Source organism: Anopheles gambiae, chromosome 3, assembly GCF_943734735.2.
Source record: "Anopheles gambiae chromosome 3, idAnoGambNW_F1_1, whole genome shotgun sequence".
Lineage (NCBI taxonomy): Eukaryota > Metazoa > Arthropoda > Insecta > Diptera > Culicidae > Anopheles > Anopheles gambiae.
In genome coordinates this window covers 25,726,767-26,013,319 of record NC_064602.1, presented here as the reverse complement: position 1 = coordinate 26,013,319, position 286,553 = coordinate 25,726,767, and the positions used below count along the sequence as shown (strand labels likewise).

The 286,553-nt window shown below is 44.4% G+C and overlaps 14 protein-coding genes and 1 non-coding gene across 43 annotated transcripts; 10 read left to right on the top strand and 5 right to left on the bottom strand.

The window, feature by feature from the left end:
* The first annotated feature begins 34,817 nt into the window (after positions 1–34,817).
* Positions 34,818–96,409, top strand: LOC4578143 (uncharacterized). Of its 7 annotated transcripts, none has more exons than XM_061662948.1 (13): positions 34,818–34,957; positions 36,322–36,562; positions 58,982–61,129; positions 65,280–65,413; positions 65,797–65,944; positions 82,027–82,200; positions 85,283–85,442; positions 86,993–87,134; positions 88,159–88,299; positions 90,263–90,430; positions 90,526–90,887; positions 91,412–91,975; positions 94,212–96,409. In XM_061662948.1, exons 3-13 carry the CDS (start codon positions 60,727–60,729, stop codon positions 94,669–94,671), a joined length of 2,856 nt encoding a protein of 951 aa, XP_061518932.1. In that variant the 5' UTR covers positions 34,818–34,957; positions 36,322–36,562; positions 58,982–60,726; the 3' UTR covers positions 94,672–96,409. The 7 variants fall into 7 exon arrangements, with proteins under 7 accessions (XP_061518932.1, XP_061518935.1, XP_061518936.1 ...); XM_061662951.1 differs by having other exon boundaries at positions 34,857–34,957; positions 36,326–36,562; XM_061662950.1 differs by having other exon boundaries at positions 34,876–34,967.
* A 14,810-nt stretch (positions 96,410–111,219) lies between these two features.
* On the top strand, positions 111,220–119,809 carry LOC133394099 (uncharacterized). 2 transcript variants are annotated; one of them, XM_061662943.1, is made up of 4 exons: positions 111,220–111,378; positions 111,461–111,641; positions 118,798–118,955; positions 119,365–119,809. In XM_061662943.1, exons 2-4 carry the CDS (start codon positions 111,584–111,586, stop codon positions 119,599–119,601), a joined length of 453 nt encoding a protein of 150 aa, XP_061518927.1. In that variant the 5' UTR covers positions 111,220–111,378; positions 111,461–111,583; the 3' UTR covers positions 119,602–119,809. The 2 variants fall into 2 exon arrangements, with proteins under 2 accessions (XP_061518927.1, XP_061518928.1); XM_061662944.1 differs by having other exon boundaries at positions 111,255–111,641.
* A 286-nt stretch (positions 119,810–120,095) lies between these two features.
* On the top strand, positions 120,096–121,036 carry LOC133394100 (uncharacterized). Its single transcript, XM_061662945.1, has 3 exons — positions 120,096–120,256; positions 120,334–120,410; positions 120,653–121,036. The coding sequence occupies exons 1-3, from the start codon at positions 120,187–120,189 to the stop codon at positions 120,734–120,736; spliced, it is 231 nt and encodes a 76-aa protein (XP_061518929.1). The 5' UTR covers positions 120,096–120,186; the 3' UTR covers positions 120,737–121,036.
* A 21-nt stretch (positions 121,037–121,057) lies between these two features.
* On the top strand, positions 121,058–122,290 carry LOC133392658 (trypsin-3-like). Its single transcript, XM_061652983.1, has 4 exons — positions 121,058–121,063; positions 121,158–121,451; positions 121,525–121,671; positions 121,931–122,290. The coding sequence occupies exons 1-4, from the start codon at positions 121,058–121,060 to the stop codon at positions 122,249–122,251; spliced, it is 768 nt and encodes a 255-aa protein (XP_061508967.1). The 3' UTR covers positions 122,252–122,290.
* An 89-nt stretch (positions 122,291–122,379) lies between these two features.
* On the top strand, positions 122,380–123,532 carry LOC133394098 (trypsin-1-like). Its single transcript, XM_061662942.1, has 3 exons — positions 122,380–122,491; positions 122,569–122,864; positions 122,939–123,532. Exons 1-3 carry the CDS (start codon positions 122,422–122,424, stop codon positions 123,380–123,382), a joined length of 810 nt encoding a protein of 269 aa, XP_061518926.1. The 5' UTR covers positions 122,380–122,421; the 3' UTR covers positions 123,383–123,532.
* Positions 123,533–123,765: 233 nt separating this feature from the next.
* On the top strand, positions 123,766–124,825 carry LOC1280074 (transmembrane protease serine 9). Its single transcript, XM_061662941.1, has 2 exons — positions 123,766–123,893; positions 123,963–124,825. Exons 1-2 carry the CDS (start codon positions 123,833–123,835, stop codon positions 124,727–124,729), a joined length of 828 nt encoding a protein of 275 aa, XP_061518925.1. The 5' UTR covers positions 123,766–123,832; the 3' UTR covers positions 124,730–124,825.
* Positions 124,826–125,416: 591 nt separating this feature from the next.
* On the bottom strand, positions 125,417–126,494 carry LOC1280073 (trypsin-1). Its single transcript, XM_319873.5, has 2 exons — positions 126,300–126,494; positions 125,417–126,225 (listed from the first exon to the last, which is right to left on the bottom strand). Exons 1-2 carry the CDS (start codon positions 126,352–126,354, stop codon positions 125,471–125,473), a joined length of 810 nt encoding a protein of 269 aa, XP_319873.5. The 5' UTR covers positions 126,355–126,494; the 3' UTR covers positions 125,417–125,470.
* Positions 126,495–128,294: 1,800 nt separating this feature from the next.
* On the top strand, positions 128,295–130,538 carry LOC1280072 (zinc finger protein 19). The gene is made up of 3 exons (XM_061662926.1): positions 128,295–128,712; positions 128,774–128,925; positions 128,991–130,538. The coding sequence occupies exons 1-3, from the start codon at positions 128,509–128,511 to the stop codon at positions 130,456–130,458; spliced, it is 1,824 nt and encodes a 607-aa protein (XP_061518910.1). The 5' UTR covers positions 128,295–128,508; the 3' UTR covers positions 130,459–130,538.
* Positions 130,539–130,593: 55 nt separating this feature from the next.
* Positions 130,594–132,612, bottom strand: LOC1280071 (hsc70-interacting protein 1). The gene is made up of 2 exons (XM_061662938.1): positions 132,436–132,612; positions 130,594–132,341 (listed from the first exon to the last, which is right to left on the bottom strand). Exon 2 carries the CDS (start codon positions 132,315–132,317, stop codon positions 131,067–131,069), a length of 1,251 nt encoding a protein of 416 aa, XP_061518922.1. The 5' UTR covers positions 132,318–132,341; positions 132,436–132,612; the 3' UTR covers positions 130,594–131,066.
* A 223-nt stretch (positions 132,613–132,835) lies between these two features.
* On the top strand, positions 132,836–155,326 carry LOC4578197 (calcium uptake protein 1 homolog, mitochondrial). 4 transcript variants are annotated; one of them, XM_061662930.1, is made up of 10 exons: positions 132,836–133,028; positions 133,108–133,497; positions 133,582–133,759; positions 135,326–135,473; positions 135,891–135,928; positions 139,415–139,529; positions 153,728–153,888; positions 154,029–154,270; positions 154,343–154,560; positions 154,633–155,326. In XM_061662930.1, exons 2-10 carry the CDS (start codon positions 133,151–133,153, stop codon positions 154,785–154,787), a joined length of 1,602 nt encoding a protein of 533 aa, XP_061518914.1. In that variant the 5' UTR covers positions 132,836–133,028; positions 133,108–133,150; the 3' UTR covers positions 154,788–155,326. The 4 variants fall into 4 exon arrangements, with proteins under 4 accessions (XP_061518914.1, XP_061518912.1, XP_319870.4 ...); XM_061662928.1 differs by having other exon boundaries at positions 153,728–153,897; XM_319870.5 differs by lacking the exon at positions 135,326–135,473 and adding an exon at positions 134,429–134,588.
* LOC1280070 (carbohydrate sulfotransferase 11) lies at positions 139,693–147,520 on the bottom strand. Of its 7 annotated transcripts, none has more exons than XM_061662936.1 (6): positions 147,372–147,520; positions 145,161–145,777; positions 143,766–144,162; positions 143,433–143,692; positions 143,072–143,355; positions 139,693–142,992 (listed from the first exon to the last, which is right to left on the bottom strand). In XM_061662936.1, the coding sequence occupies exons 2-6, from the start codon at positions 145,578–145,580 to the stop codon at positions 142,866–142,868; spliced, it is 1,488 nt and encodes a 495-aa protein (XP_061518920.1). In that variant the 5' UTR covers positions 145,581–145,777; positions 147,372–147,520; the 3' UTR covers positions 139,693–142,865. The 7 variants fall into 7 exon arrangements, with proteins under 7 accessions (XP_061518920.1, XP_061518915.1, XP_061518918.1 ...); XM_061662931.1 differs by having other exon boundaries at positions 147,148–147,515; XM_061662934.1 differs by having other exon boundaries at positions 147,210–147,515.
* Positions 155,327–156,463: 1,137 nt separating the features above from the next.
* Positions 156,464–157,627, top strand: LOC1280067 (protein cornichon homolog 4). The gene is made up of 3 exons (XM_319866.5): positions 156,464–156,773; positions 156,872–157,194; positions 157,273–157,627. The coding sequence occupies exons 1-3, from the start codon at positions 156,699–156,701 to the stop codon at positions 157,343–157,345; spliced, it is 471 nt and encodes a 156-aa protein (XP_319866.3). The 5' UTR covers positions 156,464–156,698; the 3' UTR covers positions 157,346–157,627.
* Positions 157,628–158,524: 897 nt separating this feature from the next.
* LOC1280066 (1-phosphatidylinositol 4,5-bisphosphate phosphodiesterase classes I and II) lies at positions 158,525–255,292 on the top strand. 12 transcript variants are annotated; one of them, XM_061662565.1, is made up of 19 exons: positions 158,525–159,023; positions 173,013–174,020; positions 206,334–206,480; positions 214,458–214,595; positions 230,415–230,548; positions 239,132–239,317; positions 240,200–240,397; positions 240,482–240,664; positions 240,727–240,907; positions 241,049–241,427; positions 244,772–244,905; positions 245,578–245,791; positions 246,149–246,306; positions 246,851–247,021; positions 247,108–247,624; positions 247,852–248,663; positions 248,742–248,851; positions 249,298–249,442; positions 249,520–255,292. In XM_061662565.1, the coding sequence occupies exons 2-19, from the start codon at positions 173,757–173,759 to the stop codon at positions 249,736–249,738; spliced, it is 4,290 nt and encodes a 1,429-aa protein (XP_061518549.1). In that variant the 5' UTR covers positions 158,525–159,023; positions 173,013–173,756; the 3' UTR covers positions 249,739–255,292. The 12 variants fall into 12 exon arrangements, with proteins under 12 accessions (XP_061518549.1, XP_061518551.1, XP_061518538.1 ...); XM_061662567.1 differs by having other exon boundaries at positions 244,769–244,905; positions 247,870–248,663; XM_061662554.1 differs by having other exon boundaries at positions 244,769–244,905.
* On the bottom strand, positions 183,182–183,384 carry LOC11175673 (small nucleolar RNA U3). Its single transcript, XR_003025311.2, has one exon. It is a non-coding gene; the product is annotated as a small nucleolar RNA U3 (small nucleolar RNA).
* A 310-nt stretch (positions 255,293–255,602) lies between the features above and the next one.
* LOC1280065 (equilibrative nucleoside transporter 1) lies at positions 255,603–258,689 on the bottom strand. 2 transcript variants are annotated; one of them, XR_009766589.1, is made up of 5 exons: positions 258,543–258,689; positions 257,311–258,457; positions 256,679–257,226; positions 256,065–256,608; positions 255,603–255,973 (listed from the first exon to the last, which is right to left on the bottom strand). XR_009766589.1 is itself a non-coding variant. In XM_061662568.1 (4 exons), exons 2-4 carry the CDS (start codon positions 257,876–257,878, stop codon positions 256,294–256,296), a joined length of 1,431 nt encoding a protein of 476 aa, XP_061518552.1. In that variant the 5' UTR covers positions 257,879–258,457; positions 258,543–258,689; the 3' UTR covers positions 255,603–256,293. The 2 variants fall into 2 exon arrangements, 1 of the variants encoding a protein (XP_061518552.1); XM_061662568.1 differs by having other exon boundaries at positions 255,603–256,608.
* Positions 258,690–286,553: the final 27,864 nt, after the last annotated feature.

Below are 286,553 nucleotides of genomic sequence, written 5' to 3'. Positions count from 1 at the left end.
TGTCGTTTAATAAGGAAATAAGGTTCATAGTAAATAAGGAACGTGGTTGGATTGGTTGAAAGAATCATTTTTGGTGTGAGATCATTAAATAATTCATACTAGTTAGGAGAATTCGTTTTCCCTTTAATTAGAGAAGTTCAATTCCTCTTCATTTAACTCACACAGGCGCTTGACATCGGAACACCTATAGAAGCGTTCAACTGTAACACGACATTGGAGTCTGTAAAAATTAAATGTTCGAAGAAGTTAATCGAGAGGAATTGTTTTGGAAAAAGTTGAGAGTTGATCAGGCAATGTACTGGAATAATCAGGCGGTGGTTTATGCAATGGTACACCCTAGAATATTAGTGTGAAGCAACATTATAAAACGATTTTAGTTTTTAAAGACCCTTTTAGCACTGCCTTTAACTAGCCAATTCAAACAGAAAATACGTCTCAACTTCCTTTTTTACCTAGTAAAACTAACACCCCCGAGGTTAATGGACAACAACTCTGAAGTAACTTAACAGAACCCATTGACATACCGCCCCGTACTTAAGGTTGACATCGTTAACCAGCTTCGGTCTACCTTTTCCGGGAGGGAAGCCCACCTTCGCTGTTGGGTTTTTGGCAACTCGTTAAACCACATTTTTACAACGTCTTCACCCGTTTATTGACGCGTAACACGCAGATTTAAAATACGTAGCTCAATAACCGTAGCAGTAGCCAACATCTGCCAGTCTGCCAAGCCCAGGGCAAACAGTACATTTGCCTTTGCCGAAATGGGAAGGAAATTGCGTGCATGTGTGCGTGTGCCATTACACACGATTTTAGTATGATGAGACCGTGGCGCGCACGGCGGTTCGATGTTTGCAGATCGTTTGGCCACGAGATGATGATAATCTTTCTAATTTATATTGCTAATTTTGAGCGTAAAATCTGCTCGTGAGTGGTCGTGCGTGATCGTGCACATATTGGGCGACGAGTGTTGTTTATGGCGCTGTCGAGCAGGATGTGTGTATCGGCGAATGTGTTTTGCGGTGCGTGTCGGTTGTTCTAAGACACCGGTGAAACTGTATGTATGCCGAACAAACGATCGTTAAAAAAGGCAAACAAATGTGCTTAAAGCTACACTCATACTCGTAAAGTACAGTAAGAAGGGTTCTTGCTGGCAAAAGGGCGTATGGCTAAGAAACGGTAACAGAAGTTTTCCTTCCAAATGGTCAAAATGCAGAGGTGTTCCTATGAAGATTATTACTGTTTTTTCATTCTCTTTTCTGAATCATTCCAAGCAGTGTCGAATCTGGACCAAAAATCTTACCTTACATTACATCTCTCATCCATTAGACGTGTTTCACTAACCGAAAAGGCTCAAATACGGTAGTGCAAGTTATACTAAATGCAAACAGTTGGAAGTGGTGTGAAGTCGCGCAAACTTTTCCAAGAGTTGACATTCGGTACACCGTAATCCACAATGCACTTAGTCCACTTAGTGCTCGTGAAGCCTTTTCGACGAAGCTTCCAACAGTTCCCTTTGCTTTCCATTTCACCAAGACTTCTTCCGTTTAATTCTTTGCCCAACTTTGTTCGGGGTAAAGAAAATAAATTACGAAACAAACTACTTTCCACCAGCAGTGCATCTCCGCTTTTCAGCATTCCGATGGACGGTAACAAGCGACAATGGCAGTGGAGCCCTATGATACGCCAACGGTAAATGAATATTCTGATTTTCCAGTCTTACTTTCACTGGGTTTGAACTTCTTTTACCTTTTGCACCAAAAGGGTATGCCACCTTGAGACGTGACCCGCTTTGTTCCAAGCTCCCCAGCTCACATTCAACCTCCTTGGTTTTTCCAAACTCATAAATGATCCAGAAACGGAACGCTGCACGCTTCGAAAAGGTTTCACTACGATCGTCCCTTAGCGTCAATCGAGAATATAGTGCCTTTTGTAGTTGATTTAGTCGCCGCTCGGGGCTTGTGTCCTCGAGCGTTCGGTGTTGGGTTGTGAAAACCGATCCTAGCATCCCTTCTCAATGTTTCGCCATACCCTGCCGTGGCAGTGTGCGCCCGAGACTCGACAGGAAATAAAATAAAATTTTTATTGGTCCTGCTTGGAGTGCAGGCCCTTTTTGGTCCCATAGTGGGGGAGTGAGCGGTTCGTATCGTTTGTTCAAATTTCATTGATATGCTATTTTTAACGTGAGGCGGAGCCATTTGACCGTCAGACTGCAGCAGCGATGGAAAGTTTCATTAAAGGCAGAAGGAAAATTAAAAAGAACGTTCGTTTCTCGGTAGCGAAAGGTCGTTTTAAAAAGCAATCTAAACGGTATACAACGTTTAGTGTATGCTGTACCTGTAAAGGTGTTAGAAAAAAGGGTTCTAGTGCTAACTGGACCTTGAAATAAAATCAATCAAAATAGAAGATTGGCCTTTGGTTGCTTTTTATCTCCAAGTAATGAAAGATTACTTTGAGATAACAAAAAAAGCCTAAAATACACTACGAACATTGATTGTAAGAACACATCTACGGATGTGTTTTGTATTCCCATTTTCAGCATATAGTTGTCGATTGTCCAAGATCGAGGTTGAATAATCATTAGTCAACGTATTTGAATGCAGGAAGTTGAAGCACCAAATCCCCTTTCCGTATAAATCGCATCTTATTTTACGACACAAAAACCTTCCCTTACAGAAACAAAACAAACGCCTGATCCGTAACCCTGGCCAACATAAATTTGCAATCGATTGTACCCCAAAACCCGTGCGCGGTTTTGCAATGTATAGCGGAGCCAAACCGAAAGGTTAGGAAATTGCATTGCAAATGTTTTTCTAGAGCAAACAGAATCATTCAATGCCGCATCATAGCAGCACTACCGCGTAGGTTTAGTTGACCACCATATTGCTTCCCCCCTGGCGGTGCGATTTATTTGTAAATCGTCCGTTTTTGTACGAGTGAGCTGAGGCCACCTAGGATTTGCGTTGATGCGTCGAACAAAGGCACAAAGTCAAGCGTTTGTATTGCGGGGATGGAGTTTTACGGTGAAATGTTGCGCGTAACGTGTCCCCGTGCTGTGAATATGCGATTTGTTCGGGTGTGTATGTGGAACGGATTGAGGATTAGTGCTTCCGGGGCGCTCTCGAGTGAAATGAATGTGTAAACGGACGCTAGCTCTGTGATGTTGATTTACCTTTCGGATTGATGGAAATGCAGAGGTAAAGCACCGGCAACGTAAATGTAAGCAGTATTGAGCAGATTCAGTTACAGTGCTCGAGTAGCGTCCCGGTGAGTGGCTGTTGCCTGCAAACGCTACGGCAACCCGCAAGTGCAAGTGCAGTACGGTCGGTAAGTGGGCTTAACAGGTTTCATTCATTAGCGGTGATGAAGCTGTGAGTGTTTGGCGCATGGTTTGGTTGTGCGTGTGTGTATGGAAGTGCCTCTATTTAAGAGCCTTTATTATATCAACAGCACCTATTGGTCGGTTAACGTGTGATGGCGGAAAAGCAACTCCAAAAACTACCACTTCGTGGAAATTTCAATCCTACAATTGAACGTTTGAAACTGTTTGATTGAGAGGATGAATTGAATCAACACTTGCAATTTCTGTGAATATAAAATGAGGTTGAAGGATTAAAAAATGCACTTGAATTCATACCCAATCGATATTATTTCTATTTAAAGATTCAAAGCATTTCTAATGCTTTTGAAAAACCAGCACAACAAAACGTATCATCCATCTGCTGCTTTCACCGTCTCATCTTTATCATTTTATTCGTTGCAGGTGGCGGGCAAAGATTTATTGAGTAGCATACTGCAAAACATTGTTAATGTTCTTCGCCTCATCATCAGCATCATCATCATCATCATCATCGTCCAGTTTGTCCACAGAAGTGCCGCGCACGAAAAACGAATAGATGAATGGCTTTTCAGCCGTCCCACAGCCATCCCAAAAGGCACACCCTAGGTGCCGGCTAGTTGATTTCAAAACGCCAAATATGTGGGAAAGGCAAATTTTTGCCACCACTACCATCCTGCTTCTTCCGCAGAAGCTTCGTCAAAAGCAGAAATTTTTAGCTCAAACCACCGGCCGGACAACTTCTGTGTGAGCGAACGGCAACGAAAGCATCGCCATGTGAACGGGCATGATTTACGGGCAAGTTTGTGATGTGTGTGGCTCCTGTGTGTGTTTTTTTTTTTCATAGGATTCTCTCGCCAACTTCCTGCCAGGGCTGCACTGCACGGGCTGACCGCTTCCGGGCGATGATTTCGTGTGGCGTATGGATTGAAAAATGGACACTGAAGCTATCAGGATTATCCGGTCAGTACTTTTGTGCTGGGGGGGAGAGGGGGCTTTCGCTGAAGTACATTTCCGGCCAGTATGCAGCATGGTTTGGTTTGTGTTTTTTTGTTTGTTTGCAGAAGGTGGACGCAGTCCTATGATGTTTGTGTGTGTGTATGTGTGTGCAGAAGCTTTCGTTTGAATTTCGTTTGTTTGTTGCCAAGGCACGGTACGCTGCCTGGTTTGCCCGGAAGCGGAAATAATAAGCATAAGTTGAAGGAATGTGCAGCGGAGAGAAAATAGTTTTAGAGTAATTTATGTTTTTGTATGACGGGAAATCTCACAAATCAAGCTATTATTTTCAATTAATCTTTAAAATGAATTTAAAGTGAAAAATACTTTAAATAAACTATGAAGCTAAGAATTTTATTTAAAGGATGCTTACGTACAAACAAAAAAACATCGTCATCCCTCAAGATGATTATTATGGCACAAACAACAATTATAACAGGAATAAAGATTTAAAAATAACAAACAGTAACATATGTACATAATTCTAAATTATTCTATTTGTACAATAAGTTCCCCTCTTATATTTCTTAATTATTAAAGTAGTTGAAATAGGTGCATCATAAAACTGATTTATTTATCATTACTCACTTTACTTACAAATTTTATTGTAAGCTAGTAAAAATTACTTTGATTTTACTTTACTTGTCTCTTTTTTAAAGGTGCTCCATTTATCTTCTTAGGCTTTCGCACATAAATAAAAGTGAAATGTAGCAGTAATTAAGGACACGAAATTCGTGCTTTTTGTGTGGGCGCCTTCCCGTTCACGATTGACGCATTTGCTGTTAATGATGATGAGCGTGGATGAACATAAAACCCTGCTCGGTTGCAATTTTTCGATGCCGCAGAGTGAATTTATTGCACCGACAAACAGAACGACGCACACGGCAAAAAAAAAACCTTGCCTTACAGGCCCGTTCAGTGTTTAATCCTCGCCACGGTGGCGTTGAAAAATTTGATTTAATCTTTCGCCCAGCCTGGGTTTTTTGTGAAAGTCCTTTCGCCGGCCGTTGCTCCAAAACACTTCGGTAAGCACTTTCTGGGCACAAGGGCACCGATCCTAGTAAGCCTGCTCATCACAATTTACTTTATGACTTATTTGACCCACCCATCCACCAACCCGCGCATCGCCTTCTGTGCAGGGCCGTCGCACAGGCGCAGGCTTCCAATTTTTGGAGGAGCTCGAGTCCCAGTTTCGGGTCCCACCCCCTGATTAACTGATAACGACCCCGCTGGGAAAATGAGGTTGATTTATAAAGGGGGAAACGATGTGCCAAAGAGGGAATGCTTGAGAAGAATGAGATTTTTGGTGTCATTCCATTCCACTACACTCAGGGGTACTTTGGGAGGGAAAGGAATCGAAATTGATGCTTCTAGTTTATTTTTTCCCCCGTTTTTTGCTCTCTATTTTTTTCTTTATGCGTTCTTTTCAAGTGATTTGAAGCTGAAATCACACCCGACAGCACACCCAATGACACACCGGAAAGAACCAATGGGAAAGCTTTCGTTCTGAGTGCGATGCTTTGCTGAAAAAAAAAACACTTTTTGCTTCTCGAATGCTTTGAATTGTGCAGCGGTCAGCAAGGTAAGGATGATACATTGCAGAAGCTAGCAACGGGGAACCCCTTTGTTCACTTTCTGCAGTAAGATTGCTGTAAGTACCGACCGCTCGATGTGACGATTTGGATCACTTTCCAGCATTTTGGAAGAGATTTGGTCCCGCTTTTGTGTGGTGTAAGACTTTCACACTAATGGAACTGTGTGATTGGGGACGTGCCACTCACCGTTGTTGCAATGCTTGACGATTTATTGGATCATTTTTCAGAGACAGGGCGCTGACCAGGAGACTGAGTAGTCAATGAAGAAGCATTGTGATTTTTTCGAGGTTCTGAACATTGCAAAAGAGCAACAAGAGCCTTTTTTAAGATAATCTTGTGCAAACATAGCGAAATTGAGCCTCTGCAATTATAGCTACAGTATTACTTATAACAAGTTTCTCCATTATTGTTATTAACTCTCAGCATCAAATTAACCATTGTTTTAACCAACCTGTAATTGTTTTCAATCCAATTGCACCATCAAGGGAACGCCATTAGCAAAATCATCCTCTACCAGCAGCAATTTAAACAATCAACTGCCACCCAAAAAAGGGAAACACTATTAACTTCGGGACGGCAACTGCAGCACAGTACAGGGTCAAATAAAGCACACGGGTGAAGCACTATAATCAACAGTTTGATAGCTTCCCTGTGAAACGGGAGCCACCTCTCGGTCGCCAGTAACCTGTGGACGGAAAATCATCAAATCTGAGCCCATGGATGCGTTGAAAAAAAAAGGACACAAGGATCAAAATCACGACCATGAAGGGGAAGTTGTAAAAGTGCACAAGTCCTCGTTTTATTTTATTTTTTTATTTTACCTAAGGACCGTTTCATCCCGTTGCGCACACACATACACCGGTTTGACCGGAATGATCAGTTTGATCGAAAAATTTATGAGCCACGCCGGTCAGCGATGGGGCCGGAACGCAAAGAGCGTCATTAAATCGAAATGCGTTACGGTGCTCATTAAATCATCCGGGATAATTATTGTTGAAAATAAAATTTTCAATTACTTTCTACATAAATATTTGATGTAGGGCAGAGGGGTACTACATCCCAGCCCTCAAGCGCACAGGCTGTTGCGCTACTAGGCGCAGTTAATAGGCATTATGCATTCGCCCCGAGGGTGCCCACTCGTAGGGCACGCTGCACAGTTTTCGTACATTATAGGACAGTTTTACAGCGTGTGCGGCTGCCACTGCCCGCGAGATTGATAAATGGACGACGGATCGATCGACGGTGGCAAGATGTGGATCAGGTTTCACAGGGTCTTGCGGACTGTAATAAAAAGAAAAAACACACACACACACACGGAGACCGTTAAGTGGCGTAGCGAGCGCTAGACAGCCTTTCCTCATCGATTTGTGCAACGTCCGGTCGGGTGCAGGAGATACCCCGGGGGGACGGTTTCATCCTTCGGGGCGTGGAAATGTGTGGTCGCTTAGGTTGAGCTTCCTGCACCTGACCCGGCGGCTGATTAAAGCTGATCTATTTTGATTAAATCTTAATTCAATCACTGCTGCAGCAACAGCAGCAATGGCCACGACGGCATCGAGACATTGTAGGGTAGTGTGGAAACTGTTTGCACCGTCAAAGGGTAGCTGGTCTCGAAATCAAACATCGAGACACCAGGACCTGCAATAGGTAATAAATTTGTCATCGTCTTATCTGATTAAGAAAAAATCAAGTCTAGGACGAATAAATTAAGCTTTATGTCCTGCAGGTAGGCGAGCGAAAGGTGAGATTTTATAGGAAAGCAATCAAATAGTTTCCCCGTTTGGCGCGGGTGCTGAGAGTGGCCGTTGGACGTTAAACTTTTCCAACGGAATAGCGATCATTTTACAGATAAAGGTAATATATGACAGTATTAAATTTTAAATTGACTTGAACGAGAGCTGTTGCGTCGGGTGATAGTTTTATATGCGGCAAAAAAGAGCGATGCCAAGCAAAAGGTCTGCCAGGAAAAGTCGGCGAGATGTGAGAAATTGACAGGAATGAGAAGGTTCGATGAGCTTTTCATTCGTACCGTTGGCTGGAAATTCAAACACCAAGGGTAGAGTCGGTAGTGCTAGGATGCTTCTTACAGAAAAAAATCAAAAAGATTGACAAATTGAACACAGCTTAATATTGAACGTTTCACAAATTGACTATTTGGATCAATTTAGTATAGCAAGCTCAGTTTTGAGAAACACGCCTTATTTTACAGTATATTAAGGCAGTTTAATAGGATATAAGTTAATCTCTTTGGTGATTGAACTTTTCCGATAGATCGTTTCCATGTCAGACCAATCCTTAGAAGATAAAATTCATTTAGTTTATTAACAAGATTATCATTGAAAACTATAGTTTTTGAAATGTTTCAACATGATGTAAAAAAACAAAAACATATAAATTTAAAAATATATGGAAGATATAGCCAGGTTCCAAACCAAGTTTCTCAAGATAAATTATTTAAATTTCCAACTCATTCATTATCCTTTTACTTAGTAAGAAATGCGTTGTCATCATATCACCTAAACAGCAGTTCTCTCTCCAATAGAAAATGTAGGTAAAATAATGAGAACGTGTGACATGGACTTTGGTAACTTTCGTTGTCTGTAAATATGTATGTTCCATTGTTTTACAACCAAACAAATTGCAATCGTGCGAGCATGACAAGCATTCCATCAATGTTATTGCTGTTTCTTTAATTTACAGAATAATTCATGATCTCGCCCACCTTTACACACGGACTCTCTAGTCTCTCCCTTTCTCTGTAGCAGTTAGTGATCATCACAATTAACAACACAACACCGTCCCCTAGACGCTCGCACTGCACCAAACCTTTAGCGATCGTCGCTTTTCTTTCATTTCCATCCCCGGCACCGGAACAGACACATGAGGTGGGAATTATTGGTCACGGCGCGGTGTACCATCCCGCCAAACCGGGCGAAGGCTTATTATTAGGAAATTAAATAATTGCACACTCATACCGGCGGGCACGCACACCTCGAGCCAATCTTATTGAAAGGTTCGCGCACCTCGCCCAGTTTGCCACGACGGTGATTATGCAGCAGAAACCACGCACGCCGCTTGCATAAAGCTGACGATGATGAACCGTTTCTGTGGCAGCGTCTGCTTGTGTGCTGACTTTGTTATCGCAAGTGCTGCTGGGAAGGGAGCAGACGAAAAAGGAAATTACAATATGCAAATTAGAGAAGGCGTTTCTGCGGCTCGTCTATCCCGCCTAGGCCTCGGCGTTTGGTGGAAACGAGTAGAGGAGCGTTTAGTTTTTCCCCACACTCCCCACACATCGCATCGAGCGCTCGGTTTTCAGAATCATAAATGAGAGCAAGAAAAGCAACCGCCCCATCGGTATGCTCCATGGCGTACCTGTCCTTTCTTCCTTCCGTTGCCTTCGTTGCATTGTTGCACGACCACGCTCGAACTGTCATGTTGCATTATTTAATAGAAAATTGCCGTATACACCCTTTATTAACGGGAGATTGATGCGCTTCGATAGACATCAATCAAGGGGCTGATCGATCCGATGGCAGCAGCTTGGTTACGGGAAGTAGGCTCCAGCCACACGCACCCAGACACACTGCGCCAGGGTTGACAGTTTGGTATGGGGCGCTTTTTTCCAGCTAGCAATAGAAAGTTGTCCCAAGCCCCTGCGGGCGCTAGCTGGGTGGGTTAGCAAAGCTTTTTTTGCTCCCCCGTTTTGCTGCACCATCGTAAAACGGTTGTCAATAGTGAGTGAAGTGCGTTGACAGTGCGCCAGTTTCTGTTTTTCTGTTTGCTTCTATCTAGCTTGCATGTTTTCTGCAACAAAAGTCAGAGAAATGCTGATAAACGGTTGTATTGGTAAGCAATTTTCTATACATGTAATCTTCCTGCTTCTTCGATTCTTTTCTCCAAGTCAGCAACGCAGACAGGCACATGCCGCACAGGGAAACACAATATTTTGCTCAATGACAGCTGCATTGACGACAAGCACAGTTGATCGTTACAAACAGCAACCGCATTTATGTTTTCACGTTTGCCTGAGCAAAGGCTAAAAGTATGTTGTTTGGTTAAAAGATTGCAAACCGGCGACATGGGACGATGCTGGTGCCGGGGTTGATTATGTTGTCTATTTTACGAATGAATTCATCGTGCAGTTATGTCAGCTAATCCATCCATTGACAGGCGTAATTGAGAGAGTGAATGAAATGAAGTCAGGAAAATCGTGACGAGATATTTGTACTTAACAGAATCGCTTCATATGTTGATTCAATTGTTGGATCTTGAAGAAGGTAACGTATTAGTATTTTTTTATTTTTTATGAAAATTTTTGCAGGTAGCTTTTAAAAAACAACAACTCGAAAATGATTTTCTCGTGATCTAACGATCGTGATTGCTATAAGCTAAATCTAAACCAATTAATTTTAAAACCATAGATTTTGAAAGTACGCCAAAACAGTAAAATCCAACAGTCACAAATGTTTGATGATCCAGCTAAAGTAGCACAAGTCTCTTCAAAAAGAGATCTTTTCCCTTTGAGAGTGTAAACAAGTGAAAAATGTGAGCAAATGCTATTTGATATTCCACATTGTAAAAACCCGCATTGCCTTCGCCTCCTTGAGCATGTTTTTGTTAAGTTAAGCTTTCTATAAACTCTTCCCCGAACAAACTGTTTCATCCCAGATTTCCACAACAAAACACATTGACAGTCAAAAGTCAACACACAGCCAAACCGGTTTGGAATCGTGTTTGTTTCAACACGGAGAAAAAGAAAAACGCTTGAAATGATGCGTTGGCTGACTCGTCAAGTCACGAGCAAGCTCTTCACCATCCTGCAATTGAAATGCTCCCCCGAAAAGTTGGACGGATGAGCTTGAAAACATTTGAGCGCAAACGTAAACAGTACAACAAAAAATGCCTGCAGCAAATGCCAAGTGCCGGAAGGAAGGTATGAAGTATGCGTAGAAAATATTCACCGATTGCCAGCACATAGGCGCTCCGACTCGGTTCCACTAACTGGGATTAAGAAGGAGTAAAAGCATCTTAAGTTTTAATGATTCGTATTTTCATCGTAGGGTGGACAGATTTCAGGCTCAACATTGGGTAAACTTTACCGAAGCGTAACGGTACAGGCTAGAAGCTCCCAACGGTTCGTTACCACCGTCTTGGGTGGGAAAAAGAACGAATCAAAAGAATTTGCGTCTTTTGGAAGTAGAATTTCGCAGGATTATTGTGCTCACATGATGGATGTGGTGATGTAGAAGTGGAAGCCGACGATCGGAGCAAAAACACGCAAGCCGGGAGAGCTTACAGTGCCGAAAAGAGGTGAAAGTGAAGGTGAGTTAAATAATTTAATTAGCTCTGACTTTTGTGTGTGTGTGTTTATGTCGCAGCCAACACATTTGCAAGATCAAGGCTCAAGTTCTTTCGTAAGTATATTCTCTTCTTCAACCAGCACCAAGACTGGCAAAAAGTTGAATGAATGACTTTTTCAAAGAGGATCTGTTTTTTGACATAAAAGACGCACTTTTAAAGGAAAAAGCTTCCACGAAAAAATATTTTTTTCCATCTCAGCTCCATCTTGATGCAAGGACCCACTACCAAGCATCGACAGCATAAATCAAATCTGTTCTTCGATTTGTTCCGTCAATATTCATACCCCTTACCAGCTTCATCTTCTCCTCCCATTTGTCAACCTCAAGGCGCCAATGTACAATGCGGGCTTTGGCATTCCATTCCACTGTCAGCTTCATCTCGTTCTTCGCGTGATCGTGTGCCAAAGTTCACGTGACAGTGAAGCGGCTCCCTCCAGAGCGCACTATTCTTCTCGTTTGCACAAGCATTATCAAATACTGTAGAAATTTACATTTCATATCAAAGGGAAGGAAGAAATGGAATTGTCGGCAATGCCGGGGAAAAAAATCCCCAACCCTACCGATTCAGTTTGGCAGCACGAAGCCCGTCTGCACGATGTTTGGCAGCGTCTCGATAAAATCCAATTTGCAGCCCGTTGCGAGTTTGTTGAGCTACGATTTGAATTGCATTTTGAAGGAATGCACCGATGCATCGTGCAAGCGAGAGGATGTTTTTCGGTTATCGCTTTTTGTGCTGCAACGGACGCTGGTGAATCGAAAGGCAGAGAGGAAAATGCACTTCAAGAGTAATCGGAGATTCATTGTTTGAGCAGGAAGTGAGCTTAAACGCTCTACGTGTCAGGAACAACGAACTGGGTTTATGCTTTGAAGACTATGTTGCACGAAGGGTTGTAAAGACGTGAGTTACATTTTCGTTTGAATTAAATGACAGAAAACAATAACTTATACGAATTGTGCTTCCTAAACAGAGATTTTTTGCTGAAAGCAGAATCTATTGATCAATATTTTGGACAAATAGACAGAAAATGTTTGTTCCAGCACGCTTCAAATGCTCCAAACTGACTGAACAAAGAAGTAACTACAATTAAAAATCATTAAAATACTACTTCCAATAGCCATATCAAACAAAAAGGTACTGCTTTAAGGACCTTGACCTTAAGTATCTTCAGGAAGCATTCTCTAATCAATCTCTTTCAAGCATCTTTCTAATTGATGAGAGAGCCAATTTGCTGAACAGTTGAACAGCATAGGGGGAACCATCAGGTCGTACAAAGTATTTAGCACAGGAAATGTAATTACCACCCAAATTGTACTCCACCATCTTCAGACCATTTAGCATTTAAGCCAATGTTCTGCTGGAATTGAACGACACTTTCAAACAACGACCAGTCTTTGAAATTTCACCCGCCCCTCGAATGCGAACGACGGAAAGAAGCTTCATTGAAAAGTGTCTCCAGTGCTGGGTGTTTTTTGGCAGCGACAGTTCATCGATGACGGTCCAGTGAATGAATTTCTACATGTTCTTTCGCACATCCCCCTAAAAGGGACCTCCCTCTGGTTTCAGTCTTTTGTTAGCTGCCTGTTCCTGGAAAATATCAAGAACCAAGTGTAATTACAAAGTTTAAAGAACACTGTTATCGCAAAACAACTTTGGCCCCATTTCGGAAGGACTCCTGGACTGGTTTGGTGCACACGGGCTGCCTCCTTCGAAGAGTCAGATTAGAAAGCATCGTTGTGGAAGCGTTTTGAAGGAGTCCAGCTTTACTTATATTCCCTTGCTACTTCATGTAAGTTAGCGGTTGAGTGGGGCAAAGTTGTCTGCGTGAACCTTGGAGACTCGAATCATCATCAATTGGAACGCAATCAGGGTGGAATATGTTTTTATCATCAAAATACCACAGGAAGTTTATTTACGCTAAGGAGATTAGGTACAAGATTGTTAAAGTTTTCAAGAAAACAGAAATGCTGTTTAACAGTCGCTAGATACTCGCAATGAAAAAACAAAAAAAAACTTCACACAAACAATCGACCGATCGTATCATCGTTTCATTGCCAATTTTGTGGAGAAACTTCAAAAGGTAAATTAAATTTGGAATGAGAAACACTTTTTTCCTTACCTACTTCTTGAAGATGTTTATCGTTTTGCTTGGGTTTGATGAAAAGAATTCCATCACAAGAATGGACGTAAAACAATTTTACGAAGTTATTTATTGCGAACTTTACCCATCCAAAGCCAATTGATTAATGCTTTCCCATGCGGCAGGAATTTCATACCCTTGAATTAGAAAATTGCCAATTCCAGTGGAAAATTTTATTATTTAGCACTAAAACGTACCTACCGGACCCATTTCCATCCCACCATTTAACTTGCCGGAAAATAATAAAAGGGATGGATGAGCCTTCAGTCTGCGCCGAAGAAAAGGGTTTCGGAAAATTGAATCAATTTGGATTTAAAATCAAAACACCCCGAAATGGGGGATCCAAACCACCGCAGCAGCGTAAAACAAAAAATCAGTAAACCCCACGAAAGGAGGATGCGAAGCACGAGCAGATGAAAGCGTTTGCGGTCAACGCAAAAACAATGCCTTCTTGAGCGGTTGCGATAAGACCGAACGAGTCAAGGGGACAAACGATCGAGGAACAAAAACAAAATTAAATAAACCACCCCGCACCAACAGGACAAACCTTCCACCGGGAGGGAAAATCATTACCCGCTATTGCGGTCATGTGCCGTCGATGAGCGATCTGTGCCCGATGGGTTTGTTATTTTATTTTACGACGTCCCGGATCCTCCAGTACAATGCGGTCCCTTACAAAAACCAAAAAGAGAACAAAAAAACCCACAACCAAATCTGGAGACATTGGACACATTTTACGGACGTTGTAAAGTTAATTGTTCAACGATTGTGCTAAAGTGGTGGAAAAAAGATGGTGGTAAAAGGAAAATCTGTTCCACGCTATCTAACCGACGGCATATGGATACCGATTCCGAACTCAATCTGTACAAAAACCTATGAGTGGATCATAATCGTCCGAGTTAAAGCTATTAAATTTTCGTTGCTCTTTGTCATTCTGCCATCAGTGATAATGCTCGTCAGTGCGAGAGGAGCGCGTGAAAAGACTATTTTCTGTGTATTCTGTAAGCTTAAATTGTGAAACATAACGGCAACTCGATTATAATCCTGTAAGCCGATTTATTGTCCATTTTACGATGGTGCCCGAATGGTAAAAAAGAGTGCAGGTTGAAACTGTTAACTGCAGACGTGTACATTGATGAATGGTGGAGAATGAGGGTTGAGACAAAAAGATGAAGAAAAAAAACACATTGCAAAACAATAGTCTACTAAAACATAATGTTTCATTTTGTGGTTCTTTTCTAATGTTTTTTTGTCCATTTTTACCCCCGTCAATTTCAACCTCCTAGTGAGCATCGATGTGGTCAAAAGCTATTATCGAGCTGCTCGCTACAATGCACACCCATTTTGATCATTCAACCATTAACCCATTTTGTGGGTTTTAAGGATAAATCCCAGCTCGCAGGATTTGTTGCCTTCCTTTTCCCTTTTTCCCAAAGACTTGAAACTCCCTTAGGATTGGAGCCCTTTGCATTATCATCGCTTCATCGGATCGGTACACGCAATTTTAGCACCTTTCTAGGTCTGTTGTCAGTATTGCATTCCAGCTCCTTTCGGATTGACCTTTTCTGCTGGCAGAAACGAAACAACAAGGATATAAACCACGATAGAACGGGAAAGAGGAAAAGGATTTCTCTTATGAAAACCCATCAGATCGATTATTGACCTCACTGTCCAGTTTTGTGAGCTGCTGCTCCTTTTACCGGGCATCTAGATTCCGGTACCGGTTCCGAGAAGGAGATGTTTCTCTATCTTATCCTTCGCTTAAAAGCCAAAATCACATCCTTCCGTTTCGACGTGTGGCATGTCTTTCAACCGTCCGGAATCCAACAAAAGCAATCCTGCAACAACAACAAAATACTGTCACGGGTGAGATATTGACATTGAAAAATCTTAAGCTGTACGCCACTTGACCATTCCACCCGAATGGAGAGAAGAAGAGAAAATAAGCAAAAATCCCATAAAATAACCAAAGGTGTAGCCGGGGACTGCTCTACCACTGACCGAGCGACAAGTGCGATTCAGTGTGGTGTGTAAGTGTGCACACATTATGTGCTTTAAATTTGTTCCCTCCGCCACCATCACACCACCAGCTCGGCCGGACGACCGGAAAACGTGACTCGACTGTTACAGTCTATTGAGCGACGGAAGGGCCACCATCGAAACTGAGTGCGCCGGGGAGCGGGCTGGTATCAATTGACTCCGAGTGGCTGCTCTTCTTTGCGCTTCCGGACAGTGAATCCGAGGTTGATTGCATCCCATTCCAGGGGATGATATTGAGGACACTGGCCCAACCACCAGCCTCTTCGAGTGTCTAATGCTTCCTTGGCTTCCGCTTCGGGCTCATTTTCCCAATGTGTCGTCGGTAGTGCTGGAAAGGACGATAGCACCATGGTTTGATGCTGCTGGTGGCACTCAAATTTTGCTGACCGAGAGAGGAAAGCGATCGATTATTTCATGTCGTATTTGCTTTCACCTACTGAAAGGCTACTCATAAAGCACGGACGTTGCCGGTGGACGTGTGGGGCGGTGCGGCGGCTTTTAAGCCGTGCCTGAAGTGCTTCTTGAGAATGTTAACACTTTTCGAGTGGAGATTTAGCAGAAATATGAATCGGCCTCGGCCCCGTTTCGAAAGCAGTTGGGAAGAATGGGTTTGCTAAAAGGGAACGATCTGAGAGTGTCTAATTTATATGCCGATCTGCTCCATCTGGAGGCATTTCTCCCGGGGGCCAACCAGTTCAAGATGCTCCAATAACCGATGCCATAATTGAATCGTCTGTGCTTTAATTGGCTCCATAAATTGGACACAAATGGGGCAACGGGCTTTAAAATTGTTTTCTCCATCATTCGACCAATGATGGACCGACCGTTCGCATTTAAGTGATTCGATAAGCATCAAAACGGTCGGCCTCCTCCTTCTTTCAGGCCTGTACTGCTCTTTTAACACTACAATCTTAGCTCATTGTTCAATTTCAACGCCTTAACCAACCAACAGAAGCCAACTTCATTTGGCAAGATAATCATGGTACCGGACAATGTAAAACTTCCCTTTTCTAGCCTGCTTTTCATCCTTCGCCAAAGCCACTGTTTGAAAAACAATGAACAGTAACAAAACAAGGGTGCCACAAAGCAAAAACCCCAACAGGCCTGCCAAAACCCTCCGGTCGGGTTAATCGATTTTCCACCCAACGGATTTGTGGCTCGCTTTTTTTGTGTGTAGGTTGGTTGTTGGGAAAGGTTACGGCAAAAAACGAGACGGGAGCCAGCAAGAACAAAGGCCCTAAAGCTTCCACCACTGATTTGATTAACATTTACTGTGAACGGTGTTATTTTATCCTGCTCCTCCTTCTTTTGCTCCCTAAACTCGGAGATCCCGGGCTTTAATTCTCTGCTTCTAACAAAATCTTTCGATGCTCGTTGATTGTTTGTTTGGGGTGAACGGTTTCCCTTTCTTCCCCGGGACACCGTCACTGTACCCTTTTTGGTCACGACTTTGACACCGGCTTACTGGGAGAGTCTTAGCACCCTTTTTTCTCTTGGTTGTCGATTTTCGCTTCTACTCGATGCAAACTAGGCCACCGGGAGCGATGGGAGACAATGAACTATGAGCTTGATTTATAGGAGCATTGAATTTAAATGTCACCTTCAATCGAGAACACCTCACAGCATCGATGTAGAGAGGAAAAGAATGCTGGCTCGGATTCGAATAACATTGCTCACTTTTGTTCGCCCGCAAATGAACCGGGTAATGATTGAAACGAAATCAAACACCGCATGGCTTTTGTTTTCCTGGCTGGGTGGCAAATTGGCATCGGAGCTCAGGGCAAACCGCCCACGCCCCCTCTCCACATACAAACACGGCACGTGGCTCCGGTTGATGGCCCTGCAGCTGCTGCAGCCATTTAAATGCGTTAAATTAATATTCCTCTCGGAAACGAGCGCCCACTTAATCAGCGTACCGTTTCCCCGTACAATGGAACTTTGCACGCATTAATCGCATCAAGTTAATCCCGGGCACGTACCGTGATGAGCTTTTTTAATGTTTGATGAGCGTCAAGTTACCTTGCACAGTTGCATTCGGTGCGCTTCACACAGACTGCGGAACCCCGTACGGGATCAAATGTTGAGCGAATCGTTTGTAGTTTGTGCTGCACGCAAAAGACTGGTTAAATTAATGAAAAGCATTACCACACGTGCATGTGTGGGAGGAAAGTACACTGGTTGGGGGTTTTACAATTCGTGTGGGATTCTGTATTGAATTTTTGTTTTCATTCTCTACTTGGCGTGGTGATTAAATGATTTCAAACAGATAAACAGTGTTGAAATTCAAACTGTAATGGTTAAATGCCCAATCATTGTGCATAATGCTGTAGATTTTAATAAGCGCATATATAAGCCGAAAACTTTGTCGTTGAGCAAAGATTTTTGAAATTTTCACTTCTAAAGACGAAATATTTACCATGAAAATCCAAGTCAATGAGGTTTACGCAAAAGTTTTCTAAGGATTAATTTACATAATATGATGATGATGACTCCCACTGCATATCACATAAATGATCAATAATTCCATATCAAATCATTTAATATATAAATGTTTTCTTGCAATTTAGTGCTAATTTATATTTTATTATATTATAAAAACGTCATTTGAATGTTGGGTAATTTGGGTTACAAATGCCTTTACATGCCATTAAAATGTAGCGCATGGCGTGCTTGATTTGAATCATTTCAAATTGACTTTACCCAATGTCAAACACGTGCGTAAGATTTCAGTTTGATATTACCAGCATTCCCAGAAGAGTATGTTATTTCAAAAACTTCATTTGAAAAACGTAAAAGTCACCCAAACGATTTCGTGAAATTCTAATAAAAGCGACAACTTTTTCTCCTAAACCAAGCAAATCAAAACTTTCACATGAACCCAACAGTTAATTTGCCCTCGGGCCCAAATAGTTCCAACTGTTCCTTCCGGAAGCACATGCGCGTCGGTTGACAGCTATTGTTAGCAAACAACTTTTCACTTGAAGTAGAATAATTACCTTGGATCGCATACACCACCTCGGTCCTGCCTCCAACATGTGAGACATGAAAATGCTCCTTCACCGTACAGTTGAATGGTTGATGATGTGCAGCATAAATTATATCACAAACTTACGCCAAACCAAGTTAATTATCGCCCGGATGAAATTCTTCTAGCTCAGTGAGCGTAACTTTACTGCGAAATTACACAACGTCGAATCAAATCACCTTTCACCAGGGGGTGTGATTCCTGGCGGAGATTTAAGAAATAAATTCCTCCGTCGCTTGGTATCAGATGCGGAGATGCATTTGAATATTGAACGCAACCATCACAGCATGATTTGGGCAGCCAACCGCACCCGGAAGGAAATGTAATTTGTTTGTTTTTCTCTCCCCTATCGTCTCACTTGGCCCCAAATGCCCTTCCACCCATTGATCGCTTTGGCACTGTAGCGTCCTCACAGTTCATCGGGTTTTCGGGTACGGGCAATGCCGCTAGCTGTGCGAATATGCTAATTGAAATGCAAATGACGACCTCTCACTCAAACTATCCACCCACCCGTGCCGGAAATCGGAAACCGCGTGGAGGTGTGCTGCGGTTGAACTCCCCAACCCATCCGGCCTAATGTCTTCTCCCTTTACTGCCCATACCCGGTAGCTCTTCTCCATTGTGCAAGGCGTTAAAGATGTGATCGGAAAATGAGGTCAAGTCCGGGTTGGTTTTCCACTTCAATGTCTGCATGAATCTTTCGCCGGTTTTTCATGGTGCTGGTGCATCATTGGGCACACTCTTGTAAAACTCTTGAAATGACACGATACCAATGAACCTCTGCTGGTTGCACAGCATGTTTCCTGCAATGTTTCACCCCTCAGGGAGTACCAAACCACCAGTTTGATGAGAAACATAATTTATGATGGCTCCCGGAACTAGCCTGGCACAAGAGAACTCGGCGGTATAATTTTACGCCACCACAGAAATGTTGGTTTTCGTTCGTTCTTCCCGTTAGAGCGAGCTCGGTAGAATGATGGATCGAGTGCGTTTAACGCAGCAATGGGAAGGAATAATATTTGCACACTGTGTCAACAATGATTCATTCATGCAGCAAGACTTGCCTGATTGACTTCGCCCGGTTTTTTGGTTCGCGTAATAGTTGACTCAGTCCATGTTCATGTTCCATGAATTGTTAATCCCGCAGTACACACGATGTGCAGTCGTTTTCAGCATCATTAAAATCAATTATCAATCAGCCATTCCCGTTGATTCGGCTGATTATCCTTTAAAGGCAACAGAGCCGCGGCCGGTAGCGCACCCCAGTCGACATCCTAGGGATCTACTAGCACCCCACTTTCTCCCGTGCCAGCACGAGGGAAGGTGTTAGAATGCGATCGTGAGGCAAACGGTACACCCGGTACATGCTCCCCGATGGTTGCATTTTTGCATATCTGATCTGCAATCTACGACGATCCGTGCGCTGTGCCTCATTGCGTATGCATTCTCATTCCGGGGGTTTCGTCCGTGGGTGAGCTGTTCGGGGGATTGTTCTTTTTCACCGAAGTTTATCCGTCGTCGACTTTCACTGCGAGTCTGGCGCGGGATAGCTGGAGATCGGAAATCGTCTGCCCCGGTGACATCTGCATAATGTTATCGTTTTCAAAAGCCTTCCCAGTACCATACTCTCCCAGTGGATGCATTGTTCAGCCAATCCGGCGAAGTCTCGTATTTTCGTAGCGAATCGTTCAATGTAGTGTACATCGACATTGGAAAAGGCAAACGCGTCTGTAGACGCAAATGTGCATCGTAATTGCTATAATTATCACATAAAGCTATTTGTTCCAATTTTTGCCAGCATTTGACTATAACAACCGTTTTTAATAAAAATTAAATATAAGTACTAGCTTTAAATCTGCTTAACAAAACCAGAGATTTTGAAGTAACTCTATTTTAAACCAGCTTCAAACATTTGTTTATTATTTTTTCACAAGACTAGAGCTTGGTGTGATTAAATATATTCAGTTACGCGTGTTGTTGGGTAACAGATTTCTTCAATTGGATCTTGGATCAGTTTTAAACAGTTTGACATCTTCGAGCTGAATGTGACCATTCGTGACTCATTCATGAAGCAACAACAGTGAGCATGAAGTCTTTTCACCGTCCAATTGACGAAGAAGCTGACAAAGCTGGATGGATAAAACAAGTCATCAGTTTGAGATAACTGTACATGCATCGAAACATATTGAGAAGAAGTATTTTAAAGCCATTGCAGTTAACAATGAGCTGCAATCATGAAATTTAAAGTTCGTTCCTCTAATTTCTATTATCTCTGTTAGCTGTTTGTCATTTTCTACATTTATTCTTTAAAGTCACTCTTCATTGTCTCTTATCAGTCCATAGTCTGGAAACAAGAACCAGTCCACTCTACCTACACACTAATTAAAAAACAGTCCCACGCAAAGCGAATGAACTGGATCTTTTGCTGCCATTTCAATGCTTCACTTCATCACTCACTCGTCAAACAATAATAATAACGCCCGATCAATGCAAAACACCGGTATCATATTACCACTCCAGCTGTCCATGTCAGCACATTGCAAGAAGAAAGAAAGAACACAAAAAACGCCCCATCGTCTATCGAATCTTCCCGACATCCGCAACACACTAAAAAACCATAACAACCAAACCGCACCAAAAAGATTTGTTTTCTAGCGACAGTTGCTACATTTCACCTTTCGCCCTAGTTATGCTGCGCCCACCAATGGCAGCAACACAATGGCAGAGCGGCTGCGTTCCGGGGACAAGGTGCACACTCTGGACAAGGTCGACCGGTGGACCCGGGGCCGTTTGTAGCGAGTAGTAGCATCATCATCTTACATCCACGCCGATTCTCTCTCTCTCCCTGCACCACATAATGGACCACCGTCCACCGTTGGTAGACACAAAAGAAACATGGACATGGACTCATTTAAAACATTCTACCTTGGCCGACAGAGCGCCAAATAACCTTTATACAAAAAAAAAACAGCACAAGACGGTTTTCGCTACCACGGTCCAACACCATCCCGCCGCGCGCCTTTTTGATCGTACACACCTGTTAGCGTGACATTCGCGGCGCTAAGAAAAACGGCGAACAACGGAACAGCGAGCTGGCGCACGGTGGTTGGTTTTTTTTTTTCACTTCTTTTACGATGCCACAGCAAGACGGGTGGTGGAATGGCGAGTTCAATGTGCCCATTCAACTGGCAACGTGCCTTGTCGTGCAGTGGGAAGGAAGAGGCAAAACGAGATAAAAGAGTGCAAAACGCAGCAGAATGAAATGCATCGGTACGGTGGGTGCAGTTTGGTGAATGGAACGTGCTCTGTGTGCAGCGTGCAGCGCCATGGAAAAGGTTTCCATCTCGGCTTTGGGGTAGAGATGAAACACGGTCAACATTAAAGACGAGCTACGGTTCATTTGGCGTCGAAATTGAGCATACAAAATTAATGCTTCAAAGTGGCAGCAAAATGATCCAATCATTAGATGCAAAAGTTAAATTAAACTCCTATAGTTAGACATAGCTTATCAAAACTAAATGCTGTTGAAGTGCAAGAGAGCAGAACAGTTTAATGGCATGCTGTAAACACGAAACCGAAGTCTCTGATACCGACACCGAAACATTGCTGCCAATGCTGCCATCCTAATTAGCCGAATGGAGGCTTACAACGATAATTTCGATGATGATCCCTTTGGGATCGGTTCCACCTCCTTCTCCGTCCCGAAGAGTACGCAGCACTCGATCGTGCTCGCCGTGCCACGTTTTTACTTGCGCGCGGACCGGCTGTGCCTGACGACAAGCTATAAATAAGTTCTATGTAAACACTCGTGACATAAAACACGCTCATAAACTTATGAACCAGTTACGCGCGCTCGCACACCCCCCTTCACCCCTATGCCGATCTGCCCGCCGCTGCCCTTTTGCGTTCCGCTCATTAGCTGTTGGGATTTTTGCCATACCCGGCCCATTATACGCGACGGACCGCTTCGATTCCGCCACAGCATCCGGTGGTCGTTTTTCATCACCATCGCGGTGGCAAACAAGTGCACACGCAGAGAGAGAGAGACAGACGCACACAATTTTCGCCAACAATTTACATTAATTTTCCTTGTAAACGGCTGTCCCCCGTGTCAACCTCTGGTCCGTCCGGATATCATTCGGAGCACACACACACACACACCGGTTGAGCGCCATCGAGCTGTCATGTCGATGATTATTGGGCTAATTGTGATCCGAATGTCGTGATAAGCACGTCATTTCTTTCACAATCCGGTGCGCGAGGGTGAAAATGTAAAGCGATACGCCACGCGGGGAGGAATGCCGGGAAAGCCATTTGGGCAAAAATAATATGGCCCAGTAAAAAGATTGACAGAGGGTGTTTTTTTCCTTTGTGTCTTCTGGGGAGCTTGTTTTTGGCGCTCCCGGTGATTGCTGTTAATCTTATTAGCAGAGGGGTTGGTGTTTTTTTGCGGGAGCAGACATATTTTTGGACCTTCCTTTTTCCCAAGAGAGGACACTGTTTACCTTGCTGTAAGTTGTTGGTTTTGCTGAATGAAAGGACAGCGGTGGGAGAAAACAGGAGTAAGAAACTGTCCACAATCGTCTTCCACTTGCCTTTTTTCTGCACACACTCTCTCTCTCTGTAATTAGCTTTTTTATTATTCTGCAGCTTCGCTACACGGACTGCAAAGAATTCCTTTGGTTCAGTGTCAAGTGGTTTAAAGGAAGCAGCTCTAACCGTGCTAAACCGGCCAATTTGTAATCTTGTTGTGGGTTTTGGCTAGATAAGAAAATTGGTCACCTTTTTTTATTCGTTGTCCTTTTCCAGTTTGTTATTCCCGTGGAGCAGGTGAGATGCTTTTTGATGCATTTTTTAGGATCACTTTTGGTTGGTGTAGAAGCGTCTGGACGTTCTTTTACACATCTGTAGCTTGGGAATAAATACGAAAAAAAAATAAACACCACATTTTAATGAGAAGAGGTCAAAACAGAGACATAAAGAATAAAGTTAACATTGTTTATTTGTCGCACTGTCTTGTAGGACTCTTCGATTGCTGCTCAAGCTTAAGCATTGAGTAAATAAATAGAGTAGGTTAGTTACGCTTTAGGTTTGATAACATTTTTTATGTTTTGATATAAAATAAAGCTTTTTATTGAAGAGCAGTGGCAGTGCAATTGGCTGAAGCACTGTGGTCTTAAAATTTAATTAAGTTTAAAGATAAGGACCCTTAGTTTAAAGATAAAGATTTTATCCGATTATGTAATTTTAGATTTTGTACTTTGAAACTGAATAAAACAGGATAAAGCATTTGGAACTATTCAAACTTGTCTGAACATTTTAAAATGCTTCTTATTGTTGTGTAAACATAAAATAACATAAAAAAAATCAGTTAAGCTCAATTTCAACACGAAACTCCTATGCCTGAAACAAAAGAATTTATCGCAAACATTTAATCTCTCCGACTATTTATAAACCTCCGGGGGCACCGTAAATACACGACACGCTACGAATGAACATATCACCTTAAACAAGTCGCACCCATCGTTGCTGCCGTTATGCACAGTTTAAGCTATCTCGCAAACTCTCACGCCAAGATCACGATGCAAATCATCTTTTTTCCCTCCCTCACGGCGAACGCAAAATACTTCGCACGTAACTTTGTACCACGGTGCGGTGTAACTCCAGTCCGCTAAAAAAAAGCAGCCCGTTCTTCACATATGCTTACCGGCGGGCTCGCTAACGAGTTCCGTTAGTCGTTTCCCAACGGGCGAAAGTATTCTCCAAACATTCCCCGGTGCGAATACTTGCACTGTACCGGTAAAGGTGGGCGCGAGCCGAAACATTCTTCATTCTTTCTTCGGCGAGCGGGTTAGCTACCTACTACGGTAGCAACCGGGCTTCGCCTGCGACTACGTCCGCATAGGAGAAACGGCAAACTCGTCGCCGACCGCCGTAGTCAAGGCAAAGGCAACGCCACGAGCGCCACATGTGTGTCGCGTGTTTGACTAGAAATGCGCGGCCAATTATCTGATAATCGGTATCGGGTCGGTTGCAGCGTGTAACACCAGTTGCAGTGTGACGGCACGAGATTGGCGGTCCGGTCGCCGTCGCCGACTATCAACACGCGTACACGCTGGCAAAACCAAATGGGTGAAAGTAACGAAGACATGTGAGCGTGGTGGACACTCTAGTGTGGGGTTGGGGACTTTACCATACCACCGCAAGGGATAGCGTGCATCTAACTATTTTTAAAAGAGTGCTAAAATTTGTCAATATTACTGCATGCACTAAGATGGGACATAATAGGGAAAGATATTACTAAAACATTTGTTCCAAATTTTAAAACAAATTCAATAATATCCATTTCCTGTGTGACGTCTTTTGATACGTTTAACAATTAGTAACAATTTTCCAACCATTGAAACGTTATTAAATCTGACTCGATTCATCAGCAGCCTGCTCCCGTTAGACGGTGAACGCTCTTAAGCTCACCATTTATCCCCTGGTGTCGTGTTTGTTATCGCGAAATGTCGTACGTGAACTCGTTTGATAGCCTACAAATCTTGTGCCGCGGACTCTCGAGGCACCCTTGCAGTCTTGTGGCTGAGAAACGTTACAACCCCCACAGGGGGTTAGAGGCACGTGCGTGCGGGTACGTACGTACGTAGTAGTAATTGGTCACTATTTGCCACGTCCAGCAAAGTGGCCACGACATGCCATGACAGCCGCACCCGGAGGCCAATTTCAGGCTTCCTTTCCAGAAGTGATTCGCAGACATGGTACACTTTTTTGCTTCTTTTCTTCGTTCGTTCCCTCCCCTCCTTCCGACAGTTATGTCGCGATCGATCGCGATTGACCGAACGAACCGAACCGAACCGAACGAACGGTACGATCGATGGCTGCATGTTCAGCCGCTGCTGCAGCTACCGTCCCATCGTTAGCGTGTTATTTGTGAGCACGTAAAGTTTTTAAGCAGGGATTTATGAAGTTATTACGCTTATCGTACACAGCGGAACTGAACTGCACACACGGTGGGGAACAAAACGGCACGCCAATGCGAAAAACTCATACACGCGAACTGCACCTGCCGGTTTCGTGCGGCTGCTTCCACTTCAGGTGTTCCAGTTGGGGGATATGGTAAACAAACAAAAAGTGCACCATTTTGGTGGCATGGGAAGAACAGCACGCTGAAATCCTTTGTGTTGGGGCCATGCCCGTGGGGAGTGAGTTGCTTTGGCTGGTCTGTGTGTGTGTGTGCGCCGTAATGTGTGTGCTGATGTGTTGGGAATGGGTTTCAATTTTAAATCACGATAACAGTCAATTAGGCGGTGAATGTAGCAAACGGAAGGGATAATTGTATGATTTGTGTGCTGCTAAGGACAATAAAAATGGAAGGCATGATTCGTGGAAAGTGTAAGTAATAAGATTCAGCAGAAAGAGAAGCTGTTAGGACATGCGATTCAATAATTGCAGTATTTTTATTTTGTTTTTTTTTTTGAATGTCAATAAAGAATTAAAATATTAACAAGAACCTCATGTTTCTTGTTTCAGTTGTTTAAATTCATGCTTTATAAGTCTTTAAACTATTCATTTAAGTAATTCATAAAAATGGGTGAACACTTTTTGTAGGCAGTTGTATAAAACTCAAAATTTCTTATTTGAAATTCTTATCAAGTACATCTTTCATCAAAATTTCCAAGCTATGACAGTTCAATCCAAATATATTTCCTCTGATATTTTATATGTCCAAATGCACTGTTTATATAAATTAACCGATGAATCAATTTTGCATATGCATCATTGCAAGATTTCAAAACGATCTGTTTCATGGATACAAAAATAAAAAAAAAACTCAGAAAAAGAAATTTAAACTGGATATGATGATGAATTATAGAGCATCCGTTATTTCATACCCAATCCCACTGCTTCTCGTAACAGAGAAGGATATTGAAACAGTACATTTGGACACACCTCGCTACACTTTTACCACACCTTTCATACCTTTTTGATAGAATTGAGCCACAAACTAATACACTCTATTTTTATGCACATCGTTCACTTGAACATTTTTGCAAACACACCTTTAAAACTATGAAAAGAACCATTAGCAAATCATCATTCACAGGGCCGCGGTGCGATTTGTGCAAAGAAACAAAGCACAAACAGGCCAGAGTTTCATCATATTTTGCACTCTTTCGGGGGTTCTTTCGGTTCGCGTTTGCATTTGCGGCGTGGAAACCCATCTTGCCATCAGTGCCGCAGCAGCAGTGAGCAAATGTTTGAACTCGTTCCAACTTCCGACGCCGCTTCATTTTGATGAATCCGTGAAATTCATCCCTTTACGGTGGCGCATGATGAATGAGGGAGGAGGAGGCATCGTCGGCGGTACGAGTTTGTTGTGCTGTGTGTAAAGTTTTTTGTTTTCTTCTTTTCTTCATAAATTATCTCTCCTCTCCTTGGATGGTAACGGGCCACCAACTTTCGGTCGTTCTTTTGTTGGCCATCGGTGTGCTTGGGTGTATCCTTCCATGGGTTTCGGGTTCAACCTCACGCGACCTAACCGGAGTTGGGGATGTATGATCCTGCTTTCCAAAGTTCCTCCCGAGCTCTCGAGGAAGATGCTTTAAAATGCCCTCCAGAGATATTACACACCGCATTACAACGGACAGCTTTTCAGCAACAGCCCGCGCAGAAGCGTCATCATAATCTTGATGATGAGCTGACTCGAGCTGACGAGTGGCAGTGGCGATGATGTATGCGAACGGGGGTTAACCGACCCCGTATGCTGTGTATATGTGTGTGATTAGTAAATCTTTCGGGGTGAGCCTTTCTTTCGTCGGAACCTTTTTCTCCTCCAAAGGTGTGCGGGCAGGTTGGGCAAAGTTTCATGTTACCAATTCTCATTATTATCACGGTAATCGAATCAACTGTTGGTGTGCGTTGTTTTGTTGTCCCGATACAAGCATGAACGCCGAAATGAACGGCGTTCGCCTCTCTCTCTCTCACACATACACACTCCTGTGGCGGTGTAGTAGAGGCGGCAAAGTTTCAGCACTTGGGAAATGAGACTTCCGGATGTTTGCTGACTTTTTGGCCATACTAACTCATGTACGTGTGTGTATGTGTGCGTGTTTGTATTTGTATGTGTGAGCCAGTATCAAACTGGTTTGTGCAGGGAAGTGGGAAAAATCGAGGAAAACTCCCGATGGAAAGTAAACAGTAAGTAGGGAGTAATTAATACGTTAGACAACGGGCGTCGTGATTTTGGGCTACTGTTTATTTATCTTTCAGATGCTCGGAGAAGCGAATTGCCCTCATTAAATTGTGCTCGATCGAACAAGTATCGACGATGGGTTGTAAGCATTGGCGCTTGAAGGATATTATTAATTTGTTTTTATTTGTATATGGTTTTTAATACTTGGTATCTACATGTGATATTGCACAAACAAACAAGGTTATCTTGGTGATCTTATTAAGCAAACAACTTCGAAGAATCTAGTTTCTAGAATGATGCTACCATAGTGAGCCTTATTTGAATAGAAAGGATTAGTATCATTGCATTAAATCAACATTTCAGTATTCATATTAATATACAATTTATTACATTATCTTACATCATCTACTGTTTAAAAAACAATGGAGGATCATCGATCACTGGAAGATTGATAGCAGGCGTTGAGTTAATTATCAAATAAGGATTCATCCCTTAACATACTTTCATGAGCTGAGTTTAAATATTTTCCTTCTTTATGTTAACATACAACGACATATCACGCAACTGTCAGGAAGCATCTTCACATTACCGCACAGTGGCACAATACAAGCAGCAGCAGCAGCAGCCCTGCTAAACGAAACCATCGCTCATCGAACACCAAAAGTGGCCTTGTGGCATTGATTAAATTTTAATTGAATTATTTAACTCAAAGACACGGGCACGCTTCGGTATTGCTTTGGAAACATTTACCTTTAGCACCGTCTTCACCCACCCAACGTCTGGGCGAACGCTGCGGGAGGAGAAACACGATGTTGCGATAATTTTCAACACCTTCCGTTCGTTCGTCCGCTCAGCATCAGCATGTTGAAAGTCCTGCCTGGCTGCTGCTGCTGCTGCTGCTTGGCGTAATTGGGGGAGAAAATGAGACAAGCTAACTAACGGAGCAGACGGGAGCTCTGCCTACCCTAGCGCCGATGTTTATGTTGACTATGCAAAAACATAATTGTCAGCGCCTTGTATGCGTGTGTGTGTGTTCGCCGTTTGGCGTGGAGGTAAAGCACGATCCGAACCAATTTGAATAATCCAATCAAGTGACAGGATTTATATTACAACCGATACCAATCCCCGTGGGCGAAAAGGGGAGACGAATTGGTCTGTGCGGGTGTGCGTCACGCTGGCATGTTTGGCTCCCCTGGGGTGATTACTTTGAAGGTGGAGCGAGCGACCGTCTTACAATGCTTCTAATTCTGCGCGGATGCGAGCGGTAAGGAAGCGTTTAGAAGGGAGGTTCCCCATTCGCCCACTGCTCACTGGAAATGGGGCAGAAAATTGAATTCCCTCTTCAGCTTGGCGGTCAGTTATGGTCGTACGGTTTTTACCCGTGGGATGATAGTGAATGCGAGGGAAAAGGTGTGATGCCAACGGATCAACCACCTGTAATCAAAAGTCATTCAACGAGATAGTTAATGCAGTTTGGGTGGCAGTGCTGCGATGTAGCAGCGACTCACGGGAATTTTGTGGACGGAATTTGGCAAGTGCCAGCGTGTTAAGGGTGTTTGACATTTGACCTGATTTGAGGGGAGAATACGAGACTACGAGCGACTAGGTAAAGGCAAGGAAAGAGGGCTTGCTGTAAATAATAATCTCACAGGAGTTTATGATTATCAGGTTCATATCACGGTCCAGCTAATCGCGATTGAGTTAGATTAAAATATATTGGAAAATATAACTATATTGTTTTGCATCGTGGTCAGAAGTATGCAAAACTGTACAGTAATCAAGATATTTGCCATTTTTGTTATCTGTTGATGAAAAATAAACCGCCTGTATTTTTTGAGTTATCCTCCAAAAGATTTTTTTTGACTGTATATATAATTCCAAGGTGTTTGGACTGCTTCAATTTCTAGTGCAGGACAATCAATAATATAAAAAAGTGTAAACCGGAGCGAAGTGTATACACCCAGTGAAACGTATAAATTGTCGTGAAAATCACACGTCCCAATCTTTCACCGACTCAATTAATTAAATTACACCCAACTCGTCCAATCCGCAGCCTGGAGCTCTTAATCAACTGCCACCCTATTTCCTGGACACCTTTCGCTCCTGGATCTCTCTCCCGTTTTCCGCCAGGATGAAAAAGGAACGAAGCGTATAATTTAGCCCATCGGTTAATGTATACGATTTGCATGTTTGTACGCTTTTCTCGTGCCTCCTCTCCCCCTTACCCCCAACGCTGTCAACACGTCGCACCGAAAGTGCAAAACTCACCAGCAACATGTCTTAATACCACCCCGAGTCCTGTCGCCCCATTTATTGCACCGCCATCACTCGCCAACCAGTACGTTTCGGTCCAAACAAGGAAAACAAGATACTATCGGAGTTTGCAGATCTTCTGCAAAGAGCTGCAACCACACATGGTGGACGCGAGGTGAGTGTAAGAGGCAATAAAGCAAATCAACATACCGGCCAACCAGACCGACCAGAGGCTGGAGTAGTTAAAACAGGAGCAAAGCAACAACGAAAAAACAGAGGCTGCTACGCTATTTCTCGTATTCGCCTCGTACGCTCCACGGGAGCCGTTCGGACGTCGCGCAAAAGATTAAGTACACAATCTTTAAATCAATTTCCATTTAATGAACTAGTTCAATTAAACTCAATCAATCGGCATCCCAATGGGAGTGCATTACAAAAAAAAAGAAGCAAGCACCGACCGTCTCGCCTCGATGTAATTGCACTGATTTGCGATGCAGTTCGGGCTCTGTTTTCGTTTGTTCTACCGTGTTTTTGTACCCGCTCTCCCGTGGTACATTGCCAAGCCGCCCAGTCAATGAGAATTCAATCAACATAATCACAAACTCTAACTCACACAAAGCCAAACCCGAGACACCGGATATTGGGCCAGCTTTTCGACCCAGGATGCAAATGAATCCATCCGTCCAGGCGACAGATTACGTCGCGGCGAACGTAAATGAGCCCTCCGGGGTCTGCTCATCATTATGCTCGGGGCCCGTTGCATGCACCCGTCCGTACACCGCGGTGTCTGCGTATGTGCACCCTGCTGCAGCGCTCCAGCATGATATACTGCGCTTTGCCGCCTTGCTTTACTTATTTTCGGCCATTAATCAATCGCTGAGATCGCGTCGGTTTAATTGCAGCGACGGGGCGCTACCGTGTTGGAGCATGCGAAATAAATTTTATCCTTCCTCTGCATCTAGATGTGATGTGGTTCGTTAGCTAAAACAGCACCGAGCGTACACTCGACATGATTTGAGTGTTCTGATGGGTGTTAGTTGGCACAAGCGGGCAATAGGAACTACACTAATGTGGAACGTTATTTTTTCTTCCTTCAGATGAATTACACCCAGCACATATACGTGTAGAATATTTAACATTTTTCGTTATCCTCTAGCTTAATCGTGTATTTCACTTCTCGAACGAGACGAAACAGCTACCGGAAGGATTTGCAGCAGAGGAGGGAAAAATTGTCCCATCTTTTTTGAACCATGTGTGACACATCCATTCAAAACCGTGAACGTGACACCGCGACAACGCGAATGTGTAAACAAATTAGCGCGAATGTGTTCATTTTTTCCGCCACGTCCACAGCAGCATGTAAGACGAAGGAGAACGCGAGAGAGATTACACGGGACAGGAGATTAGCACGATTAGCACGGCCCGGGGGACGCGATGGATGCGGGATGGATTAGGTGGCAGATTCAAATTAGCGCTCCTACCGGTCGTAGCCATTTTTTCCCCTCCGCGCATTTTGCAGAGGCCATGACCGTGGCAGATGAAATCATAATAATATGTTTCTGACATGTTTTAGGTGTTTGTTTTTTTGTGTGCGTTGGTGCAAATGGTTTCGATGTTTTTTTTCTCTTTTTTCGTATTTTCCATTTCCTTAATCGTTTAGAGCGGTCACGGGCTGGATGACGTAGGAAAATTATATTTAAACGGCAGAAAAATACAATATCCGTATCAGAGCTGGCCCTGGGCTGGACGGACTGTAAGATGGGTGAGAGGGGGTCCCTGGTAGGACATTACGCCTCGCTTATGTATCTCTAATGCTAAAACAATGGCAGTCCTTGCCCAAAAGTGATACATCATCGTTTGGAAAAAAAAGTCTATGGAGTATGGATGCTGTTACGACGGGATCGGAACGATGATGAATGAAGCACGCGGCTCTGATCTGAAGCGTTTGTGATAAAATGTGTGTCTGTGGTACTTTGAGACATCTTTGCATAATTCATTCCGGTGTATTAGTGTCAGAATAAGCAATCTTTGATTAATTGTATTGTAATGAGGTTTTCTTTATTTTGCACTTGCAATGGTTGTGGCCTCTTTAAAAATACTCTTTAGCTTCAATTGTTTTGTAAACTCGAGTTGTTGTGGTTGTTCATTAATCAATTACTTTATGATATGTTTAAGAAGATATTTTTATAATGCTTGGAAGGAATAAAGCTTACCCTACGACAGCAAACTAGGACATGAAAGTAAAGCGTTATACTATCGACATTTATCTTCTTCTAACTAGTTTAGCTGCAAAGCTCTCGATAGGTCTGCAGAAAAATTTTAATAGCAAATTGCCTTGGCACATGGGCTAGGGCCGTAAAAACACCATAAAAAAATATACTGTTAAAATGTACTCGTTGAGAGTATATTTGCACTTAAAACAACTAGATCACATAAATAACAAGCAAAGCAGGTGAATGATACCTGAGCCGTGAATGTCCGATTTTTATTACAAATATTTATTGCGCATATTCGTCTCATATGCTCTCATATGCTCTCATATGCTCTTATTTGTTTTCTTGCAATTCAATCAATTTTTACTGACTTGTTTCATCAGCGCTGGATATTATTATACAAACAAGAACGTAATTTGTATCAAATGTTATTCTTAACACCATGTTGTGCCGATTTTATTGGACAAACAACTATTTCGTGTAAATGATTTATAAATAAGCTCATTACAAATATTGTCAGCAGAACAATTGTAAACATATGACCAATTTATTTAAATTTGACAGAAAAATCAATCATTATGCCTTGAATGAAACAAAAGATTGAAAAAGCTATAAAATAACTACATTTTTGCAGCTTTATTCGTCATTTCAAGCACTGCATAACTCGGTAAACTATGTCATAAAATAAATAACTCGTTTAAAACGGATAATGTCCGATAAATTACTTCTGCCCGCTTTCCCATACGCAAACACCTACCTACAAGCAGCAACAGCAACAACAAAACCTCCAAAATCAAATATTCAAATCCACATTGTGAACCAGCGAATAAAAGCGATAAAAAACTCCATCGAATTCGGAAATCGGAATGACCAACGAACCGAAAAAAGCAAATGTATAGCGAAAGAATAGCACACAGACGAAATAAAACTTAAAAAAAAACCGAGCAGGCGTCTACCAAATAAACACATTCCCTCACGTAACGCGTCCGATGACTTCACCCGGGCTCGCAGCAGTGGGCACAAGCATAAGAGCACACCGTCCCAAACCGACCCAGCCACTGTCCCGACCAAGTCGGGTTCCAGAGTCCTGGAACAATGTACGTAAAAATTAACGAACCGGTCGGTCAGAATTTAACTACACGTGCGAGCCCAATCTGGATGGATTTGAGTCAGCAGATCCCCCCGAGAGGGAAGCACAATGGGGATTGGGGCAGCTTTAGGGAGGGCGGGCGCATGTGTCACAATATACCGCTTGTCAGATGGATTTGTGCTGAAGTGGCATCAAACGTTGTGGCGTGTTAATTGAAGTATCCTCCGCACGAGCAGAAGGGCCTCGGCGCGATGCGCTCCTTCTTGCGTGATGTGATTCTGTTTTGCTCGTGTGACCACCGTCGCTTCCCGTAGTGACAGGTGAACGTGGGAAAATTGAAAGCAAAAGGCGCAGCAGCAGCAACAAAAAATGCTCCCCCAGACTGTACCCGTGGGCCGGAACAAGTGCGCCATGTCAAGGTGTATCGGTGAACAAATTGGTACTGCAAGTTTGATACTGTTCCGGGGTGTGCGTGTTTTTGTGTGTGTGTAATGTTGTCGCTGTTTTCGTTTTCTTCTCTGCCGGTGTCGAATGCCAATATCGAAGCATGGACAGGAGAGAAAATAAATAATGAACGTCCGCTGGCGGGCGGAGAAATGGTAAAATTTAACACACAAAACTTCAACACGATTTTGCTTTTAAGGACGTCGCTGGCTGGCGTTCGCAAAGAACAGGCAAGGGGTGTGGGCCGAGCGACATTCACACACTTATCGCATTCAGCGAAATTTCGAAGATCAATTTTTACTGCGACACTTATTAATCATCAAACAGATAAGCCCGGGCGTAAGCACGGTAGATGAGGCAGTCCAAATATTGATTTGAACGATGATCGGAAAGGTCATTTCAATATTCATGTAGATAGCTTTAATATTTGCTAGTTGCTTTCAGTTTTTGATGGTTGCTTCGTCCATGTCTCGCAATTATCTGCGTGTGCGAACACCCCGTGAACCGTTTATCGAATCGCCCGCCCCAATCCAGCAAGCCTATTGCATTACAGCCACTGGACACCCGAACAACCTTAACGATAGCATGCTGTTAGCATTATTGCTACCTCCATTTACACGGAAAAAAGGCCTCCCCTATCGGCAATCGATACACTTACTGCCTAACAATACCCACCGGAAGCGCACGAGCGCCACGCTGCCAAACGCAAAGATCTCATCAATTTTCATCATTTCCCACGGCATCCGCGTGAGGTAGGTGAGCAGCGAAATACTACGAAGCAACCGGGAAGTAGATACAATGGATAGCAAACACATAGACACACACAGAAAAAAAACCAACACTCCACACAATTATGGCTCTGCGGCGGAATTGTTGGCCCTTCGAGCCGGATCGGATGTTCGTGGAATGGATACCGCTCGCGATACATTTGTTGCGTGGAAAATGGTCGAGGAAAAAGCGCCACAATCTCACAGCTGTGAGCACCACTGGCACTCGGATGAACGCAGCAAACATCACTCACGCTCACCAGAGAGTGAGTGCTGTTGGGGCAAAACCATCCGCGTGAGTTCTGGCTCATCTTCTCTGGAGCTGGTTGGGTACCTTTTATTTTGCGCGCGCCTGGCTGCATCGTCGTTGTCCTGGTTCTCGTCTCCGGCGGAGCATCGCATCTTGGTTCATCTCGCGAGCAGCTGTGCGCTGTGCAAAGGTTTCGTGGCGCGACCAGCAACGCCGGCCAGTCCTATCGGAACCGTCGAGCGAGCCTGGCACGGTAAGCAAGCGTACGTGTGCAAGCCGCCGCAGCACCATCAGCTGGAGCAGATTGCCGTACTACCGTTCGTGTGCGTGGTTGGATGGGGCCCTGCGTGTATGTGTGTCTGTTGAAGTATCTAGTGGACCTGCGACATTGCTTCCTTGATTGGAGTGGTCAGGATCGGGTGCAGTTTGAGCAAGGGTTACATTTTAAACCATTTCTGTGAAGCCGAATTCCAATAAATTTTCCACAGGACTATAAGGTGACTATGTCCATAACTCACCGTAAAAGTGTATCGTTGTGCAAAGAGCGTTGTGCTTCTGGTGGTGTGAATTTTTAAATTTCTACTACTGCGACCACTGCTACGATCGATTGCAACGATAATTCCCTTTATGGGATGAAATGTGATTGTTTGTCGTGTGTGCATATGGTAGCTAAGCCACATTCTTTGTGTCTGGTTTTGTAGAGCGAAAGAGAGTACGCTGTTAGGTTACCATTTTCCATCCGTGTCGTGCGATGAAGCTGTGTTGAAATATGTGCTCCCAACGATTTCTGTCACAGCGTTACAATGGAATGGAAACGATTGAATGTGTAAATTTCCAAGTGCATTTATCTTCCCGCGACCAGCTTGTGTTAACACTGCAGTAAAGTGCATCTTCGGAGGTATATGTGCGTGTATTTGAGTTTGTTTCTGACCTACCAGTGTACCAGCCCACCCACCGAGAAAGTGTTGGGCATCGTAAAATCAGTCGTGTGTTCGTAATAAATCACCAGCGTTTGGAGCGAACAAAAAAAAAACGCATGAAGTAAACACCCGCGCTCACCTCCTATTTCCTTAGGTGGAAAGTGTTTAAAAATTGTATCGCCTTCGGTTGGGGGATCTGTTTTTTTTTACGGCGGCAGTAAATTAAAGTGCGTTTTGTCCCGTGCTTATTCCAGTTCCCATAGCATGAAATCAATGAAATCGAAACAGCGCATTGAAAACAGGCCTGCCCTGCTGACTCCTCATGTAAAATCGATCAAAAGGGCAAGGGGAGGTTTGCTTTTGTTTTAATGTGCTATCCGGTCGTCTGAAGTGGTCGTAAAATATTCTGTCCAGTAAATATTTACCACCCTCCTCCCCCCTAGCGGAAGGCGGGTTAGATGCGTGTGGGTGAGAAAGCATTCGAATGAGGCAAATGGTTAAAAAACAACGATACAAAAAAAATGAAAGAGTAAATGTAGAAAATTGTTAGTGTCATTTTCAGACTGTTATTATTGCTATGAAGTCATCCTGTAAGTGAGGAAGTTGAAGAGTGAGTGTGTGTGTTTCTTTTTTTTCTTGTGCTATAAAAATAATGTGTCAAGGCATCTCAAATAAAAATCCATTTCTACTCCTAAAGAAAGCAGGTACACAGCAGTGCTAGTGTTGTGTTGAAAGTGGATCAAATATTTTACAGAAACGGTTTGACGGGTTCAATATCCGGGTGAAAATAGTCAAATCCCGAACGTGCGTCGTCTTCGCAGTGAACTCACGTAAGAAAGTTGCCAAATAAAAATAGAGAAAAAAACGAGCCGACGAAAGTCTATTGCCTGCAAGAAGCAGCAGCAGCAGCAGCACGACATTTCGGAACGCTCAAAAAGGTAAATTATCTATTGTAAGGTGGTGGTAGCGAAAGTGAGGACTTGTGGGCGGTGGCGAAGAGCAAGTAAAGGCTGTGAGCAGAATTTTAATGTCCGGTGCACGGCTGATGAGCTGATTCTACCCGCCCATCCATCTTAGTCTCATTTCAACCTATCGACGGCCGGCAAACGTGACTGACTGGGAAGAGGGTTTTTACTTTTCATTGGGTAGTAAATGTACTGCTCCACAGCACGGTTATTGATCGGAGTTGCGGTGCTGTTGGAAGAACGGCCAGAAGTTTTGTACCGTTTTGTGATCATTTAATTACTTTCGCTTTCAGTTTTGAGAGCAAGGCCAAGTCACTGGCTCAACAAACCCATAAAATGCAAGCCTGTCAAAAGATCAAACTGTGGCGGGAGTTAATACAAACCACTGGATACTGTAGGAGTAGAAATTTCATTGGGAGGTGCAATGCTATTGGTTTTGTTCATTTGTTTTTGTTTAATTAGTGTGTAGAGGAGCATAAAATTAATTGTAATTAAGCACCGCGGGCGGGTTATTGAGTGTGTTAGTGGAACGTGCTTTGAAAGCCAGAATACTAAATTGGCTCATGTTGGCTCATGTTCAATACACCACTGTTATTTTAACAAAATGGTGATGTTGTTCATGCAATTTCAATGAAAACGGTTTACAGCATGATTCATTTGAATTTGAAAGCCTTATGGATTTATGGATTTATAAAAGAAATTATTAATTAAGCTTATTGAATGTAATTATTTGTGCTGGTCCAAACTTCTAATGCTGTATTTTCTATGTATACCCACCGCCTTTTGTTCACCAGTAGTATACATTTTCTATCGATTGCTCGAAATTGAGAGATAGACAATGAGAGAATCCTGTGAACTACACCGTCGAATCCGACCTAAAAGTTATTCAAATATTGAACACGTTCACATGACACACATGGCGTTGAACAGACACTCTGTCCTAACAAAAAACATTAAACCAACATTGTTGCTGTTCACCCAAAGTTCAGAAATGCTACACATTCGTCTAAAAATTGAAGCCCTTTTCTCGGCAATTGTTTTTAAATTCAATAGCTTCATGCTTGGATGGATAATGTTTTCAGCGGAAGCCCATCGTTGCAATTAAAAATGTAAATCAACTGGGATTGCCATCCTGGTGAATTTGTTTAATTTTCGGAAATAACAAGAAGCGTTTGGTAAACAATGAACCCTTATAATTGAGTTAACTCCAATTTCTCCTAATGAATTCTATAAACCATTTTTTTTCATAGAAAAATGGAGATATTTTTTAGAATCTAATCGAAAATTTCAAAATCTTACAATTATGGCATAAAACCGTGTAGGCTGTTTACCATCATGTGTCGTTTTTTATTTAAAAAAACGAACCTTCAAACTAAACACAACTCCACAGTCGAAACATAATGATTGCAAATGTAAATAACCTATCCACCCGATTTGATCCCTTCACTATGGACGCCATCAAAGAATGGTTATCAAAAGGCAACCAACCAAACGATTTCCCTGCAGTGCACTCCGCGTGTATGGGACGGTTCTTCGAAAGGACACCGTCACCTCCACACATTTGTCGAGCAGCTTCTAATTCAACTCAAACAACACCTCCCAACCAACGCTGGAACATTCGCTCTCGCCCGGTTCCATCGAAAGGGAAAGTAAGTTTGTCCTTTCCGTCGTTCGCCTGGTAGCGCCCGTGAATGAGTTGATGAAAGCCGTTTGAAGCGAAGAACGGAAAATGGGAAGGTCCTATGTCAACACGTTTACTGCCGGAGTCAACTGTGTGAGGGGTATGATGCGAAAGCTTGCTTTTCGTTTCCATTCCTTCACATCCCACACTCATTCCCTACTTGGAAGAGCCACAGAACGCAAGCGTGTGTGTGTGTGTGTGTGCGAGTGTGTGAGTACTGCGGTTAGAACATACTTCATCAATATTTAAATGTTGTACTCAACATTCTGTGCTTTTGCATACGTTCGCCGCACCGGTGTGTACACAGCCGACATAGTGCGCCGGTGATAAGCAATACTGTGTCAATGCTGCAATAACAAGCTTAGGTAAAGAGGTAGGGGTATTTTTCGCACCAGCCCTACACCATGGCAAACAGACAGTGGGCAAAAAGTACTTCCCACTCGCCGTACCTATGCAAACTTCCGAGCCTCGGAGGGGTTTTTGTGTGCGGTACCGTACACCCTTTTCGTACAAACATATCATCTTATCATTGGCAAGTGTACGCTCCTTTTTGTACATCACCCCTAACGAGCGCTCCGTCGAAGCAAGGATTCTATGGGGAGCAAAATGGTTCGTTTCATCTTTCTAACATGTCGATATGCATCACAGGATTAGTCATAATAACAACAAAAAAATGTATCAAAGAAAGAGCTTTTGTTGGCAATAATTTAAAGCTTCACCCGGCGCTTTTAGCGCGTGTATCCTTTCCAACGGACAAAAGCCAGAGACGGGTACTGGGCCAATATTGCTGTCCTCTCGTGACTCATCCCGATATTTATATCACCGTGGGTCTTCTTCGCCCGAAAGGTAAACACATAAAGCAGCTTATGCTACCATTTGCCTTAGCTGTATGGGTTTTGAAACGGGAAAAAAGTGGCCAAATAAAGTGTGTGGCCCATGTTTGATTAATGAATTTGCCTGAGAGAAGCAATGGAAAGCCGCACGGTTCGCCTTAAAATGTCCTTGGTGGAGCGGCTTTTTTAACGGAATATCCGGGAAATAAAGCGAAAGCGGAACCTGCTAGATACGCAAACGCAAAAGAAGCGATAAAAGCAACGTTCCTTTTTGTCTCGGGTGGTTCATCGCGATTATTCTCGCATCTACTGCGCCTAGCAAAAGGATCTTGCGAGAAGCTTACAATTCCTTCCTGCTGCCTTTCGTTTAGCATGGTGAATGATGGTAATGGAAATCAAAAAAATAATCTTCCCTTCCATTCCCTTCCTTTCGTTGCACCAGGCCGATTGGATGGGGGGATGGGGTAGACCGACAAGTTGTTCGAAAATTTGTTTACGACACGATGGGTTTCTGATTTGTTGACTTTTCTACGGTTTCTACCGGGAAGATTGGAGCGCAAATCTAGCGCTTCGGTAGCGGGTAGAGTTCGAGTAGACAGAATTCAAGAGGAGGCTTGAGTTTTATGAGTTTTTGCGTTGGTGGTAGTACAATGCGTGGTTAAAGGTTTTTCCAAGGGATATTACAGCAACAGATAAGGACGAAATTCAATCAATACTGTAGAGAAACGGCTTTAGACCCTAAAATAGAATGTTTCGGTTTTAAGCAAGATCTTTTAATCAATAACAAAAATTGGTAAAATTCGTTGAACTTCGGATTCTTCCTAATTAAAAAATAAAAAAGCTCTTCTAGTTTTGCTTAGCTTGATGTTGAAATAACGTATATTTGCTAATAAAACTGTTACAACTTAAACTATTAAATACATCTATTAAAGATCTATATTCAACATTGTACTGCTAAAATGTTATAGAAATATAAAATTTATTGGTTATCATCAATTCGACCCTCTTATACCGAATTTTAAAGTTTAACAATTCCAAACAAAAAACGTTTGAAAAGCTCGTTCACTTTTAAACTAATTTAAATACCTATTATCACAACATCACTTTATACTTTTTCACTAATTAATGCCAGCCATATTTTCAGTAATCCCCTACTACATCCAAACGCACTAAAAATCCCTATAATCTTCCATTTCTCTCTGGTTTAGCTCTGCCACTGCCCACCCCTATTTAAGCACACTAATCAAAGCACATTTCATAGTCGCTAAAACTTTCATCCCAAAGTGTCACTGCATTCATCAATCATGGAGACGAACCGATGATGACGGTACTCGTTGCGACAACGGTACCGCGGTGAGCTACCGGTGCCATCTGCGTGGAGCGTCGAGAAAACAGTCGAATCAATTCTGCCGCTGGTGCAAAGCGCGGTAGGTTCGCGCGGCCACGAACAGCTCCCGAGCCATTTACAAATAATTAATTTTCATCGCACCGCATTACGCGCACGCCGTTGAGCGTACTTACGCTTGTTGGCGGGTTTTTCGATGCTGCTTGCTGCTGGGAGCACCGCGGACGAGGTGAGAAAATCAGTATTGGAAGGAAAAAGGGAAAAGGAATTAGGGCGAAACGGACGAGAATGTTAGCAGGGAAGGTTTTAATTGTGGCGATACAGGCACGAAAGAAAAAAAAACAACACAAGCTCAAGAAACGAAAGAAGGTAGCTCACTGCTAACAGATTCATTACCGTTTAGTAGAGCGAGAGGCTAATGCGAATCGTTCTCCCGCGGTCGTATTTTCCTCTGAGAAAACTCGAGAAAAAATGCAAGCGAAGAAAACTCTACAGTAGTAGCAAACCGTACTACGGCAGGTTAAATCGGAATTGCAATCATTGAGGTGGTAATGCGAGGCAAGAATTTATGAAACGAGGCATCGGGTCGGGTTAGCCGTAAGTAATGGTGCAGGGCATAGGGAAAGCGCAATAGCAAAAAACGGGAACTCCCTCGCAACATTTTTGTACGTTTTCCCCGGCTTCGAACCCCTTTTCTCTAATGAAAACGCTGTTCGGCGAATTTATTCCACTCGATTAACGTGGAGAATTTCAATTTCGTTTCGGTTCGGTAGAAAAACACACCTGCCCCTAGCAAATGTGTATGTGTGTGTGTGTGCGGGTTCGTGTTTGTATAACTGTACGCGTAAAGAGCATAAATTGAAGTGCCATTCTTGATTGGATACAGGATTTACAGAGCGCAATAAAAAAAACTGGAACACAATGGTTTGCTTTTCCATCAAAAGGCTCGATTAGAATCAGGACGGGAAATTGAAAAACTTTTGGCAGCTGTAATTAATAATAAATTTGTGTGTGGGCAAACTCACATGCTCAAAAGCTTCTTGTTGTTTACAAACAAAAACTAAATGATTTTAAACTTTTGTAAGCATAAAAAATCGATCTCACTGCAGCATTTTCCTTCCAAGAGCGAACACTTTACACACAAAAAATATGCAACGTTTTGGTTTTGCAAGTGACAGCTTTTATTAGCACCAAAGGTTCAACTTTACACTTTAAAATGCTTTCGTGTGTGCGTTTAATTGTTGTGCACTAGTGTCTCTACGCTCTGCAGCGCCCTGGGACCGATGCTTTTACTTTAACGTAGTCCTTGATCCTTTTTTCGGGCTGTGTTCTCCTTCTCTTTCCACGCCGAGTTCAAACGCCACCGGTTCATTACAATTCCCCAAACTGCTGCTCGTTCTACTCGCACGGAATGTGTCCCTTCGAGTCCCGTGCCTTGCAATTAGGGCACTGAGGGCGTGATTTTATGCACCAAACCATTCCATGCCTTAGCATGTACTACGGCAGCCAGGGGTTGGATGGAATGTTTTTGTGGAAAGTGTCCAAAATGTTTACCAAACGGTTATCACCGCACCACTTGTCTGGGTAGGGAAAGTTTGTCAAGCTCAACTTTTGCGAACCCGTTCCAGCATCAAACGAATCGAGTTTTGGAAGGTGTGCATGGTGTCCGATGAGTTTGAGGGAATACTTGGTGAGAAGTTTGTTTTATTGACTGCTTGCTTGGCAATGGTTGTTGGAGCTGTTGGAGGAGAGGATTGACCAAATGTTTACAGTGGATTAACGTTTTCAACGAGACCTTTTTAATATAAATGGTAAAATATTATCATTATATCCGCCAATTTGAATATCAAATTTAGTCCTTCCGATCCATTTTTTAATGGCAGAGTTTTAATGGAGCAATTTGACCAACGTAAAATTATTGTCTTGTTAAACTTGATGCATTTGCATTTTGCAGGAACCTTTAACAACTCAAAACTTTCAGCCGAGCATATGGTCAATAATAAATGAAACTTTTAAAATTTACTTTCTGTTCTCAAGTTAATATTTATTAAAATCGAAATCAATCTAAAGATGTAATTCTATCAATTAATATGCATAAAATATACTCAAGAATACACACTCAAAACATTCAATGCTGAACGTTTTCTCGAATGCCATTCCGCTGTTATGCATATCGTTCCCACCGGTGTACAGAAACAATTCAAACCGCCCCTTAGGGCACGTCCAAATATGCAGTTTACGATGTGCCGCTTATGCTTATGATCATGACAATAATGGTGATGATGATGATGATGATGATGATGATGATGCAGACGACGAGGAAGCAGTGTGAGCCTTCATATTACACAGACACAAACACACACAAAAACTCATAATTCTACGTTCGCATCCCACTCGATTGCCATAAGCGCGCACAGGAGGCGTTGCTCGATCGTGCCAAACACCGATCGATGACCGATCACGACGATAACCGTAAGGGTGTCGCGCAAATTTAATAAACCGTTAAATGCAACCTCCCCAACGTCCCGACGCGCCACCCCAAGGTGTAAGGTTAAAGGCGAAAGGTGCATCGCTGCGTTGGCATACCCAAGAGTAGGCCGTTGTATTCCGTGATCGAGAGTGATTTCAAACAACGGATCACGAACGGGTTATTCGCCAGCTGCATCATGGGTGCATCATGGCAAGCAAACCAATTTCGCCGCTTGCCAAATAATTTGATCAAGATTCACCGCTATTGGCTGGGACGGACGAGGAAGGTAATAAAATAAAGCAAGACTCACCTGCAATGCAGCATGGCGCAGAGCAGAACAGGTGACCAAAAAAAATCGAATTGGGAAAGGATTTCAATCGCAACAAATACGCCAACGCTTGTGAAAAAGTTTTTTTAGCTGTCTTCCGGAAGCACACACAAACTTAAACCTCAAGCTGCCAGGTTGTCCACAGAATACGATAAGTCAGTCATTATGGCTACAACAGATCGTATCGAGGCTCCAGCAGCCCGAGCCGAGCAATAAAATTTATATTGGAAACGTGTTTACCAGGGCGCGGACTCAATCGTGCACGGCGTGGTTTAAAAGGTTTTTCATTAAATTTTTCGGTCCATCCGCGGGAAGACGGTTTTTATATGCGGGCACATATTTTTATGAGCTTCTGAAACGAACCATCGGAGGCATCGGATTTATCCCCGCCGTTCAAACGCGCGTGTTTATTATTGCACCTTGGTAACTGGTTGGCCGGCCCGGTTTGTCTGGATTGCTGGAGCTGTAAACCGAATACCCGTCCCAAAACCGAACTCAAATCTCGTCACTTACCCATCAGCGTGTCGGGGGGTCAGGATTCGGTGGTGGATTGTACCGTTTTTTGATCTCTCAGTTGCGCTTTTTTTTTGCTGTTGCTTCGAGTGGCACAACCGTCCGCTTGTTAAGAAGCAATTTAGAAAAGACGCAAAACGGTAGATTGCTTTTCATTATAAATCCAAGCTCATAAGCCCTATATGAGTGTTCAGTTGTTTAAAAACAGTCGCTTCCACCATCCAACCCAATTGCTCCCCCTTATCTCGTCTCGCTTGTTCAGCTGTGCGGGAATTTCGAACCATTCGCCCCTCTTCAGATGACGAGGACGATGATGATGATGGTTTTCATTCGCCGAAATTTTGATTGCCCATCGCTTCACAATATAAAGTTTAACTTGTTTCCGTGGAGAGTGGAGCGGCCCCGAGCGAACGGGCTTGCAAATGGGCGAGTGGCAACGTCAACAAACTTTATAATAATGTTGGGCATTTACAGAACGGAACGGTCGAATGATATTTACCACCGAATATATCTGTGCCTGCTTTCGGGATGCCGAAATGTTCACCGCGTACTGTTGGGCCATAGCACGGGAACACATTTCATTTCGAGCGATCGAACCACATAAACTGGTTGTTTTATTGTTCCATATCGTTAAATGTAGCTCAAGTTCAGCGATCCTGTGTTCAATAAAAATACTCCACTCAAGCTTTAATGCCGCTGCGAGACTGGCTTTCGGTGGTCAAGCTGGTAGGATGGATAAATAATATTATTTATTTTGATACTGTAGATGGGACATTATCCCAGAGATGCGAAGAAAGAATCCCAGTGATGCAGAGAAAGAATTACTCTCCAAAGAGAGAAACTGAGAAGATATCGTTGATTGGCAAACAAAATAATTCAGAAAATTTGAACAATTTTTGCTAAGGTTCTGACCAACAAATGTACAAGAATGCAACTTTTACAGTAGTCAATTCCATGTGTTACATGTTTCTTCTTCCTGATGGCAAAATATCTTAATACTTCCAGTGAAATGTTTGAGTTACTTAACCACATGCTGGAGAACATCCGCAGTGCAGCACATTCGGGCAGGAAGCTTAATTTGACACAGTGTTTGCGTAAATTTTGCGCAAACACGGCGAGAGGGGAAATTAATTTCCACCAGCAGTGATGAGCCGTGGGTTCATAGAAAGGACTAACTCAAATTTAATTATGACTAACGTTCAACGAGTAACTTATCGGTACTGCGATGTGCCTTTCGACGAGGAAGAGACACATAGAAGGCTTTTGTAATTAGAGTAGATGGTGGTGGTAGCTACTATATGACAAAGTTCCGACAGTGATTTTATGAAGATGAGTTTCAGCGCTGAGTCACCGATGACAATGATGGGCGCTCATGTTGTATGGGAAAAATCAATATAATTAAAGTGTACTGCATCGAATGAAACATATGACGTTAAAGCACAGTTAATCGAAAAATTATTATTACAAAAAACGGTGGAAATAACATTGATAGCTTGCCTCCTCTTCATTTGCTGCTTATCCCTTTTGTCTGTACATCTTGCAATTGTAACTCTGAATTCGGGTAACATAAGAGAATTAAAAAAAAAGGTCCACAGGTGTATTCTGGACGCCCATCCGGAACTCGAATGGAAATTGAAAAATATTGTTTTCACTCCGGCTGCAAGAACCCCCACCGGGCAGGATGAAAGCCGCCCAGTTCGTATGCAAACGACCAGAGGAGCCGCAACACCGAACGCGATGCCCACAGGACGACCGCAGTAGGCCCGATACCCATCACAGGATTGTTTGCCCTTTTGCTGCCACCATATTCTGCCCATCACCCAATGGGATTGAAGTTCAAAGCTCAATCGAATCTCGTACATACGTGTGAGTGTGTGTCTGTGTGTGAACTATGAACAGCAGCAAAGCTCCGACAGTGAAGAGGGACGACAACTTCCTGGTTGATTTTATGTAACGGTTGCGCTGGGGTTTTTTGCCAGTTATTCCCATACGTTTGTGTGTGGCCGTGAACCATCCCTTTTTATGTTTAACCCTTTCGATGCGCCTGAATGGAGGCTAACAAAAAGGGCAACGGCGTTCCACGATTGAGCGTACCACCGTATCAGGCCGTGGATAACGGTGAGCAATAGATCTAGCACTTCCCGCCACTGACGGATGTGTAGCAGCATGTTGCGTTTGTAACGCAGTAAAGCTTCTCACACTCGCAAGGGTTGCTCTTTTTTTCGTGCTCGTGAGTGGGTAGCTTTTTTGTGCGTCTATAATGCATCAGTATGGTAGGACACGTTCCGCGTCATCGAGCACGCTCCATTAGAAAGCTGGCACGGCGCAAGGATGTACGCGCGAAAGATGAACCGCTTTTGCGCGTAGGCGCTACAATTTGGGCTTTGGGGGTGGAAATAAAAAGTCTCGGTAAGCTTCATCACGGTGCTTGTTTGCCTCTTGAATGGTAGCTGTAGGCTGCTGGTTGTTTTAACAGTGATGAAATTTGCAACTAGAAACATTACAACACTGCACGTTTGAGCAATATGGTGATGGTATGGCTAGTGGCATCAGCAGATTACTAAGATCTTAGACCTAGGTGAGTGGGAAATCGTTCTGAAGTAAATTTAATACTAATTTAAAAGCCTAGTTTTAAATTATGCTGTTAAATTGACTTCACAGTTATCATGTATTTTATTATATGATTATCATTCATGTTCATTAGCAGCTTTATAACCAGAGAACGAGAATGAAAAGAAGAGAAAAAACTAAAATTAAACCGACCCGAAAAAACAGCTTCCGCTTGAAGCTTTGAAACGAATAAAAACCCGTTCGGAGAGAGAGGATAAAAATAGGACTTCTGAAGAGGAAGATTAATAAAGGAGTTAGGATGTAAGGCTCAGAGTAAAGGACTTTTACTTAAATTTTGATAAAAAGGGCTTTTGTGTGTTTAATTTTTCCAAGATAATGCCGTCTAAGAGCTATTTTGAGCATAATAAAAACAAACCACTAGATACAATAGAACCATGGTATTCGTTTTTAAGACCATGTTAATTCAACCAGTACACATTTTAGTACACTTGAAGATGTGTTTAATATGTGTCGTTTTTTACGAGACTAAGAACACTCCTTTAAACACCCCAGCGCCGGAAACACTACACTGCAAAAACATCACCTTCTCGCATGAGGCGCGCTCGCACCGAAGAAAACATATTGATTATGTCCGTTTTTTATACGCTCCTTGTGAAGCAATCCAAGGTAATCGACATGCTCCACATCGAATGAAACAATGTTATCTTCAACCGTAAATCCTTTCGATGTGTACCTCCTCCATCCCCTACAGAACAGCATAGAGCTGTTATCAGATCGATAAAGCGGGCTAGGTTGCCGCTGGATGGATAAAACCTAGACGAAGCGTTGAACCGTGCGGCTGCCAGCATTGCAGTTTGAAATGGATCATTAAACGGATAATTTCCTCAATAGTTGTTGAAGCGTGTAATTTCCGTTTTTTTACGATTGTATTTAGACTGGTAGGGGTGTATGAGTGTGAGTGTTTTAGCTTTGGCTGCTGTTTTCTTCCTTTTTCGTTTCCCTATGTGCGGGTGCTTAATCCCCTGCATCCGAAGCACCAGCAGAGTAAACCTAGGTGGCTAGGATTTCATCAGCACACTGCAGGGTAGACCTGTTGGAACAGAGCTTTTTGTTCCGTTCGGTCCATTCTCTCGATAAGTGGCATCATAAAAAGTGAAATCAGGTTGTGCTGCTCTGCTTTCGGTGCTGCACGATCCCTGAGTGCCAGTCCGTGCTGACTGACATAATTGCTGCTTCGATTAAGTTGAATAGCATGTGAATGGGTTGCCATTTATCTTTTACTGGTAGAGAGTAGGTGTAGAATATTGAAGCAGTATTTAATACAGGACAAGAACCGGACAAGCAGAGCTTCTAACAGGGATGCTTTAGAAGCGAATGAGCACCTTGTTATGAATTTCATTCCTGTCACAAATATATTTTAATCGGAAGAAAATATGTTCAGCCCGTTAGCATGATTGACATTCTAAAAATCTCGAGACACTTCCGTCCTTCTTGCTTTCTCCTTCTCTCTCTCTCTCTCTCTCTCTTTCTCTTCACCAAACACGAGTGCAACCATGGAACAAAGTGCAACCTCGCCTCCGGTTCGGTTCGTGCATTCACTGGCGTCAGCATCGCGGAAAAGCGCAATAACGATAAACCCCCGTGCATGCTCGTTCACACATCCTCCCGGGAAGTGAAGGCATGCCTTCCTGCCAGCTAACTGCAACTGCAGCCAGCACTTTTTGCACACGATCTTGGTGACATTCACTCGGTTTGCTGCTTTCTCACCTGGGGTACGATTTGCGAAACGCAGTGAAAGATATTTCCGGCTAACAATTTTCACCTGTGCATTGTGCCCGGATCTCTCGCAATCGTTGCATTCCACGGTGGGTCTTGTGCTTTCGCAGTGCTTCCTTTCCTTTGTGCTGCATTTCTGTTTACCGATGCTATTCGTTTGTCGTTCTATAATTCAAAAGCATCGCTGCTGTATTGTGTTTCCCTTCTTTACAAAAAGGAAGAAGTTATTTATTGAGAGTAAATAAAATAGCAATCTAGTTGTGTTTAACACACAATGGAATAATAATACGATTTTATGGAATATTATTGAGAGTTTTTTTTATAATTTATTTGCTATCGAGTTAGCCAATTGTACCATAACTCTTTCAACTGTGTGTCCGACAAGACATTACTAAGAGTACGAACATCAGCACTACAGCAGCATTCCTTTTTTGCGGAGCAATTTTTCCCGCTGATAAAGCAATACCAATTTCATTCAATGCATTCCCAACCAGCTTCAGGAGAATGCAAAAAAAACAACTCAAGTGCAAATCATCGTCCTACTGGTACATTGCTTCGAATGCAAATGGTTTGTTCGAATCCGCTAGCCCGACTCGTGTGCCGTTCGATTGGCAGTTTGGCCCGAAATGACACCCGCACGGGAAGCCAGCTTTTAATGAAATTACACGGAATAGGTTTCATTAAACGCTTGTTAAGTGTTGCCCGTGCTCGGTTTTTACGACCATGTTGCCGGACGTATTGCGCCTGCATGCAGCCTGCGTACGAAATGGCATGGTCCAGTTTAAGAACCTTTTCACAAATTAACAAGTTACACCTCCTGGTTTGGTTAATGTGCAGGCTGGCGGTGGTTAAAGTTCTCTTCTTCTCTACTCACTTATCTTGTGACCGTTCCGAAACATACATTGTTCGCTTTTTTATGCGCTTTTCTCTCTTGGTACCATGGCCGAAAGAAGAGCCATTAAGCCAAATGGGAGTGGTATAGAAGGGTAGGTGCTTAATTTGGCGAGGTCACTTCATTTCGGCGGGCAGTATATCATCAATCGACGCCACTTGAGCGAATTAAAATGGATCATATATGTGCTTTTGGGCAACGCATGCATTTTCTCCGCATCCCCTTTGGTGCGCGATGCTTTAATGATCCTTAGTACGAGGGCTGATTGAGTCGGTGATAAATTGTGCGATTAATTGCACACCTGGGGCGGGGATGGTTCGCTTTAGTCGTTGCCAAAAGCGGGCGATACAATCAGACATGCAATAAAGTGAAATAAAAGGCTTCAGGGCTATCAAAATGTCACAAAAATATCGTACGCAGATTGGGCAATCTTATTATCTTATTGGTAGCACTTGATTGCAACGTAGGGTAAACTTAAAGTGTACAACTTAAAAATAAATAATACATAAATTATTGCCATATAATTTTATGAATGAATATGTTCATTTTATTAGAAAAATTTTACATGAATTTCATAAATTTAAGGAAAATATGTTTTACCAATCCCTTCCATCGAAAGGTCGCTTTCCGATGGTCAAGTAAATAATTAAAATTCACCAAAGCATCCACCATTCCATGCGCTCAATCCAACGAAATCAATTACATCCATCACAGCGTTAATCGCATTTAACCTTCAGCCCCATGCCTTATCTCCGCCTGCTGCCCAATCTTTTCGACCGTTGCCGGACGGCCAATACCTATTTCAATACCCTGACCACGTGCACGTGTGCTTCAATACCCACCCACATAACATCGGCATCAAGATCAACGAATCTTATCGGTCGTCCGGATGATTGGAATCCAAAATCCGATCACGAATACCAATATTTATTTGTTTTTCCCGCACATTTGCCTGTGCCACAGTTCCCGTCCCCCCAATCCTGGAGCTCAATCCTCGTAACGTCTCATTAAGCTCCGATGCGGCTTTTCTTTTATCTTCGTTAAGGTTTTTATTGTTAAGCTTCGTGACCAGTGGTCGGGCAGTAAACGCGGCCGTACGCGGAAGCCTCCGATCAGTAATAACTTCATTAGCGCAAATATTGTTTTTTTTTTTCGTAAACTTCTGCCCACGGCCCACAGCAGGATATGAAAACAAAACCTCATGAACTAATTAAAACTGCCCAACAGAATTGCCCTCATGGTTTGCCTGATTGCCAGTAGGTGGTCGGAGTTTTGGTTTTATCGAGGCGAATTTTATTCACACTTTATTGCTTTGGTCAGTCCATTTATGGAGATGGGGAAGTTTGGCCAGAAAAGAGAAGATACAATCAGTAAGCGAACATGTGGTTATTTATGGGATGTTGTATAACATCGACAAAGTATCAGTCATCGTCCTTGATGCAAAACTTTTTTTTAATAATTCGTATTAAAATGAAATTTTTATTCTCGACAAAAAAGTTTTAACACCAGGAGAAGAAGAGAATATGAAATGTTGAAGCAATTGTTAATAATTTGTTGCATTTTCTCTTGAGCTTTCCTTTTCCAAGCGAAACCACGGCTACCTTTTATTATTACAGAACGCGTTCGCTCTTGACGCTTGGTCAGCAACACTTGTACACTCCTTACTTTGCGGAAAGTTTTTTCCTGTTTCCGGTTCGCGCCACAAATTGAGACCGGATTGGTTTTTTTTTTTTGCTTTTCATTCAAACCATTCATAAACCTCGCCATTGCCGGGGCAGGTCCGAGGTAGTGAAGGTGATTGAATAAATGTTTGAAACATTCATGCCAAAGTTTCCACATTGCATGAAAGCAGATGCTCGTGTCGCGGTTCGCAGCAGTTCCGCGCTGCCGGAGCAGTTTGATGCGGCTGAAGCTCAAGTTGGTATCGTCGTTGTAACAACTTCTTTCTTGTACCGTCGACCTCATTTTGGTTGAGTACCGGCGACGGCGCTTTACGTAAGCCTCAAAAGTGTCGATTTTGGCGCATCAGTCCCGGAAGTAATAAGAATGGAGATTAGTGCGAAAAATTCAATTTACCCACGGTTGGGCTGAGGGCGTGATGAGAGTTCGCTTTAAGGCGAGGGTCGCTTTTGGGGGTTTCCTTTTCATAATCGGAAAAATGTAGTACGCAAACAAAAAACAACCCAGAAAAAAAATGAACAAAAACAACAATGTCGACAGCAGAGTTCAGCTTTCGCAGGAAACCGCAAACCAGCTAGCTTTAAGGAGGATCGAATGGACTCAGCCGAGGGGAAGTGAAGTTGTTAAAGTTTTAATGGTACATGAAAAAGTTTTCGCCAAAGATTGAGATTAAGATAGCAAAGCGGAAGCCCGCAAATTAATGTCAAGATGAGTGGCCCGTTTCATACCGGGTTAGGTTCCTGTTTGGGGCGGGATAGAATGTTTTGGGCGCACTTGTTGTGTGTGCACACTCCTTTCCACTAGCCAGCCTGCAGGAAGTTCCTGAGAAGTATTCAGTTTTGTAATTTGAGAGAACCAGATTGAGAGTAATTCAAATTTAATTTAATTCAAAGGGGAGTTATTTACATTTAAAAAAAGGATATTGTAAGAATGTTATTCAAAATGACCGTTGAACTTTGTTAATCTAATGCAAAAGGGCTACAATTTACGATATTATGACACTTGCAGAAGGTACAATTTATTTCTATTAGTAAATCCATTCCAAGCACTAATTAAATTCGAAGATATACAAATAAAACCAACAAACAATCAGTATAGTAATCCAATTTCCGTCACGTTTTGCTAACTTTGTATAGATTATCCCAGTAATCCTCGCTATCTTTTGCTCTGGATGCACTGTCCCCGCAAAGCTTCGTGTCCCGTTTCCTCCAAAACTAATTACAAACTATTCAATCACCGATACAAAACTGTAATTGATCGTTTATAAAACTGTAATTAAACTTTAGCTCCCATTTCCGACCCGCTCTGGGTCGGCCCGGAAGCGCAATCGATTCCGATAAAGATTATAATTTTGCCGAGCGAGCCATCAGACCGGTCAGATCCATCGTTTGTCCTTCGGTCGCATCGGGTTAGCGATTATCTCCGGCCCAGGCCTGATGGGAGAACGATATGCGCAAGAACCGATTAGTGGTAATTAGTTTTTGAGAAACTAGTTGACAAACTATAAAAGCTGAAGATGGCCGTTTTGGTAGGATAGAAACTCCAAAGAACTAAATGGCTGCGTTGAGTTGGCTGTCATCGGGACAGAGTGTGAGTCATTTTTCATCCTTCTATAGATAGGTGGCAGTGAAAACTTTGTCCTATCCCTTGACGCAAGTAATTATCGCATCAAATTAGCGTAAAGAATGATATCAATATGGTGAAAATTGACTTACGGGGAAAAGTTTTACGGCGTGTTGATTGGATTAGTCAGCTTAGAAGTAAAACTGTACTGCTCTATAACAACACCGCTATAAACAAAAATGATAAAGCCTTACAAATCGTTGAATGATGAAAAGGTCCTGTTTTTTCAATCGTGTAACTCTTTAACAATTCATAGGATATGATAAATAAATCTAATCAAATGCAGAACCGAAACCCTTCTCCATGCGGATGCCCTGCTACGCGAAACAAAAGACATTATGCTGCGTTTCCCTTTTTTTATTTAACTCATACCCAATCCAACCCAATCTGCGGGATAATTTCACATGAATCCTTGCGAAGCGAAACAGAAAACCGTTCGTGGCCACCATTAACCTCCCACATCGATTCCGCACGCTCTGCAGGAAGCGTATGATATGAGTCGTGCTCAGCCATCCTTTGAATTTTTGCATTTTTATACCCCCGTAAGTGCACACATTTTGTGGAGGAGTTTCTGCAGGAGCTAGCGAGCTCCCGAGTGCTGATTCTCGGAAGGGTGAATCATTTTTATGACCCTCTTCCCAGCCTCTTTAGTTGCGAAATTATGGTGAGCGTTTTCGGTCGCGTTTTCCCTTTCACGGCACTGACTTAATGTGAAAGCAGGCATTGTGTCAACGGGCTGAGCGGGCTCTGCTCATGGCAATGTTGACCTTCCTTCTTCTGTGGCAGGACGGAAAGAAAACAAAACGGTTACACCACACGCCACACCACAAAGGCACTGGGTGAAAGATGCCCACCCAGTGAGACGGCAGACGCTTTTGTCATTTTTCCCCCGCGGCTGCCTCATGTTCGGGCATCGTTAGACGGGGTTTGCTGTCGTAGGATTATACGACGACAACTGTGATTTAATGTGGTGAAAAATTATAATACATGAGAACTGTCGAATGTGTCGTGTGTTGGCAGCTTTTACGACATGCTGCCATTGCTCTCTCAAGAGCATTTAGAAGCAGCCCAAAAGGGTGGAGGAAAGGCTCTCCTGTTGCTCCGGATGGCATCACTAATCTGGCCGCGCAAGCAAACCCCCGAAAGTGCCCTTTTTACGACCCCCAACCGTACGGATCATTTTCTGCCAAGCTCAGCGAAAATGTGTCTGTGTCGCTGCACTCTGCGAATCATGAAATGATTTTTCATATTTTCCCTTCAGGAATTGCATTTTCCCATTACACGGAGTGAGCTTACGCTGCGGGGGGGGGAAAGATTATAACAAAGAAAGGACAAAAAAACGCACCGTTCATGAGAGAAAAGTCTGCCACGTCGTTCCAAAAAAGTGATTTGCTACGGGAACCACCATAATGCTTTCATTATTGCGCTGGGAATGTTTTTTTTCCTTTTCCCGACCTTCTTAAGAGCAATCTCACACTCGATAGAAGAAAACAGCAGGAGCACACATTCGTGCTGCGCACCGGAGCGGCTGGAAGCGGAGGCTCAATACCGCAGAAAGTTATGTCATTAATAAATCAAACCCGGAGACATTCTTCCACCTGGGGGACGTGCCACGCTAAAGAATTAAGCCGTGCCCTCTTGTGCCTTCTAGTGCTATTCTTACCAACTGAGCCAGCCCTGACGGCGTGTGTAAAGTGATTTCGTTTCACCTGCTCGCGTACAACTAGCACCTTACCACGGCGCGGTGTGCGATGTGTGGAACGATATAAGACTATTCAATTAAGCTCTCGACGCTGGGAATCCTACTGAACGACCCTAGACGACGCGAGGACGCGATTCGTACACGGTACTGTAGGCAGCCGCAAACAAATTGAGGTGGAAAGTGTGCGAGACGGCACGGTAAGTGGTAGATGAATTGAAGTGAAACGTAAAGCTCGGTGCTTGAACTATCTTAATTTATTTCACCTTATTTTTTTGTTTCGCATGAACCATGCGATGCTGTTGAGATGCCTGGTTCGTGAGCTTAATTTGGGTGAGGTGTGCTAGTGGTAGTTGGAAACAACGAACTTCTTGCTCGGTGATGAAATCCTTTTTCGCGCAATGGTTGCAGCGTTCGCTTGACACAAGTGATTCCCTTGTACGAACGGATATTTAAGACAGCAGCTTTGCATGTTAAATAACACCTGAGCTTAGGGATGATGTTGTCGGAGGAAAGATAGTTTTCCGTGCATCGGATGTTGTATCTTGTAGGAGATGCTTTTAACACTCTATCTCGAACAAATTGATTACAATTTGGGAAGGGAAAGTTTTAGATCCAGTGCGGAAAATGATTGAAAAAGTATATTAAATGATATTTACCAAAAGAAGACTTCTTTTATTCTGATTATATCTTGAAAATGTTGGAATATAAGTATATTTTCCTTGGGTAAACTAGATATGTTGTAGATACATTTGAACGAAAAATTGAGATCGAAAGTAATACCTGTATGATAAGATGAAGCAAACCCCAAAAAGTTGCTGGTAAATATCACATATCTGACACAAAGAGTTGCCAATAGGAGTATTCCTTTAACACTTTTCAACACTTCAATTATTTCAAAATGAAAATCAACGTATCTGGTCTCTGTTCAGTAATATCTCATATAACAACACTTCTTCAGTTGGAACTTTCAAGTTATTAGTTGTTACAAATTATTTATTCCTTATTATGACATCTTTTTTGAAGACGCAAATTATAAGTTTGATGAAACTGAAAAATAAAGTATGGTTAACTTGGTGGGTTCACAGATAAATTGGACATGGTTGTTGATGGGAAATAATATAAAAATGAGACCTCCGTTGACTGACACATCGATAACTGCGGACTACCCCATGGTAATAAGTGATGGAAACGGTTAAATGGTAGTACACAACTAGGTACGAAAAACTGTAATTTCTTATTACTTTCTTCTGGAAAATCAAGAAACGGCACTTGAAGACACCAAGTTAATTGTTTAATTTTTCCTTAAAATGGATGAATTTCACTCCTTTTGAAGTATTTGTATCATTCAAACATAATAAGCTCATTACATTAATCAACCATTTATCACCGTTCCTTCACTGTGTCTGTCAACACTGTGGCCTACTTCTACGGAACTTAATTAATCCTTTTCCTTGCAATCGCTGTTTGTAATCCGCACACTCAACGTCAGCTTATGTCTACTACATTTTTTAAAACGGCCACATTCAAGAATAAATTTACACTACCGATCCTGAAACTGGTTGACAGTAGACAGACAGAAAAAGAGCGAACTAAAACTTCTACATGCATTAACGGCTGAATTACTGGTCCTGCTTGCCCTACTCGCAGCGGTGAGCGACATAATGCAAAAATTTCAACAGCTCCACACTTAACTATGTTTTAAACTGACGGTGGAAGAGATGAGGATGCAAGTAAAGAAAGAAAAAATAGCTAGTAACAAGCCGGTGTGAAAAGGAGGAAACAAAATTACTAAACAGCATACAGTAGCCCTCTAGGAAGCCGTGACAGTTGGTTACAAAATTAGTCGAAGCGTTCCTTGCGAAAGTTTCCAGGGTTTTTTTGCTTCTTCGCTTCCCAAGGATCGTGTCACCGTTGCATACTGCTATGTAGTCTTGAAGCAAACTACACAACCAAACAAAAAATAGCTGCACCACAGGCGTACAGCAACGCGTAACTCTTTTTAGCGCAGCTCGTTAGTACGCGATGGTATGGCTTGACTGTGCACAAAAAGACACTGCCGCGAGGAAGGTTGCAATGAGCGGGAAAGGAAAACTGGAAATTGTGTGCTATTCGCGCTGCTTTCTCTTGAGATTTCCCCCTCAGTTGGTGGTAACAATGTTTCGCTACAACGATCCTTAACCACCCACCATTACCGCCATGGTACATGGAAAACCCCTACCGCCTCGGTACCGTGCCGCGTGACAATGACGATTATTCAAACATCCTTTCCTGCGCAAGTACCGCACACTCTTGTCATGCGGCTTTTGTTTCGCTTCCCACACAAACATGCACAAAGACACACACACACATCCTAAACATAATTACGGCGGAAACACATCGCACCGATAAATCATAAAGATAATTGGACCATTAAAGGCGTATTAAATTTCTACCACGAGACCGTCGTTTTCCGTGTGGCGTGTCTCAGGACCAGAAGGAGGAGGCTCAACTACCCCTTTTTGTCTATTATAAGCAAGGGTGATATTTTCGATGATTGGCTGATGCCGGTTGCGAAAGCTCAATAGGGAACCCGATACAGCTTGGGGCACACCTTGTGCGCTTAACGGGTAAACATGATTCTCGCGCCTATTGTTTCCGCCCCGGTCAGCTTTAAGAGCTCACCCAACACTCGCTATTGAAAGCCCACGCCTGGCTGGCAACTTCAAACCTTAGGCAAAAAGGGCTCAACGATGATAGCGAGGAACCGAGTCGCGTAGGAGATGATGGCCATGGGCTAAAAAATGTAATTAGAAAATTAATAAACTTACCACCAGCACGCCACCGAGAGGGTGGGTCTACTCTTTGGAGGCAGACACAGCATAGACGAAAGGGCGCATTCCCAGAAGCCCAGAGGTGATCTGGGCTCGGGATTTTTTAACATTATTATTATTTTTATTATTATTACTATTCGACAACGAAACTCCTGCTGCTTGGTTGGTTGGAGGCTGGTTGTGTCTGGCTCTGTATGTTTTAACCATTCTCTGTCTGTGACCTGATTATATTCTTCCAAGCAAAACATTCCTGCTTGGGAGGGTAAAATGCTTTCAAAACTAACACAACTGTGGGTGTAAATTTAATATCAGAATTCAATTTGCACCCACCCTGTACCCTGCAAATGTATACCATTTTTACCAAAAAGTTCCTCGACACAAAAAAACAGCAAACTTTAATCGAAATTTTGCTGGCTCAGGGATCCTCAGCGTACGGGTGCTTAATAACTGCCGCCTAATGGAGTGACACACATTAAGACAACGGTCAGATAAGACGGACCCAATCCGGTGCTGGCGGTTGTACTTCCACAACAGCAGCAGCAGCCACATTTGCTAGCCGTACTGGAAAGATAATGATGCTAATAATAGCCAAGAAACTGAAACTTTCCTCCTTCGAAACTCTCCACAGCAGTCTCTTACTTTTGTGCTGTAGGAGAGGGGAAAACTTCTTGCCGCTTCAAATGCAGCCCATGCTTGTGACAGTTACATTTGGCTGGTTTGGCTTCGGCAATGGGTTTTTGTAGCCAAAATTTCATACACAATTTAGCTGTAATGTGCGCCGAGAGTGCACCGTTCGAGAAACCAAAGCCCGAACACTATATACCCTGGGGTAGTATTACAAGCCAGGGAACTACACAACCGTCCATGGTTGGATTAACTTTACACCAAACTTTTGTTCCTGTTGGAACCGAGTGGAGTGTTAAAGATTTTATCGACACGAAAGTCCCAGTTCCCATAGTGTCCACTCTACTGCTGGTCAACGGGCAGTGGAGATAGGACGCTGTGGTGTTGGTAAAACTTTATCACCTTGAACAAGCGATCGACCGACGCAAATCGTCGTACTGCACAGACCCACATCGAACGAACGAGCATTAAGCGGACATCTTTATCGGCTCATTAATGCTCAATGGGCGAGAGACAGTGCGCGATCGTGTCGAAACAAGTGCCCAGATACACCAGACACACTCGCGGACGTGGCACCACATAAGTGACAGCATATTGCACACGTACAAATAAATTACAAATTGAGCTGAGCCCATTAAAAACAACAAAAGCCGTTTCAGCCCAGGAGGCTATTGGTGAGCTTAAATTAAAAAAAAAAAAACGATGTCGTTGTAGAAGAAATCCCATCCGAAACAAACACTCACGAGGCGAATGGGGTGTTAAGAGACAAAGAGGAGGGTGCCACAAGCACTGCGCTTACAAGAAAAAGGGAGCGCGACAGGCATCGGAAAGTTATGTTCTTAATGATTATTACCCCGCCGAGCCGAGGGGACGATCGTGCGCATCGAGTGTGAGCGTAATTGCTTGTTTCCTTCGTTTGCGACGACCGCGACCGCGATATGATAAATGCAGCGCCTATCGTAAGTCACCATTAAATTAGTGCAACAAACTGATAAAGACATATTCATCGCGCAAAGCATAAAAGTTAACGGGCGTGTTCGGGAGAGGCCCCGACCCCGAAACTCAAACCAAATGGCGTGGGGTGTGTTGCAATGGTTTGCGAATTTCGTAACCCATCGTCGCACCGCGTCTACCCCAGGATGTGCGAATGCCTGACTGACCCCCCGCGGGCGGCAGCTTGTGACTTTTATTTTGTCTCTTTTCTACCGTCCCAGCTTCGGCGTATTGTTTTGCTGACTTCAGTGTGACTTCCCAGCTTGCCCTGTTCCGACTGGATGTGTGTATTAAATTATCAAAATCCCATGTTCTCCCGTTGTCGCTGTCGCATTAAGCAAAATTTATTCTGCCATAAATTACTAGATTGCTTCTTTTTTTTGCCGGCCCTGCCCATGTATGTGTGTGTGTGCGCCAAGCCGGTCCAAACCGACCAATTCCACAATCTAAAATTCACCTTTTTTCTTCTCAGCTGCACAAAACGACAGTCACTTATAAGTGTTTTTCTTTCTTCTTGTTTCTTTTTTCCTTTCCATTACTTCTTGTTGCAGCAGATCATCTCGCTTTTGGCTGAGGCGTCTCGCGCTCCGAACACCGAAGGACGTGCAACGCGATGCAGCGATTCTAAAGTTGTGATAGAATTTTAGTGCCAAAATATTACACACTGCACGTCATACATCATCATACTTCCTTCCACCGAAGGAGAGAAAGTGACTCCACAAAAGAGGAGACCCCGTTAAAACGGATGGACTTTACGACCAGACTGAGATGTAAGATACTCCTTTCGCTGCGAGTGTGTATATTTTTGTGTGCCTGAAGACTGAAGTAGCTCGGTACCAGTAGCGCGACATAAAAATAAAAATAAAACACAAGAACCACAAGACACGCGCCACATCCCACGTCAGAATTGACACACGACCAGTCGAAACACGCTTACGAGGAGACGGCTCATAACTCCGCCAGCTTACTGATTGAATTTCCCGACCCCCTGCTAGATTGAACTTGCTGCAGGCGAGCACTACGCACCATTATGCAAATGGGAAGATCGTTTGGCAGCATTGCATTAGGGTGCGCGAATCAACAAATGGTACCCATCGGCGGATGTCGTAACGACTGAAGGTCCTGAGTTATCCGGCGCCATCTCCCGTCAGTGCAGGGAAGGACACCAGTGACGACTGACCGCATGCGGGCCAATGTACTAGTCGCGCGAGCAATTTCGAGCGGATCATGGAGTTGACGAAGGGTATCACCGCGGGCATCATCTTCATCAACAACAACAACAACAGCGAGCTGTCTGCAGTCTGTGGGACGCCTGAGTCTGTGATAGAGCAGCTGTGCACTTACCGTACCCGTACTACTCCAAAGTTCTTCTGAGCCCTGATCGTGTGTTTCTGAGATACAGCTGTCAAACGCGTCTAAACGCCGGACGCAACTGTTGAGTGTAGTCACATACTGTAGTAGGTCGGGCCAACTACATCACCTGGCAGAAGACCACTGGTTCATCCGAATTCACGCCCGTAGTGCACCGAACCTGTCCGTTAATCTATCCAGCAGGCGGGGTGTGAAGATGTATCCGAACTATCCGACGGCACCGACGGCACCACTGGCTAATTTGAGTGGAACACAGTGTCTGTACCGCAGCTACCCGAACCTAACCCAGCAGTCATCGCTGTCCTCCACGTCCCATCCGTTCGCCAGCCGACCAAGCTCCGGCATTGCCCCGTTTCCCCAGCAATCGATGACACTTCCATGACACTACAGCTACCGACAGCAGCATCAGCAGCAGCAAAAACCACAACACCACACCTACACACAACAGTCCCTACCGAAGCTGCCCACCAACAACACCAACACCACCAGTTCGTTTCAGTCGGCGAAGAAGAACGATTGCTACTACTGCAACAACAACATCAACCTCACCTGCACCTGTCTGTCGTCGAGTGCGCTCGGCTACTTCTACTCCACCTCGCAGACACTGCACTCCTCCGCACCCTCCACGCTCAACCGGCGCCGGTCCTCGATCCGCAACGCACCGAGCGTTTCGTTTGCGACCACCGGCAGCACCGCGCCCGTTCCGCCACCGTACCCGTTCGGCTACTCCTCACTGCCCCGTTGCCGTAGCAACACATCCAACCATCATCTGCCACACGTCTCCCGCACACCGTCCACCGTTGCCGTCGGTGTGCAGATACCGTCGCCTCCGACCCAACCGACCAACCAGCAGACGGCCGGCAACAGTTCCGCGACAGCGACACGACCCTCCCAGCAGCACGCCGAGTCGCAGGTGGATGAAGCAATGCTCGGGCTCGTCGGTGACGGTAAGCCACGGCTCGGCTCGGACGATCCGCTACACGATGACGACGACCTGGACGACGATCCGAACGCCGACTCGCCGGCCCTATCGGCGTCACCACCACCGGCACCGCCCCCACTGCCACCGCCGGTTCGGAACGGATGTCAACGGTGTCGGTTCTCGATGGCTTCCGCCAACTCGACGCTAAACCGATCGCATCCCCATCTGGCCAGTGGGACGGGGACGCTTGGCAGCGGGTCGGTCGGCAGTGGGACACTGCCCCGTGCGCACCGTGGCGGGGGAGGAACGCTCGAGCGGAACCACATGGCAGCCAGCTCGGGACACCTGCATACGGCGGGCGTTACGGCAACGGTAGCGTCCGGTGCGGGCAACGGAACGTATCCCGGTAGGTATTTGATTGTTTACACTACACGCTCCGAGGCTGTTTTTGCAGCTTGTTGCTTGTTTCGGGAAATGTCCGGGCCGCGTTGAGAGGCTCTATTGAAGCTTTACTTCAATAAATTGTGCCTGCCAAACAGCAGCTCCCTGCAGATCCGTCTGCAAGGTTGCGTCTTAGCGGAGCTCAAGTTAACACGCCCAAAGCCGGCCAATGTTTTTGTCCGTGCTCGAACGGTCTTCGCTAAACTCAGCATTGCAGTCCTTTTATTTGCGTAATATGATTAAAAGCGAGGAATGAAATTAAATTGGACGTTCGTCTTGGACGCACAGCTATCAGGAGAAAGCATAGGAAAAGAATACGAGCACGCAACACGCCGACCGATGTCCTGATGTTTGCACCGAGGATGATGTTGATGTCTCTCATGAATAATTAATTTGCTTCCCGTTATTGAAATGAAAACCAAAACCACCAAGCGATGGAGAATGTAGCGATGGCCCATTCTGGGATTATGCCGTACAAATAGCTCCACAGCTAGCTCGGAGGGAAATTTGCCAGCTATGGGGGTTTTGCAATTGAATGGAAACGGTACAGCATCGGTTGGGGTGATTGTGCAGTCAAACATGTATTTCATTTGAAATATTTTCTTTCCAGTCCCGGAACCACAGAAGGATAGCATATTGCATAGATAGCAGCACACCATCTTGTGTCGCATAAAGGATATTTCAAGAACATGATAGGAAATGGAGACTAACGTTGCAAAAGACATGCTTGAAAGAATAGCTTTTCTCTGTGTGTGTGTGCCTATGTGCTAACAAAGACCCCATTATCTATTCAAAGTAATTGAAGGTGCTGGTATTACTATCCTAAAGCAAAAGATCTTCGTCATACTGTCATTGTTTGACTGAATCTGCTCTCCCTGGAGGCTCTACTTAGATAATGATAATATCGTGAGCCAACGAATCCTTGCACGGCTTCAGCGCGTCATGCTCGGGAATTTAATCCATTCTCCCAACTCCACCGCCCAGTTGGCATTGGTCACTTTCTGACCGAGGATGGTGCAGACCGATTCATTGTGAAGATAATGATAGGGTTGATGTTCTAATTTCTCATCGGGCTGAGTGTCGCAAAAAAAAACCTCAACACCACGTGCCATGAAGCCCACAGATTCCAGCGCAAACCGAGTATGAATTCCTAAGCACCCGTGCTGACCGTTTGCTGACGGTGCAGCCGCGTTCGGTAATGACGGCGTCGGTAATTAATATCCCTCGTCCCGGGGAGGAACCCCGGGGACACTTTCGGTGATGCTGCACAAAAGCGGCGCGCTGGCGTTAGGGTAAATTTGGAAAAAGCTCGCGCACAATCTCTCGCGTTCCAGGTGAAAGCTTTAAATTGCCGTCCCCCGACACTGCTCGTCTGCCACGGAATGGTGACGGTGGCGCCGTAAATATAGCGCTATTGGATTAAATTTATGTGGTCTAAGGGAAGGGAATGGGTTTATTTCACGGCTACTGGGTTCGCCACCGCTACCACCCACCGAAAATATGCCCCATCAAAGACACTCACAGTCGGAATGTGAGACAGCGTGTGTGATAGTATGTGTGGACATATTTCACACCACATTTGAAGGTGTCCTGTCTCCCCCGCCCAGCCAGGACCGTCGGAAAAAGACAAAGCGTCGCACAAATGTCACACTAGTTCTCATACCGAGGCCTCTGTGTGTCTGTGTGCGTATGTGGCTCTAGTCTAGGATGCTATTTCATTGAGCGCTTACCTATCCGCAGCGCGGAATATGGAGATTCCTCCCTAACCGGCTTTTCTGGCAGAGCAATTTCAATTCCAACGATCCATAAAGTTGCACGCGATGCGGTATGACGACGACGGCAGTCGTTGACGTTTGAGTTCATAACAAAGCGCTCAATTATGTGTACTGAGCGTATGGGTGTGTGCGAGTGTATGGCCACGTGCGGTGAAATGCTTTCCAAAATACGCGCACACCAAACGAGGGAGAGTTTGGGCTTTGGAGCAATCGGGGGGAACCGCCGAGCATTCTCATGCAAATTGAAGCGATACTGCAGGTTTGTACCCGCGAGCTGCCACAACACGTTGGCGGAATGATAAATTAGTCTTTGTGTGCACTTCTAGCGCGCTTCAGTTACAGTTGAACCTGGGGCCGGGCCGCGGGCACACACTGATTTAGGCGCTTTGTGTGAAGTGTAAATTAATAGTTTTTTTGTCCTCTCTTTTCACACCATCGAAGCCCTTCAAAGTGGCGCAATAAGCTTGTTTTCGGTAAAGCACAAAGCAGTACAGTAGCGCAATTTCTAACGGGGAATAATTTATGAACGTAGCTAGAAACTCGTTTCTTCCTTTGAAGTCTGATTTTGCAAGAAGGTTTAAAACAAAGCATCAAAAATTTACATCGGGCTCTTGTGCCTTTTTTTGTTTGTTGCACATCACCAGTCCAGTTCTGCTAATTAAGAACTTCCCTCCGCAAAAGTACTCATTTTCTGCTTGCTTGACAGTGAAACCCAACCACCGCCAGCTCGTTGGAAATTGTTGTTTGATTACACAACACATTGCGGCCAAGGTGAGGCCACCAACTAAGCTTCCGAAAGGGCAAACTTTTACCACCAGGAGAACAAATAAAAACATTAATTTGTATGTATGTGTGTGTGTGTGTGTGTGTGTGTGTGTGTGTAATTTTTGTGACTTTTCAACTTACAGTTTACGGCCACTAACTTTCATTCCTCCTTGTTTGGGATGGAAGCCACACTGGCACACCGGTACCGGCCACTAGCTTTAGGAGTAAATTGTGGTTTTAAAAATGCTACAACTTCCCAAGGTGCTTTCGTGCGTTCGGTGCAACCGCAACAACATTTCGACCCCGATGACCAATCTCCGACGTTGGACCGCCAGTGCCTTGCTCGCATCATAACTTATGCATATGGCCAGCCACTGTTCTACCATGACCAACAAAGGGCTGTAAATGAGAGTGGTACTGAAAATTAAAACCAGCTTCTACTCCTCTAGGATGCTTCCATGTTCTGTTTGTAGCTCACCTTGCTTACCCTTGAGGTTAAAAAAATGGTGGCTGAAAAAAACAAACAACAAACAAATGGTTTGTTGTGATTTATGGTACACAAATGGGAGAATAATTATAAAACGATGTAACACACAGCACGTGTGATTATTGCCGTTTTTTTGTGTCTTGCTTTCTTCATCATTCGCGCATGCTGGTAATACCACACACCACATTATTTCCTGATAAGGTTATCTAGCCCCGGTTTTTTTTTTTATATTCTGGCCACATTCATACCACATCCACTCATCGGAAGAGGTGTTGGTGATTATGGTGGTATGATTAATAAACCACCCAGCATTGCCCGCACAATGGGCCGCTAATCGGAAACAGCTAACGTGAATGATTAATTTTCCCGCAATCGGGCACGTGTTGATTGCGCTGTGATGATGCAATTAATCAGCCGCATAAACCACCCCTGCGCTCTGGTTGGGTGTGTGTTGTACGCATGGGAGAAAGCAAACATGAAAAATATGTTATTTTGTTCAGGAAAACAAAAACAAAGACAATGTCAAATAACAAATAAGACCCATCCGCATGCTTACCGAAGGTATTTTTTGTTGTGCTGCATCAATTCAACATTAAAGCATCCTTTACCGTTTTAAAGGGGAAATGCTTTTTGAAGCCTTTTCTGTAAATTATATTCGCCATGCCACGTAACCCTCTGTAAGGCACGCGACACGGGATTGTATGAAAATTTCATCCTATTCCCTGAGGTTGGCTATGGATGCTTTCATTTTCCCTATTTCACCGCACTGACGTGAAAAGAATATTAAAAACTCACTCAAAGAATGCTCAAAACCACGAGTGTGAGAGAGCAAAAAAAAAATACAACGTGTTGGCATGTGTTTCCCTGAAGCAACGTAACGCGCCCGTAAAAGTGCGTACGGTGCGATTCGCTTTAATCTTTCGGTGCGAGCCACGACAACCTCGCTCTCTCTCTCTACATGGTAAATGAATTTTTGATCGAAATTTGATACCCTCAGTTTGTATTTCCCCACTTTTTTTATATCGATATCGATTAAACCGTACAGCATTGATTTGTATTTCTTTCTCTCTTTTTCGCTTTCCTGCCAGGATACGATCGCAATCGACTGCTGGATGAGGAAGACTCGGCATATCCGGCACTGCTCGAGCGTGAGCTTCACTCCCTGCACCGGAACGTTCCTGCGCTGCGCCGGGCCGGCGTCGATACGACCGCAATTCGACAGGTAAGCACCGGGCTGCCTGGCACCGGATGGTACGAACGGGCATTAAACTGACATGCCGTTTGACTTTGCGTCCGTGTTTTAAAAATCAACGCACCATCGGGTCGGCGCAATCGGTGTCACCGGTGTCACCGTAATAATAAAAATAAAACAAAGACACGCTTGTATCAAGCAGCAAAACCGATCCGGCGATTGTTCGTGAATGTGCTTTTATACATTTTCATCTGTTTTCTTTTCTTCTTACGCCTGTTTTTCGCCCCCTCCCCTGATACATGATCCGTTTTGCGAAAATCAACATCGACTGTGGGCTGCATTCCGACTGTACGACGGGGGAAACTAAACGAAAACGCCTGAATGCATGCAATCCTGGACGTCGGACGACGCAGCACTTCTATCCGGATGGTGGCTGGGGCTGGATCGTTTGCGGCGTCGCATTCCTGGCCCACGTGCTGACCACCGGCTTCCAGCTGTCGTACGGCTTGCTACTGCTGTACGCGATACGCCATCTGGGTCACGAGGTGAATACCGAAGCAGGTTAGAAACGCACGAATTTATACGATTTTTGTTCGTTGTAGAAACAACAACCCTTCCTCGAATGCCATCCGATTCCTTTCCCTGCTGTTGCTCCTGCTGCTTACTTCCACTCACAAAGGGGGAATCATGTTACGGCACCAGCTCAGAATACAATCGTTTTCTCGCACTCCCGTGAATGCTTGCGCATCAGCAAACAGTGTGTGAAAAATATTTAGCGCAAAGCTCCTGCGCGCAAAGCACGTAGCAAACAGTGAACAAATTGCAGGAAACGTTACAAACCGGGCAGTCCGTGCCCATGAGTGTTTGGTAGAGTGAAATATGTATCATACATTTTTTATTTCAAAAATTTGTTCTCCTTTGAGGATGGATCCTCTCCGGCTACAATGTTGCGATCGTCAGAGGGAGGTTGATTTTTACAAAACAAAAATAACTCACTAACACAAACCAGTGACCGGTCGAACGGACAGTTTCGGTAAACAGTAAACAGTCATTTTCCATTTGGCATATGTGGTGCGGCATGCGAATGGCTTATGTTTCACACAGGCGAATTTTATAGAGCCATGTTTTTCCTCCTGTCCGTTGCGTAGGAAAGGACTGATTTATGGCAAAACGACGCAACACCGGTTGCTTCAATGCGCCCGAAAGGTATGCAACCGTGTGTTAATATTTTAGCACGAGGTAAAATATAATTGCTCGCCATTTCCATTTTAACTTATATTTTCCAACGAATTTTACATTTCAAATGCCTTACATGGGCAAATAAAAGTGCTTAGGGTTTCCCCGAAATTCAAAACAATAGTTGCTCAACCACTTATTGTGCGATTATCTGCGGAATCAGATAGAGAGGGGGAGATCTGTGCTCCGGTGCTAACAATACACTTTTTTGCTATCAACGAGTCTAGCCGAGACTTTGCAAAACTTTGCCTGAAACACAAACCGAACATGATAACTGGCTTTAGGTAGCTTATAGTTTTCCCCCCTTTTCATCCTCCTCTCTTTGTCCTGTCCTGCTCTTAAATATCAGATTAGAGAAAGTTCACTCGCCCTCCCTTTGTCGTCCTTGTAAGACTGGAGTCGAGTTTTAGGCTGGGAAAAGTTCTTCCAGTACCATGCACTAGCACAACATATTTTTTTGTCCCATCTCAAAAACTTTTCATTCGCTCTGTGCTACTGTCCACACGGTTCCTCACCACTTACAGGCGTCGGATTGGGGAGTGAAAAAATAAATAAATAGATAAAGTTGCTCATGAATTTTACACTTCACACCGAGCGACCGTGGACACGTTCCTCGCCCTCGGAAGTGTGTGCACGTTTCCATCACGAAAACTCACTGGCCCACTTGCACTAACAAACCTCACCGTAGCTCACGTACCGGACCGAGTGGGTACCATAAATCAGCGTGGACGATAGTGCCACGGGTCCCATCGTCACCGGCGCATTGGCCAAGGAAACGCTGCTTACTATCACATTTGCTGGACGTTTCGGTAATAAATAGACATAAATAAATATTATAACTTAATTTATAGCGCTCAGCGCGAACGCCGCTCAGTTTGCGTTGGAGTGAACAGCTGGGAACAGCAAGCCGTACCTGGCGGTGGTGGTCATGGCAACCCCCTTACCCCAGTCCAGACTTCCATCTGTTGGACCTTTAGTCCAGCTAATCGCTTTCGCCGAACGCTATTATGTGACGGAAACAAAAGGCGGGGTGTGAAATGGCGTGCGAGCCGCAAGAAGCTTCACGATGGCGGGCTGTAATGGACTTGAAATAAATACAAACTTATTTCTATGTCCTCGGGCGTGCTTGAGTGCGCGTGGGAAAAGCGCGATACGCTAAGAGCATGAAGATTGATTGAACATTGCTTAAGCTTCAATTTCTCTTTATCTGCGACAAATGCTTGCGAGTGACACTCTGGGCAGGATCATTTGGGGCGACGTGATAATGCTGCCTCGGCTAATGACTACTGCGGCAATTCAATTACTTCACTCGGTAACGACTAATTTGTGTCACAGTAAATCGCTCGCCTATTATGCAGACGTATGTCTTTGTATGTTTATCTATTTCCTGTAGCACTCTGAACCTTTGAGGTTGAAATACCTTTTTTTCTTGAGCATGTTTGCTTAGAAACATTGAAAATTGAGGGACAATTAGATTTAATTCCAATATATATTAAATATGTGTACCTTTTTGTGTATTTTATATTTTACCTACAGAACAATCAAATAAAACGCCAGTGTTTTCGTTCTAAAATCATCACATAGAGAGTAGCTTATTGATTTCACACTATTCAATAAGATACAGATTAATGCAAATGCTCAATATTATGCTTAAGTTTAGTGTAAAAAATGAAATAAAATGTACACGGAAATACATTTTGTCTTTTGCCCTTATGAAACTTGAAGATACTTTGACAGACGTTTGACAAAAATGGTAGATAGAATAATTGGGCCCTTCACGATTCTAGTCAGTTTTTTTGTATGGAGTTTGACAGTTGGACGCAGAAATCATGTAAACACTCCATACAAAACCACACACAAAACTAGCCTACAATTTTCAGTCTAGATCATTCTAGCCTCAAAGCTAGAATTAGATTCGAGTACCTGCTCAAAAAATGGCAAAACAAGGTGGTGTTTACATTTATCCCAAGGTGTATTAAAGAGATCTGGTGATGGAATCCACAATCAAAGTGTATGTAGTCCAGGTGGTCTCATAGCGTGTTTTTTATTACCAAATTTGAATATCACTTTTTGACAGGATGGGTGAAAACTTTTATTCAAACAAGCTTTCTGGAGGCTTGACGAATACACAAAACACTCTTGAAATCTTCATTCAGAAGCAGAAGCGATAAAAATCAGCCTTCTAAATGCATAGACCTTGGGATAAGCCTACTTGTATATTATACCTACTTAGATAGTTGCTCGAAAACTGCTGTACAATGCAAACAGCTGACAGGCTGAAATTTCAGCCTACCAACTTGAAACGGAAAGGGCCCCAATATTGGTTTTTCTGTCTAGTTGTTATGTTAGGTGTGTTAATAATTATCGTAAAGATTTATGATATTTTTTCGGCATTATTTTATTTCTCTTGCTAATATTCAGCAAAATAGTTCTTGATGCCATTTTTCCTACAAAGGTTCACGTTTTGTCGACATATCAAATTCTTGGCAGGGATTGTATTTGCACAAGAAACCAGAAAAACAAAGCTATCCATCAGGATCAGGACAGGTTTCCGCTGCAGAACGACAGCACAAGAAACGTTGCAGCGTTTGATCGTGATTATCGTTCGTTTGCAGGGTAAGTTCGAAAATTGCGCTCCCTGTACAAAGTATCCAACACAACAAACGCTGACCGGAAGCATTAGAGGTGACATAACAAACAGAAATGTTCTAGGCAAAGGGAGAAAACAATACCTAAAACCCGAAACTTTCCCCGACTCCGAAGTTGGGCAAGGGAAGCGGTAGAACAGAAATGACAGCATTTATAAAGCATGCGAGCATTTTTACCCTTCGTTTTGGATTAAACAGTAGCCGGAAGTTGAACGGGATAATAGTAAAAAAGGAAAAAGAGCTGCCAACCCACTGGCATCAAACCGGATTAAAACCTTCCTCTTCGTTACGCGTAACTTTGTTTTTATTTCGTTCCGGTTCGCTTTCCCAACACATTCTCATTTTGTGTATTGTTTTATTTTACCCAGTGCGCTCGACAGCACAGTATGTGTGAGTGTGTTTTTTAACATCAAAACTTACAGCTTAAGTTTCCTGTGGGAAATGGAAAATGTGAAACGGTTCAGTTGCAGCTGCTGTTGAAATTCCACCCGAGGTGTTATAAAACAGAGCAGCGTCTTTTGTCTGCAACTACTTCCGCGACGCAGAGAGCAAAAAGGTGCTCTTTTTTTCAATAAACATTCCAACTCTGCTACATAGTTATGACGGTTATTGAACAATGTTGCATGAGATGTTGGAGAAAGTTTGAGGAATTTTCTCGTTTTTCTACAAAATAAATGTACAGTTCACAGTGCCTGTGAAAACAGTTTTGCCACAACCACCGCTTTCTATCATAACTTCATTAAAAGCTGGCACGTTATCAATAATGTTCAATTTCAAATTGCACAACACCGTCTCTAACCTCTTTCCCTATTAGATTGCCACCATCGACAGCAAATACCACAAATTACATCGCCACCGCCCAATCCTTTTAACCCGTCCAAACGCATCGCGTTGATCGATTAAATATTCCACCATGTTGCGGCAAATTAATCGAATTGAAATGCTTCCCGAAGCCCCACCGTGCATCACGGTCTATTGACAAACTCCCGCAAAATAAAACCAGCACTCGCGCATTTCGCTCCATTTCTAACTCACACACGCTAGCTGACAGAAGCAACCACCAACCACTTACCGGGTAAAACCGCCGTACCATCGGCTGTACGGTTTTGCAATCCATCATTCGGATAAATCATTCGCAAAAAATGGGAGCGAAAGGATTCGTCATCGCAGACAAATCTTCCCGCGCCCTTTCGCACACATACGCACTACGATGTATCGAGCCATTCGGTACGTTTAGTAATCGTACGTAAATTTGACAGCTTTCTTAGCGGCTGGTGAAGGGATTGGAACGTCTTACAGTGTGCTTCGCCCTGCGATCGGGAAGTCGTCTACGTGTGCGACTGGGACCACAAGCTTCACCAGTTGATTGATGACACTGTCATTAGTACCTTGAGCTAATCTTGACAAAAAGTAGTAAGCAGGAGGTGGAAAATCAACGGAGATAAAGCGAGAAAGCTTAAGTTGGATTTGCGTTTCGTTTCGCGATGATTTGAATTTTATTACGGGATTCGGTTGTGAACAGGATTTGTTTTTATTTGGCGCAAAATACTCGAAAACAAGACGTACAACAAACAACGACATTTTTGAGTGATTGGTAAATGTGACACATGTAGTTGCGTTGCGTAATTCTTGTTGCAAATGCTTTGATTTAAACATGTCATTTGAAATAAATGGAGAAATTCGCTCAGTCTTGTTAAGCGCCTGAAGGTATGCAATAAATAACATTTTATTTTCAATGTTCTCACTAATGATCTATTTTGATGAAAGTATCTATTTAAATTAAATTAAATGGAATTTGGGATGGAACTAAACTTCCTAACCATATTCTGCCTGATGTCGTAATTGATTTAAGTCACATTTACCATTTATAAGGTGATTTGTGTGACCAATATACATAAAGCTCATTTCATTACCTTAATTGAAGACATCTTTCAACTCCAAAATATGAACTCCCATTTTCGCTTGCCCGGAAAATTATTCCTCCCAGGAAATCGAAACACTTTCTTACGGGTAATTTTAACCATAGTTTCCTCTGCAATCGAATTCACTTCCTGCCTTCCGGGAAGAGGAAAGATACAGAATATGTTTCGAAATCCACTCCTGTCCGCTGACAAATGTCTCCCCCCATTTTTCCTGCTGGCAATCAGCCAACGAAACTATACCCATAATTCATCCAACATTCAACTCCCGAACTCCAACTCCCCCCCAAGTCCAGCAAGACCCTTCTACACCCTATAACAACCCCGCAAACACCAGCAGCAACAAACGCCAGGCACCTTACGCTTCCGTGTAGCAGTGCAGTGCGATGGAATTAAAACGAAATAGCAGCACCGGTGCCGCTCATTTCCCTTGGGTGACATTTTCCTGTGGCATGGTGTAAAAAGTACGCTTGAAGCATTCATCCACCTTCCCGCAACAACCATCGAGCGGCACAAACGCCTTGAAGCTGCGTACAAATTTTGGCACAAAGCCATTCGAATGTCTAGAGATGTACAGCAACCAGAAAAAAGAACAACACGCAACCTAGTACAAGCAGATTGTGCTCGGGCACACCGATGGTCGTCCTCTTGCTTGCAACGCACCTCATCAGTCATACGGGATCGTTGATTTGATCGTTAGCACAGTACCACGCTACCGGGAAGGTATTGGAGGGCCAAAAAGAGGGAAGCGAAAACGAAGCAGCAAGCGAAAACAACACATACGAAGGGTTTATTTGCCGTGCCCGAGTGTCCCAAATCTGCGAGCTGGGAATTGGTGCGTGGGTTTTTTTTGCCCTTTCCCATTCGTATTCGCGCAGACCGTGTGTGTGTGTGTCGTGTGCCATTTTGCCGCACAATCACACAATCCGCGCAGCGAGCTGGGAATCGCGTTGTTTGGCGGTCCTGCATACATGCGGCAATTGGCGAGCGGGGCTATGGGGTATACTTTAACAAAGCCTTCCTATTCCACGAAAGGGCTCCCGTGGGATTGCCTGAAGTGTAGTTTTCTTTTTCTCGCTGAAACTCTGGATGAGGTTCCCTTTTTCTGCATCAAAAAACCGGAATGGAGACGCATGGTACTTTTCCTACCGCCCGGTTGAATAATGCTTTTGCGAATGTGCTTTTGAAAGTATTGAAAAACAATATTTACGCGATGGGGCACAGAGAAAACAGCACTTCAAAGACGAATGCGTATGTTTTGTTAGTAAGTATCATTTTCCCCCCGAAACGGCTATTGCACTTAGCAAAAGGCGGAAGCTTTTCAAGCATTTTGTAATGCCTTCGTACATTATTTTTCAACCAAAAATTGCTAGTAGCTGCCCTTCTTCAACCACAACGACACGTTTGATTCGATCGGCATTGAACTCGCCCCCCGTCACGAATCCAATCATAAATCCATAGCGTGTTATTATAATTTTACAACACTTTTTCCCCCGTCGCAACAGCCAGTCAAACGAAGGCTGTTGTTTTTGCCCGCTGTGTTGTGTTGCGCATTTCCTTTCGCAAACATGCTGAACCACCGCAACACGCGGTGTTCGAAGAAAATGACTTCCTGTCAGTGACCACATTCCAATTTCGGCGTGACTTGGAAACGACGCCGCGATAAGAACCGACGTGTAACATCGTTGGCAAAATAATCTCCTAGAAAAACCAATGTTTTTGTTTCGCACAAAATCCAACCGAGGGAGCGATGACAGCGGGTTCGCTGGAATTGCTTTTCTCCCCGACACCGACCTGGGGGAAATACATCTCGAACAGCGTTTTGAGGGGAGATTCAAAATTCGATTCTGACATGCTGCTGGAATTGGAAAGTGGATAACGCCCCATCGTTCGATATCGATAATAGGGTGAGCGACCGCATTTGGCAGCTCGATTGGGTTTAGTGCTGCTGACAAGGTGCGTTAATTTTACCACCACAAATGGCAGCAGCAGTAGTAGTAGTGGTGGAAGTGGTAGTGCGCATTTTCTTTGTTAGCCTTTCTATCGCGCTAATGATGAATGGTGTTTTACAGTGTCTCATTTCCATTAGAGCGGTTTGGGCGGTATCAAATGGTACTGCGAGTCACTTGAGATCGATGGTGGTTTAAACGTCTTGGAACACTTGACTTCTTGGCAGTTCTTGGAGCGTGATAAATCAATTCGCTGAATCTGCTTAATTAAACAATCAAGCCGCCATTATTATTCATCGCATTTGAATGCGAACGGTCGTGTGGTTTATGTTAAGTGTTTTTATGAGCAAATGACTTTTAATGACTTCAAAATCAATTCCATGATGTACTAAACAGCGGTATATAAATCTTACTATTCAAATAACTTAATATTTAAAGTACAACCTAACATAAACAACATTATGCAACATGCGTACAATGTACAGTCAAAGTCTTCATTATGGTAAATGAAATACAGCATTACCAGGAAAAATGTTACTCTACAAATCTTCAAATCTGGAAAAAGAAGCGCTGCCGATGCTCATAAGACTTTCATAAAACTCATAAGACAGCTTGACAAAATGCTCTCCCACATTAGCTTTATTGGTTGCTGGCAAAGAGTCTGTTCAAACAATCGCTCGAATTTCCCAGAAAGCTTACGATGGTGTTCGTCCGCGTCTTACACTCGTCACGGTAACTTACACGTTACAAATCAAAAAGCTGTATCGCCTCCCGAGAGGAAAGATGAAAGCACCCTGACCGGATACGGTGCAACGATGCAAGCCAAGAAGCTAACGGGTGCACGCCATGCTTTTCAGGCGCTCGAACGTTCCTAATGTTGTTTTACTACCACGGTACCCGTCCCTTACCAGCGGGAGTCAAAAACAGGATTTTTCTTGTCAATTTTCTCACCCCAACTCGCTCGATGGTAGCAGCACAGCCCGTGGCGTTCTGGCATTTGATCCCATAAATACCGAGGTTAAAGCTTAGCCACAACAACAACGGGAGCCACAAACACACACACATTGTTGTATTGTTGTATTGTTTATTGTATTAAGTGATTGGCCAAACAAGCGGCCTTATCACTGAATTAAAACTAAAACTTAAATAACTAACGCAGTGTACAATGACAAAACGGATCAACAAAATCTAGTAGGTAGGTGCCAGTCAAATGAAGTGTAACGCTGATTAAATTTACGGGCCATCGCAGTCATTGGGTCGTTCTCGCTGTATGCACGTCTTGTAAGGTCAGTTCTTATTAGTCTGTAGTTACGGAACACTCTAGGAGGGACATTTATGTTGACTCTAGCCAGTAGTTCTGGCGAATCTATCTCACCGACAATAAGTTTGGACAAAAACGTACATTGGGCATTATCACGTCTCCTAGCAAGTGTGTCCAGACCAAACAACAAACAACGAGTATGATACGATGGACGAGGGGTTACATTACGCCACGGAGTGAAGTGTAGGACAATACGAGTAACTCTCTTTTGGACAGCTTCTATTCTATTGGACCAAACACTAGAGAATGGACACCAAACTGTAGAACTAAACTCGAGGATGGAACGAACATAGGACTTATACAGAGTTAACAGGCAGTGTGGGTCATTGAGTTCTCTCGAATGTCGACGAATAAATCCTAGCATTTTGTTAGCTTTGTCTAAAATATCACAGTAATGTTGTCGGAAATCTAGTTTGCGATCCAGGGTGACTCCTAAATCCCTGACCGTATTGCACCGCGGTAGTTGTGTCCCTGATATGCTATAGATATACCTTATCGGACTAGCTATTCTAAAGAAAGACATTGATGTACACTTATGAACAGAAATTAGCAGGTCGTTATTGATACACCAGTCAGAGAAAACATCAATCGATCTTTGCAGAGAAAGAGAGTCGGAAGTGTTACGTACGATACGAAACAGCCTAACATCATCCGCATAAAGCAGACAATCTGCTTCCGTAATGGCCAGTGTGATGTCGTTAATAAAAAGCGAGAACAGCAGTGGTCCCAAGTTGCTGCCCTGAGGGACGCCAGATGAACTCTCGAAAACGTTAGAGGAGACACCATCGATTTGTACGTAGTAGCTACGTTCAGAGATATAGGACCTGAACCAATTCACCAGCGGAGTAGAGAGACCGATCCGGGCGAGCTTAGCCAACAGCAAGCGATGGTTCACACGATCAAACGCAGCCTTAAGATCAGTGTATACTGCATCCATCTGAGCTCCGGAAGTAAAGGCTGCATGGCAGTTGGAGACGAATTCCACCAGGTTTGTGGTAACACTGCGTCGAGGAAAGAAACCATGCTGGCGTGTAGAAATATAAGAACGACAGTGATACATTAGCGAGTTTTGTATGACGATCTCAAACACCTTGGCACAAGAAGGCAAGGTGGTTATACCGCGGTAGTTCTCAGCAGAGTTTTTATCCCCTTTTTTGTACACCGGAAACATCACAGAGGATTTCCAGGCCGTGGGTACAGTACTTTGTGCAAAAGAGAGTTGGTAGATTTGAGACAGAGGCTCTGCTAAAAATTCGCGGCATTTGGCAAGGATTGCCGTAGGAATACCATCGGGTCCAGGGTTGTATGAGGTTTTGACCTGCTGCAGAGCACGTAGTACAGTATCTACCGAGATAATAATATCGCGTACGTCAATGTCAACAACATCACGGGGCACATTATTTAAAGCTGCTTCTAATGATAAGCTTGCATCATCCGTAGTAAAGCAGTCCTTGAAACGATCAGCAAATAAGTTGCACATGCCTTCCTTACTGCTTGTGGAGACGTTGTTATATGTGAGAACATCGGGGAGCGAGCTGTTACCGCGTTTTGATTCAACATACCTCCAGAATCGTGTTGGGTGTCTGATGAGCGAGAATTTCACTCGAATGAGATAACGAGTATGAAGTTGTCTGTTATAGCTTCTATATACATTATGGGCAGCAATGAACCTTAATTTGGAGTGTTGTGTACCATTTGTACTGTAAAAGCGAAAGCATGACGCTTTGTTTTGCTTTAGACGGCGTAAACGTGCATCAGACCATGGTGGACTGCGACGCGGTGGCATTAGAGGACAGCAATCAGATATAAGCGCCAGTAGTGTTGTGTTAAATAGTTCCAATGCTGAGTTAACATCCGGATTACCTTCCAGGAAAGACCAGTCAGTAGATTGAAGCAGTTCAGCTAGACGGATAAAGTTAGTTCGCCTGTAGTTACGTGTGCCGGACTCACGGTTTGGTGCGGTAGAACGCCAGGAACGAGCTGTATTGCCAGCACCAGTTAAGTGTAGTTCAACAGGAGGATGATGAACATCAACGGCAACCATAGGGAAGGGTGACACCACCGGTGGGGCACAATAATGTAGGATCTCGTCAGAGACAATTATGAGATCGAGAATGTTATCCGATGCATTAGGTATAAAGTTGATCTGAGAAAGCCCATTACTATAGATGCAGTCAAGCAAAGAGCGGCAGTTGTCCGTAATTCGTGAATTCTCATAATTGATTCGCAGTGCAGGAACGTTAGAATCATCGGTGTTCCAGGAAAGATTGGGGAAGTTAAAGTCCCCGAATAGGAGAAACGTATCGGTGGTTGCACAAGCAATATTATCTATGGTGGAGCAGATAGTTTGCATGGTAGTAGTGTTGTTTACTAAATCTGGAGGAATGTACACTACACCCGTGATAAAAGTACGTTTATTACCATAAACTCTTACCCAGAGTTGCTCAACGGTATCCTGTGTAGGACAAAGTATTGTACGTAGGTGTGAAGCAACGGCAATAAGAACCCCGCCACCGGTTGATTTTTTACTATTTTTGGTGCTGCGGTCTGTTCTATACACTGTATAATTATCCGGGAACAATTCCGAGGAATCAATCGTTGAATCCAACCATGTTTCAGTCAGGATAATAACGTCATAGTGGGTTGTAGAAACATAGTCAAATACTTGATTGCATTTAGATTTCAATCCTCTAACGTTTTGGTACAGGAACAATAATTCGTCAGTATTATTACGGCAGGCGACCCCTGTAGGATTGACATGATAGCCGTGCGATTGTGTGAGTGTAGTGTCCGTTCTTTGGCGATGGTTTGTTTTGGTTTCACGATCATTAAGTTGCGTGCGCCTTTCGTCAAGCACTGCCTCAGTGGAAAAAATGTTGTTTGTTGTAGGAAAAACAATCGTCTGGTAAGTGCAATTATTATTTACTAACGTTGTTTCAGCGCCGGTGTTCTTCGTTTCTTGAGACGTGTCAGGATGATTTGTGTGGTTGTAAGTGTGCGCGATGTGCGTGGACTGAATACCGGTGAATATTAGTGGGTTTGCGGTGTTGGTGATGTGCGTGGAGTGTGTGCCGATAAAATTGTGTGATCCAGCAGTGGCGGTGAGCGAATATTTAGCACCGCAGGCAAAGTTGTAGGGGTGGAGAGACCCATTGGCGGTTGTATACGAAAATTTGCACTCGGCTGTTGAGTTCGGTAGTCAATAAATTCACGTACTGATAGGCCAAGAGGCCAGGTGTCAGGGGAAAGAGCCTTGTCACGTAGTGATAAAGGCACTAACACTTTAAACGACAGGAATGAGAGTGTAGCCGTATTTGTACCCTGGCGAATAAGACAGTATGCTGTAGCATCGTCAATGGATAAAGCTTGTTTGACCATTTGTACAATTTGGTCACTGGTTGTATCGGGAGAGAGCCGGGAAATATACAACGCGCATTTTTGCACCGCGGAATGAGCGGGAACTATTTTGATAGGAAAAGCTGCTATATCCTTTTTTGTGCCAGTTATCACAGGTGGTGCATGAGTTTTGCGTTGAACATCGTCAATTCGCTTCGTATTGTTGTTTTGGCTATTTCTTTGATTGCTCGTAGCACCAAATGTAAACAATGCGTGATTGTCCTTAATGACATCGGAAAACAAACGTTTGGATGGATTTATGCGACGAATTTTTGCGGGAGGGTGACTGCTACGTGGAGTTTTTAGGTCAAGTTGGCTCATCCGTGCAAACCCAGTTTTAATTTCGTTAGTCAATGGCTCCATAACGGTCTTGATGCTTTCGGCTACTGTCGTTATTGCCGCCTGGAATCCAGATTGCATGGCTGCGTCTTTTACGAACTTGGTGCGCGGATTCATGAAGACGTTGTTGCAGCCAATACAGCACCAGTGTAATTGTTTATATTCCGAAATGCGCAGGAACAGATCAGCGGGAACCGAAGTGCAGCGCTGATGAAATGGAGAGTCGCACAGGCAGCAGCTGATAGATGCCTCCGCAATTTCCATAGTGCAGGCGTTGCAAATACGGGCCATTCTACGGGAAACGGTGCAGGTTGTCGTTGCAGCAACAAGAGCGATGGCGGTCAGGACGCGTGAACTCCGACGCGATCCGAAATGCGAAATATGCGCGAGTTTTTGGGTCACAGAGATAAACGCACTAATGCACGATATACAAACGGTGTTCTAAAATATTGTGATTATACAGAAACCGAAAAATAGTGTGATAAACAGCGCGATTTTCAAGAAAATATACTGAGCGATATGCGAAAGCGACTTTGACGTTAAACGTATGCGTGTATGTCGGTATGGTAACAATAAGTCACACATACACCAACTACGTTAAGGGTGAGAATTATGGGTTCTATGCGCTGCCGTGCGATGCATGTTTGAGACGCTAGCGCTAACAAACACGTTGTGTGCGGTGCCAAGCTAAGCCCCGTCTATGCTGTGTGTGCTGACGATCCATGTCCCGCTGTGCACCGTGTGCTGCTGTGCTGCCGTTGCAACCGGGTAACCTTTTTCTGAGTGTGCGCTTAGTGGGTCGTTTTCTTGAAATGAATATCCCATTGGCGTTGAACGCGCAAGGAGCGAAAGGTTCGGATCGCGGTCACAGCGCACACTGCGCTGCATTGATGTTGCCATTGCCAGGCCCCATTTGTTGCACACATACACATGCTACATTGTTGCCGTACGGAAATTGGCCCGAGTGGTTTGACGGAAGACGGCTGGGCACATTTAGTGTGGAGTGCAACATTTGCCATCGCAACGGGTTCAGGTTGCTGGTAGCTACTAAGCGGGAACATAATGTGTGCCCTCTGCGCTGTTGCGTCGTTTCTCGTACCGTGGGATTATTATTTGTTTTCTGTTCTTTCATTCTCCCCCGTGCTGCTCCTGCACTGGAAATGTCTGATGTAAATACGTGCTCTGCTTCTACTTTTGTTTCAAACGGCCTCAGTGTGTGCAGTTGTTTCTATTTTTTTTTTGCGCTGTTTGGCACTCATTATGATCTATTGTGGTTATGAATGTATTTCACGACATTTTGAAGCCAATTCAGCGGTTGTGTAGTTGAGTCTTTTCATTTCAACTATAAAGCTACTATCGCCCGCACACATCACGTGGGCTTTGTAGGGGTTTTGGGTGAAAAAATTGCTTCTTTGTTTGCGCTGTACAAGCGATAGCATGCTGCTTGCTTATGAAAATTATGTTTCAAATATATCCTACAGAAATATTAAAGCCATCAATGATTAAGGGTCTATTTGCATCAATAATCTTCCCTAAAGATTCCGAGGAATTCAAATTAAACTGCACTTCGCCACCTATTGAAAAGTTAAACACAAAGCGCCGAAAGGTATGCAAAGCGCATTACTGAATTGGCATATTTGAAAACATGCTATCCAAAAAGGAATGTAGCACGCGGAATGTGTTCGCAAGCCAAGCATTTTGTGCAACATTTGTAAAACTGTATCCAGAACCGCAAGATAAGTTGTTCGTAGTTATGCCCGAATCATGTTCATAATTACGAATGGTAGAATTGTTTTGTTCGCCTACCAACAACAGCTCCAGCAGCGTGCAACCGTACATACAAGTGCTCGAGATAATAATGAATCATGTATCGCTGTAAGCTTTTCGCTGAAATGGTGTGATTCGATTGGATTCGCGTGAAACCTAATACAATGGATTCATTGTTAAAATCTTTTTTTGTTTCAATGTATTGTTCAAATAACAATGTAGTGCTATTTAAATGTGTTACATTAAAAAATATTGAATTCGTCATAAAACCGTAAATTCCTAATGGCAGTGTTCAAAATGCAAGCCTACACAGAAACTTTTTTTTACTAAAGCTCAGTCAAATTGTAGTGAAGGTTTTTGATCTGAATATTAAGTAACCCTTCCAGCAAAAAGAATGTTTACTGAATCATTCAGTAATGTTCGGTACTCACCAAAATGACAGCTCATTTACTAAAAGCACAGTGCAGCCATTTTCATATTATTGGTTTTGCGATTGAATAATGACGAAATTATTAAAGTAATTCTTTTAAATTTATTTTTTTTATTTATGCGCAGAGATTGCCAGTTCCTCAATTATATTCATCAATGTTTTATGTTATTTCATACAGCGCTCATACTGTTTTTTGACGCAACAAGTTTTGATGGCTCAGTAGGCGCTCAAAGACACCACAATATTTTAACAAGTACAGTAAATTGTAGCAAAGATTTTAAACACCAACACCATTGCAAATTATTTCAAATTAATCCTGCAAGCCGAAATTTCACCTGAACTTTATTAGTTGTGGCCTTTGACACTTTAATTTGACACTGATTTTACTGATTTTCAATTTTACTTAAATGCATTCAGTAAATAGTTTTACTGAAAATCAATAGAACCATGACATTTATGGCGAAAACCAGCAAAATATTTTATTACTGAACTGTTTCAGTACAAAACTTTACTGAAGCAGGATGAATTTGCTGTGTACATTACCTATTAATTCACGTAATTTGCACAAGTACACTAACGCTTCGATCAATCGAATTTGCTAATGTCTCTTTCATTGATGGTTGCCCTACCGGCAACACTTGCTTTAGCGACACCAAAAGCTCAAACAACTCCCATTCCCTATCGTGGTTCGTGGCCGTCGTTTAGCTGCGTAAACATTTGCTCACCGAAGCATCAGAAAGCCTCATTCAACCGCACCACACACGTCTCATTCAACACTGCCCTCCCTCCTGTCAACGTGGTGTCTACGTGAGGGCTGAAAAGAAATCACAAATCGTCATCGTTTCACAACCACAAACGCCCACCGATGCCGAATGCTGCCAACTGCGGGCCCATAAATTGTCCCCTACGCGTCCGAGATAAACTGTTAACCATTTTCTGCACACAGTCACGCACCAGCCTTCAACTTCTTCGGGGCTAGTTAGTTGAAAATTTATGCAAATAAATAATGGCACCAAATGCTGCTACCTCTTGGTGTTGGTGCGAAAGCTGTGCCGATCCTTCCTCCTGCAGGCTTCCTGCCTGCTAAGTGGCTCCATAACTCAGCCCATGAATTAGATGAATCCATTTTGCCATGTTCCGGTGGTGGTGGTGGTGATGTTGGTTTTGGTGCTTGTCACCGGAAAAGGAAAGCGACGAATAAATAAATAAATATAAATTCATATTGAAAGCACCACTTGGTCCCACGGTGCAGCCTCAGAATTCGTCGTCGGAGCGAGCTACTGCTACGTGATCCGCTACACAATTTCGGCTATGGGCTGTGTCCCGACACAAGAGGACACTCGATGTCCTTCGCGTATCACCCACCCGCCCAAAAACACAACCCCGAAATGAACGACGACGTGTGCGAGGGTGTCTCACAATGCGTTATCAAGAAGATGGGCTTTCCATTTCATAATTTCAATTTTGCCAAATCTCCTAAAGCGCTCGTGATCGCATTCCTTGTTCGTTCCCTTCCTTGCCTTTGTTCCCACATCCTTTCCCATCCCCCCATAGGCAGCATGATTCATAATTCTATTACGGATTCTTATTTACGCCTCCAAACGCCTCCCATTTCCGGCTACTTTCCTTTCGTTGCAGGTTGGCTCGGTCCGGCCAGCTGGGCTATGTCGCTGTTCTCCGCCACGATCGTGGTGGCGCTGTGCCGTCGCAAATCCACTCGCCTGACGGCCGTCCTTGGGGGGCTGGTGCTGGCGCTGGGCATTCTGTTCACCTCGTTCGCCACCCAGCTGCACCAGGTAGCGTTCAGCTACGGTAAGTACACTGACGGGGCGGGGAAGCCATCGCTCGAAGCAATTCTGCGACACGGTTTTCTACCTGTGCGTCAAGTGGGTGTAGGTGGTGGTAAGGATAAGGATGTTTTATTTGCATGTTTATGAGCTGTTATGCTCTGTCCAATGTCGCCGCAAGACAACACACCGATAAAGAATGTTTTTCATGGCATGATACTAGGAACGGTTTGGAAGCAACAACATCTACACACAACAGCCAAAAGACGACCTGCAAGATGAAGCTCACAGGCTGGTTGGCGGAAAACGTTGAACGCGCAAAAAAAAGACACGATATTAGCTCTCGGAAGGAGAAGCAGCACCCTCATCTCTGTCCACTTACCGAACTTGGAGCCAGCCACCGAAAAGCAGTGCTTCCTATCAGAAGCTTATGTTATTGTTTTCCGAAGCCAGTTATCCCCTTTTTATTTGCGCTCGCGTAGACGTCTCAGCCTGCCTCAAGTGTTCGCCGGCCGGGTTTGGCATTCTGCCCACAAAACACGGCCGATGGTGATGGTGGTAGTGGTTTGGCTACTATCCCATTTGTGGTCGGTTGTGCAGTTCCGTAGACATCTCTTTGGAGTCTCCTGGTTTGAATAACAGCATGAATATGCATGGACCAAGTGTGTGTGTGTGTGTTTGTGTTGTGCGTTTCAATTATTCATCCAACGTACATACCACACGGTAATGATTTTTACCAACACCGTGGTTTTGGAGTATTTTTGCTTCCGAGGGGCAAAAATTAACAGTCAACTGTCCCGTGCTCCCGGCAACACCCGAATGTACTGCGGTATGTATGTAGTAGTGTGAGTGTACAGTGCGGTGTGGCATGCAATGATAAATATTCCAACACGGAAACAAATATGGAGTTTTGGGTAATTAAATGGTAACGAGCAGTTCGTGGTTGTGCTAGCATGCGACACGTGGCTATGATTGCATACATTTAGGTGTAGATCCCTTTTGCTGATACTGAGTGCACTCGTAAAATAACAGAGAAAAATTAGTTTTCTTATAGGTAAATTAAATGTTTAACTAGAAGTTCAATCATATTCGATTCAATATTCAATTCATCGCTAAACTATGGTAAGAACTTTTAACTAACTGCTTTTTGTTTGAAGTTTATTTAATCGATTTGATCTATCGATTTGTAAGATTTATATCGTTTTCAGTATTCAACAGTATAACTGTTGCATAATTTTAGGCGTTACATTCTAATTATTATTAGAATACAGTTACCCCTAAAACTGTATTGATTAATTTAAGCATACTTTTAGGCGCTTTGTATCGTGAGTATTGGGATGAGTGGCAGAGTGCCAGGAGGCATCCCATGAGTGTTCTGCGTACATAGTGTTCGTGAGATATTGAACTGATTTATTGGTATCGAATGACAACTGTATCCGAAAAAGCTCTTGCAAAGTCTCTTAATTGCATTGATTGCTCTCGCACGCTCTCTCTCTATGCAATGAAGTACTTATGGTCCATTTCCGAAACAAGACACAACTCAATGCATCATTCGAAACCTTTATCTTCAACCCTCTGTTCAAGTATCCGAACATATGTCTACCCATTCATCTCTGATACTGTCCATTACTATCTGACTTATCGAACGCCGTTTCGAAAGCATTGCGTTCTAAATCTTGGTTGGTTCTAGATTCATGTTGGCCCTGTCCAGTAACAAAACGTTGTCTATTTTCCTGTATGCAAAGGTGTGAGCTTTATGGGGAATGTTTTTTTTTTGTTCTGCAAGTCAACCCATTTATTCGGCAATCCATTGTCGAATATTGCACAGAGCACTCCATTTACAGCCCGCTTTATCCCCTTGTGAGCCAGTGTTATATTTACAAAGGCATCCCATTTTGCCGGCCCCACTGCACCATACCCCATACTCCGATAAAACGCCGCGGTGTGGTGCTTTTTTGAGCTGCTTTTCGAGCAGAAATTATGGTCACTTCGAGTGCTGTTGCCACCTGTCTGCTACCTTTATGCAGCATAAAATACGCAGAGCACTTCCTTCTTGTTGTGCCGGTTCAAACAACAGCCCTTCCAACAAAAAAAGCAAAGCTACACTCAATTGCGTAAGCTTTATAGACCCTCGTCCGCCCACTATCATTGGTTCATCCGTTTTGCAGCGAGCCGCACCCAACAGTAGTTCGTGGGAGTTTATATTTTCCTCGCCTTCCGCGCATACCGGGGTAGCTCGACCGGGATCGATTTGCTTTATTGCGTTACGGCATACAGCAGACCCAGGCCCAGGCGTACTGTTTTTGAACTAAGACACACACTATCTTCGGCACCGGCCCCGCTTAAGGTCGGATGCCCGTGTCCTGAGAGCAGCGGTATGTAAGGCCAGTGGAATAATGCGCCACACCATACCAATTTCAAACGAGTGGGCCTTGTTATGGATTATGTTTCTTCATGCTTTTGTGCCACAACTGCGCCACGTGTTTCCTGTCCCCTTGCTTGCTCGGGGTTCCGAAAGGATACCAGCGAGCGCCCGACATCGTCCACTTACATTTCGTCGTCTGCCCTGCTCCGGTTCGCTTCATTCCAGTGACCGAGTTTCGGGGGACTCCGGCTCGTGGCAGTGGAGAGAAAATGGCACCCAACCCGAAAGAATGGGCAGCGTACGATTAACCCAGATACTTTCCGGTGCCGGTGCGGTTCCATCTCGTTGACCATGGAATTCAATGCCCACGGAGGGAGGGCTTTTTTGCTGCTTCTTCTCGCACTAGCAACGACCACCCGGCACACGGTCGGGCTTTCGTTCTTGGTCGACATTGTTACCTCAATTCCACCGGGCCCGGGGACCTTGGCAGAAGACTGCTGCTGGCACTAGCTCGCCCGAACGCACACACCTTACCACCAAAACTGCCACAAGCCACCACAACTATCACCATCCCATCGGTTGGGTCTGGTGTCCTTACCAGCTCACTACTAATAACTGCTCCGTAATGTTTTTGCTTTCTTTCCATCGTCCTACTGGGATCGTCATTGTCGTTCGTCAACCGACATCTCATCACACTATCGACATCGTCGTCCTCCTCTCTCACATACACACACATTCGCAGGCGTCATCGTAGGCATCGGATCGGCCATGGTACGGGAGTCGGCCGCCGTTATGCTGGGCCATTATTTCAAACGGCGGAGACAATTTGTCGAAATGATCACCATGTCCGGTGAGGGTGTCGGCGTGGCACTGTTCTCCGTCATCCTGAAGGAAGGCGTCGGGTAAGTAGGAAATCAATTTCAACTACGAATGGGTCTGGAAAACAATGGAGTCAGGCAAAAGGAAGGCAAAATAGTATCAGAGGAATCGTTATCTATCTTTTAGTTTTGCAGATTTTTTTTTTTCAATAAAAGCTCATTAGGTTTTACGTATTTCAGTTTATTGGTTCTTGGAAGAGGATTATTTGACTGGAAAGTTGTTAAGCAAGCTTAGAACAACTCGCAGAAAGGAGAAATGAGAAACACTCGAGCTCTCTATTTATTGCTATTACTTAATCAAAGTACGGTAAACAAGGGAGAAAAAGTACCCTCATTCTGTAAAGCTTTCCAAGGTTCTTTCTCGCTTTTCGTTCGATCGTCTGGTCCCTGTTTTATCGTTCGCTGGGAAAGCTTCTTGCATGACCACGTTACTGTTGCAACCGGACAAAAAATAAGCATCACAACCGAGAAGCAACTTCATTCAGTAAGCTTCATTCAATGGTCTGCCGTCGGTACGGTACATACTGGCTGTACCGGGACCGTTCCATACGTTTCATATTCCCATGCCATGTCTTCACGCAACGACTTACTGACCGAGGCCGCAGTAGCTTTAATCAACACAATGATACACACGTCGGCACGGCTCTTCTTTCGTGATTGATAAAAGGAAAACAAAACCCCTATACCGGTGTGCTGGTGGTTCCGGCGGGGAAAAAAGAGAAAAAAGAGCGTTCTCTTCGAGAGACGGAAATTCATTATCATTTCCGCAGCAGACATACACCATCGTTACCGGCATTACAGCAGGCTTCCCAGTGATGAAGTCGTTTGTTGAGCCTTGTGTTTTCTGAGTTTCCTATGTGTGTGTGAGTGTTTGTTTCAAACGGAATATAATACATAAGCAAAATTGAGTTTGTATTCAGTGGAAAATAGCAACGATACGATTAATTGCAGGCAGTCAGTTATGCTGATCCAGGCAGAGGGTTCGCACAGCGAATTTGAACCGGGCACTCGATTTGGCGGAAATGTAGTGTTTCTCGGGGCTAAGAATATCCTTCTGCAGGATTGATTCAATCTTAATGCAAACGATAAACAACTCGGCATAGTGTGCCGTAAACATTTACCCTGAGAATGCCCTTTTTCCACGTGGTTTGTTTGTTTCAATCCGGCACTATCCATCACGGATAGGTCTGTCCTGCCCCCTTAATCCCAAGTTCCAACAAAAACTACCTACAGAAAAAGGGTTCTTGTGTGGGCTTTTATTCGCTTCTTGCATTCCATTCCGGCACGGAGTCACAAACACACAGTCACTCGGAATAATTTGCATCAATCAAGTGTTCTGGCACCTTCGGGCGATTGCTTCTGCGCTCCAACACTGGCCAGCATCCATTCAAAGCCCTTTTTATTGCATTTCCGACCTTCCAAAGAACGCTGTCATTCACTTTCATTTTCTCTTTATACAACTCTCTCTCTATATATATCTCTCTGTTTCTCTCCCACACACACACACACACACACACACACACACACACACACACACACACACACACACACACACACACACACACTTTTTGCAGGAAAATGGGCTGGCGCCTGGGGCTGCAAGCGGTCACCGGTCTGGTGTCGTTCAGCTTCTTCATGGGACTGCTCTACCGGCCGGCCTCACTCTATCATCCGCAACGGCGTGCGATACTACACTTGAAAAACCAAAGGAAAAAGGTAAATCACATACACACACACACCACTCAACCCACCCACAACACGAACACGACCACTATGCAGATTGTTGCTTTATTCGCACTTCCGGCACATGCCAGTCTGCTGCCCGAAAAGGCTTTTCAACTTCAACACATCCGTTAGCGTTGTCTAAGCACCATCCATTCACAAACTCACTCTCTCTCACACACACACTGCCCACAAAGTAAACTACATTGATATCACGCTCGAAGGGAGCAGAGGAAAAAAGTAAACCTCGAGATTGGAAATGGCTACACCGGGTGGAAGTTTATTGAAGGAAGAGATTGAAACTGTGTTCCAAGAAATTTTGGCGCTGGCTTCGCAAGTAAAAGGTATCAAGTTTCCGACGCTCTAATCGGTGCTAAAAGAGGCCAATCAACTCGCAATAGAAATATGATCGCTGCCGTCACATGACGCAACGGCCAACGCAGCTGGCAGCATTGAGGGTTGGCTAACTTTTTCGAGAAGCTTTGAGCATTGGATTTAGTTAATAAAATAGTTTTCTTGAAATATTGCTCGATTGAGTTTGAATCAAAACGGATGTTCATTTTTCGGGATAAATTGGAACTTTTACTCGTATGTGTGTGTGTGTCTTTTTTGTATTTCCTAGCCTTAGGGATTTTCAGAAGAGTTCATAAAAGCTCATTTCTATTCCCAGTGGAAGCAATTCACGTCTAGAAAAAAGTTAAAATTCAATTGATCATCTGTCTGTTCAATATGAGCCAGATTGACAGCTTAATGAATGAGCGTTGTGTAAAAAATTCTATTGAAGAACAGTTCTGTTGAAAACAATCGATCAAAGCCAGTAGTTTCATTAAACATCTTCCTTATTGCGTCGTTTCCGCCCAGGCTGCACTAGACACTCTTCCTTCGTACAGTTTAATAAACCTTTCAATCATCGCATTGTTTCATAAATCGTCCATGCGTCCTTTTTTTACATTTCCTGCTCACCAAGTAATGCGTTTTTTGGGTGGCCCCTCTCTACACGCTTTTCTTACAATTGCAGGTGAAGGAAAAGAAAACGCACGTTCGCACACCGAAGCCACCGTTCCTTGACTTCACGCCCCTCAAATCGTCCTCGGTGCGGATGCTGTCCATCTCGGCATCGGTAGCCGCGCTCGGCATCTATTCGCCGATATTTTTCCTGGTAAGTTACACAACTACGAAGCCGGCAGGAGAAACACAAAATAGAAACAATCCACTCGTCCACCCGCCCGGCGGGCTAAAGGCAAACTAATGCGCCTCAATTCCCGCCTCCACATTGGCCTTGGATTTGTGTTTGTGTTAGCTAAAACTCCACACAGGAAGTATCGTTTTGGATAGCTTGCAACGGAAACGTCCCACCGGGGGCCAATCGGGTTTATTCTGGCTTCCACAAAAATAGGAAGGAAATTGATTTCGCCCACATAAATTGAGGAAAAAAGGGGTTTTCTTTTTCTCATCATCCAGCATTATCCAGGCAGCAAATGGTTTTCTATCAACGAAGGGTGGAAAATGTTTATTTGTGAAGGCTTACGAACGTCTGTTGAGGAAGGGTTTTTGTAAACGATATTGTCGGGCTTTCTTTTAGAAAGGTGAATCAACTCGAAAGCAACAAGTATGCTGATGCAAAAAAATCCTTACCCTTTTGCTGGAAGATATTATGACCTTATAGGAACAATATAACTTTAAAAACATTGCCCTGACATGAGATTTCTCCTACTTCTAATATTCCAATGTTAAGTATATAGCAGAACAAAGAATGCATAATTGATATAATAATTAATTTTAATAAATCCTACATATATTGCCAATTTAAGGCGTACTAAACTGCCAGCATTTATTTACTAGTTGGTATTTTTTACATTCGTTTATTCAACATAAGCAATTAATTGACTTCTTGAACTCTTTTCATCCTTAAAACTTCACAAGCCGTTCCTCGTCTAGAAATAAAGGAGTAATTTTGATTTCAAACATTCAAACAAACATTTGCCACACCAGTTTGCATACCTTCAGGCGCTTATTAACAGCCGACGATAAGTGAAATACAATTAGCCCAACTAAAACGCACTTCAATACCGTTCATCACGTGCGCAGTTTAAGTGATTATTAGCTACCCAAAAACTCATCCCAATTCGAATCGAATCATTTTGCCAATTCGATTAGTTAGCCCTGGGGGCTGTACCATTGGCTTCGCTAATCAAATCAGCTAGCGCACAAAACGGTTCCAGTGCAAAATTGAATTTAACTCAAACTGTCACGCATCGCTTCATCCGCACGGTGGCCCGAAATTGAACGCATTGTTTTAAAAGCGATAGCGGTTCACGCGGGATCGGGCAATCGCATAACAGCTGGAACGAAAGCACAAAAAAAACCCGCGACACCGCGAACACGCTGCAGCAGTGGTTAGTGGGTGTGTTTTCCAATTTTCTAAACCCTCCGAATCAATTTGCGCTGCAATAAGAGCATTTGCGGTTAGTCTCTAGCCCAACCAGCCACCGGATCATGACACAACTCGAAACACACGCGCGCACGTGTATTGGTTGCTATGCGCTTGATGCGGGAATTCGCTCACACGCTGCCAACAACTAAGTAACTAAGGGCACCCTTTTGGGAGTTGAGTTTCGTTGTGGATGTGTTGGAATGCTGTCGTTTCCATGGGGGGGGGGGGGGAGGATCGGGATTAGATTAGTAACATATTTCAAACCCTTGCTCCTCTCGAATGGAAGGGGACATCGTTCGTTTACATTAAATCCTCTTTAAATCGATCCAGTTACTTGCGTGCACGGTGGATTTTGCTAGCCACCGATATGCGATACACGATTCTGCAATGCAGTAGATAAGCCAATGCAACCGCGGCTACGAACCACTAATGGTGGAAAAATTGCCAACCAAAACACCGGTACACTAATGCTCTTATTTATTGGAAACATCCATCTATACGTGTGGTTCCCGCAATAGAAGGAATCTAATCGTATCGCCATTGCAAAAGTGGAGAAGATTTACGTCATTTCGTTTGCTTTCCGTGCCGTAGTGCCAACCAGTAGCAATCATGCATTTTTAATGCTTCTCCCGGTCATGTATTGCTCAACTAGATTCTCTTTTCTTCTTTTCCTGCTCGCTCCTATTAGTCCCTGCACGGGTTCAGCGAAGGGTACGACATGCAGGACCTGGTGCTGCTGCAAACCTTTCTCGGACTGTCGATAGCGTTAGGTATAGTGTTTAGTGGTTCGTCGATCAACAAGACGCTCGAGATCTCCTTCCGGAAGGTGCAGATATCACGTCAATATGTTTGTCAGGTAGGTTCCGTTCCGTTATCGTCCCAGCTAAATTGCTTTTGCCATTTTGTTTCTATCTGCAACCAATCTCTTCTTCTTTCCCCTCCCTTCAACAGGGCTGTGTTACGTTAGTGTCAGTATCGTTGTTAGTATTATCGGCCGTGGCCGACTACCGGGGCCTCTGCTTCTCGGCATGGGCGTACGGGCTCGGTCTCGGCGGCTACCGTTACACCTTGAAGATGCTTGCAATCGAGCGCATCCGCGGCAAGTACTTCTCCAAGGCGTGGGGTTTCATCAAGGGAGCCGAATCACTGCCGGTGCTGTTCGGGGTGCCACTGTGCGCCTTCCTGAACGACTCGTCCCACCGGTACGGCCGGGCGGGCTACTACATTTGTGCGGCCAGTGCCGCCATCTCGGCCATCATACTGTTCTTCGTCGGGTATCCGGACGGGCGAAACATGAAGTACTCCACCAATGGGTAAGCTACGCTACTTTCAATGGGAAGAGAAGGGTCGATAACTAATGCCAGGATCATCTTGAAATGGATTTTACAGTGTTTTGTAATCAATTTAAATTAATTTCTGGTAGTTATTTTTCTCAAAACTTCGATTGTGATTGCTTCTAAAACAAGTTTAGTTCAGAAGGCAGTACATGTATTAACATATAGCTCTAAAACCATCATTGTCGTTCTGAAAACATCCAATACCTTCGCCTTTTCCAATTCGAGCAATAAGCAAACAATTACAGACAATTCAAAGTGCTCCATTTGTAAACGATCTAAGCTGTAAGATCTATGTTAATGATAAGCCATGATGTAGCTCTCAACTTACAATAGACAATTTTGTTCGCATTTCCATCAATGGTAATTAAACATCCTGATAAAGCATACCTACAAAGACCCGATACTAATGAATCAAACAAATGATTATTCCTTAGATCCCTTGATTGCTGGCGTTCCTTACCCACAGTACTACTGCACTAAACACACTCTCTGCTTCACAGTTCCATCACATCGCGCTGCACGGCACCGACCTCGTCGAGCGACTGTCAGCACATCCTGGACCGGAGCTTCTCCTCCCAGCGCTACAACAACAACCCCCAGCAGTGGTACAGTGGCAACACGCACGCGACCAACCTCTCGAACGGCTGCCACGGCTCCGGCAGCTATCCCGGTGGCCCCAGCCTGCAGCGCTGCCTGTCCACCAGCCAGTTCATGAACGGTGGGCTTAATCTCTCGTCGGGTGGAATTGGACCGAACTCTACGGCGACGACGGCCGCTACCGCCCCTGGCACAGGTGGCCGTCTGCTCGGCAACAGTCAATCGCTCGATAATCCGACCAACAACGGGCAGCTTGGAGGAGGGGCCGGCAGTGCTGGAGGTACTGGCTTCAGCTACCACAGTCCGTTCTGCGGGCAGGGCGCGGGTCAACCGCACGGTCGGCTGCACAAGAGCCTATCGTTCGCGTTCCAGACACCGATGTTCAGCGATGATCCGATACATCACACCTGCCAGCAGGCGTCCGGGTATGCGGCCGATTACCCACCGCCTAGCCGGTGCTACTCCAGGTACGTTTTGCTGCAGCCCCGTTTTAATTGGACCCAATTAGAAAGGGTGCGCTGGTACGTTGCTCGATGGTGTACTGATCTTTGATGACAAATTTGCAATGCTGGCCCGGTGGTCGCTGGGAGCTAGGTTTAAATTTCCCCCCGCCATTGCTAGGGGATTCCATTAATATCCCTTCAAAGGAATGTGACTTCCAGCGGATGGGCGTGCAGTGTGGCGCAAAAGCGCAAATTAAAACCACCCACAAGAAAGCTTCTCTGGCGACGTGCGTTAAACGCAAAGGATTAGCTGCGTTCGGGTGAACGTTGGTTGGATTAAAGCGACCCCCCGGAGTACACCGCCAGAAGGTTCTGCTTTTGCAGTGAACCGTAGCCTTTAAGGCATGCCGGCCCCGTTGTACTTTCACAAGAAACACGGTCGCTTGTTTGACACGGGACAGCTTTTGGCACCCCTTTTCCCAGAATGGCTAATGAAGATGAAATTATGCGAAAATATCCTATATCACAAGCACAACCGTTCACTTGGGATCGTGTGTACCGTTGGGTTCGTTCGCGCTTTGCATCCGTGCTTTGTGTTTTGTGAGGATCAAACGCATCGATATCCCTAAGGTGTCAGTCGCTACAGTTGCAAAACCTGCGTTGAAACAGAAGGGATAACTTCCTTCGGGTACTCTTCCATTGACCCAAGCCCCACAGCTTCGCTAATACTACACGTTTTTTATGAATGCAGATCTGCGAGCGGTGCTTTTGGGTGTCTGTTTCTGGGACCATTCCTTCTTAAGTGCCGGTACGTCTATTACCATTTAGCGCCGAATTGTGCTCGCTTAGTTAAATGCAGCTTTTGTTCGCCATTATGTCACGGGCGCCCGGTGCGCTATAGGTAAGGCAATAGGACGCAGGGACGCTACGAGGCCGGGATATAAATTTACTCAAATTATCCTCCTACCGGATTTGCGCACGATGCGGGTGGGGCGATGCTTGCTAAAACCCGACCCCGCATCCGGTTCGGATGGCCCTTTTAGCTTTAGCATTAGCTTTCAGTGACGGTGTAATTTGGCATGTTTTCCTCGGAATTGCTGCTGCTGCTGCTGTGATTAGGAAGATTTAGTGTGGACGGTGGGGCCAAGAACACTTGTCTAACAACTGCGAGCGTTTATAGCAAGAGTGTAGTACACGAGGGTAGCGAGAGGGGAGCTTCTGGTGGGAAAAGTCGAAGATTTATATGATGCAGAGAGAATCAATTAATTATGTTGGGTTTGAAATTTGTTTTTTTTTTTTGCAGAAGAAATATGTTAAAATCGTGTATAACAGTTACTTAGAAAACTGTTATACTTGATATTTGTCCATTTTACGATTGACATCTTTTTCAACTTCAAATCGTACAAATTTCCATTGCATTTCGAGGAAGATGAATATCCTTATTAATACACAAAACGTATGTTTTAAGCTCGTATTACAGTAACAGCTACATTATATCGAATTAAAGATTCAGTGTCATGTGCGAAGAAATTGTAATACAATAAATCACGACGTAGTGAATCTTTGATGGAAATGTTCTAAGTTATCTATCTATGTAAACTTTGTAGAGTTTTTCGTTGCTGATTTTCCAATGGTTTACCCTTTTAAGCCAGTTGTTGAAGGTTAATATGGTTTTCACTTCATGTCAATTAGCACATTTGTATTGGGGAATTTGCTTCGATCGGATCGATATAAAAATTCCGGGATAAATCACAAAAAGAGCGAATACAACATATACGCCTCAATAAAGAGTCCTTGAAGCATCACTGCGTCACGATATAAAAAGTCTTTTAAAAACAAACCTCTAAGAGGATTAATCGTTACACCAAACTTCGGTGACACTTTGACACCGCCACGATCGGTTATTAACGTTCTCCACTTTGCCTTTAATCTTTCCGGTAATGGCCGCTTGATTTGGCCCGCTCGTTACACGTTTGCTAGCGGCACGCTCACGCTCGCACCACCATAGATCAACGTCAATTATCGGCCAACAAGGCATTAATAAATTGTACCATTAAAGCACACCTTCCACCTTCTTCCAGCAGGTTGGGAACGAAGCGAACGCAAAGTGCAAAGAAAGCAAAGAGCAATCAATTTTCATCGTACCGTTTTGCGGACGTTTGCGTTTTCTTGGGAAAACTTTTTAACCGTTGCCACTTCTGTTTATTTCTCTCTTTCTTCCTTCATTCTTTTTTTTTTTTTGGTACTCCCCACATTGAAGGTGTGAACTGCACAATCCATCCCTAGCGACGCCGGTCACCGTCCATCGGGACACGCTTAACCGTCAGCACAGTTTTCGCGCCTCGAGCCGTGGTCAGACACCGCGCCACACGTCGGCTCACGCGAGCTCGCGCACACAGCAACCGTTAACGCCGCACCACGCCAATCATCACCATCCGCCACAGTACCATCCCCAGCAGCAGCCCCATCAACACCAACAGCAGCCGCAGCACCATCATCAACACCACCATCAGCAACAGCTGCCACCGTATCCGGCCAACGGGCTGCAGTACCATCCGTCCCGCAGCCGCAGCGTGCCGGAGGGACTGGGTGTGCAGCCCGGTGCGGGAGGGCCCGACTGTCACTGGAATCACTGCCACTGGACCACCGCGAACGGAGTCAACTTCTGCCGCCCGAATCGGCCGATTCAGGTGGTCGAGCAGATAACGACCTCCGTTTGACTAAAGTTTAAAATAGTCAAGTTCTTCCTGTGCATCTCGCTGCACCTGCTGGAGGGACTGTTTTCGTGAATAGTTGAAAAGGGAGAGAGGGTGGGCTTTTTTTGCAGTCTAAGTGTATGTGTGGAACGGAATTGGGAATTGATTAGCAACAATTGCAAACAAATTTGCCATAAAATAGTGTAACTAATCTAATATCTTAAATCATGACAGAGAAAGAGAGAGATATTGAGAGCTAGAGAAAATGAGAGAGCAAAGCAAAAGCAAACGATTTTCTTCCAAAATGTTTTAATGTACTAAAAGCGACTGTACTAAAAACGGAACTTCAATCGATTAGAATTACAGATAGGAATCGAACGTCGTCGACGCGTGATTTGTCGACAGTGTTTCCGTTTCATTCCCACACACCAAATCTCGAGCGCAAAAAAAAACAAACAAAACAAACGGTTATTTATTCATACAAACTGTATCAAAGATTTAAAAAAGTAAGAAACATCGTTAAAGCATCAGTTCGCACTCCGCATCGAAAGCGTTCAGTGTGTAGACACCAAATCAAACGGTCGTTCTGCTGTACCACTGCAACAGTCTCCTGCATCGGCACGTGTTAATGGGAGAGCCAGATTGCAACCAGCGACGTGCATTCCGTTCTGTTCAGCGAGCTAGTTAAATTGCAAATTGTACCACCCACTGCAACGGCCCGGTAAGCAGTTCAAGCGGCCACGTTTCACATTATTTTGCGCTTAAATGAATCGGTTTTTACGGCTTTTTATCATAAATTATCATCCGCTGCTAAACATTCGCCCGCCCGCGATCGTAAGCGCGCTTCTAGTCTTGCGGCCGTACACATGAACAAAAGGCGCTCGATGCGAATGGATTATAATAAATTCCAGCTTCCCTTGTCACGCACGTGACCCTTTTATATGCTGCCCCGTTTTTTTTAATGCGTTGTTTGCCAACTGCGCACAATCATTCGCACACTAATTTGCACGATTAGCTACTAAACCTTGGGTAGGCAGAGAAAACAGAGCGCCGGATACACCGTTTAGGTGGTGTGATTATTTCGAAACACAACAATAATTTATAATGAACAAACTCCCACTTTGACGAACGGACGTAACGGTGGCGCAGCTGGACGCACCGAGGTGCACCGAGGAGCATGCATGCGAACTCCTTTCCATAATCGGATTCGTTGTCCAAAAGCAGTTGCGACAATCCCGTGCTTTGAGCGGAGTTACCATTTATAGACGCTCGAGAAGGGTTTAAACAGTATATAGCATGAATAATTAGGACAGCGTGACAAGAATTGAGCGATTGTGTGGTAAATTGTAGTCTAAAAAGCTCCTACCAAATTCGGCATGGTTCGGAGGATTTAGTGATCAAAGGCGTATCGGTGTTGTAGGGGAGCGTATTGGGCAGTGCGAGCAGATTGGTAGATAAATATTGTGTACAGTTCTCGGTTTTTCATTGTTTTCTGTAATGTGTTTAAATGTTTTATTTATCATCTACTGTGTTAGTGATGTGTGAGTGAGATTAGTGCAATTCAGATCGAAGCTACCTTTATTAATTGTTTAGTTTTATGTCGTTCTGCGTGTGTGTTTTTATGTGTGAAAGCTGAGAAGAATTTGAAATGAAGAAAGAAAGAGCGAGAGAGAGAGAGAAAAAAAGAGAGAGAGAGTGACAGAGAGAAAAAGAGAAAGTATTTAATAATAAAGAGTTGATTTTGAAGCTAAATAACACTTAATTATGTGCAGAATGTTTGGTAATTCATTAAAACCGATGACAAAACAGGATGCATATTTAAATTGATGGCATATTCCTTGAACTCATTGAACTCAATGGATCAATTTATTTTAATCAAAGCTTTTAATTGCGACGGTGTGGGCCATAATTTGTTCGCACCATTTTGGTGTGGTGCATTTTAATCGATCAGATAAATAAAAGGTAAATTGCAGCTTGCCTATAGACCGGTTTTAAAGCCGTTCTGTCAGCGGGTAGTTGGAATTTATTTTCCCTCTTATTTATATGCGAAATGAAATATAATCCTTTTTTTCTGTAGCCATCAAAAGAGAAAAATAAATATGATCCCTGTTCATTCCTTTGATCGTTTTCCAGCTGTTTTTTTCTGAACAGGGCAAGCATATTAATTGAATGGTGATTTACACTTTTAACTACGCGGAATTTAACTGCGGATAATAGCGTGTTCGTATCCTTTCTGTGCCGCAAAGCTTTGTTAAAACATGAAATAAAATCCAAATGTAATGGTTAAACTATTCATACCAGTAAACGAAGCATACCAATTTCCTCATTCGTTTTCGTCCTCCTAGCAGTGCTCACACACTTCAAACGAAGACCACCTGGTGACCAGTTACTAACAGTTCTCCATCAATTCAAACTTCCGTGCTTCTAGCTTTTTTTCCCCACCACTGCACATTTGATTGAAACGTTCAATTCTCATCATTTGTCGTTGCACCGTTCGTTAGTCACCCGTTAGTCCGGAGACAAGTTGGACGAATTATTATTACACGCTAAAATATTACTTTTACAGCTTCCAGTGGTCGGCTGCACTTCGTTTGCATTGAGTGCACTTTTGAGCCAAAACCGGCGGGCGTGCTTTGCCACACTTGTACACGACCTACAGCAAACGATGGAGGGGAAAAATGAAATCATAATAATGGGTCACATTTTTCATTCTACATTCGTTCGTTTCGGTACGATTTATTGCTCGCTCTCACTCTCGTGGCCCGCCTGCAGGAGTGCTGTGAAACGATCGGTAAAGCGATGGATTTTTCCGATAACCATTCTCCCGTTTTCCACTTTTCCCTTTCTGGTCCACTCTTGCAGCAATGTTCCATCACTCCCCCATCAGTGGCAACGTCCGTTAAGTGCATCCGAGCGGGCAAGAGCGTCGGTAAATCCTTGCTGTGCAGCAGTGGTGGATTCTTTTGTCAATGTACTGTTTTTTTTCTTGTTTTATTATACTGTGACAAACTGACTTTGGCTTGCTGGTACCGTCGTCCCGGGACGCAGCATGACGCGGCATTGAACGATAATGCACCGGTTGCTTCCGGTTTCGGAAACGTTCGACACCCTTTCGCCGGACAGATCGTTTTATTGCAAGCGCTAGGGATGGGAAACCATTCCACGATACTAAATTGTTTCCGGCAAATCATTTCGTTCAAGATGGTTTAGGTTTGTTGGATGTATTGCTTTTCTCTGTTCTTCAATGTACAGTTATTTGCTTTATCGGTAGCTCGTTTGATCGGGGGTATTGTTTCTTTTTTTTGCCGGGTTGAAAGGAACTTTGGTCCTTCCTTTGTGAAAAATGCTGAATTGTTTCTCCACAATGAATATTGGTTTACAACGATTTAAGGAAGAACAATCGATCGGCATCGATTTAAAAAAGATGAAATAAACAACGTTTTATTATAATTATCGCATGGTTATCGTAGAACAATTCTATATCATGTATTACATTTCGTTCCTTTTCTACTTTATTTCATTTTGTTACTCTTGCACTTTATTTAAAATTTTTTCATCTTTTTATATGTTTATTTATTTATTTTTCATTATATTCACCTTTTCCAATTAAATGATGTTACGACATGCTATGAAGATCTTCTATGGAACACTTGTTTGGTCCTTTTTGTAACGCTTCATTCCTTCTGTAAGCCCCTAAAGGTAGGCAACACTTTTAACATACTGTTATACAGGATGGTGGCACAAATATTTGAATTTTACGTTTAATTATTTATCTTTTTTTTAGTTTTTTTCAGGTAAGTAAAGTAAATCGTGAAATGTCATCTTTAAAAGTGATAGGTCCTAAAATTTAAAGTTTCATTGAGCCTTTAAAACTCAAGGAACCTAAAAAATATGTCAAGGACCTCATAACGAAAACATTAGCTCAAACTAATGGCTTTTAATCCAGCATTCTCGATATTAAAATACTAAATCTTTCTCAGTCGATGCTTGCTTTCCCAGTACTCATGTACACCCATACGCTAGGATTACGAACAGTTGCTGCACTGCTTGCTGCAAGCGGTAGAGAGTTCAAATTAATTTTCCATGAAAGAAATATTACACCCGCTACCGACCGATCGATACCGAGGATAGCGTCCGACATACTTTACCAGTGCGCTCGCTGCTTTTTTTAATATCTTTAATAGATACTGGCTCAGAGCGAAGCAATCCCCGCATTTGCTATTTATAGCTCGCGATGATCCTTCCCGGGAGGAAACACTCTCGCCCTCAAGGAAGCTTGCAGCGCTTTGCCCATTAAGTGTTATTTAAGGTTCACGTACGGGCGCGACGACCAGATAAACCGACGGATCCGCAGCAAACGGAGCGCTCTTTCAGTTAAAACATCAATTTCCATTTCCTAATCCTCACGCACACATACATACACACACAAACACACACACACAAACAGACACGTTTCTGTGCGCCATCGGTTCTGCAAACTTCGCCCCATGCGTCCGTATGTGACGTGCCAACTTAAAGTCGAAATGTGTGATATGAAGATTTATGGAACTGTTGAACTGTTGCCGAACCGTGTCGCTGGACCGTATGGGAGATGCATGGGAAGCGAGAGAGCGAACGCGAAAAATACTCATCTAAATGCTCTTAAAGACAACGCGTGCACAGGACAGGAAAAGAAGCTTTGCGGCAGGAGCGGTTTCAAGTGACGGTTACCGGAAGCAGGCAGCAAGATTTCAACGGAGATCCGTTTTCCCATTTACCATTCCGTTTTCCACCGAGATCTGTGGCGCATTTTCTTGGGAAAAAGGATAAACCCCAGCAGCCGAGCAGCGTCAGGATGTGGCAAGCACTGGCACGTTAAGACACACCAGTCAAACATATGTAGAGGTTCGGTCGTGCAGTGAATGAACGAGCGAATTGAATCTTTTCACTTCGCCACCACTGAGCTGCCCGGTACCCTGGTGCCTTGAACTGCTAAGAAAGTGTGTCATCGAGACACACACACATACACACACACACTGCTACACTGGATGGGTAAAGGATAAAGACTTGAAGGACAAATATACTCCGGGATGTGGGATCTTTTCCTTCGAGCCTGGTGCGGGATTCATTTATCTGCACTTCCGCATCAATGTCCGGATGTGATGTTTGCGTCACTTTCGGATGAAATCCCTGTCTGTTCTGATTTATGACGGGAGTCGGTAGTTCCGATTGCTGCTTCTTAACATTATGTAGTATCCATTCAATGCTTTCGTCGATAATCTTGCTCGAAAAAAATGATGTAATTTCCATAAAAAAATATCATACGTAGTGCAATAAACATGATAAGAGGAATGTCCGGTACGATGAGTACTATTGCTTCATGACGCTTACTAATCACTTGATCACGTATCTATCCCAGCTTGAAATCAGAACGCCCCAAAAGCCCATAAAAGCTCCGTTTATTGAACCATTCTTTAAGTGAAACGAAGACAGGGAAGAACAACTTTTTTTTATTAAGAGACACTCAATGTCATGCTTTCAGAAAGACTCTGGGGGCGGTTCCGTGGGGTAGTCGTCATCTCGCTTGACCTAAAATAATAGTTTTTATGGGAAATTAGTAGCTTCTAGCCTCATAGCCGGTCTCATGGTACAGTTGTCAACTCGTATGACTTAACAATATGCCCTTCAAGACCCAAATAGACCGTGAAGCCATACGTAGGACTGACCTCGTACTGGTATGGGGGGTAATCCAAAAGTCATTGAAAGCCAACCCCACAAGTGATACAGGCAAGCCTTGACCGACAACGGTTGTTGACCCAAAAGAAGAAGAAGAAGTGGCTCTTAATTTATTATTTTAATACAACATAGAAGTTGCTTAAACAATTTCTTATATCCTTAGATCTCATTAAATTACCCATTTCTTCCAAATAAGATACAGTTGCTCATCCCTGTTCCCAGAAAACCCGCCACTCGCCAATGTCTCTCTTATCCGATAAGATACAGCTACTAAGCGTAGGGATGATGCCATCCCCAACAAACAACAATCAAAGTCCATCAGCGAATATGCGCGCGAGCCTCTGTGTGTGTGTGTGTATGTCTATGTATGCCTTTCTTCACACACAGACGTAAAAGTGAATTGGTGGTAATAAATATACACCGCACTGCTCTTGATTAATGGGATGATACGGGATAATGCTGGATGAAAAAGGTGGCAAAAGCAATGTATTGATTTTTCACTCCTCCCTCCATCCACTAAACGACAAGGACTCTACTGACAAGGAGAAAGAGAAGCTGCTGCGATGGCTGGGGTACGTGTGTTTCGTGTGTTTTGTACATTATCAGGACAATCACGACAATACACCACAACGAGCGCCCGTGGAATATTGTTATTGAATAGCAACCGAACGTAAAAGAAGCAATAAAATTGAATCCTCAGGATGAAATTCAATCTTCTCGTCCATGGTTTGATTGTGTTTTTTTGGATGAGTGGTACGGAGCCACAGGCAGCGGGTGAGAAATTTGTTTATTTCTCCTCCAACAAACACACGGACCGGCAGGTAGATTGCCTATTTTGTGCATATTAACAGTCATATTTACACGTGCTCTGCTTCTTTTCTCCTGCTTGTGCGCAGGAAGCAGCACACAGCAAGGACGACGCTGCTTCTGGTCGTGCGCCTGTGTTTGCTTTTCCTGTTGTTACCATGCCTACAGCACCAGCCAAGGGTATAAGACCGAGGAAAGCTTACTTACAGACGCTTGTATCAAGCAGATTTGTGAGGCATATTTTCCTCTGGAAGCCGCATTTATCCTCTTTCGTACGATGGGATGCGATTATTCATCGAACTGCGTGCCCAGATTCACAGCTTCGCAGGATAAAGTTGTTGTTTTACGGGTTGTTGTTGTTTTTTTTCTACCCTCTAGAGAAGAGTGATCGATTTTTCTTTCAGCAGTAAAATCCTGCCCAAAACAAAAAAGTTATTGACGCTTTTCGCATCCAGATTGGATGGAGGTTTTTTGTTTTGGTTTTGCTGGCTCAAATACCTGTCCAACTAAAAGTATCCACTTGAACACCCACCAAGTGAATTTTAAACAGGGACGAATGTGAAGAAGAAAAACATGCAAAATCTACCAAACTGCTGCTCAAGCACTGGTTCTGCTGATTTTCTTTTCATTTTCACTTTTCTGCCAGTCGCTTAAGCCAGTCAAACACACTCGCACACGTTGGAAAACTTTCCTGAACGCACTCAAAAAAAAACGAAGGACATAAGAAAAAAACTAATCTTCACATCACACATTCGTTCCGACGATTTGACAGCACACGAGATCGTAAAAGAAAATGTCAATTTTCTCTCTATCAAGCAGACGACTACAACAACAAGAAAGGGGCGGAAAAAACAAACGAAAAAAAAATTGCCAACCATCGTTGCAAAGTTTGGTTTTGATTGGATCGCCCGATGGGTTTAGCTGCTGGCAAAATGGTGGTTGGAAAATGATGAAAATGGCTCGTTTTTGGCTTCATTTTTCTTGCAGCTTGCAGCTCGCCCGCCAAACTTGGCCGTCGGAATGGGAAACTCCGCTTCCCGCTACCTGTCGTAAGTGAAACAGATTTTTCTGTCATTTGCATCGGGAATGAGTGTGTTTGGGATTTGAGAATTGGGATCGATTGAGATGGCTGGCGGGATGATGCTGTTCGCCGTCTAGCCGGCGAAATGTTGGAAATGGATATTTGAAAAGTTATCAGCAAAGAGCGGTTAAGGCTCTCTTCGATGGGACGCGATGAGAAAGAGCGAGCAAAAGCGCGTTGGCGTTGTAAAACTCAATCAAAGTTCAGTGCAAGCAACAGTCCAAGGAGATTAATAGAAATTTTAATACTTGGAAAAGTAAAAATTTCTACTCCACGGTTTTATTTCCAACAGTCACAGAGCACAAACAACCCATTTTCAATCCCAAGTCGAGTGGAGGAACTTACTCGAAAGCAACAACAAAAAATCACAATCTTCACGATTGGCTTGTGAGCAAACGGCTGCTTTCGATGAATGATTTGTGGCCGTCTGCCCCATCTGTAATGATTCCGGTGAAAATTTAGCTGGAGATGAATTTGTTGGGCGAAGTGGTAAATTAAATTTATCTCTCATTTACTATCACCAGTCCGGGGCGGCCGGAAACCAATCCTAATATCCTTGGAAAGCTTCTCTTAATTACATTTGACCTCGCGTATCTTTTCGTTTCGCTGTTATGCTGCTGCTCCCTGTCTGTGTGCTATCTGTGGTCGTTTTAACGCGGTGGGTTTGGAAATTAGATTACAGGCCGGGGTGGAGATAGGGATAGGAAGCCCTTCGGCACAACAAACTAACGGAAGCATTGCTTTCGATCGTCTTTCCGGTGGCAAGAATTGGACAAACAGTTGAGGTGAAAACGTAACAAAAACACTCACACACACACACATGCTAGCAGCGAAATTAGGAGAAAACGAGGCAAAAGGGTGCATAGTATACTGATGGCAATTATTTCATGAGGTTGATGTAATATTGTAAGAGTCTTTATTATGAAACTCCCGTGAGAATAAAAACGAATATTTGCACATATAAAAAAGTTCAACCCCAAAGCGTAACATTGATAAAAGAAAACCTTTTTTGAGGTCATAATGCCCCCAACACCCCTTAGATGGAGTATCGTGCTCTGGATACACTATTCCATTTGACCTGCGGCTTACGAAATTGGACAGACGCGAGACACACCAAAGCTTTGCTGGGTGATGGATATTGAGCTTGTTGAAGGATTCAACCCCTCGTCAGCCGGGTCTCCCGGGGAAGATGCTTCCTGACATTCTCATTCATCAACCGTAAGACCATTTGACATGGTTGGAGGTGAAATTCTCAGGAAAATCCTTCCACCTGGGATCAGGCGGGCACACACACAAATGCACACCCTCTAATCTGCCTCGCTGGACATTGAAATATTTCAACGGACAAGAATGCGTGGCTGAAACGTGGACAAAAAGCTCACTTTCTCGCAGATGAATGTTGGTCACTTTTCACAAAAACTGTCAACTACACACAACCATGTTCAAGCAATTGAGCGGCCTGCAAAAGCTCGGTTATGAGCAAACAATAACAGCCTCCGGGGTTGATTCCACTACCAAGCGTTCAAGATTATCAATGATGTGTAATTTATTCTACATCAACCAATCGGCTTCCCGCACAAAAGCCAATCATCGCATTCAACCACACCAGTGCAGAGTGCAAATTGATTTCATGCCCCAATCCGACCCGGTTCAGTATCGTTTGGTACGACGATCAATGCTCCAAACCCTTATTGCTTGGGATGGAAATTCTGCCCCCAAATTCCATTATATCCTAACGGTGTGATGTCCCGTTGTTGTTGTTTGGTGTTTGGCTGCAGAGCCATCGGCCCCGTCGGCATCGAAACCATTTTCAATTCGATTACATTTGCTCGTGGTTTTCGGTTTGTCGTATTAAATACACAAACCGTACGGTACCTTGGGTAGCTCTACGCACTGACATCAAGGATCGATCCGGGCAACCCAGTACGGGTATACTGTCAAACATCTCTGGTTAGCAACTGGAGTTGGCCCTCCAGTACAAACAACCTTATTCACCAAACGCAAAACCACACACACACACATACACACTGATCAATCGGGAGAAGCTGCCACGACTGCATTCAACTAGAGGCTTCTTAACGATGAGGAAACGATTCAACCGGATGTCACATCAACGCATTGTTGTACCACGTGCTGTTGTACCATCGGAAGATTAAAGGCGCAAACTTGAGCCAGCCATTCCTTTTGATCCTGGTGTGCGTTGGGCGGGCGCAAACGGAACGGCGCTGCAGTAATTCCGGCAAGAATATCGCGTATTATCCATGCTGCTCCATTTACCAAATGCCTCCGGGAGAATGTCGGTCGCCTTACTGGCTGTGTACTGTGTGGTGTATTTATTTTGTCCTTCAAAAGCAACCGCGCGTTGGCATACACATACGGAACAGTGGCAGCGCTTCTGCTATTATTATCAGCGCTTGTTATCTGTCTTGGCGGGGCAAACATACTAGCAGGGAGAGCGAGAGGAAGGATATTTTATTATTGTTCATCAGGTTGCACGGGACATGACATGAGCCGGCAAGAAGTTATCATCGTGATTAGCCGGCTTCGCAGTAGTAGCGTGTGCCTATACTCCGTCATCATTAATATTAACGTACGCCCGGTATGTGTGCGAGGCCATAAAAGCACACGATAAAAGTTCTAAAACCGGGTGAGAACAGCTTTGCGAAGTATGTGAAGATGTAAGTAATACACCGGAATGGATGATGCTTTCAAAGTGCGCATTAAATGCTTTTCGGCTCGATTGTTGTTTCATTTACATTCTTAAGATTACGCTGCGTATGCCATATGCTATACCCAGCGATATATTAGATTGATATACCATATATTAGATTGAGTACAACATTTGTTCTATTTTCTGTTAACATTTGTCTCATTTTTATCCATGTGAATGTCTGAAACTAGATTGTTGTCTATAGTTTTAAATTCGAATGTTTGGAGGAACATCGAGGATAAGGTTACTGCAATAATGTTTTAACTATTAAGAAAAAGATGTTAAACACTATTTACAACACTATAACACACAATCATACATGAACTCGGAAGATTTCTATATACAATCACTCCTCGTGTAAGCTTGAAGCCTTGGTTCCATAACACCCCTGGCGATCGTGCGTTCATTCGAATGATGTCTAGACTTAGGTCTAATCATTTCGCATTGGGCGCGCATCTCCAGCGTATAGGATTGGTCGACTCCAAGGTATGTGGCTGTGGGCTTGGGTTCCACGACATGGATCATCTTTTGTGGTCCTGCGTGGAATACGAGTCTGCTCGACCTGCTTTGCTGGACGCGGTCGAAAGACTGGGAAAATGTACTGATATTCCGATTCGGGATATATCAGCGGCATCGGACTGGGAATTCCTGAAGGCCATATTCGATTTCTGTATAGAGAACGGCTTAACTGTGTGACCTTCCTTAAGCAAAATGTCTGTGAACCAACCAACAGTGTTGGCAACAGCAATCTTGCATTCTATGTTATTTCCTCTTGTTTGTCTATGTGTTACATGTTGTACATCGCTTGTATGTATGTGATGGATGAATGTATGCATGAATGTAAGAATGAATGAGTGCAATGTGTATGGCTGAGTAATCGGCTTCGACGGCAGACAGAAGATCTTTGCTTGAACGATGTTCTTGCAAGGATTCACTATGAACGATACAGACCCCCGCCATGTCACTCGGACCACTGAAGGAAAGCACTACAACGATACAGACCCTCGCAATGTCATTTAGGCCACTAAACGGGAATATACTCGGACCGCTTCTGATGGATGGATCTGACAAAATGCCTGGAATCCAAACAATACAGACCCCCGCAATGCCATTTGGAACACTGAACTGGAATAGACAACCTCGAAACCCGAATAATGTAAACCTTCGCCACGCTCATAGGACCACAAAGTCATGGACTAGATTGATTAAAACCAGACTGTCCGAGTACACCCGGGATAAGGTGCCCTTCCATGGCTCAGAGAAGGAAATGTCTCCCTGCCAATATGGATTGTAGCGCCATGAACTACCTTTTTATTTTCTACTCTTAAGCAATACGGCCTTTTTGGACCGTTACTCCTGAATAAAAAAAACACACAATCATACATTCATGCGTTCATCAAGTTAGAACAGCGTAAAATATTCATTTATGCCGCATTTCTCTGCAAATAATGACATTATAGTTATTGTTACCAAGACGTATTTCTTGTATTTCTTAAAAAGGTATGATTATTAATCGATAAATGAATCGCAGTAAGGTTATAAACAGCTTAAAAATATATCGACATAAATACTCAAATTTCGATAGGAACACTAAAGGGTAAACGTAAATCAAATAATTCCAAATGATTCTAAAATTTACTTCAACCAGGCATTTTCTACAAACTGTTCTGTATAAACTACGCAGACCAAAATAAATAACAAAACATATGTAAACAGAAGCAATAATAATAGACAATCCGTTTTTTTCGCTGGTGCTTCAAAACAAGCCACAATATACCCAAAATGAACTGTAAACACCAATGCTAAACGTTTACCATGTGCATTGCTTCTCCACCACACCGATATCACCCCGTTTAGTTCGGGAGAATAAATTCACAACTTAAGTCCACCGGCATCGTGCAGGAAACGAAGGAAGCTAATCGCATTACCATAACGTTACCTCGTATTTTCTCATCCAAGCCCCACAGCACGGACTTCAAAGCGTTCCCAAAACGCCCTACCCACCCACTTCCTTATTGCTCCAACTCTGGGCAGCTGAAACTGGGTGCTCTTGAATGGCTCTACTACACTACCACTAGGCCTGCATTAGATCTAACCCGTTCAGCGCACAAACATGCCGCATACAGCAACACGCTTTCGCGTTTGCAACCGGCCTGCCATGATACCGGTCGCGATCCAACAAACATCGCGTTATACAGCAAATGATCGAACCGAGAATCGAACATAAAACGCAACTGTTTACCCCTGTGAGCCCGTGCCCGTGCGGTACTAAATTGCATTCCTAATCCCCTACGTAACACGTTCGGTCGCTTGGTGGCTTTCGGTAAAGAATGCTATCACCGCCTGGGCCTGGGCGTCAGTGTCGTGAAACTCGAGCACGAGGTGGTGGTTTGCGCGGATGCAGCCGAGTGCAATAATGTCATGTAAAGCGAGCAAAGTTTAATACCAATCCACACTTTGATCCTTTCGCGTATGACGCGAGTAGCTGAGGCACGGTCCTTGCATCCTGCACGCCACCGTGGGTTGGAAGGCCATGTTAGTGAGCTGGATGATTCCACTGCAGTAGTGGCAGCTTTACAAGCGGGCAAGTTCTAAGTCGTACGATAGGGAAGCACGATAATGCTCGTAAGTTCATGGGTAAGATTAGGAAGTTTCCGACCCCGGAGCAAATTGAAACTGGAAGGCATGGATTTTGGCAGCAGTCCTGATGGTCGGTTTTGTTTATGTGGTAGGAAGTTTCGGAAAGCTGAAGGTCTTTTGATATCAAATAAAATGTTGCTATGTGATTATTAAAAGACGGGAAACAGTTAATAAAGATGACAACCGCTCGGTTGACCTATTTTTCGGTGTCGTACCTTATTGGTGCCGTGACCGGGATAACGCAGCAATATTTTTGTATTGTAAATGAAATAATGTAGCAGAAATGGAATTTTTTCATCACTGAAAGATTCATTCCATTGTTAAATGCGTTTCATACAGCAACAAAATTTAAAAGGAAAGCGGGGTAAAATGCCCCGGATGAGGAAGAAAATTACATAAGTAATTATTAAAACACTTTTTTCATAAATTCGCAGAAAACCAAAAAATATGTTATTTCTAATAATTTTTTGATTGAATAGAAGCACTGACCTTAACTTTAATATTCAATTTATTTTTTTAAGCAAAAAGTTCCACCTCAAGTTCAACGGGTGTCTTTTTTTCCTTGAAAGAAATATAGTGCCACAGAGACACACACAACAGTGAAAAAATGACTTCAAAATAAAATTCCAAACCCAATTCCGGCCGCAGCTACGTGACGTTGGATAATCCGTCCGCCGTTGGGTGTTTGCTAGAGAAACGAGAGCGAATCTACTGATATTCTTCCCTCCTTCCCTCCACTCCCGTCCCGCGTATCAGTACCCCAGGCAAAACAAGCGTGTCACAAGCGTGGATTTCCTTCCATTATGCAAATCATTATCATCACCGTCACCAACAGCATCATTATGTACAGCATTCCCATCATCGCCCGCCATCGAGACCGCTTCTCGCCTTCATATTCATATTCATATTCGAGCGGTGTGCGAAGTCCATTAGAAGAATGGCTTCTTTCCCTTTTTTTTTTGTTTCGTTTCGTTCGTTCTGTTCACTTGCCTTGGTGTTTCCCGTGCATGCTGTTGCTATTTGTTTCCTCGTGGGTGATATGTACACCGGTTCTTCCCTGCCGGGTGACCTTTCGGTTCCCCTTGCACCGCGATGATACGCGACGACGGTTCGAAGATGATTCCACATGTCACCGTTTATCAAATTGTTTCCATACGCATGGAGATGGCCTACATAAAGTGAGGCCGTGGCGTGGATCGTACCGAAAGGGACACATCTTGCACGGGGGAGGTGATTCTGGCAGCGACGCCAGTGTCGGTAATGTGCATTACACAACCGCCAACAGCTCCTTACCGAGCGAAGCGTACCGTGTGCGATATGAGTAATTTATTAATTTGCCATTTGAGCAAAGGACCGACGACGTGCCGGCGTTTGTTGGGTGACGGGCGACAAGCAAGAATGCTTAAGAATAAAAAAAGGTGCCTCACATCGAGCCACTTTCTAGGCTTAGGCATCGCTCCGGGAAGATGAAATGTAGCTATAATTGGAAGTAATGGCAATTCATCTATCCACGCTGATGGAGCACCACACGATGCCGGCTTGAAACGGCAAGTAACATGCCAAGCAGCGACGAAATGGTTAAGCATTCTTGCAAATCTTTCTCGATTCGTCACTCCATGTGTTGATGAGAGTGTTCCCGCAGCTTGTAGGGAATGTTTTACCATGTATTAGGCACTGCTCGCATCACAGTGGGCATCAGGTGCTGCAGAAAGGACTTTCTACCTAATGGAAAGACAACAATTAACCGGTACCTCTTATCGTACCACCGTACAGAAGCAATGGCTTGTCTGTTCGAGGCCCACTCTAGCAAATTTAATTTATTTGCTAACATTTGCTTACTTTTATTGCAGCTCGCTAGCGTACCGCTTCTGAGTTGACAGGTCCGCAGCTGTCATTGCGTGAAGTTGTGTACAAACATAAAATCAAACGACCCCATGTGCCCATTGCGCCCCAGAGAAGGAACTTACGGAGGATGGACCAACCGTTATCTGACTTCTGGCTGCTAAATCGCCCGTAATAGGGGGTGCCAATTACACTAGATCACTTACCCGGATCTCTTACAGCGCTGCAAGAGAGCAATGTCGCATTTCCCACATTGCCAGACGGTAGACTGAGGCCAGTCGAAAAAGGCATGTCCAAACCGATTAGTCCCGCAGTACTGCCACGGCACGGCGATGCAAACAATTTTAATAATCGCATCCCTGTGAGCCGTCGCTTCCCTTGCTCGGCTGCATTGGAATGCTGGCCCGAGCGGATGGCGAACCGCTCAGAAGAAAGAACCGCTGCAAAGCCCCGGCTTAGCCAGTGCAGCTCCAACGAAAGGTCTCTGGTAGGTCAGTACTGCGCGCGAGACCGTACCTTCTTCGGTGGATGAATTCTTCACACCGTTTTACGCGACCGCCCCGTTACCCGTTGCTGGCCAGTGTTATGAGAGCTGAGTGTCAAATCTTTCTTTTCCCGCTGCTCCTGCCCGTGAAAGCTCGCCCTCTTCCACCGGAACGGGGAACAGGCACGCTCAGGCCTGCTGCAGCGGTCCAATTTCTTCCACCTCCGTTGCTTCGGCGTCGTGTTTCACTTTTGATCCATATCCATTCGGCTGTCGTTTAACTGTAAACTCTCTTGGAGTGGCTCTTTTTATTTTTGTTGCTCGGTTATTTTCACTGGTCAGCAGGTCGAGCAGGTTGTCAAGTGGCATCCCGGGGTCCATCGTACAAGCCCCTTTGTGGGGGGAAGAGAAGATACGGACAAATTGTGCGCGCGTGTAACTTGACGCTCCAGGAGGTATAGATCGCGTGTTCGCCAAAAACAAACAAAAAAACATACACACACAGCACCACTATCCCATAAATCTAGGTTAACTGGACTTTCTTGCTCTGGCTCAAAGCGCACTGATTAGGTTGAGCCCGAAATGCTCGACACGCCAGAATTCGCTAATGAGCTAAGAACGGCGTAGAAACCAAGCAAGACACGCAGTTAGCAGCAGCAGCAGCAGCAGCAGTAGCAGTTTGTTGTCAGTCTTAATAGCCCACAGAATAACCACAGTTACGCATCGTGATGCTACGCTCCGGTCCCAACAAACACACCTTCTGAACCAAACCCTTTCACTGTTGCTCTTGCAACACACTCCAAACGGCGAGAGGCAGCTCGGCTACTCCACCAGCGAGAGAAAGAACACATCTGCAACACAAGGGAAAGTAAAGAACGCCAAAAAACTATTCGCATACGGTCAGCCAAGGGGCCACGTCTACACGCGGTCGCCATTCTCTCCGGGGAGGTTTGCAGCTCTCCAAAACAATATCCCCCCGGGGGGGAACATCTTATAAAAGAAGGTCCAAATTGCAATCATCCCCTCAGTGTGTGAGATCTTCAACAAGAGGGGAAAGAGTCGGTGAACACTTTCCGTCAGCAAGTGGGAAGGCGGTTTTGGCGAGGAGAACTAATTCGCCTCCACCTTCAAAGATCTTGCTGGTGATCTCGCCTGAGGCGACAACGGTGCGCCGGTGGTGCTGCTGATTCGCTGAGTCAGCATTGAATCGCGATCAACTTGATCGATCGATCCGACCCCATAAGATTCCGGATTGCTGTGTGTGATCGTCTTGATCTCTCCCTCGTACTTGTGTGATCTCTCTCTCTCTCTCCCTCTCTTGCTCTCAGTTGATCTCACTCTCGTGTGTCTGGAAAGCTTAAAGACTGGTACGATCTGGTCGCGATCAATCATTTACACGCGAACCTGCCTACCGGACGGACTGTTGTGCGAGTGTATTGTGTGTTTGTGAGGGTGTGTTTGTGTGTGCTTGTGCCTATTTGAATCTGGTTAGTTCCTGCTGCATTGTCCCATTTTTTTCTCACCTTGCTTGCAGTTCACGTGTGGTGCAGTGATCAAGTTCAGCGCAAAGAGTGAGTCCCAGAATCGCGGAAGAGTGAGCAACAGCTGGCAGTGTGTTTTGGTGCCTAAAATCATAATCCCCAACCACGCCAATACGATGAAGTGGATGATTCTGAGCTGTTTGGTGATCGCCGCGCTGATGATGCACGCCGGTGGTAAGTGTTGAGAATCAGATCAAGTGTTCTCGGGTAGCTCTCTGTAGGACGCGGTAGAACGCTACTCTTAGATAGCGTTGGTTTTGCATGCGCATGTCCTTCTATTCCATTTTCATCTGTAAATACATTACCGTGAGTGTACTCTAGTGTAAAGTGTGTTTGTAAATAGTGATATCTCATATCGTGTAATTCGTTCCGTGTACATATCTTCATCATCTGCAAACGATTTCCGTTCTTCTATTACTTCACAAACATATATACAGTCTCTAGCCATCCTATCCGATCCGCTGTCTTTAATTCTGCATGTCTCTTAAAGCCTGTCAAATCTTTCTTCTTTCCCAACATTTTGCATGTGTACATACATTTTCACCTCAAGCTTTCCGTGTTCCACGAGCTGTGCAAAAGTTACGACTTCTTCTCCCTTTCGCACAGAGACGTCAAGGGATGTGCACCAGCTGTGGGCTCTATTAACTTAGAAGCGTTTACAAAATTCTGGGCAAATTTCTCTCTCATTCTTTTCTTCAACCCATCGTTCACACCTTCTTCATTCACCGTCATTGACTTTTATTTTTATGATGTTTATGGAAATAAGCTAACGGAACCCCTCTGTGTGTAGTATACGCCTGTGTGTGTGTTTTTTTGGGCGATCAAAAGAGGTGCATGAAACGAACACCCGAGGAGGGAAGATATCAATTCACCAAGTTCTATAATGATGTTAGCGAGCCAAAAAAAACGCAAACAAGGAAGTTAAAATTTATTGAACTATAACCGAACGCCCCGGGTATGGTACACCGGGGGCACCGGCATAAGACACGTTATGATGATAGATGAGATGCCAACCGGAAGGTTACGGTAATAACTCATACGCAATGGCCGTAAAACATGTGTTATGAGGGGTTTTTGGAGGGAGCTTGTGGTGGTTTATGTTTTATTTTTTGGCAGATCACTGCGAACAAAGACGACTGAGCTTCTAATCTGAGTCTTTTGGCTTGATTTACTGGCAGCTTGTTTGGGTAATAGATATTGTATCTACACGTTCCTCACAAGCCTGTATTTCTTTGTGTTTCTTATTGAGTGAAGAATTAGAATTGTGTCTTTTTGTATTGGTAGTTTCCCATTCAAATCAATGTAATTTCGCTCTAAATACCACTTTGAATTGTAAAGTCTAAATTCTGCAACGTAACTGCATCATTACACGGTTTGATTCGCGCGGAAAAGACTTGTTGTGAGCATTCTTCATTTTTTTGTGCTTGATGTTTACTTACCACCCAAAGCATCGTTTCGATCAAATAGCACCGGTTTTGGGGCTACCCGCATGCGTGTATATTTACTGCAGAAATGATGCCATTAACCAGGCCCGACCGGTGAGGGTACTCGCGATCGACACCGGCAAGGTCATCTCACAGTGACGGAATGAATGGCTGAAGATCCGCCGATGATTCATGTCAATGTCCTACGTTATGGTGGCGGAGGAGAATAAAAACTACAATCCACCAGTACCACCTCGAATCTTTGATGAATCTTTAACCCTAACATAGTTCGTGACGTGACCCTTAACGGAGCTGGAACGCGGAGCTGGAACAACAAACCGACCACACGTACCACTTTAATAATGCTGGGGGCTAGGTCCACCTTATTTCCTGTCATACAAGCTAGTTAATACGCTCACTAATCAGTTGAGGCGTTGGATAGTTTGCTCTTTTTTATATTTGTGCTTCGATATGGCAGTCCCTGCCGGTCCAGCCGGAGCTGCCTTGTGCCGTTTCAAGGTCGTCCGTTTATGGCTCCAGGCACGATATCGATCACGGTAGATCTTTGCTCTGCCATTGAGACCACCTTTAGTCGTGAGAAGCTCGATGAGAGCAATGTATTACCTTTGAAAATTATTGCTCATAATTTTTAAATAAAAAATACTGAACGGTCAATTAAAGCCTCTTATTTTCATAACTCGTAAAGAACGGCTTATCTTCCGCGGGTTATCGCGAAACACGTTACAGTTATAAAGCAAACCATTGGCGATTTATTTGATGGCCAATTTAGCGCAGCCATTTATTAGCTAATTTTTGTTTCTTCGTTTTGCTGTTAGCTCCTCAAATTCCCATCCTGTCCTGAATGAAACGTTAAAGACCAAAAATATTGTTTTGTTTTGCGTGAATTTCTTTTCCCCTCTCTGAATGTTCAGCGCTTCAAAGCTGGGTCTTTGTGTAGACGACATACAGAACGCTTCAACCCCTTTAACCCTCACATCCTCACATCGTGCGGGTTCAGCCATAATTAACCATCCCGGTCTGGCCAGAAGCGATGGAGGCTCATTTTCCTCCCAACACTGACCAACATCATCTGCGTCGTGCGGGTTGGCGTTCACCTTATTTTTCGCATCAATTCTTGCCGGAGAGCATCCTCCCTTCTCAAAAAAAAAAAAAAAAAGTTGCCACAGTTGCCATGGTCACGAAAGCTTCACGAAGCAAGGGGCCAAAATGATAATAAAAACAACGAACGCTGCCAAGATGTTTCGCTCTCTGCATCACGCGCATCCGTTTCGGAGCAGCAGTCTCTGCTTTTTTTTTGCTGCGCTGTTGGCCACCTTTTATTTTATTGTTGGCATCCTCTGCTTTAGCTTTTCCTTCCTTTTTGGTTCTGCTCAGCATCCAGCAAAGCGGTAGGAAGTTGGACGGAAAGGTGGAAACGGGGAACGGAAAGCTCAATAAAAAAAAGAACGAAACGCAAAATAAACGCAAACCTAAACATTGGCCGTGCATTCGCGGGACCGCACTCGAGCCGCGGTAGAACACTTCTGCACGGAATAATTAGCAACCGGCCCCGATGGCCAGTGTGGCTTCTTGTTTTCCTTTCATTTCGTGTCTTCCTTTTGGGTTGGCTTTGCTAAAGGGTTGGGTGGGCTGCATCAGCGAACGGGCGAGCAAGAGCTCTCTTTCGCAAAACTCTGCCGGGAAAGTTCTACGGCCGGTCAATGGCTTAGCCTTCTACAGGCGATGGTCGGAACGATGATAACTTCAATGGGAATTCTTACCAGAGACATTCGCTATCCGCTGTAAGAAGCGGCACAAATGCACTTGAGGAAGAAAAAAAACTCCTTGAAAGGGTATACTCTTTTAGCAACGAATTGTTTTATACCACAAATTGTGCAAAATCACCTCTAATACAATCAGCACTTAAGGTCGTCGATTTGATTATCATTTCGGCTTGGTCCCGCTGCACAGCGCTGCCTCAGCATGTTGCGTGGCTGTCTGGTTTTTGCGCTCTAATGAGGAGAAAATGGCAATAAATTTTGCACCCTAATTTGGCCCCGACTGGCACATCGCTAAGGGACGGACAATTACGCTATCCTTCGTAAGGCAATCAGCTGAAGCTTTGGTAGAAGCGCTTTGGTTTGGAAGCGCTCAGCTTCAGACTAGCGACAACCAGGCTAAACGAAACCGATTGTAGATGGGATCTGAGGGCAACCCATCGTACCAATGTGGGAACTAAAGCGAGCTGCCAACAATATGCTACTATTTATGCATCTGAATCGCTTATCGCATGATTGAAAAAAATCCTAGCTTTGGATATATTACAAGAATTATTTTTAGGATCATTTTTAATCCGAATGAGAAAAGAGTTTAAATGTTATTTTAGAGGTTATGCTGGCTATTTGCACGTATTAAGCATGCATGGTTTCCCAATGTTTCCGGACATGCTTCATTAACTTTTTCTTATACCAAAAATTCATCATATTCTTGTACAATCTATCAATGCACAACTGAGAAGAATCTGAGAAGAAATCAATTTTCACTTATCACACTTTAAATTTGAGCAACAGAATCAACTGCCCTTCAAAAATCAATACGAATATTTTGCGATTTTGTTTTTTTTTACTGCAATTTACAAACAATATTGCAGATTTGTATCACAACCAATATCATTTGCTTCATTTCTTATTCGTAGAATTTAATTTCCCAATGGCACCCAATGGCAGGTGATAATGCTAACCGTTTAAATGTATTTTGCGTTTTTTTAATTTAATTTTTGCTCCGTGTACCAAGTCTAATGCAGCACGCTGTACATATGCAATGCCGCTGATTTGCCGGCTCCGATTTGCACCCATTCTTAACCACATCAAAATGTCATTCCTCTCCTCTTCCCAGCAAAAGGTTGGAAGTGCAGAATGTTCAAACTTCCTGCAAGTTTTTCCCCACAGACTTTAAAAAATTAAAAACCTCCCTCAGCCGCATAAGCCGTGCGTGTTTCGAAGCAGTTTCGGGCAGAAGGCACACGATTGCCGGCATAAAAATCTGTGACCACCTACCAGCGCCGCAACTCGTTAATTCGATCAACCAGATGCACACACACACACGCGCGCGTAAACCGGTTCCAGCTGACCGGTGCCGTTTGTATGGCCTCACCGTTGCATTCCACCGGTGCATTCGGCCGCTTTTATTTCCAACCCATTACCAGCTGGATGGGCAATTTTTATTGTTTCACCCCCCCCCCTCCCACTTCCCCTTTCTCATCAAATGCACATGGGTGCATCGAGCGGGTTGGCGGCAAGACACCTCACTACCCACCCGAACACAACGAATAACTTACACTTGTGATTCAGTTTGCTTCGCAAACGCAGCGACACTTCCTGCCCAGCACACACCGGCTCGGAAGTAATGTGAGCTTTATCGTGCTGGTGGGAATTTTCCCTCCCAGCCTGGTCAATGTCACCCGCCCACACAGCGTGGGGGGAGATCTAATGCAAATACGCTGCACTTTTGCGCAGCAGGAACGGCAGCAGCACAAAACAGAAACTAGTTTTCCGCAGCTGCTGCTGCTGCGTATTATTTTTAGTTCGCTTTATCACACACGACCGCCTATATATCGGTGCTGGTTTGGGTAAAGGGAAACGAGAACGAACTTACAGCAACGGTGGCTAGAACGTTCTGAACCTGCTGGGAGGTTGGGTGGTGGGAACTAAACGAGTTTCGTGGCAGCTCGTGGTTGACTCCACCCGCCGAAGGCCACCCTTACGAAAAGGGTGCAAACACCCGTCCGGGAAGGGCGTAGGTTTTTGCTTTGCAAATGACAATAATTTCCATGCACTGCGTGTGTTGCGCCCTTTGGCTATTGATTGATTGCGAAGCGAGTTTTGCTACTTATCAGCCGAAGTGGAGTGCTAATGCCTACTATCAGGTCCGGTTTTGAGTGAGGAAATGAAACTATTCCCAAAGCAGTGCAACTCGTTTTTAATTAAATTATGCTAAAAGAGCTATTTGAACTTCAATAAACAGACAAGGCACTTAGTCATACTGAACGGCACGATCGCGCCCAGCACAAGTCGTAAAAATGCCTCACGGTTATTAAATTCTTCACCGCAAAGCACGAAACTCGTGACCGGTATGCTGCCGAAGCACCATCGCCTTTGAACCTTCTGGGCCAAACGAGGCAGCAAAACGGCAACCAACAAAGGCAACGAGCTCGCGCAAGCTAACGGTGCAACAAAACGATCGCTCGAAAGCATTTAGCGGTAATTGAGTGATCCGCAACAATGGTTATTAAATTGAGACTCTGCTAAATAGAATTGCAACAATTTAACCACCGTTACGCGCGCCCGGTTCGGTCAAGAGCGCGGAAGAGCTGGAGACTTTGGAAAGAGCAAAGCGAGAGGAAAAAGTCCAACCTCTTTACGACCATGTCCAACTGCTTGGGGAAGATTTCCAATTCCACCAGCGCCAGAGTTCGGACTTTGCGCACAATAAACCGTCGTCACCGTCATCGACGAAAGCTGTCGCGGTACAAGTTAAAAGTGTCCGAAAGAACCGCCACGGCCACCATTAACGTTTATGAAATCATGCTCTTCATCATCATTATCCGTGGCCGTCATTATCGTCATTAGTGCAAATAAAGTGCCCGCGAGCCTCCGCAAACGATCGGGCGGTCGGTGACTTGGCTACAGCAGTTTCATTCCTGCGCTCAACATTCTTTGTAGGAAGATTCTGATTCTGAGCGAAAGAAAAAAAGCTAGAGTTCGGATCTCATCGCTGCTAGAATGGTGGAATCTTGCCCGCCGTTTTTCGCATTCTGCAGCGTCAATCCATCATCTAGCGATCAATCAATCTTGGGGGTTTGGGTTTTCGGTGCGATGACTGGTCAGGTTTCTTGTGTGTGGAAAAGATTGTCTTCACCTGTTCTTTGCAGCATTCTGTACAGCACATTACTCACCCAACACCATCCAACTTCCACTAACAAATCAGCACACACTCACTAGCACTCACTGCATGACTCACTAGCATTATACACTGTACAAAGTTACTCACGAGGGCGTGATCTTCAAGCTTGAATATCGCGATCACAACACCAACAACATTATTACAACAAAACAAACCATACCAAACACTTCTGCAGATGCTGCACCCCGCTATCAGGTGCTGGAACCGCGCGATGGTTACGTCCCGGTCTACATCCGGCTCGGTGATCAACCGCTGGCCGACATCAATCCGGAGCTGGCAGCCGCATTCCGTGAGCCCGTCGCACGGATCAGTCGTGCTGAGCTAGCGCAGGTATTGTATCTCCGAGCAAATATCAATAAACCTTAAGAAAACGGTACACTTCTTTTAATAAATCCTTCAATTAAATAGGCACTGCAGGCAGATCAAGGAGTCGCCCACTCCTCCAGCCTGGTTGACTCACACTCGGCCTCGGATGAGCACAAAAAGGTCTTGCTGGCAGGTTCAGCGGTAAAGCCTCATGCGGCACCAGCACCCAAACCTACCGTTTAGGAAACGGAAAATGCCATTTACAAAGGCAGATGGAGGCAGCAGACGACGATCCACCCATATTCCAGCTCTTAGTGAAACTAACCCGGCACAGTTACCTCTGTGTGCGAACGATGCACAAACGTCCAATGTTATTTATTTCGTTATAAACGCATGAACACACTCTCCTTTTTTAACCCTTCTCCTCGAATGCCGTGTCCACATCGGAGCGATAGTTCGAGCATATACCAATAAAGCAAAAATGGATGGTTGAATGGAGGAGCTAACTGACCAAAATAAAAAAATATATAAACAAATCTACAATGGCGTTTTTTGTACTGTTGTGTTGTTGAATAAATGGTTTGTTTAAGTTTGTGAGCTTTTTAATTAATCCATTTAATTCCCTTTTCCGAACGCAGACGCTCGGCCAGACAAGTACAAGGATTACCCGAAAAAGGGTGGCTACGTGCCGGTCTATGTGCGCTATCCCAACCAAAAGCTCGGTGCGATCAGTCCGGAGTTGGCGGCTGCCTTTCAGGAAAGCTCGGGACGTAGCTCCAGGGGAAAGCTTATTCAGGTATGGACTGTAATAGGCAAGGTTATGGGTTATGTGTAAAGTAATTTATTCGGTTTAAAAACAAGATCCAGACAATGATAGACTATGGCCAGATACAGAGACTGGAACATAAATTTGTTGGGAATTAGAGATAGGAATAATAACATAGCGAGTGAGAACATGGCCGGAACCTAAACAAAATCAACGATTTAGTCCAGGTTAACATTTAAACCCGTATTTTAGTCGATTTTTATCGGAACATCAACAGAACAACTGAATGGTACCTGACTTATGCACAAATCGACGAATGGAAAGGAAATGAGACGCACACTCAAAATCAAAAAGGGGGTTTAGGAACATTCGCAAAGACTGTCGCAAATATAAAAAAATAGATAATTTACACCAGCTTCTTCCTTCAATTTCAACTCAGGAACTGAACCGTCCGGTACGCTTCTCCTCCGAGTCGAGCAGTGACGAGGAACTGCACAATGACATCACCGCCAAGCCCAAGGCAGTCAAGGTGGACTCGATCAGCAGCGAAAGTAACTCTAACTCGAACGAATCCATCTCGAACGAAAAGGAAGCAAAGGAGGCGATCAAGGAGCTGCTGAAGCAGATGAACAAGATCAGCAAAGCGGCTGCTGCAGCGAAGACTAAGAAAGCTTAGATGGAGGAGAGAAACAAAAGCAACAAGCTGCCATTAGAATAGAAATGAAATTTTATATCCCAACGACATACTTTAGACTCAACGAAGATACTCAAGCTGTAAAAACAACACTGCCGCAATGGGTTGAGAGGGCAACGAAAAAGCAATTATTTGCTATTCCATTTATTTAAAGAAGAATAAAACGATACTATTTTACTTCTACTGACCACCTGATGACGTACTTATCATGTAGTGACGTCAATAATGGAAAGAAAACGGCAACTCTCTATCTTTGCTTCGAATGCATTCTATTTTGGAATTAGACGTTTGTCCTTCGTCTCGCCACCATAATACCACAACACAACTCCGCAAATACTCAAAAGTGTGCTAAATGCGATAACCTTTCGCCCATGAAATTTGCGTTCCAATAGATGCTCCGTTCCAAATTTTGTTTGTTGTCTTTTTGAATTGCTTATCACCTTATCACGCAGCGGAAATTTGATGTTTGGAGTATGCATCATGCTCACGGTAGTCAATTATTAAACAGTTCTTGTCGAGTACAGTTGTTCATTACATCCCGTTGAAGATCTTCTACCGAAAGCGATCATGTTGAATTGGAGAGTATTTCTGTTTGTTGCAGTGACCGTGTTTCTCTTTGTGCAGTTCGACACTGCTGGTAAGTGAACGGGTGTATTTTGGAAACAGAATGGAAAGAAAATGAATTTACATCACATTTCTAAAACCTCTCCGAAGAATCCTCTCCGTTCAACGATTTACAACCAACTGGGCGACCGGCCACGGCTGGTCAGGCATTGAAGAATATTCTACAGGTAATGGAGCGTATACAGGTAGCGTTAAAGTGGAATTTTGAGTTTTTTTGGGTTATACTATTAACAAAACAAGCAGATAAATTAAACTTCCAAGTTTTGATTTTATAAAAATAACCATAAAAACCAACATTCCCTATGCCACAATACCTTTAGTCATAGCTGAAGTACCGGAAGCTGTAGCAGCTTTAGTGCTAATTTGTACTAATGTTCCCCGTAATACCCATTCCTCCTCCATTGTACAGCGTGCCATCGGTGATAATTCTTCCGACGAGAGCAAACCAAGCGCCGGCAGCAGCGAGGAGCAGTTCCGGCCCTACCATGGGTAGGTGAGATTGGCGCCTATTACCATCACGTTTACCCTATGGTGCACACAACAAAGACTACTGCAGCTGATGGGCTTCTGTCGTGCGAATTGGGATCGGATGCAGCGCTGCAACAAAGCCCCCAAACCCCCATTGCGTGAGTGCAATTTGCGAATTGTTCAGATTATTGTTCCGCTTGTCAACCGCTAACGCCGAACAGCATCCCATTCCCGGGGGGATACTGTTGGAGTACGGTTCAGTACAAGTACAGCTTACGAATAAACATGCCCCACGCAGGTCGGTGCTCTTGGGTTCTAGTAACAATTCTTCACTTCGCCCATCATTATGCGGGTAAGCTAACGAGCCGTGTTTTTGGGGAGGAACACTTACAAACACTCCAATTGACCTTGAGCTCTTTGTTCGCTGGTAATGGCACACGCTTCAACGAAAAAAAGCTTCCCCAGAAGATCGAATCGTAGGTACTGACGTGCCTCCCGAAATTCCTCCATCCGAAATGCCGTTCGTGTGCTCCGTTCGTCTCCAAAGCGTCCACCGATGCTGTGCCTCCATCTTGAATCCGAACTGGCTGCTAACATCCGGACAGTGTACGGCCGACCTTGCGCCGGATGCAATTTCAATCGTTTGCGGTATCCGTATGTATCGAACGGTGGTGGAGATTGCACTCCTTCCTTACTACCAACCGGCTGCATCCAAACCGACGGCAAACGATCTTGCACTGGTAAGGAAGTCTTGTTCGAAGGGAAATGGGTTGCCTCTCACCAGGGAGTTGCTTTCATTTTGTCCACACTTAGCTCCGAGTGGGAAGAGCACTCAGCTTTACGAGCAACGTGCAGCCCATTCCATTATACGACGGGGTGGAAGTTTCCACAGGGACCGCAACCCTCGTCCGCTACGGACCAATGGACGAACGGTGGAGTTGGTGGAATTCAAAGCTTCAGGTATGGATATTGATTTGGATTGGAGTGCAGCTCATTTGAAATGGAACGTTTTTACACAGTGAAGTGGCTTCTTATTGACCCAGGGAATAGACACTCGCTAGGGATAAAACGTTGAAAGATATAGGGGGATTTGATTGAGCGATTCCTTTCCCGAGTTGATTGGGCTTTTGAAAGCTTCTGAATGTGAATCCTCCAGCTTGTTTGTTCGGCGGCGATAAGCACTAATCCCTCCTAAACAAAACCTCTCATTTGACCACAGCTGGCTGAGGTGTCGATATTATCAGCCTGCGAATGTCAGTACCGTCTGGGGCCTGCTCTGGCCCCCTATCTCGAACCACGCAACATCTGTACCGATAACGGATTTGTGACGACTATGCCGCTAACCGCAACAGGTGGCCCGTCGTCGCGCTGTGTCGGTGATTCGGGAGCACCGGTAATGTTTGCTGCTTCCGAGCTGCAACCCTACACCCTGCTGGCGGTAACGGGCTGGACGGTCGCCCCTTACGGTACGGGCCCATCGGTGCACGTTCGTGTTGCGCCGCATCTCGACGGGATTCTGTCCATTATCGGGGTCAATTAACGCACCCGATTAGGTGCCCCCGTTTAAAATACGCGATAAGATAAATCTTCCCTTTTTTCTGGATAGCAAAAATAAAACCAATTTTTGCAACACGATAAACCAACAATCCCCATGAGTTTCAACCCTGATAAAGCTGGCGGGCGCGAAGATGCAACGGATCATTTGCAGTAATGAAGTCAATTACGTTGGTGCTGTGGGCGATTGCGGGCATCGTTGCCGTTGTCGTTGATGCTGCTCCCGGTAAGTAACATGGCACGGTTGATTTGTCACCACACTCGCCTCGTGCTTACGTTTGAAACCACAACACAACCCGGTAGAGCGCAGAATCTTCGGCGGTACGGATGCGTTCGAGGGCGAACTACCATACCAGGTGTCCATCCAGCGCGCGTTCCTAACCTCCCGGACGCACGTGTGCGGCGGTACGATCCTGAACCCGCTGCACGTACTGACGGCGGCCTCCTGCTTCTGGACCGACCAGAGCTCGAGGTTTGAAATCGTGGCCGGCAATTTACGCATTGACCGGCCGGCTGACACGCAGCAGGTGCTCGGTGTGTTCTGGATCCGAATGCATCCGGGATATACCGGCGGTACTAGCTCGTTCGATGTCGCTGTGGTAAGTGCGGACAGCGCCCGTTGGCGGGTCAGGAGTTTCAGAGAGGCCTTACATTGTGCTTCGCTTACCGGCAGGTCCGCACCTCGTCCGCCTTCTTCTTCACGAATCTGATTCGTCCGGTAGCATTGCCGGCGTTCGATGAAATCCCAACCGGGCTGGTGCGTGTCGGCGGCTGGGGCTCGACCACCAATAGCATCCTGCCCGGGAACAACTTCTCCAATGTGTTGCAGAAAATCAACGTACTGCTCGTACCGTGGAACGAGTGTCTGAGTGTGCTGGGTGGGCCGGGTGGACCGTTTGATGAGCGGAACATCTGTACCGGACCGTTGAGCGGTGGCATCTCGACCTGCACGGGTGATGCGGGCGGTGGTGCGGTGCAGCATCTTCCGGATGGGACGTTCCTGCAGGTCGGCATCATTACGTGGAATGTGTTGCCGTGCGGTGGCATTAACACACCGTCCATCTATACGCGCGTGTCCGCCTTCGTCGATTGGATACAGGCAAATTCGGCTGTGTAGAGCTGAATTGCGGAGGGGAAAATAAAGAATCGGACGTCTGATATTGGCGAGATAACGGTGCTGAAAATGATAACGGGAGGTGGGAATTTTAATTACCCAATACCGGTATTTTGACATTAATAAAAGCAATCCAAAAGCAGTCTCCCTAAATTCCCAGCGTTTGGACGAGTGATTCTGATGACACATATACACATCAACGCACATCAAAGCGAGGCATATCCGAATTCAACGCTACGCGAGCATCGATTAATCATCGCAATATCTTATCGCCCAACCTCAACCAAAAGACTGATCGACGATCTTCTTCCGCCGATTGTGCCTGCACTGTAGCTGCAAGCCGCAGAAGATAAGATAATCCTGGGGCGAGTTATAAAACCCAATCCACCATGCCGTTGCACCGGGATTAGGCCCTCTATCTTTGAACTGTCTAGAACACGAACCCTCGTAGCGATGGCGTATCGGCAGTGGATATTGACACTCGTCTTGGTAGCCCTGTTGGGTTGTGCTGCGGGTAAGTTACATACAGTTACAGTTCCAAAAAGTTCTTCAAGTGTCATCGTTTAACCTTTCCTCCCTGTAGCCTCTTCCAGCGCTGATGGCAACCGACCCCAGCAACGGCTCATCGGTGGTGTTCGTGCCCTCCCAGGCGAATTCCCATCGATGGTATCGATCCAGCGGCTGGTGCTGATCCGAGCCAGCCATGTCTGCGGTGGCAGTGTGCTGAACCAATTCCACGTCCTGACCGCGGCCGAATGCTTCTTCTCCAACCCGAACAGCCGCTATCGGGTGCAGGCGGGCAAAGTGCTGCTCAACAACTTCGAACCCAGCGAACAGACGATCAACGTGCTCCGGTACACGATGCACCCGCAGTACGATGGGTCAGCCAGCCCGTTCAATATTGCGATCGTACGGTTAGCGTCCCCGTTCGGCTACAATCGGTACATCACGCCGATCGTGCTCCCGGCGATCGATACCATCCCGGACGGGATCGTTAAGTTTGCCGGCTGGGGATCGACCTCGAGCGGCCTGCTGCCCAGCATGCCCGATCAGCTGCAGATGTTCTACGTTGCGATCATGCCGAACGAACAGTGTCAGGTGATGGTGGGCGGTGCGATCGGCACTGGGCCTGTGACGGAGCGGAACGTCTGTCTTGGACCGGCCACCGGTGGCATAGGGGCTTGTGGAGGTGATGCGGGCGGTGCTGCGATACAGCAGATCAATGGAGTGGACACGATCGTCGGTATCGTGTCGTGGCAGCTGTCCCCGTGCGGTCAGGCGGGCAACCCGACAATCACAACGCGCGTGTCGGCGTTCGTGGAATGGATCAACCAAAACTCACAGCTTTAGATTCAAACCCCGGTGAATCAATCCGGAATATTTATATATTTTTACATTCACAAGGCATTACAATAAAAAAGCTCGCATAGTTTCGCATCGATTCGAGATCATCAGACTTTCGGGGTTTGCTAGGATCCCTTAGCGTTGTCCACCCTCACCGCCACCTTCGGCACCTCCTTCTCTTCCAGCTGATGCAATACTGGCCGCTTCCTGAGCAGCTGGCATTATAACCGTCGTTGCCACTGGAAGACATCAACCAATTGTTGAGATAGACTTTAATCGAATATCAGCTACACCACCCTCTAATTAGACGGCTACTTACTGATTTGTCCGTACTTCGAGCCCCACTCCATCCACGGCTTCATCTGCTCCATGTTTTGACGCCGAACTCTTCCACCCGCCGGTTGCGCCTCGGCCAGCGCAAACGCTCCGATAAGCAGTAACAGTATTGCGTAGCAAAATTTGAACTTCATGCTTGCGTGCGTTAGGGAGCTGGCGCGTGTAACTAACAGACTACCGTACCGATATCTTTCTATTTATGTAAGCACCCACCCAAAGTACGTCAGAGCCCTTGCACGACAGCTGCGAGGACCTCAGGAGCTACCCTTGGAACGATATCAACAAACAACATTTCACGCCAAGTTTTCTTATCAAACAAACACTCAAACATTCATTGAATAGTTTCCCCTGCTGTGGTTAGATTTTCATTCGTGTACCATTTATTATCATTCCTACGCGCATTGCTCCGTTCTAGTTCGTGTTGTTCTGGATCCAGTCGATGTAGTGCGACACACCGACGTAGACGGACGGGAAACCGATCGTGCCGCATGGAATCCAGCCCCACGACACGATACCGACCTGCACCTGCTGGCCGTTCTGCACCGTGTAGAGCGGGCCGCCGGAGTCACCGGAGCAGGCGGACACTCCGCCAGTCAGCGGGCCGGTACAGACGTTGGTCGGTCCGAGCGGGGCATCGACGCCAGCCGCCGATCGGCACTCCTCGAACGGAATGATCGGTTTGGTCACCTTCTGCAGGATGTTGGGCAGGGTCGGCAGGGTGCCACCGGTCGATCCCCAGCCGGCAAGAGTCGCCGGACCGGACGGGGTGCTGCCCGGAGCCGGCAGGACCACCGGCTGGATACGCGGGGTGAAGGTAAGCGGTGCGGACAGCCGCATCACCGCGATATCGGTCGGGTTCACACCACCCTGGTAGTCCGGATGGACCGTGCTGCTCGCGACGCTGATCACCTGGCGGGTGTCCTCGGTGATAGCGGTATTGTGCGTACCGGCCCAGATCGCAAAGTTGGCAGTGGCCGGGTTCTCCGTGATGCAGTGGGCAGCGGTCAGGACCCAGAAGTTGCTCAGGATGCTACCACCGCAGATGTGCGTCGAGACGACGAGGATCACGCGCTGGATCGACACGATGGACGGGAACTCACCCGGCAGAGCGTCGATACCACCGACGACGCGTCCACTCGGGAAGCCATACTTCGCTTGGAGGGAACCTTTAAAATTGGAGAAAGAGAGTGCGATTAGCGACCATTTTGAAAAAAAGCGGACTCAACATCGTTTTACTTACGAGGGGCAGCAGCGGCCACCGCCACCAGGCACAGCAGAGCAACAGCCAATTTCATTTTCGCTACAGTAAAACAGCAACTACAGAGCTGGTCACTGGTCCGGCCGAAGGCTTTTATAACGGTTGCAATCGATAGCCGCTAAACTTATCAGGACTTATCGTGCTGTTGGGATTGGACTTACCCAGTGAAAACCCCAGGCACTACGTCACTGCTGCAAGCTAGCAGCAGATTATCGGCCATCCGTTATCTCCACGGAAGGTCGCAACGGTGATGGTTTAATTTTTGGAACGTTCAGACTCGGACCATTTTGGAGCTGATCGTCCGATAAGACAATACGATAAGTAAATCAAAGACTATGTTTTGACTGCTTTATTGGGCCAGGATTTAGTATCGAATCAACTAGAAAAAAATTTTTGACCATCTGGGAGAAAAAGTTGAAAACAATTTGAAGAAATTTAGATTAAAAAATGTAGGAATGCAAGAATAGTGTTCACGTCTTAGGTTCAAATATCAAACATACCTAGATTTAGAACTTCTACCGGTGTTGGAACTGAACTAGAATCCACGGTGATCTTCGAACTTTTATAGGGTTCGTACCGGTCCTGGAACTGAGCTCAGAGTCACATAGACCTTAAAACAGATCATGAATCGATGACGGTTCTTGGAACCATTGCCCATCTAAACAGGTCTAGATCAGATCTCCTGAACCATACCGGTTCTGGATGTTGTACAGAATCCATCCCAGTCCTGGAACTCAAATACTCATCCAAAACTGATCATGGAACTGCCACTGATCAGTTTTCCATATTAGTAATCCATATTAGTCCTGGAAATCCAATCGATGCTGAAAATGATCCCGAACCTATTCAGATTCTGCATTAGATCCCCCACCTACCTCCATCCTAGAACTTATACTGAATCCATGCCGACTCTAGATCAAATCTTATCACCATTTCGGTCCAGGAATAGATTCTGAACCCATCCCAGTCTTGGAGATGATTCTGCACAAATACAGAATTTCTGAAATGTCCTGAATGCATACTAATACTGGAATTAATAATAAACCCATATCGTTCTAATCCTGAAGTCGATTCTTGTTCGTACTGGTCTTAGAACTGATACTAAACTTATTCCAAATAAAAAACTTGGACACTTGGACCTGTGTAACTGCTCAGTTGAATCATAAATCTATTCCGATTCTATACAGTATCTATAACGATTCCTTCTTTTACTGATTCTGCTACTATCCTGATCCATTACCCGACAGCAGTTGTTTGAAAAATACAGAGTAAAAATACCACTTCATGAAGCAAAATGAATGCTGTTACAATCCCTTTTCTGACTTTTTTTTGCCAAAAAAATGTAATCGAAACACAATAAAAGAGCACGCGGCAAATTCAGAAGATTTCGTAACGGAAAATGTTTTGCCATAAATTTAAATTTTGCCATAAAAATAGAGACGTGAGATGTAGGTATCTTGGTGTAAACATAGCTCGTTGTTGTTATAGATACACCTTGTCGACAGCGCGCTGGCAGCCAGTGTGGCCAGATTATTTTGGCGGTTTTCAGTAGACGCATCAAAAATTTATCGGTAGTTTTCACTAGGTTAAAACTCGAAACTTAAAAGAAGTAAAAGCGAAAGAAGTGTTAAGCGGGATGGGGGGGGGGGGGGGGGGGGTACTAATGCACAAAATGAAAGATCCATCCTTACCAGCATTAAACGGCTTTGAAGGCATTCAGAAGGCATTTAAGGCCTTAGTCGCCTTAGAAGGCGAATACAGATTTCAACCGAAACTTTCAAGGCTGTAACGGGTTCTCTTCGAAATATTTCAACTTTTTGATTCAATGAGAACAGAAACAGCATCCCAAGCGCCACAGATTAAGCTTAAATGACTGAAAAATCAAATATCTGTGATTGTCGGTAGGATAAATGGAAAATCGGTAGTTTTAGGGCGGTCATCTGTGAATCGGTAGGCATATAAAAAAATCGGTAGGAATACAGATAAACCGGTATTTCTGGTCACTCTGCTGGCAGTCAATCGTGCAAATCAAAACAAACGAAACTTCGAACGAAACGAATTAATGAAATGAAATGATTTACCGATTATAAAATGTGCAGTTATTTCGTTAAAAGACTATGAAATTGGCTAGAAAAACAGTTTTTAAGTTTTATTCTAACAAGCTGCTAAGATAGCAACCAAAGGCAAAGTGATGCAAAAGCCAAACTCACCGAACTACTTCCTGAAATATCCTGAATCTTCACCGCAGGAAGGTGACTGTGTTCCGTTCGATCTGCACAAAATATGTCGCCTGTGCCTGCAGGGGCTACAGGACGGTTCCTGTGTCGACCTGTTTGCAATAAACCATCTCTCAGTCAGCCCACTGGCCATGATTACCCGCTGTGCTTCGATACAGGTAAGCGGACGGACGAATGAAACCGATGGTGTGGTGCACTAATTTTCTCTTTCATCTTTAGATTTACGAAAAGGATGGCTTTCCGACGACGATATGCAACGATTGCTATTGCAAGCTGGAGATGGCGTACGAATTCCGCAATCGGTGTGAAGCGTCCGACCAGAAGCTACGCGAAATGTTAAACATTCCGACTGGCAATGACAAAAGTGCGCAGTAAGTGGATCTAGTATTTTGTAATTTTTAAGAATCAACTTTATGATTCTTTTGTTTTTTTCTAGACTTCTTTCAATGGACGAAACAACGGCCAGCAACAAGGAAGATGCCATCTATCACGCTATGAAGGAAATATTCGGACCGGATGTTGATCCCGCCTCGATAATAATCCCACCGACGGCGGAAAGCCTGCTGGACGGTGGTTCGATCGAGCAACAGCTCGAAAACACACCCGCAGCACCGTTGAAGGTGAAGATGAAACGACAAATCAAGCGCAAATCCCAGCTGGACGAGCTGCTCGTCAAGCACAAGGAGAAGCTTTGGCTCGAGAGTACGAAGGTGAAAATCATTCGCCAGAAAAGGGCCGCCCGGAAGCAACCAATGCTGGGCCGGAAGCAAGCGACTGCAAATAAAAATCAAGAGCAGCAGCAGCAGCAGCAGGAAACGCAACCCGGCGACGCAGAGAATCCCTTCCAGTGTACCGTTTGCCAGCGACGGTTCAACCGTGCCGGCAATCTCCGGCTGCACATGCGAATACACAGCAACGAGCGACAGTTTCAGTGCGAAATCTGCAGCAAACTGTTTCGCACCTCGAGCAATCTGCACGCGCACCGGAAAACGCACACGGACGAGCGCAACTTCCCTTGCACCGTGTGTGAGCGAGCGTTCCGGACGGCCCGGGAGCTGGTGAGCCACGGCAAAACGCACAGCGACGTCAAAGGGTACGTGTGTCGCGTGTGCAGCAAAGGGTTCGTGAAACAATCGTACCTGAACACGCACATGAACACGGTGCACGTCGGGCTGAAGCGCTACCGGTGCCAGGAGTGTGGCAAACAGTTTTCCAACAGCTCCAACCTGATCGCGCACCGGCGGGTACACACCGGCGAGAAGCCGTACCAGTGCGGCGAGTGCGACGGGAAGTTTAACCAATCGTCCGCCCTGACGCGCCACATACGGCAGCAGCATCGGCCGAAGGAGCCAAGCCCCGAACCGCCGGCGCCGGAGCAACCGGTCGGCCGCGAAAGTGAGGAACCGGAGGAGCTTTCGATCGAGGTGGATGAAAACCGGTCTCTGGATAGTGCGGCCAGCTCGGAGCTTTCCGTGGCGACGTCGCTCATGGACAGCCAGTCGTTCTCGTACGGTGGTATGCCGTACGCGCAAACGTTCGTTCCGCAGCCAGCACCACCACCACCACAGCCTACTGCGGCGGCGCAACATTTCAGCCACGTGTCGCATCAACATCACCATCTGCACGCTACGCATAGCTATGCGCATCCATCGCACCATCGGCACAACCATCACCAGCAGCAGCCGCCGATCATGCACCAGCCGATGGCGGTTAGCAGCCAGCCCGCGACGAACCTCTACCCGACCGACTATCTGCCAACGTACCATCATTCGGCCGCGCTGCCGAGTACGCACCAGCCGCACTACGACCTCGGTGGGTACGACATGTGCTACAGTATGCCGGCCTCGACCGTGCTGAATCCGAGCGTGATGAATCCGCAACCGACGTACATCTTTGACCAGTGAAGGGAGGGCATCCTTCCGTGCAATAAACTTTATTAGTTTTATGAATAAGAGTTGAATTAAGAGATTTTAAACAATACAAACGACAAGCTTCTCCTTTTTAGAAGATCCCACGAGAAGAAGGTTAAGTTAAGGCGATTTTTAAGCTATTCTGATAAGGTTTATTTAATCATCTTGTAGTTCTTCCAATTGGAAACTTCCTTCAGAAGACAGCTTTGCCGGTAATGTGTGTATTGTTGGATGCAATGTTCTTCCCTATTCTGTACTCTATAGCCTTGCATTTTACAGAACTACAGCCTACATCGCGAGATTATTATGCGTTCTCCCCTTGGCTGGTGTTTAAATTGCTTGTATATTGTAACGTTTAACGATTAATGCTCTGGAAATGCTGGTGTTATTACAAGTTGCTGAGCTACTAAAATCCCTCACAGCAGAAGTGGTTACGCTTCCCTTTGTTCAGTTTGCTGCGGAGTGTTGCATTTGAGGAAGAATCTCGTAGTTGAACTGGCATGGCTTTAAACAAAAAACGAACACTCAAAAGAACGAAATGCAACTGGCCTTCGATAGTTCATATAAAAAGAAAACACTCTCACTCAAACCACTAAACGTTTCTAATCTAAATCATCCACGCGTGCACCGCCACTGCCAGCACCAGCACCAGCCCCCGCACCAGCACCAGCACCTGCCCCGGGCCCAGCTCCCGCACCACCATCCGAGCCGCCAAAGTTCGGGAACCCGCCAGCACCGCCCGGGAACCCACCGGCACCGCCCGGGAACCCAGGGAAGCCCGGGAACCCGCCGCCCTGCCCTTGCGAGTACAGCTTCATCAGCACCGACATGATTTTCGGGTTGTTCTGGTACTTGGAAATGTTGGCCGGGTTCGAGAAGATGTCCGACATGGCCGCCGACATTTCCGGATCGCGGAACGCGTTCAGCAGCTCCTCCGTACCGAACCCACCACCACCGCCGAACGGCATTCCACCGGCATTCGGTGCACCGTCCGCACCGGCCCCCTCTTCCGCCGCCTTCCGGTTCGCCTCCTGTGCCATGCGGACGCGCTCCTGGCGCTCGCGGAACTCGCGCTCCTGCCGCCGGCGCTCCTGCTTCTGCTTGTGCTGTTCAATTTTCTTCGCGTTCGGAGTGACCTCCTTCAGCCACTCGTCCGCCTCCTCGTCGAAGTCGAGCTTGCAGGCCTGTCGCAGGTCTTTGGCCGCCTCCTCCCATCGGCCCAGCAGACGGTTCGCGCGCCCCCGGAACTTGTACGCCGTGGCCGAGTCGGGATTAATTTCCAGCGCCCGGTTGCAGTCCCGGATGCACGCGTTCGGTTTCTGCAGCTTCAGGTAGGCCTGGCCGCGCTTCGCATAGTACAGGGCACTCTTCGGATTGAGCTGTATCGCTTCGGTGAACAGCTTGACCGCTTCGTCGTACTTTTGCTCACTGTACGCGGCGGCCGCCTGTACACGCAGATCGTTCGCCTGGTCGAACTCCTCCTCCGTCGGTTCCTTGTCCGCGACGCCCATCGGCTGGTCGGGTTCCGTGTCCGGCTCGACGCAGCCCTCGTTGTCTAGCTCGAGATCCGACTCCGGGTCCGATTCGGGTGCGGCCGTTGTGCTGGGCTTTGGTTCCGGTTCGGCGGAAGCCGGTTTGCCGGGAGCAGCACCACCATCGCCGGTCGGTGCCTTCTGTCCGCCCATCATGCCGGCCAGGTCGGGCTGACCCTCCGGCACCTTGCCGCCCAGACTTTCGATGAATGACTTGAGAAACTCGAGCTGTGGAAGGTTAAGCAGCTGCGGGGTCATCTGGCAAAGGTTAATGAACACCTTGAGCTTCTGCAGCTCGGCCGGATTGATCGGGCACTCCATGTTGTTGTTGTACGGAAACACGCCCTGTGCCGTGGAGGGGAAAAGAAGAAGAAGGGAGAAGGGAATGTGAGTCCAGCGCTGTCCTGGCAAATTGTGAACTGTGGAAACTTTCAATTACCTTTAAAAGTTTTCCTTACGGACGACTAACGTTGCTTAGGTACGAGGCGGATAACAATTTGTTTGTCTGGTCGAAAATTTACGCGGTAGCCGGTTTCAGCTTCAGCTTCTGTCAGAAAAGCGAGAAAGTTCTGGGTGAATGTGAGTGTGTTCGCTCGGGGGGCCCGAGATGGCTGCAGGAGCGGTGAGCTGTCTTTAGTGCGCATATTGTTTATTTGCGGCAAGTGTATTGTAAAAGAGGCTGTTTGATTCATTTCACAGCTGCACAAAGAAAGGAAATTCGATATAAAATACTCAAAATTAGCAAACGAACATTTAATCAGCACAATAAATTGTACAAATTGATTTAAAATAACGGAACGATTACAAACACCGCGCCTATAGCAACCTTGTGCGTCCTTGCGCAGCTGTCAACAGTGTCATCGGGAATGTTTTCGTTGGTGTTCTATTTTTAACGTGCAAAAAATTGATTATTTTCGATAGGGCAATCACTTCCAGGTGTTTTTTCTTCTATTCCGTGTGTGTGTATTCTCCACAAGGAAAATCTGAAATTGGGCCAAAATCTTTACCATACGTTCTACGGGGGCAGTGAAGGTAAAACCTTTTTTCGTGTGTTGTATGTGAAATTTTCGTATGTTAAACCGTGTGATGTGCTGCAACTATTACTACACAGCCCAAACGATCCGGCCGTACCAGTGAAACACAGGCGAAAGACTATGGCCTTGCTGCGGAAAATTTCCGGAGTGCTGAATCGTGGTGTCGGTGGATTGTCGAAAGGCCCAGTTCATCCGGTGCTGCTGTCCGGAAGATATGGAATTCATCCGGCGCACTGGAGGCTCCTTTCCACGCTCTCGGGCGGACCGTCGCAGGCCGCACGGCTTGGAGCGGCGGGTGAACACACCCTGCGGGTGGTGCCCGGGACTGCTTGGCAGGACTCCAATCGGCAGCGCCAGCGAGGATACAAAAATTTCGGCCATCAGCATGAAAAGGAACCCCTGTACACGAAGCTGTTCTACGTGTTTCTGTGCAGCGTGATGGTGGGCTCGTGTCTGGATTGGAAGAAGTAAGCAAATAAGCCAGCGCAATGTGCTGTGCTGTGTTATGCCATTCAGCTGACCGATTTGTATTCTTTCCGTTTCCGCGACAGGCTCGGGGCTGCAATTAATTGGCCGAAGGTGGACGCTGACGCCGGTGTGGAGATGGGCAAGCAGAACGGCACCCAGGAGCTGGAGCAGGAGGAGGAAGATGCCGACGCGGAAAGCGATGTCGATGCACAGGGCAGAAAGAAGAGTCGTAAGGAAAAGATCGGTTTCCGCGATCGCAAGGTAATGTGATGGAAGGATGGGAAGGAATCGGACGTTGCGAAATGATTCCCTTGGAAAGATCACCCTTTGTTTATCTAGTCCCAAAAATAGATATCATCGATACATGCATATAACGTAAAGTTATAATTTCGTTTGCTTATCTTTTTCTTTTTTCAAATTCGGATATTACAACCTCCGAACGCTCCTTTATCTTTTGCTATCGTTTCGATGTTACTCTTTATCATATTTTTGTTTTTGTTATCTATAAAATAATTGTGATTATTGTACCATTTTTCTTTTTCACCCCACTTACGTTTTATGTGCTCCTTCGATGCGCGCGCGGACGTCTCGCGGTTTTCGATCTGTTCTATTTGTCGCACCCAATCGTACGAACACCTTTAAATCCGTGTTTGGATTTTCCCGTCGATGTCGATACCGCAACCCAATTCTGCTTCTCCGATACCCGAATTGCACACACATACACACAACCGCGCACGCTTTCGAAACAATCACCCAACGCGTGGTGGTCCACTTCCTGCCCACGGGCCCGCCTGTAAATGTCAACCGACACATGCTCTTTCTCTCTATTGCTCTCCACGATCATCATCACCGCCCTTGATGTAAAAATGCCTTTTGCTGTGTACTGTTTGCTGTGTTTGCTCAACTGCTGCCGCCGTGTACAAACCAAAGATCATCGAGTATGAGAACCGGTTGCGCACGTTCGCTACGGCGGACAAAGTGTTTCGATACTTTTCCACCATCAAGCTGATACACGGCGAAACGTCCACGGTCTATATGACACCGTACGACTTTCTGCGCGCGATCACACCGGGCATGAAACAGCCGGAGGGTAATGTTGGCAGCAATTTTGCATTTTCATTTGTATTTTTCATCCGTTTTTATACGTACGTTAACAGATGTGTGTGTGTGTGTTTAGGCTCAATGGATACTAACATTTTCCACCGTGTAGAGTAGAGTGCAAGTCTTAAGAGGGTCTTAACATACAAGACCGATCAGAAGGCTTCGAGAACTGATAGATTACTAAACGTATATTATGTCGACTAACAAACACATAGCCATTTGTGTATTCGTGTGTAAACGCTAAAAAGTAGTAGTATTAGGCTAGCAAAGAGAGATTAATGTTGTATAAATGTTTAAGTTGATAATTAATGGCATCTAAAGGGTCCAAAAAGGAGGATTAAGATTATGTAGCGGTTGGTTCTGGGGTAACTGATAATCGTCGTAATTTAGGGACGTAATACGTACAATACAAACTAAATGATGAATCAAATATTGTTCCATAAAAGTAAACGGTTTAACCCGATTCGCGTTAAAGGGATCCTTGTTCTTTCAAATACCAATTAAGATTATTATTTTTGAGTATTGTTTCATATAATTTTGTAATTTATTTCCCAACTGTTCAAAAATGTTCCTACTCCATGTCAATGAGTTTTGTTTTTAGTTGTTGCATGATCATCATCCGGCCATTGATCATCCCTTCCCATGTTGATATTGAACATTGAACAGTGAATCATAACTTGCGCTTATGTCGTCAAACTACTCTCTCCAAAAATTTCCCCCTGGCAGATTATCGAATATGAGAACCGGATCCGTCAGTACAGCACGCCCGACAAGGTGTTCCGCTATTTTGCCACCATTCACGATGGCGTCGAGGTGTTCATGACGCCGATCGATTTCCTTACTAGCATGACACCGGGAATGAAACAACCAGAGGGTATTTGGACTTACTCGTTGTAGTAGTAGACGTAGCCGTTGCTCAATGTGCGGTTTTATTTGTTAACAATTTAATTTTTCCTTTTTTTGTTTTTTGCTACTGTGTAAGATTTTGAGTTTGAGTAACCCGCAAGCACTGTATAAGAGAGTTATATTTAAATTGCACGCTCTAACTATGTTTTTCCTATTGTAAGCGACAAAAGGAAAAGGTGATTTAACCGCTTAACTGCTTTCTGTATCGTTTTAATTTCACCACGAAATGCAAAATATTTAAGCACGTTTTTTCTCTTCACTTAAACACACCTTTGTTAACACGTGGCAGCAGTGTGTTCAATTGTTCATAGTTATACTAACTTATTTGTTTATACTCTTCTCCATGACACCCGTGGCGCCCGTATCCTGCCCTCACGTTCGCCAGGACTTGGACTCGATCAGTACAAGCGATATGATGCGAAGGTAAGTCTTACGCTTTGTTATCTCTGCCCTTACTCTGTCCCACTTAATCCACTCCATTAGATGTACTTAGAATTCACAAATCACACACTTTTACACTTACACACATATACACATCTCACCTCTATACAATACAATTATCATGTTTCTTGGATTATTCTAAGTTATTTTGGACTCAATTTTTTACGAATAAATCTACATTTTTTGGACACACTTCTTACCTCTGTGCTCTACACTTTTGCTAATAATACAAAGAAAAACAATACTCGATTTATGTCTCACTCACTCTCTCTCTCTCGCCCTATCTCTCTATAATGCAAGAATGTGTCACAAGTTTTAGAACGTACATTCACTTTACAATTCACTTTCGACTTATCGGCATGAGTCGAATAGTTTTCCGCCACATTCGCCTCATGACACTGTACACTACCTGTACATCTACTGTTTCCCGGTTTTTCTTGTTTTGTTCTTGAGACAGTTTGTCCACATTGTCAATTTGCTCTTGTAGTTTCTTCTCTTTTCTTCCTCACCCGGTCACATACTCTGTCTCTTCTCTATCTTGCTTTTAATCTCCTTTCCCTTGTTTTTTTTTTGATAATTGTTCGCTTTCCGTTTTTGAGGTTTATTGGATGAGTTAAGGAAGTCAATGTATTTGTTCTTTACTTTTGGTTTTATAAACTAAATCTATTCTATGTGCCTTATTGTGTTTTTGTGTTTTTGTTTCTCACCACCTCTAACGTGTGTTTTCTCTACAAGCCAGTGTTGTTATTTGATTTTTATTTCTTCGTTTAACCATTTCGTTTCGTTCATGTACTATTTTAGATGTGTTTTATTGCTTTTTGTCATTATATCTGATGGCTTTATTTCTTTGTTTTAAGCCAATCTTTGCTGTGCGCATTGAGAATGGACACAACTGTTTTCTCTCTGTGTTGATGTAACATTGTTTTGTAATATTGTATTGTTTTCTAAATAATTATGCTATGTTCTTTTTTTTCTATTTTGAAGTTTTTATTTGATTCTTTCACTATCGAGTAAGTTCCGCAATACGATGCGTCATACTTATCATCTTCATCTGGCCATTTTCACGACACTTAACGTTTTATTCAACCAATTGGCCAAAACATGAGTATAGGACAAAAAATATGACAAAAGTTATAAATAACGATCGTTTTATGGGAAAACAAATAAAGCAACGTTTAAGCTATCATACATTTTTTTCTAGGTACTACTTTTCGTGTCATTTTTGTTTATACGCTCACGGAAACATTTCAATAGTAATCTCGCTCTAGCGCATTCGTCCAAAACTTCTTATTCCCCTTTTCACTACTTCATGCCTGAACCACTATGTTAACTAATCTATTGCTTTTGATGCTCAATCAAACTTTTAATTTCGTGTACTTTCAGAGCATTGAAGAGGTATTGCATAAAAAGTTGGGGATGAATTTAAAACAAAAAAACCAAACGAAACGAAAGCATAAACACACACTCTTCGCTCAAGATCGCTCAGACGCGAACCCGAACGAATGAACTAAAAAAAAAGCAAAGCCAGTATCCCCTTGTTTATCTCGCTGACTACAAAACTATTTTATTCCAACTATCTCTCTCTCTCTCTTTCTATTTCTAACTAACTATCTTTGTCTATTTGTTTCTTTCTTATTGTGCTCTATTTTACATCTAACTTTTACTGTCTATTGTTGAATGCTGTTAGAGCGGTTGTGTTTTGTTTTTCTTGCTGGCTCTCGTTCGTTTTATCTACTTACCATTCTCTAACATTTGCTCTTCTCTCTTGGTGGTTGTTACTTGAATGCTATCGTTTTTGTTTAGTTTTACTTGGCGCTATTATAAACAATAACAGTCTCTTAGGTGGCACCTGAATAGCATTTAGTATTTCTTTAGTTAATGTGCTATTTTGCTACCACTACTAACAAGCGGAACGTTATTAGCTCTTCAACGGTAAAGATAAACACAGACAGAAGGGTTTGCGAATCAAACCAGCAAATGAAATGAAAGTATTGGTTTATGCACCTCACTTTATGAAAAAAAGCAAACTGTTTGCGCTATTGCCTGCACATAATGTTTTACTAGCTGTTGCAATGATAAAAGAAAGCTTAATAAAAAAAATGCACGAACTAAATTGACACCTTGCTTGCATGTGCGTGAGCTATTTTTTCTACTCGAAATGTGAACAATTAATAACCATGCTAAATCCGACTCATATCTTTCTCATAGGCTATATACATACCATAGGCCATTTTTACTCTGTGCAACATTTACTGCAATAATCATTATCAAATTCGAGTTGAACATTGTATCATAAATCCTTTTATTAGTTTATTCCTCACATTTTTTCTTTCCTTCTAATTCTAATTAACCGATTCCATTGGATTCATGTGATATTTTTCACCGCTCAATCACCGCCTCCCTTTCGGGTCTTTGGGACATTTTAGTCTTGCTTTTCCATATTCTGCTCCATTTTTCCATTTCCTTTTTCTTTCGATCTTACTGCTCGCTCTTTAATTTAAACATTTCTCTAATCGGACCATGATTTTTTCGGCTCTGATCAATGAATCGATGTTTCTTTCCTTCGTCCTGTTTGGTGTGCTGTGTTTGTGCGTGTTGCCCTGTTTAGATGGGCAACGCAGTTAAACTTACACTTTAGCTTTTTTGCTTAAGGATAACCAGGTGTGATACTAACAAAGGAGTAAAACTACTGCACACTGTTTTTGGTGTTCTCGTTAGTGATGTTTTGCAATAGTACATTCAACGATTCTTTAGCTGTTAGTGCTAAGACTGTTTCTACATACTAACATAAACAAAATCTCGTGGTTCTGCTTGGTTCTGTGGGAAAGAAATGGAAAAAAATCATATAATTAAATTAGAAAGGAAAAAGATCAGATTATGCAAAAGTAAATAACAAAATTAGCTACTACTCTCAAAAATCGTACCAACATTTCCTTCGTTCAAGCAGAGCACGTCCGAGCGGCCCCGATATAGATTTTCGTTTCGTATTTATTAATGTGATGTATTTATGGGTGAAATGGTTTGCGTTTTCCTGTTTTTCCCATTCCTTAAATCTGCTCTTTTTTACACTCCCTTCCTTCCCCCAGTCCACATCCTTTTTTTTCCTAATTTACTTTTCCACTTCGCGTTTGGAGATGTTTTCTCTCTCCAATTATAATTTAATAAAACGTTGATTTTAATTCCATTTTCTCTTATTCTGCTTTGCTTTTCTGTCGAACAAATTCCCCGAATCCTTTCCCATGCCAGTTAAAAAAATGCTCCCTTTCCCCACCCCACCCCCTTACCTCACCCTGTTGCTCCCCGCTGCCTTTAAGCCTGTCTCGCTCAGCCTTTTTGCCGTTTTGGTTTGGATTTTATAAATATATTTATATACATAGTGAAAACAAACGTAGCCAGCAGAGACCGAACGTCCCATCCCCTACAACGGTAAACTAATGTGCGCACGGGCGCGTCTTTCCCTTCTTCTAGAGCGTCTCGACCCGGCTGGATCTGCATCTGGACAGTGACAGCATCTTCTACAAGCTCGGTGCGTACGGGCTGATCTCGTTCTCCGACTACATCTTTCTGCTGACCGTTCTGTCAAGTAAGTAGGAAAATAGTAATGATGATTGTTGTGCTTATAATTTCATCCTTTCAAACCGGTAATCGGACGGTTTCGAACCAGTTTTGCATAAACAAATGTCGAAAATTCCAAAAGAAACCACAATTGTTGTACCAAAAACAAGTAGACGACAGCTGGTTGCAAGTGGTTTCTATATACTTTATAACTTTTATTGAATCAGTCTATCCAAATGTATCATGCTGTGTGTGTATGTCTGTACGCACACTATCGACCCGCTGCCCCGGTGCTCGGCATTCGATCGATAGACGATTCTTTCAGTAGAGTATGTTCAGTGATGTGTTGTGTACTTAGTGTAGCCCACTGACTTTTGCTCTCACGAAACCCCGTGGGTATATCTTTTGCCGCTTTACTACTATTTCCGTTTGCTATTTCTCGGTGTGCGTTCGTGTGTCTATGTGGTGTTAATGATGGAGTTTATGGTTTTATGGTTCTTCGCCATATTGTGGACTTTCTGGAAAGTGTAGATGTACTCTCGTTGTAAATGTCCTCTGTTCTACTTTTATACTTCTGTTGTGCTTTATTGTGTAATTATCTTCTCTTCTACGTTCTTTCGTCATCGTTTCATCCAACTGCTACAGTGTGTAATGTTTGTATCTCTGTATATGTTATCGTTTGTATTTGTTCTTTGGGTTTGGGGGATTGTTTAAAAATATCTCAAAGGTACATAGTTTGACAAACGACGAAATGAAAACATATTTTTTTATGTATTTTTATCCTATATATATCTACGAACCGTGTTGTGTAATTAATGTGTGGGGGTTTTAGCAGGTTAGCAAACTCTCTGTTGCTTTCCTTTGTTGCTTTGTTTTCTCTCTCTCTCTCTCTCTCTCTCTCTCTCTCTTTCTTCCTCCGTTTTCCGTCTGTATTTTCTGTGTGTAGATTTTACTTCAACGTTTTCTCATGTTGTTTTCCATTTCTTTTGCTGCTAATGTTACTTCCACTTACTTGTCCACTTACTGTGTTTGTTTAGATAAACCTGTTTATTAATTTCATACCGTTTTTCGGTTAGTTAAAGTTCTAACGTTTGTTTTATGATTTGTTTTGTATATTTTGTGTGTGTGTGTGTGTATGTGTATGAGTGAGCGCGTTTAATATACTCTCTAAACCGGGGACTATAATTCTGTAGGTTTTTTGTCATGTTGTTTCATTTCATAAACAGTGTTAAATTGATTTACAGATGAAGATAGAGGGTTGTAAATGGTTTTGTTTGTTTGTTTGTTTGTTTTGTTCATCATCGCATAGGTTCATATATGTGTGTTAATGTATATTTATATATATATATAGGTGTAGTGTTTTTATATAGTCACTAGCATCAAGGTTGTTTTACGATTACATTTCGAGTTTTGCCGATAGTATTTTCTTTTGCCTTTCCGTCTCCTCCTGTCATTGAAACGTTTCAATCCTACATATTAACATCGTCGTGGGTTTAGTTTCTTTTTCGCAACACACGTTTGTTTTGGCTTTTCTTTTAGATCACACACACACACTTGAACTCGTTCTAGCTACAATTTTACGATGAGAATACACGACAGTGGTTTTTACGACACGTTTTTTTTTTGCATTTTTGGAAAAGAAAGACGTAAAATCAAGTACATTGGGTCAAAATTTAGAATTTTGATTTGTTTAGTTTTCCGAACGTTGTTGTTTGTTAAATATGTTTATCAAAACCATCCCTTGCTCAAGTGACTCTCTTCTTTTCTCTCTATCTATATCTTTGTTTCGTGCTCTTCCATTCGCTCTAGTTCTCTAGTTCCCTTGTTCTACCTTCACCGCTATTAGTCTCGTTTGTCGCGTTTTTTTTCTCGTTTCGTGCCGCTGTTTTCCGTTCGATGCGTGTAAATGTGTTTCTTTGTTATAATTATTACTTCCACCACGTGTACAACAGGGTATATCGAACAGCTCCGTGCTACTACCATCTTACCGTTCTTCATTAATCGTTTTTTGTTTTGCTTTGGGGGTTGTAAATAGTTCGCCACCTATTCTAGGACGTAGACATTACCGGGCCGGGGAGGGAGGGGAACAAGTAGTTCTCCGTGCGAATATTTCACGCTCGATTTGCAAACTACAGAAGTGTACACAGTGTGTGGTCTCTTTTACCCTACACCAGCCAGTCCATTTCGTGAAAGCGCACATTCGTTCTCTTCAAACTTGTCCTATTTTTCTACACGTTTATCATCACGCCTCAAGGGTGAAGCAGGTTTAAGCTGCTTTCCGTATGTTGTTTTTCTTACTGTTTGGCACTTTGAACCTCCCAAAAGGTTTGTTTGCGTTGTTTGCATCGCTACCACATCTCATTTCGTTACATCGTTTCGTTACCCGGTGGTGCTGCTGGTTCGGCTGGAACAGGAAGCGTTTTAGAAAAGCAATCAGGTGATCGCAGCGGACCAGGGAGAACAAGCATTACTAAAAAGATGCTGACTGAAAAAAAAACACATATTCTCATCCTGTCTATTCTGGCTAATTCTGGCTACTATCTATTGACTATTCTGACACTAAAGAATGTTGCATTATCTGTACTCTGTCTCAGGTTTTTGCGTGGTTTTTGCCCGGTGGTAAAAAGTTAACGATTAAAAATCCATAAGCTCTCACACGAACCGTTCCCGTCGCCTCAACGCTGTGCTCTCTGTTCGGTTGGTTTAAAGGATTTTTTGTGCTAAATAAGAGCATGCTTTTTATAAGAGCATAAATATACCGTCTTTAACAGTTCAAATAACTCAACTCGCTCCTTACACTACACAAGGGAGCTGCAGTAGTAGCGGTGCCGGGATTGAAATTTTGAAGCTATAACTATCTTCCTAAGTTTGGTGGCGTGTAACGCAAAAAACTCACGGCGGCGGTTGAACCTATTTATCACGATTTGCAGTGCAGCAATTTGTATATTAAAAAAAAAACTAGAAATATTCAAACACTGGGAGGGCCATGAGATGGCGGTGAGAGATCGCTCACTCGCGCACAGGTTTGAATGAAGTATAATGTATAAATATCGGTGTACACTTTGGTTTGGTTGTTTTGTTTTGGTTGTATAAGGAAAAAACATTCATCTTCTTTGGTGAATTTCTAAAACAATTATCTAAACATCTAAACATCGCTCACATCGGGTTGTCGGCTGTCGGTGCCTAATAGATACACACTTAAGCACGCACACACGCACCGTAATCCTCGCACCGATCGCCCTGGTCCTCAAAGGGACCGGCAACACAATACCAACTGTGGCCTTTCTTTGCAACTGTTCAGCCCATTTGTTCAGTTTTTAGTCTTTTAAAGTACTTTGCCCCTGCCCCGGGTCGTCGCTGCACGCTATCCGTAATCGGGCGACTGGACGTAGCCGTAGTACTTGGTGCTGTTGTACCCGAACAGCTCAAAGTCTAGCTGATAGATCTCCAGCACGTCCGTGAGCAGCTTCTCGTCGATTTGTGCAAAGTATCTGCCAAAACGGGAAGGACAAAACAATTCATTAATCTTCTTCCCCTAATTGCTGCTTCCTGTAACTCCGAAACACTCACCTCGGTATAAGGTTCCGGGTGTCGCTCGTCGACCGGTTCGTGATCCAGCGCGCCTTGTATCGCGGCATCTTGTTCAGCAGCAGCGTCTCCAGCCCGGCCTGCCGTATGATGTACTCGCTGTCCCGCTGGAACGTTTCCATTTTGGCGATCAGCGTAAAGTTGATGCTGCAGGGCGTACAGAACGAGTACACCGGGCTCCAGTGCTCGTCGAACCGGCCGCCCGACCGGTAGTGGCTGACGAGAAACTCGAGAAACTCGCGAAACGTCGGCCCGTGGGGTGGTTTCTGTAAATGGCACAGCATAGCATTAGCCTCACCCACTTTGAGAGGAGATGCAAAAGCAAGGATTTAATAACACTTACCACACCCTTCGGTGGGTGAGCTTTGCGGAACTTTTTCACAATCTGTTCGCCGAGCAGCTTGTAGTACTTGTTGCGGCAACCCTCCAGCTTGTTGCGGTAGGCGGACAGCAACCGTTCGAACGGTTCGCGCACGATCAGGAACGAGATCGTGTTGGAGATGTAGTCGTTCAGCTCGTTCGCGGTGGGTCGGGGAAACCGTTTCCGGGCGAGATCGATCGGTGACGCTTTCGTCCGCTGCAGGTACTGCACACTGTATCCTCCTGTTGGGGGTAAGCCATTTAGTGTGTTTTATGAGCTCCTTTTGGTCCCAATTCCAATTCCCTCACAACTCACCGAGTATGTTGAAATAGTACATCCAGGTGCTGCTTGCCGCCTTGAAGATGTTGCACCAGGCAATGCCGTGCCCGGGCGAGATGAAAAATTCCCACGCATTCGGCGGATACTTCCCTACGATCCGGTGCTCCGCACAGACGTTCCACAGCACCATGCGCCGCTCGTTAAAGTCCGTCTCGGCGGCGGCATTCATCTCGTCCGAGTACTCGTACACCGGATTCAGGGTGGAGTGGTTCGACCCCGCACCGCCATTCCCATCGGCGGCCGGCGAATGCTGCTGCAGCGGTGGAAATTGATGCCGCTGTTTACTGCCACCCCCGGGCGGTGGTCCCTTCAGGCCGGAACCACCCTGCTGCTTGGCACGGCCGCCGCCGTGATGGTGCCGCTTGTCCTGCCACTGCAAAAAAAGGAAAGAAAGAAGGAAATGAGCAAATATCCATCAACTTTTCATACTCGCGACAGAGCGTCTCCGTTGGGCCAGCCAGCCGAGACAAGGGGTTTGGACTATTGCAAGAAAGTGTAGTAGTTTTGCATTTTCATTGCGCGCGCGAATGGAGGCTTTCGTCTGCCGGGGGAAAAGCCCACCAGGTCTGCAAACCAACCACTGAGCTGCGTGTGTGTGTGTGAGTGTTTCATTCTATTATTCATTATCCGAGCCAGGCAGTTTGCAATCAACTGTCTGCGTCGAGAAGAGCGGTCGCCTCGCTATTTCGCTGAACAATTCAAACTAACTCATAGTCAAAGAGAGCGCCTCGCCCGCGTCCATGCCTCGGTGGGCAAGATCATCCTCTCCCTTAGCGGCTTGGGACAGAAATTCGCATTTGAATATTTAACGAGCTTTAGCGTGTGTCCGTTTCCCAGTTTCGCCGGGTTCAGCCCAGCTGCTGTGGCTTTCCCGGTGTATCGTTTTTACAAAGAACCGGGCAAACGGCAATGGAAAGCTTTATGTGCTGTGGAGTCGTGTTTTTCGATACACTCTTCCCTATGATGCCTTTGTGTTTGTGCCTGCGTGTGTGTGTGTGTGCCTGATCCTTTTTGATGGACACTAACGGACATTACGATGCTAGTTTATACATGAGGGAGTAGAGTGTATGGAGGGCATAAAATAGGACTAGAAATGGAAGGGCGAGGAGGACGCTTCCATTAACGTTCGCCGTCCAAGAAAAGTCTTAAAAACTTCCTTTCGGGTCGACTACCCCACTTGCTGCTGCTGCTGCCGGGCTGGGGCTTGATCGATGAAGGTACGCAGAGAGCGATTGGCACGCTGGGAACACTTACTGGTGTGACTGTAGCAGTTTAATTTATGTATGGAGACATTCAGAATGTCGATGATGATGATGGAGCCGATCAGTGCGGAGATGATTGAGCTTTCCGCACACCGCATCAAATACTCACCGCATCCAGCTTGCCACTGCTGCCGGCGCCGCCTGCCTTTTTTGCACCGCGCGACGTCAGCGCGGCAAACGAAGCCATCGACGCGAACGGCGAGGTAGAGCCGGACGACGAGGAGGACGACCCGGTCAGGGCGCTCATCGATTCGCGCAGCAGCAGCATAAAGTACAGCCCGAACACGACGACCAGTATCGCTATCTTGAGGCACAGGTAGCAGCGCCGTTTGCTGAACAGCTTCACCGGGCTCGGTAGCAGCGTGCCCATCTTGCGGAATCGATGCTTGTCAGCGATGCTGCTGCTGCTGCTGCTGCTGCTGGTTCCACAGACCGTTGCTGTTCCACTGCTGCTAGTGGCCCCACCGGGGCACAGGACGGTCGCAGCCGCACCAGCCGCTCCCTTCAGAAAGGTGGATTTGCTAAACATTGCACTGCTGGGCTGGGGCTTTTACCAGCCGTGGCACACCAGTGGCACCATTTGGAAATTACGCTCGGAAGATGTGTGCTGTGTGCTGTGTGGTTGTTGTTTTAACTTACACTTTTTGGTTTTACATCACGCTGGAATTATACTTTTGATTTACACTGATTTTTCTCGTTTTAGAACATCCATTCACCGATGCATTACTGTTGAAGGAAGCGTTACATATATTGCCAGCAAATGTTAAGGAATATTCACTTTACGAAATTAGAAAAAAAAAAAACACACGGAGGCTTGTCTAGCGAGAGAACTCCGACTCCGACCGCGAAGCAAACAACCACCGCGAGCTGAGCTTAATTTAGTTTTCCAGTAGGGACTACAACTTCCACCGCCATTCCTGGTCGGTGATGAAAGGTTTTCATACTAATTGAGTCATTAAAAACGTACCGTCCCATCCCCTCGGGGAGGGAATGTACACTAGGTAGGAATAGGTAGGCGCGTGTGTGTGTGTGGCACCAGAGGGAATTGCTTCCTTTTTTTTTGGTCGAGGAGGACGGGCAAAACAAACCAAAGGCAACGAAAGAGAAGGTAGGAGGAGGGACCGTTTGTTTGTTTTTATTCAGCGCGCGTCCTTCGTCGTTGCGCGAACTGCTTGAGCGCTGGCTGTCCCTTTTGTTATGCTTGCGGAAACGGTGATGATGATGGTGGTGGTGGTGCCTCCGTCCACACCGTCCGTCACACAACAAACTAAAACCCCAACCCCTCAAACGTAGGGTTTGTAGTGTCCGTGTTCCGTCCGGATGTTTCTCGTTGTACTTGTGTCATGCGGTACAAATACTGCGCGTGAGAGAGAGAATGGGAAGGATGCAAAAGTGAATCGGTATCGGGGAGAAGGTGGTTGACGTGTTTTGGTTGAATTGTTTGCAAACACCGCCGTGCCTGCCGTGTTTTAATTGGAAAGCAAAATGGAGTGATAAGTAGGAAAAAAAAACGCGCTTGCTAATACTTTCGTTTTGAGTAGATTTTAGAGTGGGCTAGGAGATTGTAGAGAACGATGATGCGGGGAGGCAAATATTGTACATAGATTTCATCAGCCTTTACAACCTTCCCCGGAGAGGGGTGAATGTTATAATTTTCCCTTCGCCTGCACCAGTATTTGCTTGCGCTTGTACGGGTGTAATGAAATCACAACACACAATCACCGCGCAAATCGCGCAAATCGATTCGTCTTCGTCCTGAAGCAGTAGAGATTGGTCGTATCGCAAAGCTTGCACACACTTGCACATTCATCAACACACACACACACACACACTGAGAGACACTATCAATTGGGAGGAAAAACGTAGCTAATAAGCGTCGAACTGTGAGGAACATCACATCCAGTACACGCTTTAGGAGGGGAAAAGCTTTACCATTTTTGTGCACTGGCACCTTACTGCTACCACACCACCACCAGAGCGCCGTCGTGAGTCATCGCTGATTGCACTTTAATCGTCCCAGGCCCTCCCTCGTAGAAGAAGCAAAATGAACCCAAGATGTGGTGTGTGCCTTTATCGATTGCAAACCCAAGCATTACCACACATGATAACGCGTACACAACCCACAACTCGCTGGAAGCTTCCGCACGGCACAGCGTACCCGTCACACACGCACGCACAGTAACGGTGCTGCACAGAAACGCACCAAACACACCTGTGTGGTTCGTCTGCCTGTTCTGTACTGTTCCACTGGCCAGCTACCTTGGACCGGGAGAGCGTGTTTGCCCACTCTTCGAGCGTGTTGTGCAGCCAATGCCACCACCTTGTTGAATGCAGCACCAGGGACCGAAGTTCAAACGCGTCAGCAGCCTGCTCCGGCGTTCCGTTCCGTCCGTTCGTGTGTTTGTGCCTTCCAGTTTTGCACTATTTGCGTATATACCAGCACCAAGCCTTTTGGTGCGCTCTTTTGTGTATGTATCCTGCTACGAGCACGCACACAATGATATCCTGAGATCCTTTTTACCCCCAGAGCGCAACCAATACACAGACACACACGAACATAAAAGAGGACGCGAACTCACCAATACAACACACTCGATGTGTTTCCTTTTGTGCTGTAGATAGGAATGGTTTCCCCCCCCCCCCCCCGTAGCAGGAAAGGACACGATTTCAACAGCGCAAAACGTCCGTTTGTGTGTGAAAGTGTAGAAGCGTCTCTCTGTGTGTGCGTGTTTCGTGGAAGCAAGTCGACCCAAAAGCGCTTAAAAGCTCTAGCGCATTCACTTTCTCTCTTCACGCGAAAACAGCTTCATGTTCCTCCTTTCAGCTGAGACCACCATCCGGCTGATGTGTCCCCCCTTTCACACACACACACACGCACATACGCACGGGGCATTTGCGTTTGGAGTATCTTGTCCTTGTCACGTTTTTTGGCACCAGCAGTACCATCGGGCCAACTTCGCAGGATGGCACTCGCAGGCTAGCAGGCATTCGGGACAAAGGAAGAGGCGCGAAAAAGCCCAAAAAAGCTCTCCCTCTCTCTCTATTCCCCCTCATTCCACACTTGCAAAGCGAAGACAACACTTTGGCGCCACTTTTCGGTGGGCTGGCAGCCAAAAATGAGAACGCGCGGCTCGTTTGTGTGTTGGCATCCGCCAAGGCACGGGGAAGAATGGGTGCTGGCGCTGGTCAAAACGTTCACTTTCGATCAGTGTCTGTTCTTTTTTCTACTTTCGGGGGAATTTTCGGGGAGGGGGATGGTGTCTGGAGCCGGATTGGGTCCGCTTGTACTACTACTTGCCACTTGAAGTTGGCACAAATCCAGCGCATGGACACGAATCATAAATTATCAGCTCAGCGATAGGTTCTGGGCGGAGAGGAAAGGGAAGAATGCAGTGTGGAGAGTGTCCCATTGTTTGCCGAACCCCATTCAATAGTAGGAATTGGGTGCAAGCATTGACGTTGTGACGTTGTGAAACGATTTTGTGACTTTATGGCCCAAATCGTTGCTCGCTCGTCAATGAAGTGTGTGTGCTTGTGTCTGTCTGTCGTCCGGTCGCTTAAACCAATTGACACTCTCCTTTGGGGGGCAAAGAGACCAAGCAAAGGTTCGCTCCTCTGTCCGTGCGTGCAGCAAACGATTGGAACTAATTAAGGGAAGGATTTGCATGTATCCTGCTATCGTTGCCTGTCATGCTCTGCCCCTTGAAGGACGCTCCTCTTCTCGTCCGCAGCGAGGGAGTGTTTGTAGTTTCTCCCACGAGGGAGTGTGTATCGCGACAGCGCTGGGAATCACGACGGGATCCCACTTTTGTGTGCTATTCGTTGTACCGATGATGATTAGTTTGATGACGGGGCATACACAAATCCCAGCAGAGACGGCCCCAGCCCCTTCATGTCATCAAAACATGGGTGTTGTTTGTTCGTGTTGTTGATGTTTGTGGGCCCGATTCTCTAATTATGTGCGCGGGACCATCCGCCCTCGTTCGCGGGGCCCGTCCGTCGTATCATAAACGTGGCGGTTTATTTTTGCGTGCGGTGACCTGAGCACGATGGTCCCTGTGCGGACATTTGCCTAAAAATGTTTTATTGCAATATTAAAAATGTCAGTGGATTTATTAAATGTAGGATAATTCTTCGTTTTCTTCTTCTTCTTCTTCTTCTTCTTTTTCTTCTTCTTCTTATTCCTCCTCTTCTTTGTCACAACAACCGTTTTCGGTCGAGGCCTGTCTATACCACGAGTGAATTTTCGCTTTCAGTGACTTATTGGTTTACCCATAGCAGGATAGTCTGTCGTATGTATGGGGGTACGGTCCATTCGGGGATTGAACCCGTGACGAGCATGAGTAGGATAGTTATAGTCGTTACCTCCAATTTTTGCCTCTCAGGCATCAATTTTTGACTCAATCTAACCTGTTTTAGTGTCTACTTCAACAATTTTCGACTCTTGTAGGAATACCTTTATTAGGCAGTTGAGCAGATTTATGCCAACTGTTATTTGACATCACAAGACACTACAAAATCGTGTAAATTAATTGCTTTTTTTCTGAAAAAAAAAGAATTTTATTTAATTCTCAAGCCATTGCCACTTGCAAATACATACCAACTTTTTCCACTCGTTTAAAACTGCCAAAATTGGCTTAAAAATGGTTCAATGAATGAATCAATCAATCAAATGACTAACTATTTAACTTAAATTTAATAAAATTGCAACACACAATTTCAGACATTACGTTAAACTTTGCAAACACTTGCAGTCCAAAACTGATGGGTTAGAGACAAAAAATTGATGCGCTCTGTCAAAACTTGATGCTTTAGGGGCAAAAATTGTGATACATTGTCAAAAATTGGTGCCTTATACCTGCATCACACGAAGCGTAAACTCAAAAACTACGTTTGATTTGTATGGGATTTGTATTAGAGACAAAAATAGGTGAGTTAGAGATAACATTTAGCGGCAATGACTAGATTTAGCATAAATTCAAAATTTCTATCAATTTTATCCAGCAGTTTGTGAGACATGCCGATTGCGGGTTTTATTTTTTGGTGCTTGGATTTTATTTATACCAATACAAACATTTATGGTCGGCAAACCAGCTATTTGGACAGGATTTTTGTCTCTCTTCTTTCACGGTCTCTTTTCTAAAGTTTAGCTTTATTGACTGTAAATTGTATATTTATGAAAAATGTCACAATAAGTGAAAACAGCTCATTGAAAGTTAAATGATCCCGCCCTTCTTTTCCTACACTCTCATGCAGTTTAAACTTGAGAAGTCACTGAATCATGGCAAGTCATGGTGTTAATTTTTCCTCAAAATTTCAGCTGCCCCTAGCTTCCTCTGTTTAAGTTTTAAGCATTTGAATAAAAATGCTTTCCTCGTTTTTCACCTCTTTCACTTGCAATTGATGAAACTGATGTTTTCCCCAGGAATTACACTTAGTTGTGTGTGTTAAATATCAACAAATGTGTTACTCCACTTTCGTTTTCAAGCTTTGGTACAGTGGCGCCATCTGGATGGGCAAGCATAGCAAAGCACACTGAAAGAGCACACCCAAACAATAAATCTAGGGAAACGACTAATGACAAAAATCGAAACCCAAATCATTAATGTCCGCTCATCGCTCCGAGGTGGAACCACCGTGGCTGCGGTCGCTTATACACGTGGGGCAATATTTTACCGCACGGGGGTTCACAATATTGATGATGTTTTTGGTTCGCACTGTTGTGCGCAGTGCGTTTTAAAGTTCATTTCATTTCAAGGCCGGTGGAAATGTCGCTCTCGAAAATGATGCCTTGCTAATTTTGCCCCATTGCGTTAGAGATATTACTATTCTGCGTCCATGCGAACAGCGTGGCACAAAAATCCCAAAAATGTGTCTGTTTGTGTCTATTAAATAACGTGATTATCCCTGTCACCCAGTTGCTAGTTTGGGATTGTATCGGCATGCTCTCTGCGCCATTATCACCGTTATAAGTGAGACACGTTTTTACCATTATCCTTTTCCACATTCCAGGCATACCGTTGGGGCAGAAAAAAAAAACACACACACACAACTATGATGTGTGTCGGTTAATCAGTTCCGAAAATAAACCGGCAACCAGAATGCTTTACCAGAACATTCTAGTAGTTTGCTTCTCTCTTACCACTCCCGCTCTTGCTCTCTCTCTTGACCATGCTTGCCTTTCTTTCTTTTTTTGCGCACACTATTTGCACTCGGTGCGCTCGGTTTCCGGCGTATGTTTTCCTTTCATCCGCCACGCGCACCAGCCAGCTTTCGCGCGAACAAACCACCGGGCGTCTCCATCGTGTATTGATTGTGACCTGCGCGCGCGAAATTCCTGGAATGCTTTTGCCTCCACCCCCCCCCCCCCCCCTCCTTGTGGGGTCGAAAGACTGATGTCCCTCTAGACCCCTAGCTTGATGTCATCAAAGGGTTTAAGTTGAAAAAAATGGGTACCACTACTGTGTGAAGAGGGGAGTTTTGTTTTGCTTTGAGCCCTCCTCTACTCGTCGATGCAAAAAGGATCGTCGAACCGATGTCATTCGAATGACGTGCGTCCTCCGTTTTTATAGTGGAGGTGCACATCCGTTTCGCTATTTGTTTGTGGCTCTGTAGTGTATGAAGGTTCTCTTTTCCATCATTCGACACGCTTTCAAAGGAGCGTCATGCGCGCCACCACGCGCGCACGTTCCTGTGAGTGTGTTCGAGTGTATATTTACTAACGATTGCACTTCTCTTATCATGCATCCCAAACACACACACACACGGGCACACCATCCGTCGACAACGTTCGAAACAAGGCAAACGGCTGTTAAGGAAACGGAAAACCAACACAAGCGCACCATGGCTCTCCGCGTGTGGGTATGTGTGCCATGCTTCCGCTTGTTTTTGTTGGCCCGCGGTGTACCAGTTCGGTGCGACGAGGTACTGCCTTGCCCCTTACCGGACGGCAATACCACGGGAACCACCCGGTTGAATGTCAGCCCCCCAACCCCATCCACCAACGTGTTCTACTTCTTTGTGTTGGTACGTTTTCCTCTTTGTTTAAACCCGTTGCATTCTGTTGCATTTTGCTGTGTTTTTGTTGTTGTTGTCCTACTTCTGTGAGGAGTTGGGATTGGAAGACGGAATTCTTTGCAATAGCACAAGGCTTTGAGGCTTTGAGCCTCGTCCATTTATCCACACATCCATCCATCCTTCCTGTTGTTTGTAGCGCGTTTGTAGCAGCACGGGAAACAGGAAACACTACACTGCTGCACTCTTTACCCGCTGCTGGCAAGCGCAGGGTTGCGGGCTTGGGTGCGCACGGGGCAAATGTATCGGTCGGGAGTGTGTCCTTAAAAGGAAGCCTAAAAATAGAAAATGCTTTCCCGCTGGGGTAGTATCAACAAGGACAAAAAACGGGGGCGCGCTCTCCGGATGCTTTCCTTGTTGACCGATGGAGGAGGACGGGGTCGTTTTTCATCGTGTGTTCTTGCTGCAAGACAAGGTTTTTTTGTGTGTGTGCATAAAACGACTCGGCTGGAAGGCTACAAGGATGTGTAATTTTATGCTTGTAGCAAATTTATACCCAAACCCAACAGGAGGTCGTTCTTGGGGGTGTGTATTAAATTCAACGCTCTGGCAGCGAACTTCTCGCGTAACATGCAAAGGATCTGACCGAAACGAGCCGTAGTAGTAGTAGTTGTGGTAGTTGCCGCTCCTGTCCGTGTTCTTCGATTCTCGGCCAACGGAAACTGGTCGGTTGTAGCAGATGAGGCAATTTCCGGTTCTTCGTTCAAAAACGGACCGCTTCCACGGTCGCGAAACGCGCTTACGCTCGCTCGGTGACCTCGCTCGGACATCGGAAAGGCGGAAATATAGCAATTTTCGAACCATTTTCGCTGCTACCACCTGCTGCCATGTTTCGCGTAGAGATAGAGAGAGAGAGAGAGAGGGAGAGAAAGACCAGGTTATAGAAAGCTTTTGGCCGTGCCGGCGCTTTGCTGTTGCTGCTGAAGGGTTTGTGTTGTAGCCGCGTAGCGTGTAGTGTGTAGAAAGAGTTATTATTGCCAAAGCTGTTGCGCTCTGTGTGTGTGTCTGTGCTGCCCTCCATGCTCCTTCCAAGGGCTGTAGGTTGCGCTGTGGCTGCTTGTCTTGTATATCATTCTCTCTCTTTCATTAAGGATACTTTTTAAAGCATCACCTAGCACACAGGAAACGTTCTAAAATCAGGTATCGATCAGGATGAATGGGGAGAGCAGCATTAGGTTGTGTTTATATGTGTATGGTTGCGCTCGGGTGTGTGTGTGCGATATTTGATAAACTGTTCTTTTATACCTGTCCTACTTGTTGAGGCAATATTGTAGATAATAGGTTTTTACTCTTTCTTTTATTCCTCCTTTACTCTCTAAATAGAAGATTTAGATGTTGTTTTTTTCTTATTAATGTAAAGTACAAATATTTATTTCACATTACTTCTTCTACTTCAACGTTCTCTATTTTGTGTTGTTTATCTTTATATGGTCTATGTTATTCACTTTACATTCAATTTCTTATCTTTAGAGTTAATTTTCGCAAACATCACTAAACGTGTTCTCTCTTCCCATTTTCTGTTTCTCTCTCTCTCTCTCTCTCTCTCTCTCTCTCTCTCTCTTTCTTTCTTTTTCTCTTTTTGCAACCTTCTCCCATCCACAGCATCCCGGCGCCACTTCGAGATCGCGTTCCGGATGTTCGACCTGAACGGGGACGGTGACGTAGACAGCGAGGAGTTCGAAAAGGTGGCGAATCTGATCCGCCAGCAAACGAGTATCGGTAATAGACACAGAGATCACGCGAACACGGGCAACACGTTTAAAGTAAAAAAAGTAATTTTACTATCGTAAAGATTGATGCTGAATTAACGGTTTTTTTTTCTTTTTTTGTTTCGTTTTTTCCCTCCTTTTCGGTGCCGGTTTTCGTTGTTTTTTGTCTTCTGTTTGATGTACACAAAATGTAGGGTGTTAATTCAGCCCTGACGACGTACTTCTTCGGACCGAAGAACGACGAGAAGCTGACGATCGAGAAGTTTCTCGACTTCCAGCAGCAGCTGCAGCGCGAAATACTGACGCTCGAGTTTTTGCGCAAAAATCCGGACGAGAATGGTAACATCAGCGAGGCGGACTTTGCGGAGCTGCTGCTTGCGTACGCCGGCTACCCGCAGAAGAAGAAGGTGAAGAAGATTAAGCGCGTGAAGAAGCGGTATGTGGAGCCTTGTTTCTGTATAAATAACGCAAGATTGGAATTAATTTAACAAACTCGTCCTTTTTGCAGGTTCCGTGATCATGGTTCGGGCATTTCGAAGGAAGATTATCTGAACTTTTTCCACTTTCTCAACAACATCAACGACGTGGACACGGCGCTAACGTTTTACCACATTGCGGGCGCTTCGATTGACCAGGAGACGCTGAAGCACGTGGCCAGGACGGTGGCGCTGGTGGAGCTTTCAAGCCACGTGATCGATGTTGTGTTTACGATTTTCGATGAAAACAGTACGTTGTTTGGGGCCGTTTACCTTATGTGAAGCATTGAAATTAATATTCTTTTAATTTTCTCCTTTCCAGTGGACGGCCAGCTAAGCAATCGTGAGTTTGTGGCGGTCATGAAGAACCGACTGCTGCGCGGGCTCGAAAAACCGAAAGACACCGGGTTCGTCAAGCTAATGCATTCGATACTAAAGTGTGCCAAGGATACGAAACCCGTGCTGCTCGACCTGTAAAAGCGTAGCTTCTCCGCTGAGCTGTGTGTGTGTTCCGGGTCGTGCTTGAAACTTATTGCTTGTTAACGCCAGCACAGCAAAAACGGTTCATTGCAAACACCGCGCAAATGTGCGAAAGCGCGCGCGCATACGTTTGTGTATTAGAGTGTAGACTATTGTTTCAATATGTGTTTTGTTTTTAAAAACGTAACTCGTGCGGCTGCTTGTTGAAGCAACAAAAGGGGCGCGCATACTTGTGTTACCTTTTCCCATCCGTTAAGTTTCTCATGCCTTTTGCGTAAAGTCCTTTGAGGAAAGTCATTACCTACGCATACTACTCCCTTTCCCGTTAGCTATAATGAATCTTCGACGTACTTCGACTTGACCTGTCTGAAAGGAAACAAAAAGGGATGGGCATGATGGGCATGCGTTGCACACGCTGAACAACGTGACGCTTAGCTATTCTCGTGTGTTTTACTGTGTCCATAGCCATGCTCTCTTCCTTCGTTATTCTATTTCGAATAAAATTTTCATACTTTTGAATCTTGTTACAAATGAAATATGTATTAAGCTAGCTGCTTTATAATAATTTGAAAGAATTGAATAACCTTAGTTTCCTTAATTATTAGTAAATTAAATAATTAATTATTTTACTCAAGCATTTCGTTTCAACTACTGATGCGAAAAATGAAATTTTCGTCGGAATCGTCGGCTAGCTCCGAAGTTTAATGGAATCGATTCCGGATAGTAAGTCCGGAACCAGGTTCCAGAATCGATTCCGGGAACGGCTTTGAAATGAGTTCTGGATTCGACTTCGGAATCGGAATCGACTCTGGAACTGGTTCCAGAATCGGCTCCGGAATTGGCTCCGGAATCGTAATCGGTTCCGGAATCGAAAACGGCCCCGGATTCGGAATTGGCTCCGAAGTCAGAATCGGCTCTGAAATCGGAGCCAGTTTCGGCATCTCCATAAGAAGAGACGTTTGGATCCAATAATGCTACGTATTGATAGCCACAAAGAACAAAATTCCAATTCTGGAGTCAATTCTGATTCTGTAACCGGAACTAATTGCGATTCCCAGGTCGATTTCGTTTCTGGAGCCGATTCTGATTCCGGAACCTATTTCGATTCCGGAATTGAATACGGATTTAGCTGCAGAATCGGCTCCTCAAACAGAATCGATTCCAGCATCGGAATCGCTTCCGGAATCGAGTCGGAGTCGGTTTCGGCATCTCCATAAGAAGAAACGTTTGGATCCAATAATGCTATGTATTGATAGTCACAAAGAATCAAAATTTACTTAGAACGATCCATTCTCATGAAGATGTCCGGACTAATTTTGCTACTGAAACTTCTTATTTCAATTCAAGAATTGATTCTCATTATAGAGCTCTGATTCTGTAACCGGAACTAATTGCGACTCCCAGGTCGATTTCGTTTCCGGAGCCGATTTTGATTTTGGAACCTATTCCGATCCCGGAAACGAATCCGGATTTCGCTCCGAAGTCGGTTTCTAATTGACTCTGGAATCCGCTCCGGAACTGATACCGAATACGGAATCGGAATCGGGTAGGTCCAATTCCGAGCTCCCACCACTAGCTTCAACGCAATGCAATTCATCGCGCTGCAAAAACGAACATCGCAAACTCTGTATTCCCACGGTGTTTACAGACGATGTTATTCCTGCCATCACACGTTACGCTCTCTGTTTACCTTGTGCATCTCATCCCCTCACAAGCCCGAACTGTCACAACAAACCAGCCGACAGGGAGCAAACAAAATTGCTCTGCTGCAAAAAGCAAATTGCTTCCATATTAAGTATTTCCTCCCTGCGGGAAAGATGTATGAAAGTTGCGTTGTTTAGCGCCAGTGACAGTGCGGGAAGTGCCAGCAAGTGACTGTAAATACGACCACACGGTGCCGCAGAAAACATGTTCCCCGAAACGTTGGTCTTTGCGCTAGCGCTGTTCATCACGGGCGCTATCCTTTTCCTGCTGATCTACTACGTATCCTTTTCAATAACAAAAACCGACGGATTTACTTTATTGTGCAAACTACACCTACACCGGTTCCGATTTCCTTAACACTGCCCCTTCTTTATTAGCTGATTATACTGTCCGATCTGGAATGTGATTATCTGAATGCACAGGAATGCTGCTCGAAGCTGAACTTCTGGTCCATCCCGAAGCTGGCCGCACACGCCTTTCTTACGTTCGTGCTGCTCATCCACGGGCACTGGATGCTCTGTCTGGTGAATCTGCCGATGGTGGGATGGCTGGTGTACGAGCAGTACCGGGTGCCGGCCGGCAACATTGGCATTTACGATCCGGCCGAAATCCACAACCGTGGCATGGTGAAGAAGCACCTGCGGGACACGATGATCGGATTGGGCTTTTATTTGATTATCTTCTTCGTCTATCTGTACTGGTGAGTGGTGCAGGAGAACGCATCCAGAATCTTTTTGAGGTTCGCCTTTCTAATGTGCTTTTATAAACTTTTTTTCAGCATGATAATCGCCTTACTGAAGGGAGATCCGATTAGGCGGCACGAAGAGGAGGAAATCGTAACCGAATTCTAAAATACTCAACTCAAACGGGGAATGGCAGTACGACCGGACGAGTTTCGGCGATTGTCGCACTCTTAAATTATTCTATTATCGCTGTACGTCACCTTTTTACGAATATTTGCTCCATCTGTAGGCACTCTTTGGGAACGCCGTTGCCAATGTGAGATTAGTCAAGATTAGTGTATTATGATTTCTCGAAACCAGTCTACTTCCTCTAGCCAAAGAATACTCTCGAAGTGTAAGTTGTTTGCATTAAAATAAACTCATTGTGGGACGAATAAGAAGACGAATATGAGCGGTTGCATTATTGTTTTGAAAATATTCATTCGAAAGCTTACGGGGGTGAAATCAATTATCGAATTATTGCGCTATTTATTGCGGTTTCCTTGACAACGTGTTTGAGGGTAGAAAGGGAGGGAGGGGGGTCGTAGCATTTAGGGCATTTCTTTGAGTTGCAAAAATTCACAAAAAGTGCCTTTTGTATTAATTTTATTCCATGGAATTCTTGTGAAAATGCTAAATAATATGCACTTTTGAATACTTTTTTTATATTTTTTCTGAATATTTGATTGTAAAATAATTTTCCCACTTCACCCACCCCCATGTAGCGCCGTCAAACGAGACGCACTGTGTTTATTTTGAAGAAAACAAAAAATAACAACAATATTAAAATATCGAGAGAGAGAGAGAAACCGTGCGTGCGCTTCCAAGAGAGAGAGAAAGAGTGAGCCAACCTTGAGAGAGTCTTTGGTGGGGTGGATGCAAGGCGCCAATGGGGGGTTGTTTTCAGTCTCTCGCGAACGCAGGGTGGATTTTGCTCCCCGGAATTCTCCCCCAGTCTCCCGGGCGGGGAGCAGTTTACCATTTAAAATGGCCGGCTGCACACATTCAACCGTCTCGCCGTTTTCTCGCGCACTCTCTTTTTGGGGGCAGGTGAGCAACAACAACAACTCCTTCAAAAAAGTTGCATAAAAACCGTGCGGTCATGTGGGCTGGACGTGACAGTGTGGTAAATGTGTGTAAATGTTGTTATTGTTTTGCAATATTTATTAAAATTAGTACTATTTTTTGCACATAAAATAGCTCATGCTTGTCTAGCGAGTTTTAGCAGATACGCGACGACTTTTGATATCGCAAAACCTATGTAACGCAACAGCTTGCGCGTGCGGCAAACCAAGCTAACCTCAGAATTGCACTACCCACTGTAGTGCGTGCGCGTAGTTCGCTCTTCTAGCTCCGGCTGGTTGTTTCTTTCGTGTTCGGTTCCTTCATACTCTTGGGCGGGAGATCCGGTTATCATCTCTCTCTCCCGCAGCTTGCTGGGCCCCGTTGACGTACGCTGTGTGTGTCTTCTCGCGCATCACACAAACCGAACGCAAGGGCAGCCGTGCGCTCCAGCAGCAGCAGCAGCAGCAGCAGCAACGCGTACGTGGTGTAGCGCCAAGGCTCGCCAGAAACGTTTAGCATCCGCGAAGGCGACGACGCGCATCCTGGGATCTCTGCCTGTGTGTGCGTGCGTGTGCGTGTGTGTGCTGCACAGTGGTGTCGTTGGCTCATCAACTTTAGATCATCTTGCAACCAAGGCAGGCGCTGCCTTTTCTTCGTACTCCCCAAGCTGCTCCCAAACTCGAAGGAAGCTGCATCTCGCGCGCGCGTGTGTGTTTGTGTGTGTCTGTGGTAGCAAAAAAAAGTGAGTTTTGTTGTGCACCTTTGCTCAGGTGTGCTGGGCGCTAACGGATCATTCCACGGCTCCGGTGCGAGAGCGAACCGCGAGAGCGCACGTACAAGTCGTGTGTGTGTGTATGTGTAGTCGTGTGTGTGCGTGTGTGTGCAGGGGCCCCAAAACGGGGGTTGCTTGGTTGGTTGGGGCAGAGAGACTTTGGTGGAGGTCAGTGAACAAGCGTCAGTGGAACACACCCCACCATTGCCATCTTACCACCAACCCTTCTTCTCTGCTTGTTCCCTTCTGGACGACCGTACCCCGAAACCGACCCGCCCCCTAGCGCGGCCGAAGTGTAGGAAAAGAATGCAAACAATAATATTGGCAAGGCGAGGAGAACGGTAAAGAAAGCAGCAGCAACAACAACACAGTAAAACTGTGTGCTGTTTGTGTGTGCTGTCCGCGTTTCGCGCGAGCAATGGAGCGCAATCATCATCCCCGGGAATTGTGATACGTTTTGTAGCTTTTGTTGTTTCTGTTTAGGATAGGGGGTGGTTTTTGGGGGGGGAGGAGGAAGTATAAGGAATGGCTTATCCAAATCTCAGGTCAAGAGCTGGGCTGGTGCTGCTGCTGTTTGCTGTGGATGTGTCTGTATGTGCTGATGTTTGCTCCCGCGCAATCAGGCCCGCGACCTAGCAACCGAGGCGACCTCTCTCGCCCTAGGCGCCGCCTACCGTGATCTCCACGTAGCTGTGGGGTTGTTTTGGAAGGATTTGCTTGCCGCATCATTCGCGTGTCTATTGTTGAAAAAGATCGGCAAGAGACGGGCGGTTCGCTCGGGGATTACAAACAACTTTTGACAGTTTGAGTTAAATTTTGTTTATCTTGCCAGCAATATTCTTCTTTGAAGAAGATTCGATACGAAGATTCGCAGGCAATTGGCAGAAAAGACCTAGTTTTGTTGTTGTAGCTGAGCTCCTCTCATCTTCTCCGTACTCTCCTTCTCACCCCAAAAGGTCACCGTAGGAAGCAGCAAGATATGTTTGAGTGTGTGTGGTGGTATGTGACCTCCTTATCAATCGGCCGCTATCGGTTTGGAATCCATGGGAGGGCTGTCAGAGGCTGCCAGACGACCAACCGAGAGTTTACCGAGCAGTGGTGCAGCAAGTACGCTCGTTGTCATGGTAACTGAGTGCTTCTTGTTGGAACTTGTATCAAGGGAATGGTTTTTTAGCTGGCAGCAGTAGTCTATTCTGCTGTGGTGATGTATGGTGCGTGCATGTCGACTACAAACCCTTCCAACATCTTGATTCTTTTTCTGAGCACAAATAGAAGACACACAAAAAAACAGGTGGTTACGAAACTGTGATCGCGCGACAGTTCTAGCAGAGCATCTCTTGACGGCAGAGACTTTGGTTTGGTTGTGACGTGCGCGAGAAGTGTAAACAAGTGCTAGGAATGACGAAGAAGAGACATCGAAGAGAAGCAAAACAGCGAACACACATTACATGTAGCAAAGACTGCAGAGAGCAGTAGGCGGTCGAGGCAAACAGACGAACACCGGCCCAACAAGCCGGGCGGTCGTAAATTTTGTGTGTGTGTGTGTCCTGTACTTTTACAGTTCACAAATTACACTGCGTCACCCTTCCAGGAGGGTGTTGTTGAAGATTAAAAAGGTGCGTGTCCGGTCTGATTCACACTTATGCCTTGATGCGACACAGCCTGTGTAACCCTCTTTGTGTGTTATTATTGTTTTAGGGCGTTTGATGATACGCGAGAGTACAGTTTACATTCCAAGAGTTTGCTTCGGCGCGAGATCTGACTCCCCCAGGGCTTATCAGTGGACCGACAAGGGATGTTGATGTTGTAAAAAGTAGTTTTGCAGGAGGCATATGGAGACGCGATCCTCGATGCAGATTAGTGTGTTGATGTGCTGGTGGTGGAAGCGGTAGCAGCTCACGTGTGTTTGTGTGTGTATGCGTTTTGAAACGTCTATCTTGTGAAGGATCTTGAGCTCGTTGTGAGATTCGATGCCGAGATCTCGGCAAATGTCTGTGCGCACCGTCATCCTCAGGGGCGATTTTGTCGAAGGTTGCCGTACGTGAAGGAGCGCACCCAAATCATGGTGTACGTGGAGATGTAGGAAGGCACAGACATATACAGACGCCACCGCGAGCTTGGTGCGAGATGTCGAAGCAAAGATAAATAAAAGCTCCACGGCCTACTGTGTTTACCTTGCAACAGTCGGTTGAAGCTGGAGACTTTGGTTGTTTTTTTTTCTCTCTCTCCAAGAGATGCAAAATAGCGAGTAAAGGGGATGTTTTCTGTGTAAACAGTAACAATTTGTGAAGGATCTGGTCCGGATGTCGTCTGGGAGAGTGGTACAGTGTAATCCAAAGCAAAGCCATCCTTTCGAAAAAGTGGAACTTACACTCCAAAAAAAAAAACATGTGAGCCCGCGCTTTTTTGGAGCTGCTGGTGGATTAGTTTTAGTTCTCTTTGCTTTCGGGTACGGTTCGAGAGCTGGCCGGATTACCATTTCCACTTGGGAGTGACCATTAACGGTGATGATGGTGCTACCTTTTTCATAGAAATGGCGAGCCCTCCGGTTTTTTTCCCTTAGATTCCTCTGGGACGGGCATCGTCGATGTACCTTCGTCTTCTCCTTCACACAGGGGTGTGTGTACGATGCAATGGCTAAAATGGTCTAGTGTGGTTGTCGGGGTTGGCTTTGGGGATTAATCAAGCGATACGCGATGATGCCGAGCCGCGTTTGTGCGTATACTCTCTCCCTATCTTGCTGGTATGCTCAGAGTTGATCTCTCTCTCTCCCTATGCTCTCAACGGTGCCCTATTGCTGCGAGAGAGCGAGAGAGCAAATTCTGGCATGTTCCCGCTCTCAAGGTTGTCTTCTCAGAACCTTCGCGTAACCTATATAGACAAGGTGCGAGATTGAGCGAAAGAGACCCACACATGCATCTCTGTTAGGGGTTGAAAAGGGGGTCTCTTTGACACTGTCAAGCGCGGGGGTTTTTGAGGTAGGGCCCTTCAACGTTCACCAAGAGCGAATCAGCGGGTGTGTTCATCCATTCAACATCAGCAGCACCGTTGGTTCGGACGCACACATTCTGGTTCATTCGCATTCAACACTCGTCTGGCAGCAGGAGCAGCAGCAGCAGCAGCAGCGTCAGCAGCACTAGGTCCGGTCACAACATACACCGGTAACACTACATCATTGGTGCTGTGTAGTTGTATTTTCGGTTCATCTGCTCCATTCGGGGGCTACCTTGGACGTAGTAGGCCGTAGTAGGTTTTACGCGCGCGCTAGACGACGAGTGGAACGTCCGCCGTACATCATCGATCATCCAAGCAACCAGCTGTGTGTGACTGTGTGTGCGTGTGTGTGTAGGTCAGTTTTTCCTTTCGCTTCGACTCGGTCTACCAAGATCTCGCTGTCCAAGTGTCTTGTGTGCCACGCCAAAGTGGGACAGTCGCGTGCGTGAAGAAACGTGACGATCGTTGTTGTTTTTGTTGTTGTAGAGTTCGTTCGTTTGTTTGTGCACTGGTGCCAATGTGTGCGTGACTGTTTGTGTGTCTTCTAGAGTGGCCAGACACATGGTCAAGTCGACAATCGAGAACACGCGCCAAGAATGGTCACTTGAAGTCGCTACGTGCGAGAAGCCTAGTGCGTGAGTTCAGAAGTTCTTCAGAAGTGGCAAGTGTCAAGCCTGGACATTAGAAAACAGGATAGCGTGGGTATTTCTAGTGTTAATATGGATCGTCTAAAAACTACCTCAAACTATCCTTAAAGCGGATCAAGTTCTTCCTACGAAAAGGACAATAATAAAGGACAATAAAACGTAGTTACATCTTCATCCAAACACCTTTCCACAAAAGAGGCCCTTCCAAGACGAACTCTACTTCATGACATCCTTCCAAAAGTGTGTTGTTCTTTTGGACTTTTTTCTGCTTCCCATGCCCAACCTTTCGGGAACCTTAAACCAATAGGCATTAGCATTCGGAGTAAGGAAAGAAAGACCTCGCTCTGCTCTCCCAGGCTCTAAGGCCATATAATCCTAATGCAATATTCATACCGCAAAGAACCAAACTTTAAATGGTAAGGATCCAAGCAATCCAAGCTGCAAAAGAACAACCCCAAAACAGCAGGACGAAGCCCGTTTGCGTGTTTGATCGAGCTTAATTATTCATGTGCCCTGTTAGCCGGGCAGATTAAGACAAGTGTTGCTTAGACTTCCAGAGGGCGCGCTTCAACGTTCTGAAATAACAACGCTTTTGCGTATTTAATGTCGCGTCAAGCGTCCCTGATGCGCTCACCTCAGCAAGAAGGAGGTGTTGCTTACTTCGGTTACGCAAAACGTGGACACGACGAACATTGCACGTTGATAGCACGCTCTCTCTCTCTCCATAAGGTAGCAACGATTTATTTGCGTAAACTACACTTATTATCCTTCGGTGTAAAAAACCAGAGGGCATCGAAGTGTTGGAAACGTCCAGTTAAAATCAACAAACAAACATCGGTTTCCCAAAGTGGTTTGAACGCCGCACCGAAACCGCACACACAGACACGCTCTCGGGCAGGTGTTGTTGCGGCGATGATGTGATGTGTGTTGGCTAAATTTGCATTACCAACTCACGGCCACCTCAATTGCATTTTGCTGGGATACGCATCGCGCTTCGTACTTCGACTGCCACACACCATGCCTGGCCGCTACCTGGCCGCCCAGAAATCGTTTATTAATATAAACCGTTTTGCTGTATTTAAAGCCGTTTAAGCCGACGCCGCGCGTGACGTGGTGTGAGGGGGGTTTTTTGGGTTTTATTTTTGTTTGCAAAGGGAAAGGAATTTTATTTTAAAACTAACCTGATCTTGATCGGGTTGATCACCCATTTCTGGCTAGCGTCAGCGTTTGGCACTGGCTGTGTTGTACGCTTGGAAAAGGTTAGCCAGTGGTTTGGGGCGTAGTTCTGAACAGCTTCAAGATGTGTTGGGTAAAGAGATTCAAATAAAACATGTCTCCTGTGAACTGCTTCTTGACGTGACTTATTGAGTGATTTAAAAAGCTCTCAATAATTTTAGATAAGAATTTTCTCTATAATGTATAAAATCAGGAGCTCACGATGAAGTGATCATACAGCTATCGGCTGTTAAGATCTTCTATTTCAATGTAATTCAATCTTGAACAAGTTAAACACTGTTGCATACTATTAGATACGTGCCAATATCAGTTGAGCAGCATCAACCACAATCATCACGTTATAAGACTACCCAATCAGAGTGAAATCTGAATGCATTATACATTGAATTGCGCTGAGGGGTACAGAACCGCCCCTTACCCTGGTGTGGTTTTCGTTTTCTGCGACTGGAATGAGCAACAACACACTGTTGCAGCAGCTAGCGGTTAACTTTGATTAATTAAAAAATATCAGTTTCATGCACTTTTCTCTTCATTTTTACTTTTTGCACAGCGTAAAGAAGATATAAAAAAATCCCGTCCCCCTCCCTTCGAGCACGAACACGATATATTGAATGCACCTGCAGCTTTTTGGCGCGCGCGCGTCGCATTTAAACGCAAGCGCAGGTGCTAAATGCATCCCGTGGGTGGGTGGTGTTGGTGGTTTGTGCGGTTGACTGGGTGGGTTGTGTATGCAATTTTTTTTTTTACACAGTTTGTTTTACTATCGCATTTTAATGCACGAGGCAGTGGTGGTGGTTTGTGGTTTGGCGGCACGAGGCAGCACCAAATGCACAAAATCTGTGCACGAATGACGTCACGCCAATCCGACAACGGTGGTGCGATTACTCATCTTACTCTAAGCGGGGGCAATTTTTGCTTTGCTTCTCCTCTAGCAAATTGATATCTTTACCGGATTTGGCATGAAAAATTGCATCCCCCCGCCTTCCCGTGTGTGTGTGTGTGGCCCTGTTTTTGATTAGAAAGCATGAAAAGGTTTCATGCGAAAGTGGCGTCGCTGTGACGCTTTCGTTGCACGCTCGCAATTGCAATTAGCAAAATGTGGCCATAAATTATTTCAATTTGCATCCCTGTCGCGCAAATCCGGGGAAAGGGGGGGGGGGGGGTGCTCATCCGGCGCTCCCGGCCAACACGACCGAAAAATGCATATGCCTGGGAGGATAACACTATTGCTAGTGGCATGAGTCGGAAATGATTCATTTTTCACGCCATACGCCCTCTGCTCGCTAAAGTAATTCAAGGTCAGCGGGGCGATAAATTAGGAAATTTCCTAATCATTCTTTATTTTCGTGCACTTCGTTTCAAAACTTTGCTAAGTTACGTGGGGGGGCTAAAAATTACGCATTATTAATGATTGCCATTTTGTCACGCAACTCACACACACACTTGGATGGCTGAAAGTTGTGCAAACAAGTTATCTGAAGGGTCTCGGGACCCGGTTTGTATGTGTGTGGGTGGGTGGGTTGGTATCTTTCATCTGCTTTCTGCTATCCGAGGACTCCCCCCGCCCCCTCGTTCTAAAGGGACGACGATAAAGTGTGCCTTTTTATTGTGCGTATCTTGCTGGACGGCTAATTTTTGGACCTAACCTGTACGTACCACGGAGTGACTAAATTTAGTTTTGGGTAAATATTTTTTGAAACGATATTTATGGGGCGGAAAAATTGGCTCGCAAAAGGTAACGTGAGCAAAAAGGGGTAGGGGGGAGCAGGATGGTTTTCCACGGTAAATTATCTTAATTTGTGTAAAGGCGCGGGTGCTTCCATCTGCTGGCCATGCCTGCAACCCGCTGTGGAAGAGCTTTTCACTTCGTGTTTTTGTATGTAATTTAATTTTTGGTTGAATTTTGATGCTGACTTCTTTATATTCGCTCTGATTCGATGGCGACGCCTGTGGCTGGCAAAGGAGAGAATATTTAATTCAATCAAGTACACATGCTTTTAACTTTTCCTACCGTTCTTTGCACGTAACGAAAAATGGAAATGGAAAATAAACGAAAAGTACGGAAAGTTTAACGCAAAGTTTGCCCAACAACCAATTGCTGGCTCTATATCAGCAGCTGACGTCATGTTTTTTATGTGTGGTTGTTTTTTTGTACACTTTTGTTTTTGATAAGGAAAAAAACAAGAAACAAATTTTTATTTTTTATTTGCCGTTCTTGCAGCTTTTGTGGTCATTGGTCGGCTTGCAGCTAGTTTAGCTGTGTTGGTGTGTTGTGCGCGTGCACTTTCCGGTGGCTTTTGCTGGGCTGCAAAACTTTTGCGTAACAAAACTTTGCGCATCGGTTATTGATTAATATGCAATTCCTTTATGCACATTTTCTTTCTAGAGGAGTGTAGTTGGGTTTGGAAGGAAAATTTGAAATTTTTTTTAGGACACACTATCCCAACACACCGGCAAACTTCTCGAAATGTTGTGCCTTTGGTTGTGCTAGAATTTTCTAATTGGCAACTGCTCAACCAACATATAAACTTCTGCTAGTGTTTGAGAGTAGATGATCTACATTTTGACGATAGATGTCAGCGGCTAAATATCCATCCACCACTTTCAGCTCCAATCATCGTTTCCATCATCACTTTTCTCGGAACGATGAGATGAAAATCCTTTACCTCACTCATACAGGGAAAGCGGGGTTTTTCGGGGGCAGCGGTGCTTACTGGCTCATTCCGAACCGCTTTGATGTGTTCCCACACAGGGCCGTGAATAGTTTCATTTCACTAATTTCCAACTCATTGGTCCTGTGAAGGGTACACATTTCCGCAAACAGTTCTCCCGAAAACCCACCACCACCACCGTTACACTGATGGTGGAAAAGAAATGAACCAGTTTTGGAAAGCGTATTTTACTGCGGCAGCCATGCCCATCATATGGTTCTGCTTTCCTTGCTTTCCTCCATCGGAAGCTCCAAGATCCGTCGGCCTGACGACGGCGACGACGAGCCTCGGTTTTCAATTAGCTGCAAAGCTTTTTCGATCGTGCGTTTGTTTCACGGGGCGGCAGGGGTAGTTTAGGGAGGGGCGACGGGCACAAAACGGTACAAAAACGGCATTTACACGAGTGCGCGACAGTGTCAGCCCTTGCCGAACAAGTCCGGAGAAGGGCTGGGTGTCTATAAATGGCTCCGGCTACAAGTAGCTGCTTACTGCCGAAGGCTTCAAGCTCTGCTGTTGGGCTGATTGTGCGCCTCTCTCTCTCTCTCCCTCTCTCTCTCTCTCTCTCGCTTCTATTGAATGATGGATCCATTTCAAATCTGTCAAACTTGCCAATCGTCGTACCAAGCCACCAAGGTGACGGGGTGGTGGAAGGCCACCAAAACAGGCAGAGAGTGGGTGGGAGAGAGAGTCAATTTATGGTACCACGACGACGTACGGTACGGAGACGAACACACCCATTTTGCACCTAGGTCAGCAAAGGGTAGGCAAAAGGAAGGGTGGGTGTGGTGGTTGGGGATTGGAAAAATGTAAGGCTTTTCCTTCGCAAGCTTCATAGTGTTTCATATCACACAAGTGCAAGCCCCCTTGCCAGGTCTCTCCACCCTTCACCCTCACATCAGCAGCATCAGCATGATCGGCTCGTTATTTGCGGTCGAGCGATTTTCGTGGGAAAATTCGAAACGCACGCCACACGCGTATTGCGAAATTGAGGCGCATTGCGAAATAGTATAGCTGTGACGCTTGAAACGCGTCCAACCGAACCGAAATGTGATTCGATCTGCCCCGTGCCCAACGGTGCCCGTAATCATCGATGCACGTACCCAAAAACGGTTCGTTTTTCTTCGATTTTTCGATCTGCAACGAGGCAACAACGAACAAAATGTGATACGAAAATGATTGTACATACATACCTTTTTTGGGAAACCAGCTACACACATGCTTCGTTGCTGCTGGTGGCATAGTTTTTATGCGCTTTGTAGGAGCAGGTAGCTGAAGCAAAAATGGAACATCTGTAAACTGTTATCGAAAAACAACACATCATCAACACACCTCGGACCAAAAGTTGTTTTTCCACCTTTCGGCGAAGCACAAAACTCCGCTCAGCGAAGCGCAAAATCAATTCCACACAACCGGAAAGGCGCCAAGTGGCTGAGACCATGTGTGTTGGTGAACAGATACCACCATGCACAGATTCCTCCCCTCCGATAGATGCCCTTCGACCGGCACTCGCAAGGTGACAAAGTTTGATCGGTTTATTAGTGTCGTATAAGAGTTCGCCGTGCTGCTGCTGTTGCTGCTGCATGGTTTTACTTTCTTTTCACACCGTCTTTCACCGTCGACGAAGACGGCCCGAAGCTGCTTGTGCGGTAACCGGATACGCGGTCGTCAACCGACAACAGGTGACCGGATGAGCGCAATCTCCAGGGCACGGCATCCGACATGCAATCCTCCCTCCCCCGCGTGCCCATGCCGTGCCTTGCCGAAAGTGAGCAGGATAATTTAGTGATGGAACGGCTTAGAGAGCGAGGGTGGGATGTGTGGTTCAGCACCCACTTCAGCAGAGAAGGAGGATGCTGTAAAACGGTGCTAAGCGTGTATCGATGGCAGGAAATTTGTTTTTCGTTTTTTGGCTGAGACTGGGGGCGGGTCTTGGGAGGATAATTTCCGTCACCTTTGCCTTCAGTGGCCAATTTGTCGGCTGTCGTCAGATGCGTGGTGCAATAGAAAATATGTGGTTGTTTGCAAAAGCTATTGCTTTTAAGTGTATCATTTTAATGTATTTTAGTTCATTGCAAGGCTATATTATGTTTAATATTGTATTGCAAGGTTCTGGTAAAGTACTACAAAGATATTGATTATTGTTAAAGACATAGATATAGTACGGCATACTCACGATAATATCCAAGAAAGATGAAATATACTCACATAAATTACAAAAAAAGGTCAATTAAAAAGGTAATTCTTTTTTCGCTTTTTGCAAAATCATTTTTGCATCAATCTGTATTTAGATTGATTTAATCAAGTAGAGTTTTGGGCAGTGATGCAAAATGTCAATGTCAATGTAACAAAAAAATCTGACTGAAATAAAATCCATATCAGCGTCACGTACTCAATTGTACTCATAATCAGAGGTGATACTCAGAACGGTTAGTGTGACCAATACATGCTCATGACATGTTTGTGACCATCGCTTGGTCAGTCACTATGTCACGACTTTTATGCTGTGATCAGTTTTGCAAAATATCACTGACATAGTCATGACAAATTCCGACCGAAACAAAATCATCTCATCGTCACGAGCTCTACTGTAATGATCAGAGGCGAGCCTCAAACAGTTGCTACGACCATCACATGCTTAGTAACATTGTGTGCAACCAACTCTTGGTCAATCACTTGGTCGCGACATTTTCAGTCGGTGATTCTCGCAATGGTCATGGGAGATATGCGGTGTGTGCGAGTGGTTCCAAGGAATAAAATGAGCATGTTTTCTCGCTCTGTTTGACCCGACAGATAATCAAAACAGATAGAAGGAGAAAGCATGCTCATTTTGTTGCTAGAGCCTACGCGCCAAGTATATTCAAAGAATGTCGTGATTATCGCCGACAAAAATGTCGTGACCAAGTGAGTGACCAAAAGTTGGGTGCTAAATGTCAACTGTTTGAGTATCGTCACTGATCATCTCAGTTGTGTACATGATCTGATTTGAGCTTCCTTTCAGTCATGAGTGTTGATGACTGTAAAAGTGGCATTTGGCAGCACTGTTCACAGCCAGAAAAAAAATCATGATTATGCTTGCGCCGGCATTAAGCTAAGCTTGTCAGTCAGAGTATCGCGTTGGACTCAAGAATTCACATGTCGTGTTCAGCAAGTCATGTCACATTTTTATTGACTATCAGCAATGAGTATTAAGCTACCACGGATATGTTCATTGGTTTCGTTGGTGAAAATCTCGTGATATTCATGACATTTTGCAGCACTGGTTGTGGGTTATTATTTTTATTTTTGGCAATACCTTTTTATTATGAACAATAAAGAGATGAAACGATTACTACTTTCTTAGTTATCCGGCGCTACAACCGCTTTGCGGGCTTGGTTTGCCTCAGGTGAGTCCGAAACCGCTCACGGTCTTGCGCCTTCGTCTGCCAGTCCGTTAACTCCCAGCTTTAATGGAAGATGGCTCCACGCCATCAAGCCTGTCGAGCTGCCCTATAGTGCGGTCGCCGTACATTGCGTATAGCTCATCATTATGACGGCTCCTCCATTGTCCTTCCACACATACGGGGCCAAGTATCCTTCTGTGCATCTTCCTCTCGAACTCGGCTAAGAGGTTTTTGTAAGATTTCGACAGTGCCAATGTCTCAGAGGTGTATGTACGTACCGGTACTATATAGGTACTATATAGTCCAAGCTTCGTCCGTCGCGACAGGTTCTTTGAGGTGAACTGATTTTTCAGGCAGTAGAATGACTGGTTGGTAGCCAGCATCCTTGTGCGCAACTCAGCTACCATGCTTTTGTCGTGGTTGACATTTGACCCTAGATAGGTGAATTCTGGGATGACTTCAAACGTACATTCACCTATCTGTACGTCACGCCTACGTAGGTTTGGAATATTTATTGGTAGGGCCGCTGATGTTGCCACTATCAGTTTGGTCTTTGCCTCGTTCATATCCAATCCGAGGTTCTGTGCCGCCTGCTCGATCCCTTGGTAGGCTTCTGCTACATAGGAGAGCCGCAGCCCAATGATGTCTATATCATCAGCGTATGCCAGGATCTGGATTGACCTTGGGTTTGGATTCTCTCTGGGTTGAGATGAAAAGATTAGTTAGAATTATAAACTATATAGATTTAATGCAGTCTTGCTTACCTCAATTTTTACTGAATCTAAACAAGAGTAGAATTGGGAAACCATGAACAAGATCTGGTCAGTATGTTGAGTAGGTACGTGATTCAGGAATGAATATTTCAACTGTCCTCAACAAACAGAATTAGAGATGTTAAAAATGATCAATAATTGGTCAGTACGTTCAGTTTTTTTTTTAAGTCAAAGTACTAGCTGCGTTTACCAAAGATGTTTTTGGAGACGCTCGTCATTTTATGTGTCAGTACTGGAGAAGGCTTGTCGAACGGACGAACGAGTGAATGATTAACTACCCAGACAGGTTTTTACGAAATGTTCGAGCGAACAGAAAAAAAGAACGCTTTAACGATGAACTTCTCAGATAGCTTTTTTGTGAACTACCCGTTGATAAGAGAATAATAAATGTACGGACAAATAAGGCAAGTTTTTGCGAATTGTAAGTCGATTAGACGAAGGAACGAATAATGAACTGCCTGGTCACGTTTTGGCTAGCCGCATGTACTTAGACAGTTCTATGAGTCATCTGGGCAGCATACATTTTGATGCTGTGTTTCTCAAGTTGGCTTTTTACCTGGAAGTCCACGTTTATTTTTGTAGAACTGGACGCTTTATGATGCATAATTGGTCGATCAGGGTTGTTTTGCAACCAACCTTGACAGTGTTTTCGAGCTTTGCGTCGAAAAAACAAACGAAATAACACGAACCTAGTGCAGCATAATGTATGTATCGAACTGGTTCGTTCAAGCTCTATGACAAACGAATGATTTCTCCCCCCCCCGCCAGCTCAATCGGACCGCCCAATTGCGGCGCATTTCCATACCATAAACAAAGCAATTACCCATACCCCCATGGCTACCTAATCACGCTAGAGTGCGATATTAAATGTTTTATTTATACCATCGGTCGGCGGGTTGTCAATGCACCAAACCCCGCCCGACAGAGAGTTGTTTGATATTATTCATGACCAAAATAGATTGATTCACGTACAGGCAGTGAGTATGTGTGTGTGTAGTGCCGTGTCTGTGTCCTTTCCATAATTTCCTCCACTTCCTTCGTGCCGAGGTACAAATAGGAAAAGAAGACATGCAAAAGCAATGCAAGAAAAACTCGCCGGCGAAAAAATAGAAAAGAAAATCACAAAAACGCACACGCACATACATCATCCGAAGACGAATGAGAAATAAATCCGCAAAACAGTTATATGTCGAAAATCAAATCACTCCCCACCTCCCCACTACCCTGTTGGTACAGACGAGACACCTCCCGACGACGACGACTGACGTCCATTCATCATCAATCACTTAACGGGCAGCTCGTCTCGGGCGCGGACGCCTCTCTTCCCATCTAACGCCCATCAGCTGGAGAAACGGAACCATCCAACCGGCAGACAACGCTCGTGTTAGGAGACTGTGTGTGTGGGTGTGTGTGTTTTTGTGGTTCATTTTCACCACCCCACTCACCCGGACAGGAGAGCGTGGTTCGTGCAACAAGCTCGACTGCTGGAATCTTCTGCTACTCCAGAAAGGATCCCGCGGCAAGGCTTCCGTGGGAGTGTTCCGTCTCCGTTTTCCGTTGCGCCTTCCGTTCCCCTCTCTTCCTGCTTGCATCAAACCACAACTTATTTCTTCGCTTTTATTTCGATTTCAACGTGCGCTCCGCCGTTGGTAAGATTATTTATACTTGCCTGCTTGCTTGCCCGCCACAGCAGCGACTACACTCTATACACTGCACCATAAATCAGTAGCATATCGCGTGGGGTAGCATGCGGTATCGGCGGTGAAAGGACAACGATAACGGTGTCTTCCTTCTCCTGGATGGGCCCCATCTCCGAGTGTACCGAGCGAATCTGTATGCTGTGGTTTTAAAAAAAGGAAAAATCCATCCAGTTTGTCTTGCCCCTCGTTGCGGACGGCATATCGAATCGAATCGTGGCTGCGCGGTGTTTGCATAAATTAAATGGTGTGTCCCGTTGCGGTGTCTCAATTGAGGGGCGCACTGTCGGACCATTGGTACGGACCAATCAAACGTTGATCGTTCTACGCGTTGCCGTTGATTGCAGTTCGAGTTGCTGGTGGTTGAGCGTGATTTGATGGCGGTCGGCGGCAGGCCGGAGATCGCCTGTTTGAGCCACGTTCGGGATTAAAGTATTGTGTTGCTATTATACAGCTATTTCCATTCATCTTCCTGCCTGTCATTTACTTATGTTTGCGCACTTTTTTTTGTTTCTTCACAGGTCAGTTTTCCATTAACCGTGGGTAGCAGGGGCAGTTGCATTAAAAGCCGCCATTGCCCCCTTTGCGCTTCGGGATAACGGGCTGGCGGATTGAACCTATAAACAGAGAGTGAAGGACGAGTGTATCAGCGTGTTTGTGTGTGTGTGAATGTGCTTTTCTTCCCCCTCCAAAAGGATTTAATCCTAGAAAGAGGGAGCGAGCGAGCGAGAACGAGCTTTCCGTTCGTCGGTTGGATCGATCGGTGATTAATGGAAAATGTATCCAGCCGGGTGTAAATATTAATTAAAATGGCAACAATGGCTCGTATGTCACGAAGGCACGTGTGCGGTGCCTGAGAAGTGCGTCTATATTTATCGTCGTGTGTGTGTGTTTGTGTGTGTGTGTCAGTGTTCCGCGACGGTTCTTGTTGGTCCTTTCCAATATCGGCGCCATTTTCCAGTGAATCACAAGCGAGTTTTCCCTTCCAAAGCGCCAAAGGAAAAGATCCTTTTTCTCTAAGTGTATATGTGTGTGTGTGTTAGTGAGTGTGCCAGTGCATACCGGATGGTAACCGGAACGGCAGATTGATTGAATTATCGGCAATCGATCTCCCCCGGGCAAGAGGGCCCGCGCGAGATACGTCTGTGGTCTAGATTGTTGTGGCGCTGGTTCGTTTTTTTTGCCACACAGCTGTCCCCTCGCTTCTCCTGGAGGGTTTGCAAACCGCACACCACCCGGCCGTGATTTCCCCGCAACGCGCAAGAATGGCCTCGCTACTGACGGCGGCGGACAGGCAGAACAGCACCACGCAGTCACCGCAATCACTGTCCGGCTCGTGCTCGCCGAGAAATGCAGCGTCGCCGAATGCCAGCGCCACCGCTGCCGCCACGACCGCTGGCGGTCAACCAACGGCGGGGGGTGGTGGTAGTACGGCGGTGGCCCTGAATAATCCGACCGCCGTCAAGCTGGGCGTTATGGACGTCCCGAAGGCCCTGCAGGACGGCGAGAAGTTCATCAAGTGGGACGAGGTAAGTTTGGCGATCGAGAAGCAATACTTCAGTTAGGATGGGCGGGGGGTCTCGTGAGTTGTTGTTGCTCGCTCTATTTGCATCTAATTGGCGCCTTTCTTTTGCGGGGCGATGGGACACCCTAGTGTCTCCTGTCGTGGTGCGCTGATTGCGGAAGATAATTCGAGTTGACAGCAGCTGTCAGCTTCATGCACGCCGATTACCAAGTGTGATGTGAAGGAATGTTTGAATGAATTCAAGGCTCTGGGCGTTGGAGACCCCCTCTACGCATTGGGGTCTCTCTAGTCTTGGAGATTGCTCTCGGATGCAATGGCTCCGTTGATGTTAGGTAGCGTTTGATAGCGTCCAAGAAAACTGACAGACTAATAACCAGTATCGATCGAGACACACACACCGCACGTCGAGAGCGAAACGTTCACGCAAAAGGATCAACAAGCAGCAGCAGATGCCGGGTGCGACGCGTTGTGCGACGGTTGTTGATGATGGCGATGGTAATTTACAGCTGCCGATTTCCTGGAATCACCGGGCAGCATTTTTATTCGCCAAAAAGCATTCGCTTGTACTACGGCCGTGGTTGTGTTGTGATTTTAATATGGCCAGTCGAGTGTCGTCCGTTCTGTTCGTCTCGGCAGCTTGTCGACGGAGCCAGATTTTTTATTTGATTTGGGGAGCGCAATGCAATCTCAGCAGTGTCCGAAGAACGATCCGCGGAGGGACTGCTTGCGGGAGCCGTTTTCCACCCGAACGGAACGGGAAATCGACCTATCGGGGAGCAGCAGCAGCAGCAGCAGCTACAGCAATCCCAGCAAAAAGGAGAAATGGATTTTGAAAGCTTTTCCTGTTTCAATTCATGTTTTGCTTGAGTATGCGAATGAAATCGGGCGGAAAGCATCCCCCAGCATGCGGGACGACGGAAGCGTATAATAATTATGGACGGACGATCCGGACCGGGATATTGGGGTTTTTTCCCCTTTGGGGGAAACGGAAAGCTCTGACCAATCTAAAGGCAGTGAATGTATGGGTATTTGTGGCTTGGCGTAGTGGATTACCTACCGAGGATATTGATTTTAGCTCTCTTTAAGCGCTTTTCTGCTTCAGTGGATACGATACGCTGCTTCCGGGCCTGGATGGGAACGTAAATTAGTGACAGTTTCCTTTATATATTTTTTTTTTGATGCCAGGTTTTGTATGTAGAACACTTTTGCAACGATTGATGCTTGTGGAAAAAAGAGGTCAACAACTACGCCACAGTGAGCGGCAAAGATATTAAACTTTAATGGCGAGTTGTGGAATTTGTGTAATTACTTTCCGTGGGTTTGAGGGTACCGGAAGAGTGAACCACCTCGTGCAATGATGCTGCTGCTGCTAACCGCAGTGTGCTAATCGATCCGTATAAAAGCTCTTCCTTCGCTCTAACTAATCCTCCACCGCTCTGTGGGATGATCTCGCATCCTAAGGACGCTGGGGCACGTTTTTGATGGATCCTCTTTCCGCAACCGCAACCGACGCAGTGCTGCAGGTGCTGCTGTATCGCGTAACAAGCGCGCGCGCTTTACATGACGTCGTGCGCAGATTGCGTTTCCAATTTGCGTGTTGTTGGTCCGCGTGGCCAGCCGCACTTGATCGGGTTACGCTACGGAAAGGGTTTGCGATGGAGTAATTGTTTCGTCGATTTTCCACACGAATGCCAGCCACGGGAAGCTGATTTATTTTAATCATGGTTTCATGAGCTCGACCGCGCGCGCTCAAAGAATGTGTGCGGTCTTGTCTGCAGTAATAATGCTTTGCTGGTTTTGATGCAAACTATTTCACACAGCTCTGTGGTGTGGTGCTATTCCCATCGAGAGTGATGCGAAATTTGCCTCGTAATCCGGTGCATGATGGGATGCATTTTTCTTCTCAGTTATGTCCATAAATCGTTTTACTCGGTGAAAGGACGTAACGCTATGGGACAAAAAAATGGGAAACAAAATTAAATGCAGCTTTATTTAGCGTACATGGGAACTTGCTGCGGCTGGTCCGTGCGCTGGGAATTTCGTAGCCCCGGATGGGTGTGACTCAAGAAGGCCACTGTAAATCTCCCATGCACTCGCTGCTCGCTTTCATACATGCTGCATAAATCACGGCATTTTGTCGTTGTTCTTGTGTTGCAACTGATATGTGTCCTGGTTGTCGGTGGGCTTTCGCACTTCCCTATGCAATCGCCTTTCACCGCGGGAGCGGGAGTAGGAGGCGATCCTTAGAAGTCCTTAGTCTGTTGGCAGCAAAACGAGCCACTTCAAACGAACCTCACAAAATATGGCTCTCGTACTATATTTGCGCGCTTCCTTCGCTGCTTTATCCGGCGTTGTTTTGTGTTTTCATCCTTCTACTACAGTGCTGGTCGTGAAATATGATATAATAATATCATCTTTTGCAAGTCAGTTTCTAATGTAAACATTGTTATTCGCCGCATGCAAAATGCCGTTCCACATGGATCTGACATTTCATATCCATTAAAATAATTTTTAATTTCTACAGTATGATTTTCAATACGACTCAGGCTGGATTGAGTTTGACATTTCTTTGTGGTGTGTTGAAAATCATGTATTGATACTGAAATTTCATTTTGAAACAAATAAACCATTTGACAGCTGTTAAAAAACATCTTGGATGCGGCAAATAACAATGTTTACATTCGAAACTGACTTAGATAACCCTGTAAAGAAAGGAATTTTCTTGTTTTCGGACGAATAGCACCCATAGAATATTTTGAGCATTTACAGTTTTAGTATAATGCCTTTTTTGTGTTTTTTTGTGCAATAACGATAACAATTTAACAAAGCTCAGTTCATATTGAAACTGTTTCATTGTATTATCGTATTGATAACATAGACAAACACATGATATCATATAATTGACAGTTTGATAGGCAAAGAAATCACGTAAAAGCCGTTAATCTTATCTGTCTAAAACATGTTAATTTGTTGTTCCAATTAGGCATTTTGTTTATAATCCTTGTCTCTGTTTGTAACCTAAGGCTATTCTTCCTCTTGTTGCATATCTTAATCTCTCTTACAGGGTTTTTCCAAGTCACTTTCGAATGTAGACATCATTTATCACCACCTCGAAAAATGTTTTTAAACAGCTGTCAAATGGTGTACTTGCATCATTATAAATTTTCAGTTCTTACACATACTTTTCAACACGTAGAACGATCAAACTCAATCCAGCTTGGGACGTGTTGAAAATCATGCGGAAGAATTGAAACATTATTGTGATGCGAATACAACATTTGACAGCTGTTGAAAAACATCTAGCAATCATTGAAAACTGTTGTAGACATTGGAAATTGACTCGGAACACCCTGTAGTTCTTTTCCAGCTCTGCTGTTCCAGCGATGCTATTTCGAGACTGACTGTGATTTTGAAGGGAAGGACATTGGTTCATTCAAAAGCATCCTTCACTTGTGCTGCATAGCACCTAGCTTCGATGCGTTTGCTTCCATGTTCATCATACATGCAACTCGGGGAAACCTTCAAAGCAGAAGAAGGAATAATCCAACCCCCATCGTTTCACCGTCCTGAGCTAAAACAGCATCCCGAGCATATTCACTTATTCTCTCTCTTGCTCTCTCTCTCTCCCACACACATTCTATTTCCTTTTTGCTTTCTGTGTCCTTGCTTATGAAGATGGGAAAGGGTGTTTACATATTCTTGTTGATACAACAAATCCCCCCGATGGCCTGAAAGCATTCATCCCATCCCCCTGCAACCTCGGGAGCATAATGTGTCGGTTGCTTTCTTTTATCTGTAGAGTGGGTTGTGGGAGAGAGGATGGTGTCACTGTCACAGCCGACAACAGCATCGCTACCTCATCTGCAGGTTGTTGCCGCCTCTCGAAAGTGCTAGATGAAGTGAGGTTATGTTGCACAACTAAGCGGTATCTCTCGGTTTTTTTTCAACGCATCGCTCGTCAAAGCGGTGGATTGGGTGGGTGGGTGTGTGTGAAGGGACCGGGACTAATTCCGTCTTTTTGACTCTCTCTTTCTCTCGCTCTCTAACTCACACACACTTACACTTTTTCTCCCTTGAGTGGAAGAATGATAAAGTTGTGCGATGTTGAGGAGGAAAAGTGACACGAATCGGTTGTATGAGCCGGTGCTGCGCCCCGGCAAAGGGAGCAAAGTGGAGCAAATGTGCTGCTTGGGTGGATGCGTCCTTTTTCATTTGCATCATAATCTCAAACCAGCATACCAGGTTTGGGTGCTGGGATCAGCTGTTGTTTGTTTTTTTTTTACAGCCTGCATTTCCTCCCTCTTGTTGTTTGTGCTCTGTTTTTTGCCACCCCTTTTCCCTCCCCATGAGATAGGTCTGATTCGTTTCCCTTTGCTTGGCTGGCATTGTTTCGGATGTTCTGTGTGTCAGGAGCGGTTTCCTTTGGGCCTGTTTACCTGTGTCGTAACGTGTAGAGGTAGATGTACGAGTTTTGGTGCACGGTAGCAAAGCAGCACCATTTTGACGTCCCTATCTCGGCCGTGTCTGCCAACCGAACTGGCAACGGAAGGAGGTAACTTTGACAGCCCGACCGACCAGACCGACAAAAAAACGGATCGAGAGCGACGTAGGCGCTTTGCAGAAATGAGGAGAAAGAAAACTGAAGCATCTGGTGAATAGATGAGCAGATGAGACGGGAATTGGTGTAATGCAAGTGTCTAACGCATATGCTAATGTTTGATAGGGGAATTGTACGTAGAAGCGTAATGGGCATGTTTGGTGAAAAGGAAAATTCAAGGTGAGGCTGTTTGGGAAACTTTTTACCCTGGTGTGTGTGTGTGTGTGTGTGTGTGTGGTTTGGGTAATGTGTTACGACCGTTTCGCGCAGGAAACATTTCATCTCTTCGTTTGCGTGCTGTGGTGTGCTGTTGGATAGTTGGAGGTTGAAGTAATGCGGTGGAAATGTGAACTACATTAGAGTGAGATGTCGTTGGTTTTAGGTCTCTATTTTGCGTCTCAGAGGTTTGCAATTAGTTTCACAAATTACCTATCCTTGGTGTACTTTGTGGCGGTTGGAGCGTTGTTGTAGAGTCTTCTAATATGAAAACTAGCTCATTTCCCATATGTTGAATAGCTTTGCTTTTAATTTAAACTTTGTAAAATAATAATTTAAGTATGTATGGCGTAAACAGGTGCACAGTTTTGTTGAGTCACTATGACATGATGATAATGATCATATGACAAGATATTATTTATCACTATGTTATCAATATTAACTATTATTATATGAATACTATTATTGAATATTTAATATTGATTGAGTATGAGGATAAAGTACACAAATAGAGAAACGTTCTTTACGTTACTCACAATTAAGCGTAATTTGGCAGAATCCATTTGTAAACCATGAATCCAATTACGAGTATGAAAAATGGAATAATAAGGTAGAGAAAAAATATCAATAGCATATCCCTCATACGTACTCGGAAAAACTAACAACACATGTATCGACTGCATGTTAATGATCTGCCTAAAGGAAGTGATAATAATCAATGCATTAATAATGCTAAATTTAATGAAAACCTCACGTGTGGTGTATCACCTCGGCTCGTGCAATAATTACTGGAAGCTCTTGTTTTTTAGGGTTCAAAGTTCACACCGCATCCTATAGAGTCCATCCCTTCCGCTCATATTGCTTCGAACAAACTATTAATCACCCCTGGGAGCAAAAACCAAATCGATTGGCCTGACAATTGCGTAATCAACGGGTGACAACATGGGCTTGGCAGGAGCCGGTTTCGGGGTCATTTCAATCTTTCCCAGAACTGTCGCATTTTCCACCAACTCCGTAATGGAGCGCTTCCAGCCTTTCCCAGTGTTCTGTTATTGTCTATAATGCAACCAACAATCACACACACGGGCAAGGGGTTGGAGTCGTTTGGGGTCTGCTGTGTGGTTTCGCCACACTTTCCCGATAATGACCAGTTTTACGGTGTCAATCATGCTGCTGTGGACACAGACCATAAGCTTTTCCGCCACCAAAAAGTGTCCAGCGTGTCATTGTGATTTTGAGCTTGTGGCCGGGTGGTGGAGAGTGTCCTTTTTATTCACTGCACCATAATCTCTGCTTAGCAACCGGACATGAAAGTTCATGGTTAACAACCGATCGATCGATGCAACGCCAACATTAAAGTAATTAAAGTGTCTGCTTGTTGTCGGACGACATTGCGCGGCAAACGGTTGCCTAATTGAATTCGCGAGAACAAGCGCAATGTGCAACAGTCTGGATTAATGAACCGAAATTGAAGTGTGAGTCATCAAAGCAACAAGCAACATACCTGGTGAATAGATACACAGAAAACTTCCCCAATTGAAATGTTCATTTGTTTGACGACGACGGTCTTAGATACAGTTCCAGGAAAGTCAACAAAAGGTGCGTGTTTAGGGCCGATTGGTTGTTTGTTTGCAATTTTGCGGACATCAAATTTGTCGGACGCTTCAATAAACAGCTGCATTGAGCTGATTGAGCCTAGGCGTGGGCTTTGGCAAATGGTGATTAATATTTATATTTGCTGAATATTCATCCAACTCTAACTGTGTGGTGGGTGTATGGCGCTGCATTATAGGCACAAGCACGGACTTGGGGGAAATCCGGAAGGAGGTATTTATCAACGGTTCAGTTTAAATTTAATCCATTCGCAATCGGAGCATCATCGAGTAGATCGTAAAATCTGACTCACAGCAGTTTGTTTAAAGACGGGCCATACGAAACAGCATTAAAAAAAACTTTTGGTGATTTATTATTCCGTGCTCGAAGTGACCATAAAAATATGTCAAAAATTCCTTACTGTCCCTTAGAAAAAATGCCAACTTTTGGCATTTTGTTTCTTCCCTACTTTTGCTTGGCAATTTCCCATAAAAATGATACATATTTCTCTCTCGGGTGGTATCTATTCTCTTGATTTTCGACAGCACAACCAACCCCATGTCTGGCTGGTTTCTTCTAACAATCGCCATCTTGACCCGTTCCTCCCCAAACGCCGGTAGAAAGTTGTCGATGGAAAGGATGTGTCTGGGATTGTGGTCGTTCTGCTGCTGGCCGCCCGCATGTCCCTTAGCATTCATTACCGATTTGGTCGATCATTTCCGACAGCAGTGCCCTTACGGGTTGTAGCAAATTCTCGGAAGGAACATATTCGACTGCCCTAACAGATAAGTTACGTTCGAGCCGCTCGGGCGGTGCGTGTCCTGCCTTCGATTGCATCCGCCTTTCATGAGCGTCTTTGAAAATGAATGTTTCTGATGATGACGATGATGATGATGATGGGTACGGTGGGCCGCGCCTTCGACAAAAATCATCCCCAGACGCTCTTTCTTTACACGAACTGATTATAGTTTGAGTATTCGTTGTGAGCAGTTGCCCACTGCAAGATGCCGAAGAGTAAGGCTCGTTCGCCTTGCGTTCTTTGTGATGCTAAAGCGAACAGCGGATGGAACGGCAGAGACAGCAACTACGCTCTGTAGTGAAAGTGTTTACGGATACGGCTACACGTGCCCAAACTTTGGGACTAAAAATAAAAGTACTAACCAAACCTAAGGCACAATCAGGCTGGGAAAAGATATTCGTTCTGGGTGTAGCCTAAAACGGCACCGATGCGGACCTGGAACCAGGGACATCGGAAGGGGAAGGGTGGTGGCACGCGGGGCACGGTAACGGTTGAGCGATGAGAATTCTTTTACGGCTGGCGTGCGCCAGACATCCTTTCGTCGGGCGCGTTCGGCAGTGAAAAAGCCGACCAACACTTGAGCAAGAACACACACCGGCGCTTCCGTGTGGTTGCCGCCGTTGCTCATGTGCTGTAAGCTCTCTATAGTGTTGTGCAAGTAATGTCGGGATTTTCTTTTCAGGGATCCCTTTTTTTTTTGGTCGGCTTGGGATAAGAGGGTCGATAAGAGGACTTTCCTCTTTGAGCACGTTCTTCTTGCACGCCAAACGGGGAGCAGCTGTTTGGAGAGGTTCAAAGAAAATGAATTGTTCTGCACTGTTTGGCCTATATGGTTGGGAACGGACGTGTGTAAAAATGGGCCTGGGTGCGAAAGGGAGCTCTCTATCTCGTACACTCGGGAGCCGGTTGCTGTTAAATCTCCTCGTTACGATAGCTCGTCGTCCCCGAGAGCTGGGTAGATGTTACATCGCTACATTGTAGTCCGTGCTTAACAGTCTCTTTACTTGCTTAAGTGCCCACGAAATGGTGGTACTGCTTTTTGGGCGAAAATAATGGAAATATGTGTTTATGCCTTATTGTCGAAGTGGTGGTAGCTTTATTTGATTAGTTTTCGGGAATGGCAAAACAAACAGAATAAATAAATGATTTAAGAAACAAGCCGATGGAATGTGATCAGAAAAATGGGTCTGCTATATACCTTTTAGGCAGAGATTATTAATAGCGTAATTATTAAAGCTTCCAAACAAGTGCACGCTTGATTATTATTACACCACAACTCCCTAAAGCTTTTCTTACACTTTGAACTGTTCGATGAAAGTAGATTTAATAGCAAAAATAAAGTTCCAATAATATTTGCAGATACACAATCTATGAAAAATTGGCATATTGAGACGATCTACTTGAGAAGAATAATTCAAAACTGACGTAACCTTGACTTGGATTTATACCTCGTCAACAATCACGTGTTTTAATCTACTAGCAATAGTAGCAACTCTCTTGTAACAATTCAGATTTATAGAACCACACATTTTGAGCAATGATTACAAGTGTAATCTATTCCCTTAATTTAAAACGGTAATCTTCTTCTTCTTCTTTGACACAACAACTGTTGTCGTTCAAGGCCTGCCTGTTCCAATAGTGGGCTTAGCTTACCGAAACTTATTTGCTTACACATGACAGGGAAGTCTGAATTCATTCGGTGGTTAATTCGAGGCTTGGTTCTGTTACGGACATGAACAATGCGTTGTTCGAATTGTCGACTGTATTACAAGACCGATCAGACAAAACTGCTCTTTTCATTATCTCCTATAATGGAGATAATCTTTCATCTCATATAGTACCTAACTGAGTTTGGTGATTTAGATTTTGTTGACGTGAGAAAGTAATTTGTGTTCAATTGCTTATGCCAAGCCTTTATTTAGTATTTGTTATTTGATGATTTAATAGAAGTTTCAAAAAGACCACTCAGAATGTGTCTGCCCTTTGCAAATGGATACGATCATCAAGCACAGATCGACGCGTCAGAGACGCAGCCGAGATCCGACAGTTTCACGCTCCAGGACAGCCACTACATCTCATCATCGTGGGTTGGAATGGCTCGACTTTCGAGTGAAAGTGAGTTGAAAACTTGCCTATAGAAATGATCCTATGAAGCACAGTCTTAGTCTAACAACCGTTTCGGCCGCTCACCCCATCAAACAGAAACATACTGCGCTAGCGATTGTTAGCAGCACATCATCTAACGTGTAATCGTCTCCCTTTACCCATGAAGGTCAGTGTGCGGCCGGTACGTGCGTCATCCGTATGTTTGTGAGAACGAACGAGAAAGAGAGAGAGAGAGAGCGAGTGAGACAAGACTCCTCATCTCTCATCGCTTACAAAAGCCGCTTGAAAACGTTGCACGCGCTCGTGCTGCCGTTCATTAGCCAAGCACATGTACAGATTATAAACAGCTTGTACGTTTAATGGTCATTAGTTGCATAAAATGCATCCCCTGCCACACATCATCAGCTTGGGGGAGAGAGATAATGCCATTTGGTGTGAATAAACGGTCAGGCCCGTCCGAGGCAGCGCATCAAAACATAACCCGCAGCACGTGGTCGCTCAAACCATGCGGTCGCCCAGCACGCTTAGCCGATTGACATTCGCCAATAGACGGTGCGCGTGTGCGTGAAAGAGATAAACGGCATGAGCGCACAAAACCTTACAAATGTGGCATACGTTCATCTAACCACGTTTGGGCTGGCTTTGACTGGCGGTGGACGGGTTATTTAGACTGTTGACATTTGATGGAGAGGTAAAATATTTGGTTGGTTTTGATAAATAACAATGGATTTTTTTTTGTTTTGCGCTATATTTCGTCTAATTTATTTTTCAATATTATTATTCTTATTTTTTTCTTTTCTACAATTCGTCAATGACCTTCAGTTTATTTTACGTTTTATAGTTCATTTTACTCCACCATAAGTTTCTATGAACAGTTCCAACTTTTCTGCAGCAATTATTTACGGTTTTAAACTCTTTCTGCGCGCTGCTCTTCCCAGCCGCAGCTGTATCGGCTGTTGACTTTAAACATCAGCCACCTTCCGCCACAGGTTCACAACAGCGCTGCGATAAGACGCGGATGTCCGATGCAATCTGACAGCTGTAATTTATGACTTCAGAACAATCGCTTTCCGCTCTCGGAACGCGGGATCGTTCCCGGAAGCAATGTCTCCGCTTTTTCCGTCGCATTCTTATTTTACATCATCAGCCAAAGAAGGATTAGCGGGAATGGCGAACCCGCCGTTCCACCTCATTCCTTTCGCTCCACAGCTGCGATGCGCCGCATTGGCTCTGTTGCGATGTTTTAGTTTTTCCTTTTCCAACTGCTACTCTTCGGTCCGTCCTTTCCCTTCGGCCACCGGTGGATGGGATTAAATTTTATTGTCCGCTTCTCGGTTAAGAAGATTCATAAAAGCTATAATAAAGCTGGATGCGGAATTTTGGGCGAGCGGAAGCGGAAACGATGACGATATCATCATGCATTGGTTTGCCACGTTCTCTTGCTTTCCTGCGTTCGGGGCAGCACTTGCTACTGTCAACCCCATTAGAAAAGTTGTCCCTGTCGCGAGTTTTTCGCATCTTTCGAATGTTGTATTCGATGCTGTTTGGGATAAGGATTTTTTTAGTATTAAAAAATGCAAACAGAAGCAGAGAAAATGAACACAAATGGGGAGAATAAAATGCGTCAAGGGAATATCGCTTTTAGCAAAACTAGAAACAACTGCGCCAAGACTTTTTCTTCCCTCTATTCGGCCAGGAAAAGAACGAATGTAACCAAGAATAAATGACACACCGGGAGAGATACGATCAGGGTAAAACATGTAAACATCGCATGCAACGAAAAAAAAAAAAAACAGCTGGAAACGCTACACAAAAGTTGTGTGGTGTGCGCCTCGTGAGGGATTCCGTGTTGCGTACAGTCGGATATATTTACAGCCTTGTTCTGTTCCACCAGCTGGGCGGGCTGGTTATCCCGCCCGCACTGCTTTAAGGCAGTGTTTGGCTTTTGAGTGAGGGCAGTGTTATTTGTAGCGAGTAAAACTGAGAGCGAGAGAGAGAGAGAAAGCAAAAAAAAAAAGTTCGCTTATATTTATAAATCTTCACCTGTTTTTCAACGCCATGACGCAGTCCCAGCGCTACCGCCGGTGCCGGTGATGGTTTATCAGAAATTACGACCGCAGTGATGCGACCCGGCAGAGGATCATTAATATTTTGGTAACATTTCGCCCAGAAGATGATGCAGTGCTTGATGAAAGGGGTTTGTAAATATTGTACCCATGAAACATAACGGGGTTTGGGTGTCGCTGATGTGAGAAATGCATATGCCTACCGGCATCTTCTTCAGATTCATAAATTTTCAATTTGCCTTTGGCTGCTACACCGACAGACCGAGATTGTGCAACATCCTTCCGGGCATTGTACATTTTTTATTCAAGGTATTGTGTCTCTGTATTGAAGGTAACGCATGTATGATTTATTGCACTCTCTCATGTCGATTGCGTAGGTGTCCAATATTCAAATTAGATTAAAATCCGGCGTCTCCCGATCTCTCACTTTCTCTCTTTTTCCTCCACTTCAAACAATATGGATCCCATCGGCAACAATACCGGTGATGAATGGGTGGATACCAGTTCCCAATGCTACACAGCACCTAAGAATGGATGGGCGCGTTCGGAAAAGCGTGCACGAAATTTTCCACAGATACAGACACCATGTGCTGAATTGATTTATAGCGTTAGTTTATTTTATTTGGGCGCGTTTTATTTGTCTGCATCGTTCGCTCGCTGACGGGTCGTGTTCTTCTGTGTCCGATTTTCGTGTTCTTCGCTTGCTAATGGAAGACATATCTTTTTTTTTCGTTTCTTTCTCCTAAGAGTGGCGAAGAAACAAACTTGTAATTCAGCTCGCCTTGACATTGCCGCTCGACGACCAGGGAAACGAGACGGAAGCGGGTGCTGTGGGTTATTATTTTTTATGATACTTGGCTCAATTCGTCAAATCACTGCCACACCGGCATGTTGGCAGAAAGTTGTGGAATATATATAAATTTTATACGAGCAAAACTTCGTAATTGCTGTACGTTGTTTTTGTGCGTGCTTTCGTGTTGTCCTCGCTGTGTTGGAGTTTTGGTACACGCGCACTGGCCCTGTGCTGCCATATGCCTTGTCAACAAGTAGTTGTTTTGGCATTATCCATCCCTTCATCGTTCCAGTTGCAGTAGGAGCAAGAAAAACCAAAACAAAAAGCGCGTCACCTTCTGGTGGAAACTTGCTTTCGTCGCCATAAAATCATAAAATCCGGTCCCTAGGGGAAGGCGTGAACAATTGTTTAATTAATTCCCACCGACCCACCAACGATTCAACTGCAAGCGCCCCCGCAAGCAGCGTTACTTGGTGCAGTCAAAATAACATTAAGCATGGCAAAGAACGTAAGAACTCTCACTCTTTCCCACGTTTGTGGCGAGCGCTGCGTTTAAGCAAATTTCCACAACATAACCGCAAAACGTTATGGGCGGGCAGAAGTTTGTTTGATTTTTTTTGCTTCTTTTCATAATGCCCTGTCTTTCTTTCAACACTTTCCCTACACTTCAGCACATGCTTCTGGTTCACCATTTTCTAACACGTTTCGCTTCGGTTTCTGCTCGAAACTCGTGCACCGCTGACATAAATTATTTATTAATAAAATCCCCGTAACACCTGTTACGTTCGCGGGAGGGTTATAAATGAAATGGTTAAAAAGAAAATTAAGACCACACTCACTTTGCGAACTGGTTCCGGCGATGAACGCGTGAAGTGATTGTAGGTATGTGTGCGTGCAGAGGAGGTATAGAAGGAAATGGGTCGTTTTTTCAGTAATTATTTAATTATTGTGTTCCAGTGAAGTAACAGAGCGATAGGCTTGTTTAAATAAGTGGGATGGTTTATATCTTTGTTGATCTTCATTTTTGAAGTTGGCTTCTTGAAATTCGATATTGGGTCGTCAGCATTTTTTACCTGGAGTTTAGCACTTGCCGGCTGAAAACATATTAACATTCGATACAAAACTCAAACACGTCAAACTAGCTTTAGTTTTTCAGCCAAGATAAGGTGGTTAGATAGACTACAGGTGAGTTCTTTGCTCTGATTTTGGAAACCCTATGATGGATGGAGATCTCAATGGCGGTTGTCGGATAGGAAGTTATGGTTGCTAAGGATTTTGTATGAGATGCTAAGTAACTTTGGACCAAGGTGTATAGATATTAGGAGGCGAAGTGCTTCAGAGCAAATTTACATTTCACGACTTGACTTAACAATACTGGGGGCTCCGGTATTAAAATCGGGAAGGGCTGGAGAGGGGTATAGAAAATTGTATGCGATTTGACATAACAATACTCAATGATGGCGCCCGGAAAACGTGCTAATAATTCACCTTCTTAAAAACACACCTTGCTTTGGACTCCCTAGCTGTCATATGGAGATCTGTCAAAGTACACTGGATGGACCGATCTGTAGTAATTAATAGACCATAAGTCTTGATTATTTCAGCTGATCCATCAATGATTAAATATATATGCTGAAGCATACATGTTTTGCCAAGACAGGGTAAATACTATTTGAATAGGTTGTTTTAAATTTATTTAAAACACTATAACCCATTTCAAGGCAAAACAAATAAAATAAAACGAATTTAAATTGCACCTTTGTTTGTAAACAAATGGTTAATATGGCGGTACGTAACTGTCAAATGGATACAACCTTTGTGATGATTATTTTTCCGCTGACAGGCTGACATTTCAGCTTTCTGCCTGAAAGTATAGAAGAAACCATTAGCTCTTCTTCTTCTTCTATGGCTCAACAACCGTTGTCGGTCAAGGCCTGCCTGTACTCACTTGTGGGCTTGGCCTTCAGTGACTAATTGGTTCCCCTCCATAGCAGGATGGTCAGTCCTACGTATGACGGCACGGTCTATTTGGGGATTGAACCCATGACGGGCATGTTGTTAAGTCGTACGAGTTGACGACTGTACTGTATAGACCGGGAACCATTAGAATTTTTCTTTTTTTTTGCAAAACCTGCTCTGCTAAAATTCATCGTAATGTTACAGGATTGGTGATGGGTTAATGGATAATTGTGTGATATTTATTGATTCTCTCGATACTCTCTCTGTGATCTTACTATTAACTTAAATGAAAAAAATATTCCATTTAACCGTAAAATAATATCAAATGCATAATTTCACACACTCCATACACTTTACCTCACAAATCCCTGCCAAAAAGTAAGTACCTGGTAGTGAAAAAGAATACATTGACGAAAGAAACATTAGATTCAACAGTATTGAACGAGATCATGAACAATACACCAGCGGCAAATGTTTTTAATTTCCGAATAACAAATGACACGATCGTTCATTCAAAAGAGCACGCACAAGAAATGAATTCAATTACAACACATTGATACGGTAGTAAACGACGATGGATGATATTAGTTCCCGTTGGAATGTGCAACTGTTTTGACTAGCTCCGTCTTTCGGAAAAGTGGCCTGCCGTCCATCTGGCCCAATGCGTGTGTGTGTGTGCGAGCGTGTCAGGGTCACAGCGCCGAAGACGCCAAACATGCCATGCCAGTTGTTTTCCGAAAACGTGCAGAGCTGTGTTGCAGTAGCCGGCACAGAATGAAAACACATGTGCCATGTGCCAAGTTCGGAATTTTTGATTGTTTTTGCGAGCTCCCCCGTTCTCGTTGTGCTGTAAACTATTTGCAGACTCACAGAAAGGGCAAGCATGTACCCTCTCTATAAAGACCGACAAAAGTGATCGGCTCCCGAGATGGTAATGGTGTACCTCGCTGTAATCGGATCCATTACGCCTCCCGGGTGGATAAACAAATTTCGTGTTTAATTTTATGATTCCTGTTTTCGGCGCCGTTTCACTGTGGCGGGTGGTACATGAAGGAATTTTGGATCCGTGGGCCCTTCGGTGCTGTCTCGTCGTTCGGCGCCCGTTTTTTTGTTGGGCGGAAATGGGTCATTCGGGGGGTGGTTGGGCCGTTGGTATTTTGATAGTTCAGCTTACGGAATAATTGCTACTGTGGTGCTTGGTGAGGTTGTTTACTTCACCAGCGGAATTCTAATAAGCGCTAGTCGCATTCTTTCCCGCACCCCGGACGCAATCACTTGACACCGGCCGCACTGACGGAGCCGAACTTTGCCTAATCTCTCCAGTGCACCGGCGGTGTGCGTTTTTGGTTGGAGTGTTTTATGAAGCTGGTGCTTATGCTTGTTATGATTCCCCGTAATTGGTATTGTTTATGTGCGATTGCTTTTCGATAAGTGCGTTTATTTACCAAACAAGAGCGCACTGGTGAAGTGGGCTTATAGTGGGCGCTGTTTGGCGTGATTTGTTACAAAGTCAGCCAAAGCAGGGTAGCTCGTCGTCCGCGTACGCTGATTGAAGCTGTTTCCTGGAAGGTTTCTCAGGAGGGCTAGAGGATTGATGGATTAGCTTGAACTCATTAGCAAATTTAATTTACAACAATTTTGTCAGGACCTGACGAAATGCAGATTAACTTCCCGCGCATGCAGATGAGTTGAAGTTGTCGCTCAAAACTTGCAATATTTCAAGAGCGGTTGCTATTTATAGTACTTCGCATGCGGTACATTCGCAAACGGTAGTTCTTAAACGCAGCTTCCCGCTTTATCTCGCCCTTCCGGTCGGAGGATCTCTGGGCGTTGGCAATGGGATTGATTTGCATACAAAACGAAACTAGATGACTGTCATATTTAAATCCCATCTCTGCTTTACAATGAAAGACGCTTGCAAAGCGATAAGAACGACGTATGAATGTGTGTGTGTATGTGTGTTTAATATTCATATTTCACCTTTTCCGCTCGCCCCTTTTCCATTGCCTTAGTCAATGCATATGTCAGAGCGCGATACGGTGGTGCGCCTTTTGTCAAAACGATCCCGTGAACAATTCGTTTATCTTCCATGCGGTTCGATGGGTCGTATGCAGATTTGCTTCACCGTTGTGTGGTTGGGATGATTCGCTTGCCTATTTGCATGCCTTTCAGCGTGGGACCGAGGGAGCAGCGATGACCGTGCGGACAAAGCAAAAGAGCGGAGAAGGGTACCAGCGGTGTACTCTTTGGTATGACAATTTGCCTTTGGCAAAACTGTCAGCCAGCTCGTGTGGTTTGGTGCTCGTTGTCATAATTGGCAAATCGTGAGCCACATAACTGGGAGGCACTGGCTGCAGAGTTTCGAGATGCTTAAGCGGTAATCGATTCAATGCGATTGGTTAGCACTTGAGCTGTGTTCGAAAAGCAGTTTCGCTTGTAAGCAGGGTTAAAAAGGCAAATGTTAACAATCAGCACATACATTAGCATCAAAGCGAAGATTGGACAATTTTTTAAAGATGGTTATACTTTGCTGGGCTCTGATGTTGCTGTGTTTTTATTGTAGCTACTCTAAAGAAGCTGCCGATGGGAATGTCTGATGGATTGATGGAGGCGCCAGGTATCGCACAAATGCGAACTAAAGAAAAATATTGTTGTTTTTTTATTGAATGGGAGATTTTGTTGCGGGTTAATGTACAAAAATGGATGTACTTTTAAAAAATAATGTAGAAAAATGGTTAAATATGTGTGGAATCGTTGTAATAAGTTTAATGTAATAGAATGTTTCCATTTCAAAATCTCATAATTAATCTCAACATAAAAAAGCTGACTTCTATGAGGCAAATGAGCAAAACTTTGCTTTAGATTTAATGCACTTTAATTTTTATCGGAAGGTTTTTTTTATTATTGTGACATCCTATTGTTGTGTAACTTTCCCACTAATTGTTCGAATATAATGAAAATAAATTACCAAAACCGAGATGGGTTTCTTACAAAAGAAACGAGAAAAATTAAGCAATATCATTGCCTTTTTCCTTTCATACTTCCATCCGTTCGCTTAAAGCTTTGCTTAATAGCAGTTTAGCACGTTTGCCACCTGTACCACCTGGAAGCAAAGCCAAGAATGATTAAGCATCCACTGTCAGCCACCGTACGGTGGTTCACACATACTTAACGCTGCCAGACGCGTCGAGACGGTTGAGACGGTGGTGGCAGAACAAAAAAATCAAGCATTCCATTTGATGCTTGCCATGAACACCTTGCCGATCTGGGCGTTGGAAGTTGTGGGCTAAGAAAATGCCACGATGCATAATTGATTGAAGCCGAGCCGAGTTTACATTTCAACACTGCTGTGGAAAAGGCGACGGTGTCAAGTGAACGGTGCCGGACACCAAAACGGGAGTACATTTTTAGAGCATTTTCTCACGCGTTGCGTGTGCCGTCCGCGTGCTTTTTGTACGCTTGGTTTAGTATTCAGTTCAGTTTTCTGCCCTGGCACGAATCGACTTTGCCACGCTCCTTCTCTTTCTCTCGCAACACACCGGCAACACTATTGTACTGAGGTGATAAAATGTTTTATTAATACGATTTTAATTACAGGGCCCAAAGAGGTCAGCCTTACAAAATCACTGGGTAGGCGACAGCAGCTAACTGTGTGTGTGTGCGCGTGTGTTTCCGTCCGCTCCTGTCGGCAGGAAGTCAACAGGAAACACCCATTAAGATTACATCAAATGACGAATTATTGATGCCAGTGGCAGGGGCAGTGTGGCAGGCATAATGTCCGGGTGTGGTCGCGCGTAGGCGTTTAACATGGGCGCGTTCGAAAAGCGCAGCCACCATTGTGTGTACGTGCGGCCATTTGTACGATCCTTCGTGTGATCATGGCCGGTGCCGTGCGCGTGGGTGTGGTGGTACGTATGATGAGCAATGCCGGGTGGGTGGGTGCAAAGTATGACGGTGATTAATATGGCACCAAATGCTGAAGACACCGGTTAAACGACGAAGCGCCATCCCGGGAGGCACCTCGCATGCAGCGCTAAACGGCTGGTTTAATAGTTTCGCATCCAATGAGCAGCGCATGTTCGGGGAAGCGACGCTTCAATAGAACAGTGCTGGTGCGTGTTTGTATGTAACGCTGTTAAATGAGTTAATTAGATGTGGGTTGATGCGGGTTGATACGTGTTTGGATTCGTTTGTAGACACGGGACACACGAGCTAATTTGGGCAGCGAGATGATTGAATTTGATAAATGAATAGCGCGCATGCCGAGAGTTAGTGAGAGGCTCGCCTTTCGGCTAACTGGCCTCATGTCAATCTGTTAAATTGCTTGCCCACTCGTCCGTACCCTGTTCCTCGAAAAGGCACATTATTTCTGTGAACACAGACCATTGCCATTGCCGACGCTGAGCTCCAGTTTTCAGCTCCATTCCGCGTGTTTAGATACCTGCCGCTTCGGGAATCGTAAAGTAACCCTTGTTGATGAGGTTTTGAGCAGAGCGAGCAAAAAATAAAACAAATTTTACACAAAAAAAAAAAAAAAAAAAGAAAGTGTACTTGCTGCGGGGATGCTGTTTATGGAGCATCTAATTAATCTATTCTGACACGCTCCATTTGTCTACACGGTGCGCGTAAAAAAAACCTGGCACACAGTAGTGTGGAGATTTTTATTTTTTGTTGCGTTTCCCATTTTACACGCTTTTATCCTTTGCCCCCAGGTTGGAGCTGGCAGGCAGGCATACACCGAAACGACCAATTTTTCTATTCTTTTAATGTATCCGGCAGACGAACATCTGTGTACGGGATAGCATATGATGTTCTTTTCGCGCGATTGCTTTAAACTTCGTTCGAAACGTGTTTCGGACAAACGTAATGGGGCCGGTGAGGGCTTTAAAAAAAAACCCATCCATCTAACGAGCAAATGAGATTCTTTTTTTTTTGGCTCTCTCTCTCCTACACAACTACGAAATTGTTTATAAAAGTATGTATGAATATCAAATTTCGTTTGAAGCCCGTTTGAAGGTGGTGTGAAGGTGTTGGAAAGGGTATGCATCGTTCCGCACGCTCCACGGCTTTGAAGACGCGGAAGTATGTTAATATTTTCCACTTTATGCGTTGTTTAGCGGAATACATGGTGCTACAGCACGTGAATGAAAGGGTTGGATTGCAGCAAGTTTTCTCAGTGGTAAACATAAGACATTCGTGTAGATTGAAGGTATAGCATATGGGCGTGCAGAGGAACGTTCCTGCAGGTTGAGTATCCATTCTAAATGATTCCGTGTAACGCCTTGTGTAAATGCTGCAGTTTACAGCACTTCAATTAGGTTTGAGAATAAAGTGTTTTGGCCATCGTTCAATCGTTTTAATAATGTAGCAAAAAACAAATCCACCAAGTACTGAGAGAGCGAGCTGAGAAGGAACACTGTTTTATCTGTTCAATATCTCGATTGTTGTATTTGCGGGGCAATGGGAATTACTGGGCACTGTTGAGACGCTTGGTTTTTGGCAGGCGAAGTTATCCACAAGTAAGCACGTAAGTTGCGCGGTGTAAAATAAATAGCTTTATCGTTGGGCGCTGCGCTTGTAGAAAGTTATTGCATCCAGCGCGGTGGTGGAGTGGAAACCGCTGCCCCTTTCCGATCGCTCGTATCGTAAACAACAGCCACAAATTTCCCGAATGGCGTTTTTCCCGGTACGGTGCCGAACGTACGAGCTGTCAGATGGTGGCCAAGCACACCCGCTCGCTGTTTACTCACGTGGTTCTGCTTTATTCACTCCTTGCCTCCTTGCCAGTGTTTCGACTTTTTCGATACGGAAATGGTACGCTTTTTTTTACGGATCGGTCAAGGAAGCTACACCGCAACGGAACGCTGTACACCCTTTTCTAAAATAGGGATTTTGTTTGATTTTTTCTTCTGCCTGTACTCTCTCTCTCTCTTTCTCTCTCTCTCTCTCTCTCTCTCTCTCTGTTCCTCTCTTCATCATATTTGCCACCCGTTTGGGAGTTCGCTCGAGGCGTTTTAGTGGCCACCTTTACCGGGAAGCGATCAGCGCGACGGCGTCTCGGGCTTGGTCAATATTTGACGAAGCCCAGTTTGATGACTGCTAATTATTTTCGTTGCCTCGGAAGCATTCCCACCGCTATGTGTGTGTGTAAGTGAAGGACGGGCCCCTAGGACGGGAGGGACTGGGTGTCTTGACGATGGTTTGTTTGCTGCCCGAAACAGATCGTTAAGTCGCTGGAAATGAAAGACATACATACGATAAAGTTGGCTGCCTCGCTCCGAAACACCAGTGGCTGGGTTTTTGTGGTTCTGTATCTCTTGGGGGAGGGGAGAGAGTGCGGAGTGAGGTGCTTTTTTTCCTGCTAGCCATCTCTACTGCTCGATATTCGGCATGTTTACTCTGGGTGGTCGAAAGATGTAGCACAGGAATGTTACTTGGAGCGATGTTAATGAGAAAAAGTGTCATGTTCATGTTGCCAGCTCCGTTTCTAGCTACCGGTGTTTGTCTGTATGTGTATGTGTGTGTGTGTGTGTGTGTGTGTGTGTGTGTGTGTTGGGTGTATGTTTGTGTCAAGGGTTTGTTGGGGAACATGTTTTTCTTTTCATAAAAAGTTACTCGAAGCAAAATGTTATGATACGCTCATAAAAGCGATGGCGAATGTTGTTTCGTATGTGTTTATGTGAGCATATTCGGCGAGTTAAATCGAAAATATCACGCTCTTGCGTGAATGTTAAGCTCCAATCAGTTAGCTCCTGGCGGTACGGATTGCCTATCTGCAGGCGTTTATCTTCCATTAATCCTAAAAAGTTTCTGCTAAAGGCTTCTGAAAGCATCTTTCACATCCAGAACGCTGCGCTTTGATATGGCCATGATTGGTGCTGATAAATGTTACATACCAACTTCTTTGCGCATAGCGCCGGAAAGTTGCAAAACGAATCAAGGCTCCCAAAAGCTTACCCGAGCGCTTCCACAGCAAGCAGTGGAAGAAAAAGAAGCGAGGAAAGAATAAAAAAAAAACATGGCACGTCAGGCACAGATTCCCCCTCGGGCGGCCCCGAGCCAATCCTCCAATTAAAGGGATAATTAATTTGTTTCGGCATATCTCTGCGCCCCGGGGCCCGGAGCCACTTGGCTGGCAACCATGGCCCAGGCAGTGGAATGAAGTTCTTCCAAGAACCCTACGGGCAGCTCGGGCTCGGGGATTCAATTAAGCGCTTTTACTTTGGCGTTCAAGCGATACTGCGTCACCGTCCCGGCCCTCCTGCCGCACTGCCTTGTCGAAGGCATCAATCGTGCGGGCGGCCGTTGGGGGCGCACAGCGGTTTACTTTCTCACCGTGCTTGAACCGGCGCACCGTTACATCCTGTGTGCCCGACACGTATGTGACACGTGCCCTTTCCCGTCGCTGGTGTGGTGATGTGTGAACCGGTGCCAACCCGAAGTAACACTTCACCCCCATTGCATGGGGGGCGTAAACGATGATGCCGGGGGCCCGAAAGCGCTTGTTGCTGGTTACGGTGGTGAAATTTCATAAATTTTAAATTCCTTTTGGTCCGCTCGGTGTGTGCTCTACGTAGCAGTGAGTGGGCGCTTTATGCCACGTGCATGTGACATGGTTGGGTGTTTCGTTTTCCACGCTCGGATGCAAACCGATCCTCAAGATGGGCGTGGATGGGCAGCACTCGGAAAGGGCTTTTAAAAGATACGCTTCGTATAGGTTTTGTATTTTTTTGGTAGAAAGCTTGCCCTGGGTAATCGTAACCGAACGCTCCAGAAAAGTGCCCACAGAGTGGTGGCGAACGTGAACCGTGAGTTATGTTGAGCGGTTAAGGGGCATCCCATTAGTGTGGATCGCTGTTTCATGATGTCCATTTCGCTCTGCGTTCGTCCGGTGGCGTTGAAATGTTGATTTTAAGCTACAAGCGTAAGAACCGTAAAAGCTTCACGAAACTCATAACCTACCAAAAAATGGGTACAGATTCTTTGCCGGATTTCATCGTAAATGCTGCATCCATTAAGTTAAAAAAAATCTTGATGGTTTTGGATTATGAAAGATTACAAAAAAAGAGCAAAACATCTTTTTATGAGTTTTTAACGCCACCAAGTAGTTACGTCCGAAGTGTTGCGGGTCTTTGCCATTGTTTGTTTACGATGCTTTGCATGTTAATACGCCCAAAAGCTTTCGCCAATAAATCGGACAGCATTTAACGACTTTCTTTTGCTCATCTTTTAGGGACATTGTTTTAGGGACATTGTAGGGACATTGAGAGAGTTTTTATTGGACGCAAAAAAGGACTTTTTATTGAGCAGTCGCTCTTGTCCCATGCATATATGTTTTCGCAAGGGATGACGTTTGATTGGCATGGTGAAGGGAGAGTCACAGCACCAATAAAACCCCTCCAGTGGCCAGTGTGACACTGGTGTCACGGGGAACTTTGTTTGTTTTCTGCCCGGAATTTCCAATTAATTTGTCGACATATTGCAGAAACCGAAACGCACGCAATGTGTCAACGGCAAACGTGTTGCCAGTGCCGCCGCATCATGCCGCCCGGTGTCCATTTCTAACAATTAGCTTTTGCCATGCCATGACCCTCTCGGCAGTGAAACGCACAGAGTCGGGCAGGGAAGCCCTCTAACGAGCAATTCCGAAATCCTTTCACCATGGAGATAATTGAATCAATTATAGCCGCACATCTCGGTCTCGCTCGTTGCGTGTGAGCGGGCGTGGAGATATTTTCCACCCGACCCCGATCGCAAACGGCACTCGATCATGTCGTTCTGATGTGCGCTGTGTGTGTGTGGCTGTGTGGAAAGGAACAGAAAGGGAGCAAGTTCATCCATCAGCATCTTCTATGAACACCATTCTTCAGAAACGGCTGTGAGCCGATTCGAGAGTTGAGTGAGCGTTGCTACTCTTTCCCCGGTTCCGGGGTTGATGTGCTGATTGAAGAGTGGGCCCGATAAAATCAATCAATTGGCAATAAGCGAACGAATGTGTCGGGCAATGCTGTGGTGCAATGTGCAGTGGGAGAAGGCTGAAATGTGTGCGCACACAGTGTGGCAGATGAAGCGTGATCGAATCTTTGGTTAATTAACAATTTTTCTCCCCCCTTTTCCTAGTAGCTGCCACTTGGGGGGAGGGTTCGGGTTTTCCCCAGGCAGGAGCTCTCCAGTGTTGTTTCATCCCCCGGTTCAACCGGGTCAGCAGCAGCAGTCATGGGGAAGAAGGGCGAGAAGTCGGATTGATAAATTGAATGATATCTTGCCAGCGCTTGTCACACTTGCACCAAGAGATTGTTCGTTTTATTCGTGCCATAAATGTGATTGATGTGTCACTCGTGCGGAAATAGTGCTGCTGCTGCTGTTGTGTGATTGTGCAAATGAGATTTTTCCGTTGTCGCATTTTTTAAGCCGATTTGAATAAAATATCGCATGAAATGGAACGTAAAATGCTTACCTTGGCAACGGCACATGTTCATAAAACACGCCAGCCCCTATTGATGGAGTAAATGGACCGTAACAAAATTGACTAATGAACTGTTTTTTGTGTGGAACGGCATGCGTACGTTTCGATTGAGTGGATTTAAAAATTACGCTATGCCTGATCGCAACACCTACTTTCCGGATCGTTAGCTCAAACCATGATGTGTCGACAGCAAAACATAATAATCATCCTGCCACTGCAGACATCCTTCTGGTGGCCGTGGTACAGTAGAGAACAAGTTGGTTTTCCAAAGGAAGGGTTACAAAATGGGCTCCAATCCGTAAAGGATAATCTGCTGGTAGCTGCCAACGGGATGGTAAGCGGTAAAAGTTTCACTGGTACTTCAACAGGCAATAGTTCAAGTGATAGATGGGACCGGGTCCATGTCAGCTACAAAACCCGTGCACAACAGCAGATTATCCGTTGATTAGGTAGGTGATCCGACTGTTCCTAACCCATGACCCACACTCACTCACTACTGTTTGGACTGAGTTATCATGTTGGCAATTGTAACTAAAAAACAATGCTAATCCTATTGAAGAGACATAAACACTCTTTACCTGGAAGAACGGAGAAGAACCATGGAAATTAAAGAATATTCGGTTTATATTGGCATGAACACTTTTAATTAAAACTCTTTAAAAAAGGATTCAATACATAATTTGTTCTGCTGATGTCCTTATACTGCTTTAAATATTGATAATTTAGTTTCGAAGTTTATGAAACAAAGCACTATTCATGCTACAACTGGCTCAAAAAATGGTACTCCTGTGCCGGTTGAGCTAGCAGATGGTGTTTTGAACTGAAAGCAGTTCATTAAATATTTACATCATCAATCGTCACTTTCACTTTTAATGTGAAACATCAAACAGCATAATTATCGTTACCGTACTTGTTTTGATCCTCTCGAGAGAATTCTGCAGGGAACCATAAATGTTTAATTGCTTCTAGATGACGATATTTAAGATTGGTGACAGTTTTAGATTTTGTATCGTAAAAATAATTATTTTTATGACGATATAGGCTTCTAGCTATGATCGTTTTAAGTAAATTTTGAATGTAAGTTTGATGTTCATACTAGTGATGGGTAAAGTTGGCAAAAATCCGGAGTCGACTCCGATCCGACTCCAATTAATTCGGAATCGACGCCGGAAGTAAGGTCCACCCTGTATCATCCGGAGTCGTTCGGAATCGTCCAGAATCGCCCGGAATCGTCCGGAGCTGTCCGGAGTCGTTCGGAGTCGGAGTCGTCTGGAGTCGTATGAAGTCGTTCGGACTCGTTTGGAGTCGTTCGGAGTCGTTCGAAGGCGCCCGGAGTCGTCTGGATTCATCCAGAATCGGCTACAGACAGAAACATCCGGAGTCGTCTGGAGTTCGCCGATGTCGGCCTTCGAAACAAAGGCCTGTATAAGAAGTGCACGCGCAAAGTGAAAGACAAAAAAACACAACGAAATGAAATGTCTGGTCACAAGCACAAAGGCTCCTATTGACTCCGACCAACTTCGATTCCGGTCAACTCCGAATGACTCCGGACGACTCCGGACGACTCCGACTCCGATCTACTCCGAACGACTCAGAACGACTCCGAACGACTTCGGACGACTCCGAACGATTCCGGCCGACTCCGAACGACTCCGGAAGGCTCCGAATGACTCCGGAAGGCTCCGAACGACTCTGGAAGGCTCCGGGCGACTGCGACTCTGGGCGGATCTTGTGGATCTCCATTTTGTGGATCTCGGAATCGGACTAGCAATAGTTGGAGTCGGATCGGAGTCGTGGGTGCGCTCCAGAGAGCAAATCACTAGTTCATTCTACAAAAATATTCCGTTCAACAATATTTTCTAGGAGCTGTTTGCTTTGCTAAAGTTTTTTTTCATCGCTTCTCCGTCAAAATTTTTTGTAACAATCCTTTTTTTGCATCATTTGATGACTTATGCGTGGCTAAATCTCTATCTTTATATGCATGTTTTGGCATCGAAGGACGATTATAAATAGATTTTTTCAAACATTTTAAGCAGCATTGACCTTGCCCTGCTGCCCTCTGACGTACCAGTTTTTGTCGTCAATTTATTGCTGCTGGTTGGGGAAGAAAGAGAACAATGGAATTAAGAATAACTAATGGATTCTAAGATTGAAGATACACGTAGCTGAACAGCACTCAGTACGGTGGAGAATAAATTGCACGCGTTTCTTAAAATTACTGACCGGCCGTTTACAATGAATTTGTCAATGGAATTTTAAATGAGTTTTCTAAACGGCAGATAAGTTGGCTTTGGCGAAAGCAGAACAGAGCTTTGTACCTTTGCATCTGTCGCTCTCGCTCTTCCGTTTTTGCGTGCTCGCGTTCTGTCTTCTCGCTTCCGGACAATGCACGACACGGTTCTCATGGTAATTGTTTGCAAAGAAGAAACATCTTCCATCCCCTCTCTCTCCTTCCCCGACACTTCCTGTTTGTTTACTCATCCCCGTGCATACCCCGAACGCAACTCCAAGCAGGCCAAATGGGCTAGTCACGGCGCAGCATCACCGGACAAACTACTTGGTCGAAATATTTGCCGTAGAATCTCGTCTCAAAATAAAACGACAGCGGCTACACGGTGTGTGCCGCGCTCAGGCAATTACTTTCCATCAGGGGTATTTTTTGTTGCTGCTGGTCTTCTCCTGTGCGAGCTCTGCCTGTCCTGTGTCTGTTTATTTTAAACAAGTTTCAAAAACGCTCATTCCCCGGATGCAATGGAGGCTCTCCGGTCTGGCTCTCTGGCATGTTTGCAAGGTCGCAGGCAAACAACGCCACAGGACTGGGCAGACTGGTTCACCAGGGCTTATACTCTCCGAAAGCTTAATCCACCTGCAGGTTCTTTTCCCGTTTGCTGTTTGTCATTTCATGCGAAAAAGCCATTGAGGAGTGAAGGCTGGCTGGGGTTTGTTCGTTATTTTTGGCAAAAAGCAAATAGTCAATTGTTTTAGCGTGACTTCTGTGTGTTTATCTATCAATGGTAAGCGGCGATGGATCGGCTCATTTTCCCCTTGGATCTGGGACGGTTCAATAAGCATTCGGAAGCTCTCTGTCATCGCCCATCGACTTTGGTACACCTGTAAATGCTTGAGCGTTTGAGTGGCAGTGACCATCGATCGATGTTTAATGCACGATGATTGATTGATGACAATCGGAGCTCTGTCGGGAGTGCTTACCGTGAGAAATGAGCAGTGCCGGTTGATGAGAAATGACACGACTTTGTGTGTGTGTGTGTTTTTTTTTGTGTGATGTGGCAGTAGCTAAAAGCGAGAAATTTGTCTGTTAATTTTTCCCTTCCCACCCAAAAAGGCACATTGCGTAATGAATGGACGGTAAAGCAGGCGCGGGCCGTTTGAGTAATGGCAAGCGATTGATCCAATCACGTTACGCTTCGGTGTTCATAATTTGTAATCAATTGTTCCCATCCACTCAGAACGAAGTGCTTGATCATGTGCGTGCGTTCGACGTTCTCGGGCGAGCGCTCTTTTCGCCAGTCATTAATCCTCATAAATTGCATTCATTTAGTCACAGCCACTCAGGTTTAGTAAAGAGGCGTACATACATCCTAGGAAAAATCGATCATAAACTCAGCTGGCTCAATCAATACCGCTCACCGGATCGGCTCTAGCAGTTGGCGGAGGTTTTGGGGCTAGGTTTTGCAAAGCGTTTGTTGTTTCATAAGCCGATGCTTTTGCAGCTCTTTTCTTCGAAGGCAACAGCAATCCTCGAACAAAACCACTTCCAAAGCAATCCAAAAGGAGGTTCCACTTATTTAGCAGCCGGCTGTAGCTCGGTTGTGCTTCGTACTGCTGCTGCTGCTGCTGCTGCTACTGCTAGGGAGAAAGAGACACTTAATTTATCTCTTTGCAAACATCTGCCGAACGTGAAGATACTAACGAGAAGGGTGCAATTACTTTGAAATCAGTTACGAAGGATTTGTAGTGGAGCTATTCGCCACCGGGCTGGGCCAGCCAGGCATGGAAATATGTGCCAGAGGTAAACGTGACTGCAAGCTTTGTTCTGCCTGGCAATGATGCTTTCTTCGCCCCAGACCAGACCAATTTTCTCTTCTAGACCGAAGGAAGTGCAGTAACAGGGCGAGAATAGGTCCGCTCCACACTTTTCCGCACACAGTTAGTAAAACAAACACACACACCACTGGGCCGTGTGTTTTGTGGGAAGGATGAGCAGCTTTCTAGCAAAGTTAAATGAAGGCCCATTCCGTACGACCTGAAAAGCAATATCTTATCATGAGCCGGCAAGAATGCTTTCGGTTTATGAAAGGTATTATTGCATAGCTTTCGAGTTCGACAGCGGTGGCCATTGTTTACCGGGGTCGTTGGAAAACCTGGCAGAGAAAAGGTTCGGTTTGCTTTTGCACCAACAAGTTGAAGCATGAAGTGGCCCCACATTGTGTCTGCCCGAGAGAGAATGTCGATATGTATTGGAAAATAGCAAAGAAAAATCCACAAAAGAACATAATTTAAAGTGCTCTTTCTTTTTTGTTGGCTTTCTAACAGAATTACAGAAGGGCCTGTGTTTGCAGTACATTACAAAACAATACTTCAAATGATTCAAGAACCATAAAATAAATTGTATTGATTTTCGTTGAATTTAGTGATAGTAAAGGCAATTATTTTGAATATGATACATCATTTTTCTCAAGTTTAGGTTGTGCAACTAAACAAAAGGTCCATTTTTTGTTAAGAGCATTTTTTTGACTTATACCTTAATGTTTTTGAAAAGAAAAAAAAACAGTTCATTTAATTTAGAAACTAACATCTTCAAAATGCATCGAAATAAAAAATTATGATATGCGTTAAAAGTAAACAAATGACGAATTTTCTTGAGCTTTATTAATCTTATATTTCTAACGTAAGTTAATTTTATGTATTTTAAAATATTCTAAGATTTTTTTCTTTTTTTTTTCTTGCATACATGAACCGACCGTTTAAAAAACGCTAGAAAAACATCACATGAACAAACCAATAACTTTGCAATATCAAATTTTGAATCCTTTTTGTGCTGCACACAATGTAGACTGCACCTGACGGTAATGCGATTTCATTTGCAAACCTTTCAGTTCACCTGCTACCAATGCGATGTGTGTTGCACTTTGTTCGTCGATGCAACATCACCCGGTATGATATATAATCCTTCGTAGCTTTTTCCTTCCCTAAAGCTCTAAAGCTGCTTTCCTCCTCCGCCACCAAAGTCCATCAATATTTTCTGCCATGCTGTGAGCGTGTATGGATGTGTACGTGTTTGTGTGTGTGTGTGTGCGTGACATAGTATCTGCTACCGTGCTTCGTTTCAAAGAATCGTGCTGGGATCACCGCAATGCTTCCAACAAAACTGTGGCTGTTGGATGGTTTGGCAAACCGCGCAACCGCTGGCATCGTAAATCAACATGTGTGCATTTTTACAACCTTCTCAATCGTAAAAGGAATTTGCTGATGGGATGAAGGATACAGGGTAGATGAAGGGAATCAACAGGGTCAAATAAGAAACAACAATGTAGAACACAATCGCACTCGCACCCGGCCAGAGTGAAAGGTGGGCGGCAATGCGGGCAATGTCGAAGAATGGAAACGGTCTCACCTGGGAATAGGTTTACCTGCTACACTACTGGGCTGCGGCATCAGGTGAATTTGCTTCCCTTTTGAACGTGGCGTAACACTGTATTTTACTGCACTGTTTGCTAACGGGGTGGAAGTTGTCCAGCCTTGCCAGGGTCCTGGCGTTCGTCCCCACCTCGTCCGGAAATGGGTTTCATTTTCCGCGTCGATGGCCGTTTTGGTGCTGTGAAAACAAACAGCTACCGTCGTCGGGCCGTCGTCGCGGTGGCAGAACACCTTTTATCCTGAGTGAAAATAAAACGATCAGCACAGAAAAAAGGGTAAAGGTGTATCGCAGCCGTAACAAAAGGAGTCGCAACATTGTGATGGTTGTGCTTTGTACACGACGTTAGGGGATGATTGTACAGGAATTACAGACATATACATACACACGCACGCACACACACACACACACACACACACACACACACACACACACACACAAACACACACTGGAGTAAATGGGTTTTCTGAACCTTTGACACAATCTCGTGATTTAGCCGGAACTTACTGGTACCAAACTTGCACAAAATATTCGAGTCCATTTCTTATCGCAAGCGTGTTCGCTTCGTCGGAGGAATTCATTTTTATTGGTCACGTCCAATCTGCACCGAACCATTAGCGCAAGCCCTTTTCTGCTCGTGCATAATGTATCGAGCTAAAGACGCGGTACAGCCCCCTCATCAATCAGTGGCTTTGTTTGCGCGTGGCGTACTCATGTTGCTCCAGCGATGCCTTCCCGCTGGTATCTAGATCGCGGTTGCTGCACCGGAAGCGAACATAATCACCAACCGCACGGTTGTGTCGCCCTTGGGGCGGTCGTCGTCGGTAGCCGAAAAGCTCAACCACCCATTAGCGATCATGAAGCTGGGACGATGATTACGCAAAGCGCAACCATCGTCAGGCTACTCGGGAACCGTTGGTTTCATCGATACATTAATATCGTCTTGTAATCTCGCTGCCGCTGCTTGCTGCTGGTCATTTCCTGAAACCGGAAGTTGGGGCCAAATATGGTTACCGGATGGATTTTGGGAAAGATCCACGCAAACCTTCCTAATGAACCCAAAACCTTTCCCAACGCGTCCTCGAGACGGTATTGGTGCTGCTGGTTTGATAATATGGCGCATATCTTGATCAGCGTGTCTATTGTTCTGGAGAGCGAATGATGAAATGCTGAAACCCAGTGGCGGATTTAGGGTGTTGGGGGCCCTAAGCGTTAAAAGGAGTGGAGGCCCCCCGGTTGGTGTCGAGCGGGGGGGGGGGCAATATTGTTGCATTAGGTTCTGAATCAAACACACTTCTATGGTTTGCGGGCGGGGGGGGGGGGGGGGGGGGGTTAGCTCAGAATCCCTGTACTGGGCCCCTATAGTTTATGAGTCCCTTCATCCATTGGGCCCCTATAGTTTATGAGTCCCTTCATCCATGGGGCCCCTAACTAGCACAGAAGCTCTTGCTGAGACTACTGTACACATTGTTCTACTTGCTGGACTTACACGGGGCCCCTACATTGACGGGGCCCCCCGCGGCCGCTCAGTCCGCGCACCGTTAAATCCGCCACTGCTGAAACCTTATACTTTTCCACGATGGTGGTTTATAGAATTCACGTTGATTTTTGTGATCAAGGATTTTGCGACCAAGAAATTTGCGACCAAGAAATTTGCGACCAAGAAATTTGCGACCAAAAATTTTGCGACCATGAATTTTGAAGTTTGCGACCAAGAAGATGGTGACTAAGAATTTTGTGATGAACAACATTGGCAACCAAGAAATTTGTGACCAAGAAGTTTGTGATCAAGAATTTCGCGATCAAGGATATTGCGACCAAGAGGTTTATGTCCAAGAATTTTGCGACCAAAAAGTTCGCGAACAAGATATTTGCGACCAAGAAGTCGGCGAATAACAATTTTGCGACCAACAAGTTTGTGACCAAGATAATTGCGACCAAGAATTTTGCGTGTATGGATTTTGTGACCAAGATATTTGCGATAAAGGATTTTGTGACCAACAATTTTGCGACTAAGAATTTTGCGACCTAGAAGTTTACGACCTATAGTTTTTGGCCCAAGAATTTTGCCGCTAAAAATTTTGATAATGAGAATTTTGCGACCAAGAATTTTGCGAGCATGGATTTTGTGATCAAACATTTTGCGAGCAGGGATTTTGTTTGTGTTTTGTGTAATAAGCATAGTACACCAGCGACATGTTTTTATTTCTCTTACACACGCGCACCCAACGATCGTAACTGAATCTTATTATTTATATCATCCCTTATATTCTTATAGCCGTAACAATTATTAAAACAATCAACGTCGATTAGATTAGCACATAAAAACAAAGGACAAACATGGAATTTTCACATATACGACAGGACGTCAACGTTTGGTTTGAAGAATGAGATTGTTCCGATAAATACTGAACGTCTGGTCAGCCCACTTTTAGGGCAACATTAGTCATCAAATATGGCTTAAGCTAAGCTAGTGAGCTCATTTCCTTTCACTTACACAGAATGCGAAGAACTTATCCCAAGTATAGCATTAAGTTAATCGATTCCCAAAACCATCGCCACGCTCACCTTCGCTATCAGCACACGATCAGTTCGTGCCGTGCATGCAAATGGGTGAAATCAGAATCACTCCACCAGAAACGGAATGGCCCACTGCACATATTCTCGCGGCGGGCCAAAGTGTAGCCTAATTGGATTGGCCCACCAAAGCTCAACTGCAAGCAGAGCGAGAAAAGCCGAGACCAAAGGTTAAAATGTGAGGTTATTGCGAAAAGCTTTTAGTCGTAATTTTTGCACCCGAATGCGCGCACCCACCACCTCAAGACGTTTCGATATGCGAACGAACAAAAAAAAAGCGGGAAAACGAACGAAAGAAATGGACGCACCCAAAACAAAAAAAGCTCTCTCGGAACATAAATTTCCCGCACCGCTCGACAAATCGACACGCGCAACAGAGCAGTGCGCTCTGAGGGGGACGAAAAAAAAAAAACAAGCAGGCACTGAATTTCACTGATGTGGTTTCGTTTTCTTCTCTTTGCGCGCTTCTTCGCTCGCTTCTATTTTCAGGACTCGTGCAACGGTACGCCGGTGACGCTGCGGGTCGATGTCAAGGGCTTCTTTCTGTACTGGGTGGATCAGAACCACGAGATGGACATGCTGGACATTGCCACCATTCGCGACGTTCGCACCGGCCAGTACGCCAAGAAGCCGAGGGTAAGTTCCGATTTCCGATATTGCGGGGGTTGGGCGTCCGAGTGGGTCCCGGGCTATTTATGGGGACGTTGCGCCGAAGGGCTTTTGCTGCCCTGACCCTTTCAGAAGACCGCCTGCTGGGGTCGGGGTTGATGGTAGCTTATTTTTACTTTGCCCCTTTTGATAGATTGATTGGCGGAAGCGCATTTAGGTTCGATTTAGCTTTCTTTCGCTTCCATTTAGGTTGCTGCTGTGGTTTTCTTTCTCTCTTTTTTTTACAGGTTGAATGTAGCGAAAGAGGTAGTGGTTAAATTAAGACTTCGGGCTATTTTTATAGTAGTTTCTGTAGCATTGTCGTCTCCTTTTTCTGGTTCCTTCGAATTGACTGGTGCTATTTTTGGTTTGTTGCGTCTTAATATACATGATTTGTACCTGAATTTAAGTGTCGATCATTTTTAGATGTGATCTTATGAGTATTTCAGTACAATGCTATTATTGCTAATGCTTAAAGCTCAAGAGAGTCTGTTTATTTATTTATTTATTTCATCTTAAATTAATGCTAATGCTTAAAGCTCAAGAGAGTTTGTTTATTTATTTATTTATTCCATCTTAAATTATTCTATCTTGCAGTTGACCTTTTTATCGTTTAAAACACTCAAAATGATAAAAAGCTCATGTGAAGTAGTTCAATCCAATTCAATGAACCGCTAAAGCTTAGCATCAATTATGTGAATGGATTAGTTACACAGTCACAAACAATGAATTATATCCGACCGCATTATTAAATCCCACTGTTTGTGGTGTAAGTGGACATTTTCATCATAAATCGGCACCACCTTACTGGTGAAAGAGAGCAGTTCCAGCAGCAAGAAAGAGCGTAAACTAGTTGTGTTTCAGTTGGTGATAAAGTTCAATGCTCATCGAACGGTACGGAACGACAAAAAAAAACAAGAAACTCCTCCCATACACGACTACTCTGGCATTAATTTATGGAAAATGACAAATTACACCCTGCGACTCCCTGCGTTCGTCCCATCTGGCTGACTTTATTTTTGGCTTGCTGCTTTGCAGCAAGGAGTTAAATTGTTGCTCATACCATGGTCATAAATTTCACTCACCCTTTAAAATTCCTCGAACATGACAAGACAAGTGTGTAACCTTTAGCGAAAGCGACACACTGCCGCCTCTCTTCGCACAGTGAAAGTGAAAACGAGTCGAACGCGCTGTGCGACTTTATCGAAAAGCCAACGCTCCGAAAAGCCAAAGCGTTGGTGATGGCAATGGAAACTAATTAACAGAATCGAATTTGGTTGTCAGCTGACATTTACGGGCGACGCGAACGGTTGACCCCGGCGTGAATCTTTGTCCCCGTCTGGATAGCTCCAAAAAGTGGACTCCTTAAGGTGGGTTGAATTTTTGCACTTGTTTCGTCGCTACACGGATACTTGGGCTTCCACTTCACTTCGCTCCACCTGGCACCCCGCGTTAATAGGCCTCGAGAGAGTAGTGTCGGCCTAAATGGGCTCGAATTAATTATGCGATCATTCACCGCTTATCCCGTCATCGCGCTTAGACGAGCCGAGACGAGAAGAGTCCTGTGTTGGGATTGGTACTGGTTGTTTTTTTTTCTTTCTCGTTTCTTGTGCGTTTGTGCCTCCATCACAGCTCAGTAGCCACCGAACTGTCCTTCATTATCCTCCGTACTCTTTGGTGACCCATTGTGTGCATGGACAGTGCAGGGGCACATCATCGTGCTGATCCAATTAAATTTAACTACCGTACTTTATATTCCATTTTTACAACCGCACCTTAAGCTTTCAGGGCTTTCAGCTCCGTTGAAGGAGGGGCGCGTTTGAAGCAGTATGCTCCCTCCAGTTCGTTTTATATGTTGTGTGGAGTGTTGAACGGTGCTTTGGTGCCATGTTTCCCTCACTAACTATCCTTCTGCTCGAGCTTTCACTAGCAGCAACAGTGCCGGCAATCATCTAAACGCGGCTGCAGCAAAATGGATGAATAAAGTACCAAATGGAAAGCTCACCTTTTTCACACCATTTTCATCATGCGTTGCTGATGGGGAGGGAATGTGAGTAGGGGGTAATTTTTCATTTTTTGTCTCGTCCTATCTCGCTTCTTTCTTCCATTGCCACCTTTCTAAACGATGCGAACGTTGTCGTTGGTTCGGCTGGCTGGGTGAGAAGACCCTCTTTTTCTGACGATCCTGATGAGGATGAAAATTCGTTTGATAACCTTTCCATTTTTTCCTCCGTGTGTCGGTGTCGGAGAGCGTCTGTTTGTCCCTCTGCATTGGTCACACTGGACAAAATACCTATGGTGAGATTTTCCCCTGCAAGTACCACCAACCGACACTCGGAACGAAACGAATGTAATATGATGGGGATGATGTCCCGTACCGTGCCGTAACAAACGAATGTTCCATAATCGTGCCATTGGCTTCATCTTCTTTTTTCGCCTTACACCTCCAGAATGGACCATCGTAAAAAGTTACGTGTGTTTTGAGGCGGTTTCGTTAGCAGCACCCTCGGAAAGCCGGCCGTATGCGTCGAAAATCCTTTCATTTGTGTCGCACTTTCACCGGCCCTAATCCAGGTGTAGCCCTGGAGGTGGGGGAGTAGGATGCAGGGCAGTATAGTCGTTCTTCGAGCTTTGATTAGCTTAAAGATAGGCGTCGGATTGAAGATAAGATATCGGTGTATGCGAGAGCGAGAGTGAGGCGCTATTTCGTTTTTGCGTGTGCTCTCTTGTGGCAGCGTTATCTTTGTTTTTTTTATTTGCTACTTTTACATCCTTTACCTCTCACTCGCTCTCCTGGTACCTCCACATCTATTAACGATGATGTGGGGGATTATGCAAAGGGATAAGGTTTGTGGTGAGCTTGCGTTAAGGGCTTAAGGTGACCGGTGCTAGTTGGTGTGTTGGGTTGCCGCAGTGCGTGTTCCGTTGGTCCGGTGTCGAAGTGCGTAAAGAAGGTTACATTATTTCACGTGCTTTTGCGTCTCAATTTGGATTCGTGATATCAGGGTCCTTTGTGAAATGGGGTGTACGTTGGACAATGTCCCCAATAACCCTTCTGCTCAAGAGCTTGAGTTTAGGGACGAAGTAAAGAAAAAAGAACAATGAAGATGTTCCATTTTATCACCTCTCCAAGCTAATGTAAACTGTTATTTATGGAGATAACAGGATTTAAGGAGAGGCAGTTTACTGGAGACGGGTATTGAATAAAGAGATGAGAATTTAATCAAATATTACAATGGGTTAGGGTATGATGTTTTAATTATGGATGAGGCTGATGAATTTGGATACTTCAAGAACAACTATTGTGTTCAGAAACCGTAAAGATTATTTTGGTCCTTCGAACCGGATGCGAAGGTCTAGCAATGCATTTATTCTTCCAAAAATCGATTTGTATCAGTTGTAATATTTGAATTAATAAAAAATAAATACATAAAACTTATACAGCTAAGAAATGCTTTCAATTTTAGCATTGCAATGGCATTTTTGGTCGCATTTCAGCTACAATTATTTCCATCTTTTCGAAAGTTCTTTTTGTATCAATTTGTACTTGATCTGATCATCGCTTGAGTGATGACATTGGTTAAAATTACGCTCAAGTCGTACAAAAAAAAAAACCCTTCCTAATGGCATATTAATGAGAAAATGTACAAATTAATCATGCTCATGGAAGCCTTTATCGACAGCGTCTCTTTTGAATTGAACATGCGTCGAAAGATACTGCCAAGAGAAAAAGAGCGTAAAAGCTTGGTTGACACATTCGATTGTTTCCTCCGGTTGATTTATGATACCCTGAGGTACAAAATGTATCTAGCAAAAGAATAAAAGCAAAAAAACCCGACTCACAAAAGAGTAAGCCACACGGAAGCAGCACAAAATGTTTCGTAAATCATCAAACAACATTCGAGCGCAGAAGCTGTTCCTTCGGGACAGCGGGACAGCGAAAAAGGAACCGTTTACCATTTGCTAGGGGAAGCTTTTGCTTCCGGCAACACACACACGCGCGTATGTGAAGGTTGATGATGTTTTCAATTTCGGAGTCGAAGGCAAGCAAAGCACGCCTCCAGGTGGGGAACACTAGCGTAATTTTCAAAGCAACTTCGCTTGCAGACACCTTCCAAGTAGGGCGGAGAAATTTGCCATGCCCCTTTTTTTCGGTGGAAATTGATTTCCCTTCAGCTGTCGTTTGGTGTTTTCATCGCGTTTTCCGCTAACCAGTGTAGCCCTGTGGCTGTCTGTGCATGCATGTGTGTAAAAAATGGTAAAATCCTACTATTGGAAGGAACACACTTTCCATTTTCATATATTCAATTTGTTTTCTCGTTGTGTTCTCGGATCTTCTTCGCTTGGTTCCTGTTTCAGCACAAAACAGTGTGTAGCGTGTGTGTTTTTTTTTGTTCTGGTTGTTCCCTTCAGGCAATACATTGTACCGCTTGTTCATCATGTATGTTCTTCTTCGTGCGTCTTTCTTGCAAAAGCCAGTGAAGCGACCAAGTGCTTCTCCGTTTCTTACTGTATCATGTTTCATTTACTGTCAATAGACACTGGAAGCAGCAGCGCGCGGAAGGAAAGAATACAGAGGAGTGTGAGTGTGGGCTTGATTCGAAATATTCGGATGTTTTCAACCGAACACACAAACTCGCTATCTGTATCCATTTTCGTTGTACGGTTGTAAGGTAAGAAACGGGCACGAAACAAAACAGAAAACGGCGCCACCAGGTAGCACCTTCCGATCGGGTGACGGTAATAAGAGAACCGTTCTTTAACCCCCCATCACACCCGAAGGGCGTCAGCAATGGTAATGCAATGTGAACCTTACCTTCCCGTAAACATGATCGATCAAAGTCTTGGAGGGATGTAGCAGCGCGTCTGGGTGAGCTGGGCTGCGAGTTGTTGATGTGATTGTCAATATTTCCCGGCTGCCTGCGGGAACGATACACGCCTCGTGGAGGGCAGCGTTCTAGATGTCTTCATCAGGAGGGTAGTCGACCCTTTGAAGAATTTACAAACAGCATGCGATACACGAACCGTGGGAAAAACTAGCACATTCGCCGAAAAAAAAGGCTTCAAGAAAGCAAAGCTCCAAACGTTCATGCACGGTTAGTCACCGTGGAAGGAGGTGGGTTGCCAACTCCATAAAGATTGTTCACCGTGCGCATACATGGTAGAGTTTGTGTTTGCTTTATTGAGTTGCTTAAATCAAGTTACCGATATAATATTGAACAGTATTTGCGCTTGGCACAGCGAGCGAGGGTGGTGAGCATTTTGGGAGACGACAAAACGAGCAGGGTCCGTATGAAAATGGAACGGCACGGCAAGGGTTCGACGTCTTTCCAGTGCGGTTGACTCTGGCGCTCGAACTTTTGTGGCGGAAAGGGGTGGAACTATTTGCATGGTAAAGGTTTTCCCGGTCCTGGTTGGTTCCGTTTGTACCCCGTTCCGTTTCTTTGGCTGTGCTGTAATGAAGCCGTTCCAGTGCTGATGAAGCACTGGCGTGCTGTCGCTTTTTACGAAAGTTTACGACTTGTGTTTAAGAAGAGGTCCCAAAGTAAGGTTGTTTACATTTGCTCGTTCGTTGCATGTGTAAGCGAAATGGGGTTTCGTTGGAGCGCTGGAGCAGGGAGCGGTGGGTTTCTGGGTGTTTGAAGTAAGTTGTTTGAACGGGTTTCATGTAATGGTAAAGGTACGTTACAGGCCGAATGCCGGTTCTAGGAACACTAGTGGAGAATGGGTGTATGTATGTTTTTTTATGTCAGGCACAGTTTCGATGGATGATTAATTCGGAGAGAGGGGACGAGAAGCGGGAAAGTAATAACTTTGTAGAATGTGGACCAGTGTTTCATCAACTGTCAGGGTCAGCAGAGTTGGACAGGCATTCGCAAACTAGGTTGTTTGATATCGCATTCCTTTGAAATTGCATTTTACACCGCATCCAATGTAGAAAAGAAATGAATTTTCTACGTAAGCCTTTTCCACGTTCTGAGGATGTTATGAATATTGTGGTGCAGTTTTAATAGGAACAAATTGCATTATGACTGTACAAGTGTAACTTAAAAAAGGACTGATGAAATGTGCGTCGAAGTACGATATGACAGTGGCCAAGAGTGTTTAATTAACAATACATAAAATAACTCATCAAAGACATATTACTTTACACGGCTTGAGATTTGAATATGCTTTTTATCGAGCTAAAATTCTGCATAGACATACAGGATGCTTCCAAAACTATATATGGGGTCCTTTCCGTTTGAAGTTCGTAGGCTGAAATTTCAGCCTGTCAGCTGTTTGCATTGTATAGCAGTTTTCGCTCCTATCTAAGTGAGTATAATATACAAGTGGGCTTATCCCAAGGTGTATGAATTTAGAAGGCTGATTTTTATCGCTTCTGTTTCTGAATGAAGATTTTAATAGTGTTTTGAGTATTCGTCAAGCCTCCAGAAAGCTCGTTTGAGCAAAAGTTTTCACTCGTTCTGTTAAAAAGTGATGCTTTGTGTGGTTTTGTATGGAGTGTTTACATGATTTCAGCCTCCAACTATCAAACTCCATACAAAAAACTAACTAGAATCGTGAAGGCCCCCTATAACAGTTGTGAATATGCTTCAAGTAGCTATCTGTAATTGTTTTTTAGGATGCAAGAAATAAATCTTTAATATATTCGAGTGGAGGTTCGAAGATATTTGTCAGCTTCTCGAAGAACACTCTGTCGTGACTCCAGATGTGATGCATCCTTGTGGTGGAAAGGATTAATGAATCAGAGCTGGCAAAATATATGGAACAAATCACCCATAACCTACCTAAAAGAAATAAAACAAGCTACGGTACCGATCCACTGGAACGATCCACTGGATCACAACGATCAAACAGTTGTAACAAGACTGAAAATTGGATTGAAAAAAGTACAAGCCTGAAGAGCATGGGGAGATTATACTTTCAAACCTTTTGAAATTTTTAAATAATACTTATCTTTACCAACAAATTTAGAAAGTATGTGAGTAAATATATATTTATAAAAACATAATTTAAATGGAAAAGCACAATAATTCAATTTTTTACCTTTCATCATCATAGCAATAAGAACTCTTGTATTTCCTTTTTTTTATCTCAACTATTATTGCCCTTAACACTAGTCTCTCAATCTTTGTTTTTCTCTTCCTTTTTTGCGACTTTAACACCTTGTAAATTACGAGAGGTGAATGCTAAAAAGCCTCGTAAAAAAACCACAACAACTATGACGTAACTGTCCTCGTTGAGTTTTGAAGCGCAAGTAGTTTATTTTCAACAAAATTCATTCTTACATTCTAATAAATCTAACAGTATGGTATTATATGCTACTCGACTTGAGGTGGTATTAGTGCGAAAATTTGGATCTTGTGATCATAACCTAACTTAACCGTATCATTGGTTAATTGCATCTTAAACGTTGGAACTCATTTCGTATCGGCTGACGATCCTATTCGGTACCATGAATGCTCATGTTTATTTGCGTTTGCTTATTCTAGATTCTTTTCAAGCTATGGAAATTCGTACTTCGCTGGTGTTTATTTATTGCAACTGATTTTGTATCGTTTGATTAACTTGTGCTTCCTATTGCAAAGTTCGCTAGGATGTACCTAGAAATCTTTAAATCTGATCCTTAATTATGGATCATAATTATGGACATACGTATGGTCGTACAGCGTTTCCTGTGTAGGTTTTAATTCTTTCGGAACAGATAAAAAGACGTCTGGTCCTGGTATGTTGTTATCACACAATCCTGCCTTATCTTTTCCTGACATTTCCTTTACCTTAAATTTGTATCTGACCGTTAAGTTGAAAATGTGATCGTCCAAACGATAAAAAGAAATTGACTTAAATAAAATTTATCAAATTTATAAATAAGTCGCGTTCGAAATAGTAATGTTAAAGAAAACAATGATTACTGATTTTATTTTTTTCGATTCTCTACTCCACAAAACCTCTCCCGGACAGGACATGAAGCTGCGCCAGATCGTGACGATGGGCTCGCAGGACACACTCGAGGAGAAAACCGTCACCGTGTGCTACGGGGCCGACTTTGTCAACGTCAACTTTATCAACTTTTGCTGTACGCGCAAGGAAATTGCTCGGGTAAGTTTAGTCGAGTGTTGGCGGAATCCTTATTAGGCTGGACCGAAACCAAATCAATTTGCCGTCCGCGTTCCAGGGGGTTTATGCGAAGGGAAACGAATTTCGAATCGCGTTTCCTGGTTTCGGCTTTCGCCTTCCTGCTGTCGAAGCCGATTAAGGGCTTTTACACCGCCAAAGCCATACGGTACGCCGAGCGGTGTTAAGTTGGCGCACAAAGTGTGCGGCTTAAAAGTGAGTAGAAACCGTGGAACGCCTTGATTGAGAAAACTCATCATCACCCATCGAAGAAGTGTACGACTGAGTAAGTGGGTGCAAGGATAGCAGCAGCAGTAACAACAACAAGAAAAAAAGGCAAAAGGTCTCTTGAGCAAAGCAATCGTAAAGAGAGCTCCAAGAGGTCCATTGAAATTCAACAATTTTCTTTCCGCCTCAAAATAAAAACACTCCCGTTTTCGCACGCAGTTTTAGAGAAGATTTCCCACTTAACTGGAGGGCGCGCTTTTTTGGTTTTGTTTTGCTTTCATACTACACGTTCTAAAGTAAAACAAAACAGACTCACTTCCACTACCATCATCATCACTAGATGATGGCGATGATGACGTCGTTTTTTTTTTCAGTGCGTTTGCCGTTACACTGAACGGCAGCGCACGGTGAGCGCCCGAAGCTTTCGAATTAAATTGCTAACATTCGTGCCTGGGATTCAATATTCATGAAAGTTTTCATTTACCCCACTCCCATCCCGTAGAAGGAGAGCTTTTTTTGTTGTTTTTATTATACGATTCAACCCTCGGCACCGCTTGCCACTGAGCAGCGAGCATATGCTGGCCATCGAACCTACAGCAAGTGGCTGACGCGCCTATCGCGCGCGCGTATACCACCGGAAGCGGAAGTTCGTTCTACTTGTGCCCGGGCGAAAAGGAAAATGAACAGCGTCCGTAGTTTCGCAGAAGAAGGTGTTGAAGGGTGGGATTGCCGGTCGGTATCGTTTCGAGTTGTCATTTCAAAGTGCCTTTCGGGAGCAGGAAGTAGTGCCGAGTGTGTCGGGGACAGGCACGATAGTATAGTTGGGGGACATCCTCGTGCAATGCTCGTTTGTTTCATCGGCCGCTGGGGACGTGTTCATTTACTACCGATGTTTTCCCTACCCGTCCCGAAGGTATAGGTTGTGCTGATAGCCTGAATGGTTTGTGGGTGTTTTTCTTCTGCTCCGGCTAGTGGGAGGAAATAAAATGGAATAAAAGGTTATTTCCACCTGCTGCTCTTTTCTTGGCGTTTGCTGGCGCTTGTCTTATAGTTGTAAAATACGAAACAGCAAAGCTTGCCAAATGATATGGTTGCGAACAACTGTTTTAGTAGTTGTAGTTACAATACAGTAGCTAGAAGAAACATTGGCTTCAACGTTCAATAAAAAGAAAATAATTCATTTCTTGACTGGTGAAGGTAATACCGTTTTTTGCACCTATTTAAAAGGGCTCTTTAAGAGCTGTCACTGCTTGCGGGCTTAATGTCACACCGCACAACGAACACTTGTCTTTCTTCACTTCATCCCTCTCCCCTGAACCATTCTCCACAATACTTCAAAACTTGTCCTTTAAATCAAGGGCCCAGCTCAAGCAACTCTGCCCTCTTCCCCGGGGACCATTGGTTAAGTGAAATATCGGGCTCCTTTACGTTCCCAGCCCTATGCGATCACCGCGCGGAGTTTGGTGAACAAAAAAAAAAAGGTGATGAAATTTTGATGGACCTTTAGGCGACGGCTTTGTGCGCGCGTCGGGCGCGTATTGCTTTCCAAGTTTGTGTGGCACAAAGTTTGTTCCGAACCCGAGAGACCCGGGAGACAAACAAAATGGCAACGTGAAATTGTGAAAAGAAAAGAAAAAACCGCCCAGCTGGCTGCGTGTGGCCGCGTTGATGTAAACTTTTCAGTCACCCCCCCCCTCCTCCTCCTCCCAACCCTCCTCCCCATTCTCAGCCTTTGGGCCCACGCTACTCTGTTACCCGATGGGGCATTTTTACAACCATTCAGGTGTTGCTGGAGATGGATGACTCGCAATAACGCCATCACAGCCAGCAATTGAAAGGAATGCTTCCGAGAACAATTGACGTGGAAGGTGACACAACTTTTTCCCTAGCTAAATCCTTTCTTCCCTTTTTTTTTGGAGGAAGCTAACACAAAAGGCTGGGTAAAGTGAGTGAGTGATTGCAGAGAATGTAAATGTTCTCCGCAAAGGGGCTTAGCGCGAGATGTCTCAATTGGACATTAATTGGACGGTTGGTAGGGTTGAAGTTTGTCCGAGATGCTTGTAGTTCATATTTGAAGTGTGACACGTGCTTAAAATTAGCAATGCTAGCGCTTGTTTCACACAAAGCAAATGACTTTGATGTTCGGGTGGAAACTTTCCCGTACGCACGAAACCAAGCTCGCGTAGCAAGCGAAAGCGGCACCACGCTTTGTTGTAGGATTAGGCGCGTTTACGCGTACACCGCGAGCAGCTCGCTGCGGAATGTGCCGCTGAATGTGCTGAGGGTAAGCGCGCAGCCGAATCGACAGTGAAAGCGTAAGCCATAGTAATAATAAACAAAATCTACACTTAATGGCAAACGGTTAGCACTTGGAACTTTCGGATCAAAGAACGTCGACAAAACCTTGCTCCGGGGGGGGGGGGGCACCCATCCTTCGCCATGTCAAAACGCAAAGCTTTCCCTTTTACCACCCCATCCTGCTCGATTCGCATTCGAATTAAGCGCACCGGGGTGGTGGGAGAGAAGGATTAAGAATGAAAATAGAAACCTTATCGTACCATTTTTGTTTTGTTTTGCTTTCAATCTAGTTTGCTTTCCCTTTTCCGCTACACACCAAGTACAGTGGCGCTTGAAAGGCAGCCCAACACCACCCGGCACACCGTATGTTAAAGGGCGGTTTCGATTGGGGAAGACGGTCCCTTGGTCGGCGTTGCTTAACGCGCGTCATGTTTTTATCAAGATGCCGCGCCCTTCACGCACCCGGCTCGATGGTGTCGCATTCCACAGACGGCAAACTTATAATCACCCTCAACTGGGTGAGCTTTTGGTTGTTTTTTTTTTCGTTGCCTTATTCAAATCATGCCCGGGCCCGTTAGGGAAAAAGTTTTGTGTTGCTGTTGTTGATTTTTGCTCATAAATCCTTTCGGGGTTGCATGGTAAAGAAGATGGTGCCGGCGGTGCTTTGCTTCAGCGAACGTTAACACTCACGAGAATTTTCCCGGAACACGACGGGTGGTGTGTGCTGTACGTTTGCAGTGAATTAAGTAATTTTTTTGCCGCCCAACTCAAGACCGGAGGAGTAATCGCTTGTAAAATGGAAGCAATTAAAGCTTATATCCCTGTTTTGATTGAAGTGAGGGTGTGTGTGAGTGTGTTTGTTGAAGTACAGCGAAATGTTAATTTATTAATTTTGACTCCGCATTGGCCTTGCAAACTTTCTTGATTTATAGGGTTGGCAATAGCAAAGTGGTTTGAAGGAATTTTCAACGCTTTTACAGAGGTTCATGGAAGTAATAGTTGAAATATACTAGCCGAAACACAAGACCCTAGTTAAGTTAGCCATCTTATCCAACTTGAAAAGAAGATTTTTTACTAAAATGACCATCATTTCAGCGATAAACAATGCCAAATTGCGTGTCCATTTCTATACGTTTTAATGTTAAACTTATTTATTAGATGGAATTTTGCTACTTGTTGGGTTCTATTTTATTGGAGCGTGTCTAAACTGTAATGAGTTATGTTTTTGATAGTATGCTGCCTTTGTTTCAAGATCCACACAGCTGAAGAATTTATACTATTCCATTTTGTCATGGTATTGCTAGTCAGAAGCTTGACTTAGTGTCAACAGCAGTAGCCTTTTTTGCAAAATGTGTTAGTTGTTTTCCTTGGAAGCATTTGACAAGGTGAATTTTATTCCACGCTGTTTCACCGTCATTGGAACAATTTTTTTCTAGTAGAATTGCGTGTACTACATTTTCCAGGAAGCTTCCAAGAGATGTTACTTCTTTTCACGTATTCTATATATTGTTTTTTTAAACGACAAGTTAAACACTTAGAGTCTGTAAGGTATTTTATATTCCTTGATATAGGATTTTTATTATTTATAAATTGTGATTTCTCAACCTTCTTCTTCTACTTTTTGGCTCAACAACCGTTGTCGTTCAAGGCCTGCCTGTACCACTTGTGGGGTTGGCTTTCAGTGACTTTTGGATAACCCCCCATAGCAGGATAGTCAGTCGTACGAATGGCGGCACGGTCTATTTGGGGATTGAACCCATGACGGGCATGTTGTTAAGTCGTACGATTTGACGACTGTACCATGAGACCGAGCTGGTAGATTTCTGAACCACACAGTGTTAATCTTCTTAACTATTTAGATTCTAAAGCAGGGTAAATTAAATAAAAAGGCCTGTAACAAATTACTTCAATATATTACAAATGGTTAGACAACGACCGTGGAAAATAATGACTGATGACTAGTCGTCAACGCCGGTCCCAGACAATTTGTCCGTAAAAAGATGGTTCTGTTTTATCCACCATTGCGAGGCACATGGTTAGTTCGGGGAACCAGCGCTGTGCGCTACAACGATGGGCAAGTCCTGGAAATCGATCATTGCTGTGTTGATTTGCCCCGACAGGGATAATTCACACTTCCCTGCACGCTGACCTTTGGCTAACCTTTCCATTCCGGCGGTGGGTAGCGCTTTCCGTTTGGTAGCCTCGGGCAACAAGGAAAATAAGCAACCCATCATTTATGTGGCCCGCTGTACGGCTCCGGCTTGTTTGTATTGCACGGAAGCGAGAAAGGACAAGGGAACGAAACGAAACAAGCGCTGGAGATATCTTCACCAGCGCCAAGAATACCTTCCACAAAGAAACAGAAACAGGGGAGAAACACATTGAGACAGTTGAACCATCATCGGCGTACAATCGTCGTACCCGGCCAATGGGAAGCTTCTAGGCACGGCCGAGAGAACGAGGACAATAAACAATATAAGCTTCTTTTTACGATTCAATCACGGTGTCGCAGCGGGGTCAGTTTTCCTCCCGATGGCCGCGGGCAATTCCGCGACGACACCGACCGACCGAGTGCGACCACCCAGCAGGCAGTGGACGAGATTGAATCGATTGACGCTGTGCCAGGGCAAGCAAACGCTTTCCTGCTGACCCTGGCCAGAAGTGGGAGCGTTTGGGTACTGCGTGTGTGTGTGTGTGTGGCCTTCTTTCCGCCGTCCGAAGAGCGAAGGAGGATAATTTCCCCTTAGTGCTCAGCAGTGGGATAGAAACAAAACCCACTTACACACACACACACACACACACACACACACACACACACACACACACACACACACACACACACACACACACACAAGAGAGAAAAAAAACATTTCCGGCGGAACCCTTTTGCGCGCTTGGCTGCAGTGGCCAACTTTTCCAACCATCACGTCGGACAGAAAACAGTAAAGGACAAACGTTTCATAAAGCTCGCCGGCCGAAGTGGTTGTCGTTGATCAGTAGTTCACGTTATCATTCCCTTTCTCTGTGTCCTTGCTGCAGTAAGCTCGTTATGGTTTACGGCAGTGTGTGTGTGTGTATGATATATTTTACTTAAATCCGGCAACCGCTTCAGACGCCCGGAAGAGCAACGGCTATGATCGATGGAAGGTTGAGCTCCGGGGCACGAAGACGACGACTACGACGATGATGATGATGATGATGGGTTGCCATCCTCGGTTATTTTTGAGAGCAGCAACACCATGGGGCGTTGAGTGGGCAACAGTAGCAACAAAAACAACAACAATACATATGACTAATAAACCCGCAGGAAAATGTGGGCTAATAGTCGGGTTGGTGGGCTTGAAATGGGTGCATTCGTAACGAGGCGGCCGGCAGCAGTACTGTGTGTGTGTGTGTGTGTGTTTATTGTCCATTTTATCGTTCCTTTGCATCCAGCGAAAAGGCAACGAAGTGCGGGCAAAGGCAGAAAGGGGGAAGCAAAGGAACAGTCTATTATATCTATAAAACAGTCTTAGATCATCCTGACACACAGTGCTACCCCCGACACGATTGACAATATGCCTTTGACATGGTGATAAAGTTGAGATTTTCCAGCAAACTGTCCTCCAGGGGAATCCATATTTATGTGGCATTTGACCATGATGGATGGGCTGTGTATCGCCGTGTGTATCTTTTACGAGGGCTATCGTTATCGTTGCCTTTACAACAGCTAAGTTGTATGGAGCACAAGGACCGGGGCGTTAGACGTGTAATGGTATGGTAGGAGCGGCATTATGGGATTTTGGATGGAGAAACCAAAGCTGGTCGATGAAAAGCGGTCAATTATTCAAAGACGAAAATTGACTGTGGTTGGCAAGGTTTTTTGGCCACTTGCACAACATAGAGCGAGTTAAATGCCTTTATTTTGTTATGGGATTGCTCTCATCTCGTATCGAAAGCTGAAATGAGCGAAAGGCGAAAGCTAAAATGAAACCTTTAGAATGTGTTTTCGTTTAAAAAGAGTTAATACTCAAAACTGTTTATAGTGCCAATTTAAATCATGCACATGCGTTGTGAGTGCGTAGTATGTTGCGATTTTCCTGTAATTTAAAACAATAACCTGAGGTAAGCATGTCAATATTCATTACAAATACGTGGAATAAGATGTTTTTTTCGTGGACGTTGGAAAGGTGATATTTTGTTTGTCATTTAGAAATGAAATGAATGAACTGGAAGTAAAGTATTGGAATAGAGCAATTGCACAACTTACAGATTTATAGCTTAATAGTATTTTAGTTGTAAACTCATAAATCATGTTTTAGCGGGATATTCTAACAACTTGTAACAATACGATTGATGAATGTATTGTATGATTGATGTATGATATTGTAAACAACAGAAACAGGAACATGCAACAAAAATACACATTTAATCTTAATCTTGAAGAGTGAAGAAACAATGCTTGTAAAACAAAAAAAAAACAGCGATTGAATTTCTTATCCCTTTTGGGGGAGGTTTGTTTTTCGTCTGCCGTTGTGATATCTGGCTTTGTTTACGCTTTGTTCTTTCTTTCTCTTTCTTCTCAAAAACATAAAAGAAAAAAAAAACATACGAAGATAAAATAAAAAAGGATTCACGTTTCATGCGCAAAGCAATGCTATGTTATTGTACTTTTCCTGCTGTCACGACAACAAGCATCGTTTGTTGGTTTTGTGGAGCTACGCAACCGTGATGTGCCCCATAAACGTCATTATACGTACGGCGTACGAAATGGTTGTCCCTCTGGCAAATGGAAAAGCTCATTTTTTTCATGCTTGCTCTACTCCTTGCCGCACCATGTTATCAAAATGAACGTAGGAGAGGGATGTTTGTAGCATTCCCTATTGTCGGAAAATGATGATTACGAGTAAAAAATGATGCACGATGACGAAGAGTAATGAAACGACGGAACTTATTATCCTTTTCGCTTTTTATACGAATTTTGACGATTGTTTCTCTCCGGATTGGAACCGACCGTATGCAGCAGTGCAGTACGATGTGATGCGTTTTTCCCTTGACAGCTTTTGGTCGCTACAGAATCATAACTCCAGTTCCGGGCGGTATAAGCACCAGCTTAATCTCACCGTACTCGAGTAGACTTGGGAATGCTTCGTTTTATGCCTTCCTCAAACAGCTCAATTCAAGTAGTGCTGCAATGATACTGTTTCCACTTGCATGATGTAATTAAAATGCACACCATTAGAGCGTTGCAGCCACAAGGTATGTTCGAATCCCTGGGAACTATTGTGGAAATGAAGGGTAAATGGAACAAACCGAAAGCTTGCTTTCGATCATCATCGTCTGTCCGTTGACCGCACGCCATCGTACCCGTCGGTTTTATAACGCTCGTTTTGCATCAGAGTGTTTACGTCCGATTGTAGCACGTAAACAATCATTTCCAACTACTATCCGTGCTGTTGCGACTCGTTTTGATGACATTCAGTCACGAAACAGGACCGATTTGTTTGTTGCGTTTCTTAACCAGCAACGAGCGCATGGAGAGCCACTTGTCGAACGAATTAGTGTCGTCCGTGTGCTGTTCGAGACTTGGGACGTGTCTTTTTCCTCGATGTGTGCAGGAAGAAGTATCCACAAGCTATGGGTAAATAGACATAAGCCAGGGCGTGCTTCGAATCAAGCAAAACAAAAAAAAAACTCAAAACCGTCACAACAACGTTGTAATGAAATAGATAAAAAACTGCTTAATAAGAGTTTCGTATTCTGCAAAGCGTCTGGGAGAGTTTCTTTTGTTTAAGAAATTTAATGTAGGAACCGCTCTATCAGGCAAAAAAACCTTCTAATTATGACCGATTTTATTTTCAATTACACAACGCCGGATGCTCTTGTATTCCCTCAGGTCTTGTTAATGAGAATGGCGGATGAAATTAATGTCTTTTTTCGGTGATGAGTTTCAATACCCTTGTACTTGAATAATAGGTAAAGTTGCTTTAATGACTTGAGCTGCTTATTGTAATTTATTTTACATCCATCATTTGCTAAGAGACTGTATCTGTTGATACAATCAAAGGTTTGTTGCGTGGACTTGTTCGAGTGAAACATTTTGATCAAATATTACATCAAATATTGAAACAGAATCAAAGCACAGTGCTAAATTGAATTGTTTTATTATGCTTAGCTCCCATCTAAGCCTTAGAACGACATTCTAAGCCGATTCATAATAAATGAGTTCTGGAAATGAAAAGTGTGAAAGTATTCGAGCTCCGGAAATGATGCTGGAAGGCTTTTTAAATGACGGAAACAGAGCAATCAATAATTTCTAATGCCATTCTGCGGGACAGATTTGAGCATATTAAGCTGAACATAATTCATAACAATTTGCTTCACAAGTGTTTTAAAATTTGAATTCAATTTCAATTGTTAAAAATCATTTTATTCTAACAAATTTGAAGTATAAACCACTTACACACGTGTCAAAATGATTTACATTATTAGCACCATGTTAACAAGGTTTTGAATAATTGCTGCTGGTATAGTTAATAATGTTACTAATAAATTGGTAAGATCGCTTACAACGTCTAAGCAGTTCGCCATCGCTTTTGGTTTGCCTCTTTAGGCAAACTTTAAACGCCCGAAACTTTCCACCTTAATGTCTTAATGTCACCGACAGGGAAGCATTACCACAGCATTAGTGTTATAGCGTGGCAGGGCGGGCAAAGTGTAGAGTGTTGCGACTTGAACACTATCCGGCTGCTGTTTTTACCACCACCTATGGCTACCTTTGCCCTTTCCGGTTGTTTTGGTGCCTGCGGAAAGGAATCATCTCGAAAGTTGATTAATGAAGAAAGTTAAATAATTAATTTAATGTTTATCTGCCCTTGGGAAGTTTCTCTCCCCTTCCCATGTCGGCTGAGGCCTGTGCTGATCCGAGAAACGAAACGATGGGCCAAGGGAGAAGGACCTTTTCGTGGACGCAATTTAGGGGCGGGCGACCGAAACAAGCAACCACATTTGAAATTTTGGATGGGTTTTGCTGCCGGCAAAGTGATTGTCTTTGCCTAAGCCTTCTGCAAAACCACGGCGAAACGATAGGCTGGGGTATAATTTTTGGTACATTGTTGCGTTAGGCTAATGAGTCTTTGTTTGTTGCTTCGGTGAGAAAGTTGCGCGGGAAATATATTGCGACAGCGATGGCGTTCCTTTTTCGCGCGATAGTTTGGACGGCTCCCCTCGGGCTTGAGGAGAAAATCCAATTATCATGGGCGAAAAACTCACGCACTGGCCCTTGTGGGGTGAAGAATTTTAATTGCATTTGCACTACTTATTGGGAAAAAGCGCGGCCAAATTCACGCGCAAAATGTTGCCCCACCGTTCGACGCCGTCGACTGAGTGCAGGTAGAACGGAAACAATTCCGCTAAATGCTTTCCAACGCACCGGCTAGGCGGCAGCGTGCAAAGCAAACCTGACCAACCATCGTCCAAAATTCATCGTGACACTGCTGCCGAGCATAATTTCTCAGCCAGCCGGGCCGTCCTTGCTGGCCAGAGCGTAGAGCTGTACCGGATGCGACACAGACAGGTGATGACGGGGCTCGCGCACGGGAACGGTGGGTGCATTTAAAACGGGGGTTCAATTTAGCCCGGCTCTAACAAAGCCATCATCACCTGCGAAAACACACGCATTTCGCGCAAAAGCTAAACGGGCCGGGAAAAGGGAGTTGCTTGTTTGGGTCGTTCCGGTGGAAAATGTGTGCTCTCAACCGTACCGACGTCTGACGACACCGGCCCACGCTGCCAGCACGCACCGAGCGCGGGGAAATTAACGGGGGAGGAGGATTGAAGATGGCGTGTGTTCGCCTGCCAGCCTTAAATAGGAATCTAGTCTACTGGTATCTGGCAGGCTGTCAGTAGCAGAGCAGGCACCAGCAGAACGACGAGACATGCCGTGTCCCAACTGTGGCCTAGACAAGCTTTTGGGACGCAAGCGTTGCTTGATGCCGTGAGAGGCCCACTGTCGGAACCGGAAATATGCGTCTTCATACGCACAAAACTGCTAGCAGTGCTGTCGTCTCGGCATATGGGCCAAGGGATGCGACCTCGGGTCAGTGTTCGGAAAGGTTGGACGAGAAATTGATTCACATTATTTTTTTTTTTATTTTCATGGGTCATGTAATAATTAGTATCATTGTTGTACTAAAAAACAATCATTTTACTTTTCTGTGATCATGCTCTCAACTTCAAAAGCATTTCATTATAAGGGTAAAAGACAATTCGAATAAGCTAATTTTTAGCTTTATATCATATTGTTTTCACACATTATTACTCATTTGGTAGCTAAAATAGCAGACCATAGGAAGACATAATGACGGATAAATACAAGAAAAAGGACCAAGTGCCTCTGACTAAGAAGATAAAATAATTAGAATGTGATGTTTTATAAATTATATAAAACCTCAAATTTTCCCCAAGTTTATGGCAAATAATTTCAGTTTATGACAATTAAATTTGGTACCATAATAAATAAGCACAATTATAAAAAAAATCCAATAGATATTTCTATGTATAAATCCGCCATAGGGATAGTCTAATGGTAGACAACCTAGACCTAACAATCTCCCTGGTCGAAAATTACAATAATATTTGAGGCTTTTTCATTTCAATACCAGTTAAAAGACTAGTGATTCTCCATTAACCTGTTCGAGGTTGCCGTGCCCTGACGCAAGGTGAAACTACTTCATTGGAAGCATAATTAAAAGCTTGAAAGCGCGCGGAAGGTATGATGGTACCGTTCAGAAACGCATAACAAGCTTCTAGATGCCCGGCCTATGCGACGCTGGCGCCTGACGCGTACATACAGCCGTCACCTGCATGAACGGCGAGTAAACTGTGCCCTAAAGGATTTCCAATTTCATACATCTAACCCGGTGGCGATCATACGCAGTGCTGTGAAAGGCACGGAAAAAACGGTCGCGCATAAACACAACCGTGAGTTGCAGCTTGCGTTGTATGTAGGTGTGCTGGGTGGCAATGAAGTCCTGCTAGTTAGCCTGCTGTTAGTGCTGGTGGCTCCATGACAATGCACTGGAAACAACTGGAGCCAGGAAAGTGTATCCGGTGGGCAGGACGGTACCCTGGTTTCTTGCCGCTTTGCGTGAGTAGGGTCAAACCGGGATAAAGAGGTTGATGAGTATCGGATTAATTTAGAATCACTTCAATCAACAACTTTCCCGGGGTGGTAGGGGAGATGCAAGTGAGTGTTGGAGCGGTTATAAAGGTGGAGCGGACACCTTTACCGGGCGCAGAACCGGCAAGCGTTTGAGGGTAATAGGATTATGGATCCTTTTAAAACTGGGAAGGGCAATTATTTAAATGGCAGTGGAAGTGATGAGTCGGCGTTGTTGCGATGGAATAGCGTGTGCCAACCCTTGCGGGTGCCAGGCGTCGTTCACATTTGTTCTAGTAATTGAGCAAATGCGCGTTCGAGCTACCATGGAAACGTTATTTTCTTTCCAAGTAGATCAGCTATTAAATGAATGTTAAAGCTCTTTTTCCCCATTAAAACCGATTCTCTCTCTCTCCCTCTTTAAACTTTGTTGCTGCAAAGTGTAAACCCACCGGCAACTGGTCTGCACCGGTTTACATAACGTTGCTTCCTTCCTGGCACACCCCCGTTCCTTGGCCCTGGGGCACTATTAGTCAAGTGGAAAACAGAGCGCTTGCAAAACTTTCGCCGTGTACTTCGGTATTTTAATTCGATTGGAAAGTTGCTGCTACTTCCTTGCAGATAAAACGCTTTCGCCGGAACGCTTTTTCTTTCTCTCTCTCTCTGTCTCTCTCCACAAAAATGGTCGCTTTGGTCTTCCCGGGCTCCGCTACTGACCGCTAATCACTACCACTGTACTCCCTCGGTTTTGGAACCTTTCAGCCCGTTCCCGGGGTTACAGGAACAAACATGTTGCGCGCAGAGTCCTGGGAACCTGGGCAGAAAAAGTGTGCTACGAAGAACCTCGTGGATCGCGGCCGGTGGCGTTGGTTCTTCTGGGCTGATTGCAGTTACTGTTGTGGGCACGCTGCAGTGGTTAAAATGGTTAAAGGGAAAGGAAAACTTTTTCATCTACTGCTTGGCTTGTTCCGAACTGAGGATATTATAGTATACAGTCGATTACCTAAGTATATGTGTTGTAAAAACGAGATGATCGTTGTAGAATGTTGAGTTCATTTTGTAGGGAAAAACGTATCGGGTTGAGTTATTAAATTGCAATCAACCAACGTACGAATAAAATGTTTCACCAAAAATTGTGAATAACTTAAGCCACTTCCTGTTTCAAGTTAATCAAAATGCAATTAGAAGAATGTGCTGCATTTATAAGGCAGTTAAAACACTATCGATCTGCTGTGAATCTAAAGCGATTGCGTTGAAGTTGTTGCCCTATGCTACAAAACTACATTGCACTGTATGGTACCGATGGTACGTGCATGTACTCACACACTTCTCCGCTAGCAATTACGCCCGGATGGAGGTAGAAGGTTCTGTGTAATGTTTTTCTTGCTGGCATGCCTCCACAATCGCTCCACTAAACCGCACAACCCATGGCTTCCGCACCATCCGGGTAGTGGGATGACTTTCCGCAAAAATGTGAAACCAAAACTGACCAACTTTTCTGTCTGTGTGCACGTCGAAAGTTTTTCTTTCCTCGCTGATACCGTCGTACCTCCCGCACTGCCTGAAGTCAGTTTCCAACCTTTGCCAACGATTCCGGGAATGGTAGTTCAATTTACATTGCACACACACACACACAAAGCACGACGGCAAAGGGGCACATGCAGAGCGTGGATAGATATTGCCAACTTGCAGCGCCTTTACAGAATGGGACATCGGGCGGACGGCTAGATAAACATTGATGTAGGTCAGGTATTGGTGGTGGAAGGTGGGGGTGATGGCAATGGTAGGATGCAAAAGGGAAAACGTGTCCTATTGTCCATTACTGTTCGGTTGCTACCTTCCAAGTCCGGCACTGCTTTTTCGTTGCTCTTTTCAGTGGGTGTGGACCTCATTCGCTAGTCCATTCGTTTGACTTTACTTCCGACGTGCGGGCTGGGCAGGGGTGTGTGTGTGTGTGTGTGTCTGTGTTTAGGTAGGAGGACGGGCACTTTTTATTTCCACGAAACTTCACACAGTGGACACAAGCACACACAGGTGGCGAGGGGAACTCTTCTAACGATATTTCATTTAGCACATGCTAAGCATTTTCCGTTTCACCGCCAGATAGTAGCGGAGTCGATGACAGCGTTTTAGTTTTGTGACCTGCAATCATTGAGTCTAACTGTGTTATTTTTGTTCCCTACACTTGCGTGTCTGTCTGGTGAAATATTTATCTTCCAGCAGCTGCAGGAACTCTGTCCTTACTTGTGGACACAACTGTCAATGAAAGCAAGTTAGCTGGTCGCACACAATGGCTAGTCAAGAAGTAGCCCTATAAATGGTTAGGGTATGGAATTCTCTTGAAGTTAATTTGACGGTAGCTGTCAACTCTTCTGACGATACTTAAATATAGAAAATGTCTATAACTTTCTATATTTCTATAAAATCTTCAAAAAACTTAAATAGAGTAGCTTGCATGGGTTCGACATATTAGAACATTGTACGGAAGCCTTTCCGTAGCATTAGCTTTTACATTGATAGTATTTTAAAGTCTCCAAGAATCTTTTTAAGACTGTTACACATTTGAACTCGATGGTTCTTCGTTTTCACAGCAACATTAATCCATTCTCTCTCTCTCTCCAATAAAAACGAATCAATAATGCATACGGGCTCAACCTATCGAACCTTTTCTTTCCATGGAACTCATCACTACGGGCTACAATTTTTCAACCCCAACCTTCTAATGCTCACAAGGTAATGTGCAACACACGCACAAGCATAACTAACGAATCAAACGCTCGTCAGAAAGGGTAGATACTGCTCCCAGTGGGCTTGTAGTTGTGTTTTTTTTTTGCTTATATTTTCTACACTGCTGCAATATTTCTCCACCCGCTCAATTTAACTGATGAGCTGCGAAATTGTGCAGGCCCGCGGGTTTGACGTGGAAATTGTGAGGAAAAATCAATAACACCGGGCACCAACGCGCGGGGTTCGATTCACTACACTTCAATACACTTTGCCCCTTTGCTAACGCACACACACACACACACACACCGCCGGGAATTCGATTATTTCCGCGCGGTAGCAACGAGCCGCAGGAAGGCCACAGTGATGTATGTGGCCACATGCAACCCCGTAGCCGGAGCCATATTTAACCGACCAGCTTTTCACGCGTCAGAACAGTTCGGGGCTGTGTGTGTGTGCGTGTGTGTGGGTCTGTGTATCCTGGTTAAATAAGGCAGCAACGCATCCCTGTGGCTTATTATGTGTGCGGCGGCGGCGGCGGCAGCAGCTGCGGCCCTTAGGTCCAGCCGTACCCAATGACGTCAGTGAAACTCTCGCCAGTGCACGCCATTACGCGGAACGTTCTTATCTGCCAGTCCTCCCTGTTCTCTGCAGCCCCCCCCGCCCCCTTCCTTTTGCTCCTTTTCATCACACTGCCGAGCATAATCGTGCGCGCAAACCACACCGACAGAACCCAGGCCAGCTAAAAAATGGCACTAATTAAAAGTTTCATTTCGCGGTCGTGTGGCTCGGTTGGGCGGAGGGGTTGGGTGAGCTTTTTTGTTGTTTTGTTTTCGCTATTGCTGCCGCTGTTCCGGTAGTTTGTTTTTCTTTCTGGAAATAAATATACTAAACTGCTAGAGAGTGAGGCCGCTTTGAGCGGCCATCAAGGTTCATCTGACGCGGTTTTTTGTGTGGAAAGCTTCGGTTGCAGAAAAAGTGTTTGGGTAGCAAGAATTTTGCAGAATTTAGAAAAAATGTATCTAACTTGAGCCTGTTTTGAAGCGTGTAATTACAACCAATTTTAGAAATATGATACAAACTTTGACGTATTGAGGGTGTTCTATTTAGCTTTAAATATTTTTTTTTATTCGTGTTGGAAAGCTGAAATGAAAAACGCCTCACATCCCTATTTGCACTGCAAATATCTTAGCAGCACTTAATGAAACACCTAATCAAACACCGAGAGCGGGGAGAAGGGAACGTGTGTCACGGTTGTTGTACTATTTATTTAACGCTCAACTCTAATGTTTTTATCTCGTCCGTTTATACTTCTCCATCTACCCGGCGGGGTACCGAACAGACATTAATTATATCTAACACGCGCACACCCTCTTACCTTTACACACATTCTCTATATCTCCCCGCTACCGCAGCTATGGTGCGACGAGCTGATCCGGATGGCGTACAACTTGACCCAGCTGAACGGTCCGGCGATCATGTTTCTCCAGAAGGCGTACACCAAACTTTGCCTGCAGGTCGACAAGAGTGGCAAGATTCCGGTAAAGAAGTAAGTAGGACCCTTTTTATTCTTCTTCTTGCACCTTTTTACACTCCGCACCATTTACTCGAAAGTTGGCCCCATCTTCCCGTTGGGCCCTTTGGGAGGCTGCCGGCGCTTGCCGCAGAGCCAATCATCTTTGGCACGTTGGGCGCGGACTCGCGGACGCGGACGGTGGAAGCAAAATACGAAAGCAAAATTGCTGAAGAGATGATTAAGACAGCCCCGCAGTGGACGTAAAGAAATATTTGCATTCCCCCCTCCGGTTTTTTTTCGGAGCGGGGGAGTTTTCCTGACTGTACGACTTCATTTTGTAAAATATACGATGGCAGCGGGAGGAATGGTTGGGTGGCCCTTTTTCTGTTTTCCTTTTTTGGTTGCCTTCGGGGTGTTCCTTTTCTCGCGCTTTCTTTCGCTTTCTCTCTCTCTCTCTCTCTCCGCTTTTCATTTCCACTTGCTGGCTTTCGCTGTTGCATTTGCTTGAGTAAAGTGACCGGAAATGGGTTCCCGGGAGTGGTTTTGATTTTTTTTTTTCATCTACAGCCGGTATCGTCCGGAACACGCGCGATGTTATTTTAATTTTCAACTTGTACCCCACTCGACAGCGGGGGACACTTTTGACTCGTGTCCGATGGATGTTTGCAGTTGTGATTTGCACTTTGCTCTCTCTCTCTCTCTCTCTCCCTCGCTGTTTTCTGTCCCCTCCAGAGTTACTTCTTTCCCACCGGTGAGTGGCAAAACGTTGACGGTTTGATTTGACTTTCCGACATATTTTTTTAAACTCTCACGCTCGGTTTCCCGACACGGTGAAGCAGTGGAAAGTGCACAGATGTAAAAATATAAAATTTGTCCTATTTTTATTACCATTTCAATATCGTTACTTCCCTTTTGCCCCCGTAGGAAGCGGTGCGCAATTGCTAATACGACCGGAAACGCGATGTGGAACAATTTTCTCACTCACCATCTCGCGGACCCGTGCATATTAATTTATCGTGTCAAATTAGGTCGCTTAGGAAATGACGATGTGGTTGTGCTACCATATCTGTTTGTTTTTTTTTTGTTGCTCCACTTTCTCCACACTTTCATCTCGAACGCTTCGATGAAAGGTCCGTGTCCTTATGAGAGTTGGTGGGGCATGGTTGCTTCTGCCACTGGGAAATGCTGCCTTTCAATGCTGCTGGCATTAGTGACGTTTGCGGTTGGTTGAAAAGGGGAAATTTACATAATTTCCGCCCCGTGGCACAATCTGGAACACTTGGGTGAAGTTGGAGTGTGGCTGGATATAAAAATTAATGCTTTCCCCAAGCCCTGCATCCCTGCAGGGACGCCACTGGGACACTGGCACAGACTTTGAAGTGTGATGCAATGTTTGGTGGAATTGGTGTGGAATATTAGGTTAATTTTTGAAAGATAGCGATTATGAAAGAGCAGAAAAGTTGGAGAAGGAGGGAACTTTATAAAAATTAAATTCTAATTTGCGTCGTAAGAATATTCGCTAGAGAAAAAATACATTCAATAAAATTATGATGTGATAAGGAAGGCAAGCATCCATTCATGTATAATATCAAACATCTATTTCTGAACTTGTTTCTTGGAATTTATGAGGAATTTATGAATTTAGGGAATAATTGCAAGAAGGACTTAAAGTGTAGAAGAAGCTTGTAAACAAGATACAATTAATTAGATGGAAGGATTCAGTTAGATTGCTTATCTTTTGGAGCTTAATCTATGGGCTGAAACTAAAATTTAATCACATTGGATGGGCTGGCGTTGCAACATGTTGAGTTAATGTGGAAACCCTTTAATGAAGCTTATAATAAAACATGCTAGGATGAATTCACTTCGAATGGCGTATTTATGCTGCTACGAATAAAACAACGGCCTAAACAGCTGTGGAAAAGCTTTCCACACAAATGGCAAGCACATTATCTGTTCCTTTATTTACTTCCTCTTTTTTCTGAACCGATTCACTGGAAGAACGCACTTTACGCGGCTTCAAGTATTGCTACAGCGCTCGGTTAAGAACAGGCTCGCCATTCCGAAACCTTATTCAAATTCCAATAGCTTTCCAAAGAGCAAAAATCGAGTTCGGAAATCGATTTCACATCCAATTCGAAGTAACCGAACGTTCGCCACTTCAACGACCATTCATTACGATTGGCGCTGAGGCGTGGCAATGCAGTGTGCGACCTTCCAATACCAAAAAAAAAAAAAATCATAGATGTATGGCTGAAGGCCACCCAAAATGAAATGCATTGCACTGAGATCGGTGGTGAAAGGGAAAGGTCAGCGAAAAACATACGATCGGGACCTTTTTCGACGAGCGTTTTTGGGGTAGCAAATTCGCAAATAACGCGCCCGCACACACACGCACATGCACACAGAACAAATATAGAAACTGGGCACAAAAAGGGTGGCTAGATAATCTATCTAACGGGCTGCCGATAGGGATGATATATGGACACATAAAACCAGTCCGCGTGCGGTGTACGTGTGTCTTTCGGGCCAGTCATAAGGTCGTGCCCACACACACACGCACACACAGCTACTGCACACCCGGATGGATCGGAAAAGGGAAAAGCCCTATTGGCTGTGGGGGTTTCCTTCATCCGAATGGCTTTAGCGAAAAGACTTTCTCAACAGGCAAATACTTGCCGGGTGTGTGTACGTGTATGTGTATGTGTGCGGGTTAATAAATGGGTTCGGTCAACCGGAACACGAGAATTACATTAGCGCAGGTGATCGATCGGCAGCCGGAAGGTCGAAGCTATGATAGCCCGGGAAGTCCTTTCGATTCGCTGGGTTCACCGCCGTCGGTTTGGCCATGGCTTTCCGGTAGTGTCACTTCCTGGTTCTAATTCAATCGATGAGTCGGTAGTTTCCGTGGCTTCCTCGGGTCGGCCCACATCAATGCCAATGGAAGTCACGGACGGTGGTCGCGTTTGTTGTGCTTGCTACGTAAATAAACATCAGGTGACAGCTGATGACATTGTGTGTTTGTGTGTTTTGTTTTGTACCTTCGTTAACAGAGCTGTTTTGGACGTTGAAATATGTATTGATTGCCTACAGTTGAGCTTCTGTCGTGTGGGTTAGTGTACAATTGAGTACAATTTAAGATCCATCTTTTATTTACTCATTTATGTTTCATATTAGCTTAAATTAAATGTGTAAGCTTTATCTTTGGAAGTTGTTATGATTTTACTACACGGAGGTTTTTATGATTATTTAATGGAAGGTTCCAAATGTTTTAAGGATGGTTCCAGATGTTTTAAGAAAACTTTTGCTTTGGATTTTTTAGAACATTTACCCGTTTTCTATTTCTAGTCAACAAGCTGAAATATCAGCTTGTCAGTGGAACAATATTTATCATCCGGATCTTTTCCATTTGACAAATACGATCCACCGTAAAAACAATGTTCCATTTTAAAATCCTTTTTTTTGTCTTTTTTGTCTTTTTCCGAAATGAGTTATAGTAGTTTAAATAAGTTTTGAAATATCGATTTAATAAATTTTTAACTTTTTCTGAAACAATATTTATACTTCAGCTTAAAAAATTCAATACTATCTCCTGATTCAAAGAGGTAAGATCGAGCCTACCTCGAATCGGCGTTTGTTTATATTTTTTCATCTTACATCTTGAAATTAGGTCTGGTCAAGACTGACCTATATGCCTAACGACATGTAAACAGTGTATGAGATGCTTCAGTTGGTCTAATTGTTGTTTATTTGTCCTACTATGATTTTCAATATTTGGTAATTTATGAAGTTTGATATGAATTAGCTCAAAATAATAATGGATTCTAAAACAATTAAGTCATGCTATCAACAGGCTTTGTCTTGCATACATTGCATTGATTTCTAACTAGAATCTAGATGGTACACAATACTACATGATGTTAAAATCTGTGCTTTATTGTTGGGTATACTTTTAACTTTTTTTTTTTGATTATATTGTTTATTGTAGATCTACCTTTAGCTATTTACCTTATGTGGTAAAAAGATGAACGCAGTATCTTGATGTATACAACCACTAACAAAATATAATAATGCTCAAGGACAAGCTTCAATAGCATCATCTTTTTGCTCCCTTTAACATACATTCTACCAACCAGATGGTTTGTGATTTTCGATATTGGCGAAAAAAAAAGAAGGAGAGACAAAATCACTCAACGCGCGGAAACCTGACAGGACACTTCTTTAGGAAACTGTGCTTTTTTCGCTTCGGGAGGCACGCATTGCTACCGAGCACAAGGGCGCTGGGCGATGCGACACAACAAGTTATGCAAAGTCACGCAAATTGAGGGAAACCATGAAAAAGAGGTTCCAAGGTTGTGTATCCCAGGGATATGCTTCAATGGGTGGCTCGCTCGCGTTCATCATCGGTTCACATTGTCGTGGGAAACTGGGAAATGGCGGGAATCCTACCGGTACCTCAACGGATGTTTCAGTACAAAAAAATATAAACCAGGCTGCAAAAACCTTTTTCGCTGACGCAAGTGAACGTTTCCTCGTGTCGCACACTCTGTCCATCGCTCTCTTTCTCTCTCACTCTTTTGACGTCCAGTTTTAATGCACCAGCAACGAGCGTGTACTATCGCGCCGAAATGAGAAAATAGGTTGGCAGATTGGGTGTTTTGCTGTCGTAGCACCAGCAGCAGCAGCACTTTTTCCTTCTCACATTGCCCGCTTGGACGGTGGCCGGACCGGATGACGGGGTGTACTTGGTAACGTGACGGGCAGCTCTGACACCGATTGCTACGCTCGGTTTGTTAGCGGAGTGTTGTTGCATAAATGGTGATAAGATTTTGCTCTCCATCATTGTCTGGCCATCAGGCCACCGTGTCTGGCTTACACCACCACCGTGCGCCACTTTGGTCGAGGCGAAAATTGAGGAGTTTTTAATGGATGGGTTGAAATAATGCTTCGCCCACCGAGGCAGGATGGTAAGGAAATTAAGCTAAGAAGCGTGGTGATGGGAGCGACGCGAGGGACCGAAACGCGGCAGCTCCCGTACACGGACGAATGTTCTACAATGGCACGTAGTGTGGATGATGAAATGACAATCGTTGTATTTTTAGCACACGACACAGGAAAGCTCGCTCTGGTCGTACGGATCCGCTCCGCAAGCGCCTGTTGGGTAATGTTGTGGGGCTTCCTCCTGGTGAAAGGATTTTAAATTTTGCTTTACGCGCACATTTTGCTGAAATGGTCCCTTCCGTGTAGGAGTTTTGTTTTGTTGTTTTTTTGAGTGGGTTGCGATGACCTACTTATTTTTCTGTACTTTTATTAGTTTCATCTTTTTGATGATGAAAGCCATATGATGGTACGCTTTTTTGTGTTTGAATGTGTTGCGCAGTAAAAAAAGAGAGTAGCTACTTTACTGTCTTTAGTAATACCATGTCAATTATGCGCACAGCAAAACAGACACGTGAAACCGTTTAATAGTAAGTCAATTTGTAACAGCACAAGAAAGACCTGCTGATGTGTCATGTGTTTTTCCACCTTGGAAAGTAAAAAAAAAACGCAAGTATCCATTTCTTTTCGGTATGCAAACGAAGAAAGGCAAGGCCAATATTTGTACCAGCCAGCGAGCGCAAACATCATTTTAGATGATTGTTCTTTTTGGTTCCATGTTACAGTGTGCCCCGCTGTCCGTAGATGGAGACGCATGGTGGTTTGTAATCGTATTAATGTAAATTGAAATGGTATATCGCCTGTCTAGGTCGACATGGAGAGAATCGGCACAGCCCGGTACGGTATGTTTTTAAGTGTGCTTTCTGCTTTCGCCGCCACCGCCGGTAAGCGGATTCCCAGTGGACCGTAAATTGCTATTATGAGTTGCGGAATGTATAACAAGTGTAAGAATCAATTTGATGGTCGACGGTAGTACTTACCTAGCGGTGGTGTAACGTTGGTGCGAGAGCAAAGGCAAACTGGCAAACATCTTAAGTCGATTGGAACTGTGTGAGCTTGGGGTTGAGCTTAATTGATGGCTGGTCGGCCTGGTGGTGGTTATTCGCCTGGGTCTTCTTCACACAATGGCGGAAAGTTAAGTGGAGGGAGTTGTTGTTATTTTTTAGATAATTTTTCGCTTTTTCTTGACCGTTAAATGCCAAGCTCAGTAGAAATCGTTTGGTATGGTTGAGTATTTGATGAATATAGATAGATATAGATATAGATAGCAAAATTTTACTGGAGCAATTTTTATGTTATTTTCGTGGAATTTGAATTGGAATTTTGTGAAATTTCGTAGAACCTATAACTCAAGCAATATTTCTGCGGTGAAGTGTAATTTATATGCTGTCTATAACTATTGTTGGAAAGTATATATTAAAGGACATAAATTATCCCATCTTGAGCAATTGGTATGTGAACTTTCAGTTGAAGCGACACATATTAAAATCTATATATTGTTGTTGAACAAGTTCGTCAAGGTTAAGGCAGACAGAAATGTTGACCTTTGGTAGGGAAATTAATATTAAACTCTACACTTTATGTCGTGTAGGTGACTTCTGCCCACTCATTATTTCAGTACAAGACCCCATTGCAGGGACTATTGCTTGCTTTGAAGTACTATTTTTCGGATCTCAACATTCAATATTACTCCTTGTCGGACAACATGCTTTCATGCGTTGCATATACATTCTAATCAACACATCAAACCATATTTTCAAAGAACAAAAAAAAAACAAAGCCCCTTCCTTCCGGCTACCATATCAGGCATATACGGTGATGATGGACAGCCCTTTTCATGTTGTCCCAGGCCTCGAGTACGTTGCTATACTCCCGGTGCAGTCTTGCCTTTCTGCCGCGTCGGTGGGGCTATCTTTAGCATTTCATTTTGTATTGCTATTTCACTGTTGACCGCACACCCACAGCAAAAGCAGTGTTGACCGTTGCTCGGTATGCTAAAGATAGAAATCTAATATGTCCAGAACGTGCCCGTTCTCAAGCTAGTTAGTCGAAAGTAGCTTTGCAGCTATACAGAGACGGACAGACAGATAGAGAGTGCAAAAAATAGAGTAAAGATTAATATAGAAAAGCTTCTTATTGACACAGCTAACATGCAATATTATCCGGTGGATTTATGGCTATAAACATGCACCGGCGTCTCCAGCAGCAGTCGTTGTATACCGGAAGCGGGCAGATGTGCTGCTAACACGGCTAATGCCAAATAAACGAGCTCCGAAAAGAAGCCACCAGCCAAACGACGAGCTCTGGGCCCACCTGGGAGGATTATGACAGCTTCGCTTCCGACGCTTCACACGCTTAGCACTTTAATGCTCTGGTCAGTCGGCGAAGGCCTCTTCACCCTGCCGTTCCCCGCTGAAACATTAAGGCGTCCGATGCCTAGATCCCACTCACCGTTGGTTCAGGTGTCTGCGGGAAGTAATGGTGGCGTTTATTACGTGCTAAGCAGCAGTGCGGACAATCCAACATTAGACTCGTTATTGCACCCGGGAGGCCAGCGAAAGCGTACACCAGTACCAGTATGGTGTTTTTTTTTGTTTGTTGTGGTTCTTCCCTATGTTTCCCTGTCGTTATCGTTGCTGTGGGGGTAACTTTGGAAATGACTTGGGCGTGCGCTTGTCAACACGTGGGGAACAGACACACGATAGAAAGGCCAAAAGTTTTCTTTTCCTCTGCGTTCGATAGCTCCTCTCCGCCCGGTCTTCACAATTCCCAGAAGAATTGTGAAATTGCGGTCGGTCGAAATCGATTGTGAAAGCGTGTGTTTATGTATGGCGAAACGTCGCGCGGTTGTTGGACAAAATTGGAAAAGACTAGGATAATATATGGCTTTCATTATGCTGAGCGGAGTGCTCGCAATCCCGGGCGAGGTGAGTAAAGAACAACTCGTAAACGTTTCACCATAAGTCATCGAACAGAGTTGATTGCTCTGGTCTGGAACGGAGGCACACGGGTATAAAGAAATTGACTAAAAAAGTGTAATTTCGAGCCTTAACCTTGATGAATGATTACAGCAGGAGAGGAGGGATTGCGAGATAATTTACCAATTCCATAGAACGCACGCACTTATTTTCTTTTTCGTTTTTTTTTTTTTTGCTGGAAAAACCATCTCCAACAACGAGAATGTTCGGAAATACATTCAAAACACACTCAAACGCTCCTTTATTCTTTAGAGTTCTTGGAAGCGAGGGAATTGAAACACGTGTCAATTTCCATTCATTCCTACCAAAACTCTTATAACACCTTTTTGCAGTGGGATGTCGTTTAGCTAAACCCAAAACAATAATGCTAAAAGCGCATTAGAAAAGAATGTCTATAGTGAGCACCAACAAAAGGAAAAAAAACAACATTTCCATGCGATAACGAAAAGAAGCAAAATAAACTTTCTATCACACACAAACAGACAACTTAAATGCGGTTGATCGGATTACCGACGTTGTTTCGCATAAAGTTCCCGATTGTGCTTGTGTCCTCTCAGGACGGACGCTCCGCATTCCCCCCTTCTTATCGTCCACCATCAACAGTTTGCATACTTATTCGGATTTAATTCTTCTGATTCGCTTCATTTTTTTCACTCTCTCTCTCTCTCTCTCTCTCTCTCTCTCTTTTCTATTCTTACAGCATCATCAAAACGTTCGCCACGAACAAGGACGACCGGCGGCGGGTGGAGAAAGCGCTGGACGTGTCGGGGCTGCCGTCCGGGAAAGGCGATACCCTCGCGCTGACCAAGTTCCAGTTTGAGGACTTTTTTAATCTGTACAAAAACCTTTCCCAGCGCACCGAGGTGGAGAAGGTGTACGATGAGCTGTAAGTATGGATGGCTAGGATGGCTGGGTTGGGCTTGCTGGCAGTTTAAGTGGGTGCCCTGGGCGCCAGGCGGGGGATGAGATGAAATGTCTGCACAGCGTGTGCACACTTCAGTGTTTGTTGGATTATCTGTGCAATATCAAGAAGTGGGTAAGAATGACAAAAAAAACACACCACTTTCTAGCTCTGCCAAAGAAAAAAGAGCCCTTCTTCCTGAAGTACCACAAATATTGATTATTGTGCCGGGAAGCAACCAACGGGGCGGGCTGGCTTGGGATGGTAATCAGAACCGATCGAATGCAGCTTATACACTTCACCGAATCACACCGGAACCGACTCGGGCAAGACAGTGATTGATACGCCTCGAGTACCCGGAGCGCGCCTTTCGAGTCGTTAAACATTCGATGGATGTAACGAACCGCTTCTGGTTGGTTTACTTTTGCCGTTCTGGCGTCCTCTCCCGGTGTCGCTTGCTTAACAAAAGCGCTACGGGGTCTAGTGTAGACGGGGTCCATTTGAGACGATGAGAGTGTGTTTTTTTGTTGAAGTAGGTTTTCGATAAAAAGTCCCACCCGCTCCCGTGAATGTGCACCGTGCGCTAGGTAAGGTAAGGGTCGTAAGTTATCCGTTTCAAGCGATTTCGCCCCCTGTTCTGCAGTGAATAGTTACAGCCCCCGCCGCCACTCTTGTGCAAACAGTATCTTGTGCCGGTATCTTGTGCCCACTCGAACGAAGATTGATGAATTACGATTGGAGATTGGAGTGCGCTTGATTCGTAGATCGTCCGGCAAATCATCTTGCACGATGTGAATTCACAAAGCGGTTCAATTTAGGGTCATTCGTGTAAATGGTAGCTTCGTGCTCGTGCTATTTTCGTTCCAGTGTCGGTACTTCCAAGCGACGCCTGATGTCAACGTCGCAGCTAGTCGATTTTCTCAACAAAACCCAGCGGGATCCGAGGCTGAACGAGATCCTGCACCCGTACGCCAACACGGCCCGGGCCCGCGATCTCATCCAGGAGTACGAGCCGAACAAGTTTAACGCCCAGAAGGGACAGCTCAGCTTCGACGGTTTCCTGAGGTAAGAAAGGGGTGGAGGGCGACCCCTAGGCACGCCGGGGGAGGAGCTACAAGGTACTGATCGGTTGCTGCCTGCTGCCTTTAGGTATCTGATGTCCGAGGATAATCCCATCATGGCGGCGAGTAAGCTGGACCTGTCGGACGATATGGATCAACCGATGGCGCACTACTTCATCAACTCGTCCCACAACACCTACCTGACCGGGCATCAGCTGACGGGCAAAAGTTCGGTCGAAATCTATCGCCAAAGTTTGTTGGCCGGTTGCCGGTAAGTGGAGCAGATCGTGCAGTTACGACAAAAAGCTAATCGTTTCACTTCCACGCGGCTAGGTGTGTGGAGCTCGATTTCTGGAACGGGCGCACTGAGGAGCCGGTGATCGTGCACGGCTACACCTTCGTGCCGGAGATCTGCGCCAAGGACGTGCTGGAAGCGATTGCCGAGACCGCCTTCAAGACGTCCGAATTTCCTGTGATACTAAGCTTCGAGAATCACTGCAACCCGAGGCAACAGGTAGGTGGTCACAGGCCAAAGGATCAAATCTCGACATTGATTGCTTTTAATCTGATAATCACCGACTTATCTGCTTACACATACAAATTCTCGCTCTCTCTCTCTCTGTCTGTCTCTGCTTGTGCACGTCATGTTCAACAGGCGAAGATAGCAAACTACTGTCGGGAAATATTCGGCGACATGCTGCTGGACCGGCCGCTCGACTCCCATCCGCTCGAATCGAACGTCGAGCTGCCGCCGCCCGCCCTGCTGAAGCGCAAGATTATAATTAAAAACAAGAAAAAACATCACCACCATCACCATCATCACCATAAAAAGGCGGCCACCGTTGTATCGAGCCCGCAGCAGCCGCCGCCACCCGCCGGCACCACGGTTGTTGCGAACAATGTGAGCAATAGTAACAGTACCGCAGCTAATGCACATGCCACAGCAGTTAACAACAGCAGTGCCAACAGTACCAACGCTGCCAGCAACACACCCGGGGTCACACCGGCCGTTAACAGCAACAGTACAAATGCAGGTAACGCAGCACCAAGGGGATGGAGGGACTCATTTTCGACCCACTTTAGTCTGTTGTTTTTTTTTTGCTCGATTTTGCTGTCGCTTTTGCTCGTTTTAAATGACCGAATAATGACACCACCACCCCCAGTGACTCTGTGGGTGAGATAATGCGGGATGTAACAACGGTGGAGCAGTGCGAAGCAAACGGGCGACAAGAGTGGAGTTTCCATTAGTCGATTGTGGGGAGTTGGAAGTCGACAGGGCCGGCCACAGCGCGGCGATGTTTGCAAATCGATTTTTGCTGTCTGTCGAAGCTAGGGGAGCAAAAAGTTACGGGTGCAGTAAACTTTTTGATTTCCCCCACTGTCCAACGCATTCGGAATGCTCATTGTGTCGATGTGATAGTTTCCGAGGGGTACACGAACGGGGAGCGTACAGATGAATGTTTAATGCAACAATGTTTCACAGATGCGAAATTGCACACAGCGCTGGCCGATGATCAAAGGCTAGCACGCGGTTCGAATGTTGGGTACGAATCCTTGGTGAATGCTCCTAATGGGTTTTTTTTTGTGTGCGTCCAATTGCAGGCGTACTGAAATAGGATAGTAAGAGTTCAAAGCTAGTTCAATTGAACCGGGATTGTTGGAAAGCGTCTGTGACAGTATGGGCCATCATGCATTTGTTGATGAAAAATAATTACACTGGGTGCTATTTGGAGCTGGATATACAAGGGTTCCGGTTGATGGAAAAGTGCAGTAATTACTTTGAATATAGAGCATGAGGGATTTGTTTTTAGAAACAATTTGAATGTACTTTTGATTGAGACAGCAAATAACTGTTGATTGCCATTCTCCTATGTCTTAAAATTCTGAATTGAAGGATCTGTGATCCGAATTTGCTGTATTTTTATTTCAATGTTCTGAGTTGGGATGAAACGGGAACACTCAATATGCATTAGTGATTATAACGATCATTCTTCAAGTAAAAATATCATCGGGATCATCGACTGTTCATCATCACTAGTTATGATAAAAGTATTGATATCTTGTTGTTTCAACAGTTTTACTAATTTTTTTTACTATAGTCTTATACATCTATATTTTTTTAATTATCCAAAAAATGGTATAGTGCACAGAATAAAGCATAGACGGCCATCAACTAATAATTGCAAAGTTTGAATAAAAAATGGACTAATTTCGGATGGCTAGAGAAAAAAACTAAGACAGATAAATGAGTTTCACAAACTTACATTGAAAAGTAATAATTTAAGCCTTCTTGCAAAATTAAATCTACGAACTTGCGAGCTACCTTCCGTCAGTCATCCGGAATTTTTGCCATGGCGTGCAGTCATGTTTTTGAGTTCTATCATTCAATTTTTATCAATTACTCTTCAGTTTTGCGACAAAATTGTTGAGATCTTTCGAATCATGTTCGTCGAGAAATTCTCGATGGGACTCACCTCTAGGATGATGGACCGGTTCGGTGAGTAGAGTGTCACATCGATATTTAGCTGTTGCATCTCATGAAAAGATCGCTGCTAGCTTTGTCGTCATTGGTTGCAGCTCCGAACCCAATCGATGCGATTTCCGCTTTTTGACATGTATGGTTATGTTCCCCTGGTATTTTTACATTTTTCGACCAGCTGCATCGACCTCCCAGGCAAGCGAAAGCAATACTATAACTTTTCGCTCGATCTTCATCTTCAGCTTTCTTTGGAGCTTCTTGTTGGTCAGGGACGTCGGCCATTCGGAGCTGGGCTTTCTTTCGATGCTCTCATTGTTGTCCAATAATGCCAAGATGTTGTAGATGCCGGGACAGGCTTATACGACGTCCACAAACTACCGCACGATGTCCGTTTTTGTCGTTGCGGGATGCGACTCTTTGATCGCGCACGCTTCTGAACGGAGTTGCTTCACTGTTTGTGCCCATCGCGGTTAGAGTTAGACTGATAGAGCTTTCAAATTTGGGCTGCTGACTCATGAGATACTATTATTACTAAAGGGCAATTACTCGTTTTTTCAGTGTGGTAACCCCATGAAAAATTGTTTATTTTTGTCCATATTTTTAATGCAAACGTTAATGATTTTTTCTATTGCATTGAAGTGTTGAAAGCCATCGAAGAATAATGTTTGCTGGTGTCAGATTGTTCGATGGATGAATACTCCAAACAATCTTAGTTTGCTTGTTCTTCTTATTTGGTGCAACCATGTTTAGTTAGTCTAGGCCTGCCAAAACCTCTAATGATTTTGATTATCTATGATTTATTGATGAACTCGTAGCAGGATAGTGAGTGTTGCGTGGCGTGCGTGTTGTTAAAGTCATGCGAATTGACGACTGTAGTACCACGAGACAGGTCTTTCTTGGAACATTAAAACTCATAAATCAAATCGGAATACAATCGGCATTAGGTTTAATAAAATTTCATTGTAAATACCTGCATACCGCGATGATTGAGTTAACTAACAGGCAAACAAATGCTACCAATACACTTCGTACCACATCAAATTTAGAGCAAATATAAAATTCAATTACGCGCTCCTCGCGACATTTGATTCTCAATTTTGTTCCTCTGCACAGCAATCACACCACCACCACAAGTAGTTATTTAGAACTTTAACTTGTCAAAACACCCGCCGACCCAAATCACTCGCCACACATTCTCTAGCAAATTCCTCTAGCTAGATGGAAGCATTCCACGAATCTGTGTCTTCCACGATACTAAACAGCTAAGCAAACAAATGTGCACTGCTATTTGCATACGTTTCAGGAGGATACGCCGTTGCAGGCGCACTTAGCAATTGATGAACAGCGATTTAGTTCCATTACCCATGGTTGCCCGGGCTCAATCCCCAGCCCTGTGCAATGCTGCTGTACTCTGTTGCATCGAAAGCACTTTCTCTCTCTCTCCCATGTGTGGGGAGTTGGGGAAGAAGCATTCCGTTTTGTGATAAATCTCACTCGCGCCAAGCTGTTGTGTCGTACCGAGTCGTTCGGTGCCATGTGCAATGCACGACCGCGTACGACTTTTCACCCTTCGTATGGGAAGAGTTGGTTTGGTAGAGTGGGATAAAGTATCCGCAATTTTTGCAGCACATCAATTCCAGTCGCGTCGTAAACACGAAAACTACTTTTCCGTGGATTTAAGGGATAAAAAATGACATACTTTAAAGTGCTCTTGCTTCATTAAATGAATTTTACACCGCGTATGCACCGACTGCACCTAGCGCTTTCTAGCTCACTCTTTTATGCTCTCTCTGTCTCTCTCTCTCTCTCTCTTTCTCTCTCTTTCACGACAATTGCATCGTCATCATCCATCACCGCTACACCACCACCACCAATGCGGATTGGGCGCAAACACAGCAGCAAATCCAAGCTTACCGCCGTCGCAGCAAGACGAACCGAATGGCACGGTCGTCGTCAGCAACAACAATGGCACGGCAGCACCACTGCAAGCAACCGGAAACGGAGAAATACCGCACCATGCACCACCACTGCAGGTACTGCTACCAATACTACTATCCTCACCATTCCACTGCACATGCACTCGTACGTACGTCTCGTCCAGCCCTATCCATATCGGTTTCGATCCAGTTCACCCAGCTCAGCAGCATCCGGCCAGTAGCTTTCTTCAAGAATGTAAGCGGGTGGGAGTGGTCCTTTCTTTCCACCATGGGTGTGTCTGCCCACAGTGGTACACTAAGCTCCTATAGCGGAAATCTTTAAAGCGCACGGGCTAAAGCAACAATCGTTGGGGCTGCAGTGTGTCTGGCAGTCGATTGGGAGATTGGTATCTTTATCCCGCTTCTTATCGGGCCGAACTTATTGCACCGTTCGCGTGTCTGCACACGATGCTGCTGGTTGGTAGTGCTGCTAGCAAAAGGGTTGTAGATCAATTTACAATTTGCAGATAATGATGTCTGCCGAGAAAATGAGCTGTAAATTGTCGCAAAGTCGGGTGAATGCTCCAACGACTGCGGGAAAGGGCACTATTTCAATTAGTTTAAATATTTAAAGTCTTCTCCGCATGCATACATTTACCATTTCGATTGACAATTAGTTAGCTCAATTTCATGTGAATAAATTTAATCTCTCTCCTTCTCTTTTTTGCGCTCTACCGGCGGCCCTACTTAACCGACCGCTTGTCTGCTTCATCTCGTACATATTCACAGCAAATTCGCCAAAGCTCCAAGGAAAGCACGGGATCGTCGGATACTGATAGCTCGAGCGATGACGAGTCCATGCCCGGCACCGTGGTCGGCCCGATCGGTGCGAGCGAGGCGGACAAGGTGCCCCAAACCAAAGAGACTGAAGCGGGCGCGGAAATATCCGCCCTCGTCAACTACGTGCAGCCGGTGCACTTCAGTAGCTTCGAAAATTCGGAAAGTATGTACCATCGTTCCAGCGAAAGTTGTTATCTTCCCTATCTTGGCACTCGCCACTCCACCATCAGGTTTTGTATCCCCTTCATATCCCAAACCCCGCACAGAGCGAAACTATCAAACGGTGTGCCCGTACCATCTACCGTAGCCTGTCAATAGCAGACGCTAGGTGATTCGGGCTTTCGCTTGGATTATCATACAATTTTCTACCCCAATTCACTCGGGCTTCCCTCCTTGTGCCGCTGCACCGGTGCAACGGCGACACCGAAGAAGGTGGAACGGCGGGGAACTTGAACAGTCTAAACGGTGTATGCCATTTATCTGGGTTTTCCTTTTTTTCTGTTTTGCTCTATCCTCACAGAAAAGGCACGCTTCTACGAGATGTCTTCGTTTGATGAGAAGCAGGCAACCACGCTGCTGAAGGAGCGTCCCATCGAGTTTGTCAACTACAACAAGCATCAGCTTTCGCGCGTCTACCCAGCCGGTACACGCTTCGACAGTTCCAATTTTATGCCCCAGGTAAGTGTTAGTGCATCCCTATCTTCCCCAAACGGCGGGGCAAGTTTTAAAACGTGGGAAGGAGTGCGGGCAAACTGTGCGTACGACCGGTAGCGTGGAATTGCATTTTCATTTCGACTGGTGCTGCCTGTCAGCTAATGATATTGGCGGTCTCCGCCTAGAACCATTCTCCTCGTCACAAGTGGGCAATGTGGGCGCCTGCTCGCTGCATCTGATTTGTGTGGAATTTGTAGCCAGCGCTATCAAATTGAAGTGGTTTAATTGGATTATTGGCACTGGGGTGGGGTTTGCCCATCGGTTCGATGATCAGCGTATCACTGACCAGCCATAATTACTGCCGACTGATGTAAATCGATTGTGGCTTTGGGGTAGACTGTCTGTTTAGGATCGATTAGTTATTGATAATTGTTGATAAAACAAGGCAATTTATGGCGTGGTTGCGATGTCGAATAGCGATTTAATAATGAAAGCTCTCCAAAGCTAGTTCTGATGTGGCAGAGTTGATAAACACTAAACTTTGAGCTTTGGGAATTCCTACTTTCAGCTTTTCTGGAACGCTGGATGTCAGCTGGTGGCGTTAAACTACCAAACGCTTGACCTGGCGATGCAGCTCAACCTTGGCATCTTCGAGTACAACCACCGGTGCGGGTACATACTGAAGCCGGAGTTCATGCGCCGCAAGGACCGACGGTTGGACCCGTTCGCCGAGAGTACGGTACGCACTTGGTCCGGTTTCGTCGCGAACGGAATTGCCTCATCGTATCCTCTTCCTCTTCCTGTTCATTCAAAACTCTCATCCAGGTCGACGGTATTATTGCGGGCACGGTCATGGTGACGGTGATATCGGGCCAGTTTCTCACCGACAAGAAGGTGGGCACGTACGTGGAGGTGGACATGTTTGGGTTGCCGGCCGATACGGTGCGCAAAAAATTTCGCACCAAAATCGTGCGCGACAATGGCATCAATCCGGTGTACGACGAGGAACCGTTCGTGTTTAAGAAGGTCGTCCTGCCGGAGCTGGCCAGCATACGGATAGCGGCGTACGAGGAGGGTGGCAAGCTGATCGGCCATCGGGTGCTGCCGGTGATAGGGCTGTGCCCGGGCTACCGCCATCTGACGCTGCGTACCGAGGTGGGGCAACCGATACCGCTGGCCACGCTCTTCCTGTGCATCGTGGTGAAGGATTACGTGCCGGACGGGCTGTCCGACTTTGCCGAAGCGCTCGCCAACCCGATCAAGTACCAGAGCGAGCAGGAGAAGCGCTCCAAGCAGCTGGCCGTGCTGCAGGAGGACATGGAACCGTCGGATGAGGACTCGTGTAAGTGTGTTGCCGTGCCGGGTTTGTTTTGTTATTCCATTACTCCATCCCATCCATCCCATGCACCGCGTGTGCGGGCAAGCATTCTGTTTCTTTTCATCGTGATGCTATTGTGGCGGTGCTTTTATTTATTGTTTTCTCTTATGTTTTGTATTCCTTAACTCCCGCTCCCTCTCTCCAATCCCTTTGTGGTTGCCGTCGTTTTATGTCATCCTAACGTGGGTCAGTTGTCGTTGTGTCCTTAGGTACGAACAAAAAGGGTGACACGCTCCGGTCGAGCGAAACCAACAACACGACCAGCAGCCCGGCGAGGCAACGGTCCGTCGCTGGCACGCAATCGTCGCAGGGCGGTGCCGGTGGTACGGCGGACAGTGATGCGGAAGCACCGCTGGAAGCGATCACCAAGATGGTTGCCCTGCCCGTTGCACAATCCTCATCGCTCGACCATTCGAACGTTCCCGCAGCCAAACTCTCCACCACCTCGCGAGAACCGACGACTACTGGTGGTGGTGGTGGTGGCTCTGGTGCACCAATCCTTACCACTACCACCAACACGCCGAACGTGGCCACCGGTGAGGGGCTGAATGCCGCGAACGGGGGCAAGATAGTGGCCGATCCGTTGGAGAAAATCTTCGAAGACAAGCAGATCCGCAAGAAGCGGGAAGCGCTGGAGAAGGAGCTGAAGGCGCTGAAGAAGAGCCACGACAAGGAGAAGCTGAAGATACATGCGGCTCAGAAGAGTACGGATCTCGGCGGTGGTGATGCACCGGTCAAGAAGTCCAAGTTCGGCATGGGCAACAAGCTGGTGAAGCGCTTCAGCAGCAAAAACATGGCGGACATGAACGTGAAGGTACCGCCGTGTGCGTCCGTGTCGGACGCGGAGGGTACGGGCGATGCGCAGGCGGAACGGTTGCGGCAGATTTGTCGCGACCATGCTGGAAGCTATCGGGAGGTGCTGGAGAAGTATCACGACATCATCTACACGCTGGCGGAGGATCTGCTGCGCCAGTCGCAGGATGCGCAGATGAAGCAGCTGAAGGTAAGCTTTGGTGGATTTTGGAGGAGTTCTGATGTCCGAAGATGGGTTGGAATAATGTGAAAATGTCCCGCTTTCCAGACGCAACTGGAGCGAGAAACGAGTGAGGTGATGCGACAGCTGCAGCTATCGCGCAAAAGCGAGGTAAAGCAACTGGCAATGGTGCACAAAGATAAAGATGAGCTGGAGAGGTGAGTGTATGGTTTTTAGTACACGGAATTAATTCAACTTGGGATCTACAATTCTGACGAAGAGCCGTGAATATTGTCCAATGTCCATACCGTTTATTGACTTCAAACACAGCTTTCATTAACGATAAACTCAAGAATTTGATGAACCGGGGAGTATTCAAAATAGGCTCTAAAGTGCTTGGTAAATTAATTGATTATTTCAATAACTGAATACTAAATTATTATTTGGGATATTCCCTTAGTAACCAAAGAACTCATTTCGCATTTTATAAATCAATAATTAGAGCTAATTGTTAGGAAGTATAATACATAATTGAAAAAAGCTGACCAACTCTGTCTGTTTCTAGATCAGAATATTCATTGGAGAGTGAAAGATCTTCCATCTCTGAAGACTCTTTGGACTTGGACTACTAATAATTATTGCAATACCTTACCTTTTTTTATAGAATGAAACGAGAGGTTGACACAACGCTCGTAGAAAAGGGCGTCACAGAGCGGGTCAGACTAACGGCCACCTACGAACGGAAGCGCGACGAGCTGCAGCGACAGCACGATTCCGTGAAGCAAGGACTGGAAGACCACAAGCTGAAGGTACGCAACGCCCAACGGCGGCTCGAAACATACATCTCCCGACCTTTCTTAACCCATCCTCGCATCCTCGTTTGCAGGCCCGCTCGATGCTGGAAAAGGAAGCGGAATCGCATGCCTTCATTTCGGACACATTCCTAGCGCACCTGAACACCAGCAACAGCACCACGAGCTGTTCGTCGGTCGGTGCCACCACCAACCATCCGCCGGCGACGTCCGTCTCGAGCGGAAACATTTGCGGTGCCGGTGGAACGGCCGGCAGCAACCACGAGAACAACGTTAACAATGCTCACGCATAACCGCCCGTCGGCAAGGGCGATGGCGCAGGAGCGAAACCGAACTGAGCTTATCGCATCGGGGTATGGGGATCCGCGGACCATACCGGCCCTCCCGACAGCCACGAAGAGCTGGCATATTTGTGAACTGCAAAAAGGTCTGCTAGTGGTACATTTCGTCGAGTCACAGACAGCGGCAGCACAACAACTTACTTTTATAGCAAGCAACTTATTGGCCTAATTACTGTTATCGTATTTGCTGGCGTATCGGCGGTCGGCGATATCTTATCGGCCGAATCGTTGGGCGCCCAATCGTTTGTGCCACACACTCCCCTTTTTCTTCCACGACTCTAGGCTCCTCTAGTAGCCGTGTTAGTAGCTTAGGTATAGGTTAGTTTCTTTTAGATCCCGGGGAACGCGCACGGGGAAATGGTACTCATACTCGTTTATTCAATGCCGAATCTCACAGGTGGGGGAAAACTCCGCGAGCAAAGGCATTTTTTCGAGAAGCACATAATACTTTTTAGTGGACGGCAAGCCGAGCAAGCGTTGAACGTTAGCTCAGCAGCCTTTCAATGTTGTGTGTTTGTGTTGTTTCAATTCCAACCTCGAATTATTAGATTAGATTATTAGATCAGCAGGTGTAGCAATTGGTGGAGCGGGGATAAGGTAGAGTAGCACACAGAAAACTAGAAATCGGTACAAAACAAGCAATCGAACGGGCACCAGGTTCGGGGTAAATGGGAGAATTTTGGAATTGGAGTTAACAGATCGGTGCGAATGGTGGCAAAAGTGAAAGCAAGCTCTCATTCATCGATTTACTCACCGGAACTTCACGGGTCATCTGAAAGGGTATTATTAGAAAACGACGCTGTACGGTAGTAAATTCTCGAAACTAGTAGCATGTGTTACCAACACGGTTGTTTAGTGGTGGTTTTTGGCAAATTGTCGATAGGGGCAGAAGGCGCACTTCAAAAGTGCACCCAGCGAATGCAGCAGAATGTGCAATCTTATCGTTTAAGGACGAATTAAAGATTTCGTAAGAAGGAGATAAATCTCTAAGGGGTAAAGGTGGTAAACAGATAAGGAAAGATTCTCGATTCAAAATCAAAGCTTTGAGGAGGAGGATCGAACAGAACTGTTCAATGCTGCGCAGCACACGTTTTACTTAACTGTCAACATGAATTTTCACTCTAAGTGCAAGAACTCACCAACGGTGAGAAACTTAAACAAAACAAAGCGTGCCAGAGAACATGCTTGTATGTAGCCATAATTTGTACTACTTCGTTACACTGTGCGCGCTCTGCTTCGTACAAAACTGTTCGTTATCTTGCTGGTTTCACTACCTTTGCACTACTCTCGCCTCACACTCACCCGTGCTCGAATAAGTTAACAGCGGACAACCTGCAACGATGAGCGGTGTACTAAGAGAAAAACAAATGGTACAGCTTTAAAGCGCATACATACACCGATAGAGGAACGACAAGATTTGGAAAGCATTCCGTTAGGCAAAATCACATAAGCGTGCAAAGCGTTAGTAACTGCAAGCTGTAAACGCACACGTACTATTACTACTATTACTACTACACACTACTATCATACGCAGTGGAATTTCGCGCAGCCGTAATGCACTTACATACCGTACATATATGCATTAAACAGGTACATGTTAACAGTAACTGAACGCCCAGACCCAGTATAGTAGTATCATAGTACCATCACACCCACCCATTTGGTACTAAAAGAAACCCCCTGTACTAAAAACGATCCACAGTCAATGTTGTTGGACAGCGAAGACGTTTCAAAATCAGAAATAATTCAAATGCAATAATTACTCGATAACCGCATAGCGCATACGTGTTTGTAGCAGTGACACCGGAAAGTGGACACCATATTAATCGCCGTAGCTTAATGAAATGCATTTTTTTTAAATATATGTAGACTATTGATGTTATTAGCTTGTGCTCTCGAGTTGGATCGCTCAGGATCCACACACAAACATACAGGAAGTTCGGCTCCTCCGAAACAGCTTGAACCTTTGGCCGGGTTCTTTGCTGCAGCAGCCTACGGCATATCTTATTAAATCTGCTCTTTGTCCCTACCTTTTGTATGGTTGGTACCGGACCTTTCCTCGCGCCGAGTTGTCTGGGTGGGCAGTGGTGACAACCCTAACCGAGGAAGGCAAAAAACAAACCCAATAGCAACGCACTATTTGAATTGAACGCCTCAGTTTTTATCTGCAGGATCGTGTGTTGCCTTCGGCTGTACGCACTGCACTCTTTGCAGTGGTGGTGCCAAACGGAAACCGCGATCGCGGAGAAAAACTGGGAAATTGGAAGAAACGTGTAGTTAAACGTAAAAAAAAACACACACACATTCAAACAAACTTAAACAAAAGAAACTCTATTTACTATTGTCATTATACGGATGTAAGGGATATAACACGGGTCGGGGACAGCTAAACATTCGCCCACCGAAGTGGGAATGTAAAGCAGTTTGTATGTGTATGTATGTGTGTGTGTGCGTGTATGTAGTTGATGTTAACGTTCTTGAAGTAGGTTTCTGATGAAGCAAAAACAAAAAAATGGTTAGAAAAGAGAGACAAAAAACAAGTGATAAACCCACCAACACACCATAGCAGCTGAGGTAGGCGGGGGAAGAAAAGCTCGAATCGTGTTTGCGGAGGGAGGATAGCATTGTTGGCCGGATGTAAACGGGTTGTAAATAGTAGCAAATACTTGTGCGGATAATTTTTCAATTTCCCACAGCACGATAAGCAGCACACATCATCTCTGGGTTTTCCCTTCACTCGAAAGCCCTGTGTCTGTATACGTATGTCTGTATGTGTGAATGTGTATGATTGTACGTGTGTGCGTTTTAGCGAGTCTTCTAGTTAGTTGTTGAGAACAATTACATATATATATCTCCATGAATTGTATCACTACGCATAAAACAAAAACGGGATAAACGGGGTGGGTAGGACAGGTTTAAAGCTATCTGTGTTCTTCTTAGAAGAGCTAACCAGGCTGAAACGGGGATAAAAGCGGCTTAATTTTATACGAATTATTTATTTTTAGCTTTCGTTTCGTTTTAGCCCATCTCGTGTGCAAAATGCTTTGGTTTAGCCTTCCGTTTTTCACTTACATGTTATTTTATACGTTTTTTAAGTCTATTTTAACCGAATAAATAAGAAAACAGAACATACACAACAAACGAAGACAATCAATGACACTGTCATCTTATGAGAAACACACGTTAGGCCGTTTCGTTACGTGAACCATTCGAAGGATTCGTACACTCTCGGAACGAAAACCTCACGTGGGTGGGAGGCAGCTACTCTACTGAGCTACTACTGAAGAAAACAAAGGAAAACCATTTCTGTGTGTGAGTCTGTTTTGAACTATTTATCTGTTTTGGTTTCATTTTTTAGACTGTTTATTCAATTTATTTATTTTTTCTGTGTAAGTTTTAATTATGTTTTCCTCGTTTTTAAACGACGGAAAATCTGCGATCGTTCTGGCTTTGGATGTATTTGCCTGTAAAAAAAGAATGCTTGCGCTAACTGATGGAAGGACTTAAACTTTGATACTGTAACCGATAAAAAATGAAGCGAAAAAAAAAATACATACACACAAACACACTACACTTTCTATCTCTATGTGCCTTGAACGTAAAAGAACAAAACAACATACGAAAAGAAAAACTAAAAACAAAAAAGGTTGAAACTGATAATTGGGTATGTTTATCATACGCGCGTGCGCACAACCACTCACTTATTGTTATTGAAGCAAAAACTCACATTTCATCAAAATGTATCGAAAAAATCCATTTTCATTGCGATGTCCTTTAGTCGCAAATGCTTCATTCTCAAACTGTTCCATAAACATCTCATTCTACACAATAGCAAGGTCGCAGCATATAAGGAATGGTACAGAAGGCAAGCAGTCAAACCATGTAGCTTTACGTACACAACCATTGTCTCGCATTCTTTAGCGATAACGGATAGTTTGAAAAGGAGATGGAGTTGATAGTAAACGGTTCCATTCGACTGTTAATAGTTGCGTTTTTTAAACATCCCCAACTACTGCTCGAAAGTGGTTTTGGTAGTTCTGTAAAATGGAACGAGCGGACGAACGGGATTGTAACTTAATAGAGAGGAGAAGCAAAAAAAAAAAACAGTTAAAAACACCATACTAACCATAAGTGATTAGAATGAAATTGGATTGTTGTTGTTGTTGATGTTGTTTTTTCCTTGTTTTCCTTGGCGAGAGATGAAGTATGAACCATGAAACGTGTTTCAGCTGTGCAAAACTTTCATCCTTCATAAATCCCTTTTGCCTCATCGACTGATAATACACCGCTCGCTTTCGTTTTCGAACCGATCAACGGGCATCACCCCACTGGTGGTGGGCCGGTGATCAAACTCTTGTACATTAACGAATCGGATCATCCGATGTGGTGTCCGCGCGGCGCTTGATAGCGTTGGATAGCGAGCGTGGTGCCCACGGGTGTCCGAGGAGGAATTAAAAAAAAAAAACGACAGTATCTTATTGTGACACAACACACATGTGATTGAAGCGATCGAGGGACAGCTGGCGGGAGAGGGAGGGGCGGCAGTGGTGCCACCCCGACCCTCTTCCCCATAGCAAGCCCTAGTGTTTCACTTTCCTATCACCTTTTTGTAGATTTAACGTTGGATGGTGGCTCTGGTACTGGTTGGGTCGCTTCGTAGGCTTTTGGATTCTTCCAGGGAGGAGAGAGGAAAGAGGAAGAAACGCAAGAGCTAGAAGCGGAATTTAAAAAAAAAAGAAAGGATTTTAGGGTTGGTTAGTTGGTTGGGGAAGAAGTTGATACATACAAACATTAAACAAAACTATAGCGCAAGCAAAGATACACTTATTGATTATACTAACTGTGTAAGGTGTTTCATAGTATAACAGTGGCTACACACTCTTGCAACTAAGAGATCGATTATCAAAACATAAAAGAAGTGAAGTGAGTGAAAGTGGTAAAACACAATAAGAAATAAACAGAGAAAGAGAGAGAGATATAGAGAAAGAGAGAGAGAGAGAGAGAGAGAGAGAGAGAGAGAGAGAGAGAGAGAGAGAGATGAAGCAGCAAAAGAAACAGGAAATCCACTGCAGCTATCGTATTAATGTGTAAACGGATAGATATTTGAAATAATTGATATGAATGAACCGCTACATGAAGTTACCCACTTTTTCCACCGAAACAAATGAATTAAAAAAAAAGAAGAGACAAAACAAAACAACACAAGAAGAAAGGCTCACGTCAAACGCTTTAACAATTTGGACGAGCCAAAGAATAGGGGTAGAAAGGAAAACAGATTGGAAAAGTAAATCACGCTGCACACGTTTGTAAAAGTATGCGCAAATATACGTCTCCCATCTTCCCCCCCCCCCCCCCCTTTTGGCGTTAAATCCACCAAACAAACAGGACAAATGGAAAACAAGATGGTTGTTGTTGTGATTGAAAAGTAAAAACAAAGAAACAAACACACACATACACACCGAAACATTAAACAAGTATAAAGAGAATAAAAGCTAATGCAAAAACACACTGCACTGCACTGCCATTGCGTAGAAAGGAGCAGGACGCTTCCGGAAGAAAGAAAGATTAAACCGCGCTCGTTCGGATCAGTGCAATGGACTTTCGGTTTCTGCCGCAATGTGCACCATTCTCTTATCAGTGTGTTTCGGGGGTTGACGGTTGATTGGTGCCAATTATTATTGTTATAATGTGCCGTAATTGCAAACCGGGCCAGGTCAACAAAACTCGGTCACGGGCAACAGGCAGCTGTCATTCTCTCTCTCAGTCAGTTGGAGTTGTTGCTCCACTCACCCAGAAAACCAGTACCTCGGGTGGGCTTGTATTGTTTTCGTGTATTTGCGTTACATTTATTGCGTCACGCTCTTATGTGTATTATCCGTTTCTACTCTGATTATTTGTGTTTGTATAATGCTTGCTTTGTTTTTTTTCCTCTATCGTTGCAAATGCTTCTGACGATCGCACTTGATCGCTACTAAACCTGGGGCTTCTCGGCACCGTGATGGACCGTGCGATCACGTCCCTGCGATGGGTGAATATATGGACAGTATAAATAAGTATATCTTACACTTCTTCATTTATATATGCTTTGTGTATGTGTATAATGTGCTAATCTTTCCTTCACCGCACCGTTTCAATCTTTATCTTAGGCTGGCTATTTCCGTACCAAATCCACTTGGCTGTGGTTAAACTATGAAACAGAAAAAAGAACATAAAATTGTCACTATATAAATTCTTCTCGCACGATAATCCAGTATGATCTCCCTTCTCTCATTGCTCACCTTTCAATAATTTCCTAAATTACGCTCAGTTCACTTTTAACGAACAAGTAATTCGCACCTTCGCATCTAATATAACAGTGGGTAGAGGTGAGTGTATAACAGTTCATCATTGGAGGCTTTGTCGTGGGGCACGCTTTCGAACGAATCCCAATAGGAATTCGTTTCCTCCTTTCTTCTTCTGTTTTCGCTGAGGACCGACCCCCGTTTTGGTCTAAGGAAAGTCTGTGTATCACTTGATCATTTCGATGATCATTAAGCTAATGGCCGAACCGCACGCGAGCCCGATGCCGAGAAAGGCGGCCATCATCGAGGACGCCATCTCCTTCTCGTGCCCGTCCACAGCGCGGGGCGCACCGATCAGTGCAATGTTGGCAAGGTAGCCGTTCGACAGGGCGAAGGCGGCCATCAGCACGATGAAGATGTAGTCCGAGTGGAACAGCACCGGGAAGTTGTGATGCTGGGTAATGTTGCAGAGCAGCATCGCCGGCACGAATGCGATACGCGCGATCGTAAGTACACCGATCAGGATGGAATTGTTCCATGGCTGTGAAGGAAAGGGACGGTATTAGTTTTGAAATTTGTTAATGATCCGCACATCACTAGTTGCCACTTACCCACTCGAACATGCCGGCAAAGACGCGCCCCAAATAGTCTCCCGTATTGAATAGGAGATAGTTCACGACGGGCAGGAAGTACACATCGTTCCACGGCCGACCGTGGTGCTGCGAGCCGACCAGCACCGTCACGGCAGGATAGATCGATAGCGTCGTCACGAACACCAACCACTCGGAAAAGCCGTATATCCATATCTTGCGCAGCACGACGGGGAAGCGCGGCTCGAGCCGGGCACAGACAGCCCTGGCGGCCGGGTCCGCCTCGAGCGAGCTTTTCATCAGCGTCTTGGAGCTGGTGTAGTACTTGAAGAAGAGTGTTTTCGACATGACGATGTAGGCGAAGAGCGATAGCAGCAACACTGCGCAGCCCACGATGAAGAACACGAACGCGGTGGTGGACGGATTGCTGGCAAAGGTGAGCGCTATGATGTCGGCGACCGCGGAGAAAATGCCACCCAGCGCCTGCCCACTAACGGCGGCCGTCATGTAGTGGGCACTGAACTGTCCGGCAATGCCAAAAAGCCCGCCGGTGAGAATGGCCGAGAAACCTACAAGGAGAGAAGAGGAATTATTGATGAAAAATGCCAAATCAAAACAAGGCTTTCCTTTAGGAATGGAGAAGCGAAACTCACTGTTGATCACGACGACGGATAGCATCGTGAGGTTGAAGAACGCATCCTGCCACTGGTCCGTGTCGACGCGCACCAGCGCCGTCGTGCCGATCATGATCAGCAGCATCAGCACGAGCGATCCGTTCATGCGCACGTGCAGCGGCACCTTGTGGCCGGCGCAGGCGTTTAGTATGAGAAACACCGTGCCCGGGACGGCCGCCGCAATGCTCAGGTCCGACTGGAACTCGAGCTGGCGGGGCGTCAGCGCGGACGTATCGTTCGACGACACGTTCCGGAACTTGTACTGCCAGTACTCCTCGGCGGTGACGAAAAAGTTCCACGGCACCATCGTCGTCATGCCCATCAGATAGAACACGGCGTACGTGTAGTGGAACTTGTCGGACGGTGCGATCCGGTGGCCGGCCGCTGCCATACGCGTCTCCACTGCCGTCTCCTTGTCCGGATCGGGCAGGTTGCTGGTGGACGCGTTGATCGAGCCCGCGTACGCATCGTCCAGGAAGGTGTCGCTCTCCGTCTCCCGGTCGTCCGTGTCCTGCAGCAGCGGCCGCACGTTGGTTGCAAAATCCATCTCACTTCACTTCACTCTGCTACTCCACTGCTTTGCTGCTACTCTCTGGTGCGCCCTGTATTAGTCATCGAACGCTCGTTCGGAGGGGGGTCGTAGCGGTGGCTTTACGGGGCTTTGCAGAGCACGCAATACATCGCTACACTACACGCTCGTCCGCTCGTCCGTGCCGAATGTTTCGATTCGCAACAAAGACTGGAAGCTGCGTGGCGGGACAGATGTTCTTCCTGCCCAGTGTGTCTCGGATGTTGCCAGTCGCGATGCTCTAAGCGTTGCGATTATGACTGCTGATAAGAAACAAAACACCCACCAACAAACACCACCACCAACACTTCCCTGATGATGTTGATGTGCACTGCGCTGGTGAACGGTGAAGGGCACGCACCCGTATCGTCTTCGATGTTAGAAGTTTCTCCTCATACTGTTAGCCTCACTCTCTTACGATGTGTGTGTGTACATGCGGGCTTCAATTACCGTTGAATAGAGCCAGGAGAAAGGGATGGTAAATCAGCACGCAACACAAAGCAGCAGCAGCACCAGCAGTTCGTTGTCGTTGTTGTTACTGTTCCGCCAACAAACCAGCTGATCGATCGTAGGTGGGGGGGGAAACAAAACCGATGAGTGTTTGCTGGCCTCATTCGTACAAAGGCTTTAAACCATTACTTACAGGAATTTAGAATGAATTGCTAACAAAAACACTAACAGGAAGGATAAGCGCAACGAGCCACATGTAATTCCTTTGTTTGTTCACACCTAAAAGGTTTTGTTTGTAAATATGTACAGTGATTAGGCTTTGCAGGGCTCGTGGTGCAGAGTTTTTTGCTGTTTGATTAGTCACACTGGTAGCGAGTGAAATATTTTTTAATTTTGCGTACGATTACAATAAATTGAAATGGTTCATGATTGGTGTTTAATGCTACAGACAGTATTTATTATGCGGTCGAAAATATATTCAACATTTATAAAAAAATCAAAACATACAAGCTAGCAGAAAATCCCTGCTTTCCCCAATGTTTCATGTAGCTTTTTCACCAGTGTGGTATTAAACTGTCATCCGGAGAAAGCAATTGCGTAGATTTTACACAGGTTTGCTTGCAAGCAGCTTGCACGCTTGCATGCAAATTCAAATTATCCCGCAGGCCAAAAAACAGTTCTCCCGAGCTCGCCAACGCTCCAAATCGGTGCGATTTTTCCTCGTGCGAAAAAGCTCGCGCTAGTGTGTGATTGTGTTGGTGGGCAAAATATAAAATACTAAATAACAAAATGGTAAATAATAACTACACTCCACTACCTTCCTCCCAACAGTCTTCATTTGTTGGTGATCTTGACACAGAGGAAATAGGGGAAAGCCGGTATTGAACTTTCAACGGTGCTTTTATTTATGTATTTATTTCGTGCCAGTTGTGACGAGGTTATTCGCGTGCCTTGCCTTGCCTTGTTTGATGGTTACGAAGCTATATCAAACAAGCGATGGTGTAGGTGGAATTCAAATAAGTAAAAAAATGAACATTTTTCATGCACGATCATCATACTCCACTTCATGTATGAAAGTAATGTGTGATATTTCAAAATATATAATAAGTTCCGGGTTACTCACAATATTTTTCATTATTGTAGGTTTTGCCTTGTATTTTTGGTTGTTTTGAAAGGATTTTTGTATACCTCCCAAAATGGGGTTAAAATTGAACCACAATTAAGTGAGCGTGTGCCAAAATTTGCTTAAGTCTTTTGTTCTGACAAATTCGTGGTAGCGATTCAAACATATGTGGAAACCTCTGTAATCTTGTAACAATCAATCCAGACAATTTAATAGTTTTAATTTTTAATTCAGTTTTAAAAGACTCATATACTAATATAAGTCATTTTTGTTTTGTTGCCAATTGTTTGACATGTTGCCAAGTCGTGGGAATGGATAACAGTACAACGGGAAGGAGCTTTTGGTTTAGGAATGTTCGTTGTATTTGCTAAAAACCACACAAAAAAAAAACAAAACAAAATGCAGGATCAGGATATTTATATTTACATGCAGTACTTTCCACACTGAAAGCAATTAGTTAATCAAAGAAGAAATATATTAATTTTATTTTTTTTTATACTTATCTTAGTTTAAACGATTTAGCATTCTTGTTTAAAAAATATTTAATTCGTTTGAAAATCAGTCAACAATTTTCGAGATGCTTTTCAGCTGGTTTTATATTTTCATATTTTTGGTTAATTATTTCAGGATTACCTGTTAATGTTGTTAAATTTGCTGTTTAATGTTAAACTATGGATAACAATGACAGAAAGAAAGTTTTTTTCATTTTTAAAACTTTTTCCACATTTTCTAACACACTTCAAACAATTCGATTTATTACTCAAGTAAACTTCTTACATTACCAACAGCGTGACAGTTGTTTCACACAAAAGCACTCGTCTCAGTGGTAAATAACAAAAAAGGAGGTCAGGGCGAAAAAAAAGTGGCCACCATTACACCCTCGTCTCCTTCTTCCCGTTCTACTACTATTGCAGAAAATCGACAATATCAAGCAGCCATCAATTCGTCCGTCAATTGATATCTGGTCTGACCCTTCCCCATTTCTGCCCGCTCTATCGCCCCCCCCCCCCCCCAGGTAAAGAGTTCTCAGTTTGATTGCTGACTCACCCACCCGCCACCAAAAGGGGGCAAAACTTTTCCCACCGGGACTGCTCTTTATCGAGCAAAATAAAAGGATGAAGTGAACTTTTTCCCCACTGCCCTCTTCCCTTACCCCCGGCGACCCTCCCTCTCCGACCCCAGTGACGACCTCTCGCATCCCTTCCACGGTGTGAGTTTGTGAAGCATTGTCACCGATTCTTTACGATACTTATTGGCACCCAGCGAACACACAAGGGGGAAGGAGCCGGTACAGTCGATTAATCGGAATCGCGATGCTTGCAAACAAGTGGTAATAAATAAAAGTTCACTGCCAATCGAAGAAGCACGAATGGCACGGAACACGCTTGCTGGCAGCGAGTGGCACGAGCGAACGGGTAATAAATTTAAGTTTCTTCCCATTCATCTCAACCTGCGCTTTCGCTGAGGATGGAGGTTCGGTTGATTCGTGCACCGATCTCGCATACAATTTTCCTGCTTCTCACTTCCGAGACGCATTATTTCAATTCCAATTGAAAAGGGCTGCCATTTCGTTGCCTATGGGGACCTTTCGTTTCCTTTTACTGTGCCTCAATTCTTTCGAACAGTGCACGGGCGTCTCTCCACGGGGAAGCGCTTCCGGGAAGTTGAGATGGCAGTTTTTTACCCTCTGCTCTGCTCTGCTATGCTCCAGATCCTACAGAAGCACACTTTGCAACACGCGCAAAACCATTTTTCCTACACGCATTGTCTTCGTTTGCAAAACTTTCCCCGGGATCACTTCACACGCAAAGTGGAGAGCGCACTTTTTTTCGACCGGCACTTCTGTTTTTTCCCCCCAATACTTTAAAAGAAGCAAAAAGTTTCTTGTTACGGGCAATAAAAATGGATAAAAGTTCGAGCTCGACTGTACGGCGAGTGTAGTCCTTCCGTTTGCGATGTTGTTTTGTTCCTGTTTCCGTTTGACATGAAATATTGAGCGAAAATTCCGTCCCGGATGGACGGGTCGAACGGTCGATCTGGGTGGGCTGGAGGTTGGAGCTTTGCCCTCGAGGGAAGGGCGGCCGCTGCCTAACACGTGCATTATTATTTTCACTCAACGCTTGCCGTCAAATAAGAATTGCATTACGGGTGGGGAAGCTCATGAAACGTGAGCGACTCCGTTATGATGGAAATGAAATTACAAAAAACTGATATTGAATCCTGCCTGCCATCCACGAACCATCCGCTTTTCACCCGACGCTACCTTCATCAATATGGACAGCATGGGAGAGATGTATTACGCTTTCCGACAGTTATTGAATCGAAAGATCGCGGTAAGTTTCGACGAAATCCCAGGGTTGTCTTGGGTAATGTATATGTGCAGCAAAGCAGCACAAATTTATGCTAACTAGGAGCATCTAGGCGCCATAAAAGTTAGTTTCATCTGCTGCGTACAAAGTGAAGCTTTATTGGGTACGGTTTGTTTGGCAATGAAATCAAGACCCGGGTTTTGTGAAGCTATTCCTAGCATGGGAATCTTTTCGAAGGGGTTTTATGATGAGGAAGCTAATTGCTCACGGTAGAAGTGAAGCAATCGGTGCTGCATTCGAGCCAAAAGCGATCCAAAGCGCTTCAATCACGTTTTATACCCCTAAAGGTATGCAATTTTACAGTGCTGAACAAACTTATCTATGTGCTGTTTTAGCCCAACGTGTAATTATGTGCGTTGATACTTGTTATGGGCGGTCCCGTGGTACAGTCGTCAACTCGAACGACTTAATCACATGCCTATCATGGGTTCAAACCTAGAATGGACCGTTCCCCCGAAGCAAAGATTGACTATCTGGCTGCGTAGTAATGAATTAAGTATCGAAAGCCTGCATAGGGCGTCATGTCAGTGTAGGACGATACGCCAATAACAAAGATACTTGTGATTGTTATTTACAAAAAATAGATATTGTGAAATTCATTCAATTATTTGATTGATTGAATTTAATATTTTTTAAACAAATTGAAATTTTATCACAAAATGTCAACTTGCATACCTTCAGGCGTTCACCAAAAGGATCGGAAGGAATTGTGTACCAAAAATGAATGTGTATGGCAAGCAGTAGGTAAAAAGTAGCTATTCAAAGGTTATATAGTATACATAAAAATAAAATCTATTTTAAACTGCAATCTTCATATCGTATGTCAACAAATTTAACTTATACCCCAACCAACGTGTAACCAACTACAGATAAAATTAGAAGACTTGAAAGTAAACTACTGCCTTCAGGATTAATAATCTTTTTTCTAATATCAATACTTCTTTAGCTTTTTGGTATATTTTTTGTGAAAACATCATTTAATACTTCTAACTGAAGCATATGTCTTACTTTTTATGTGAACTTGTCAATCACTGTACCTTACAGTTGGAAAGGATTGTCGAAAGTTGTTTTATTTCGAAGATAAACCCACGAAGCCGTAATAGACATCGTAGCGCCTGGATTTGCCTATTTCTCCACGCTAAGTATCACTTTACCATCCCGTGAAGCAGGTGAACAATTTAGCACAAGGAAGACCCTCATTCTAGATCCTCGTTTCCATCCGACAAAAAGGGGGCGTTAGCACGAATTACACACATTATCGAGCGGAGCGGTTGTAAAGATAAGGATCGTTTAGGTGTGCCCGGTAGAGGGTACTACACTGAGCCTGATGCCATTGGAGTCAATTGTTTTAGTGCCGTAAGGTGTTAGGGTTGTGTGAGTGTATCTTTGTTACTTTTAGAGGGTTCGACCTAACCCACTGAGGTGTTTGAAATTTGGATAGTTATCTGTTTTCCAACGGGGCTTGAAAAGGTGTAACAAGAAGAGTGCTGTAAAACGATTTGGCGGAAGAACTTTTGCTGCAAAGTTTCAATGATTCCCCAGACGATGATTAGTGATTGAAAATAATGAAACTGAAAATCTGCAAAACGAATCTTGTACCTTTGGTTCGCTGAAGGTTTTTATACAATTTTTACATTGCCAATTCAATTCTTGGTAAGCAAAACAAGTTATCTTTCTATTCAGTACCTTCAAAATTAGAGCTGCAAAAGTCAATACACACACGTGCAGTAGGAACTCAATTTTCACTGCATGCTCCCAAATTATTCCCTGCTCGGTCATCGTCAATAATGGCAGTGGGCAACGGGAGAGTCGTTATTAGCATTCTTTGCAAGCATGGAACCAATTTTAACACGATTTCATTCCTCACTTCCTCGAACGAAGAACGAACGTGCGTTCCTAGAACGACGAACACCAGCATGTGCAGCAAAACTTTCCAGGAAAATTCCCCTTTCCTTCGTGGGAAAAGGTGTAGCAGGCGAGCAAGTGCGACAACGTTTTTACGATGCAATTGCGCAAGTTTGCGCAAACTAATCAGTCGCTGCTTGCAACACGGGTTATGGTTATGTCACAAGGGAACGTTGGAGCTGTGAAGTGTCCCCTTGCAATGGTGAAGGTGAAGAAATTGGTCGCATGATTTGGTAAGTTTTAAGATCAATATAGCTCAACGAATAACGAAACACGGAAGACGCTGCGAGACTTTTGATGACAAAAAGCTTTACTCCTAAAATCCGATCAATGGGACTAAACTTTGGCAATAAAAATGAAGCTCCAATGCGCGTGAGCTCTACTTGATCAAGCATCATAAAGCGTCCTTCGCACAGAGCGTCCGATTTACAACCAATAAGCTACCTTTCCGACACACACACACAAAAAGAGATGCTCGTTTTAACATAAAGCTTATAGGAGCAAAATAGACGCAACAATTGTGCTTGCTAGTGGAAAAACGGCTCAGGCCAAGTGCACACTCACATCGCTAAAGACACGAGGCAAAACTTTCCTTCTTAATGTGTTTATCTAAAGCTACCAGGCTGCCACAGACAATCAGGCAGGCAAGGCAGTCACCACACCAAAACCAAACAAGGGACCAGAGCTGCGGGGAGAGTGGTCAAAGTTTTCTAATAGATTAAGACCAGTGCTGGACCATAAAGAGTGTGCCGGGTGGAATCTTTCTTGTGGTTGCACCAACCCTCCTACTAAACCCATTACGGCTTTTCCCCGTGTTGTTGTGTCTTGCGACGGTTCGCTGTGGTTAAGATGGTTGCCTTGGGCATCGGGCCTCGGGTTTATTTACACAAGAGATAATATGCACACGGTAATGATTTTTCGCTTTGCACGTCCAACGTCTCTCCAACCGTTTGCACACTTTCGTGCATCTTTTGAGGCTTATTGGTAGGATTTGTGTGGAATTTATCTTTTTCCGGGGGGTTAATTTTGGTGTGCAATGAACACAACATGTTCTACGTTTATTCTTCCCCTCGTGGGAGTCATTACATGATTGCAATTGAAAGGTTTGCTGTTTGTGCACGGGAAGCAATTGAGGTAAAAAAATGAAGCTAAAAGCAGGGAGGATTATTTTTTTTAAATAAATTGAATAGAATTCTGTTGTGAAAAATAATGATCAAAATCATGTTCGATACTTTTCGTTGCTAACCAAACAAAAAAGCTGATTCTGAAATAAAACGACTTTGCCCGTACGTGACACTATTTTGCAGGGGAGGGAAAAATTACTTTTTTCTTTTCACCCTTCATCCCACCAGCGCTTTGAATGCAACTGGCGAGTTTAATTTATTCCCTTTCGTACTTGCTTTTAATGAAGTCGCCGAACAGCTCCGCCCGCCTGATTTGCTTCTGGGTGAGGGGAATAAGGCTCGGAACCCCTTGGGTCCTGCTCACCCCCGAGAAGCTTCGAAAAGCGTGATCGGGAGTGGATTGTTTGCTACACGCGACTTAATGAAACTCGATTGAAATGAATGCAAAAACAAAAAAAAGATACAGACAACCCGGTTCAGTTGGTCGAAGTTCAATCAAACTCCGATTCGAACCGTTCTACGGCACTGGAAAGCTGGAAATGAGGCACTAGAAAAATATCCAACAAAAAGCCTCCTTTCCTACTACTCCTACACTTTCGATGCGTTCAATTGATTTCGGTAAGTGTATCGGTGTAGTGGAAATGCAGCGCAATGACGCGGGCTCAATCGCGATGGCGCAAAATGCAGCGCACCCGCACCGGGGGAAGCCATTTTTCCGTGCGGATTATACATCCGCGCCTGTTTTGTGCGCTCGTGTGCGGGAGGAAAAAAAAGCACAACACATACCCACACAGAAGCTACAGTAGTACAGCTTTCGAGAGCCACTTCAAAAGAAGTGTCCGTCTCCTTAGCAACGTGCGCCCAGAACGAGCGCCAAATATAAGCCGCGCGTGATACAACGAATCGGGTCGGGAGAGAAGGGAAGAAAAGCGCAGGAAAAGGGGTGCTAGCAAAATGAAATGAAACTCGTTATATTGCAAACATGAGCTTTATCGTTGTATTTTGTTTTTTTGTTTTTCGATTGATACCAACAGCACAGCGAGAGCTTTCAGCTTTGCAAAAGGCTGTTCTTATTAGGAATCCAAGAGGGTTTTTTTCGTTTGTTTTCTACGGCTCTGTGCTCAACTTGTGTTCTATGCACACTCAATGGAAAGCTGAACGGCACAATACGGCGAGGCTCGACCTACATTGTGGTGGAATGTGAAAATGAGGCGAAAAATAATTATCAATGTTTGTTTCGGTTTCGTGTATGCAAACATGCCGGTGTGCGATTTGGAGTTGATTTTGGGGTTTAATTCGATTTTGATTGTATTTTACAGTACAAAAAAGTGGGTTATACTGTGCGGTACTGTTGAAAACGGGACTAATTAGTTAGGCTCTAAATAATGCGCCGCTGCACATTCGGCGAAAGTATGCAATCCGTGTGCCAAACGAGCCGTTTTAAGGAAGAATCTGGGCAGCTGGCGCTATTGAGTTGGTTCACTAAAAGTAAGATGGTTTATCTGTGTGCTCTGTTTAAATTAATATTTAATCAAAGCCTTTGCGGTATTTACTGTACTGTAATGTCTTGAAAACTGCCGTTTTAATTGTTTTGGCTTTGCTGGCTTTCGGACAAAGGCCGCTTTACAATCTTATTATTAAGGCCGGGGGACATTGTGCGTATTCGCTAGTGTAATTTAGATTTTCACTAGCCCGTCTGGTAGTGGCTGACCGAAGCATTTTGCTACACAAGTTGGAGCCGCTTCAGAAAATATGTTATTTTTCCATGTTTTTTACTTAACCTGGACTGGAAAAGCATGGTAACAGGTAGATAAAAATTTTTGGCAAGTATTTCGTTATTTTTTGCATCAAAAACGGTGAAAAAACTACTTTAATTTGAGATTCTGCAGGACCATTCCCTCGATGACCAAAAAAGCTTGCACCGGCCGCCGTCAGATGCACTAGTAAAAATCGAAATTATACTAGCGAGTATGGACAATGCCCCCCCCCTTAAAATCGTATAATTTTGATTTCTTCACATTTTATTGAACTAATTTCCAATTTCCTACAGAACTTGTTTTTTACAGTATCTGTTATGGACATTACAATGTATGTTTAGGAAATCTCTAGACTTTCTTAAGGCCGGGCTACATTGATCGTACTCGCAAGTTCAATTTCAATTTTCACTAGCGCATCTGGCGGCGGCTGATCGAAGCATTTTGCCAAACAATTTGGAGCCGCTCCAGAAAATACGTTAATTTTCCATGTTTTTTACTTAAATCGGAGGAGAAAAGTTTTGTAAAACGAAGATACATATGTTTTGCACGCATTGCATCCATTTATACAATGGAAAACGATGGAACAACTACTTAATTTTGAGATCCGGCATGACCATTCCCTCGATGACCAAAAAAAGCTTCCACCAGTCGCCGCCAGATGCGCTAGTGAAAATCGAAATTACACTTGTGAGTACGATCAATGTAGCCCGGCCTTTAGGCTGACAACCCTTTTTATGTTTAGAGGCAACTGTACAGTTATGTTATTTATATGCAAAATGGTTGGATAACATGTGTAAAGATGAGCTAAATATATATTTGATGTATTGGTAAGTCATCAAATCAAATATCGGTTATTGATATAAAACATGTTTCAAGAATGCTGCAAATAGCTCTAGCGAATTAAAGATCCTATTCCAGGAAACTGTCACAAGGCAGAAAAGGCCTCGATCAGCATCCTGTTAAGATGAAAGCTCACACGGTATGTTTATCGTTGCTAAGTATTTGGTTACCATCCACCCTGAATGTAAACAATTTTAATGAATGGATAACACCTATATGCATGCGTTCTGTGCGTGTGGTGGTGGTGTTTCCCCTTTTCTCCGTAACACACACCCGTAATGTCTTTTTGTGCGGTTTGATGATGTGCTTTGCTAACGGGAAACGGCGAGGGAAAGCCCATTATCCTTGAGGAGAGAAATAAACATCATTCTAGAACGTGGCGGTTCGGTTTGCTGTGTGTGTGCCTCAGGCGTGTGTGTTGAGTATGTGTGCAATTTAAATATGTGGGACCTGCATCCCGGCACCACCAGCACAAGGTGAGAATAACAAGCAATCAAATCAACATTGCTTCAGGAATCTGCACAACTGCTTCCCGATTGGTTGATGATGGGGAGTAACGAAGCTGTGGCTGTGCTTGGATATGAAATCACTTCTTGGAAATGGTGGTGAGTGTGTTGTATATTTAATATTGCAAGCTTTATTATTATTTTCTCATGGTACAAAATCATAAAACATTCTTCCGCTCAGGACAGTGATAAACCTTAAAATAACAAAACCAAACGTTAATTAGAAAGCTGACGTGCTTCGTGGAAGATTCTTTCCATTTTCTTCGGCATGCCTGGCCGTGACTTCTATGAAGAACGAACGCACATTTACAGACGGAAAATAGCGCCGGTAACACGAAGCCCGGGCTATTGATATGGTTTGTGACGTGCGCGCAAATTGCTATTTCAAATTTTGCCAAGCAATCAAAATGTTGCTGATGGATTGGAGCGATGAAGGTGGAAGGTAGGTAGGCAACGATTGAAAGAACAAATGAGTCTGTCACGGTCGGATGATGAACGAATTTTCACAAAAACTGTCACTCGTGTTTGTTTGATTTCGTGCCCCTCCCTGGCTTACTTCATCCGGCTCCAACGGTTCCCTTTTTTTCGATCGTAAATATTCGCGGGAAAAATGAAACTTTCTTTGCATTGGAAAGCCGAAGAGCTTTTCCTCTTGGGAGATGGAAAGGAGCGTAACAAGCAGAAGTGAAATAAAGTGTCCGACACAGTAATAGTAATTTTATCCGCTTTGTTAAAACATTCCCCGCTTCATGGGAACGGTTGTTTCATTTCGACAGGGAAGGCACACGAAGAAGGCAGTTGGTGGTTGGTGAAATCAAAAAGCACTGTGGGACCACCGACCGTCCGACCGGACTCGATAGCAATTCCAGCCGTCGTGCTCGAAGTGGAGCTTAAGAAATTTGCTCTACCCGCGGGATAGGACAGAATCGTTCTCTGGTGTCATCGAAAAAATGTAAATCCCTCTCTAGCACGGAATGGGCTAGCCACGCCAGCCAGTTGGGGGGATTTTTATTTGCAGTAGCAAATTGAAATTGAGAGAGCGAGTGGAGCTCGTTTTTATTGAAGCACACCGGGACGGGATTTTAGGTATCGGTGTGGCACTGAAACTGTCCCTTTTTGCTTGTAATGGTGGTTCCATAACCGTGAGGCGGGAGCGACTCGGGTCCACTTAATGGCTACCCAGGCGGGTAAGCAAAAGGATTTGTGATCCGGAGCGGTTGTGGGTAAATGGCAAGCGATGTAATGAAATTTTACCAGTAAATGTATTTTTAAAGTGAAGTATTTTTATTGCTGCATACGTATGTGAGGAGTAGAAAATATAGCTAATACCGTCATGGCGTAAAACATGAGTATTGGGAATTGTTAAGAATGTTTTAGATATTTTATAAAAATTTGAAAATCAAAGATTGTCACGATTGTTTACTTCTGAGAATATGTACCCTTTTATTAAAATGTATTCACAGTAGGTAATTTTGAGCGAAATTACAGCTTGCAGTTCAGCTATTTGTTAATAGATGGCGCCACATGACTATTGGGGTAGCGTGCTTTAACATCACGATTTTATGCTTAATAGCACGAAATTTATCAAAACATGCAAAATATTTTTTTAAAACTCTATAAAGTAAAATTTTTTGGCTGAGTTTTAAATTTGAGCTTTGAATAATAATTTAAAAAAATCTTTTTCGTTGATGGAGACGCCCAGTACTTGAGCAACGTTTATTTAATTTTTAAATAAGAAAGCAAACAATTGAAGGTTTTTACAGCAACGTTTACACTGAAGTTTTGTAGCGATGTGAGCTGAAGCTACACGAAAGGATCATCAAAACTAAATACAACTATAATTATTTTCAAAGCTTAAGGAAAACTGTTTAAAACAGCTAAAAAAATCAAAGCAATTCAACACATTGAAATCTGTATCCCTTGCGGGTTCAAAACACAGTTTCATCAATTGAAATGCCTCTGTTCCGTACCTGTGCTGCAAAATCGTTTGTCTTTGGTACATCATGCAAAACTTTATGCTAAAAAAACTGTTCACAAACATTTCTTCCCGTCCGTTAAATTACCACAATCAAAATAATGACTTCCTCCCCCGTTTGCTGCAGATAGCTATCACAAAGATGAGCGCACGAAATTAATCACAGATTCATAAGCCCACTCGAACCACCCTCAACGAGAGACGGCGGGTGATTGGTGAGAAAGCGAATTTCGTCGAATGATCAAAAGTTCATCCCATTGGGTTGAGGGAAAGGAAAAGTTGTCCGTTTGACAAGGAAAGCGCTTTGTTCGTGGTCCGTTTGTGGGAAAGGGAGTGCCAAGCAGGACGGATGTAAGAGAATGTTTCATGAAACAGTCGCATCACCTCGAGGCGGACTGGTGTCTTGGATTCGAACTCTTACTCTCATACCGTATGCCTTTACCGCTGGCACAACAAAAGCTGAGAGTGTGCTGAGTGTCATCCTTCCGCTGCGTGTCGTATGAGAACCGCATAAAACACAAACATCACATATCTTAGCGCCGGAAGGCGTTCTTGCAAGTATGTGTGTGGGTGTGAGTGTGCACACACAACCAGAATCGGATGCACTTTACTGTTAGCAGTGTGGAAAAGTTTCCCAAGCGTGAATTGCAAACAGCAGCAGCAGCACGGCCACAACAATGAGCAGGAAGTTTTCCTAAATCAGTTTTAGTTCAGCGCGCTTCGGGCACAGCCACGTCGTTCGCTGTTTCGATTGCACGAAACAAACTAAATTATGATGGCATTATAATGTCGCTTTTTTGTTGCTCATCGAAGAGAAAAGGGAGAAATGCTCAAGGGGAATGTGGCGAATGTGTGAATAGCTGGTAAGAATGGTGGTAGTTGCTGTAAGTACGTGGCAATCGTGTGAAGAGTTTCGTTTTGTTTGACACTTTCTTCAATTCTTCATACACTTTTTGGGGATTTTTGTTTCTCATTTTTGTATGTTTTATAGAGCAGATTGTTTTCTGAATCGCTGGAATTGTTTGGAATACTGAAAGACAATCTTAATTAGTAGAAACCTCGTTATAATTTTCAATAATATTGTATAGTGTTCTCTTTTCTTTTCCATCATAGAAAATATTCATTCACAACTGTGACATTTTTACTACTGAATTATTACATTTCACTGAAAAACATCACTGTACCTTTAATGTACTATTTTCTCATCGTTATCGTGTCTATTGCCACCTTGATGGCTGACGTTTCTTTCGCCGGACTGTTACCGAGCATCCGAATGGGTGGTAGCAGTTCTAGTAACATGATACTTCTTTGCCTCTCTCTCTCTCTCTCTCTCTCTCTCTCTCTCTCTCTCTCTAACTCTCTTACTACTTCCCTCCTTCTTCCTGCACTGCTCCACTGCACTCTTTTTCACCCGGTAAACAACAATCTACAAGGATTTACGCAACCAAGGTAAATAGTTACTTGGCGAGCGGATGCAGCAGCACCATCAGCGCAGTGTCTCGCATAACCGACACTCGGCAATCGGAATGTCACTAAGAATTGTGACACCGAACCAAACCAAACCTACCACCCTTACACTCTCTCACACAGACCTGCACACGTTGAGTGCAGCAGAAACCATCCCAAACCGCGACTCTGCAAGCATCTTGATGGCGATGGTCGGTGTGTCTGGCATTCCAGCGCAGTGCACATTCCGGGCCGCTCGAGTTCCTAGGCATTCCAGGCTCACTGCACCGGCTACGGGTGCAGCCAAAGGGCTACAGCCACGTTGCTATGCCGTGCCGTTGCTACGCCTGCTACGAGTGGTGTGAAATTTGATCTCTTTCTCGTCGCGTACAGTTTCCTTCCGCCGCCGCCGCCGCCACCATCGCACAAGCACTCGAGGCAGGCTGTGGTCGACCGAACCGTCAGCTCCAGCTGGCACTGGGTGAGCGCTGGGAGGGGCGGTTGGTTGTCCTCGTTCAGCGCCCAGCGGCAGGAAATAAAATATTACGAAAGTGTATTCATATCTCAAGGCATCCCACCCACACACACACACAAACTGGGCGGTTTGTCCCTTTTACCACCCCTGCTGTAGGGGCTTGGAATGCCAGGATATAGGAGTGTTTGGTATGTTGTGCCCACACAAACAGAGCGAGAGTTGTTTCAGTTGGCAGGGCGAGGTTGTCTTCCTAAAACACCTACACCCTTGCAACGGATGTTGTGAGGTCTCAAACTTTGCTCAAGCAAACAAACGAAACAGGAAAAAAGGTAGGACAAGAAAAGACGGAGTAAATTGAGCCCGACGGCTACACCGAATTGTAGCGAGCGCATACTAATGTAAAGCAATTGCGCAGTGTTTATACATTCCTGCAGAGGAGTTGTGCCTTCACACTCGTGCCGTTTGTCGGGTGACTGTGGCATGTATGGTGATGACTTATGAGATGGAATGTATGTATCAGAGTGTGTTCCCGTTCGTTTCTGTTGCTATTTGAAGAAAGCTGTTTCGCAACCAATAAAAACATCACTTTTAAAATGTTTTGGTATTTGCACACATCGTGCTTCATCTTCAGCACACGTCTCACTGTGCCGTTGCTCATCTCACTGGACTGTGCGCCTGCAGCAAGTTACCACATAGCAACGACCGCTGTTTGCTTGGTGATTCGAGAGTAATGCGATTAATACACCAACTCGACAATTCTCTTCCTGGCACCGACACACACTGCTTCGGCAGTGATTCGATCTCGAAAAGGAATTTGTGAGATGCACGGTCACAGAAGAAGACGTCACCGTGCACGGGAAGGTAAAACAAATTACACTTGAGGGTAATTTAATTTTAATTATTCGAATGCATAAATTTGTCCTTCGTCGTACGTGTGGTGCTTCTCGTGCTTGGCGTACTGGCAGTGGGCAAACTGTGCGCCGAAATGCACTCGTGTCGTGGCCCTGGTCCAGGCAGGCTAATGGACAAGTTTTGGAAGTTTGTAGATTGTTTTTGAAATGAGGTTTTGGGGAGTTAGGTGGAAGGAAATGTAACGTGGAACGATGTTAAGGCGATGCCTTAAGGCGATGGACAGTTGAGGAGAGCGATGCGTTAACTAACCTAACGCAGGTGGATGTGAATTGTTGTAAGCAACATTTACTTTCAAGACAACTTTGCTCAAAGATGAATTATATTTAAACAATTTGCGTAACTAACAGAGTTTAAGATGATGCGTTCAGATAGGAATAAAATGATAAGAAATATTCTCGAATCGACCTGAGGACTTTTGCTTTCATGTTTTTCATTTTTTGATATATTGTTCTATATGCATTGATTGAATATTTTTTTCAGAAAATTTAGTACATTCATATTCATAATGGTATTGAAAAAGTTATTTATTTCCTTAGTCTTTTATTAATTGTAAAAAATTGTACATAATAAGCCATATTGTACCTGATCTTTTTTTACTTTTGGATTCAATATGATTTTATTATGAAATAGTGAACAAAACAAAACAAAACTATATTTAAATGTAATTACAATATATGTACATAAAATGAATCAAATTGAATGATTTATACATTTATTACTCTGAAAAGTAATGCAGTTAAAAATGTATGCCCAAATTAAGAATCTTGAGTAACTTGAAAATCATATCTCTTACTTATGACTAACTAAATCTGGAATTTGTGATGTTATTGTAAATAAATCACATTAATATACAAAATAAAACTAAGAAAATAAACAGAGCGCAAAGCAAAACGCTTACAAAAGAGAAAAAATAGCTGTAAATACGTAGTACATGGTACCCTTTCGAGAGAATGTTCAATCTACAAACGTATGCATTCAAATAGCATCTTATTTAAGAGCAAAACTCTCCATAATGCACGTCATCATTTAGCGCGATAAGAATCTTCTACTTATCGAGTTGAAAGAAGCAACTAAGTCACACAGCTACAACCATTCAACCAAGTTTCGACTGCAAAAAACAGGTTCTCTCTCTCTCTCCCTTTCTTTCTCTTCTATTTTGAACAAACGAACACACGTACATGAGGATGAAAATTTGCATGAAAATATCCTTCAATCAGTGCAGTGCAGCGTGGTGTGCTTTCATCATCAGCACCGGTTCATCAGCGACTAAGTGACGAACAACATTTAGAGCAGCAGGAACAAACATACACACAGCCATGCCATACAGTGGTAGAAGCTTCGTGAGGTGTTTATAAACAGTTGCACGGGAAAAAGGGGAACCACCGATGCTTTTACTGTTGGTGGTGGTGGGTTTTTTTTTGGTACGGTGATGAAAAACGACCTTCCTTCTTTGTACTGTACTGTACAACAAGAACCAAGAATTGATGAACGATGAAAGGCGTCATAAAACTCGTACCATTGTTGCAGCAGGCAACCACACTTTCTCATCTACATTGACTCTTCTTTGCACTTAAACCTCTAAGCAGCGCTAGAAAGTCATTTTTCTCTTCGAGTGGGGGAAAAAAGGTTCCCTAATGCATCGTCGCCGTCGTCGTCGTCCTCGTCGGCACACAAAATGGAGGCTGCTATTCATGGCCCATCGCGTTGCATACTAGCAGGCGCACAAGTTGAGTGAGAATGATGAAAAACTTTTCTTTCTTTGGGGTTTGCTTCCATGCTCGTTGCTGCCAGGCTGAGAGAGGTTACCGTGCAAAAGCTTCCGAGATTTAAGGCATCGACATTGATTATTTTATGTGTTTTCCATGAAGACATGGTTGTGCGAGCTTTCTTGCAATCTTCCAATTCATCGTTCAGTGGTGTTCTTACAAACAATAAAGTTGGCAAAATGTCACAAGTTGGTAAAATAATGGACAAACACTTTCACCCAAGCGTAGTGCCATGCGTAGCTTTCTGCTGCTTCGCAACAGCAAACGAACTGTAAAAGAAACTCCACCGTAGCCTGCATCAGTCTCCACACTCTCTTGTCAATAATTCAATTTTTCTGAACTTTCTCATTTCGAGCACAATTTCCCTTGGGAGGCGTTGCGCGGCCAACAGAAACCGTACCGTGGGGTGTGGACGTGGAAGTAGCGGAACCGTTTTCACATCAAACAGTATCGGGAATCGGGAATATTGAGTTTCGCTTTCAATGCTCTTGGGAGCAGCATACCGTGACAGTTTTGTGCGAAGGGTGGGGAAAAACTTTCCGTGTGCTTGGTTCGCCCCGGTTTGGCCCGAACGCGTGCTGGAATTGTTTTTGCGTCCCGGTTGCACGATGGACGCACGATGGAGACGCCTGGTGGTTGGTGAACGGAACGGCACGAAAGCACAAAAGTGTCTCAAATTCCCACCCCAGGGAGGGAGGGAAAGAAAACAGCGAACAACAGCTAACTCGTTTGAACGACCACATGAAATCTATTCGTAGCGAAGGTTTCAGGATGCACAAACATACTCACACACACACGCACACAGCGATGGTGAGGCCGCCGTCACGCTTCATTTCGCCCAACGGCGAGAAAATTGGATCAAATTTAAAGCTAATCAAAATCCCATCGCAGTAGCCAGTAGTTTCGCTTTTTTGTGTGCGCTGCAGCATCCACTCGACAAATCGGGAAGCTGTCCATCGTTGAAGGCGCTTGGCCAGCGTATTGGGAATTGTAGCCGCCACGCAGGAAGAAGCCGGTAGGACGTTTTTCCGTTGTTTTTCTTTTGCCGAAAGGTTACGCGTTGGGCGGACAGTGTGAAGGGGAAAGAAATTTCGATTCTGGAACGGCAAAATTCCCTCAGGAAATTGTGGTACACACACATACTTTCTTTCTCTCTTTCTCTCTTTCTGGAACTGACACATCACGCATTGAGGTAAGTTTGTGTGTGTAAATGTGAACGAGATACGGCAAATAGAGTTAGCGCCAGTTGACCGTGGAAATTATTGCGATCAACTTGGTTGGAAATATGTCGTTCCACGAAGAAACGGTTCCATCCAACAGCCTGGAGCACTTTAAGTAAATTTCACGAAAAAAAAACATAGGAAAGCAATTGTTTTTTTTTTACTTTTTACTCCCCTAGGACATTTGCGATACGTTTCGTTTAGCTTTACCGACATTCTTTCACGTCCATCCATCCAGCCGATATAACGCAACGGATTTGTGTCTTATGGCGCCTTAAGTGAGCACGGCAAAGCAGCAATACCAGTGCCGAAGGAAAAGGCGCATAAATTACATCCATCCGGTGTGGTTCCATTCGATTCGGGGGATATCCTTCCGCCAGGTCGATCCGTCCGTAATACTTGTTGATTGAAATGTTCAACCACTAGAGCCGTGATTGCTCTTGGAACAGATTTACTTTTCTGCTCAGTATCCTCGCAGTAATCGTTATGTCTTTTCCTCGAATTTCCCAACCGATAGGATTACGGTATAATTTATTTATCTTTTTGCCAGCCAGGGTAACGAAATTAAAGTACAAATCCTTCGCTTCTAATTGATATTTATTCTTTGGAGAGCGTTTTTCCTCTCTCTCTCTTCCTCTCTCGCGCTTAGTTTGCCTTTTACACTTCCTGGTATTGGCGTCACGCACTCGAAACCGTGCGTTCGTGATGCGCAATGGTTGTGGCGTATTTTTTCGGGTTTGCTAATGTGTTTGGTAAATATTTTAACGTATCGGGACGCGAATCAAGCATAAAGTGCGTATAGCAATGCGTCAGATAACACGACTCCAAGACTCTAGCGGTGAGTGTTTGGCAATTGGAAGGTACCGGAGATTTTTGCTGCTAGAAGGAAAGTGCTTGATGCTAGAACGGGTGGTTGCTAGTAGCTGAAGTGAAGTAGCTTTTGCGTAATGGGATTTTTATGGCTTTTTCAAGAGCGGGGGGCAATAGCTGAGTCAATATTGTGATGGGCTGGATAATCATATAATCAGTGTTTATTTACACTTGTGCTATGTTTTGGGATTTTAATTATGGGATCATACTGCACAATCGTGCGAGTTTCATGATGTAGATTGTCGTTATTGAAATTGTATTTATTTATTTATTTGCTTAATTTTTACGTCCCGGCAATTATTGAAATTGTAAGTAATAAAGTTTTGATCTTTGCTACCAATACTTGAAAAACAGTCCAGCTTATCGAAGGTAGCTTATGCTTGAGGCAGCAATGAAAGGAATTGCTTATCTTAATTTCAAAGCAATCGTTGAATTTTATTAATAATTGTTTCTTGGTAACATTAAATTTTTGTTTTAAGATTATTTGGAGTCATTGTCCCATCAAAATATGAATTTTGATGAACAATAGAGAGAAACTGTTAATAAATCGTTGAATGGATATTCAACTGAACATCAACTGGGGACTTTTTATAAAAAGTCCGCGGAATGTTTTAACATCCTTAGGTTGAAAATTCACGAGCCAAGATCGTCGCGGTATCGCGAAATTCGCGCCTTGTTTATAACAGTTGTAGGACAGTTGGGCTGTCAAATGTTCCGCGCCTCGGATCGCGCCTGCTGTTTCGCACAGATACCCAACTTCGGCATTCCTGAGATTTTCGCGGTAGCGTGAACCGATTGTTTTTACTTTTTCTGGTGAATGTGTTTGAAAACTCGTGTAGAGAAACGGTTTTGTCTTTTATTTTGCATCAGCTATGTGAAATAAATAATTTGATTCGCTAATTGATTGACCAGACTTCGGATGGTTCCATACACGAAACGCGATTATCTCGCCTATCTGTAAGAATTGATTATTTCAAGTCATACACGATTATATTCCCAGCCTTAGGTGAAAATTTATGAATTTATTCTAATTAATACAAAAAAACAAACTTTATGGCAATAAAAATAACAAAAAGAAAACAAAAATTGAATAAAAACAAATATAAATTCAATTTTAAACTTTGGAAATTGTGTGGCGAACTTAATTCTAATATATGTAAATGTACGATACAGGGGAGTGATATTTGATTATATTGTAGGTTTTACACAAGAAATAATTCGATATTTCCTTTTTTATCCATATTCCCCTTCATTCATCGTCTTTTATTAGCGAATGAGCCCTTGCAGCGAAAATTGATCCTATTTTACGATTATTAGGCTGGAAAGGGGGCTGATGTTTTAACCTAATGCTTTCACTTACATGTGTTTATTTTATTTCAATCTAAGGATCGCAGTTTTGTCTACTTCAATCAAATTCCGTTAGGTCGTACAATACAACCACATTGCACTGTTTCCCTGGTCAGTTTCTAGTGTGAAAACATGTAGCATGGGTTTTGAATTTTACTGCTCACATACTGAATAATAATACTAAAAACTGAGCTGGAAAACAGTGTAATAATCAACGCACAATAGATTCAGTAATTAAGGTACACCCGTAGCTGTAATTCACAGAACGCTTACGGGTGAATTATTTTACCATCGTTTACGCCAATCCTCTGCTATCAGTTCCATACAAAACAGTTAACAGCGTTTACATTTATTTAATTCAATTTGTAAAACTTCTTTTTTCAGTTGCATTACTAACAAACACAGTTATTTATTTATCAGACAATATTTAACGTGTCAATAAAATCCTCATAAACCATGGCACTTTTCAATAACTCAGTGCAAAATAAACTCATTCAGTTCCGGCTACAGCTAGCTTTGTCGTTCCATTGGATCAGTGTGTGTATGAAGAGAAAAGAGCTCTGTTTTATTAATCGTAAAATCGAAGCAAAAAACAAAATCATTCACATTTTCATTAGTCTAGGGAAAACAAATAGTTCATGTTGATGGGTTCATGTTCGTGGAAAATATGGAAAAGCTGACAACCTGTATTGGAAGCAAAACAAAAAAATCATCCTACCTACCCATATTCACGTAGACAGATTAATAATAATCTGTCAAACGCTGAAGTATTAGCGTGTTATGAGGGTGAAAGAGGAGATTTGTTTGTCTAATAGCACAACCATAACTGTGGTGGTTGATTTTGACAGATGATTGTTGGTACCGTTCCAACGTACAAGGAGAGGAAACATAAACAGATGGAAGGTGGTAGTGTGCAACATATGTGCTGTGTGTAATTGTATCCTCTACGGTTAGTATCAAATAGCCAATGATAGACACATTATCGAGTAGTGAGGAGTGCCTGACGGGTGGATAATAATAATATATGTAGAACAGAAAGCATAATAATAATAATTCCGGGTACAAATGGACCATACAGCACCTAAACACACTAACAAAGCATGAAAGCGCTCCCATTTGTGGCGCTGCGCTTTTATTGCCTTTGTTCGAAAGAAATGACAACATGACGTGCGCGTACCGTCTATTTGACTGTCCATTTTTAGCACACATTTTTTCATTAGCTGTTCGGTTTGTTGTTGCAACCTGCCGTGATGCCATTTTTCATCACTCTTTAGAATTGTATGGGAAAGCTATCTTTTATGTAGAGCAAACGGGCAACATCACCATTTTGGATTCGTATGTATGTGGGCTGGATTTTTTTTTTCTAGCATCCTCACTGGTACACATTTCACTCTGAATACGGTGAATTTCATGAATGCATTTCATTTTTTAGAGATTGAAATTTTCATTGCCGTTCCACATTGAAGTGGAGTTTTGTTTTTTTTTTTTTAATTCCTGCTCACTCACATGTTTCAATTCCTTTGCTTCTTCGTTTGTCTTTCCATTCAGTGTGCCCATGGTATGCTTTCCCACACACTATCATGTGTCACGAATGCACTACTCCGATACTCTTACTGCACTCTCCAATTGGCCGTTCTTGTTTCACATTTTCTGTTACTGTTGTTATTGTTGCTTGCTTGTGTGCTTGCCCCGTATCAAATCCCGTTGCGGATGGGCTTTTCGTTAGGCGGGCGCGCAGCGCTAATAACACACCTACTCCTAGTAACGCTTTTTGTCCCACGGTGCCGCGCCGACACATTCCTTTATCTGTAATGATTTATGTTATCAAATTTTATTTGTTTTAATTCCAGATAGGAAAGTATAATTTATGGTGCTGCTGTTGCTGCTGCTGCTGCTGCGTAGCTCACCGTGCCACTGGGGCTGCAGTAGCAGTGGCGAATCACAGCGGGATTGTCGTTTTTTTATTCCATTCCAGCATTCTGCACACACTCGAGTTGGTAGGTTCGAGGAATGGGAGGTTGTGTGGTGGGTGTTATTTTTTTACTTCACTTTCTTTCACCCATTTTATTGCTACCGGTTTGATGATTGGAGCGTTTTTGTATTCGCACCGTTTTGTTTTCGGCTTTATAATAAACAAAACAAAACAGACTCAACAGTGCAAAGCTTTACCTTTTACGCGGACTCTGAGGTTTGCGAATTCCTTCCGATTGCTGTTGGCGGTGGTCCGGCAGGAGCGATAGCAATGTGGAAATGAAAAGTGGTAAAAAATGGACACGTAGAGAAGAGAAGAGGAGAGAAACGGCAAAAAGAGAATGCTCTGTTTGCAAAACGTATCAAGTTATTGTGTAGATTGAAATGTTTCCATGGTGAAAAAAAAAAAAAACAAAAAAACAAAAACGTCAGCGCACTGCAATGAAAACAAGAGAACATCTGTGAAACAAAGTGCAGCGGAGAAAGTTGTACACTGGCCAGTGGAAATGAAAGTTGATTGTTTTAGCTTCGAATGGACTTTTGTTTTGGTGGAAAGATTTGTTTGGAGCATTTGTTTGCTTGCTGGCTATTTGAGCTGGGCTTGTTAGGTTGTGTTTCGATGCGGTTCGACCAAGCGGGCTTCAGTAAAAATGTTTTGAAACTATGCTATGGTAGAAAAGTGTTTTCTTTTGATTCTAATATTTGTGAAAATTGAAGTACTTTTCTTTTTGATCAATGATTTCCTTCAAAACTGGTTTTATTCATGTTGAAACGTTTATTTCTACTTAAAATCGTTGCCACTAAATTTTGGCTCTAACAAACCTTGTTTGTCTCTAAGGCACCAATTTTGGACAGTATGTCGCAATTTTGGTCCCTAAAGCATACATTTTTGACTGTAAGTTAATTGCTTTGCTTAAAATATTTAACCTAATGTCTGAAATTGTATGTTTCAAATTATTTGATTTTAAGATAAGTACTTAATCATTTAACTGTCAGAATTATAAATATAACAACTGTTATACCAGTTTTGAAAGGTTTAATAGAGTGAAAAAAGTTTTCATGCATATTAAGGTTTTAGTATGGTCTTTAAGCATTTGAGTAATTGTTAAATTTAATCTTTTTCATAAAAAAATCAAGCTACATGGTTTTAGTAGCGTTTTATGTAATGTAAAGCGCGCGATAGGTTTTCTACTTTATTTCAATACATTTTTATCATGATATGGTTTGTTGTACACCAAAATAAAGGATATTCAATTTCCCAACTATCTAGATTACAAAATATTGAATTATTAAATTAAATGCATTTCTTTGTGATTCCCCGCTTTTTTACGATGTACAAATATTGGACAAAGAAGATTAACACGGTAATGTATTTAATTCATTATTTCAATATTTTTTACAGGCTAAATTGTTGGGTAATTGAACATCCTTTTTTTGTGTTCTGATAAATATTCAATAAAATATAGCAAAAAAACTAAACTTTCATGTTTACTTTTAAGCAAGGTCTAAAGCGACCTTAAGGTTATAGTTATCATATATCTACTCAAACATCTTGTAGTTTTATCATGATTTCTACAAGAGTAAAAAAATATGACTCTCAGACAAACATAGGTGCTTTAGAGGCAAAAATTGATACACAAAGTCAAAAATTGATGTTATAGAGGCAAATGTTTGATGCACACTGTCAAAAATTGATGCTTTGGAGCCTAAGTTTGGCGTCAACAACTGTATCTTGAGTCCGTTTTGTTCTAGAGCTTTTGTTGTTCATTTCATCTTGTGGTTTATTTAAACGGTCAATTATACTCGTGATTATGTGTACTCAAGTAACTGTCGTTGCTCGTTATTCATTATCAAAAATTCCCAAAATCCTATGATCTATTAATTTTATTTTCTGTTAAAATATCGCATCCTTATTATTACTACGTACCAAGGATTTACTTAAAACTATTTTTTTTTGAGTCGCAATATCTGTACATAATAACTAAAATATTCTCTACAGAAAAATTACAACATTGACTAAGACTGCAATGAATTGTTAGCGCGTTACCTATTGCATTAACAATTGAAGAGCCATTGCTAGAAAATAGAAAAATCCTGCCCATTTTTCGGTGCATACGGAGCATAACGAAACTTTCACAACGACGCTGTAAGAACCGCTATTCGTACCAAAAACTCACCGTATCGCACCACCAAAGCCGTGACAATTCCATTGCATCCGGGACAGCTCAAAATTGCCGTTCAGGGAGCGGGCACAGATGGGCACAGCTCCCCCGCGAGTCGGCCACTGTATCAGCACAGTAGCAGAAGCAGCACCACCATCACACGGTATCGCTGCTGGCAGGGCCAGGTCCTACGAGAAGGAGATGAATCGGTTTGCACGGGCTCACCCAAACGCTTGCCCGGCTAGGGCGGCTAGGGGATTGGTTCGCCGGATTGGATGATGAAATATTTATTGCGGAGTGGGTCATAAAAGATAGCTTTTTCGACGGAACGGATGAGCAGAGGATAAATGAGAAATGGACTACAAAAAAACGAGGTGCTCTCGTTTGGAGCTTTTTCGTGATACATTTTTTTTATCAGCACCATAAAAAAGCCATCCCCGATGCTGTGCCCGTGCCATCCGTATCTCTTTATAGAGCTGTTGGTGGATTTGTTGTTTTTTTGTGTGTGTTCGCCTCCGCGAGTGTCCCCTTTTTTACAGATACCGGGCACCCAAGAGTATTACCGGCGCACATACGCGATGAACATGAATAAATGTACGCGGTAACGTATAAACAATTGTCAGGATGTTGATACGAGTATTAGTCACTTGCTGTTACCGTTTTTTTTTTTTTGGTTGACGGGGCGCGTTATTTGCACATTCGCGTTTTTATTTGATGGCATGTTTCTTTTTTTTTGTAGCTGTTGCTTTTGTTATGCTTTTTCGGTTTTGCATCTGTGCATTCGCTGCACGTGGGCCGCCGGCTGTATAACCGGATTATGATTAAATTGCGTTCCGTTGCCTGCAATTGTGTGGGTGCGCGTGTGTGCATAAAGACGCACTCGAGTGTGCCATTGATATAATCCAAATGAATTCGTTCCCAAGCTAGCCGTTTTTTTTATTGGCAAAATGCGACTGAAACAAGCGAAAAAGCGCGAACGCGCCAAATGTATTATTAAAGAATCAATAAGAGTGACGACAGCTGAGACACTAAGCTCGGGCAGGATGGAAAATGTGCGCTGGAAAGTAATAAAAACAGAGCGCATATTTTATTATGAATAATAATATTTTGTCAACGGGCGCATTTTGAAGCTTGCAAAACTGAAATGCAAATTTGTGTACGCTGTAATATTTATGTCGGCAGCATTTAATTCCCGACAACCCGGAACCAACAGCACCGTGGATTGGAGTGGTGTAATAACTTAACTGTTATCGAGTGTACCTCTCCCACAACACTTTACAACCTCAAATACACGTGTTTATTGATTGCTTAACAGTTAAGCGTTCCCAGTATTGGATGGTGTAATAAATTAAGGAAATTTCGCGCACACGCACCAACACTGCCACCTGCATCGACTACACAGTGCTCGATAATGATCAAGCTTTAATAAAATCATTCGATAGCAAAATATGCAAAAAAGCGCATACAACAGATGTACAGCATCATACAGTTTGGGGAGGATTGTTTCACACTGTTAATCACGCTGTGTGTGTGTGTTTTCCCCCATGCTTTTCACTGTCGTTCCACGCTGGCGCGCAGAACACAACTACAAACTGTCAACTGATCGCGTGTAATTGTGCCCACCGTCTGCTTCTACTCTCGTTCTCTTTCTGTGCGTCTCTCTCTCTCTCTCCCCATGCACATTCCACTCAGATGAACACAATGTTAATGATGCGAAATGAAAGCTTTTCCCAAATGGCTTTAACCCCCTTTTTTTTGTGCGCGTTTGTTTCGGAGCTTCATCTGACCCGCGCCCTAACCTGTCGTTATTGTAAATGACCGTTTTCTACCTGTTTTCGATAATGCCAGCGCTTTTTTGTTGTTGTTATCGTTGTTACTGTTTGCTTCTGCTGCTGTTGTGGTATACACCATTATGCCATTTTGCTGTCTGATGCTGTTTGTTACCGGGGCCAACGCTTGCCGCAGGGTGTGAATGTTTTTTTTCCCCCGCAGTCTGCTACGGGGCAGCTTACCCGATTGCCTGTTTCGAAAATCGGTAATAACGTCACAGAACGGGTAGAACCAGCCCACTCCATCCCTGAAAACCGTCTGTTTGGTGTATTTTAATTTCCGCTCCACTCAGAGAGGATCCACAGAGAGAGAGAGAGAGAGAGAGAGAGGATGGGATGGAACTGCTCTACTTTGTTTTTGTTTTCCGAATTCCCTGTCCATCATCGCAACCCACACACCACGGGGACGGCAGGGGAAATGGAAAACAACAAAATGCTGTTAATTATACACGCTTTTGTTGTAGCGCCCGGGTGGGATGCACCCGTTTGTCCGAGCCTGGGAGGCAACCTATTAAGCGCACTGTGCGCTTTACTGCGCTTTGTTGCTTAATGCCTGATGCACTTATTTTCGTCATTGCATAATGGTGATGATTCGACGGCTTCAGCCTTGCGCTGGTCCTGTAAACGGGCAGTTGGCAGTGGGTGAGGTTTTAATACGATTATTTCGATTAATTGAAACGTTGCGATTTTAATTGAATGTGCGCGTATGGAAAAAAAGGGATTAAAGAAATGTGGTGGTGCTGCCGAGATTGGCTGCAAGGGCCGATGGGCTACGACACAGTCTTTGCACGGAAGGGTATGAAGAATGCAAGATGGTATGAATTTTATTTCAGTTATTTTAATTGCTGCATTCCATAGAAATAGCAGTTTAAAAAACTGCATTGCAATAAGAGTTATTGCTAAAATTGTGTAGGGACCTACTTCACAAACTTTCTTATTAAATGTTAATTAAGCTATATCAAGCACAAAGTTATTTTTGAATTGTAATGAAGGTCTTTATGAGAGCGGTTGAGCACGGTATTTTGTAATTGTGGACATATCACTGCACAAGCAAAACATAAAGTTTATGAAGCAACACTAATCTGGCTCTCGTGACAATTTCTCCACAGTAGAGTAATATTGAAATTCCTTTGCTACATAAACAAAGAGCCTGAATACTTGCATATTGTGGTTGTTCCTTTCCCTTCTTATTGTATTTTCCTCTTCTTTTTTTCTTCCTAACAATGCTGTACTTAGGGCGAGCGAAACAAAAACCATTGTCGAACGAATTTCTTCGTATTGTCTACCCTGTCACTCCTTTATTATATTGCCATCGTTTTATGCAAATCGTCATGATAGCATTTTATTTCACACCGAAACTCCTAACAGCCAAAGCGTCGGGAACATGCTGGAGCAGCCTCGCTCATCTCCTTCCCGATTACCATTTGAGGGGTGTTCAAGGTTCGTTTCGATTTCACTATGCATAATTCAGCACGATGCATGCGGAAGGAGCATATTGAACAGATAAAAGTATTAGATGAAGCAGATTTGCACCTTCGCTCCTCCCTATGGGGAAGCTAAGAGATAGAGATTGCTTGTAAATGTATGGAAAAAGGATTATGGTGGAACGTTGAGCGTTCAATTGGGAAGATTATGTTATTTCGTATGTTAAGTTTTGGAGATACAATGTTTGTTTTGATATGTGTTTAGAAAAATGTGAAAACTAGTGTTCATTTTATACACGCTTTAGCACAGTTTAGGTATGCAACTTATTGTTAAATAACTTTGTATGTTATATTAAATCTAAAGCTACTAGTCCATCGCAACAAGCACGTATGACCGACCTTACCGTTGGGACCTAACCGCTTGCGCAATAAAAAGAAAGAATGAAAGCTAAAGGCTCAAGGGAACGAAAATGGTTCGATTCTACTACGCCCATCGCTTTTTTAATATTTTCCTTTACACTTCATTTCCGGACCCGACGGAACTGCCCGCCACTACGCCACGGCCGAGGAGTGCAAATCCATTTCGACGTGGGCCACACTGGGATTTGCTCGAGCAGGATCGGTACCCACTTTCACACCGTAAGCTGCAGTAGATCCTCATTTTCGAGCTTCCGAAGCAATCCGTGTCATGTTTGTCCAATTTTTCATACATTTTTCGAAGAGCACAATTTTGTTCCCTCCATTTCGGGCTTACCCCAGTATTGGCTGGGGTGGGGTTTGGTGTGAACCGGAGCGGGAAGGAAATTTTCCCATGCAGAAGGATATCGTTTCGCTCGCTGAGATGGCGCCGGTCCGTAGGGTTTTTATTTATGCAGTACCATGAATGGGGAGATTTGATTTTGCCTGCCGTGATGACGTGATGAAGAAATTGATGATCAGTTCGTGGGCTACTGGGTTGATTGGAATGATGGCGCACGGAATAGAGATTTGTTGAACAAAAAAAAAGTGTTAAAATTTAGTACCAATATGTGCCATAAATTGGAAACTGCTGAGGAATTTCAATGAGTGAACTCATAATACTTATTTGTCGATTGCAAATGCATTATCATCGGTTAGCAATCTGATCTGAAAGTTTACAATAAACTTAAGGGTGTTTTGAATGATAGGAGAGCTTTTGATATTT

Excerpts from the sequence above, each read along its gene's own strand:
- LOC133394100 (XM_061662945.1), top strand. The coding sequence starts at position 120,187 with ATGTTGAATTGGAGAGTATTTCTGTTTGTTGCAGTGACCGTGTTTCTC. Across the intron at positions 120,257-120,333 it reads TGTGCAGTTCGACACTGCTG|AATCCTCTCCGTTCAACGAT; the intron begins GTAAGTGAACGG and ends ACCTCTCCGAAG. Across the intron at positions 120,411-120,652 it reads CATTGAAGAATATTCTACAG|CGTGCCATCGGTGATAATTC; the intron begins GTAATGGAGCGT and ends TCCATTGTACAG.
- LOC1280071 (XM_061662938.1), bottom strand. The coding sequence starts at position 132,317 with ATGGAGTGCCCGATCAATCCGGCCGAGCTGCAGAAGCTCAAGGTGTTC.
- LOC1280072 (XM_061662926.1), top strand. The coding sequence starts at position 128,509 with ATGCAAAAGCCAAACTCACCGAACTACTTCCTGAAATATCCTGAATCT. Across the intron at positions 128,713-128,773 it reads CCCGCTGTGCTTCGATACAG|ATTTACGAAAAGGATGGCTT; the intron begins GTAAGCGGACGG and ends TTTCATCTTTAG. Across the intron at positions 128,926-128,990 it reads GGCAATGACAAAAGTGCGCA|ACTTCTTTCAATGGACGAAA; the intron begins GTAAGTGGATCT and ends GTTTTTTTCTAG.
- LOC4578197 (XM_061662927.1), top strand. The coding sequence starts at position 133,151 with ATGGCCTTGCTGCGGAAAATTTCCGGAGTGCTGAATCGTGGTGTCGGT. Across the intron at positions 133,498-133,581 it reads TCGTGTCTGGATTGGAAGAA|GCTCGGGGCTGCAATTAATT; the intron begins GTAAGCAAATAA and ends TTTCCGCGACAG. Across the intron at positions 133,760-134,428 it reads TCGGTTTCCGCGATCGCAAG|ATCATCGAGTATGAGAACCG; the intron begins GTAATGTGATGG and ends TACAAACCAAAG.
- LOC1280067 (XM_319866.5), top strand. The coding sequence starts at position 156,699 with ATGTTCCCCGAAACGTTGGTCTTTGCGCTAGCGCTGTTCATCACGGGC. Across the intron at positions 156,774-156,871 it reads TTTTCCTGCTGATCTACTAC|CTGATTATACTGTCCGATCT; the intron begins GTATCCTTTTCA and ends CTTCTTTATTAG. Across the intron at positions 157,195-157,272 it reads TTCTTCGTCTATCTGTACTG|CATGATAATCGCCTTACTGA; the intron begins GTGAGTGGTGCA and ends ACTTTTTTTCAG.
- LOC133394099 (XM_061662943.1), top strand. The coding sequence starts at position 111,584 with ATGAAGTGGATGATTCTGAGCTGTTTGGTGATCGCCGCGCTGATGATG. Across the intron at positions 111,642-118,797 it reads GCTGATGATGCACGCCGGTG|ACGCTCGGCCAGACAAGTAC; the intron begins GTAAGTGTTGAG and ends TTCCGAACGCAG. Across the intron at positions 118,956-119,364 it reads CCAGGGGAAAGCTTATTCAG|GAACTGAACCGTCCGGTACG; the intron begins GTATGGACTGTA and ends ATTTCAACTCAG.
- LOC4578143 (XM_061662948.1), top strand. The coding sequence starts at position 60,727 with ATGCTCGGGCTCGTCGGTGACGGTAAGCCACGGCTCGGCTCGGACGAT. Across the intron at positions 88,300-90,262 it reads ATTCGCCGATATTTTTCCTG|TCCCTGCACGGGTTCAGCGA; the intron begins GTAAGTTACACA and ends CGCTCCTATTAG. Across the intron at positions 91,976-94,211 it reads CCTAGCCGGTGCTACTCCAG|GTGTGAACTGCACAATCCAT; the intron begins GTACGTTTTGCT and ends CCCACATTGAAG.
- LOC1280073 (XM_319873.5), bottom strand. The coding sequence starts at position 126,354 with ATGAAATTGGCTGTTGCTCTGCTGTGCCTGGTGGCGGTGGCCGCTGCT. Across the intron at positions 126,226-126,299 it reads GGTGGCCGCTGCTGCCCCTC|GTTCCCTCCAAGCGAAGTAT; the intron begins GTAAGTAAAACG and ends CCAATTTTAAAG.
- LOC133394098 (XM_061662942.1), top strand. The coding sequence starts at position 122,422 with ATGAAGTCAATTACGTTGGTGCTGTGGGCGATTGCGGGCATCGTTGCC. Across the intron at positions 122,492-122,568 it reads TGTCGTTGATGCTGCTCCCG|AGCGCAGAATCTTCGGCGGT; the intron begins GTAAGTAACATG and ends ACAACCCGGTAG. Across the intron at positions 122,865-122,938 it reads GCTCGTTCGATGTCGCTGTG|GTCCGCACCTCGTCCGCCTT; the intron begins GTAAGTGCGGAC and ends GCTTACCGGCAG.
- LOC1280065 (XM_061662568.1), bottom strand. The coding sequence starts at position 257,878 with ATGGATTTTGCAACCAACGTGCGGCCGCTGCTGCAGGACACGGACGAC. Across the intron at positions 257,227-257,310 it reads ATCCGTCGTCGTGATCAACA|GTTTCTCGGCCATTCTCACC; the intron begins GTGAGTTTCGCT and ends CTCTCCTTGTAG. Across the intron at positions 256,609-256,678 it reads TTGCCGGCATGTTCGAGTGG|CCATGGAACAATTCCATCCT; the intron begins GTAAGTGGCAAC and ends TTTCCTTCACAG.
- LOC1280066 (XM_061662554.1), top strand. The coding sequence starts at position 173,757 with ATGGCCTCGCTACTGACGGCGGCGGACAGGCAGAACAGCACCACGCAG. Across the intron at positions 230,549-239,131 it reads GGCAAGATTCCGGTAAAGAA|CATCATCAAAACGTTCGCCA; the intron begins GTAAGTAGGACC and ends CTATTCTTACAG. Across the intron at positions 241,428-244,768 it reads CAGCAACAGTACAAATGCAG|CAGCAAATCCAAGCTTACCG; the intron begins GTAACGCAGCAC and ends GCGCAAACACAG.
- LOC133392658 (XM_061652983.1), top strand. Across the intron at positions 121,452-121,524 it reads CGGCAAACGATCTTGCACTG|CTCCGAGTGGGAAGAGCACT; the intron begins GTAAGGAAGTCT and ends GTCCACACTTAG. Across the intron at positions 121,672-121,930 it reads GGTGGAATTCAAAGCTTCAG|CTGGCTGAGGTGTCGATATT; the intron begins GTATGGATATTG and ends ATTTGACCACAG.
- LOC1280074 (XM_061662941.1), top strand. The coding sequence starts at position 123,833 with ATGGCGTATCGGCAGTGGATATTGACACTCGTCTTGGTAGCCCTGTTG. Across the intron at positions 123,894-123,962 it reads CCTGTTGGGTTGTGCTGCGG|CCTCTTCCAGCGCTGATGGC; the intron begins GTAAGTTACATA and ends TCCTCCCTGTAG.
- LOC1280070 (XM_061662936.1), bottom strand. The coding sequence starts at position 145,580 with ATGTTTAGCAAATCCACCTTTCTGAAGGGAGCGGCTGGTGCGGCTGCG. Across the intron at positions 144,163-145,160 it reads GCAGTGGCAAGCTGGATGCG|TGGCAGGACAAGCGGCACCA; the intron begins GTGAGTATTTGA and ends CTTTTTTTGCAG. Across the intron at positions 142,993-143,071 it reads ACCCGGAACCTTATACCGAG|ATACTTTGCACAAATCGACG; the intron begins GTGAGTGTTTCG and ends CCGTTTTGGCAG.